The sequence below is a fragment of the Pseudocercospora fijiensis genome, assembly GCF_000340215.1.
Source record: "Pseudocercospora fijiensis CIRAD86 unplaced genomic scaffold MYCFIscaffold_3, whole genome shotgun sequence".
NCBI lineage: Eukaryota > Fungi > Ascomycota > Dothideomycetes > Mycosphaerellales > Mycosphaerellaceae > Pseudocercospora > Pseudocercospora fijiensis.
In genome coordinates this window covers 3150413-3406838 of record NW_006921534.1, presented here as the reverse complement: position 1 = coordinate 3406838, position 256426 = coordinate 3150413, and the positions used below count along the sequence as shown (strand labels likewise).

Genomic DNA, 256426 nt, shown 5'->3' with positions numbered 1-256426 from the left:
ATAAGACGGGATAAGGTAGAGAGCCTCGCTCTCGTTTTGTATAAGGTATAACTTTTGTCCGTAGCCGGCACCTATAACCGGCAACCTAGTATAGTTCTAACTTTTTTTCTCTAGCTTCGTCGTCTAGCAATATATACGAACTCGAGCTTATAGAGATATAACCGATTCGAGGCTATTTAAAAGAACCTAATCGAGCGCCCTAAAACCGATACCTAGAATATCGTATAGAATAAGCGATAGTAAAAGCGGCCTCCTTAGCGCCTACTCCGTTTTACCTAAGACGTTAAGACCCGGTTCGATTCGACTTTCTATATAGTTACGAGGGGATGTACTTTACGTACCGCTCTCGAGATCTATTAGAGTTCCGAAGGTATTAAGTAGCTCGGCCTTACCGCCGCCGAATAGCGCTAAGTAGAGTATCTCGTCGATATTAGTAAGTATTACGCGAAGGTTACTACTACGATTAGAAAAACCCGAGGACCGACGATCTACCTTGTCTTTACGTACTATAACTAGCTCTTTAACGAGCTCGAGGAAACCGTAGCTAAGCTAGCTAAGAAGAGCGTTCCCTAGAAAGTAGCTATAACGAAAGCTATAGACACCTCCTATACTAAGTTATATAAATATTATAGTGCTACCTTTAACTCGTTCGGGGATATCTATAGCGTTACGTACTTGCTTAACCCGGTAGAAAAGGATATATACTAGTAGAGGCCGGAATAGAAGGCGGACGAGGTATAGCCGAAGTATTACTAGACTGTTTTAGAAAAGATGTTCTACGAGCGTCGGAAAGAAACTAGTCTAAATGCAGCTCCTATAAAGAAAAAGAAGGTTTAGAAGGCTCCGACATTATACCTATTTCGTAGGTAGAAAGTAGAGGCAGAAGAGGAAGCAACTACTAAAGTAAATAAAGAAGAGTTCGATCTCTATCGGCGCGCGAGTAAGTATAAACCCGTAGGCTCGGAAAGAGGGCTAATAATCTCTAGATCTTACCGGTCTTCTAGACGAATTCGGAGACGATATTCTCGCTATATAGTAGCGGTTAGAGCCTAAGTTTCTAACGATAGCGTCGGTCGCTCGGGACGTCCTCGCTATCCCGAGCGTAGGTATAGGCTATAAGAGGTCTTTTAGTATCGCTCGTTACTAGGGCCGCTTTAATCGAATATTATCGATATACTCGCCTACTACCTTCGAATCTATTATAGTATTCCGATACTATCTCCTCTACTAGAATCGCTAAGGCAGGTTACTAAAGATTATACTAAAGGAGTTAATCGAGGAATTAGAAAACCTTAAGATCGAAGAAACCTAGGAGCGCGAAGAGAATGCGAAATTTAGTCTAAGCGAAACCCTAATTAGCGATAACGAAGAGGAGGAGGGCGGAGGTAGAAGGCGATACCGGGTCGAGAAGCGGAAACGTATATAGGTTTAGAGTAGCTTTAAGGAGACGAAGCGTTTACGTATAAGGTAATATAGCCGGCGTATATAGCCGGTATATATCCGAAATGTGTTTCGAATTCCTAGGACCTAAACAGACTAGTTGCTATAGTAACCGACCCCGCTTACCTACGGACTATTTCTAATTCTCTATTCGCTCTTCCTCTCCTTCTTCCCTTTCCCTATATTCTTAAAGATAAACATGCCTTAAGGATTCGGCTCTTCGGGCCTTCCTAAGCCGGCTGCCTCCCCTTCCTTAAGCTACTATCCTTTATTCGAATCTAACGATAACCTAATAAGGCGGTTTAATAGAAGACTATTTATTCTAGAAGGTAAGAAGCATTAATGTCTCCTTACGATTATATGCTTATTAATTTTCTAGGTCCTACCGATATACCCTCGTCGCCTAAACGCGTAGATAAATATCTTTAGAGGCTAAAGGGCAAGGGTAAAGCAAGCTAAGTATAGGGAGACTATAGCGAGAACGAGATATCGGAAGAGTAAGACTCTCCGTAGTATATACGAAGGAAGGGGGTTCCTCGGAAAATAGTACCGAAAAACAAGAAGGCTATAGGTAGATAGGAGAAGGCTAAAAAGAGTAGGCGGACGAAGACTATTGCGAAGAAAAGTTATCTTTCTATTAAAAGAAAGGGAATAAGGCAGGACTCGACGATAAAGAAGCGGCGCTTTAAACTAGGTACTATTACCCTTCGCTAGATCCGGCTTTTCTAAAACAAAAGAGGGACCGAGCTTTTAATCCCTAAGACTCCCTTCTAGCGACTCGTCCGAGAAATTATATTAGATTTTCAGTCTAGTATACGATTTACGGCTAAGGCGATTAGTGCTCTTTAGGAAGCTACGGAGGCATTTCTCGTAACCGAGCTTAAGCTTTTAAACCTCCTTACTATCTATACGAAGCGGGTTACTCTTTAAAATAAAGATATATAGCTTCTAGCTAAAATTCGGCGTCGGTTTATAGCGGATTAGTTAGAAATTGTATTTAGTCGTTAGATTAACCTAGGAGGAGGCCTATTTTCGTATCCTTTTGCCGGCTATAGGTGCCGGCTACATTTCTAATTTTATCTCCGTACCGTCCCTAAATCTAAGGTACGAAGTAGAAACCTAGCGCTCTATATTTACCCGGCTATTATAGAGACGAGCTACATTTAGATTAGTTTCTTCGCATATCGCGACCTAGCGGGTAGTAAGCGAAAGGGCGATAGAACGTTTATAATACGTCTCTATTTAGACCTAAAATATAAAGGTCCTAAGGAGCCCTAGCATCCTAACTATAAGGAGATTCTTTAGTATTAGTACTTTGATCCTCTATACTACGAGGTAGATAGTAAGCCTACGAGAGAGAAACTTTAACGAGAAATTCTCTATAATACGTAGCGCTATTGTATAGCTATAGATACGTACTAAGTCCGGTAACTCGAAGAAGAATTAAGATAGCGTATTAGCGACCGAGGAAGAGATCGATAGTATACTAGTAGAGTCGAGGTCTTATAAGCGAAGCATAAGATAATATAGGCTCTTAGTCGTATAGAGTAACGTACTATATAAATAACTAGGCGTACTACTCTTATTCACTTACGACCTATATCCTAGGATACTCTTCTTATACTTTTTATACTCTTTTCTAATATCTTACCTATAAGCGCTCCGCGACAACCGAGTAAATATAAGCTGTAGGGTTTCCGCTCGGTACCTTAGCCTCCGAGATAGGGCGGAGTTGAATTTAGAGCGATAGCCGGCACTCGTAGCCGGTATATAGAGACGGTAGTAGGCCTTTTCCTACTAAATAACTAGCTTGTTTAGTATAGCCTACCTAATATTTCTTATATTTACTAGCAATAGGCCTAGGTTACTTATAAGATTACTATAGCTAGTAAAGGCATTACTAAAGAATATCTATACTATAGTAAGATACTATTATTACGCCGGCTATTTATTAAAAGGAGGCTTTCGCCTATTACTATGCCGGCTATATATGCCGGCTATATTTCAAAGTCTCCCGTACCTGCCTTTTTTAGCCGTACCTACCTTTTTTAGCCGTGCCTGCCTTCTTTCCTTGCTCTAACGTTACTATAATATAGGCTTACGCGAAGCTTACTCTATTACCTAGCGATACCGCGATACTACCGCTATATTTAACCTTCGCATCGATACCTATACCTCTACGCTCTATATCTACTACCTCCGCAATACCCTCGCTCTACGCGCGCCTTCGTATACCTTCGTAACGCACTTTTTTCCTTAATTCGACGACTTTTACAATAGCGAGTCTACTTAACTAAGTTACGACGCCTCGTAAGAAGGGACCTAATACTTCTACGGGTCGCAATAAGACCGGAAATAGTAGAACGAGTATAGTATATTAACGTAAGAGGGCTACTACTGCTACCGCTAGCTCCGGTACTAGAAAGGGCGTCGCGAGTAAGGCTCCGCGTAAGACAACGGCGGGCAAGGCTCTACGTAAGACGACAACTAGCGCTTCTACTACTAGTAGTAATCGTACGAAGCGTCGATAGCGCTTAGGAAGTAAGTCCTATTTATAGCCGGCAGCGTAGCCGGTAGCGTAGCCGGTAGCGTAGCCGGCATTCTTACTGTCTTTTTACTAATCCTTCTTTAGCCGTAGCCCTCCGTTAGATTCGGCAGTATTAGAAGAGTTCTAAGCTCCTAATCCGTAAAGCTCCTTTCTAACGACTTGTTCGCGAAATTGCCTAGGATTATAGAACGGACCTTCGCTTCTAAGCCTCCGCGATAGGCGCCCTTTAAAAGGCTATAGAAGCCTACCTAGTTCGTATCTTCGAATATATATTTCTCTTCTACCTCTTTTCGGACTATACTAATACTATTTTAGCGGTTAACCTTATAGCTATCTACGCGAAGCGTATAACGATTATAGACAAGGATTTTAAAGTACTCGATTAGATTCTAAAAGGCTAGAATGTCTATATTCGAGACGGTGCTAGGTAGGATAGATGTTCTAGTAGAAAGGATATTCGTAGTATTATCTATAAGCTTTTCTGTATACGAAATAAGCCGCTATTATACGGCGCTATATACCGCGCTCTAAATACTCTCTAAGTATATATATATAGTATAGTATGCTTTATTAGCCGTACGGAATAGAAGTCTCCTAAAATCCCGTTAGTACTAAGGAGTAAAAAGGCCGGCTACGCTGCCGGCTACGCTGCCGGCTACGCTACTAGCTACGCTGCTAGGTTTTTCAAAGAACTAAAAGAAGATAGACATTCCGGTTGATTTGTATTAGTTTAGATTTTTATAAAAAGAAAACAGGGAAAATAAGGAAGGTTGAAGAGCCTAATAGTTATAGTTATAGGCACTATCCCTGTTTTCTAGAGCATATTATATACCTGCCTTCGCAACTCTACCTAATACTCCCTCTAAATATCCTTATACTCTACCTACTAGAAATTCAACTAGGTACCTAGACCTATAGCTGCCTCTATATCTTTTACTATCTTCTATAGGTTAAAGGCCTCTTCTATAGTAGCCTCTACCTCCTTATACAATACGAAGTTACTACCTGCCCTACCCTTTATATCTCCTAAATAACTAAGAGTTCTAAGGAACGAACTAGCATTCGGCCTTAGTATAGCGAGTAACTAGTAGAACGTTCTATAGAGCTGCCTTATAGCTCTTTTATATACTATACCGATACCGAGGGAGGAGCTATCCTAGACTTAATGTAACTAATGTATTTAGAAGAAGGACTATCTACGGAAAGTCTAAAGATAAAGTGCGGCAGTTGTAGCCTTAGGCATCAGGTACGTAATAGACCCTAACACCTAGACACACACTCTAAGTCACCCCCTTAGTACGTGCATATCGCTATAGAATGAAGCAAACCAAACACAATAGCTATTCAGTTAGCAAAGTAAACAGGGGTATTAGGTAAGCAGAAACAGGTGAACAAACTAGACCACTCTTAGGTTAAACAGACAAAGCAAACAAAGGCCCTTTCTTCTTAGTACTTAGCAGCTAGCTTTGCAGCGCTCTCAATAGCGGCCTTACAATCTACTAGGTTCAGTTGTTTAATAAAGCGGCCGTACTTAATCTTGTTAAGCGGCTTAGTAAAGCTATCGGCTATCTAATTATATATACTAACCTATTAGACGACAATAGTACTATTAGCAATCTTCTCTCGAATGTAGTAAACACGAGCATCTATATACTTCGTACGGCCATTAATAGTAGTCGATTTAGTAATAGCAATAGCGGACTAATTGTCCTCGTAGAGTGTTACTAGGAGAATATAGCCCTTATAGCTAATCTCCTTTAATAAGCGAGCTAAGGCAACTGCTTCCTTAGCCCCTATAGTAAGTTGAACATACTTAGCTTTAGTTAATAACAGTGTAACGAGTGTCTAGCGGCCGGACTTATATAATAGAGGTCCGCCTACAATAGTAAAGTAGAAGCCGCCTATAGAGCGGCGGGTAACTAGATCGTTAGCCTATAAGGCGTTATAGTAACTAGCAAAGTTCAGCTTATCGTTCTGTATGCCTTAGAAGCGTATACCGCGGTTGAGGGTGCCTACTAGGTACTTAATTAGCTAAAGGAGTGCGGTATAATGTTCTTTAGTCGGGTTAGAGATAAATCGTAACAACAGGCCCGTAGTGTAGCAAGCATTAGGTCGTATAATTATAGCTAGCTATAGCGCCTCGCTAACACCTTCTTAATACTAAGTCTTAAAGGCGGCACTAGCTGTATAGCCCTTAGGTGCGCGTTAAATAGACGTCTTAATATAGCGAGGTGCTATTAGAGCAGCTAGACCGACACGGCTACGTATACTATATTTCTTACTAAGCCTATTTAAATAGGCATCTTAAACGACGTAAATAGTACGCTAACCGCGGTTACGGATAATCCGTATACTAAGATAGTAGTATAGGTCGCCTAGTTCTCGCATATTGAAACGGTCCTTTAGTAACTAAGCAACGGCCTCTAGTGCTAATAGGCTATAGGCGATAATAATTATATCGTCGACGTAAATAACGATAATCGAGCCGCTAATAACGTGTTTAAACACACATACGTTAGTTATTATTAGTACAAAGTTCAGGCTCTTTAAGTACTTCCGAAGCTCTTTATACTACAGCATTGGTAACTGCTTTAGACTATATAGTACCTTTAGCAATAGGCAAACTATGCCCTTGCTACTACGCTCTTTAAAGCCGTATAGCTGTTTAACGTAGATCTTATACTTATCGCTAATTAGGGCATTAAGGAAGGCTATTAGAATGTCGTACTACTTAGCTTCTAAGTTATAGTATACAATTAGGCCAAACAAGGCTCGAAGTGTGTACGGCTTAGTAACGGCCGCATAGGTCTCGTTATAATCCTGTCCTTTAACCTATATAAAGCTACGGACGACCTAACGAGCCTTAAACCGGCTTACATTGCTATTAGCGTCTCGCTTAATAGTAAAGACCTATCGTCTACGGACAACCTTCCTACCTTCTAGCACCTCTAACCGAGATATATAAACCTATATATAGTTGTCGATTAGTAACTTGTATTTAGCCTTATAGGCTTCCTTCTATTATAGCTAATATAGTAACTAAGTCGCCTCCTTATAGCTCTTCGGAATAGGAATGGTGTCTCTATTAGACTGTTTAGCAATGTAATAGGAAGCTATAAAACCCTTAATATAGGCTATCGGCATGTTAGCTATTATACGTCGAGTTAACCGCTTAATACTACAATTAGCTAGATAGCTACGTAACAGGTTACGAGCCGACTTGTTGCTCTGTATCTTGCGCGTAGAACGATTACTAATAGCTTTAGCTAGTCGCTTAAACTTAGGCAACTAGCCTAGCTCGCCCTTCTTAGCGTTTGGATTATATGCTAGCTCTTCCTCGGCTAACTAAAAGCTATCTTTATTACTTAAAGCTAGTAGTTGAACTGGTTAAACGTCTAGAAGGTCGTTATCGATTAGCAACGGATTAGCGACCTTATCGGCTATTTCCTGTATAGGTCCTTGTATAGGCTGTTCTTCTTGCTAAGCTAGAAGCCGCTAGACTACACTAGCAGCCTCGGCAGGCGACGGAGCCTCGTTGCTTATAGAATTAAACAAAGCCGGTATAATAGACTCAAGGGTAACAAACTCGTTCTTAAACAAGTCGTTAGTGTTAGTGTATAGCTTTATACTATCTAGAAGTAGGAGGTTACCCCCTAACTTAACAAACTAGACGTCCTTAGAAGCGATAACTTTGTGTTAATTAGGCAGGTAAATCATATATTTTCTAGAGTCTATAGAGCCCTTAGCATAGCTAACTAGCTTGCTAACTAGGCCTCTGCTGTCTATCTTCTTTCTACGAGTTATACTATAATCGTAGGCAACTGTAGTATAGCTATAAGCTCGAAGGTGCTATAGGCGTAGCTGTATTCGTAACTAATTAAGCTCCTTAGCTACAATAGTATATAGGCTTCCTCTATTAGCGGTTAGCGTAATATTAAGGACCTATATAGCGGAGGCAACAGTATATAGCTATAGAGACTTCGGAAGGTTAGCCTATAGCATTATCTTTCTCGCAGTCGTATATACGATATAATTGCTAACCTTAGTAAGGCTATTCTAAGTTGAAGAATAAGGTGTAGTAACTTGTAGTATAATACCCTCGTCTCGAGCCTAATTTAATAGCTAATTTCCGCCGTATTTACCCCCTCTATCGAGGCGGTAGATTAGGATTAAGTAACTAGTCTGTATACGGATATATACACGATAGTCCTTAATAGCTACTGCAGCCCCTGACTTAAGCGTACTAGTATATTCGTATCGATAGCCTAACTTAGCGTATATAAACAGTGTAAAATAGCGCTCCTATAATAGACTAGGGTTAGTAATAGTAACTATATCTATACAGACAATGTAATAGATCGTAGATAGTCGCACGCGTAGTAGCCGATTGTATTCCTTGTGTAATATAGCTATGCGATAGGCAATGCAGTTGCGGAAGTCCTTCTTAGCACTAGAAATAACAATCTAACCCTTAGATTCCATTCTTAGCAGCTTGCAGTAATGAATATAGCTATATCGTAGATGCTACTTATCTATAGTGCCTATAGGCACCCCCTTCTTCGATAGAAGGGCAACTACTTCACTATCTAGACTAGAGGTTAGTATATAGAGATAGGGAAGACCATTCTTACGGTATATCTAAGCGATAGTAACCTTATTGCCCTCTACTATCGTAAACAGGATACGCTTATCATTTCGGTAGAAACAACCCTTATCGGCAAGCTTCTTAGTAGACAGAAGGTTAGCTGCTAGACCTAGAACATATAGCGTATCAGACAGTTTTATATTGCTAACACTACGCTTATTAACAACCTTAGTCTAAGCTATACTAACTATCGTAGCGTGCTTCGTGTTGCTACTAAACCGGACAGGAATGTAATAGCCTTCGTATTTAATAAGCAATAAAGGGTCGTTTACTATATGCATACTAGTACCTAAGTCGATAACCTAATTAGTAGTACGAGTGCTAGCCGTAAGAGCCGTAGAAACCTAGTCGCTAATAGTAACTATAGTAGCGCTTGCAGTAAAGGCGTAATTGTAGTTTAGGTCTAATAACACCCCCGGGGTAGCATTAGCCGTATATAGGCCCTAAGCACTATTCTAACTAGATAGTAGTTGCTATTGCTACTAAGCAGTCAACGCCTATTATTGCTTCTTCTTAGCCTTCTACTTTTCGCGACGAAGACGGTCTTCTTCCTTTAGGTAAGGGTATTTAGTATAGCACCGATCGGATAGGTAAGCGCCTTAGTAGTATAAGCACTTCTCGCGATTCTGACTATTCTAGCTATTTCTACTACGACTACGACTATTGTTGCTATTTCCGCGGCTACTACGACCGCTACGGTTCGAGTTACCTCGACCGTTACTATTGCTACCTTACTATTATAGTTAGCGTTAAAGACTAAAGAAGCCATTATATTAGGCCTAGTTTAGTTAAGCTATATTTTTATTAAGTAACGCGCTAATAATGTTGTTAAGGGTGCTGTTATTAATAGTGTATTCTAAGGCGCGCATTTGCTTACGGCGCATCTATACGAAAGCCTCGTAGAACGGTGCGATTTGTATAATAAATATATAGATAGCCTAATATTAGCTAATAGCTAATTTAGTGTCCTTTAAGGCACCGAGCTTCTTCTTATACTCATTGCAGAACTTCTTAACGTCCTTACTATCGTAGCGAAGGGTGATATATTCCTAGTAGAGTATGAATTTAGTAGACCCACCTTTACTAGTGTATTTCTTCTTAAGGAAGTCCTATACTTCCTAGGATATAGATAGACTAAGTAGTAATTGTTGAATGTTACTAATACAATTGGCAAAGATCTAGGTACGTACCGTTTAATCTTTAGAGTCCTATTTATCTTAGCGGTCTTTAAACTCCTTAGAAGACTTACTAGAGGTCTTAGAAAGGGGTCGCTAGCGGGTACCTTATATATAGCGCTATACCGATATACCTTTAAGGGCACCCTTAGCGGTATAGGCCTATACTAGATAATTCTCCTTGTTCTTTAGCTTAGGGATGTTGCTTATATAAGCGTTAGTAGTTATAGGGGGAGCTATTACGGACAGCGACGGCGATGTAGAAAGAGACTATAGACTTGTCTTAAGGCCTAGGGGCGGCCGATAGGCGCGCCTGTGTTTTTAGTGTAGCGGATAGCTAATACTAATGTTAGGAACGGGTATAGCGGACAGCTAACACTAATAGTAACCGACTCGAGTCTAGTACCTGCTAGAACACTCGAGGGCAGCGGCGGCGACGGTATTAATATCGGCGCAATTTTTAGTAACAAGCGCTAGCTACGCAGCTATCGGAGTGACTATTAGAATACGTAGTGAACGTGTTGTGTGCGTTAGAAACGCAGGGGGCTTATAACCACTTAATGTAACTAATGTATTTAGAAGAAGGACTATCTACGGAAAGTCTAAAGATAAAGTGCGGCAGTTATAGCCTTAGGTATTAGGCACGTAATAGACCCTAATACCTAGACACATACTCTAAGTCCTAGTACTTAATATTATCGAATAGTTCGGTAGGAAAGTGTATAAACTTCTTAAGGAGGAGGACTTCTAGGGAAATCGATAAGTTCTACCTAGATCTAGATAAAGACATTCTACTAAGTAGTTAGGGAATTGAACCGTAAACGAAAGGATAAAATTTATACCTAAGGAGTGCAGTTTCCGAACTGAACTATAATGCCTTATATATATATATATATACTTTTGATTAGTTAGTGCCCTTAGCTAATTGTCTATAGATTTGAGGTTATATAAGTACCTTTATACAACTACGTAGCCTAAGTAGGATTCGAAAATTCTATAAGTACTAAGGACTAAAAATGCCGGCTACGCTACCGGCTATACTGCTAAGTCTTATAAAGGGCTTGCTTGAAGCTACGTATACATTCGTATACTTCTTAAAAACCGATAAATTATATAGTTCGAACTAGCTACTTATATAGTTGCTTAGCAAACCAACCTAAACCAAACTAGAGTTTCGGCTTAGTAAACCAAACCAAACCAACCCGAACTACTACGGGGTCTACGAATAATAGTGCTACGAACAAGAGACGTTGTATTTAACGAGACTAAGTTCTATAACGGCTATAATAACGACCTAGGCGTTGTTATAAATAACTAAGAGCTTGCAGAAGAATATAGTAATCTCGAAGAAGTATAAGCACTAGCCTCGGAGCATCAATTTAACGAACTTCGAGAAGTATACGATACACCTCTAGACCTTGTTAGGTTTAGAGCTAAGGGGGTAGATATACTAATAGGTCCTAGTCGACTTATAATAGTTAACCCTATAGGGCTAGCAGATAAGCCTATTAGACAAGATCCACCTTAACTACTACTAGCACTAGCTAAGACAGCACTAGCTAAGACAGCACTAGCTAAGATTTAGCCTATATAAGTGCTATAGAAACAAGACTTTCTAATTAATCTACGCGAAGCACTATAGCCGCGTAATAACGTGCTAGATAGTTTAGTAGAACTAACTATTAATTAGCAACCTAAGAACGATACTAGTAATAAAGACCCTGCTAATAATGTAGACGCACTAGGTTATACAGATAATATAGACTTTAACTTGCTACGTACTAAACTAGCTAAATTGCTAATGCTAATTAAAGCCGCTAATATATCTTATCGTTACTTACTAAATATAGGAGGTCCGCATTATTGAGTTAACAACCTAAACAAACGATAGCGAGTAGCGGCTATCTACCGAGCCGGCCGTTACTATATTAGCGACCGAGAACAAGCGAGAAACCTCCTTCTATTTAGCAACCTATATATAGTAGTAGAGTACGAAGCTAGGTCAATATACGGCAATAGCAATAGCGAGCAAGCCGATATCGATCTACTACTACTTCCTCGTAATAAAGACGACTCGACCCTTACTCCGAAGGTAGTAGACCTACTATCCGAGCTACGTAACTAGCGTTAAGTTATAAAGAGCAAGTTTAAAGAGTATTAGATACACGCTACAAGAGTAGAATTCAACAAGGCTCTAAAGACCAATACATTTAAGTAGGTAGATATAGAGGAATACTATTATAACCTACTACTACTTACGTAGGTGTTTAAGTACAAAGGCGATACTAAAGGAAGGCTTATAAAATTCAAGGCACGAGTATACGCAAGGGGTAATCTACAGAAGAATACATACCTAGATATATATGCTTCTATACTAGCAGCAAGAGTGTTCCGAGCCTTAATAGTAATTACCTCGACCTTCGACCTAGAGGCTAAACAAATAGACGCTATTAATGCCTTCCTAAATGCTAGCCTACCCTACACACTATACTTGAAGCTACTAGAAGGCTTTAAACAGAAAGGAAAGGTGTTACAGTTACTATAGGCACTATATAGTCTCTAGGAATTACTAAGGTTATAGTATAATTATCTTACAACTACTCTCGAGAACAAGCTTAGTATATAACTAGTAGATAATATAGACTGCCTATATACCGACCTAGATAAATAGGTATTTATCTTCTTCTATATAGACGATATAGTACTGTTATATTACCGCTAATATCGGCAGAAAGCAATAGAGCTTAAGTAGAAGCTAATAAAGGAATACGAGCTTAATAACCTTAGACAACTGTTATAGTTTCTTAGCATTAAGGTGAAGCGAAACCGTACTACTAGGCAACTGTAGCTGTCTTAGAAGGCATATACGGAGAAGATAGGTTAGCGTTATAGAATTAATCCTAAGGCTAGTAGGCGAGCAGAGGTACTATTGCTAACTAGATACGAGCCGTACGAGAAAACCACCGAGACTTAATATATAGACTTATTAGCAGTGCTAGCATACTAAAGCCGTATAGGGTCACTTAACTTTGTAGCAGTTCAAACTAGGCCTAACATTGCTAAGGTAGTGTCCTTACTATCTAAGGCTCTTTAGAACCTACGACCTAAGGATATAGCAGCAGCTAATTAGTATATTAAATACCTACTTTAGACAAAGTACCTATACTTAGAATATAACGCTAATAGACTAGCGATTACTGCTTATTTAAGCTAACAGCTTTATAAGTTTTACGAGGCTTCTAATGCATTATATAGTGATTATAAAGGCACTAGACAGTCGTTAGAAGGATAGTTATTTAGCCTGTTTAATAGACTAGTCGATTGGAAGGCAGCACGACAATCAACCGTTACTAAATCTACGACTAAGGCTAAACTGCTAGCCGCCTTACATGCAGGCTTAGAACTAATCTAGTAGAAGCGTTTCTTTAATAATATTAGCCTTACCTTAGACAGCATTCCTATACTGTACTATAACAATATATAGACTATCCGCATTATTAAAGCTAATGCTAGCAAACTAGATACGAAGCTCCGTTATATAGACATTTACTAGTGCTAGCTAAGGCAAGAATATAAGGCTAGAAGGATTCAATATAAATACCTTATAATATAGGACATACTAGCCGATAGACTAATAAAGCTCTATAGCCCGTAGAACTAGAAGAGGTTTATTAAACAGCTAAGACTAACTAAACTAACACTAGCACTAGGGGATATATAAGGAGGCAACTCTTCCGCTAACAACCTCTTCCTCTTTAGTAATACGAAGACAACTCTATATAATACTTAGTAGGCGCCCCTCTACTAATAGGGCGACCTTCTACTAACTATAACTAAGTTAATTAAATATACCTCTATCGATTAGCGCTAACAAAAGTGTCTAATACGATAACGACGGCCAATTAGAACAAAGAATTCAACCTTACCTTCTAATATAGACTAAACAAATAGTATAGGCAACCGTATAGAAAACCTTACCTTATAGGGTATGTTACTATCGCCTATATTATTACTTCGAGAGTTACTTCTACTAACTAATAACAAGTCTACGGCGATTGTATTAGTGCTAGTAATAATAGTGCAGTAGTCTTAGCTAAGGGTAGCGTCCTTAGTTAAGTTACCTATCCTAATTTATTAAACCTATTTAACTAATATATATCTTACTTAATCCTTTATCTAATTAAATAGACGCTACCTATGCGATTAATATAATAACCGATAGTAATAATGTAACGGGCTTAGTTTAGCTAAACTAACTTTACTAACGATACGAGTTCTTATATAAGGCTTAATAGTATCGGTCTGTACTTAGACTATATAGGAAGACAATAGTTCCTAGTAATAGGGACCGTATATAAAGGTGCATACGCAGTCCGGATTATGTAACGATATCCTTCTAGGGTAATCGGGGTATGAAATAAGACTCTCTTATATATAGTATAGATTTAAACTAATTTTTTGTTGTTTTAGTAAAGCACTATATAAGAAGATAAAAAGATTAATTTTTCTTTTGTTCTTTTTGTTCGTATATAAAGAAGCATTAACTACCTTGCCTAAAACGGAAGGTGAACCCCTTTTGCACAAGCTAAGGGGGTATATAACGTATAAGCTCGGTTATATAACAATACGTGTCCTCTTAGTAGAAGAAGGATTTTTATACTATATTTTAGACTATAGAATAAGGGGAACATAGACAATTAACGAAGCCATTATTGAACCGCTAGCAAGGCAGTATTACGTAAGTAATCCACTGCGCTGTACGTGATAGTACTGGCTTCGAGTTGCTTGTGGGTCCTATCAGCCACCTGGACTCGGAAGGTGGGGTGGGGTGGGGGTGGGCAACTGAACAAGTTCAGAATTGTGGCGAGGCCCCACACATCTGACAGAGAAGGAGGTATGTTGAAGACGTCATCGTGTGCTTGTGCTTTCGAGCTGGCACATGTCCCGGAAAGCGCCAGGCGTTCTCCAAATATGAATTTCTTGAGAGGCCTTGGCCAGGAGGCTTTGACGGAGACGACGATGTTCGCAGTGCTCTGTCGCTGGTCGTGAGTGCGCAAAAGCTGACCTGTAAAATAAATGTCTCAGAGTCAGCAGAAGCAGCAAGATTCGCGAATTATAGCAGGCACGTGGCAGGCGTAAAGCAGATGCAATAAAAGGCCGGGATGTTTGCAGTTCAAACGTGAGCTGACTGTCACGACTCACTAGGGTGATTATTGCCGGAGAATTCAGACGTCTGGGAAAATCTCAACATGATTAGCCACTACGAGGCGATAAATTGCTTCTCCGCTCTCCCCGGGCAGAGCTCCTGTCAGACTCGTCTGCCAAAGGCTATCAGATGTTGATGAAGCCGAGTTCAGGTCGTACTGGCAAGGCCGGGCAAGCGCCAGGGGCTCTGCACAAGGTAGTTCGAGGTGGCGAGAAGGCCCGAAAGTCAATGAAAAGCAGCATCCATGTAATGAAGGGAAAGAGGTCGTCATTTAGAAGTTGAAGTGTTTATTATTGTGTTGTCGAGGATGATCTGCGCAGCTGGAGAGTCGGGAAAAGTTCATTGTCGATCATTTGCTATCTACTAGGCAGAGGAGTGCGTCTACGCAGCTGCGCGAGCAATAACATCAGGCAAAGGTGCATGATGCTGGTGCTTGACTTGACTTGAGATCTGATTGTTTTCCCAGACCAGAACTCAGAAGATCATACGTCGTGTGTGCTACGCACATGCAGCCTGAGCTAAAGTGTTCAACGTCTGGAGCAAGTCGAAGACGTGCGGAAACATGACCGGACGACTTGACTCAACGGAGCGTGGCTTCCGTCCTAATGGCTTGCAGCATGCTGTGACCACTGTAGCTGTCAGACGCCTAGAAATCTAGCGTAGTCCACCCATGCCAACGAGGTCTATGTTAACAACGACTGGGACGGCATTGAGCCCATAGCGCCGATAACCAGCATTCTGTGTCTTCGTGGGAATAGTGGCGAACTTGTATGGGCACTGCTTTCGTCGAAGTGCATGAGTCAGCATCCAATTCGCCAAGCTGTCGAAGCTAAATGTACCACAGATGTATGTATCTGAGCCAATGGCTTGGTCGCATCGTCGCAAATCAGGGTCAAGTGTCATCAAGTGTCGTGCTATCCATGGCATTGAAGGGTCTCCGGCGGAGTGCTTCGTCGTACTTGGTAGGAGCGCGGAGATGCGGTGATGACGCGACGTCTCACAAGTTCTCTCGTCTTGGAACAGTCCAGCTGCCAGCTGATGGTGGCAGACGAATGCCCATCTCCCGGGTACCTTGCGCTCTCGACTTCACCTCATCGATTCTTCCCTTTGCAAGACTAATGCCAGGCACAACCCAATCTCCGCAGCTACACTGCATTCCCTGCCACGCATACTTTCCAACGTTGGTCTTGCACTTCGGGCACTCCAGGCGACCATCCAGCTTGCCCTGCTCAAGCTCAGATCGCATCCAGGAGAGTGGATCCAGGAAGTAGTGCGCACATGCAGGTGATGTGGCCTTCGATTCGGGACCAGAAGTGCCATCCTGCACTTGGCAGGGTTTGTGGTTGATTAGATATTGTGAAGTGGCCAATGCACGCCTGTGATCATTAGCATCTTACAGCGTGAACGCCGGCCGAGGATTTGAACGTACCTGCACTTCCTGCAGCGCATTTCGTAATCCGCAGAACCAGCGCCTCCGGAGTGTTCGTCTTCGAACCTGATCTTTTCTGCTTCAGGAGCCTGTCCGCAGGCACGACTCAAAGCAATTTCTTGCTGATATACCCATCGTTGATAGGCAGGGACGTCTTGGACATTGTCAGGAGCGCCCATCTCATGGTACAGCTCCAATTGTTTCCAGAAGCCTTCGTTCGGTTCACAAAGTGGCCTGCTCTCACGTATCCTCGCCAATGCCTCGTCAGGGCTGATCCCATATCGGTGTATCAGATAGGCACACGCACATGTTGCGGACCGCGACTTGCCCATTGCACTGCATCGTCAAAACAGTTGGTATATGTTGAGAACAAACAGGCAATAGGAAATTTTTGTTGAAGTTCTTGCGTAACATGAGTATGATCAGGGCTAGGCGCGGATGAGTACAGCAAATGCTCTCAGGTGGCACCAGATGCGGGTGGGCTCTTGCGCAGAGTACAAAAGGGCCACAAAAGCTTTCTTCGATTGAGGGTGTGCAAGGGAAACGTGCATGGTAAGGAGACGGGCAAGCTTGCCGAGAACTCACCAGTGGACGAGAACTCCGCCGCCGGCATCGAGTCCATCCTGAATGAATTTGTTGGTGGCCTCGAAATGCTCCAGCAGATTTTCGTCATCAACATCATCAACTTCTACGACTTTGTGTGTGAAGCCTGCGAATTGTCTCTCATCGGGCTTGAATTTTAGGATAGACAGCACATGAGTGATTCCGGCGTCGTGCAGCGCTTCTTTGCGGCGCAACGTAAACAGACTACAAAATGATCAGATGGGGGAGGGGCGTTGCAGGAAATGCTTTTGGACGCACCCGCCGATGTAGAAGTCCAAGTCTGCTTGAACTCTGTCGAGAAGCGCCATGCCAAGCAGGCCGCGGACGATGTCGTCGGTGATGGTGGCTTTTGGTATGGGAGTAGTGATGTTGTTACAGTTGTTTGGCAGGGGCACTGTCATTTTCGTTGGCAGGGATGGTAAAACTTTATTTTCAGAGGCTCGCCGGCACCAGCAAGATGTGTAATGTCATACATACGGTATACAGTATACCCTAAGCCTTAAGACTGGTCACTGGGTGGTCTCCGTTCACTCCGCCTGGGTATAGAAAGATGGCACCAAGAACATAGTACTGCATGCTCGAGCACGAGACCCGCTGATGCATACAATGAGCTCTGCTGTTGATTTCGTAGCTATAGGCAGAAGCGCTAGCGTAATGCGCCAGAAGCGGCATCAATTCCAATTAGGGGTCCCGCCAGCGTGCCTATATGGATATTATTTGGCGTTCGCTGGAGGTGTGCACGCTGTGTTTGCTAGACTCCAACAGGCTAGGATGAAGAGAGGTTGCGCACAGTACTGCAGCGAGTGCATCGAGCGAACGGCGCACACTGCATCGCTGTGTCGTACGAGGACGAGGGGCCTGGGCCCATCCCTAGCCTAGCACACGTTTGGTACAACTCGAGCACTGTGGCTGTGCCTCTCCAAATACTCTCAGGTAGCCTGCCAGTCACCACCGGCCAGCAGCCAGCAGCCAGCAGCCAGCAGACTGGCGAGCACCAGCTCTCTCTGTATCCACCTGCCACCGGCAGCGGCACGCCCATCTCCTTCGAGTCGCATTGCCTGGGTCAGTGGTAGGGCTGGACGAGCGAATCAATGCGCCGTACACACACTTTCGCCCTGCTCGCATGATCACGGTACGTGGTCCTGACTGCACCAGCTTACCTCTGCTCACCCACCTGCTGCTCTGCATCGCCATCGCCCTCGTCCTCGCCCTCGTCCTCGCCCTCGTCCTCGCCCTCGCCCTCGCCCTCGCCCTCGCCCTCGCCGACCGCCGCCGCGTGCAGTGTGCAGTACAGACGCCTTGCCACCACAGACTGTGCTGCTGCACCTTGCCTTCACTGCGCTTTGCTTGCCTGCCTGACCTGTCACTGCACCCTATCCAGTGGCAGTGGCAGTGGCAGTGGCAGTGGCAGGGGCAGTGGCAGTGGAGCTCGTGTCTCGCTCCCCATGCGCCGCATCTGAGATTGCCAGTCGCCGCGAGTCAAGATCATGTCCCAAGGCACGCCCTCCATTCGCATCGAACACCAACGCTTTCACAGCCCACCCCGCTATCCGCCAGCCGCAGCGCCAATGGCCATACCACGGACACACCAGGCTCCTCCACCGCCACTGCCTCCGCCTGCCTTTATCCCACATCTCGCCGCAGGCCAGCACGACCCAGGCTGGCAATGGGGTAACGATCCGAATGGCTCAGACTTCGGACGGCCCGCGTCTGTGAAAGCTGGGAGCAGTCTGCTTGGTGGAGCAGTGATGAAGGGGCTCATCAATAGGTACGAACAAGAGAAAGAGCAAGAGCAGTGCCCTCCCTACTACTGCAATGGAGGTGTTGACAGTCTGCGGCGAGGGAGCTCGGTTTCGACTGTGACGCTGACCCGCGACCACGACATGGCCGAGGCGGGGAGTTTGACCCCAAGCGATGAGGACGGCAGCTTGTCGAGGCCACCTTCCAACTACAGGTATGTTGCAACATTTGTTGCTTCTTTCCCGTGCCTATCAAAACATCATGTGCCATAGCGACCCACCACTCATCAACTGCGTCCCACTATCGCCTTGAATCATTGCACAATACTCGACACAACGCCAACAGCCCTACGATCGATTGGGCCACGACATTGGCGTCTAACGGTGCTACCGCTGACCTACCCACCACTAACAATACATTATCTGCACTGCTGCATTTTACTGGAACTGTGCCAAACGCCCACATCTACCACAGCTTGACTATTCCGCAAGCGCCGCAAGCGGATCGCTCGGCTCGGCTGAACGTATACATGGTGAAGGCTTCATATTGAGAGCGGGCCCTGGTCGGAGTCGAATTTCTGTGCTTGGTTAGACAGAGTCGACACAGCCGCTTTTCTGAATGAATCATGAGGATTACACAACCTAAACTCCGACACCGACACGTTGATCTACCAAGCTCTTCGAACAATGCGCGCCTGAGAAGCACTATTGATCCTTATACATATTCACCTCCATGCACTGTTCTCTACGCGCGCGCATGAGCGATGCTAACTTTGTTCGATTACAGACTTCATGGTGAGAAGCACCTTGAGCAACGCACGTTGGAAGCATCTTCAAATACGTACGACAAGCAGCTCTTGAGTCGCATTGGAGGTCCCAGCAATGGCCCACCAACGCCCAAGCGGACGTCTGTTTCATCATACACTGGAAGCCTGCAAGACACCGCACAGCTTGCACAGGCAGAGAGCGAGCGGCGAAGCAGTCAATTGCGGCCACTTTCGATGCCTGAGAGACGACAGGGTTCGATGGATTCCCCCGTCAGCACTCGATGGCCTTCTTCTGGCGCGGTTTCTCCAGTATTTAGTGGCTTCTGGTCAGAGCACGGTCCACCAGCACCGCACTCGCAAAGTCAGACACGGCACAGCAGTCTGACCTTTGATGATAGCATCTCACAGCGAGGGAGCTATGATCAGTCCATGTACGTCCACGAAGACTCCATGGAAGACGGTCCCATGAGCAATCTCAACATACATGACCGACACGACCGGAGTCCTGGCTCTCACACATCGGACGAATACGCGAGAGCTGGAACCAAACGAAGAGCTTCTTCACCGCCACGCGATCACGCACGGGACGAGCAGCGCTCATCTGTCAGCAGCGCATCAACAGGCTACAGTGAAATCTGCCACCGGCGGTCGATTCAGCAACTTCCACGGGGTTCGCCCGTGTCTCGATTCCATCCAAACCACTCTTCGCTCTCCTCAGCCTCGTCCTATGTTCCGCGACATGGATCACTAGGATCATCACTTGGCGTGGCCAGCATACCAAGCAGTGCCACAAGCTATGGATCAGGGCGGCTCTCTCCGGGCGCCTTGTCGCCTGCACCCGACCCTGAGGGTAGGATATGTGTGCCATATGGAAGCAACAAGGCGTTGAGCCCCAATCCTGCCGTGGCTCATCCTTCTCATCAAAGAACATTGTCGGAGAGCACTCAGGGCGGCCAGCAAAGAAGCCCTGTCGAGAGCGCTGTTCATTCTCGAAATGGCTCCGTTACTCACCTGCAAGGCACCTATATCTGCGAATGCTGTCCGAAGAAGCCAAAGAAGTTTGATACTGAGGAAGAGCTGAGACTACACGAGTCGGAGAAACAATACACCTGCGCTTATTGTCCAAATCGGTAGGCTTCGTCCCGCAATGACGCCAGCTTGCACCTTACACTGACATGCGACACTCTAGCTTCAAAAACAAGAACGAGGCCGAACGACACCAGAACTCCCTCCACCTTCGAAGGCATAGCTGGTCCTGCGCTGCACTTGCTGGCGTTGAAGCTGCATATCATGCCTCCACAAACGGTAACGGTCGAGATGTGTGTGGCTATTGCGGCGACGAGTTTCCGAATCCACCGCAGTGGGATATGCGTGCCGAGCATCTCAACCATGTCCACAAGTTTGGCGAATGCAATCAGGCTAAGAAGTTCTTTCGGGTACGCTGCGTCTCAAAATGTTTTACTCCACTGCTCGTACTAAGAATTTCATGCCAGGCCGATCACTTTCGCCAACACCTAAAACACAGTCACCAAGGCACATCGGGTAAGCACTTTTGGAGTTCGTTACTACTAAATCTATGCTAACGTGACCCAGGCAAATGGACCAACGTGCTGGAGGTGGCGTGTATGAAGGACGAGCCACTTCCTGAGAAACGCGTGGTGACCCAAGGCAGTCAAGCTCCCCTGCCAGCGCTGATGGTCTCCACCTCTGGTCTTTCAAGCTCACAGCATTCACAATCAGCGGGTGGTGACCCGAGCTAGCCGGTTGGAATTATTTTGCGACCATTTATGAGGAACACACTGTGAGCGTTGACTGGATTCTGCGAAGAAGCGTAGAGGCTCCTGGATTACGATTTTAATGAACTGCATCACTTCATGAAGGGCGGAAAAGCATTTTTTGGGCACAGGCATATGTGAGTCCTCTAGATCGCTTGTTCAAATCGTGTCATAATATCGGCGTTGGGTTAGACCTTGTCCCGACTACTTTTGGGAGGCACGGAAAAAATCACGGCGAAAGCAAGTTCGCCTACATCATGTTGACGGCGGCCGCATAGCATGTGCGACTAATGCATACTGCAGTAGTTAAGTAACCTGCGGTCTAATCACTGGCTTCGACCAGCCTTATGACTATGGAACGGATCAAAGGAGCTCGTTGGCAAGATTTGTCTTCAACCAACGCACGAGAGCTGGCATTTGGCAGTCAATCTTAGAACGGAAATACTGTTCTGCATGACCATCGTGCACTGTTGATCCACAATGCCCCGCCATACGACGGGAGTACGAATCTAGCTATCTCGGGAAGGATGGAGGAGCTTCATCCCGTCAAGTGCGAGCCGTCGTGCTTTTGTACCCCGATATTACCCGTGTCTAATACTCTCTGTTAAAGCCCACGGCCGACGCGACGCACTGTAGCACATCTGATCTTAGGGCTGACATGGCTCTTTCAGAGATCAGGCTCTACCTAGAAGCAAACGGTGAGCAGTCCTAGGGGCATGTGATTACAGCCGTGTCTTTACGTCAGCAGACAAGGCTCGACGGGGATGTCAGCATTAACGAGCTAGGGTCAAGCGCCATCGCAGGTGGCATTTCAGGATAGGTCATGCACAACGTGCTTGGAGATCTTTCTGACTTCTTTACAGTACTTTTGGTCCACCTAATCTTGCTGTACTGAGGCAACATCAAATTGTAACCGGTTTGTTGCAAAGCCAAGAAAGCTGAAAGAAATAATGGGGGCGTGCGACGAGCGTCGCAGATCACTAACGCAATGCCAACAGCTGAACTTGAAAGGGGATTGGCAAATAGGACGCCTAACATCAGATCCGCACACACAGAGAAGCTGTGTTCTTTGCCCTGCATCTCTCAGCTTGCACTATTCTTGGAAGTATGGGAGTACGATTTCCAGCTTAGCCGAGCGGCGAGAGCTGGTACTGCCGTTTGTACATGTACGTACATACACCAACCACGCGGATCATGAGATTGCAGCTTGCCGTGCCGTGTCTCGAACGCATCAAGAACGTGGTTTCCAATCTTCACCGCTGCCACCTGCTGGATCGGACGTTTAGCAAATCTTGGTTTACTAGAGAGACCATGACTTGAAAAGATCCTTGGTACAGTACACTGCCATCCTTTGAGCCCTATAAGGCGGAGGCTAGTTGCCGGTCGGCCTTGACGGCAAATTACCTTTTTCAAAATTACTGCAAACTACAAAAGATCTGCAGTCGGTTTATAATTCAAGATTCATTCAAATAGATCAAGACAACCTTTGACTGTCCACTGCAACATCACAGCACACTTCTCACTAGATGCGAGTTTTGGGATTGCGATTGAAGCTCCATTAATCCACTTCACTGGGCTCCAGTGAGGCAAGCGGGACGACCCTACAGTGCATAGTTACCAAGCATACCAGTTCCGATACGCCCCTGAAGAGATACGGTCTCCTACGCAGGACGGAGATGACAGCACCTGAGACCTGAAGAACCAGGCCGTGGTTCATATGCTTCGAATGCAGACGCGGCTCGTTCTCTCACTCAACGCTTCGTTTGAAAATCTTGACATGAAACCTGAAGAAATGAATTCCCGTGTGTCACGGAAAGAGTGGAGTATTGCCTACCTACCGGATCGACATGCGGAGTGCCGTTAGTTGAACATCACTGTTCGGAGTTTGTGGTGGCTGCTTGATGCTATTTCTTACATCTGCGAAGAAGGGAGATGAAAGTCTGGTTGAGATGGGAGGAGCTAGGCTGAAGAATTGAACCAAATTTCAGGCTGTATTGTATCAATAGCGCCCCTTCTCGCAAAGTCTTCATGTTGAAGAATATCTAGCTGGCGTTGTACCCAGTTCCTCTTTGTTGAGCTGGAATCTCATCACGGTAAGGTTTCTTCCAAGGTTACTGCGAACTCTTTAGCTATATGGCTCTGTACAAACCTGGTCGTCAGTCGAACTCGATGCTGCATTTGGAGAGGATTCGATGGAGGAAACGTTAGTAGTGTATGGCGCTTGCTAGCAGGAGCACAGCAGGAATCATAAAGATGCGATGGATGGATCGGTGGTTGTATTTTGCGATGAACGGCGACACTAAGAAACACTATGCAGGAACTGACGAGCAAACCTCCCTTACCAAAATGTACTTCCTTCTCCGATCCCTCAGTTCCTTCTCGGAAAGTGATCAGATCGCCGACTCCGCCAGGAGAAGCAAATTCTGTGCATTCTACCACCTACCTTACCATCTGAAGTTGATTAGCAAGGAGGAGTGCGTCAAAAGACTCACTTCTCTGGAAGTTTTGGGTCGTACAGCTTGCTCCCAAATTCCCGAAGACACTGATTGAGGCCGAGCGTCACCGCGCGCTTCCCAAACATATTGGTCTGGGCTGTTGTGAAAGTGTAATGCGAGATTTCTCTCGTGTCAGGATCTCTCATAGCACGATTGACTCTTGTGAAGTGCCTTGGGTTGCGCTCAAGGAGAAGAGATCGATATGGCTGTGGGGCGCCATTGGCATGATCAATGCGCAAGCTGTTTAAGCTCATATTGTCTCGTATGTGTGCAAGCAAAGTCGCCCTGCTAAATTCGCCGGAGCCGTCACATGCACACAGTTCCGACAATAAGACATGCCTGAGGGTCGGTTTGTATGTATTGAGAAGGTCTGTCAGGCGTGCGATAGGGATTGCGAAGTGATTGAGCTTCAGCGAGTGTAGTCGAGGTAGAGGCTGTTCGATCAAGGCAGCCACGACTTCTAAAGGTCCCTGAAAATTCCCGCGAGCGTAAAAGTGAATCTCGACAGATTGCAGAGACTGAAGTCGTTCGAACAATTTTCTCAGTAGCTGCGTGAACCTTTCACGGTCAACTAGGCCTTTTGGACGACCGTTGAGATGGAACTTGCCCCTAAAATCAACATGGAGAGCCTGCTCTGCGATGTCATCGAAGCGAAGTGCGTTCAAAGCCGCTTGCAAGCCGGGTAGTGTCAGAGGAACCGTGAGTGTGTGGTATGGGACAACGGTTTCGGCGAAAGTCTTAGTTGTCTTTGCTTGAATAGTCCTGCTAGCGGCCCGGAAGGCGCCGAGAGAAACGATGTCCAGGTTTCCAGCTATTCTCTCGACTATCTCTGTAGGGAGCTCCTGCAGATTCATGTTAGTAGTTTGTTGTCCGTTCTTGCTCATGTCTGTCCCCATGTGGCTTAGGCTCTGCGCGCGTTTCAGGTATGCCCTCGAGTCGTCCGGATACGATAATTCGTGGGAATGGAGTGAGGAGGTATCTTGTTTCTAGATTCTGGTCACGCAGTAGAAGACAGGATTCAGGGCGTGCCGCTTTTAAAAGAAGATGAAATCTGCCGTTGAAGCGCATTTTGTAGCCTTTGAAGCCTTGTTCACTTTCCGTCGAAAGCCATTCACGAGCAGTGCCATTGTTCGACTATCAAAGACGTTCACCAAATATCTTTGTGCGTGAAAGCCTGGAAAGAATCGCATCGTTGAGGCTATGTCGCTACAACCCTTGGCCAACAATGGCATGGTTAACCACACAAAGCGAATACAACTGAAGATGAAGCACAGCTCACCACGTGATATACCGGCATCAGAGTAGTCACTCTGATATTGACCACGATCCTGGCAGCCATACGATGAGACCTCGAGTCACTCTAGGTGTACCAGGGCACTCATCTCGCGAAAGTCCGAACGCAATAGGTCACGCCGGAGGGCCCGCTGTTGCCAACGCTGCATCGTATAAGCCGCGCGAGCGACCTTGTCACATGCTACCGCATTCTTCGCTAAAGTGCATCGGACATCGAAGTTAGAGCGAAGATCTAGCGATGTCACAATTTGCAGCTGAGCGGAAAGGATGCAAGTGTGGCTAGTGAGCAAAGGGGCCATGCTGACTGCATAAGACAGTGAGACGTGCTGACGATGTTGTGCCAACGGCCCGTCGTTAACAGTGGTGCTATAAGCTACCGCCAAGACTTGATTGACGACAACAGAGCTCCTGTCGCGTATCGCAGGATCGTGAAGCTGGTAGTTCGTGGTGGGTGAACGTTTGTCGATGTGACGGTGAGACGTCGACCCTGGCTTTCAGCGTCGTATCCCACTTTCGCGCTGTCCGCACCATTAGACGATACCGAATATGTGGGTCAAGGTCAGATGCTTCTCCTTCGCTCGACTGACAAATGAAGCATTGTACTGCACTGATGTCGTCTAAGAACCCCTCTCCGCGGGATGGATATGCTCTCATGTTCGCGAGGACTTCAGCTCGGTTGTAAGCCGGCGCCAAGAGACTCCGCAAGAGACCACTGAACAGCGCTCAGTGAAGGACACCAATGTCAGATAAAAAGTCTCAAACGGAAACGCATTCAGGCTCAGCCTGCTCCTTGCATCATTGCTCAGAGCGCAATGAGATTGTAGTGTATGCTCGGTGTATAGCCGAGGCAGTTTGATCGCTCAAGGTCCTTTTGGAAGCTCTGTGGGCACGCTGGGAAACAGGTTCGGCTGCCTCATGCGTTCTTGCTGTCTCTTCGCGGCCGCAGCCTGTGCCTTCCGCTGCTGTCGCATCTGATAGAAGCTCTTGTGAAGCTCAAAGATCCTCGGGCCTTCGACCTTTGCCTTCTCAGCGTCTTTCTTCTTTTCCAGCTCCTTCAGCCTTTCGTCTTGCTCTTTCTCCAGCTTCCTCTCTTCCTCCTCATCTTTCTTCTTCTCATCTTCCGGCTTCTTGCCGGCCTTCTCAAATTCTTTCTGCCGTCGTCGGTCCATCTTTTTGCGCATCTTCTCCGCGAATTCCTTCTTCACGGCCTCGATTTCCTTCTCAATCTCCTCGTCCTTCTTTTTCTTGGCCAGATCTTCAGCATCTTTCGCAGTCGCGAACTTGGGATCCGTCAAATGACCAGGGCATATGTAGAAGAAGTCTTGATCTTCGTTGATGAGCACAGTGCTGCTGGGTTTGAAGCAGATCCAGCATGCTTTAGCACTGGCTTCGGCCACTAGCCGGCGGGTGTATACATTTTTGGAGCCATTCGCAGCCATATTGGGATATGCCCGTTTCAATGTCGTGTATGAGGTCGGCGATTGCCTGACTGACCTGCAGTCAGCGCTCCTAGAGGTGTTGTGTCGAGTGAATACCTGGTAGTGGAAGCGGAAGCTGGGGACGCGCCAGTAAAGCAAAGTGGACAAACATGGTTATTCTAGCGCACGATAAGCGAAAGACACCCCTGCTATCGCTCTCCTAAAATTTTGGCTGGAGGCAGGAACCGTGACTCTTCCGATCAATCTCCTAGCCATTGGCACTCTATAGACTAGACCACAACTCTACAACTCAAGCCAGAGTGTCGTAATAGATCGCGAGAATGACTTCAAACGGCAATGCTCCGGCGGCGGGAAAGCTGTGGGGAGGCCGATTCACCGGCGGCACTGACCCTATCATGGTGCAATACAATGGTAAGTACAATTGCTCTATGTGAGCAATCAACGTTACAGATCGATATATACATACTTCCCTGGTATGTCTACCGACTCCCACCATACTGATACTTAGCAGAATCCATCTACTTCGACAGAGTGTTCTATTCGCAAGACATTCGAGGAAGCATAGCATATGCCAGAGCGAACAAAAACAGTGGTCTTCTCACCGAACATGAGTTCTCGGAAATCGAGCGTGGCTTCAAGCAAGTACTCCAGGAATGGCAGGAGAATAAGTTTGAAATCCACCCCGGCGTGGACGAGGACATCCACACTGCCAACGAGAGACGGCTGGCCGAGATCATTGGCAAGGACGTCGCTGGCAAGCTTCACACTGGACGCAGCCGAAACGACCAAGTTGCGACTGACATGCGACTATGGCTCCGCGACCAGCTGGAGATTCTTGAGCGTCACCTCATCGCTTTCTTGAAAGTCATTGCTGCTCGTGCCGAGAAGGAGATCGAACACGTCATGCCCGGCTACACTCATCTTCAGCGAGCTCAGCCGATCCGGTGGAGTCACTGGATGCTGCTTTACGGCTCTTTCTTTGCATCGGATCTCCAGAGATTACGAGAAGTGCAGGCTCGCATCAACAAATCACCACTGGGCTGTGGTGCTCTCGCAGGCAACCCATTCAACATCGATCGCGATGCTATGGCCAAAGAGCTTGGCTTCGATGGTCTCATCATGAACTCAATGGCAGGTGTTGGTGACCGCGACTTCGTCATTGAAACAATGCAATGGGGCACGATGCTTATGACCCATCTTTCACGATGGGCCGAGGACCTCATCATCTACTCAACAGGCGAATTTGCCTTTATCAAGCTCGCAGATACATACTCCACGGGATCATCTCTTATGCCTCAGAAGAAAAACCCTGACTCACTCGAACTGATTCGCGGCAAGTCTGGACGTGCCTTCGGCCACATGACCGGACTCATGATGAGCGTGAAGGGCATCCCGTCGACATATAACAAAGATTTGCAGGAGTCTGTCGAGCCTCTGCTTGACCACATCAAGACTGTTGGCGACAGCGTCCAGATAGCTACTGGTGTGCTCTCGACACTCTCGATCTACCCAGAGAACATGCTCAAGTCGCTTTCTCCAGACATGCTTGCTACAGACCTCGCAGACTATCTCGTTCGCAAGGGTGTGCCTTTCCGAGAGACACACCACATCTCTGGCCGTGTTGTGGCTCTTGCTGAAAGCGAGGGCAAGCCCATGGATACGCTGACGTTCGAGCAATTGAAGGGCGTCGACGGCAGGTTCGAGAAGGATGTGCTGGGCGTTTTTGATTACCAGAAGAGTGTTGAGATGCGCTCTGCCAAGGGCGGCACAAGCAAGAGTGCGGTATTGGAGCAGATCGAGGCTATCAAGGTGACGCTCGCTGGTGGACAGTAGGAGGTTCCGCCGTTGACCCTGGAAGAGTGAGCATTGGGAAGGAAATCGTCGCGCATTCAACCCTCGGGCGGACTTGTATTAGTAGAATAAAGTGGTAAGATCACATTGCGCAAGCCAACAATATTCTAATCGAGACATTGAACCAACGCTGCAGTTCCCCATCCCACCATGCCAGCCACGCCGGCTCACAGAAAGGGTATCGCAGCATCGCTATGGGCAAGAAAGCAAATAGTACGCACTCTCCGACTATGTGCTCCTTCTTTGGTGTCGTTGCGGTGGACACATTGCTCTGACTGAGAAATGTGCTGCATCTGAGCATTGTCCTCTCTGTCCATGTAGTTTGCTTCGAAGCAGCGGAGGAAGCTGTGCACTGCGAGCATGGCATGCTGACACATCTCTCAGTATATGCCGGTGACGGAGACGGGGGAAGTCATGTCTCCCTTCTACGCTAAGGGGTGCACATCATCGCGACCTATGTCTAGATCATAATTGCGGACAGAGGTGTCGACCATGTTGACGCAATACGAATGGAACGTATTAGGAGTCTCAGGTAGTGTGATCATCGTGGTAATTGATGCAACGTGTCGAAGTCGCTTGTGCTCACAGTGCTCACACAGCAAGTCGTCAAGACTATCGCAAATCTTCCAAACCTCCCCCAATGCGGATGGACTCTGAGCAAAGCCAGTAGCAGGGCGGCTCAGTCTTCAATGCCAAGGACCAAACGAATGCTCGCTTGATGCAATAGTGTCTCAGTCTTTGACAGTAAATTTTGAAAATGCTGTCTCGACAAGCGAGGCGATGGCCGCACTGCATATTTCTTGAGTCGACTGGTGTTCTAAGTACCGAAAATCGGCCTCAGGTTCTGGCCTCACGTCGGAGCTTGGGTCATTGTTGTAAGCCTGCAATGTACTTCGCGGTGTCAGGACATTTGGTAGGATTGCGAGAGACATTAAGGCTATATTTGATCAGCGACGTGATGCGCGTAATGACGAAGGTCTTTGGAACATCCTTGTTGTCACAGGATGGCTCAATGGCGCGCACGAGTGAGTGAGTTCGTGCTCGGCAGGAGTTTCAAGCTTTCGTGGGAATCGTGGAGGGTTGAATGAACGTCAGCACTCAGACCTCGCTCGATCCAGGTCCTGAAGAGGAGTTCACGTGTATCACAGCTGCTTGCGTGGTTCCTGGCTTGCCTGCATGGGGCCGCGGGTTGGGATCTCCTGGACCAAGTGTCTGACGATGCGCAGATATTTGCGGGCTGTTATGCTCATTGCGTCAGCGTCTGGCGTACAACCCTGAGGATTTGGTGTGCCAGATCCGAGAGTTTCTTCCGCGCGCGCGCCAGGGTCTGCGAGACGTCGTCCATCCCCTTCAAAACTCGACGAACAAGATCGTTCATGCAAGTTGCCCCAGTTTTGCCTGTGCGCTCGTACAAATTCTGTCTGTGCACACAATTAACCACCTTTTCTGCTCCACTTATGTTCGCCAAGCATAACCGGTATAGTCAGTAAAGGGATAGCCTCCCCTCCATACCATCATCAATGATCATGTGCAGCCGAACCTCAGGCACGCATCCGTGTTGGAGATGAAGCCGAGGCCGAGAGCCCACGATCCCACGCTAAGCAGTGCTAGAGAGCGCGCTCGAATTAGCATGAAACACGCCCGACTAGAACAAATAATGCGACCTCGTGGCAAAGGGGGAGGCGAGAATGGGGTATTCCGGCAATGTATCACTGCAGGCAAGCGTGCGCGGCACGCTGCTCTGTGCCACTGCTCACTGCTCTGTGCCACTGCTCACTGCTCATCACTGCTCCCTGCTCACTGCTCACTGCTGTTCACCGCAGGACTTGTGCAATAGCGCCATTCCGATCGCCATCCAGGGTGCGAATGATACGAATGCAGTCCTGCGCTACGCCCACGCGAAATTGCCGACTTTGCCAGCAGCCTATCGCCCGCCAAGTCACCGAGTGAAGTTATGACCATCAATATGCGATGATGGAGCTGCTGCCAGCCAGCCAGCGAATTGGAGGAGCAATATGCACCCACACTCGCCCCGGAGAGGCTCACTTCACGCACGGTACCTGCAGCGGCTGCCCCCGGGCCCCCATTTGTGTCGAAGGTGAATCCGTTTGGCTCAGCCTCTCTTCCGCTTATGCCAGGCACAGGCCAATCATACCTGGACATCGACACTTGGGCCAGATTAGCTTTGTGACCGTTGATTCTCCTAAATTGCGGCAGGATGAGACTGTGCATGAATCGATGACAGGGGCACCAAGCCGCCACGCCATTCTTTTGTCGACCTGCTCCCCATACAACAGTCCCTGGTGCTTTCCGCCTTCTTCACCAACGTCTTCTGTTTGCCACGCACATCCTCTTTCGTCTCTCGTAGACACTTCCGCTCTTTAGCACTTCAGTCACTCATTTTTGCGTGTTGCGTTCAGTCGGCAGAATTGACTTCTCGCCAATTATTCACATTCACGACCACGATCCCCATTAGCAAACAGACACCATTCGAAAGATCCGATTCGCAACCGATCAGACATGTACAGCAAGATCTTCTTCGCCGCCCTCGTGGCTGGCGCGTCTGCCACTTCACCAGCAGCATATGGCCAGCCTGCTGGATACGGCGATGATTCCAATTCCACCTCTGCTGCGCCAGTCCAGGCATCGAGCAGCGCCCCAGTCGCGCCAGGTTACGGCGGTGTCTCTTCTTCAAGCAGTGCTCCAGTAGCACCGGCCTACAGCGCTCCATCTTCTTCCTCGAGCACGCTAGACTCGCCAATCTCGACCTCATCTGCTCTAGCTGCTCCAGCCTACAGCGCGCCATCCAGCTCGTCTTCCTCGAGCACGCCATACTCGCCAATCTCGACTTCCTCTGTGCCATCTGTACCAGGGTACGGCGGCTCTTCCAGCTCCAGCCCCAGCAGCTCTACTCCAGTTTCGCCAATCTCCACAGCTGGCGCGTACCCACCAGGATATGGGAGCTCTTCCAGCTCAAGCAGCAGCAGCAGCAGCAGTCTTCCATATCCAATCTCGAGCTCTAAGAGCATCCCATTCTACGGCACTGGATCTTCCAGCAGCAGCTACCCAATTGGCCCAACTGGCACTGGATCTTACCCAAGCAAGGACACCACTGTTACCTTGACCAGCACCAAGGAGATCACCATCACCAGCTGTGCGCCAACCGTCACTGACTGCCCAGCTGAGAAGGCCACTGAGACCTACGTTACCAAGACCGAGGAGGTTTTCACGACCGTCTGCCCCGAGTCTGAGGCTTCGAAGATCTCTGCCTCCTACTCCAAGGCTAGCTCCACTCCATACTCGCCAGAGTCAACCGCCGAGGTCCCGTCCTACGGCAGCAAGAGCTCTAGCAGCCCAGTCGCTCCAATCAGCACCGGCGTGCCATCCTACCCAAGCCAGAGCAAGCCAGTCCCATCCGGCTACTCTGCCTCGACTGTTGTCTACAACAACACTCTTACCTACACTCTCGGACACGGTTCATCCGCTACCGTTGTCACCACCACCATTCAATCCACCTCGACTCTCTACGTCACCGTCGTAAGTCTTGTGCAATGCTTTCCGGTGATGACTTCGCTAACATCTTGAAAGACCGCTTACGCCACCAAGCCAGCCACTTCTGAGGCTCAGCCAACTGGCTCTGCTCCAGGCGGCTACAAGCCAGAGAGCACTGCATACACTACCATCAAGTCTACCTCTACCATCACCAACTACGTCACTGTCTACCCAGCCAAGAGCACCCAAGGCAGCGCAGGCAGCGCTTCTACTCCAGTCAGCGCTGGCGAGGCTTGCGCTCCAACCACCGTCACCGTAACCGAGAAAGAGACCGTCTACATTACCGTCCCAGCAAGCACCAGCTCTGCTGCTGTCTCCTCTACCAACTCTGTGGTCCCAATTCAGTCCAGCTCTAAGGCATGGTACCCAACTAACTCCTGGGGCCCATCTTCCGGATACGCTAGCAGCACTGGTTTTGCAACTTCCTACACCAAGCCAGCATCGTACCCAAGCCAGAGCTCTTCCAGCTCCAGCTCGACTGAGGGATCTCCAGTGTCATCTTCCAGCGGTACTGCACCAGCTCCGTACCCATACCCAAGCAAGAGCTCCAGCTCAAGCACGACCCCAGCCGCAGCAATGACCACTTCAAGCGGGACTGCCCCAGCAGCATACCCAAAGCCAAGCTCCAGCTCCAGCACTGAGGGAAGCCCAGTTTCCAGCTCAAGCAGCAAGATCTACGCTCCCGGCTACGGCCCAAGCAGCTCAAGCACTCCTGTTGCACCAGTATCCAGCGCAACAGCACCAGCATACAGCTACGCTCCATCGTCGACGAGCTCACCAGCAGCTGCAGTCAGCACCGCATATGTGACTCCAATCCCAAGCAAGCCAGCCGGCTACTAAGCACCACAGAGCTACTAGAGTAGACCCGGTCTTTGAGAGAGAACAGGATTATTGCAAAGATACCACATGTCGCAGCATCTCTTCACGACTTGATGACGGTTAAGCGCTGCCGAAGATTCCCTATTGTTTTGAGTTGCAATTTTTTGGATTGGAAAGCCGGGGTCTGGATGACCTGGCACTTCTCTGTAGCTTTGTTCATTTACAGATTATTTTCTTGTTTGACCTTTGTTGGCTTGCCAACTGCTTGTGGAAGACGCGCGTGGATAAGCAATGGAAATGTGTTTTGTCGTTTTGGCTTCTGTCTGTCTGCACATAGTACGAGGCGAGGCGAGGCGAATGATACCAAGCTGGACTGGCACCGTGAGAATTGTTTGGAATTGACATTTGGTCACCAGGACAGCCTATAGGGCTGTCATGCAAGCATAATACAGCCTGATCTCACAACTCAACGACCGTAGGTTTGTTCAGCATGTCTCGGTGTGGCTGGACGTCGTCTGCTCGTGTCGGGGTTGAGGCTCATCACGTGACCTGCTCTGATTCGTGCACTTTTAATTATCCTCGGCGTGGACTGCGTCCGCCTGTGAGGCCCTGTGAGGCTCCTGTTTAACCGGCGTCAAGCTTCCGCCAGCCAAGCGGTGATGCATGTTGTTCAAACTTCGCAGCATGAATTTGCGTCGCTTGTGGGAGCACACCAAACACATCAAACATTTCCCTTATCCACACTTCAGATACCGTGTTCGTCTCGGTGCAATTAGACGGCGGCCGGTTTGTATATCACACTGCTTCCGCCTCTGTTCCACCGGCGTGGAAACAGTGCGGACCCAGCACGCAATGAGTTGCAGGTGGTTGGTGGCAGCACAGCTTATTCGACCATCGCATAGCACCCATCTAGGCCACGGTGCGTACATCCCCTATCCAGCACACAATGCATGCATCCGCACCGCACCGCACCGCATACTCACGGCACGCAGGCGCCAGTGACATTTCCATCCGGTGACGGTGACCCGCAGTCGCGAAGGCAGACAATTTACTACTTTCTTGTCCATGACGGTAGGTCCTATGCCTGCTGCCATGACCAAAGCCAATGGAGTTATGAAGATTGACGAAATCATCCATAACGAGCCTCCGCGACTGCTCATCATCTTCGACAAGGGCCAGGAAGGGATCACGCGCGTCGTTGCAGACGTCTTGGGGCATACATATCGTCTCCTCGACCGACTAGATGGTGCTCCTGCGTGGTCGGATGAAGCTGTGCTTGGGCTAGAGAATGACTTGATTCCGACGCCGGAGGAGTCTTTGCGAAACATACAAAGGACACTCATTACGACTCATTGCATCGATTTGCAGGACTGGAGGCACGAATATTTCACTTCTTTTTGCGACTATGAATACCTTTACACCAAGGCCACATCCATTCGGCGAGACATGGCCAGATTCCTTGGATTCGTGCTTGGACAGAACAAGCCCCACGAAGACTTGAGGAGGAAACAGCGAACCACGTTGCTGTCCACCACCTTTCCCGACATCCGCGCAGCGTTGCCCAATCTTGATATTCTTTCAGTTGGAGCTGACTCCGTCGAGTTACGCGTGGACCTTTTGAGAGATCCATCCAACGAGAAAGAGTTCGGATCCGTACCTAGCCTGAAATACGTTGGCGAACAGGTCATGCTCCTGCGTCAACGGACAGAGCTTCCCATCATATTCACCACTAGAAGTACGAAAGAAAACGGACGTTTTCCGATGGATGATCCCGGCTTATACTACACGTATCTCTACAAAGCAATACAATGGGGTTGCGAATACATCGATGTTGAACTATGGCTGCCCGAAGACATGCGACGCAAACTCGCAGCGGAGAAAGGCAATAGCAAGATAATTTCCGCCTGGTAAGTGCAGTGCTTCTCTTGAATAAGCCTCATAGAATTTGTGCTGATCTGGCTGCAGGCATGATTTCTCTGGCCGGTGGACATGGACTTCACCAGACGCTCATCGGCTGTTCAAAGAGGCCGCCGTCTATGGCGATATCGTGAAGATGATCGCGCTGGTGAACACCATGGAAGATAACTACGAGCTAGAGCACTTTCGCTCAACTATCCAGAACTCGTATTCCCATCCTCCATTGTCAGGACTGAACATGGGCTCGGTGGGACAACTATCACGAACTTTGAACAAGGTGTTCACACCGATCACACATCCACTACTCCCTATGATCGCAGCGCCGGGCCAGCTGAGCGCGGCCGAGATCAATTCGATGCTGCATTCCATGGGACAGATGTCGCAGCTCGACATGTATGCAATTGGGCACGTCAGAACCAACGGACACGCTATGTTCTTCGAAAAATGCCTCAATGAGCTCAGTCTGCCCCATCGACTGCTCACCGTCGAACACGAGCCCTGTGGGTCGATTGAGTCAATCATCACCAGGTCCCGCTTCGGTGGTGCTTATATCAATCCCCCACAAGCAGTCGACGAAGCGCCTTACTTACCCACGCTTACAGAAGCAGCATCAGCCATCGGTCAAGTAGATACAATCGCTCTTCGGACCAGCAATGGAACGAAAACACTCCTTGCCGATAATGTGACGTGGAAGGGTGTCAGAGCCACATTGACGAGAGACTTCGTACCAAGTGCCTACTCGGGGAGAGCGGCTGTTGTCATTGCGAATACAGAAGCATCGGCAGCTGCAGCAATATACGCATTGACCAGCCTAGACATCGGACTGATATTCACCATTGGATTCCAGGCCAGCGGTCACCAGCAACTGCTCGGTCTTATAGACTTGAATAATATCGAGCAGCCTTTCGCCGTCATCTCGGCTTTACCAGCAGAGAAATCCGTGGCTGCGATTCCCGTATTGAAACACTTGAGCAGAAGTCCGCGAGAGCAGTCCAATCGGTCTGGCAAGATCTTTGTGGATCTGTCGAACGGTATCAAGGGTAATGGCGACTCCGTCTCGGTGGCCGATTCTCTGGGCTGGGCTTCATACCCGTGCTCAGACTATATCTCTTGGACAATCGTGGAGATGATCCGCTGCTTGGTAGGCGAGAACGTTCCTTGGGATTTTGTGAGGCTTGCAGCTGGCAGAGGCCTTTACACATGACGATGTCAACGAGGCTATGCGACATCAGGGTAACACAGTCCTTTCTGTAATTAGTTTGGGGTGACTCGTGATTGTACGCGATTTATGATACCACGCTCATTGTGCGGATCCAACCCGGTCTCTTTCCCTGAAACGTCTGGTATGCACGCACTGCTCGTCTCTCGTTCTCGGCCCGAACAGGCTCGAAAGGCAAAGATCGCTAGTAGTAGTCGTCGTCGCAGCAGAAGTGAGATGAGGCTAAAATGCTATCTTGGGCTGATTACAGCGAGTGTTGTAAGCATAGCCCGCTTCTCGAGCCGTCGAAACCATCAGGTTCAAATACGACCTTTGTTGGTCGTTCTTTTCTTATCACGACCCTGTTCACAAAATGGAAAGTCTTTCGATGGCCTCGGGAGGGGGCAACGGGGATTCACGTTAGCCGAGAAAGTTCCCAAGATGAGCATATCGCCGCCATGCAACAGCATATTGCTTTCGTCTTCCGACGCAACGTCGCGTTGGACAGCGTGGTTGTGTGTTGTTATTAATTCCATTTATAGTCCGTTCCTCGGCTAATCCGAGTGCGGCTCGGTAACCGCTAGCTATCGCATTTAACGCTATACTAGACTCTGGTCTATAGAAGTGTCGTATAAGACGTGGAATAGTAACAACTCTATAAATATCCTAAATATAGGAAGTAAATATTATCTAAAATCCTCCTTAGAGTCGCCTTATAGTCTCTCTAAAGACCTAAGTATATTTTATTCCGAATATCGATCTAACCTAGCCTAGGGTAATACAAATAGCCTCGCCTTCGTTATACTAAGTAGTAACCTAGACTAGCCTTATCTATCGCAAGTAGATCTATCGCTATAAGCGAGAAATAGGAGATTTATTAGTATCTACTAAAGGCGTTATATATAGTTACTAGGATCCGGTCGCCTTCTTCTTATCTCTAGATATCCGATTTCGAAGAATATTATTATTATATAGATATTATACTAGAGCCGGTCGTAGTATAGTATCTAAAACGCGTTATATTATATCTAAAAGTAGCGGGCGCCTTCTACTACTATATAAGGACCGATATATTTATTATTAATCTATATCGTCGTTATTATTATTATTAGTCGTCGTCGGTATATAAAGCTATTATCGTATTATCGCGTTATCGATAGGCCTTAGACTAGAAAGAGGCTAGAAGATAGCGACGCTAGGCGCTATATCTAGAGTCTAGAGATAGGTCTTAGTTTTACTACGTTACTAATATATAGCTACTTATACTATATACTACGAGAAGGTACCTACTAGTTACGCGTAGAGATATTAGATATAATATTATAAGGCCTATATATACTATAATATTACGGTATATATAGCTATTCTAAGGTCCTTCCTTATAAATATAGCGGTTAATATAGCTAGATATAGCGGATAACTATACTAGAGGGTAGATGTCCTCTATAATAAATCGTATTTAGTATAGGCCTGCCGCCCGCCTATAGCTAATTAATCTATATCTCGTGTGTGTTTATAGGGCATATGCCGTATTTGTAAGCCCGAAAGTTAAGTATACTATATATTAATATCTCTAGTCGCGCGGCGCGCAGTTGTATATAGTATACGGCTACGACGGTACTTACTATATATACTATATACGACGTACGAATAGGGCTAATCCTGCTGCCTATCCCTTTAACTGCCTCTATAGTTAACTCCGTCGAATACCTACCCTAGCTCTACTCTTGTCGGGTTCTACTTCTAATGCTAAATATAGTATAGCCCTATACAAACTTATATCGCCCCTCGAATAGCAAAGATGTCCGATTAGGTCTCGGATTTAGCTATAGTAGAGCTTAGGGTTAAGAAGCCGACACCTTTACGAGTCGTCCCCTAGTAAAGGTTTTATAGTAAACCTTAGCAAGTAAAGGTATAGAAGGTATAGAAGAAGGTATAGAAGAAGGCATATATAATAGAGGCGCTAAGCACGCTACCGAGATAGGTATATAGATAATAGACCGTAGATTAAGACCTTCTAATAACTAATTAGCTACTAATAACCGAGTCTCGGTTATCTCGTATACGCCGTCGACTAAGTCGCTATAAGCTTAGTAAAGATACACTTCTAGCACTAATTAAACCGCTAAGTCTACTTAAGAAGTAGTTTAATATTAGTCTACTTATAGCTAAGGTTAACTAGCTCGTAGAGGCAGTAAGGGACTTAAGGGTAGATATAAACTGTTAGGGCCAAAGAGGCTATACGTAATTGGCATGTAACTAGGCCGAGTAAAGCTAGGGTCTTAATGCCTTAGGCAGGGCTTAGTGCTTAGCGTTAGGCCAACTCTCCTACCTTTCTCCCTCTCCTCCTAGAGCTCTATCGAATACTAAACTGATTCACTACCACCCTATCTACCTGCTAACATAACCCTTCTTATATAGTATTCGATCTACCCTTTAAGGGCAGTAGCTAGATAGTCCTTATTTCAAGCTTTTAGCGGTATAGCTACGAAAACTATCGATTTAACTATATTGCGCCCGAAGAACGGGACCTATACGTACTATTCTATCGAAACAACCGTACTAATCATTAAGCAAGGCCTTCTATACGGCCTATTATACTAAGTCAAGCACACTAGACCGATATTTACTAATTCCGCTACATCCGTATCTTAGGGGCTAATAATATATTATTAGTATTACCCCCTATTACAATAGCCGGCTTATTACGAAGCAACAACAACCGTGCTGCCGCTAGCAGCGCTAGCAATAACAATGCTAGTAGCACAGTACCTACTAAAGTGCCTGCTAAAGCACCTGCTAAGGTGCCTGCTAAAGAGCCTACTACTAGGCCTGCCGAAGAACCTATAGTTCTAGGTAACGACCTAGAATTGCCTGTCGACGACATTCTTAACAATATTGTTAACCGTCGATATAGCTAACTAGCCTTTAGCCCCTAACTAGTAGGGAGACTCTAAGAAGCTACCTAAAACAGGCTTACTACCCTACGTTAAGAACAATAGCTAAAGGATAATCTCCTCGAGATTCGCCGCCTACAGGAAGCCCTAACAACTACTGCTAGACTAGAACTAGTAGCAGTACCTTCTATTTAAAAGAAGGATGCTAAGCTTAAAGACTATACCGTATTTAATAGCTCTAGCCGCAAGCAGTACAATAATCACATATATAATTGTGAATTGAACTAGCGGAATGCACTAAGGGCCCTACTAGACGACTATTCGCTAGTCGTCTATGCTATGCAATATATTAATAGAGACCTAAAACGCACCTAGGATAACCATTTCGACTCCCTTACTAATTAGACCGCTATTTAGTAGCAAGACTATAAGACTATTATACTAGACACCCTTAGAAATCCTATACTAAGGCAACAACACGCTTAGGACTAATACCTTCGAGCTAAACAAAAGACTAATTAATCGGCTCGCTTATTTAAGGCCTATTTAAAGACCCTTAAGGACGATTTGCTAGCTAAGACCGACTCTATCTAGATTTCCGAAATACGCCCTAAATTGCGATAGGAATTGGTCCTTGAATTAGACCGCCGTCGTGTGTTCGAACAGGCCAACCTAACACGCATTTAATTTATAGTCGAAGTAGAAACAGCCGAACGGGCTATTTAGCTCTAATAACGACTAGAATCGAGGATCCGACTAGCTAGTACCAATCGCGGCAATCGTAGTAGCCGCGGAGGAAACTAAGGTTCCTACTATAACTATAATGCTAATAATAGGAATAGTAATAATAACCGTAGAAGAGGCCGTAGCCGCCGGCTATATAGAGGAGGCCGCGATAGGGGCCGTAGAAGGGGCTCGTATCCTTATAACGCTAACCGCTTAACTAACAATAACAGCTACGGCAGTCTACTAACTAGATTGAAGTGCTTCAATTGCGATAGTACTAGCTATCTACTAGGCTAATGCGACAAACCTAGGGATTAGGCCCGAGTCGACCGTGCTACCGCTAAGTACCGAAAGCACCTTTTAGCAGCTAACGCTACCCCTATAGGCCAACCTTCGAAAAAAGAGTAAGCGCCGTACTAACTGTTAGCCTCGTGCGGCGTAAAACTATCGACATTGTACTAGCTATTATACGTACCTATCTCGTATCGGGTACGTATAGGACTAACTATAAGACTAAGGTTACACTAGATCTAGGAAATTCAGTTAGTGCCCTTATTAGCCATCGCCTAGCTAAGCAATTAGACCTTCGACAACTGCCTAGGACTAACCTACTAACCCTTGCTTGGTTTAATAACGCTCGGCACTTGACCTACGGAGCCTACTATATCTATATAGCCCTAAGAGACGACCTCGGCAATAAGCGCCTGCTAAACTTCACTGCCTACGTAGTAGATATAGACAGCCTCCTATCTGAGATTGTTATTAGTAACCCTGTTCTTAAGTACTATACTATAGTTATAGACTTAGGTAGTCAATAATAGCGATTTAGAATCGCTAGGAAAGAGGACATTAAACACATTAATGTTAGCGAGTGCCCTAATAATATTAGGGTCCTATTTATTAGCAACCTAACCCTAGCTAATCCGACGGCCGACCTGCTCGGTAGTAATAACGATAAACTAGTGCCCCCTAATAGCATAGATCCTAAACAACTTAGGCGTATACTAGAACCTATTCGAGAGACCTATATTAATGTGTTCAAACACTACCTAGCATCGATATTGCCTATGTTTAAAGAGACGGATTATAAGATTAATATTATAGAGGGCAAGGAGGTTCCTTTTGGACTACTCTATAACCTTAGTAAGCGCGAGCTTGCTATATTACGTGAGTACCTAGAAGAAAACCTAGCTAATAGTCGTATTCGGTATAGTAACAGCCCTGCTAGTATACCTATCCTGTTCGTACTAAAGAAGGATAGTAGCCTACGCCTATATATCGACTATCGTAGGCTTAATGCTGTTACTATTAAAGACCGCTGTCTACTTCCGCTTATTAATAAGACCCTCGACCGCCTTTCTAGTGCCTACTACTATACTATACTAGACATTAAGGATGCATACTATCGCATTCGTATTCGTAAGGGCGATAAATAGAAGACAGCCTTTCGTACTCGCTATAGCTATTTTAAGTACTTAGTTATGCTATTTAGGCTAGCTAATACCCCTACTATATTCTAGTCCTATATTAATCGGGCCCTATTAGGCCTATTGGATTACCTCTGTGTAGTTTACCTAGATAACATCCTAGTTTATATACACTCTCCTAACATTGCGGAACACTAGGCTACAGTCCGCAAGGTACTCGATCGCCTAAGGGCCTATAGCTTATATTGCAAGCCTTCTAAATGCACCTTTGCTGCTAAAGAGGTATCATTCCTCGGCTTCCTCGTATTAACTAAGGGTATTAAGGCTAATCCTAATCGGATTAAAACTATTACTAAATAGCCTATTCCTACGTCAATTAAGGAGCTGCAGTCGTTCCTCGGTTTTGCTAACTTCTATCGCCGATTTATTAAGGGCTATTTACGGCATATAATGCCCCTAACTAAGCTTACTAAAACTAAGGCCAACCCGACTAGAGAGTTCAAATAGACTAATAAGGCGCGAGCCGCTTTTAACGGTTTAAAGCAGCGCTTTACTGAAGTCCCCTTATTGTACTATTTCGTACTAAGCAAACAGATCCGCATTAAGACTAACGCTTTATAGTTTGCTATATTAGCTATTATGTTATAACAGGCTAATAACAATTACTAGCACCCAATTGCCTTCTTCTCGAGGAAGATAATTAATGCTAAGCGTCGCTACGAGACCTACGAGCAAGAGCTCTTAGCTATTGTCGAGGCCTTTAAGTATTAGAGGCATTACCTCGATAGGGCCTAATATACGATATAGGTCTATACAGACTATAACAACCTCCGTAGCATCACTAAGGTTACTAGAGTTATAGGTCGATAGGCTAGATAGGCCATCTACCTCGCTAGGTTTGATTTTGATGTGTTATATCGGCTAGGCGTAAGTAACCCTACTAATAGCCTATCGAGGCGACCTAATTACGATAGCGGGACTTAGCAATCTATCAATTTATTGTTTCTAACCCTATAGTATAAGATTGCTATAGCCCGTATTATTAATAAGCAAGCGTAGGATAAGCGGCTTACCGGACTCCGCGACGGCTTAAAGCATGTTAATACTCTTGCTATATTAATAGTACGTGTTAAGGCAAAGGCTAAGGACACAGATAGGAGAAGTTATAATAACTCCCTAGTCGATATCGCTATATATAGTAATAGCGATTAAAGCACTAATATAGTTGATCCGGCTACTAGTGCTACTAGATATATATAGTACGTACTACGCAAGACAGCGAGAGTGCTATTAAGCGAACTTGCAGAAGGGGATAGACGAGCGTTTATAGATAAGCTATTACGTGCTTAGCAAAGGGACGCTTTTGCTACTGCTCGTATAGATCAGCTTAGAAGTGGCCGTAAGACTAGATCTAGCAAGAATTGGTCGATCGATGCTAATAGCTATTTGCGCTATAAGGGCAGGCTCTATGTCCCTGCCGAGCATTCGATCCGATAAGAGCTTCTTAAGCGACACTATAATAGTAAGCTTGCCGGTTACTATAGTACAGAGAGGTCGTACGAGTTACTATCGCGCATATACTACTAGCTAAATAGTAAGCGGGACATAAAGGACTACGTAAATACGTATGCTGTATGTTAACGAGTCAAAGCACTAAAGTACTTACTATTTAGCGAGTTGTCTTCACTCCCTGTTCTAAAGAAGCTATTTGCTAAGCTTACAATGGATTTTATTACAGGTCTCCCGCCTACTAAGCGTAGGGGCAGTAAGGATGTGTATAATGCTATCCTAGTTGTCGTAGATCGGTTTACTAAGGGCGCTCGTTACATTCCTATCCGAAAGGATTAGACGGCTATTAACCTAGCTAAGTCGCTATAGAGCAACATCTTCTATAGCTATTAGGGAACCCCTAAGGGGATAGTCTCCGATCGAGGCCCGACATTCACATCTTACTATTAGAGTGAGATTTGCCTGCAGCTAAGACTTAAGCATCGCCTATCTATAGCATTCTATTTACAAATAGATAGTTAGACCGAAAGGCAGAATGCTACGCTGCAGCAGTACCTACGCAGCTATATTAATAAGAACCCTAATAACTAGGTTAACCTCCTATAACTAGCCGAATTCGTATACAATAATAGTGTCTACTTATCTACTAAGGTGTTACCTTACTTCGCTATAATAGGAAGCAACCCTACGCTACTATAAGACCCCCTATCGCTCGAGGCCGAGCGCAAGGAAAGGGAAGCGTGTTAAGTACTAACACCTAAGACACTAGCGGCTATTAAGAGGGTTTAAAAGATGCGAGAGATTTACGCTAAGATAGCTAACAAACTAGCGAAGGCCTAGGCCTATTAGAAGGCTAATTACGACAAACACTACATACCGATAACCTTTAAGCAAGGCGACATAGTTATACTAAGCACTAAGAACCTCCGTATCCGCAAGCACCTATCCCCTAATAGCAAAACAAGGCCTAAGCTCGCACTAAGATACATTAGTCTATTCCGCATTCGAGAAGTTAAGGGCTCCTCCGTATAGGCCTACTAGTTATAGCTCCTACTATACTATACTATCTATAACACCTTCTATATCTCCCTCCTTAAACTATACTACTACCGCGGAGACTCTAATAAAGAAGCCCCTGCTAAACATAAAGACATACTAGCGGATAGTAAGGAACTATAGTCTATAGAACGTATTCTAAAGCACCGGACTAGGCAAGGCAAGAAGGAGTACCTGTTAAGATAGCAAGGCTATTTACCTGAATAGGACTTATAGGAGGCTGAAGACTCGTTTAAGGATATAACTAAGTTGTTAGATAAGTATTAGACTAGCGTAAAGAATACGAAGAAGGCTAAGAGCTTATAGTGCCTATAATGTTACTACTAAGCCTAGGACAATGCTACCCCCGGGGTACTATTAACTAACTAATTAGAGGCAAGCAATTGTTAGTAACAAAGGACAATAAGACTACACTAGGCGCACTACGACGCGTCAACTAATTGCCTACTCTTTTAAGGATTCTACCTCTTCCCTAATGCGCCCTATAGGTCCCCCTCTTATTCTTTATTCTATCGAGGCCTCGAGACCTAAGCGTTTAACAAGGGCGACGCGCGCGCGCGTACGAATAACAGTAATAAAGGTAATAGTGTCGCGCTACGAGCTAGCAGTGCGCCGGCGGCTAACGCGGCTATGTTAGTAACGGTGTTACTAAGTGTATTGTTAGTCGAAGAAGGAAATTAAAAGCAAGGTAAAGTTAGCGCTAAGACGACTAGCGCCGCTATTGTTAACATTACTTACTATTGTCGCTACGCCGTAGGTATAACCTTACCTATACTACGAGCCTAAGGCACTGCACTAGCTAAGTTAAAAGATTGAGCCTATTAAGGGTTTAATCAAAACTTTAAAGCTAAGTCAAAACTTTAACTAAGTTAAAAGATTAAGCGACTAATAGACTAACTAAGGGCAAAACTATAGAGCTAAGCTAGCCGGGGTCGATCTTGCGGATAATAGGTTACTCCTCGATCTATCTAACCCTTTAAGCGAGGCGAACCTCTACTACTATACTTATAATAGCCTTTACCTATAGAAACTAGACGAGCTGTGTTTTTTCGGAAAAGATAAGATAAGATTAACAATTAAAGGCTACTAAACCTAGCCAATTAGGGCTAGCGAAACCACGAACAATAATAGCCCTCGTAACGATAAGAACAACCCTCGGAAGCGGATATAGCTAGGTCTTTTAAGAGTAGACGCAAAGAACTCGGTACGACATTACGCAGAGCGGAGGTAGGGCTGCAATACCTCGTACGTCTACCTATTATAGTAGGGAAGACGCGCTCGTATTGTAATTAGTCGAAGGCCCTTAATTCTTGTAGATATATATTACTTTATAGTTTATTATATATAGGGATAGCGCAGTTAGAGTTGGATATTGTATTAGAAGGTAAGGTTTGACATAGTTACATAATCAGGTAGTTAAGTGTTTAATTTAGCGCGGACTGAGCGGCTTATTAGACCTACTAAGTTAGCAGCAATAGGGGTTGAGACTAGAACAAAGACCGGCTACGAGGGCGCGGCCTTTAGAAGGGAAGCGTATATTAGGGCTAAAGAGGCTATACGTAATTGGCATGTAACTAGGCCGAGTGAAGCTAGGGTCTTAATGCCTTAGGCAGGGCTTAGTGCTTAGCGTTAGGCCAACTCTCCTGCCTTTCTCCCTCTCCTCCTAGAGCTCTATCGAATACTAAACTGATTTACTACTACCCTATCTATCTGCTGACATAACCCTTCTTATATAAACCTTCTATAGAAGGAGGCTAAGGAGTTGCTAGTAGTTAAAGAAGGCTCTCGAAGTAAGGCAATAGTTATTAAGAGGGTAGAGTTTAAGGCGCTCGAGTTAAGGGTTAGTTAGTTAGAAGCGACAATTGCCTCGCTCGTAAAGTAATAGTGCTTAACCTACGCTCTTTAGGAGTCGAATATAGCGGTAGCGGCGAAGGTTATTAATTGTTAGTAGTAGTCGAAGATTGCTTAGGCTCCTAACTCTTAAAGAAGTTATATAGATTAGGCTAGTTATACTATATAACCTCGTAGGCTCTATAGATAGTAATAGGACCGTAGTAGATATACATCTTAGTTGTCTTATGCTTACTGCGCTTATTAATAGGCTACTATTTGAATTGCTAGGCCGTTCTTACGTACTTATAGAGATAGTAGCGCTACTTAGGTAATAGAGGCTTTATTACGTAGACTGCCTTTCTACTACGCTCGAGGCGTCGTTTCTCTTCCGCTATAGGCAAGCTATTACCTTTCCTAATCTAATAGCGTTTGGATCTTCTTCTACTGCTATTATAGGTATAACCTACGATAAACTAGCCGTAGTTTCGAGGGGGTAGCGGAGTTAGTGTATAAAGAGCCTTTACTACGGCCTCTTCGGCAAGGCGAGTATTCTTCTTACTCTATGCCTTCTAAACTATTTGCTACGCTAGTTTAACTCGAAACTCTCTTTAGTAAGTAAAGTCCTTGTTCTTCTTATCGCCTCGAAGAAGTATAAATACGTTAATAATAGCTACGTCGAGAAGGAAGTAGAATAGCAGGTACTATCCCTTCCTCGACTTATACTAAGAGGAATAGTAGAACCGGAGTTAATCGTAGATATCTATATCGCCTATATAATTATTATAGAGTGCCGCGATCTTCGGAATTTGTTTAGGTTCTCGTTCTGCTTTCTAGTAAGGTTGTACGTAGGTATCGATAAAGGTGTTATTATAGGCTCGTAGGCGTACCTATATACGAGTTTTATAGCTTTAGGGGTCGATAGTATTCGTAAGGAACTAAACGAGATTTCTGTCCTACTAGACGATCGCCGCTATACCGTAAATTACCTTATATATAAGTGTATCGAATAGGAAACGAGTCGTCTTATATTCGAGTAGTATAAAGGTCGATTTCTTCCTTATCCCGTTCTTTAGAACCTAACCTAGTTTCTCGAATTTAGCGCCTCTCTAAGGCTACGATAAGGAGCCGGATCGTATAGTGCCGCTCGTAGCAATACCGAGATGCTTTAGTATAGCGAATAGGACTATATTATTAAATAAATTGTCTATATAGACGTAGAAGAAGTATATCTAGAAAGGGAGTTATAATAAGAGTCGAAGGATAGCGACCCTTAGCGGACTTAGCTATACGCTAAGATCGAGTCTATAGGCGTAGTTAGTCGGTTATATGCTACTAGGCTCGCTTACGGCGCTTTCCGTATTGTTAGCGCCTCTCGAGGTAGATACGTAGAAGTCGACCTTTATTTTATTAACCTCGTAGATACTACTTAATTTATTATAACTACTACCCCTAGTAAGCTTATTAAGCCTATCTCGACGCCTCTTATTACTCTCCTTCGCGCGCTCGGCGATTTTAGCGATTATAGACTTTTCGCGGACGATAATATACCTCTCGAGAACCCTAGTTACGAATTCGTCCGTTTCGGCTTCCTAAGAGTATTACTTTCGAGGGCTCGAGAATAAGAAGGAATATAGGTATCTACCCTCGTATAGGCAAAGGACATAGTATCTAATTAGTATAGGCTTGCCTCGCATTATTATAATATAGCTAGATCGTCCTATAAAGCGGATTATAGACTCGTCGATCGATAAGTTAGTACTAGGTATAACGATAGTCTTAAACCTCTCTTATAATAGGTCTACTAATAGCAAGATCTACGCCTACGTAGGCAAACTAGACCCTCTTAGAATAGGACTTCTATACTATAAAGCGGCCTTAATTTATCGAAAGCGCTACTTACTTATATATTTAGCGATTAAATAGATAGGCTAGTATTTGTCGTCTCTTTAGTAGTCCGATTTGTCGTCTATTTAGATTATAGATATATAGACGATTAGGGCTACGAAGATTATTATATCTTTACGCCCTACTAGTTTTTATAGATATCCGAATACGAAGATCTGCGGTTACTCTTTACTATCGATCCGTAGATTTCTAGATAAGTCTAGTTTAAACTCTTCTCGAGTCTCTATATACTTATTAGTATACTTAACTAGCTAGTTTATAACCTCGTCGGTTTATAATAAGTAGAAGAACTTATACTATACGTTATTAACCTTTAACAAGTCGCCTTATAGGTATAAAGGCAAATTCAACTTTCGCTTATACTTAGTCCCCTATAGTAGTTTAAAGGGTATCTTATTCTTATCGTCTTCCGCTAGATAATATAGGCCGCCTACCCTATTATTAACGCTAATAGCCTTAATATCGGCCTTATTTCTAGCAATATATAGCTCCTAATCTAACCCTCGAGGCGCTGTAATAGACACCGGTTTAATAACTAGATCCGCTATCGACGAGTATAGATACTTATTATACTTAATTAGATTAGTAAAGGCCTTATCTACCTACTATAACTACCCTTCGTTATCTTCTTTATTAGCTTCTTCTATATTAGCGATAGTCGCTATAAAGCGGTCTATTTGCTAGTACTAAATAAGCGTGTTTAACTTTACGGTTTAAACCTTTAGGAGTTAGAATCCTACCTCCGAAGGCGGCGGCACTAGAAGAGGCATAGTTATATACTAAACGAGTCTAATAGACTCCTTATTATTCACCTGCAAGGCGCTACACTAATTGCTAAGTATATAGATACTACAGGGTGGAATGCCTGTTTAGCCGACGAACGCTCCGAGCGGACGAGTTTTACAAAGGGATGTGCCCGTCACCCGCGCACGGGTAAACAGAACAGGGCTAGGATCGTTCCAGAAAAAACCGGGAGACTTCGCTTGCATGGCCAGCCAGGCGGCTCTTCGATGGGCCAATTGATCTTCACCGCTGCCCGCTGGCCCAATATACATCTGGCGGGCCTCGCGCTGCAATCTGCCTCTCCTCCGGGCCTCGTGGTGGGTGGTGGGCGGTGGGCGGTGGGCGGTGGGCGGTGGAGGATCTTGCACACGCACCCGCACCCGCACACGCACCCGCACACGCACACGCACACCCTTCCCTTCCCTCCCCTCGCTCTTGCGGCCGGCATATTATTGCCCATGGATGTGTGGCTCTCGCCCGACTAGCGTCTGCCGTGTGCTCGGTTCGTGATGCATGGTTAAATGCACATCCATCAGGTCCAAGGCTCCAAGCGGCTCCAGCTGCTGAGGCGAAGGCCGCGAAGCCCTGCACGTCCCCGCGTTCTCGTGCCTGCGACCTTCCTCTTCATGAGACTTGAGTTAATGAAATGAACAGTCACGCTATGGCGTACCGGCTCCACAGCGATGCGACATCACTGAACCATCCAAGCTCCCCTACCTGTTGCTTGTCCTTGTTGCTCTCTCTTCTGCAGCTCTTCGCCGTCCGTAATGCTTCTCTACCTCACCAACATGCCGTTTCGGTGACAGCACAACGATGGCAATTGCACAGAACAGCATCGATCTGGCGGCTATATCGAGGCCTATCGAGCGCCTGCCGGTCAGGAAACCAAGCGGCGAGCCGAAGGAGGCCATGAATTGCAAGAGTTGTCGAAAGCGAAAGGTATCCTCACCTGACCGGCCAGCCTCCTCTTGGCTCAAGCCTGCCGCTAACGCCTCGGCAGATAAAATGCAACAGAATGAACCCCAGCTGCGAGGCTTGCTCCGTCTTTAACTGTGCGTGTATATACGATGCCATCCCTAAGAAGCGTGGTCCCAAGACAGACGTGCTGGAGGCACTGCTCAAGCGGGTGAATGGTTTAGAGAAGCGTCTCAAGGACGAGAACAAAAACGCCTCGCTATGTGCAAAATCGTCAAACTCTGCAACTGATCCGCAGGATGCTCCTAGGACTACTGAACGCGATACGATGCCGACATCGCCACCCAGTCAGGACACGAAAAATGCTGAGAGGCGGCAGTTGAAGGCAGCACCGATACCGATTGAACCAGCACCTCCAGCAAGAGAGGCCCTAGCCTTTACAGACGCTCTGCTTGATACGTATTTTGCTCGCCTGCACAACAAGCCATACTACATTCTGGACGAGACAGCAACAAGACAAAGATTGCGTGACGGTCGCCTACCAGGGTATCTAATAAATGCCATCCACGCTGTTGCCATCAGATATGTTCCGCATCTCAGTGCAGGCTACGGTGGCGCTGTGCGCTCCAGCCAGGACTACGTAATGCGTGCGAGGCCTCAAATCGATGTCGACGAGCCAAACATTGACAACCTCCAGGCGCTTTTGCTGCTTGCGATGGCAAACTTCCAGAATGGCAAGGGAAAGAGGTGTTATATGGTCTTGACCCATGCAGTGAGCATGGCTTTTGCTCTAAACCTTCACCGGGAGCTTCCAGCCGAGCTTCGAATAGCGCCTTCAGAACGGGAAGGACGTCGGAAACTCTTCTGGACATGCTATCTCATGGATCGTTTTACTGTCAGTGGCTCGAAACGCCCATCCCTTATCTCAGACGACTCGATTCATCTGAGATTGCCAGCGTGGCAGCCACCCGGCTCTCGAGTTTTGGCAGATGGCAACTTCTTCTCACATGGCTCGAGCTTGCTATATGCGTCAGGAGTATCAAGTGGAGTACAAGGAAGTGGTACAATGCTCATTGAGATCGTGCGAGTTCTTGGTGTCACCAATCGCTATCTAGCCGGCGGTGGCGTGAAGGGCGACTCGCACTTTCCCTGGCACGCCCAGTCTACACTTTCAAGGATCAGATCGGATGTAGACTACTGGGCGGCGGCTACACAGGAAGTCTTCACATCGATTGATACGCTCTTTGGATCTCACGACAGCTCAACACTTGTGCTAAGCAAGCTCATTTACCATTTAGTCCATTGTTTGATCTATCGACCATTTCTCCCCATCGATCTTGCTGAACTTTCAGGTTCAGCGCAGCATCAATCATGGCAAATAGAAGCCACCAATCTGTGCTTTTTACATGCAAACGCAATTGCCGAATTGGTGGAGATTGGAAGGAACACATCACTGCTAGACTGGCCATCATTTGTCGGCTACGCAATATGCACAGCGGGCACAATCCATGTGCACGGTGCTCACTACCTTTCCTATCGCGATGGCGATGCTTTCTGTCACAGTGCTGACTTTTTGTCACGTGAGATGAATCAATTACAGGAGCTGCGAGCGATATGGTCCGGAGTGCAGCATCAGAGAGACACTTTGCAAGCTGTCTATGGAAGCCATGCTCAGCTTGTAAAGTCGTTGGCGAGCAGTCCCATGCGCTTTTCGCCGGTTTTCCAAATGGAGGATTTCTTCGACCGCTACCCAGGGTGTTACATTGATGGGGCACATGTCACATTCTCCGACATTGTTCCTGATTCGCTGAATGAAGGATATCAAATGTTCAACGCTCATGACATGTGGCTACAGGAGACCACTTATGCTCCTCATGTGCCTTCTCAGCCACCGTCTCATGCACCCGGTGTGGAGAGGAAGCCGAAGAAGAGACGCTCATCGACTTCATCGCTGCCTTACCCAACCCCAAGATCGGGTACGGACACGTTGCTTCAACAATCGATCGAGGAACAGCACTCTACGGCGCTAAGCAGTGTCCCAGAAGTCGCGGTTACGGACGTGATGAATGGCACCTACGAACCTGGCGACGAACACGAGCACAATCCCATACTGTTTCAAGGCAGTGTCACGCCGAACTTCGCCTTCAGCCCAATTCAATCTGCGCTCACACTGAAGAACCAAACATCACATGATAGCACATACCACGGGCAGGTCATGGACCAGCAAACGCCAAGTGGATTCAGCGGCAGTGCTGAATCGGGCAATCACGAAAGTGAGAACGATCCATTCCTCAGTCTTTTGGAACAGCTAGCGGACGACAGTGATACTGGCTCTGATAGACATCCATCGCATGATATGAAGTTCTACCTGACCAACAAAGCATCGGCTTAAGGAGTCTGACGAAGTGGCAGGTGGTCGTGGCAGATGCATAGGAAATCTTGAAGGATATCGAATGTACTTGGGATTTTCTCAGAGGTATAGCCTGGACGCTTCCTGCAAACGCCACGCTCGCTGTGCACAACCAATTTTGTTCATCAGAATTAATAGCCCCCTTTGATACCGTCGGTGACGCGGGCTCACAAAAGTCCAGGAATGATAGCCTTTCGGTTTCCGACTCGTTCCTTCCCAAACTTCTCCAAGTACCACCGCTTTCCTGCCAGTGCTTGTGGCAGCATGGTCGCAATCTCGTTGATCAGGAAGGTTCTTGCAGGGATGCAGTCCCAACCTCCTATCATCCAGAAACCAAGCCATTCGAACCATTCGCAAAGATAATGTGGGTACAGGATGAAGTGGAAGAGGCCATTCTTGGGAATCATGTAAAGCTTCTCAATGCCAGCGACCGGCTTGCCGTCCTTCCTGGCCTGCTCCTCCTGGCGGCGCTTAGCGGACCTTCTGATCTCGCGGAGATCGTCATCGTGAAAGAGGTTGCCCAAAAAGCTCCAGCCCCAGACGACCAGGCCCAGTTCGATCATGTAGAGCTTGCCAGCCCAGTCATAGATCGTTTGTGGTCCGTAGCCTCCCAGCCAGCCGCCGAGAGATAGACCATTCATGACTTGCCATGCAAATGCCGAGACGAGAACTATTGGATGGATTGGTGACATGGATGGATTGAGGAACAGCGGCGAGAGCACAGCGCGGTAGATGTAATGGATTGTGTAAATGCCAGCCATCGTCCAGTTAGCCCATGGTACACCTCGGAGACCCTCCGCTGGCGGAATTGCGAGCATGCAGTAGTTGAGCACAAGGAAGCCGGGACTTTCCATGATGAACCACGCCCATTTGCCTGGAACGTTGAATTTGGAGTCGACAGATGTCTTGCCTTTGGGGAAGTAGTCGCTCACCCATTGGAAGGCGGTGATCTATTTCCGCCCGTCAGTGAGAGGACTCCTTATTATTGGGCAGAAGCATTGCGAGACGCTCACAATTGGGAAGAACTGCCATGCCCAGACGATCAATTCCCAGTTCTCGCGCGAAGGTGGCAGGACACCTTCGATCAACGGCGGCAACGTAGGCATTGTCGGCAACTCCATGTCGAAGAGAGAAAGGTGGTGGTGGTAGTGGTGGTGGTAGTACTTCAGTCGTCGTTCTCGGCAAAGGCGCGACAGGCATTGTGGCGGTGGCCTCATTTCGTCTGCCGAGCTAGCGAAAGCTTATTCTATATTGATCGCCTTGAGATGACTAAGTTGACTTCGAACATCTCAACAGCTGTCGATTTCGCGCCCGACGAGCTTCGAGGTGAGAGCGAGCCATGGCCGACCAGCCACTGCGCATCACGGAATACGATGAAGCGGACACGGTGACTGCCACCTACGTGCAAAGCGAAGGAAAGAGCCAAGGACTGAGCAGAGTCGATGTCATTGTATGTCAGCACTCGTGGTCGACGATGGCTCCTCAGCATTATTTAATATTGACTTCGACATAGCCACCACCCAGAGATCTCACGTCACTCTCACAGACCGCGTGGCAACGAGCGGTGGACGTGTTCCTGCCGGTCGGCTTTCCCCACAGCGTGTCTGAAGACTACCTGGAATATCAAATCTACGATTCTCTCCAAGCCTTCTCAAGCAGCATAGCCAGTCTATTGTCTTCGCGCGCTGTTCTCTCCAGTGTCGGGGTCGGTGATTCGACCGCATCTCCCACCGCAGCCATCATCCTTTCCATCCTACAAGACTCGGTCGGCCGTCTCGCAACAATCCTGTTTGCCCACAGCTTCGGCACATCATTGGAGCCAGAATGCAAGATGTACAGACTCCTTGCCGATGTCTTGAACGATACTGGCTTCGTCCTTGACTGCATGTCTCCGTCTTCCCAAAGCCAATCAGAGTCGTCGTTCTCAGCCTCAGCAGCGTTTTGCGATCACTGTGCGGAGTCGCCGCTGGTAGCTCGAAAGCAAGTTTGAGCGCACACTTTGCGAAGCAGGGCAATCTCGGAGAGCTCAATGCCAAAGACTCTAGCCAGGAAACAGTGATTTCACTGGTTGGAATGATGGCCGGAAGTCTGGTCATATCCTGGATCACCACACCTATCGCGACTTGGACAGCTCTGATATTGCTCCTCTCAATCCATCTGGAGACTAATAGGAGAGCTGTAAGGGCCGTGAAAATGAGGACTCTGACACGTCAGCGAGCAGCCTTGATATACTATCAGGTACAGCAGAACAAGACCCCAACACCAGATTTCATTGCGAGCCAGGAGCGCATATTCGAGCGAGACGGCGTCCTTCGCAATGCTAAAGCCGAAGTACTTGGCTTTTGTTCCGTCGGAGTTCCCTTGGCACGCTTGCTGAACTCCATTGGTGAACAGCACAGTCAGACTAAGTCTTCCACTATGGCCAGTGAGAAATTCACGCGAATCTTGCATCTATACCAGACGAGCGCTTTCATCCTCTGGTCCGACAGACACTCGCGTTCGAGGAGGAACAGTCTCTTCATCGTAGTGAAGAAGAGTGCTGTGTCTCGAGACTTGATCCTTGCATGGTGGCAGGCGCTGATATTCGCTGACGACTCATTGAGCGACTCTTCGCGAGATGAGAAAGCTGACGACTTTGACCAACTTTTGAAACGATTCTCAAGATCTCTGGATACTGCCAAAAGCCTGCTAGAGAAGCACGAACTGAAGTTAAAGGAGGCTGGGTGGAATCTGGAGTTGGGTGCGATCCAGACGGTGGCAGGGACGACCGTTGCAATTGAGCATGCCGAGGCGTGATCACGAGAGTGCTGACAGAATTCGCTCGAGCTGGAGTACGACCGGTTTTAGAGATCATGCAAATGCCTGATTATAGATTAGAGGAGCTGGGCAGCTCCGGCTGCTGCATCACCACATCCCGGGCCTGCTTGCTCTTGCGTCTGAGCGATTTGACTTCCTCCTGCAAGTCCTTGTTCTGCTTCTCAAGGTCTTCAATGCGTTCACTGAGGGGCTCCATCTGTTCTGCTGCACCGGCACTCAGCTCGTCAATGATCTTGAGCACTCGCCACAACCTCAAGACCACCACAATCGAGCCAATCTCTTCTAAGGTTCCTCTGAGCAGGATGTCGATGATCAGCCCGGCAACAATCACAATTGCCTAAAGACAAAGCGTTAGAGATCAACAAGACTGTGTGCTCAGTAGCACAGCATGATTCATTGAAGTACTCACATCAAAGCAGTGGAAATACGAGTTGAAGAACGCGAGTCCAAATGACCATATACTAGCCAATAACTCAACCATGAACAGGCATGAGAACACCAAGCTGACTATCCCAAGGACCTGTCCTGCTTGATCGGCATCTTTCTTCGGAATATGGCCTTCGCAAGCCAGAGACGTGATAAGAAGATCTGCAAAGATGCAACTGATATCGAGCGAAACCAGTAATAGAACAGCATAATGACCAGTCTTGCTCGTCAGAAATTTTTTGGTCTCTTTTCGTGCTGAAGCTGCTGCTGAACTCGCTGAGTGTTCGACAAAATGTATTCGATCTGAAGGCAAGAGTGGTCTGTGTTCATCCTGCTCACTACCGGGTCGCTGGACGTGCTGAGGCTTTTTGTTCGGATGCCAGATAAATGATCGAAGACGATCACCTAGCAGTTCCGGTCTCTGAGTGCTGAGCATCGTCTCGATGTCTACATGTGATGATGTTGCTTGGCGTGCTGCTGGGGTGATGGGAGCTAGGAAGGATGTTTTGAGGATGCGGCGGATGGGATCGAAGTGGAGGATCGAGCTTTGGGCGACTGCCGGTCTTTCCTTCTTGCAACACGCATGCATGACATATAGCGAAAGCGAGACTATCTTTTCTTCTTCTTCTTCTTCTTCATCATCATCATCGATCGCCTCTGTAAGACGTTCTCACAGTCTTTCGTGTTCTCAGACCGATTGGAACACTTCCATATGCCTTCCCTTTGATCTCGAATTCCACCCTCCGCTTGCTCGCGAACCACGACACCAATGCGAACACTACCGCTATTATCATAGCACGCGTCTGCTCAAGAAAATACACAGAGACATGATGATTCTAACCCGTCCATCGACTGCCATAGAATAGGGTTGTCGGTCTGAGAAAAGAGCAGCTTGAAGCGAGACGTCGGATGGATCAAAAGAGCTGGCCACTTGGTCTCTGCACCCTGGGAGCTACATCCATGGCGACTCGCCGACTGATTTATAATTTTATCGTCTGAGCTGAATCGGATGCCTGTTTGTGTGCTACGAGGCCATTTCGCAGGAAGCGACTTATCATCCACACCGAGGATTGAAGGAGATGCGTGTGGCCGTTTCTGAAGCTCCCGGCTTCTCAGCGCAGTCCGCAGTTTCCCAGGCTTCATGCAACCCGTATCCTAGAAAGAAATATTACTCCATCCAATAAGCACAAAATTGGGGATCTGGTCTACTGGTAGGGCACAAGGGGCCTCAAGCAGATAACTTTCCTTACTGTGAGAGGTGGACGATTCATTTAGTCCAGTACCGTAACTTGGATGTCGTTTTCGAATCCGACGTTCTCCATCGTCTGTTTTTGCTTTTCTTTTGACCCTTGCACATGCTCACCTCTATGTTCAGCCTTCTTTCTACTACTTCCTTTCCTTACATCCTACGATCGTGCTGACTTTTGCAGCTAGATTATTTTACAAGCTCGCTTGCTGCTTGCCTGTTGCCTTTGACAGCGCTCCGCAGAAGATCTTCCCTCAGGCCCTAAAGCTATGAGGTACCACAGAGCAAGTGCTCCCTTGAATTGGTATGCACAACCTCTGCTTTTGTTCGGGTTTATCACATGCTACACTGAGCAGATACGACGATCTTGCCTTTTACGACCGACTGACGGCGTAACTCTAGAATGCAGCTCCCTTCCTTCTACATCTATTTCTCGCCTACAAGCTGATCCAAGTCTAGATTCTCCTTCGGCATTGGCCATTGGTTTTCACTAGCATCCGCTGTTGGCAGATAGTGAACTGGTCTGCTTTGTCTGCCTCGCACTGCTGCACAAGAAAGTGGTTCCTTTCTGCCCTTTGAATTCCTCCTGCCTCTTCTGGACATCGGCTGTAATACAGAACAGATATCTGTGGTCTCTAAACAACCCTCCGAGATCATATCGAATCGGACGATCACACTGATCCATGGATGTGTCTGCATGGCCACGAGAAAGGCTACCATTAGCTCTGTGTGCATCTGTTTGCGTTACATTGATATGAGGTGGACTTCGAGTGGCGCCGAGAGCTGTAGCATTTGAAATTGCTGATAAGTACATCTCTTCAGCGATCGCACAGGCATCAGTATACCTCTCTCGGGCCTTCAATACAATCCAGCAGGATACCTACACAGGAGCACGCCAAGATGAAATTGATAGCATCATCTACCCTAGCGATGGCTTTCAGTGGCCTTGCAGCACCCTTCCCAGAACCCGATCTCGAACTGGAAGCCCGCGCAAGCTCCGTCCTGGGCTTTGACATTTCGCACTATCAATCCAGCGTAGACTTCAGCTCAGCTTACAGTGATGGTGGCCTTCGCTTCGTCTACAGCAAAGCTACCGAGGGAACAACTTATAAGGACCCTGCGTTCTCCTCCCACTACACAGGAGCGACAAACGCAGGCTTCATTCGTGGCGGCTACCACTTTGCTTCCGGCACAGGAGATGGCAGCCAAGAAGCTAACTTCTTTCTCGCGAATGGTGGAGGCTGGAGTAATGATGGAAGGACTCTTCCTGGGATGTTAGACCTTGAAGGAGACTGCAAGTCCGTATCTTGGGTAAGCGACGAGCAAACATCGAAAATTCAAGAAGTTTTCCGCCGACAGATCTAGATCCGGACTTTCAGAAATACCTACCACGCGAAGACTGGGCGATATCCGACGATTTATAGCAGCCCAAGCTGGTGGAGCTCCTGCATCGGCAACTCGAATGCTTTCGTAGACACGAATCCGCTCGTCATGGCATGCTACAATGCTAATCCCTGCACTCCACAAGGAGGATGGCCGTATTACACGATATGGCAATATAAGGACTCAAATCCTTATGGAGGAGACTCAGATCGCTTCAATGGTGATATGACGCAGCTGAAGAAGCTGGCAAGTGGATAGGAACCATCCGCGAGGAATGGTGAAGAAGAAATTGTCCAGATCAAATGACTTGTTGCACGACAATCACCACAAGAATGACACTTGTCAAGATCCAGCCTATTCGAGATAGCACGCGCAATGTGACATGTGATCTTGCTCGCTCTCACTCAAGCACACGTCACAAGCTATCGCTCACTTACATTCACCTCACCGCCGCCAGCTGGCACGTGCTTGGGTGAATCAAGCTCCAAAGCTCTCGGCTACTGCCGCTGCACTCTCTTGACTTTAAATGCTTCTTTCGCAACAACAACTTGACACACTACATACACTTTTCGCTTGGGTTGCCCTTGCATCACTAACACATACACAAGTCGCCGGAGTATTGCGACTCATTTGTCACTTCAAGCAACACAAAAAGCCCCAGGTACGTCGCATCATCTGCCACTCACGCGGAGCTCTTGGTGTACATATAATTTCCCGGACTTGAGACGTTGTCGTTGCTATGCCAGAACAACACGAGAAAGAGCAGGATCATCTAACCACCGGAACACCACACAGAAGCGCATCCGTGACCTCATCTCACACCATGGCCAACGAGGACCACAAGCGCGAAGATGACGCGCTCGATAGGCAAGGCGAGGACGAGGACTTGGGCGATGAGGAGGAAATTGCGGCGATGAAGAAGCGCGTCGAGGAGATGGAAGCAGAAGCTGCGAAGCTGCGCGAGATGCAGGCGTCTGTCGACGCGCAGACTGATAACTTGCGCGAGTCAAAAGAGGACATTGACAGCCGAAGCATCTTCGTGGGCAACGTGGACTATGGCGCAAGCCCTGAAGAAATTCAGGCGCATTTCCAGAGCTGCGGCAGTATCAATCGCGTGACGATTCTGCTTGACAAGTTCACAGGCCATCCAAAGGGCTACGCCTACGTCGAGTTCTCCGAGCCGAACCTGGTCACGCAGGCCCTCGTCCTCAACGAGAGCGTGTTCCGAGGGCGCAACATCAAGGTACGCAGACAAAGGATAGCACATGGTATAACCAGGCTGACAATATTTTTAGGTCGTTCCAAAGCGTACCAACCTCCCAGGTATGACCAGAGGAGGCCGAGGCGGCGGCGGCGGCGGTGGCGCACCACGCGGTCGTGGTCGCGGCGGGTTCGGTGGTCCTGGCTACGGCGGTGGTCGCGGAGGCTATGGGGGTCCGCAATTCATGCCTCGTGGCGGTGGTTACAGAGGTGGCTACCGAGGTCGCGCACGCGGTTACAACCCATACTGAGAGTCTACCCTTTGTCCTACGCATGATACCCATCGACTTTTGACCATTGCTTGACCGGTTAGAGCAGCGTCTCTCCGTCATGCTTCTGCTACTACCGAAGGCGCAGCGCCGAGCGTCACCGGTCCGATATCTCCTTACTCGCAAGAGCCTGGTGTTTGAGATGTATGAGGCTACAGGAAAAAAAGGAGAGCTGCGCGAGGATTTCTCTTGACATTGAAGAAGCATATCTTAGAAAGAGCAAAAGAAGCGGGCGATATTAAAGAAGCCACAAGATCTCATATGTTGGAGCAAGAGCCATTTTTCTGCCATTTAAGGCGTCCGCAATGTCAAGAGTATGATCCCGAGAATTTCCAAGACGACTGGTGATGATGAGGACTCGTTGAAGATAAAGTATGGTTCTGCGTCATGGTATGGCTCTCATATTCAAGCCGGCCAGCAGAGACATCATGCCGCCATAGAATGCGTTCGACCAATTTTTAAGTATGAGTAAGTTCTACGAGCGAGCAAATGCTGAGCTATGCTTACTCCTGGCGCAAGCAGCACCACAGGTGTACTTCACGCAGATTACGACGAAGCTTCGGGATAGATCAAGACAACGCAGTCATGCGTCGCACCATGGGCAAGAATTCACCAGGAACGAATTGATGAAATGAAAAGTATTTGAGCTCTCGTCAAGCCATGACCTCTGCTCGACGACTGGCATTCCAAGCACATCATCAATCTCCATGCCATCCAGAGCTGGCATCAAGGCGTGCAACTGAGATGCAGCGAGCCAGTCTTAAAGTCATGGGATGATGGCAATTGAGCATGTATGAGTCCCGCGATTCTCGGAGGCAGTCAATATGACCATGATGTTCCGCGAGTCCGACGTGCGAGATGGAGTGTCTTACTCCACGCGCGAGGAGTGGAGCAAAGCCAAATTTGGCAATCGTCGACGCAATACATACCACAGATTTCCAGAGCATCACCCTTCCAAGACCAGGAGTCTCTACTTCTATTCGCCTGAGCGGTAGTTGAATCTACGCGGTTCGCGGTAATCCTGTATATCGCTCGATTACAGGGCAGGCAGCAACGCAATACTCCAGAGTAAACATTTGAACTGGTACCAATCCACAATGACTCCTGAATCCATGGACCAATTTCTGGGGAAGTGGATATGGAGGACCCTCATGGCAGCTCGTGCTCACTGAATCCCGAGGTCTTTCCGTAGAGTTCCAACCTTGAAATGTTCATGACTACATGTACCTGAGATTTCTCTCATTCCTGCCCATCCAGAACCCTCCCGAAGACCTATAACGCGATGGGTCGTGGAGTATCATTCGAGGAAGCTCGCGCCTGCTCGGTTGCTGGGACATCAGAATGGAGTAGCAAGGATAAAGATGCTGAGACCGAGCCACACATCGGATTTGCCCAACCGCAGCCGCAGCAGCGGAACCCGATATATCAGGAGCAGAAACAGAAGCTGGGTGTGCCTGATAACCATGAGATCTTCTGGGTTGAATGGAATGGGCCTGATGATCCTCAGAACCCGTATGTATAAGACGATATCTATCTGAAGAGCCAATCGAGGTGGCAGGCCAAAACAAGGCGGAATAGATTACTCTGACATGATACAGCTTTAATTGGCCCAAGAAGCGCAAGTGGATTGCAACATTAACAACATGCTTCGTGTACGCCACCCCGACTAAGAATACAATCTGTTGCTAACGCTCCCGAAGCTCTATCTTGACCGGCCTGCCCGCTGGAGCGTATGGAGCGGCATCCAAACAGATGATGGATGAATGGCACATTAACGACGATAAATTCCCGTTCCTTTCTTTCGCCTTGGTCTCGTGGAATATGGGTGCTGCCTTCTTCCCACTGGTATTTGTGCCTCTTACGGAAAGCACAGGTCGACTGCCCGGTTATTGGGTACGTTGACTACCTTGAACCCATTACTTTTCACGCTCACACATGATTGATAGGCATTCTACATCATGTTCACCCTCTGGTTGTTTGGCTCTGCCTACGCCCCGAATTTTGCTACCATACTGATAACTCGATTCTTTGGCGGTGGAGCATCTTCCGTGGCCATTACTCTTGTCGCCGGTACCATCACCGATATCTGGAAGGGCGATATCGAACGGAGCTTGCCAATTTCCATTTTCGGTATCACAAGCGTGGTGGGCATTGCCTTGGGCCCATTTGTGGGCGGAATCATCCAGAAATACCTGTGGTGGCGCTGGATCTACTGGATCCAAATCATCATCTGCACCGGCTTCATCCCCCTCTTCGCATATATTCTGCGCGAGACACGCGGTGACGTGATTCTACAAAACAAAGCGAAGAAGTTGCGGAAAGAGGGAAATCTGAGCAACGATGACAACGACCCCAAGAAGTATGCCTATGCAAAATCTGAGCTGGAGAAACCGAGTATCGTGCAAGCGCTCAAACTCTCCTTTATGCGTCCGACCAAAATGCTGATCAGTGAGTTCGTCGTCATATCTTTCACCATCTGGGTCAGCTTCGCTTGGGGTCTCCTGTTCCTTTTCCAAAGCAGTGTTGGCATCGTCTTTAGCGAGCTCTACAACTTTGACACCTTCCAAGTCACACTCATCCAGCTCGCGGTCAGCGTAGGAGCCATCATCGGCGGTGCCATCAATCCCCTCCAGGATAGGCTGTACTTCAAGTCAGCAAGACGCAATGCGGAACGGCCAGGAAAGTGCATTCCGGAAGCACGTCTCTACTTCGCAGTTCCGGGTTCGATTCTGTTCGCAGCCAGCATGTTCTGGTTCGGCTGGTCCGCGTACTCTGGTCACGCTACCCACTGGATCGTCCCGACGATAAGTCTCGTCACTTTCGGCATTGGTGTCTACCATATCTACCTAGCTGTCACCAATTACCTTGCGGACGCATATGAGAAGTATGCCGCTTCGGCTCTGTCCGCTGCGGGCTTCGGACGTAACATCACTGGAGCGTTCCTGCCTTTGGCGACACCTGCTTTGTACAACAACCTAGGCTTCAACTGGGCGTCGACGATGCTGGGTATTCTTGCTTTGGTGCTTACCGCGGCGCCTATTGCGCTTCTGATCAAAGGTCCGGTCATTAGAGCTAACAGTCCTTTCATGCTCGACGCCACGTTCGACGAGGAGGAGGGCGAGGCGAGGAGGCAGAGTATGATGAGTATCCAGGGCGAGGAAGTCGTGAATAGGCGAAAGAGCACTATTCCTAAGTGATTTCTTCGACACAACGAGCCATAACCGGCATGACATTGCAGAACAGGAAAGGCCTCCTGAAAGCCATATATAAACAGAGCTAATCGCTCGCTAATAGATATATATGTACATGGACTCATGCGTTGGAAGTGGCTGATTGCCCTTGGAACGAGGGAAAGCATGACATGATGAGATATGTATATAATAGCATAATGACGAATGAGACTTGGTCCTCAATTCTTCTCACGATCTATCAATCTATTTACAATCGCAGGTAGATCTGCTGACGTATGTACGAGGCAATTTTCACAGCGCCTTGCTTCCAGTGCAGGTAGATCTGTTCCACCGCGGGTATCATTCGTAGTACAGTAGCAGCAGCGCCTTGCTCAAAGAAACCTAAAAACGCAACGCCCAGACATATCAAAAAGAAGACTGCACCACACACACAGCATTTTGCTTCACTCAAACGGCCGCAGCGACTACTGGCAAAGGTCCCAAAGGCTCCTCACTAGAAGCCAAATTACACTGTCTAAAAATCCTCACCTCGTCAGGCAGAAAGCTTCCGGTAACGGAGTGAAGGACGCCATGGTTGTTGAAGAGAGCCAAATCTCCCGCTTCCCCATCCACAGCGTAAACGAGTTCTGGCGCAATCCCAGGACGTTGCAGTCTGTGGATGATCTCCCGGACCTCCTTTAAATCTTCGATGACGCTGCCATCAGCGAGGTGCAGCTTCTCGACTGCAGAGGGATGGACTTGGAGAGCTAACTTGCCCGTGACAGGGTTGCGCCAGCACATTGGGAGAATTTTGATCTTGCTCTCATCGATTTCTGGGAGTCCGGACTTTGGGAGCTCAAGACCTTCGGATATGAGGCCGAGGCCGTCGGAGCGGGACTTGACTGCAGACATCCAAACGTATGGGTGCGCTGCGTACTGGACTTTGGTTGTGCGGGCAAAGTCTTTCTCTTGTTCGGAGAGAAGGTCGTACATCTTGTAGGAGCTCACGAAAACTGTGCTGCCACGTGGGACACTGAGTTTGTCGTTGGAGCCGTCGTCGTAGCGGAGAGTCTGATATTCTGTCTTGGGTACAGACACGGCCATCAGACTGGTGACGCGTGGTGGGTTGAGGTCATACAGAGCGGCGTCGATGTGCCATCGGTAGAAGCGAGTGTTGTCGCGGTCGTCTTCTTCGGAAATGACGTCCTTGTGGAAGGATTTATGGTGTGGGTGCTTCAAGGTGATATCCTTCAGGCCCTGAAACTCCGAGACCTTCCCATTGCCAATGACTTGCACCTGTGGCTGATGTGGGATCGTCTTCAAGTCTGGATGAAGAATGGAACGCTTCGCATCGATCGTCTTCCCATGGCCGTACGAAGTGCAATCGGGGTCGAAGAGCCTAGTAAGCTCATATTGAGCCCGAGGAGAAAGATGTTGTTGGCCCTTGAACACAACAACCTGGTTCTCGTACAGGGCTCTCCGGATCACTTCAAAGTCGGTTCCGTCGAGGTTCTCAAGGTCTGCACCGCGGATTTCTGCGCCAAAATCGAGCCTTGAGCCCTCTGTTGCGAACTTGTGGACTGTGATCCTGCTTTGAATTGCCATTTTCTTCTATATTGCTAAAGTTGTTGGTTTGTGAGTGTCTTGTGAGTGAATGAATGATCGATCTGTACATCTCCAAGGTGAGCTCGCTGGTTTTATGCCAAATGCGGAGCCTGGCGTTATCGCTCGACCAAGTCGGAGGAGCCCGATGAAAAGCAAGGACCACACTATCTCGGCGGTATTGCGAAGGCTTCACCGTACTGATGATATCGCAAGTCTCCGAACCGCGCGTTTCGATCTGTATTCATCGTCAGTAGAGGTGTGCAGAAGCAAGTCGATGTGAAATCTTTCCACAAGTGAGATCATTGAAAGCGCGATGGTTGGAAGCGAATAGCAGTCCAGAAGTGAAAGCTTTCACGTTGCTCGTGTCCAACGAAGCCTGGGTATCTTTTCAAAAAAGGCAAGATGCTACCCCACTAGTTTATGTTCATAATTCATGAGCGTACTTGCGTCTCTCCTAACGCAGCACGGTTTCTCATTAGTCGTTCGGCATTTTGAGCCATAAAAGACTCGCCAAGAGATCCAGCAGTGAAGGATCCTTTGCTGGAAGGCCTATTGAACGACGATCCGTAGATCTCATTCGTCACTGCACTGTGTTCTGCACGATCGTAATTAGAGCCCATGTAGACCGGATCGATGGTCGCTGAAGGCCTTCTGAATCCCGGAGTATTCGATTGCTGCACTGAAGAAGGTCGAAATTCGATGTGTTCGGCATGGTCGTCTGATTCTTCTGCGCCTTCAGGTATCAGAGCCTCGCTCGATTCGTATATGACATCCTCGGAATGGGGAGAGGTGCGGAGTGTAGCAACACGGCCAGTGATATCGTCCTCGCTGTCCACAGCGCTATCTTCGACCGCTTCATCAGATAAAGCCTCGTCGCCGCCCAGGCCAAAATCCAGATCGCCATCGACATCTTGTCTCGGCGGTGATGGACTAGGGACTGGTGCATGAGCAGCGGCAGAGGACGAGGCTACGACGACATCTGGCGAGTCCTGTCGTGATTGCTCAGCCTTGTTGGATTGACTGGTCATGGTGGCCTTTGCAAGTGGAGAGAAGGGAGCGGTTGAGGACTCTGCTGGAGTGATGCTTGTTGTAGGTATGTCGGCTGCTGCGGGCGCTTTGCCATTTCTGCGTTCGCACGACGCTGGGGAGCGTGTTCGAGAATGCGATGGCGTGGTGTTGTGGGAATTCAAGGTGAGAGGAACATTATCACTTGGCGCAACGATGGAGTCGCCAACTGCTAGCGACACTCGCTTTTTTCGTGGGCGATGTGTCGGCGACTTCATTGCGGAAGGCAGCTTGCCGTCTGCAGATGAGCCCGAGGATGATGTTCGACCAGATAATTGAAGATGTACAGGCCTTTTCGAATTTGGCCGCACTGCCGGGTCTGAGTTTGCCCTCTGCACAGCATCCGGTGCTGCATTTTGCTTCATTGAGGAGATGGATAGAGGCGGAGCGGAATCTGCTCTCTCGCGCTCGGGCTCAGCGTCGTCTCCATCAATATGGAGGGTATTGTGCACATCCAGGGCAGGCAGAAAAGCGGGCGTGAAAACGCCAATGAACTCCCTGTCGCGCTCTATGCTCGCCTTGCGATCTGTCAAGCCTGCGACAGACTGTCTGGCGTCTAATGTGGTCCCAGGCTCGTCGTCATCTGGCACAGCAGTCACGGCCAAGGGCGATCCGATGTGTTCTCTGCGCACAGCGGCTGACAGCAAGGCATTGACTGCGCTTGATGACTGCGCTGGCAAGCGCGGCGACTGCGACGGCGAATTTGAGGCATGGCGAGAGGAAGTGGGTTCGGAAGAAGGTCGTCTCGTCCTCTGGAGGTCGGTGGTTATGGCAGCCTTGTGCTTTTGGATCAATTCCTTCTCAAACAACTTATATTCGCGCTCCTTGGAGGCAATGTATTTGTGGATGGATTCGTCGAGCTGCTTTCGCTTCGCCTCGAGTCGTTCCAGGTCTTCTTCGGGCAGCTCCGCGTCGGCGAGCGATCTGCGGAAGGACTGTCGTCGGGTGGTGGTGGTGGTGGTGGTGGTGGTGGTGCTTGAGGCGTCTCTGTCACGAGACGCACGCTCACGCTCGGCCATCAGCTGCTGCTGCATGTCTGTGCGTTAAGAGTAGTTCTAGCGCAGGCGCGTGACAAAGACATGTAGGGTGGCAGTGGCAGTGGCAGTGGCAGTGGCAGGCGATCCATAGAATGGCAGCGGCAGAATGGTCGCACACGAGCAAGGGAGCCTTCATAGCGAGTCAGAGGCGGAGGGTGTGGGCGGGCGTGCAACGGAGAAGAAGATGCAAGAGAGCGAGGTGTTGGATCACATGAGCAATGCACAGAAGATAAGCTCGAAGCTTGTGCCCCCTCCCCCTCCACCGGCAACGACCGCTCCTTCCCTCGAGGATTCCCCGAGCCCCAGCTACCCGCCCGAGCCCCAGCATAACCCGAGATTATAAGATCGGCTGTTCTATACAAAATCGCGTGTAGAAGCGATAATCGCGTCGCTGCAGGCCCCTCCGACCGGGCAACTACTATACTGCTGCTAGCAGCTATAAAGCTAAAGTTTATTAGCAAATTAGTAGTATAGCAAAATTCAAGGTATTGTTGCTTGCTATCTACTTAGGTCTAAGCGGATTACGATCTATAGCCTTGTAACTACGTAATGCTATATATGCTAGCTTATATTAGTCCCTTATTTGCTAACTAGCCTACTACTATATATAATACTGCTACTAAGTAAACTAATAGTACTGTTATTATAGCACCTAGTAATAAAGTAGCCGCTCTATTAGCTATATAAGCGACTATTGTTGTTGTTGCTAGTGCTAGTAGTATTACTAAGCAGCCTATCGTTGTTGTTGCTTATATAATACCGCCTACTAGCGGCTATAGTAAGCTTGTTATCTCGCTCGCTCTTCTTCCGCTTATAGTCGTTATTATTTATAAGTACGTAGGTGTTTAACCTCTCGGCGGAGCGTATCTAGCTTAGAAGGTAGCTCCGGAGCTGCTAGAAGTAAAGACTCGATACGTAGATTATAGCACTCGAAGCTACTTAGATAGCAAGTAGAGCTATAAGCACGATTAGCCTTCTAGCAAGGGTACTATTAAGTACGGTATTAGCTCTTTACGTACTTATAGTGCTCGGCAACTATCGTACGAAGCTATATAAGAGATACGCCTAGCTCTAAGGTAAAGTCTACGGTCCTTACTATCGCTGTCTTTTGCTTCTTAGCTACTATAGTATAGTTTAAATCGTCGAGTTCTCGAGCCGTTGCTATACGCTTAGTTAAATATAACGTTGCTCCGCTAGTAAGAGGTTTACGGTTACTATATACTACTTATAGCTCTTAGAGCCGTACTAGCAGTCGATTAACCTCCTGCTTCCGTACTAGTAAGAAGTCGATAAACTAGTAGACGTAGAAGTAATATAGTAATAGTAGAGCGCGCTTTCTACCTGTTTCTATTAGCTTTATTATCTCGTAAAGGTACGGATAGCTATAGGTCTTCGTTAGGTAATCGTTATAGCGGCACTATAGATAGGAGCAAGAATAAGCCGAGTGCTTTATCTTATTGCTGTTGTCGTCCGTTATAGTGTTTAGAAGGATAATAGCGCGCTCGTAGACCTTATAAACCTCGAGAAGGCAGTAGTCGCTAATAATACGAGAGACACTTGCAAAGAAGGGCCCTACTAATAGCTTATAGTAGCGCTTTAGGTTGTTAGCTAACTAGACTCTACGGCGGTCGTGTCCTTAGTGCTACTAGTTAAGAAGCGACTTAAAGAGTAAGTAGATATCGTATCGGCTACTATAGTTAAGCTACTGTTTAATCCGACTGTAGTATGCTTCTATACGAGACGTAACCTTCTCGCCGAAGTAAAGGACTTAGTTAGTCTAGTAGTAGACGATCTTCTCCTTATGTTTCTACTAGTTGTTATATAGATATTGCTTAAATTAGGGATATACGTTGTCTAGTTTGCTAACGTTGCTATTAAACTCCTCTTCTAACTAACTTCTTATAGTATATATAAACAACTATAAGAACTTATTAGTACTTAGACTGTTAGTCTATAAGCTATTCGCCTTAATCTATACAAAGTCGCCTCGTTCTTTCTAGATACGAGTAAGAATGTCCTATTATAGGTGCTAGTTATATATAATAACAAGCGCTTTAGGAATAACCTCCTTAACGGCGTAAATAAGCGCTTCTTCTCGATCCGTGCTTATAATGTAAGGCATTAGACAACCGGCTTCTTCGAGACCTTTCCGTAGTAACTATAATAGCCGGATAAAGTCCTTCTTGTTAGGCTTCGGTCTAATTAGACTAACGCCGAGCTTAATAGTGTTATTTATCGGTCTAGTAGCGACAATATCTAGCAGCTCGAGGTTGTATAGATTAGTAGAATATATAGTATCGAGAACGAGTATATAAGGCGTATCCTTAAAGGCCGAGAGCGATATAGGATAGAGGGCAACTATAGACTTAATTAAGCTATTACCGTTAGATTAAATGTCGTAGAAGATGCTATTCTTATCTAGCAAGTCGACAGTCCGCTAAGCCTAGTTATACTCCCTTCGAGTATTAATACTATGTCCCTAGGCGAGGTTCTTTATATCGTATAGCCGTAATAGAACGCTACGGCCGCGGAAGTATGCTATAATCTTAGACGTAGCTATTCGAGACTGCTAAAGCCGCTCTAACTCCTCGAGAAACTAAGTCGTACGAGAGCGTTATCGGTAAGTCGCTAGTACTATAATATTATTAGGTCCGTAGTTATAGCGAGGGTAATCTCGGTCGCTCGAGTAACGAATTTCCTACAAAGCTTCTAGTTATAGAGGGTCGATTACAATAGCGTAGAAGTAGAATTTATATCCTATCTTCTTTAAGTGCGACTACAACTTGCCCATATTCGAGGTCCATTTGTCTAGTTAAGTACAGTAGATATCTATATAGCTAGTGTCTATATTTACCGCCGTTCTTATTCCTCCTTAGTCTTCTACTCCTTACACTCGTATCCGTATTGCGCGCTAGATTCGTAGATATAGCGCTCGAGTGCCTATTTCGAAGGGAAGTTGTCTTCTCGTAGTATTAGACCTTGAGGTCGCTTTACTACTACTACTTTCGAGAATAGCGCTTTCTATAGCTATAGCGACACTAACGCGTGCGATAATAGATACTATAGCCTTATATACGGCGCGTCGACTAATTGACTATACGTACGACCTCTCGGCACTTCTACTACCTATTCTGTCTCTTCTATTACTAAATCTACTACCTCTACCTCCGATTCTACTACCTCCGCTACTACTACCTCTACGCCGCCGGTAGCGGCGGCGATACTATCGTTAGCGAGAAAGTTATCGATATAAGCCTCGTATAATAGAGATTTAGCTATTTTCGATAATTACTAGGCAATCTACTACAAAAGTAGGAAGAAATACGAATTATACGAATATAGACTCGGAGGCGCGACTTCCTAGGTAGCGCGCCTACGCGCCTATTAACAACACTAACTAGGAATAGAAACAGCCTATATTAGGCGGAAAGAGTACGTAATTTAATACAGAGGCGATTCTACAGTGGTGCTAGTATCGGGATATGCTGGGGCTCGGGCGGGTAGCTGGGGCTCGGGGAATCCTCGAGGCCGCTCCTTCTCGCTGCTGCTGCTCACTTGCCATGCGCACCAAAATTCGGAGGAGAAATGTCGGCAGGAGCGCGGCGCGGCATGTGAGTCCCGAGTGACGAGTCCCAATGACGGCACCCCAGCGCCGATCGCACCCATCTGGCATCTGCATCACACGGGCGCATGTCATGTGCATCATCATCATCAGGTGCCCACAGAACATCATGCCATGCCATGCCTGCCATGCCATGCCTTGGGAGCGTGTGCTGCTGCGGCATGCACCGTGAAGTTGGCCGCTCGCCACTCGCTGCGTGAGGCTGAAGGATGCCCCCGACTTTTGCTGCCATCTGCCATCTCCCCACGCCAGTAGTTCTACTCTCCCCTCAGCGCCCTCACACACCAACGCCATCGAATTCCACACCGCCCACTGCACCATGCGGCATGCCACATTGTTGACGCCAGGAGCTGCGAGGACATGTGCCATGCCGTGCAAGGAATACCCTCAGGCATTCCCGAGCATGTGGATTGTTAGATTGTCGACCTCCTTCTTGGCAACCACCCAACAGGCATGCCGCATTGCACGCCCCTCCACACCTCCTTGCATGCTCATGAGGAACATGTGACATGTCCATTGAAAGTCCATCTTCTGCCTGCCACACAGATCTTCTTTCTCGCTAACGCTGCCACCTCGCCAACTGCGTGTCTTCATCTACCTATCCCGACCAACCCTGCCTTAAACCTTTCACTCCGTCCATGGGTCGAAAAATCATTGTAGCCCTGCGTGAAGCCCCACACACGGACGGACCCCTCAATAGATCCATGGCGAGTATCAACACAATACCCTCCGTTACAAGGTGGAAGGAAATGCCCGAGGCAAGCTTGCTGCTGACATATTGACATGCGATTGGGCGCAAGAAGTACAGCACAGGAGCTGGAGTTTGCTGGCAGATGCACAGGAGACTCGCCAGTGCAAGTATACCACGTGCCACCAGATTTCCTCCTGAGACGGATTGTAAGAGGAAATTCACGCCAAAATCTTCAACCATCTCCAACTTTACATGGGCCAAAATGAAATCCAATTCAAAAAACGATGCACAGTCATGCGAAGGGATTCTACGTCACAAATCCCCATATAAGCCTGATGCAAGTTTTCGATTCCGACAACAAAGAACCATCGTCCGCTTCCGGTCTGCTCTGGAATGCATGATGCCCGACACGAATGCATCGAGAGCACATTGCAATGTGCGAAAGACATAACCTTCCCTTCATCCGACCTTGTTGAAAACACAAATTCCCCCCAATCGTCTTCAACCGCACGGTACCATGGCCATCTTCTCAGCACCAAAGCACTACACCGAAGCGCTGTGGCACACGTCGCTAGCAACATTCGGAATCGCCACCCAGCTCTTCTTCTCGATGATCTGGTATCTCGCCGCCAAGAACCTAACTCACGGCGTTGTGGGAATCTTCAGCGATCACCCACGCCACCGCCCGACTGTCGATCGCCTCATCACAGGTGTTATCTTGCTCGTCATCGCCACGTTGATCCATACTTCTCTCCACGACAAAGCTGCCTTGGATGGATTTGCTGTTTTCCTTGGAGTCTTTCTGGGGTTGGGGTTGGATAGGTGAATGGAGAGTGGATAGAAGATGAATAGAGGGTGTATTGATTGATATCTGGATAGGAATGGAAGAGATGAATGGTTCAGATCAGATGACGATTGAAATGAACGGCATGGATTCTGCGATGACTAGTGAACTCTATGCCCATGAGAAATGTTCCATATGCAAGTAAATATCTTTACTGCCATCTCTCATTGCAGCAAGTTGCTCCCTCGCGACTGCATTCTGTACGTCGTTTTGCATACTTAGAGGTCCACAGCAGAACACCCTCATACTACTCACGCTCTCTGCAGCGGCTTCTCTGATTATCGCAGGGAGATCCGGTCTTGACGCATGATCTGTTGGACTCAGCAGAGCTCCGACTTTCTCGGCACCAGAATCCGATGATTTCGACGAAGTCTTGGCAGCAATGTTGATCTCAGCATCAGGTGCCTTCTCAGGTTCATCTAGAGCTTGTAAGGACCGTGCAGTCTGTTTTGCTGCCATCTTGTTCTCTTCTTTGCCGGTGAAATATATCTCGACACTGAGTCCGCTCGGGCAGCAGCCAGTCAGGCTTGCATTGAGGACTCCGCAGATCGCTTCTTCGAACCAGTCACGTGTTGCAAGATCACGGGTCGCGAGGATGACTTTCATTTCTGGTCCTTCACCATCGCAAAGAGCCCCCATTCTCCCACTTTCTGGATCACAGCCAGCTGAGAGCCAATCTTTTCTTCGAAGGAACGCTTCGATTAGTGGTAAAAGCCAGCCTGCTCCGGAGCCTCCTGCCAACGCCAGAGTCTTCTGACTCGAGACGAGTTTGCGCATGTCGATACCACCGTAAGGCCCATCGAGAAGTACGCGCATGCTGGCGTTTGGGTGCTTCTCGGCAAACTTTGCTAGTCGGGCTGTGAAGCCTCCTTGTGGTCGAATGTAGAAGATTAGTTCGCTCTCCTTTGCCTCGTAGTAGTGAGCTTTACTTGGCAGACTACACGCCGTAAATGGATGTGCTGTGAGACCATGCGTGCCCAAGCCAATCAAGCGGATGAAGTAGTGCTGGCCAGCTCGCCAAGTCGTCTTGGTCGGGATGGAAACTTTGATGAAGCCATTTGAGGCTAGACTTATCTTGGCTTTCTTGAGTCCATGCTGGAAATAGATTCGAAGCTGGCTGTGTAGGAAAGTGAGCGAGAAGATGACTCCTGTCGCGATGAAGTAGTCCCATGATGAGAGCCGGAAGTCGCAGTGGAGGAACAAGAAGACGACGAACACCAGCGCGGCAAGGAAATGCGAGGCCTTGAAAAATTCGTAGCACAGGTTTCGCAAGGGAGAGAAGGAGGCGAAAGTCAACCACGCCTGTTCAGCACGTCAGTTCTGCCATACTCTGCGAAAAGAGAGATGGTGTGGCGTACCTGAGGCACCAGGGCCACGACACCTGTCCAGTAGAAGACATCCTCGTTCCATCTCTTGACCATATCGCCTTTCCAGATGTGGTATACGATGAAGGGAAAGGTATGTATCAATGCCAGTACAAAGCATGCATAGCTGATCCATCGGTGAAAGACCTGCAGTTTCTCATGACTGACTCCTGTGACCGTTGTGATCATGTTGCTCTTGCTGCTTGTGGCTATGATGAACGGCAGACAGGCCAGCGACATCCACCCCGACCTCGAAGCGATCGAAGGCGAGTTGCCGAAAGATAGCGTGACTTTTCCTGTCTCCGGATTCTTCTCGTTCGGCCAGTAGTACGGCTTGGGCCCCAGTGTCATGCTAAAAAAGAAAATCGTCCCTATAGCACCGAGTAGAAGCACGCCGATGGGTGCTGAGTTCCAATTCAAGAGTGGTAATCGGTAGGCCCGATAGCTGAGATAGCGATTAAGCGCAAGGATCCTGCGCACTTGCTTTGAATGCGCTGTTGCAGAAACGAATGGGGACAGAAGGAACGGAACTGCGAACAAGATTATTGCCGTCATGAAGAAGGCTACGGTCGGCAGCGCGTATCGATGGTCGAGCTCGTACCAGAATCGCCAGTATCCCTGTTGATATTCGCATTGCTCTGTGTGGTTCAGGGAGCATTTGTACGCTCGGGAAGAATGGAGCATCACTGGTTGATCGAGCCATCGCGGAGGGGGGTCCATGCTCATGGCCATGTGGGACTGAGCCATGGCGAGCGGCGTTGATATACACGCGGAAGACGTTCGAAGGGGTCGCCCACGAGACGAGCTTCAGTGAGGGGCACAGCCTGATGCGAATGTGACGGAGGTGATCAGGGCAGAAGAGAAGGTGTAGGTCGTGGAAAGGTCAGCAGTTCCAGAAGAGTGTCCGGCAAGGTATCATCTCGAGATGCAGGAATCCTTGACGTTTCCTCAAACGCACTCCGACGTATCTTGCTCATTCGGAGCTCCTTCGTCAGGGTCGGAATAAGCGAGAATTGAATGCACCACGGGAGGCCGCAACAATAATGCCTGGAACAATGCCTTCATCCCACGCGGTGGACACGCTCGAACACGCCACTGAATGCACCCGCATCCCAGCGATAACACGTCAGGATTGATTCAAGGCTCGCACCGAACCTTTTCCTGCTCAAAGAGCTTTTGATTGACGGTGCCCGAAAATGGGCTAACCGGAAAAGGCTGGTCGGCAGCGCCAAGGATCATCAATGAGCAAGTTTGCGGGAGTTCTGCCGGCTTTACGGCACTCTTTCTTCAGGACCGCGCGACCCTGCTGTGGTGAAGATACGTAGGGATTGCAAATCGGAATTGCGATGGGTGGCATGCCGGCGTCCGGGGTTGGGGGGCTGCAGAGCACGTTTGAGCGTGGATTGAGGCTGTTGATTCTTCGTCCTGCATTTCGTCTTGTGCTTTGAGCAGCTTCTTTGGTGCTGAAGAACCCCCCCTCTCCCGTACCTCATCAGCGCCGATTCTTATCACCAGTTTACGGTCTTGCACCTCCTTGCGAGTTTTTCAATACCTGGAGCAGGCCACCTAGGCATTTCGAAAATCCAGAGTTCCACCCGCCTGGCAATCTACCAACGACCACAACTGGAATATGGACATGAACTCGATGTCAATGTCCATGACCGCGACTTCCAGCGGAGCCATGGCGTCCTCGACATCCGACATGTCGGGACACGGATCGATGGATAGCTCAATGATGTCCATGGCTGACATGGTGATGACCTTCTTCACCTCAACATCGACCCCTCTGTACTCCGAGGGCTGGACTCCGGACACCACTGGCCAATACGTGGGAACATGCATCTTCCTCATCGTCCTTGCAGTGCTATTTCGAGGAATAATCGCAATTCGCCAGAACTTCGCAGCCTTGCTGGTGTGGTATAGCTATCGCAAGGATACGCCTATACTGCGATCAGATCTGGATGATAAGGTTCGACGGCAGCTGGTCGCCGGTTCAGGACGGCCCTGGAACATCAATGAGGCTCTAGCGCGAGCATGCCTAGACACCGTGCTTGCGGGCGTGAGCTATCTGCTGTAGGCTCTTTCCAATGAGTTTCCACCGAGCGAAGCCCGTTTGCTGACCTTCGCTACAGGATGTTGGCGGTGATGACCATGAACGTCGGATACTTTATGTCGATATTGGGAGGAACGTTCCTCGGGAGCTTCGTGATCGGGGACTGGACACCTAGGGCGGATCATTGCGACGGCCATTGAAGGCTTTGAAGCATTTGCCGGCCATCGCTGCGACTTTCATGTCGGCGTCACACTGTAGGAGGCTTAATGAATCAACGAGCTTTGCATGCGCGTCCGCTGCCTCGAAACTACGTTCTCCTGTCTTGTTGCCTGTATGCTGATGTCAGTAATTACCGCCGTGCAAGAAATGCCGGCGGAGGAGGCCCAGCAGATGGTTGTCATAATCATTTCGAGTCATGTTATATGTAGCGATTCGCAGACTTGGAGGTGGAAATGTAGATATTCTAGGTTCCCGGATGGCATGGCAGCTCCCGATAAGGCTGATTATGCAGGTGCAGGGAGCGGAGCGGAGTGCGAAAGGTGCGTCTCGCGGGGAAACGCGCGAGGCCAGCATCATGAAAAGATAAATTTCCAAGGTTGGGTTGTGTCAGAGATGACTGTTCTTCAAAGAGCAGCCAAGCCAAGCCAAACCTTCTCTAACCAGGTCTGTCATACCCTGAATCGACTGTACTCATAAAGTATCGACACCACTGTCTTTCAAAGATTGCCTTCCGCACCTGTAATTCCGAACACAACTAGCGCACGCGACATGGCTACGAACGGCGTGAAGCAGGAGATCCTCCCCGAGGAGGGCAAGAAGAACGTACTCATCACCTCTGCTCTGCCATATGTCAACAACGTGCCTCATCTGGGCAACATCATCGGCTCAGTGCTGAGCGCAGATGTCTTCTCGCGCTATAGCAAGGCACGAGGCAATCCCACCCTATACATATGCGGTACAGACGAGTACGGCACGGCGACAGAGACCAAGGCGATCGAAGAAGGGGTCACGCCAGAGCAACTATGCGACAAGTACAACAAGCTGCACAAGGAGGTCTACGACTGGTTCGAGATCGCATTCGACCACTTCGGCAGAACACCGACTCAACAGCAGACCGACATAGCACAAGATATCTTCACAAAGCTGCACAAGAATGGATACTTGGAAGAGCGGACTACAACTCAGCCATACTGCACAAAGCACGACGGCTTCTTGGCGGACAGATTCGTGGAGGGTGAGTGTCCATTGTGTGGCTACAACGATGCAAGAGGAGATCAATGTGACAAGTGCGGGCATCTACTCGACCCGCTCGACCTCAAGAACCCACGATGTAAGCTAGATGGCGCCACACCAGAAGCACGCGAGACGAAGCATGCCTTCCTTCTGCTCAACAAGCTGCAAGATCAAGTCAATGCCTGGTCCGCCGAGAGCCACAAGAATGGTGTCTGGAGTGACAACGGCATTAACATCACCAACGCTTGGCTCAAGGAAGGTCTCAAGCCCCGAGGTATCACTCGTGATCTCAAATGGGGTACTCCAGTACCACTCCCTGGCTACGACGACAAGGTCATGTACGTGTGGTTTGATGCTTGCATCGGCTATGTCAGTATCACTGCGACATACACTGAGCACTGGGAGAAATGGTGGCGCAACCCAGAGAACGTCCAGCTTTATCAGTTCATGGGCAAAGACAACGTTCCCTTTCACACCGTCGTCTTTCCATGCTCGCAGCTCGGCACTGGCGACAAATGGACCATGCTGAACACCCTCTCGACTACAGAATATCTCAACTACGAGCATGGCAAGTTCAGCAAATCGCGTAACATTGGTGTATTTGGCAATAGCGCCAAGGCTACCGGTGTATCTGCCGACATCTGGCGATACTTCCTACTTTTGCGCAGACCAGAAACTTCGGACACCGAATTTGAATGGGACAGCTTTGTAGCAGCCAACAACAACGAGTTGCTAAACAACTTCGGAAACTTGGTGAATCGCGTGTTGAAGTTCGTCAACAACCCTGCTACCTACGACAGCAACGTCCCAGCCTGGCCAAAGGACTCATTACCCTCTGAGATCAATGACCAGCTCAAGCAGCATATTGCTGATACTAATGCGAAATTGAAGGAGTATGTGAAGGAGATGGACGCCGTGCATCTCAAGGGTGGTCTTGTGACCGCACGCGAATTCTCCTCGCTAGGGAACGGTCTCCTGCAAGCCAACAAGATCGACAACAACCTCTTCAAGAACGAGCGCGCTCGCTGCGACGCAGTCGTCAATCTTGCTGTACAGCACATTCATCTTCTCGCCTCCATCATCGCGCCATACATGCCAGCTACCGCACGCTCCATTCTCAGCCAATTGCAGGCAGAGCTCCTCATCATCCCTGATGAGTGGACTGCCGAGTCAATTCCAGCTGGACACAAGATTGGCAAAGCGGAGCACTTGTTCAAGATGATCAAGCCGGAAAAGGCGCAGGAGTGGAAGGAGATGTTTGGTGGCGACGAACTAAAGAAGGCCAAGGAGGAAGAAACCAAGAAGAAGGCAGCCCGCAAGGCAGAAAAAGACGCCAAAAAGGCGAAGAAAGCCGCAGAGCGTGCCAAGGCCACTGGCGACCTTGAAGGCAAGAGCGTTGAGGCCGTGGAGAAGGACGGCGCGGAGACGAATCCTAAGGCTGGTGATGCTGTGGAGGAAGTCACGGAAGGTGTGAGACAAGCTGCACTGCAGACTTCTTAGATTGGAGGTGCTTGGAGTTGGTGTTGTGGGTGGTCAAGATCAGCGTTGAGCAGACATGTTATCTAGCTCCGCAGACGTAAAGCGTTGCATGCATGAGTGGTGTCGGGCGAACGAATGATGTTATGGTGGTTACGAGCTTGGGCACGCGCCATTTTGCGCAGTCCCAATGGATGAAAAGTCTTCGCTGTTTTCTTAGGTCCTCCTACATCACAAACACTTCCGATGGACGGTCCAGGAATAATGACCCCCAGAGAGCTCTCGGGAGCGACCCTTACCCGCCCTCTCAGCATCGCAATGACATAAAGGCGAACGCGAACGCGAACGCGAACAGAGACCCGCTTCTTCGGCCGGCCCAGCATCACAACACACATCGCTCGCAAACTCAGTAAGCTGACTCGCACCGGTCGAGGGTCCTACGCAGATGCAGCCTGCTCATTGTACACACATCGATGGTCACTAGCTGCTATGGGAATGTACCACGACGAACGTTTTCCTTATAGGCGCCTACGCTGTGTCAGGAGTCAGATACCGTCCTGGTCTGCACGCCAAGTTTGATTGGAAAGCTTGATGTTCGTTGCGCGAGGTACGACACATACAATGCTGCAAGGGTGATGATAACTCGGGAGACGATTCAAGATCCCAAAATGGAGACAAGTGGAGATTTCTCCATATCCTGATGCCCAGCCAGAGGCTTTTTCCTTTGCCAGGATTGCTTTTCATGCGAACAGCAATTTTCCGGACGAACGACCAGTCTTTCCCGTCGCTAGAACGACTATCATAGCCAACGCAATGTCGGGTACTTTCTTGCCATCAACCTTCTCCTCCTCATGCGGCTGAGTATCAATGAGCACTTTCCATGATTCTTCAGTTGGCTCGATGGATGCTGCCTCAATGCCATCGACGTAGATCGTGAGAGATTCCAAGCCTCCAGTAGCAGCTCCCGTGAGCTCAATCTTTTCCATTGTGACCTTCTTGGCCGTCACATCGAGCACCGGGGGCCTGCTACCAGAACAAATCTCGGCACCAGGTCCTAGCTTATCAGTCGGCAGAGCTGAAGTCCGAGGGGGCACAACCCGGCCCTGATGAGCAGTTTCAAAAGCGTAACCATATCTCAGGATCTGAGGATCATGGTATGATTTCGTCGCAAAGGTGAGATTGACTGGCATGCCGATATCGCTCATATTCCCCATCGGAACGCTGAAAGTAGGGATGCCGAATTGCCGTATAGCGCAGTTGCCATTAGAATACAAGACACCATTTCTCCAAGCGTCCCGCGCGGATTCTTCATTCTTATCGGCGTCGGCTTTTCCAACATCACCTTGGCATGGGAACACCACTGCGTCTAGCTTATTTGCATCGAGCCAAGCTTCGAAGTCGACCTTGCGGGTTTCCTCGATTCTTTGAAGTTTGGGACCGAGCTCCGGGATATCGAATGTCTTCACTCGGCCGCCCTTAACTGCATCCACTAGAGCAGAGCATTTGACGAGCGGGTCATCTGGGCCATAGCGATCTGGTAGCGCTCCTGGAGGAGGCGGGAAGATCTCAGCAGGATCAACATCGGCAAGAGTCGTGACGCAGGACTTGTCATTGTTGGCCACCAAGAAATCGTCCCAAGTGTAGGCCATCATTTGGACCATGTCGATCTCATTCTTGTGTGCAGGTGTGAAGTATGGCGTCGTGGGCTTCTCGCCACTCGAGGGCTTCTCCAGATTGGTGACAATTGGGAAGTCCGTTTCTACCACTGTGGCACCGAGCGATTCCAGCGTCTTCCGAGCCTTCTCCCACAACTCTTTCACGCTCGGTCGCAGAGCCACTGGAAGTGCTGCAGGATCATCGCCACCAATGTACATTTTTGGCACACCTGAGAGAAGAAAGCCACGGTTAGCAGACGTTTCAACTTCCCACCCATGCCTTCCACTCTACACAGTACTCACCAAGCACCTTTCCCCTCAAGGCCTCCTTATCACAAAGCTCAAGAAAACTCGTCGGCCTCACATCCTCAGGATCCGGCAGCGGTACGAACGGCTGTTCTCTCCAAAAATCACAATGCTTCTGATCATCATGAGCAACAAGCACATCCAACAAGGAGAACATATCCTTGACAGTCCTCGTGTGCGGCACCACAGTATCACAATTTGGGAACAGTGGCCAATTTCCACGAATCGAAATCATACCACGAGACCCAGTATATGCCACGAGACCGTTGTAAGAAGCTGGAGATCGACCCGAAGATATGGTCTCCTCGCCCATGCCGAAGAGGCCGAAGCTCGCTGCGGTGGCTGTAGCTGAGCCGTTTGATGATCCTGAAGCGAAGGCGGCTGTTAAATAGTCCGCATTATAAGGACTTTCGGCTCTTCCGTAAACACCTCTTTGCATGCCTCCTGCGGCCATAGGCGGCATATTGGTTTTTCCAAGGATGACTCCCCCGCTACTCTTGATTCGTGAGACCACGAAGGAGTCATCGGTGGCGATCAAGTTTTGAAACGCAGGAGATCCGGAAGCTACGGTCATGCCTTTGATTTTGTAGCTGTCTTTGATCGTACATGGTATGCCCTCGAGGTCTGATCGGATTTGTCCCCCAGCGCGAAGGTCATCGCTGGCTTGTGCTTCCTCGAAAGCATTGAGATTGATGATTGGAGTAGAATTGAGGTAGAGGTTTCGTCTGTCATATTTTGCTATGCGGAGGAGGTGCTTCGCTGTTAGTTCGACAGAATTGGTTTGACCGGACTTGAGAGCTTGTTGGAGCTCTTCAATCGTGGCCTCGACAATGCTCTTTTCACTTGTTAGTCCATGGCTGTGGAGGATATGAAACGCTTACTGTTGCCATTATGGAATCTGGGTCTAAGAGGTGATGTGAGATCAAGTAAAGTCAAGTGCAGCACGTTTGAGGCCTCTTATGCCTACCGGATGACAAGCATTAATCGCTTATTGCTGCTCGAGCAGATACTTCTCCTCACCGACAACATGTGGTCACCACAGAGTGTACGCAAGTTCTAGTTCGCATTGTCGAATGGACCTATCCTCAAGCAGCAAGATCACCTATCGCAAGGTGCTTGACTGAGCTCGAAGCTCTTATCGTCGCGGAACTCGTAGGGTGAACTGGTCTCGTCTGCCTAGCTCTCACCTAGTAGATGCGTGCCATCAGAGTCCACCAAGGCTTCCGATATTCATCCAGAAGGCTGGGATCGGCCAGAGCTCGATCCTAGTCGCTGATAGCGCGCAACACCCACCAATCACGCCAAATCTCAACCACAAGCCATCTGAGCCGGCGGCAAGGCGTAGGTAATTCGTAGTCGGCGTGCGTTGGTGTCTTTCTTGCATGCCCATCAGGCTGACTCTAACCGCATGAGCGGCAGGCATTTGAAGCGTTGAAATATCTTGTCGAATGATGTTGCTTCAACCCTCGTAAGCCTCGCAGTCTGGTCACCTGCTTCATGCTTTGCACTCTGTGGCGAAGACTTTCCGCTTCCTTCCCCGTGAGTCCCGTGAGTGTATGATTGAGTGTAGGTTTCCGTGACACTGTCCGGGTATCATATCGTATGCATAATTTCCTCCTCTCTCCATCTCACCTCCAGCGCGCAAAGTCCTGCATAGTGTTGCCAAAACTCTGGGCATACACTCCCGTCGTACCGCAGTTGCCATCCTCCAACTTCTGCTGAGCCTTCGGCAACCAACCCCGAATCTTCTCAAGCCTGGCATGCGAGCTTGGATGCGTACTCAAGAACTGCGGCGGCGCTCCACCCATGCTCTTCTCGTATATTTCCATACGTTGCCATATGCCCATCGCAGCTTCCGGATTATAACAGCTCTCAGCCATCATGAGCAAGCCGATGTAATCCGCCTCTTCTTCTTCTTTTCTGCTTCCAGGCAAGTCGAAGACAAGGTTGTTGACAAGTCTCGCCAATCCGAAGTCTACACCAACGAAGAAATGCGTGAACGTAGCAAGCGCCGTCAAAATCGACATTCGGCTCATCCTCTCCGCGGCATGATGTGCAACGTTATGCGCAATTTCGTGTCCCAGAACGGCAGCAAGGCCCTCATCGCCCTGGCATATATCCAGAATCCCGCGAAACACGAAGACCTTCCCGCCAGGTATTACGAAAGCATTCTTCATATCATCGTCAATGACATGTACTTCCCACTGCTCTCCCTCTAGTCCAGAATGCGGTAGTAGTCTCTGAAGGACCCTTTGTACTTGCCTATGCTCTTTACTGCGTTCACTCATGATCTTCGGCCCAAATTCTCGCAGGACCTGCTCATATTGCCCTTCCGCCATAAATTTCTCCAATTCAGGTGATATGATGTTGAATCTGCGTCTTCCACTGACGTCGACAGTCTCAAGATTGTAGACGTAGACAGTCGCCGCCACGCCTGAGAGTGCGGTGACTTGGTAGTAAAAGGTCGGTGAGGAGGCCCATCGTAAGAAGAGGCGTTCCGAAGTTTCGTAGCGCTGGTAGTTGAAGGCTTGTCGTCTGTATTTGCGCTGTTGGCTCTTTCGCCAGATCCCTTGCCATGATTCTCGTGAAGTATGCCGTGATCTTGTGGCGTTGGAGAAGGCGCGAGTGGAGAGACTGTGATGGGTATTGCTTCGGAAGTTGAGCGGAGAGCTACGTGATGTGACGAAGCTTCGTGTGGTCGTGGATTGCAGGACAGACCCGAGAGGCTTTAGAGCCAGCATTATTCGATTCGCTATCATCTTGCGACTGATTAATTGTGCAACGTCCTGTTGAAGGATCATAATGTTGCAACGCTATATGGCAGGAGTACATCTGTAGTGGCTACGTGCGGATGGAGACAGAGGCAACGTCGGGTGACGTCGGATCGAAGCTGGGAGAACTGCTGCGCATGGCGAAGGACACATTTCGTCGCATTGTAGTCATCACATATCAAGTAACTCGGTCAAGCAACATCGCAAAAAAGCGACTCGCTCACGCTCAATCACTCTGTCTTGGAACACCTCCCTTATAGCCTGTAGCCCTTTGCTAATCAAGGATACCGGAACGCCTCGCTGATGCATGCCATTCTCCTCTTCCTGTAAAGTACATGTAATAGCACGACCCATCCTACTCGTCAGACATGATGGCGTCCTCTCTGTCCATATCGGCTTGGCTTTGAAGTCCCTCTGCTGCAAGCGACGCCGCGATTGCTGCCGCCATGGCGGCTTCTCCACTCATGCCTGCTCCATTGACCAAGGAGAAGTCGTCACCAGAGTCTCCTGGAGACAGTGGCGACAGAGCGGCCATTGGGGGAACTTTCGCAGTCCCTTCGTTCTCGGAGCTCGCAGTCTTTACTTGGGCTCGGCATTTCGGGCAGCTGTCATACTGCTTGAGCCACCTAGTGATGCACTCTTCGTCGAAAGCCGCGTGGCCGCATGGGAGCTCAATGACAGGTGAACTGTCTTTCATTTCCGTGGCACAGAACATGCAGTCGCTGTCATCATGCTCCAGCTTCACTTCGCCAAAAGTCTTTCGTGGCAATTCAGCAATGGTTGTGTCGGACGCGGGACGCTGTGGTACGTTGTTGCTTGGATCCATGGCTTCATCCCAGTGCTCGAACTGGCCTTGGTCATCCTCTTCATCGCTCTCTGAAAGCATATCGTCAAAAGCGCCGAAACCCCACTTGCGCTCGTCAAATTGCTCGAATCGGTAGCCGAGCTCGTGGGTGCGCCGTGGATTGAGACGTCCCATGAACTCAACAATAGCACCCATCAGATCCTGAGCGTTTGCGGGACCGATGTTGAGCAACATAAGTTGCGTGTCTTGCTGCTCCTTTGTGAGATCAGCACCCACGCAGACTGGACAGATTGGCTTCATGAAATAGCCCGGAAGCGCTCCCTCCCACGAGAGGAGAGGTACATCGTAATCCTTGATCATGCCATCCAGCTCCTGTACATCGTTGAGCCAGCCGTCGCGGCAGTTGGCAATGCATCGTCTGGAAGGATTTGTGGCGATGAATCGACGGACATAATCACCGTTTGGTGTAGCCCAGAACACGAAATGATCGTCGACGGCGATTTCCCGGATGCTCTTGGCACCTTGACATGCGCACGAATTGCTGTGATGCGTCAAAACCTCCTTTCCGTAGATGTGGAAGACGTGCTCGCCGTCCGCTCCGTCCGCCTTCTCGGCAAAGGTGACTGGCGCCATACGCAGGTCCTCGATCGTGCCATCAGACGTCTTCGTGACAGCAGAGACAATGTACATGGTTGGTAAGAAGGCCTGCACAATGCTCGTGCTGCTGGTGTTGCCCGTGTCTACGGAGGAGTCCTCACTCTCGCTGCTCTCTTCTGACTCGAACTCAGGTTGGTCATCTTCGCTCCGGATCTCATCGTCAGCGTCGCCTTCGGTAGCGTTGTCGTCCTCTTCATTTTGCTCCTCGCCCTCGGAGTCGTGGTCGTCATAGTCATCATCTTGGTCGAACTCATCGTCGTACTGAGGCTGAACGACCTTTTGTACGAAGACTAGATCGCCGACTTGCACATTCGCGAGCGCAGCATTCTGGCGCTCGGTGAAGGCTTGAATGTTCGCCATCTTGCGTCTTCTCCAACGTCTTGTCAAGAAATTCCAATTTCGTAAGATATAACGTCTTGCTGGGAGCATGTATCTGAGCGTCACAGACACATGAGTGGTGCGCTGGCGCGCAAGTTGTCGGTGTATGAGTTCAAATGATTTTGTGCGATGCGAGTCTAAAGCTTGAAAGCTAACTGCGTGCGGCAGCGGCTGCAGGGATCTTAGCGTCGGCGCATGTGAAAGTGGTAGCTTCGCGGATGCAGCGCCGTTACCCGCTGGCAACTACTCCGCGCACTGCTAGATCGTATTAGCAGTACAGATGTGATGCTTTCAAGCGAGAAGACTTACCCAGGCCGCCTGCTCCTGTAAGGCTGAAGGGAGTGGCGTGGCGTGACTTCCTGTTCGGTTCGGTCTGTGGCTTTGCGGCGACAAGGTTGGTTGCTTGTCGCCAGTCAGTATTGGAACACGCAAAGCAATAAAATGAGGGTCTGTCAGCGGCTGCGGCTGCGATTCTGCAAGTGAGGAGAAAGATGAGTGAGTCAAGAGTTGAGGTCGACGAGCCTCAGGCGCTGCTGGTTGCCTTCTGCTAGGCACTGCACCCTCAGGCAAGCTCGACCCACTTTGATCACGAGTGGCTTCGAAGGCGCATTCTGTGCGCAACTCTTCTGGTATATACAAACCTTCCCTTCACATGCTCTATGGCTCGCATTCCGCGTCTAGAGGGCGCCCAATTCCTTGAGCTTTGAGATCATGCCGTCCACATCCTCGACCTTTCCACCACCCTGCCTCGCCGGTGGCTCCGCAACCTTAATCGTCTTCAGCCTCTTCGCAGTATCAACTCCATAGTCTGCCAAGCTCTTCTTCTCTAGCGGTTTCTTCTTGGCCTTCATTATGTTAGGCAAACTTGCGTATCTCGGCTCGTTCAATCTCAGATCTGTTGTGATGATCATCGGCAGCTTGGCCTTGACTGTTTCCACACCACCATCCACCTCTTTTGTGACTGTGACACTTTCGCCTTCGATCTCAATCTTGCTCGCCTGTGTCGCCTGAGGCCAGTTCAGTAGGCCGGCAAGCATTTGCCCCGTCTGGTTGGCATCGTCGTCAATGCTCTGTTTGCCTAAGATGACAAGATTCCTCTTCTCATCCTCAACGACCTTTTTCAATAGCTTCGCGACACCCAACGGCTCAAGCTCAGTCTTCTCTTCTACCACGTGTATGCCCCGGTCGGCGCCCATTGCCATGGCAGTACGAAGGATGTCTTGACTCTTTGCGGGTCCTGCGGAGAAGACCAGAATGTCTTCAACATCCTTCTTTTTCTCTCTCAATCGCACAGCCTCTTCCACTGACAATTCATCAAATGGGTTCATGCTGTGCTTGACGTTCGTCTCCACGCCCGTCTGCGCTTTGTTGACGCGCGGTTTGACCTGAATTGTCCCATTCTCAGTCCATTGTCCAAGCTGCAACGCCAGTAATGAGAAGGCTTACCGCATAGTCAATGACCCTTTTCACGGGCACCAATATCCTGAGCTTCGACGACATCCTGAGCAATTGAAGAATAAGATGTCCAATGCTTGTCAAGCGAACAGAGGTGGGCAGAAGCACCTCTATTGCAGACATTGGTGCGTTTGCGATTTCGGATCGCGGCTCAAGCGCTCACTGAGCCGAGGAAGCCAGGCCGTGATGGAACCAAGGCACAAGACACAACGCTGACACTGACACTGCTTGAGAAGGAATTCAAGTCTGAAATTGCCCGATTCTCATCAATTCTTTTGGATCTACGTAAACTACATCGAATACAGTTTGTTGAATGGTAACGCACAATGCAACTCGAGATATATGTTCTCATTGGTTTGTACTTGCCTACCACTCAGTACCGCAACGCAACCCGATCATTCTGAATGCTGCACGCCTTTGCCCATGCCAGATAAGCCAATTGGCTGCCTTTGTAATCGGAGAGTAGAGTGAAGAGCCGGATGGCATGGGGGTAATGTCGAGGACAGATTACTTATGCGGTGGCAGTGTTCACGTTGGCAGAGCCCTCGGCGGTCGAAGGGTGAGCATCGGTTTCGGCCTCACCCTCGATTGGGGCATTTGGATCCTCGTCCTCCTTTCCTGGACTATCAATCGCGACCTTAACGGCGATCTCGCGACCCTCGATCTCCTTGCCGTTCATGTCGCTGCACGCCTTCTGTTGCAGCTCTTCACTAGCGAGTGTAACGAAGCCGAAGCCGCGGCCCTTGCGTGGCTCGTTGCGGGCTTGGAGCTTGCGGACCATGAACTTAGGAATCGGTCGAAGCGCAATCTTGGCGGAAGTCGGCGAGTAGTCGGCGAAGATCTCGAGCAGCTGGAGCATGTATTAGCAGGTCATCACAATTACGAGTAATAGTCGAAACGCACCTTCTCCTCACGAAGATCGTATGGCAAATTGGCGACCATGATCTTCGTCTTGCTCGGGACACCGTCCTCTGGTGGACCTCGCTGCTTGCGTGGGCGGGTTGCATTGTTCTTTCCGTCCTTGCTTGGGTCTAATGTGATGCTTCCAGCCTCACCTGGCTGAGCGCTGAGAGCCTCGTTGGTGGTGGATGTGAGAGGATTGACCTGGCCTGGGACGTTGGTTGGAGCCCCATTGATGGTAGCCTCCTCAGCACCAGCCTCTCCGTTGGTCTCACGCTTGCCACCGCGGCCACCGCGAGCGGCGCGACCAGCACGTCCACGTCCGCGGCCACGGCCTCGGGTAGAATTGCGGCGGCGCTGCTGACCATCGCCGCCCTCTGCGTTCTCTGCAGCTGGAGAAGCCTTCTCGGCGGCTGGTTCAGGCTTGCGGGCGAGCTGAACGGAGACCTTGCGGTCGAGGATGGTCTTCCCGTTCAAGTCGTTAATAGCACGCTCGGCCTCGGAAGGCGTGGATACGTCAACGAAGGCGTAGCCAACTGGGCGAGTAGTGCGTGGGTTGGTTGGGATAGATGTGGTTTCGCTACCATCTCATGTCAGCTGCATATCCTCTTACTGGTGTTCTTGATGGCAGGCGTAAACGTACACAAGGTAGTCCTTGAAGAACTCCTTCAACTCTCCCTCGGTGGTCGCATACGCGAGGTTTCCAATGTAAAGTCTCCGACCCTCAGCGGCGCTGGCGATGACGGCCTCGTTCTGCGAAGCGTTGATGGGCTTGTCGCCGCCTTGGCCGACGTTGGCGCCTTCAGCACTGGCGCTTGGCTCGTTGAGGGTGGTGTTTGCCATTTGGGTAGTGGCAGCGTCGACAGACATTGTATTGGCGGTGTTTGATTTGCACGAAGTGTATTAGATGTGGCGTTGAATGAGGACTGTACTTCGGTGACTGAAGTACTTCGTGAACACTCGTCGAGCTGTGGAAAACAGATTGTCGAGCTGCAGCCAAAGCACATGTCAGCCATTTCACCAAACGCAGCGTCACACGACCCAGCAGCGCAGCAGATGCGCGTGTGGCTGTCGCATCGGCGTTGCAAGCAGAGGGCGGACTTCACTTACGGAGAGTTGGTTGCCTAGCTTAGAGGGCAAGATCCGGGAGTTTTTGGTGGTGAGTAGTGTTGATGGGTTGTTGACTTGACGATGGAAAAGAGCAAGAAGCGAAGCTGGCGAGAAAGGAGAGATCACAATTCTGGCAGCCAGGGTCTGACGGAGCTTGGCAAGGAAATCGCGTCCAGCCAGAGGCATGCGCAGCCAATCACGAATGAGCACTCCATCTCTCGCAGGAGAGTGAACAGCTCCGAGATTAATAAATTTCGTGCGTACATGATTCAGCACTGTCACATGCAGTGCAGTGCTGTCAGGCTGGGAGGCGAAGACCTGCGGACTACGCTGCGCGGTGTCTTCTGTGCTGTTGATGTGCACCTGCCAGGCGTACATCATCTCTGGAAAGGGCGTGTGAGGCGATGGCAGGCTCCAAGCTGCCAAATGGAAGGCAGAGTCACCAGCTTCAAGATCGGTATGCCGAAGCCTCCGTGCTGTGCTTGCGTAGCCGAGTTCGCACGCCTTCACGACAATGCATCTTGGTCGACGCTGACCTGCACGACAGACTCCCACGCCGCAACGCTTTGGTCTTGTACGGCTCAGAGACCGGCAATGCTCAAGACGTGGCGGAGGAAATTGGCCGCATGACTGAACGCCTCCGCTTCGATACTACCGTGCTTGACCTCGATTCTGTGCAGCTTAGAGATCTCGTGAAGCCGACGGTGGTACTTTTCGCCATCTCCACCACTGGCCAAGGTGAGCTCCCGCAGAATGCTCGCGCCTTTTGGAGGAAACTGCTCAGCAGTGCCTTGAAGCCCGGAGTCTTGCGCAAGCTGCGCTTCTCGTCATTTGGCCTGGGCGACAGCTCGTATGCTCAATACAACGTTGCGCACCGCTTGTTGCATGGCCGGCTTGTGCAACTTGGAGCCCAGAGTGTCTGCGAGCGCGGCGAGGGCAACGAACAGCATCCTGAAGGTCATAGTGCCGGCTTTCGAGAGTGGATCGTCCAGCTCAAGAAGCAGCTATTGGACATCTTCCCCTTGCCAGACGGTCTGCACCCCATCCCGGAGCACGAGTTCGTCGAGCCGAAATGGAAGCTGGAGCTGAAGGATGCTTTCCATGCTTCTGCTTCGAATGACGGGGCTTGGCCTGCCGGTGAGCTCTCGGACGAGAAGACTCCCTCCGTCGACCCATTGCCAGTCAAGGGATCCACTCTTGCTACCATAGAGCACAATGATCGTGTCACTGCCACGAACCATTTTCAAGATGTAAGGCTACTGGACCTTCGAATCAAAGAAAGGGTTGCATATGGCCCTGGAGCCGTCGCGGTAATATATCCCAAGAACTTTCCTGAGGACGTTCAATCTTTCATCGAGCTCATGAAATGGCGAGATGTTGCAGATCAGCCTCTCTCACTGACTACAGATCAAGTGGTATCAGCTTCTGAGCTGTCAACGCCATCACCATTACGGCACCTCGATTTGACCCGTGTCCATCTCACATTGCGCTGGCTTCTAGAAAACGTCCTCGATATCATGTCCATCCCGCGGAGGTCCTTCTTCGCCGCACTGGCACACTTTGCTGGCAGCAGCAACGAAGACGAAGAGTACCAGAAAGAACGACTTCTCGAGCTGGCAAACCCCGAACTGATCGACGAACTATGGGACTACACCACGCGACCGAAGCGGACCATTGTTGAGGTCATGATGGATTTTGCAACTATTAGAATACCATGGCAATACGCGTTGTCAACTTTGCCCTTGATGCGCGGCAGACAGTTCAGCATTGCTAGTGGTGGTAGATTGAAGATGGATGGAGAAGGAAACACCAGGGTTCAGCTTCTCATCGCCATTGTCAATCCGCCGAGTCCGATCATCAAATGGCGCAAGAGATATGGTGTCTGTACCAGGTACGTTTCGACGCTCCAGAACCAGCAGCAGATCAACGTTCAGATCCAGGAGGGCTATCTGGATGTCCAGCCTAACGAGCTTGCACATCCGGTCGTACTAATCGGACCTGGAACGGGGCTTGCTCCAATGCGATCAATGATTCACGAGCGATGCATGTGGGCAGACAAGAATCCCATTAAGTCCTCAGAGCATGCACTCGATGGCGACATCCTTTTCTTCGGCTGTCGAAATGAGAAAGCCGACTACTTCTTCCGCGAAGAGTGGGAACAATTCGCGAGCATGGCGAAGCTACGCCATTACACGGCATTCTCGAGGGACAGTGACAAGCCAAGACAGTACGTCCAGGACCAAATTCGTGCACGCGGATCAGAAGTATGTGAGGCACTGGCTACGCGCAATGGCAAAGTGTATGTCTGTGGATCCTCGGGAAATATGCCCAAAGGCGTAAGACAGGCACTATTGGATGCCTTCGTAGAACATCAAAAGCTCGACTTGGCAGAGGCCGAGAAACTTCTTGAGACAATGGAGAAGAGCGGAAGATACAAACAAGAGACATGGTAATGATGCCCGAGAAGTTTTTTATAACTGGTGTAGCCAACAACAACGGCAACGAATCGGGCAGGTGCATGTGACCTGCGGAGTTATCTGCAGAAAGCTTATGTCGAAGCTACAAGAGGACTAGACTCGGTGAATGTCACCTCGACCGCCATACCCTGGAATTGGTATTCTTTCGAGTTTATCAACAGGCTCCGGCACGCGCACGATGGTGACGAAGCGCACGATGGTGACGAAGCGCACGATGGTGACGAAGCGCACGATGGTGACGAAGCGCACGATGGACAAGACGTGCACGATCCACACTGATTGCCTGTTCGACTCCAAGAAGAAGACTTTTGTCACGGATATGTCACTCGTTGTAGATCCTGAGTCTTGCCTCATTACCAAGGTGTACAAAAGACGAGGTGCTTCTCTCAAAGATTTCGACGAACCGTATATCGACCTGAGAGGTCGATGTGTCCTTCCCGGGCTTGTCGATGCTCATACTCATATATTCTTGCATCCCTACGAAGAAACGCCATCATTGAATCAGATGCGGGATGAGAGCATTATAGAACGCACGATTCGAGCTACCAACCACTGCCGTGCCGCTCTTCTTGCTGCCTACACTACCTATCGCGATCTCGGAACAGAGTCTGCTGGTGACGCGGATGTACATGTTCGTAACGCGATCAATCGTGGCATCATTCCTGGGCCGCGTATCTTCTGTGCTACGGAAGCATTAGCAGGTAGTGGCGGATACGAGTTGCGCATCGAGTCTCGCATCAATGGCGTTGAAGTGCCAAGGATCTCCGACCCGTGCGACGGTGTTTCTGGTGTCCGAGCTGGAGTAAGACGAAGAATCGGTGCTGGAGCTGATGTGATCAAGTTCTATGCCGACTATCGAAAACGCGCTCTGAGGTTCCCCGAAAATGCTTGGCCAGGCTGTCCAGGTATCATACATCCTCCTCCACAGAAAGGCCTGATCAACGAGAGAAGCCCAAATCTGCCGCTCTTTAATCAAGAAGAAATGAACGAGATCGTACGCGAGGCGAAAAGCTCGAGAGCCCCAGTGGCTGCGCATGCTCAAGCTGCGGAGGCTGTTGCCATGGCTGCGAAAGCTGGTGTGACTAGCATCGAGCACGGATCCGAGTCTTGGGAAGGAACAGATGTGGCCGAGAGTATGCTCAAGAACGATGTGATCTTTGTCCCAACACTTTCCGTCTTCGAATTGTACTTTCCAATGAAGGAAATTCTGGCGCAGACTAAGCATGCTTTCGACGCAGGCATCAAGCTTGCCGCCGGTGGTGACACTGGCGCATTCGCACATGGAGAAAACGTTAGAGAGCTGGAGTTGATGCTCCAAGCCGGAATACCACTAGAGGAGGTCTTGACTGCTGCGACTCTACATGGGTGGGAGGCATGCGGTGGGGATTGGTGTGGCAGGAGATTCGGCTGGATCGAGGAGGGCTGTGCGGCAGATATTGTAGCACTTGGTGGAGATGTCAGAGTCGATGCTGAAGCCCTCAGAAATGTCGAGTTTGTGATGAAGGACGGCAAAGTCTACAAGCAAGATGGTCTGCCTGTGGGCATGATCTAGACTCATGGCGGACGGACGTTCGATACGCTTGCCGACTTGTCCCCTTCATCTGTAGCTGGTACCTGCGGAAATGCCAGAGACGGAGTGAGGCCCTTCGAATGCCATCCAGATCTGGAACACTATCCGAGAAGTCGAGTCCATGCTGAGCTTAACCGGCCGAACAATGCATGAGAAGCATGAGCTGCATTGCATGTAAGGATTGCTCAGCTTGAGGTGGACGCTGTGCAGAAAGACAGGGAGCTCGCGTTGCATCGCAAGAACTTTTCAGAATGAGCAGGACGCTGCCCAAAAGCCCAGTCCGATGCCTGCAGAATGAAGAAGCAAAGGTCTGGTTGTAGGACATGCTGGGGGAAATTAGTGGCATTAACTGCTCCGGGGAGTTCCAGAAGGAAGCAGCTGCCTGGTATCGAAGCGGTAGCACTATAAAGAGTCCTGGGCGGGCACGAGAAGACAGACTTTGGCGTAGGAGCGGCCGAGAGATGAATCCACAAGGCTGTTTGCTGAACAGACATAGGGCTACCATGTGTGCGTTCGTCCGTCGCGCAAACCCTGTTCGTGGACGGTGATGGAGAATACAAGCGAACGATCGAGAGTCCGGCAGTCCATCGAATGCGTACTTCCTGGTGGAGAAGCTGCCGTGAGTGTTGCCGGCTGGCAGAGAACGTGGATGACGAGGAAAGGAATTTTACGAGTCTGAGGCCAGCAGTAGAGACATGGTCAATTTGCATCAAAAAGAAATGGCAGTCTCACTCTTATGTGCGAAGATGCCGTGTCTTGTTGTGGTTTTGTATAGTGTCGGGATTTGATATCTTGGAAGCTTTGACCGTTGTGCTTAGAGAACGACAGCGGTAGTCTCAAAGACTCCGGGAAATTTCGCTCCGTGTTGCCCTCGCGACCTGCCATCTTACGAAGATCAGAATGATTTCCCGAGTGTATTAGACTCTTCTTTGGCTGCGATGCTTGTGCCTGCGTTTTTCGAATCTGCAAGGTTACACAGCAAGAACACGTTCCGCCACCACCACGATGGCGACGCCGTCAAGTCCAGAAACACCAAAGAACCATTGCGAATCCATCAGCAGCTTTGAATGCCCTCGGGTTCCGCCGTTCAGAGCTTATCGAATACGGCCGCACCAAGTCCCTCTCATACACAAGCGACTGCAGACCGTCATTCCAGAACTAGGGTATAAAGACAACGATGCGGCGAGATATGTGCAGAAGTCATTGCAGCGTGACACACAGGCGTTGTTCGTAGCCCAGGACGGCCACGACACTCCGCTACCACACGAAGCTATCATGCTGTCGATGGGTAAAGGTTCAAGGGTCCGGGTGTATCATGCAAGTCGGCCTGTGACTGGTGGAGTAGATTGGTTCCAGTGGGTCGAAGCTACAGCAGAGGGAGTAGGTCTGCAGAAGATTGAGCTGCCATACACAATATTTCTGGAAGATATCGGATGGATGTTGAGGGCACAATCTGCAAGTAAGTGGCGCTTGACACAAATTCCGCAGCGCAACCCGAGCTGACAGCAAAGCAGGCGCGAGAGGGCAAGAGCACGTCGGCGACACACACCTAATACACCGGGTGGAGAGATTCTTTGCAGATGTCGTTTTCGTTGTTCGTGGGAAATTCTGGGCCGAAAGCAACCTCATGTCTTGGAAGCGCTCCGCGATGACATGTTAGGCTGTGATTTGATGAGTTAGATATTGAGCAAAAGCGTACAACGCATTTGTTACTATACCGTAGAACTCAGGAATGGTAATCTCGTGTCGTCCGACGTAGAAGCTCTGCCGCTTCGGCGCGGCGGCGCTGCTGGTGGTTTTGCAAGCAGTGCCTTATTCTCCGCCCTTCCTCAACGATTCCTCCAAGCTTCACTACTTCCCGCCAAATATGTGACGAAGACCGCGTATCTGCGGCACTTTGTGACGCGCTTGCCATTTCGCCGCTCGCTGTTTCTTCCTCCCATGCGCATGCGCTGCAGCAGTGCGGCCACTTGGTCACGCACGTAACGTCTGCGATCCCATGTCTTCCCGCCTCTCTCAGTGATTCCTGAAATTCTTCTTCTGGTAGAACAGATCCGTCCTCGAACTGCCCAGATTGATGATCTTGGGACATCCGTCGCGGTCCTTCTCTAGTCGCGTGCACTCAAAGCAGTAGAAGGCGTCCGATATACCCTCGCCACCGCACACAACGCACTTGTTCTGGTAGTTGCCGAAAGCGCATTCGTCGCAGATTCGGACAAGGGTGGTTGGTCGGACGTAGGAGTCGCAGACGGGACATTTGCCGTCGCATTTGTCGCAGAGACGGCCGATGGAGATGCCTGCCGTCTTGCGGCACATGACCAGATCGCTGGACGCGGTGTTAGCGGTTGAACATCAGAATCCTCAAACGCAAGGATGGACGTACGGATGATGGCGAGACATGTCGACCGGCGGGCTTGGGTGTGGTGTTTGCGGATCAGAAACGGGTTCGGTTCAGTGCGCGGCTCTGTGGTCGTGGTAGGATTGCGCACAGCTGGTCAAGATGTCGAAGGGCAGAAGTGATTGCAACCACAGACGAGTCTCAAAACTCAGAAGCTCAGGAACCTAGCAGCATTTAGCCTCATGAACGCCTCGCGGGCTCAGCCACAATTTTACGGGATGACTATGACCACGACTGCAGATCGGCATGTTCACTTACGTTTCGTCCTGAATCTTCCTCCGTCTTCCTCAGGCCAAACTTTCTTTGGAGCCTGTGGCCTCGGAATCTGAAGCCTGAGATGTAGCCCATGCCGATTGCGCGATTGCTTTCTCCTCTTCGCCGCTGTCTGTCTGTTCGTGTTGTGCTGACCACAGGCACAGGGCGGGCAGCTGAGGAACACTCCACTTTCCCTGCCAAGTCGAGACTGACGACAGCTTCGGACCGGACGGCATGCGCGGCGTGTTACCAAGAACTACATGTACATGGACATCCAGAGGTGGCACGCGGGGCTACACGTATCATCAAGACGAGGCTTGTCGAGAGTCTGGAGCTGTTTCAAGGCATAGACTTGCTTTGATATGCCTCGAACTCTGCTTTCTATCTCGTCCAAGACTCCTTGCAATTCGAACCGCAGCATTGCGCGCTTGAACGCTGTACACCCATCTATGCTTCTCATCCACTTCATCTATAACTTCGCGCCTTGCTGTTTCTTCTCCTTGGCCATTTCTTCCTTGGCCTGTTCTCTCAGCAGCCGCTTCAGGATCTTGCCAGACGCGTTCTTCGGTATGCTGTCGACGAATACGATGCCGCCTTCGAGCTTCTTGTAGTATGTAAGCTTCTCCTGCATGTAATCCTGCACTTCTTTGACTGTGGGCTTGCCGTCCTTCGTTCTTCGCACGATATACCCGCGCGGTAATTCGTCTCCTTCTCGTTTCGGGTCCGGCACTCCAATCACTGCCGCATCGATGATCTCGGGGTGCATGAGCAGGGTACCTTCCAGCTCGGGTGGTGTCACTTGGAAACCTCGGACTTTGATGAGTTCCTGCAATACGTTAGCACATGGTACCGCATTCATTCGATGCACGAACGACCCACTTTTTTGCGGTCGACGATGTAGTATAGCTTGCTCTTGCCATCGATGTAAGCAATGTCTCCCGTATGGAAGAAATTATCCTTGTCCCAGTCTCGTGCGTTCGCCTCAGGATTCTCGAAGTAGCCTTTAATGACCGTGGGGCCTCGCACACAAATCTCGCCTCTTACATCGTAATCAGTAATGTCCTTTCCATCGTCATCCACGAGTTTGACATCCAGGTTTGGAATAGGCCAGCCAACGCTGCCAGTCGTGTCGTGAGCTGGATAAGCATGTCTCGTGGCTATGCAGGACGTTTCGGTCATGCCCTATGAGTAGACTGGTCAGCATACCGCCCGAGCAGTTCTGCGAACCGTTTCATGATTGGGGTTTCATACCCAAACTTGCGTAAAAGGGGCCCCTTCGCCCATCATAGCCTGCATCCTTGACTGGGGCCCTTTGTCTAGCGGTGCTGCTCCACACTGCCCAACCCTTGCCGACTTGAGGCTGTACTTCTTGTTCAAGGGACTATTGATCGCCATGACAACGATTGGAGGCACAGCCCCAAGATCAGTAATCTGATATTCCTGATGTGCCCAGAACCATTTTTCAAGATCGAAGCGTGGCATCACGTAGGCTCGATCACCATTTCGTAAAGGTGTGCAGAAAGCGCCCGGCGCAGTCGCGGCATGGAACATGGGCAAAGCGAGTAGCCGTCTGACTTTCCATTCTCGAGGGTTCGTCTCGAATACCAACGTATGCTGAGCTGTGAGGTTCAGATGCGAGAGTTCTGCTGCTTTGGGCAAACCCGTGGTTCCGGAGGAATATAATCTCGCTGCACCTGTCATATATGCGGTGTTGTAGTCGTCGAAGCGGACCCAATCTGTCTCTCCATGTTTCAGGAGATCGATCCACTGTAAGTACCCTTCGGGTGCCTGTTCCTTGCAATCAGTCTCGCACGCGCTGATGGAATCTTTCAAATCGTACCTTCTCGCCATAAGGATTGAACATCAAAATGTTCTTCTTGGGTATCCCATTATCCGCTGCTGCTTTCGCTATGCCTGACAGGAGCTCTGGCTGTGTCATAATAAACTTGACTTTGGCGATCTTGGTCGTGTGGGTAAGCTCATGCTGGGTGTAAGCAGGATTTGTTCCTGCATAGACACCACCCGCCGCAATCACACCTAGGAAGAATATAGGATAATAGATATGGTTCAGGCTGTGTATCGATACACAGTCACCTTTTTGTACCCCAATGGCTTTGAAGCCTGCCGCTAATTGCCGGACGAGCTTGTGTGCCTGTCGAGCAGAAATCGAGTGCTTGGGATTGAGGGCATCGATGTAGATGGGCTCATCCCAGTCGTACTTTATGTGGTCAAAGGTCCAGGAATTTATGTCTTTGTTCGACAAAGGGAAGTGCTCTTTCGCAAGGAATGGCATTATGGCTGTTGCTGGTTCCTGTTACTGTCGCTGTTGGTGTCGCTTGAGCGTTGGTGAGCTGAGAGCTTGGGAGTGGGTCGAGAGGAAGACAGAGGTAGGGGGAAAAGATGACTTTGCTCTGTATGTGAAATAGTTCACGAAGCTCACAGAAGCGAAACAGCCTCCGATGCAAGTAGGCTCGGGGGAGTCAGCGGGCGCGCTCACGCGGCGAGCTCCTCAAGTAGTATAGAAGTATGAGAGCAGGGCTCCCCAGATTGGCTTAATTATCTACGCCGCGGTTGTATGCAGGATCGACGACTCGATGGTGCTATGTAGTCACCGGCATACCGCTGTACCGAGCCGCATGTACCGCCCGACTTGCCCGAATTGAAGCGGCTGTGTCGTGTGTCCAGGTCGGCATGGGCCTCTCGTTCATTGTGCTCAATCGGCATGCTTCTGCTTGGTGAATGCGTAGATGGTTGCTATGAAAGATGCAACAACGAGAAAGAGGACAAGGCAAGGGTGAGACCCTCGTCCCGAAGCACAACCGAACTTACCGAAGCTGTCGAAGGCAGACAAATTGCCGAAGCCAATCGCGCCCTCGATTTCCCGGATGCTTGATTTCCTGAGTCAGCTTCCCTTCCATCCATGAGCTGCCCAGCTGTCGACTTCACTTGAATCCACAATAGTCGGATCGAGGATGTCGTTGAAGATTCGCCGCTCCAGGAGGGAATAAAACAACATCTAGCGCTGTCCTTTTCAGGTTGACTCGTCCTTCCTCATCGCCATCGCCGTTCTACGCACTCCTCTCCAGGTCCTGCCCTGTTGCCCAATCGCCGTATCTGCTCGCTGTCCGGTGTCAGATCAGTGTTCGGTCAGATGAGCAGCGGAACTCCACACACACCTCCGAATAGAGAGCTCGGCATTCCACACATCTGCGCATGAGCTGCTCGAATCTGCTAGCACAAAAAAAAAGCCTTGCAATACTGGACTCAATAGCAGAATAGAAAGAGCAGGGACAGGGTGTAAGAATATGTCAGGCGTTTCGCATATGGCTTGTGGACGGCTTTGGCTTTGCAAGCTTGACTCAGAAATGCTGTGACCAGCCTGAGTTGAGACACCAGCTTGCTGTAGATGGGAATAAGAGATATCAGAATCGGCCATGTCGATTTACCTAAGTATCTGGATTGGAGAAGCAGCGCACGATTCGCCAGCGCCACGTATCCATCTGCGAATGAACACGGGCCCTAATTACTAGTCCTCGAGAGATTTCGTGGCGCGGACTTGGTACATGGCGTCAAGCCTTGCGTATGAGTTGACAAAGCCATGCGACTGATACGTGGCTTAGTCTGTGGATGAGACGTAGAGAAAGTGTTGAATTCGCAGCTGATATATACATTGATTGTGACCATCGACCCATGATAAGGACAATTCATCGATTCTTTCCGAGTTCACTTTCGAACCAAAGACGACAAGAATAATAGACACCCGTAACACGTAGGCTCCTAACAATACAGGCAATCGATCTGTCGGACCCTTGGCACAGTGGGTAAGGCGACTGATTTCTTCATTTGTCTTCCGCACACACTTACGTCCTTTCTAGTAGCGCGTCGGATTCCAGTCTGTACTGGAGATTCCCGAAGGTCGTGCGTTCAACTCGCACAGGGTTCAAGGAATCCCTTTTTGTTGTTTTCGTCGTGGTGTCGTAGAACACGGGAATGACCAATTAATCATGTCCTGGCCCTCCTGATGACGCACCAGAATCTAGATACACAATGACCGGCGGATGGCCTGGTCTACCTGTCGGAGGTTCTGAGCCCCTTGTGAAGAGGCCTGGTGCTTTTATGCCATGGCCCTCTGCAGGCGCCGAACCTGAGTCTTGAGCGACATTCGGGCAGAAGTCGGAGCTGTCACTCTTTTGAAGATCCAGTACTGCTACATCTCTTCTGACGAGACGCCGTACAGCCAGGACATTGCTGAAGAGAGTCACAGAGAAGATCAGTGTAAGAAGATGATTGGAATGCATGGTGGACGTAGGCTTGGGTGTCGTTTCATTGATCGTAGTCGACGAGATGGAATTGACGGTAAAGCCTGTTCCTGGTAGCGTGGTATTTCGGAAAAATATGTACGACAATGGTACGGGTGATGGACGAATGTTGCATCACAATCATGTTCTCTTCAATCATGAATTGACCCAGCTCATGTATCAGATGTCACCATTTCCCTGTCTATGGACTTCCCAAAGGTTCTGAAGAGTATTCTCGACTTCGCGCAGGCTTGAGAGATTGAAGATCCGGTATGAAAGTGTGACTGAAGTTCTTTCCAGGCGTCCAGATACAGGAATACCTAGTGTCGACGATTCATCTCGATGCTATGAAAATGTTCAGGCAGGCAGCAGGTGGTGGAGGCCCGCACACCACTCGTCGCGATATCCGATGTATTACGACCAAGGTACAGTCTGGTGTTTCGGGACTCGTGAACCTGTTGTTTTCTCTGAATTCAAATAGTGCGTTAAGCGCCATGACTGCTGACTCGAATCCGAAGAACTTGTCGTTTCCAACTTAGTCGTGTCGTCGAACCGGCCTGCGTTGTTGATTCGAAGCTTGGCTACATGGATCAGACCAGTCCACCGGCTGGTGGTTCCACATCTTGTAGCAATGGCAAGGTACGTGAAGGAGCTGACACCAAACCCTGTGTATTAGGAGGATCCAAGTAATGTGAGTCCTTGATGGAGGCATGATCTTTTGAAGTGGAGCATAGTACCTCTTCTTGCCGCTTGTACCTCGTCAATTGGGCGAGGATTAAAGGAAAGACTGCACCTGGGAGCGCAAATGCTTCAAAGCAGCCTCGTCCCGCCCGGCACTCACCAGATCGTGATTTCTCCAGAGACCGCAGCATCTTCCTCGGGTTATGTCCCAAGGTTTAGCAACTTACCAAAGTCAGTAATCTCGTATGCTCCAGTAGAACAGTGATGGCTATTTGCCGCACCTGGTAAATCTGCTGGCCTCTTGACCTTGAACATTGCTTCGTCCGCGAGCAGTCTGCCTTCGTCGTCCTTGTACACATAGCACAGTCTTCCCATGCCGCCTTTGTAGAAGCTGTGTCGGTATTCTGTGTGATTCGCAGGGGAGAGTTCGATTTCAACAAAGCGGGCTGCTTCTGGTACATCGCTGGCCTCCAAATCCACTCCTTCGGGCTTGCCAGTGATTTCACGAGCTCGTTTCTCCTCAAGGTCAGCCACTAGCTGCGCAAAGGAGGCGAGGTACCAGCTATCAAAGACACCCTGCATATTAATGGTCCGGAGGAGTTCGATGCATCTTCGACGGATTGAACTCTTGCGTGACTTGAACGCAATCATGCTAATGCAAGGCACAAGGTCGGTTCCTGCGAATGCAGAAAAAGCGGTCAGCAAGCTGGTCACATCATCACTTGATACTTCTCGTCGGAAGCGCCACACAGTAACATAACATACCAACGGTGAAGGCCTGTCTCGTTGCATGATACGGCTGCCCAGGCTCGGTCTTCGCATCGCATGTTACATCGCTGTGCATTTCCACGTAGGCCTCCGCCAGAGTAACGATGTGAGCGAATTGCGCTTCGAAACGATCAATCTGCATCTCGTTTTCATCACGCCAGCTCGTTATGATGAACCAGATGTAGAAGAAGTGTATCTGAATGAGAAACTGCGCGGACTGCTTCTGTCCTGACTCTGGCATATGCGCAAGGGCAGTCATCCATGCATTGAGAGATTCCATGTCATTCTCAATGCGCTCTTCAAATTCTGTAGTCAACTTGATCGTGCGCGAGTATGCACATGATAGGCAGTTCCTCATGTCTTCGTCCATGCTTTCCAGATCTGGTCTCTGGGAAGAAAGCTCACGGTCGGCCATAATGACGATGTCTCGGCAATTGGAATGAGCTGCGCCAGCAATGGCATCGAGATGCACCAAAGCTTCCTCGAGCGAGGAGAAAGACGTCGGGAGATGCTCGTGGCACATCGGCATAAGATATGGTTCCTCATCGCCAATGATTGTTAGGTCTCCATCGAGTCTCACGAAGGTCTGTAGGAGCAGATCCATATTATTTCGAGGTCTGCTTTGCAGTCTCACGACCCGCTTTTCCTCTCCATCTATGTCAATCATCCTCTGAGGGGCTTTGTAAGCGTCCATCCTTCGCAGTCGTTCGTACAAAATCCTCAGGCCTGTGCGTAGGTGCATTGTGGCTCTTGCATCTTCGCTGTGCATGATCTCGAAGCAGAAGAAGAGTAATGAAACCAAAAGTACAACCTCGACATCCCAGTCTGTGCACTTGTCGCTGATGCCTTCTATGTATCTGCGAATGTAGCTCATTGCTTTGTTATATTGATTGAGCGCGAATAAGTGCTGATCGGGGTCGACACTCACCGCGCCAGTCGTTGAGGAATATGTAATTGCTCGGTGTATAGATCCTAGGGCTACTGTCGCGTGTGTTATAGCGGGTTCATGATGCCCGACTTGCAGAGCGAGTCGGTCCCAGCTCAGAGTCCAGGAGCTGCCAGGCAGCTGATGCACCGTGTGCGAGCGGAAGAAGTCGAAGGCGTGGACTTCATATGAGCTCATCTGAAACGCTATCGTGGCTGGCTTGTCCATAGGATATAGCATCGGCAAGTCCTCCGCTCCCTTCGGTAACAGGATGCATTGCGGCTTGCCGATTCTCGGAGGGGGCACATCATAGCCAGCACACTCCCGATTTGACGACACACATCTCTGGCAGGCTACAATGAAGGATCAGCTGCATTCTGCATTCGTAGCTGCTCTGCGCGTGGGTACAAGTCTCACCAGGCCGTTCCTCCGTACACTTAATGTGCCGTGCGCGACATGTTCTGCAGCCTGTGCGTGTTTTCGGCCTCTTGGCTCGTTTACGAACGACTGGGATCGTCATGTGTGAATGGCGCTGGCAGCGGTTGGTGTGTGTAGCAGCAGACGGAGCGATACATGCACGAGATGGGTGGCCTCGTTCAGAAGGCCGCTGACATTCCTCGAGATGGCCGAGACTGAGACGAGGGCCTCGCGGGGATCAAATACGGTACGGTGTCGGTCGATTCTTCGACGGTCCATGATAGAGGTCGCCGGCCTGGGTGGTGATCTTGCTGTGCATTGTTATTATTGTCGTGCAGACACCAAGGGCATGTCTTCGGCGCGATAAGGCCGCCAGGCTGCATGCCCTGGCGCCTTCCAAGACTTTTCGTATAGCGGCCAATGAGAAGGGTCGGCAGCAGACTCTGCGCCAATTAGATGGCCTGAGCCGTGAAGAGCAAAAGCTTGTCTCACGTATCAAACGCGCAGTGACCGCATCGTGTCCCGCAGCGAGCCTCCAGTCGACTCAATCAGACAGAAGCATACCCTTGTGTGAGGCGCGCGCTGTGGGTATTGGGTATTGAGCCATTTCTGTGGCGCCCTTGACTGCCATACCTTGTTCTGCTTGGTCCGCAGTACTTTAGACGCGCAAGCAGACACAAGAGCTTGAACTTCCTCGTATCATAGGCCGTGCAACACCCGCCAGGATTTGAGTCCCGCTCTCGCCGATACCATCGGGATCCTCTCATACAAGACTCAAGTTCCAGAACAAACCTGCCCCAGGATCCTCACAGGGACGGGGGAGAAACCAATATAGTGTATCTCTGGCATAGTATACATAACATGGGAGGAGACATCTTGCCAGCTGCCCTTTGCAGCCTTCCTCCAGCATTCTCAGGTGCAAGTGCTATTGTTCCCAACGCCTGACTGACTCTGTTCGTTTCAGACCCTCCTCCAAGGCTCGCAATAATGACATCTACTTTCAATGGCCGAAAACGCCCGAAACAAGCTCCCCAATATCGCCAGCATCCTCGGGATACACCCAAAAGGCAATGGCTATTATTATGTATGTGCCAATGCACATGCAGCCTTCCAGGTAATTGCTCTTGCCGTCTTGGATTAGGTAATTTACGACAAGGACGGAGAGGAAGAAGACCACGGTCTCGAATCCCTGGAAGTGGAGGGACATTGGTTGACCGATGATCCAGCCGAGCATGACCAGAAATGGAGTAACGAATAGCGCAATCTGCATCGAGCTGCCGATGGCGACGCCGACCGCCAGATCCATCTTGTCCTTCCAGGCAACGACGACCGCCGTAACGTGCTCAGCGGCATTGCCGACGATCGGTAACAGGATCAGACCGATAAAGGTCTTGCTGATGCCGGAAGATGCCACGATAGAATCGATGCTGTCCACGAGGTACTCGGCGCACACAGCGACCAGGACAGTTACGAGGATGAGGCAGATGGTGGCAGGGATTGGTCCTAAAATCTCGGGCTCCTTTTGACCCTCACCCTCCTCGCCTTCCTGTGCTTCGGCATCAAAGAGCTTCGCATGGGTCTTGAGCTGAAAGACAAGGTAAAGAACATAAAGAATGAGCATGATGATAGAAGTTCCGCGAGAGAGAACGAGGATGTTGGTGTTCGAGTCCTCAGTGCTCCGGACGAGGGCTGCGTACATGGTGGCCGGAATAATAAGCGACGTTGCAGCAACCGCCATCAGAGAAGACATGGTGGAGGCCACGGTCTCGTTGAATCTGCTCTCGCCTCGTCTTAGTCCAGATGCAATGAAACAGCAGCCAAGGACAAGTAAGAGGTTAGACAAGATCGAGCCAAGCATGCTAGCTTGCACGATTCTGATCTCGCCTTTGGTGAGTGCAACGATGGAAACCTGTTCGCTGTCAGCCATGAAGTGTGGGGGTAGACTGTGCTGAAACTCACAATCAGTTCGACAGCATTGCCGAAGGTCGCGTTCATGAGTCCGCCGAGCGTCTGGCCCAGCTTGACCGATATCTCTTCCGTCGCGAAACTCAACAGTCCGGCCAGCGGCACGATTGCGAGGAAATTGACGATGAAGACCGCAGTTGGGTTCATTTCCAAAGCTCCAAGGACAATGCCTACCGGCACGGTGACCAGGAGCACGTTCACATAGTTGCTCGCCAACGTGGCCCAAGTCAGGCGCAAGAAGTTGGACGGCGTCCGCACCCACCATCGCTCATCTTCAGAATATGGCTTTCCATTTGAATTACGTGTTATTGATGATAGTCCGTTGGGCGCTGAGATGAGAGGGGTGCTTTCGTTTGCGTCTGCGCTCGGTCGGCCATTGGGTCGCGAATCGTCGCTGGGAGGCATGGTATCGGATTGCTGGTTGCTGTAGCTCAGGCTACTGCCGGTGCGGCCGTGCTTGGAGAAGGCGCGTTTGAGCTAGTCTATAGGATAATATCGCGCATCAGTCGGAGGTGTTCACGGTCGCACAAAGGAGTGCCGGCTGGCAATAAAGCGACTCGGCTCCTTGTAGCTTCTGCTGTCCCGGTAGCCAAGAAAGTACTTGGCTGGTGGCGTGACGACCAAGTAAGCAGGCGGTGCTCTCAGCAGAGATGAAGTGCTCACCGTCTGCCAAGAGAAATGCGGCGGAGGGCAGGGGGGTGACGACGATGGAGATGGAGGGCATGGTGACTCACTCATGGTAGATAAAGCAATGGGGTGCCCTGAGGTAGGTCGAGGAGTCCCCCAGGTCGCGGAGAGCTCGACGGTCTTTGCCTACCCTGTCCGTCTGCTGGTTGCTTCACACAATACTGTATGACAAGCGCTCGAATCTCGATGCCCGGTCAAGTCTCGATGAGATTGGCCCGTGTGCTTGGCGATGCTTGACCTTGCTACTGTAACTACCACTGTTGCAGCAACGGTCTAGCCATGCCACTTGGAGAGGAGCAATGATCGAGGCGCAGCGTGCACGACTCTTCTTGCACACGAGAGCTTTGGAGAGTGATGCAGCTTGTGTGCACTAGACCTCGTCAGCCTGTGACATAATTGGGCCAACCTTCGCTCGCGCGTCCGCCCATTGGGGCAGTGCTCTTGGCACGTCTCACACTGCACATCGTCACCAGAGGCGCGAGCCAGGAAGCACCATCTGCCGCATCGTCTACCACGTGTAGCCTAGAGACAGGACAATAATTGATATGTCGCATGTCACGTCACCTTCATCTTATCACGCGAGCCTCGGCGACAGGCACTCCGAGTACTGCCAAGCAAAAATCTTCTTTCAACCATTTTCAAGGTGCCTGTCGACACGGCAGAGGCCGGAATGGAGTTGACCAAGTCAGCGTCCGGCCTCCATGGTATCTTCCGGCCGCAGCTTATAGCCTCATCGACTTGAATCATCTGAAACGAGCCTCGGACATTGACGGAGCTGGTAGATGGAGGCGATTGTCCAAAGATTTTAGTGTACCACTCTTCTGGGCTGCAGCTACCAAAGTTTGCTAACAGAGTCCCGATATGGTAGTATAACCTATTCCGGATTAGAATGGCCTTAGCTAAGGTGACGATTGGGGTTAAGAAGGAGGGTATTCTTAGCACGACGGCTTGCCTAATTAGTCGACTAGTAGTCGACTAGATAGATAGGGGTTAATAGGGGTTAACTCTAATATTAATATATATTGCTAGCACTATAGGCCTATATATAGTCGCTATTTTAACGTTGCTATTACCGTTACTATCGCTATATTAACTCTACCTCTTATTGCTATCGCTATATTAACTCTATTACCGTTACTATCGCTATATTAACTCTATTACTATTACTATCGCTATATTAACTCTGCCTCTTATTACTATCGCTATATTGTCTCTGCCTCTTAGTACTGTTACTATATCGATTAGAAGTCCTTCTTTTACCCTTTATCTTGCGTATTACGTCGTCGTTATCTATCTAGTCGTATTTAGAAGCTACTATTCGCTCTAATCTAAGGTCTATAACTCTAGAAGGTCTTTAAGGCGTTATAAGGTTAATAAAATTAAAGGACGTATTCGACGCTTAAGGCATATCGCTAGTTAAATCTACCTCTTTAACTAAGTCGATATCTATAGGCTATACTAACTATATACCTAGTAACGACTTGCGACGTAGCGGCGGCTCGAGGTAAGGGCGCGTAGGTAACGATAACAGAGCCTAATTAGTACGCTATTATCGCTATCGCGGCGGCCGCGCTATAGCTAGCGCTCGGAAGGTTGTTACTAGCGATCGGGTTAGTATCGTCGGCTACGCTAGAAGATATAAAGTCTATTACTATAACCGCTTACCTATAAAGGTAACCTTAGGGGCGCCGCTCTCGTAGTAATTAGTAATCGAGTAGTTAGTAAGGCTATATAGCGTATCCTTAACCTTGTAAAGGAAGCCGCGTACACGGCTGTCGTATACTACTAGATTAACGGTCTTATCGTCGCGAATACGATAGAAGTGTTAGAATAGGCCCTCGGCGGCCTCGTTATAGTACGACCTTAAATTACGAAGATATAGGTCTCCTATAGTCTGTAGCTTCCGCGTGTCTTCGTAGCCTTCTAGCTATAACTAATCGCTATCTCGCTACTTCTAATATAGGCTTATTTTTATAGAATTGAAGCTAGTATACTAATTAACGTATACCTATTGTTACTAGAGTATTAGTAGCGTAATAAACAGGTAGAACCTAAGGATATAGTAACAAGGTAAGTAGGTCTAAAACTACGGAAGGCAGTTATAGTAAGCCGGAGCCGGCTCCCATCTACTATACAGCATAAGGCTATAGTAAGTCGGTAGGCCCTTTGCCTTACACTCTTCTACAATTAATAGCTGCTTTCTAACAAGGTCCTAAGCCGCTAGAGGTTAAAGCCGCTCGAAGAATAGTATCTCTTTAACCTTCTAGAAGTTAGTAGATTTTCTAACCTAGTATAGTTAAAGGTCTACCTTCTATAACAATCGAGCGTTAATTGTTATTAGCTCGACTATAGTACTATATATAGATAGCTAGACTATCTCTTTCCTCTTATTATATTTAATAGCGTTATAATAGCCTTCGAGAGGCGATATTATTTAGACCTACATTAAAAGAGGGCTTCCTAGCTATACCTGAGTCGCCTGTAGATACGACTTCTTACACTAGTTATTAAGGAGATATTGTACCTGTTTATCCGAGGCGTATTTGTCTCTTAATTCCTATACGATTCTATCGATAGTATCGATAACTTCTACGTCGCTACGAGCGTAGTAAATCGTATAGGAAAACAGCCGCTAAACCTATAGATACTACTTCTCGGGGAAGTGTCGTAGGAAGGTCTCTTTAGCGTATCGTTAATAGAGATATATAGTTATTTCCTCCTCTTTAAATACTAGTCGAATAGCGCGTTGTTCTTAAGCCGAGTCGTTAGTTATAGCTACTATAGGCTTCTAGCCGGAGGCCTATTTCTTTAATACTTAAAGCCTAGCCTTAATAAGCTTTGCTCGCTAGCTCTACAGTAATATATGCCCCCCTAGTATCTAGGAGCCGAAGGCATTGCGGATATAGACTATAAATAGGTAGAAGTTATTATCGGACGTTTTATAGGTCGCATCGAAGAGAAATAGCTATATATAGACAGTTAGTCGTTGCTATCTAAATTTGTATATTAGGAAGAAAGCCGGAAAGCTAATACCTAAGGCACTAACAGCCCCGAAGAAATAGGAACCTATATTACTAGCAACACTACTATTTAGTAACTTACGCTACTAGTCGGCCTGCTATATAACACCCTTATACTAGAATGCCTCTATACGGACAAAGAGAGCCTTATAGGAAAGTCCTACGCCTATTATATCGTCTATAAGAAAGCCGAAATAACGATTAAGATTGTCTAGCTATAATCGAATATTGCCCTTCTTAGTTAGGGACACCCTCTTTATATTCTTCTTTATAGACTACTTTACAATACCTTTCTTTATACGGTACGCTCTAATAATAGCAAGACGACCTGTATTAGTACCCTCCTTTAGCAGGCAGAATATATAAGCTGTTTTATAGTTATACTAATCTATTAGGTATTCGATAACAACCCGGAGGCTATTACTAGAAGCCCTTATATCCTATAGCTAGTTAGCTTCGTAATACGACTTAATCTACTATATTAACCTTACTATATAGTCTATCGTATAACTATAGATATTATTATTACTATACGCCGAATCGCGGCCTCCTCGAGCGATCTTATAGCTATAAGGCTCCTTATCCGCCTTCCGATCGAACACTACGATTATAGCTATCGACGCGTCGTATAGGTTCTTATAAAACTCTACCTTATAGATACTAATACCTAGCTCTCGATTGCGATTAAAGTTACGCCGATAACGATAGTAGTATATCGTCTGCTATAATAACCTATCCCTATAACGAGCGCCCTCGTATTTCTCCTAGAAGTTAGTTATAAAGGGCTATACCTATTTAAACTATTCCTTCGGTATAAAGGAGCCTTAAGTTAATAGACTAAATAGCGAATAGCGTAGTTAATAGGTTATAGAAATAAGGATAAGATAAGCTATATTAAAGAGCTAGATTAAAGAGCTAGATTAAATAAGTTAATAAGTATTATAGTAATAATAGACAGCTATAGCGACTTTAGCAATACCTCCTATATAGAAAATAGGCCCTATATTATTAGGTTTCGACGATATAAAGTTAGAGACCCTAGCATCCGCGGAATGCCTGTTTTAGCTAGCAATATTAAGTATTATTAACACTTCTTAGATCCGGTTATCTACGAAGGAATGCCTCGGAAATTATATATAGGGCTAATCGGCCGGGCACTAAAATCTTCTGACAACTGCTTATAATTGGCGTTTCAGCCAAGAGGCTCTCCGTAGTATTAAGATCAATGGAGGTAATGCTTAAACTTATTTCAGCCTTGTTGGCTCGGACATCTGTCGCTTTGCTATGGTATCCAAACAGAAAAAAGGAAACTCCTTATCCAACCCGGATTCTGTATCCAGATCACCTCCATAGCCTCAAAACGCCAAGTAATCCCAACTGCTGCACAAGAGGAACCGCAGCAATGTTGCTCAATTCCGAGCCCGGACGCCGTCACTTGCGGGAATCAATAACTGTCGCCACTCTCTATCTCCCTTGCACCTCCCGGTAATGACACTCGCCGATTGCCAGCAGCATACACTAGCTCCAACACTTTCTTCTTCTGGCTCTCTCGGCTTCCTTTGAGTTGTTGATACGTCGTCTCGAGACCTTTGATTTGTGCCTCTACACTGATTGTGCTTGAATTGCTGCTCCGCACGAGCGGTGATACCATCTTGCGTCGCAGGATCTCGAGGTTGGACTGCAACTGTCGTAGCCGTTGGTTGTGATCGATCAAAACATGCTTGTTTTGCACCGTCCGATCACGAACAGATCGCAGTAGGTTGCGATTCTTCTCGTATTTTCGGAGCTTTGATGCGTTTACGCCGATGACTCTGGTCCAAAGACTGCCGAGGAAATCGCTTTCAAGCCGCTCTTGTGAATCCTGCTCGCGAATGACTGTTCGTTGAAGGTTGAGAAATTGCTTGTCTATTGCTTCGAAGAGCTGGAAGAGCTGTAGAGAGTAAGTGAGCTCGTTCGTAATGCTTTCTTCCAGCACGCCCAGAAATTCGTGAAAGGTCCTTTCTAACGTCGCCTTCGATCGTTGAAGGTATGTTTGACCGAGCAGTTGCTGGATGAGCTGGCTATTTTCGCTCATGAGACCGACCTTAGTGAGCATGTTGTGTGCATTGGACCACAGCATGCCCAGTCTGCCAGGAGGCTCTTTCGACACGTTTGAGAGTTCTCGTTGTGCCCAGTCCATGACCAGGAGAATGGAATCCACATCAGCATCTACAGCAGCAAAGAATCTGGTGAGCTCCATTGCCAGTGTCTTGAGGCTATCAGAGAGATCATCCAGTTGGTTGACAATCTGTGGCGCAGAAGTCATGTTGGTGCTCCTTACACTCTCGCCTAAGTCCCAAACAGCAACACCGGTGTCTTGTAATTGCTCAATCTGCGCGTGGCCATGTTCCGAGTAGTATATTGAGGGTTCGAAGGATTTTGCGAGTCCGGCGACCTTAATAAGATCTGGCGATGGGCCGTGTGTCGGATCCGAGAACAGGTGAGAAAGGAGTACAGAGAGGACCAGTGCTCCTATCGAGTAGAAGAATGTGGTGTACTTTGATTTCGTGACATGATGAATAGCTTTCCGCACGCCCTGCACAACAGCTTCTATTGGCTCCGTCCGCTGCACTACATCGAGCGAAGTCGAGAAGCGGATATCTACGAACGAGGTTAGCACCAGACGCTGCTTCATATTACTATACAACTTTGCGCACTTACAATTGCCCTGTGTGGGTGTCTGCACACCTTGCGACTCAACCTCAGGCTCTGGTCTCTGTGTCTCTTCGCTCACATGCCGCCGAACGATACTTGCGATCTCGCCACCACCCTTATCTGCTTCTTGTGCCGCGCCTGCACACACAGGCTCTGGACTATTGCTCGGACTCCGACCTTTGATAGGTGACTCTGGTAGCGGAATGTGCCTAGCAGTCCGATATTCGGTGTTCTCCCCGTCGTCGCCGTCATCCCCCCCGCTCTGGTACTGTGGACTCGTATCTTTACTGCGATAACCATTCCGCCTCGGCGACAGCGCACGGCTGTGCTTGAACCAACCGCTTCCATTTTTGCGCCAGGGAGGAGGGGAATAGCTCCGCCGCGAGCTGGTCTCGCTGTACTCTGAATTGTTATTGCTTCTGAAGCCGGAGTGCTGGGACGGCATTTCGGGCATCGTGGGGGAAAACTCGCGCGCCTCGAAGTCGTCCATGCTGGCGTTCAGACTGGGATGGGAGTCGAGGTAATGCTGCCGCGAGGTCATATTTCTCTGTGGAGAAGTGTGTAGGATGATTCAAGCGCGCGCATTCACCAGCGGGGTTGGCACTGGCGCATAAAAGAGGGACAAGTGAAGGAGGCTAGGAAGGGAGTTGGGATGGTAAAGGACGATGCGTCGCAATCGTCAACGTATCGTGATCTGGCAGCAGTTTCGCTGGTGGCAGATTGTCGCATCGCCTTCACGCGTGTCTCGGTCAGGTGTCTCGCGTGTCGGCGTCTACTGGATTCGATGTGAGAGGAGTGTCTGAGATGCTGGTGCCTACAAGCACAAGGTGAATGCGAACAGAATGCAGAACGCAGGTACGGCAAACGCTTCGCTGCGTCGAGCCCCTCGCACCGCTTCGACAATGTCGATAGCAGACAAAGTGGCTGGTCGATGTATGCACGCGTTGTCGCAGCCGTCCAACGCAGTCCAATCAAGCTCGGAAGCTTTGTCCCGCCTTGCATTAGCCGGCACTCTTCAGTCTGACAGTCAGTCTGTTGCTGCTGCTCTATAATTTCACCACCGACCGACGTCTCCGGTTCGCACCACACTCAAACACGCATCTGGAAGCAAGATCTCACCTGTCCAATGCCAACTCAAGTGCCGGGCTGCCTTTGCTTCGATTCGTCCGGCTTGGGATGCAACGCCCGGTTCTGTGAGCACGCCAGGTCGGCTTGCAACAACCCGCCAGACCGGCCAAGGAGGGTTTCCAACTTGGCCAGGCTCGAGCCGGGGAATCGAACGTGTGCGACCGATGATGCTGATGGCCGTCGCGTGCCAATGGAATCGTTTGAACAATGCTCGTGGCTGGGCTGAGAGGAGAACTCATCTTGTGCCATCCGACAATAATGTTTCTGATGCGGAGCAGCGGCTCTAACAGTCGGCACCTATGTCAACCTCCTTCTCTGAGAGATCAGTTCTAGCACCTCGAGAGCAACAGCGGCCAGAGTCCTTCAAATACTGGTAGAGACTTGATGACCTTGTATGGGACCTCGGAGCTGAGCTAAGCACACTGCACGCGGCATGTCGCCAATCCTTCATCGGCACTGGGCTCTTAGCCTTGTGGTTTTGATATCCGCCATCACAGCAGCTGATGACCGGACAAGCTAACTAACAACAAGGTTTCCACCGGTCTCTGATCAATCAGCTCTCTTGTTAATCATGCAGCTTCTTTCTACATCTTCGGCCCTCCCACATCATTACTCAACGTCCTTCTAGCATCCAGAGTCCTCGCGTGATGGAGATCTACCAGATCGCCTGCTCAGATAGCACACGGTCAAGCAGGAACCATTCCGACGGCACATAGCGTCAGCGAAAAGCGCTTCTCCAGCAATGGAAAGACCCGACAATTGCTGGGAACTCATCTCCCGAGGAACTCAAGCGAAAGGAGATCTCAATATCTCGGGGTTAGGAGCCATAATCGCGTTCGTATTGAGCGCCTGCTTGACCCTGTTGGCCGTTCTCATAGCATACTTTGGCGGGTTAGTCGACGATGGTCTTCTCCGAACAGTCGATCGATTTGTCCTGCGGATTCCATCTCGAGCGGAGAAGCACACTTCGATACACATAGCGCTGAGAAAAGCTATCCTCACTCTCAGCGATCAGCAGATTGTTACGGGCATCGCTTTCCTGGGCGCGGGTTGTGTTGGTCTCCGCTCAGGATCATCGGGCCTTCACATACTCCACTTCTACAGTGTATGGCATCGTACAAGACGCCTCCACGGACTGAACAAGCTGCACAGCGCATCGAGTTGAAAGCTTTTCTGTATAGTTCGAAGCTATTCCACATGATGGTTTGGCTTGTCCACCTCGCTACTGCTCAAGTAAGTATAGTAATCTTCGTTGTCAATTACTTTACGATCGGCCGTGCAACGAATGGGAACTGGTCTTTGATCACGATTGTCACGAATGATCAATTCTACACGTACTGGTTCGTTTTCATGATGTTAGTCCATTCCTGCCCGACTGTGTCATCCCTCGCTAATTATCTTGCGTTACGATCGCGCCGATTTTCACGAATGGCTACGCGTACATGGTTCAAGGACGGATGGTGTACAGTTTTACCACTTCGGCACGGTCATTCAGGATCCCTGCGTGGCGCTTCTGTCTCATCTTCGTGCTGCTCGACATTATTGCATTCCTGGTGCAGGCCACTGGTGCAGGGATCGCTTCAGGTCAGAAGGAGACAAAGACAATCATGCTTGGACTTCACATCTACATGGGCGACATCGCTTTTCAACAGATCTGTATATCCGTCTGCCTGGCAATGGTCATTCAATTCCGTCTTCAAGTTCCAAGACAAGCTCAAAGCCAGCAGCGTGCTAGAGCTCTCGCACTGGTATACGTGCAGTACGCCGTCATGCTGCTGATCACAACCCGAATCGTATTCCGCCTCATCGAATATTCCGCCGGAACGGTTCCGAACCATGAGGCCTACCAATATGTTTTCGACTCGGTCCCGATGATGATCGCTGGCATTCTGGCGGAAAGACTCCTGGCAAAGAGGCGAGATTTCCAAGTAGAAAGACTAGAAAGACACTGAAGAAAGCAGGGACGCATGTACGAGCCAAAACCTTCGTTCAACCGAAGATGGCAGTCCACTGACTCGCTCGATGGAGTGGAGGATCAAGGTGTGGTGCAACAGAGACCTTTGGCTGCAATGCAAGGTTGAAAAGCTTCGCCAAACCACTTTGTGTAGTCAATAGCAGCCCATATCAATCCGAATCCTCCGTAGTAAAGTTGTATAAGCAAAATGTGTGGGCGGTCGGTGCAACATCCGACGAGGCCGCGTAAACCATCATCCGACGCAATCCCTCTGCCGAAGTCTTTTCCGATCCCCACTCCGCCCGCCCCAGCCGCCCCTGCTCGTCACTCCTATAAGCGCTGGACGTCGCCGATATCGTTGCAGTCTCGCTGCTAGGAGATATTTGCTGAGCTGTGCTGGAGACTGAGGCTGTTTGGGGACGATCTTGAATTGCATTGGGATGACTTGAGCTGCAATTGGCATTATGGAGTTTGTACGACCCTTCGCATCGAGGCTTGCAGCGTCACCGCGGGTGCAGGTCACTTTGGTGAGAGCATCGCGGACGCCATGGCAAGTGAAGCAATCTGCATGCCGGAGTAGAAACTTCAGATCAAGCGCTATAAGCCTGCGAGCCGTCGAGCTGACACCACCGGTCAAAGTTCGAGGGCAGTCGAAACTCTTCAACTCCGCAGACGAGGCAGTAGCAGACATCAAATCCGGATCCACGGTTCTGAGTGCAGGTTTTGGACTATGTGGAACACCCGAAACCATAATCGCTGCATTGGCTCGAAGAAAGGACTTGAACGATCTCACAGCCGTCTCCAACAATGCTGGCACAGCCGTCGGTGGTGGTCTCTCGCCTCTGATCCAATCCGGTCAAGTAAGCAAAGCGATTTGCAGTTTTCTTGGAAACAACAAAGTTCTAGAAAAGAAGTATCTGAATGGCGAAGTCTCGATTGAGCTTACACCTCAAGGAACATTGGCGGAGAAGATTCGATGTGGTGGTGCTGGGATTCCCGCTTTCTTCACACCCACAGGAGTCAACACGCACATTCAAACTGGTCAGATTCCCGTAAAGCTGAAGGGCGGAGAAGTCCTGGAAAATGGCAGACCTCGCGAGACTCGGATCTTCGATGGACGAATCTATAACATGGAAACTGCTATCAAGGGCGATGTTGCTATCCTGCGAGCTCACAAGGTTGACAAGGCCGGTAACGTGCAATTCCGCTACACCACGAAATCTTTTGCACCGCTTATGGCCAAAGCTGCTGCTATCTCCATTGTCGAAGCTGAGAATATCGTTGAGATTGGCGAGCTGAAGCCGGACGAGATCGATCTTCCAGGCATTTTCATCGATCGCATCGTCCAAGCTACTGAGGACAAGATCATCGAGATGAAGACCCTCAAGCAGGATACCGATATCGAAGCTGAAGGTCGGAAATCTGACGCTCTTGCTCGAAGGAATCGTATTGCGAAGCGTGCCGCGAAAGAACTCAAGCCAGGATTCTACGTCAATCTCGGTATCGGCATGCCAACCCTGGCTCCTTCCTACTTGCCTCCGAACAGCAATGTGTGGATCCAGTCCGAGAATGGCATTCTTGGTATGGGTCCATACCCAACTGAAGAAGAATTGGATGCCGATATCATCAATGCCGGAAAGGAAACCGTGACTCTGGTCCCAGGTGCCAGCTGCTTCGATTCCAGCGAGTCTTTCGGTATGATTCGAGGTGGTCACGTTGATGTCAGTATGCTGGGTGCACTGCAAGTTGGCGCGAATGGAGACTTGGCCAACTACATGATTCCTGGCAAGGTCTTCAAGGGAATGGGTGGAGCCATGGATTTGGTGTCGAACCCAGATGCAACCAAGATTGTCGTGCTCACTGATCATGTCGACAAGTACGGCACACCTAAGATTGTGGAACACTGCACGCTGCCTTTGACGGGAGCTAAGGTGGTTAGCACCATTATTACTGATCTGGTAAGCACTTTGTTCTCCTGAAGATTTGACTCTCTCACTGACTTCATACAGTGTGTTTTCGAAGTCGACCGAAAGAAGGGTGGCTTGACGCTCACCGAAACCGCGCCAGGTGTAGGGGTTGACGAGATCAAGCAAAAGACTGGCGCCAAGTTCGCAGTTAAGGAGCCTCTCGGCAAGATGGAGTAGAAGCCGTTGACGAAGCCTGTATCATTTCTAGCTAGATATTTCCGAAATTCTGTATAGATTCCTTTACAATTTGGCTTTCGGAGCTTTGTCAAAGCCAGGCGCAAACGTCGTTCCTTGACCACCTCCCAATGCATGAACAATACGGTCGACTTGCTCCAGCAGCCAAAGACTTCCCTCATTACTGGCAAGCCACTTGCCACCAGGAATTTCTTCATCCGACTCTGCGCTTCCATCATCGAACGCTTTCCTCAGACCAAATACGTGGCTGACGACTTGTGGTCCTACACCACTCTGTGCTCGTAAACACGCCACAGCAATGATCGAAGTCAGCACACGGCCGACATCAGGTCGATTTGCGTCCTTTGGCGTCGGTGGGTCTGAAAATAGTGCACCATATTCTCCATTGATGATGAATACTGGAAGGTCGGGATGAGATTGTGCTAATTTGGCTGTAAGCTTGTCCGAAAAAGGGTGATAGACGCTATCCCAGAGGCTATTGCCTCGAGCGACGGTGTCTTCGATGTTGTTCTTGTCGAGACCTCTGCGTGCCTTGCGTTCCTTGAGGGCTGACTGTACTTCTGAAGGGAGGCCGCCGTAGAAAGCTCCGAGACAATTGATCGTTCGTGGAACCTGTAGAACTCAATTCGTGTTGTGCATCACACTCACGCGATCTGCACTTACACCATTGAAACCAATACACTTCAGACCAACTTCACGCATCAACTCAGCTGCGTAGACATCGGCTTTCTTCGTCGATGAAGCTGTTGCCAAGCGATAGAGCTGCAGCAATGAGTCTGGCGAGTTCATCGTAAACGTTGCTGCCGTCTATCCTGATATCAGTATCGCCTTGCAAAGCTGCCTCGTCCAGCACATACTGAGGCACACAGCCATGCTGGCAAGCCGACCTTGTTGGTAGCGGCATCGGAGGCAATTCGTTCGTAAATGGACACTACATTCTTTGGAGCTGGAATTGTATGTGGTTTAGCATGAGCCGCATTGATGAACTGTTTCAGAGGTTCCGAAAGCTTAGACATGACGAGAATGTGGTTGATGTTGTGGTTAACGGAAAGTGTCTTGCTCGTCCCATCGACATGCACAATGCCGGCTAAACATTGAGAGCGGGCCGCTCTTGCCGATGATGCCGATGCCCACTGCCGAGATCTGGTTCAGTGTGTCTCTACCAGCGACGTGGTCCAGCCGTTCACCTTCAACCCACTGGCGAGCAGTATGTCCTCCGACGAAACCAAGCCCGACCTGAGACAGCACCTTCGGCTGGACTTTTTGCATGCCTGCGACGCCGTATTGCTTCCCGCAGAGAGAAGAGTTCTTCAACGCGAATGACAGAGCAGCGTCTCAAGAGATGGTCGAGCAGAAAGAGCAGGCAGACAACAGCAGAGCGAGTGCAAAGGGTGCTATGAGATCCCACAGAATGAGCTGTGCCGAGCTATGTGCAACCATTCACTCTTGGGTGGACCTTTAATCATCCTTATGAGAGTGGTCAATATTGCGGTATTCACGGACAGCCTCAGCTGGCTTGCTGCCTCTATTATTACCCAGAGATTCTTGTGAAGTACAGCCTCAGCGCAGCCAGCGTCGGAAGAAGGGCGACTATCCGTTCAATCAGCGCGAAGTACAGAGGAAGACTGATCCGCTCACACTCCGCTGGCGAGCAAGCCGCACCCTTAGCTGCTGCTGCTACATGCCAAGTCGGAATTGCGCACTTCTCACAGCCTCATGGACGAGGCTATATCTATCGTAGAAATGTCTTTGGTCTCAGCGCCGCAGGTGGCATGACCGATTCAAGGCCAAGGCACGAAAGGCAAGCGATGTCGAGCTCATCATAGAGTACGAAAGATTCTGGATTTCTGCCAACGAGCTTCTCCGAGGGCTTCATGGGTTCATTCACCCCTTGGAAACGCTGTGGAGAGAGCGCGATGTGTGCTGCGGCGCTCGCATAGACATGGTGCCATCTGCAGTCCCACGGCCGCCGATTCTAATCAGCGTGTCCGTGAAGGGGCAGGTACAAACGCAAATACAGTACATGTAGTCACGGTCAAGCTGGCGACGCTTTTCGCAAAATGCCAGTCTCGGCAATCAGGAACGAGGATGCCGCCCTTAATCTCAGCCGACTATCCGTGGCCTGTGTATGAGAGCACTGTGAACGCCTGGTTGTCAGCAAGGTAAGCGATTTCTGCCGTAGGACTTCAAAGGGCCAAATGGCCACCGGTACAAGTTGTACTGTACCGTACAACGGTTCAAAGGCACCCGAGCACGAACAGCCGGCCGCGTTTCACCGATGATTAAGCCTATATATTTGACCAGGTGAGCTTGTGACAAAGGGGCACAAACCATCCAAATTGTATGCCAACAAGGATCGCTGATTCAATCAAATTTACTGGCTACCAGTCAGATCGCTTCCATGGAAAGCAGAGTTTCCACAGCACACCTTAATACTTTTTACCTTGGCGTACAGGGCTCGACACGCTGGCTCCTTTTATGTCTGGCGCAAGAACCGCCCTTGCGGATATACCGGCTCACCTGTTGGTGAGTGGTGACGAAGAAATCTTGTAACTGTACCTTGAAAGCAAGCATGCAGGAGTTACCTCGAGTTGGGGTCTGTGGGCAATGCAACTGGAGAACGTTCCTGAACAGGTACCACGCGTCTTGAACAGGATACATGCTGACCATTCTCACTGCACTAAGTGCACTTCAGGAGGAATAACGTTAGCTGCGGTCTTGCCAACATACGTTCCATGGACTGCCGCTGTACCAAGCACATGGAGCGATGTGTGGCTCTGGAAAAAGCCCGAGAACTTTGTAACACCACGCTCCCTCCCGGCCATGTCTTCCTTCTCTTTTGCGTTTGCATCTCTGCCAACAGTACACGGTTTCCATAATTCGAAGATCACCTTGACCACCATGTATCCCAAGCAGAACGACAACACGCTAGAGAAGAAGTTGGAATCGAAGAATGTCTATGCAACAGAGGTCGACGCTGGCAGCAGCTCTTCCAGCAATTCTCTACCCACAAGTTTATTCAACGAGAAGGAGCAAAGGCGTATCATATGGCACATCGACCGCAGAGTGGTGGCTGTTCTCGGAGCCATGTACGCGGTCTCAATGCTCGATCGATTCAACACAGGAGTCGCTTTGATCACAGGCATGGGCGTCGATTTGGAATTGAAGGGTTCACGATACAACATGATCAACGCAATGTTCTTCGTACCGTATTTGCTGTTTCAGCTGCCTGCGACGGTGCTTCTACGACACATCGGAGCACGCCACTTCCTGAGCATAGCGACATTTTTGTGGGGCGTCACGACGATAGGTTGCGGATTCGTGAGCTCTTGGACAGACTTGATGGCTTTGAGAATGTGTCTCGGGCTTTGGGAGGCTGGATTCTTCCCTTCTTGTCTCTACCTGTTAAGCAGCTGGTACCCGCGATATGACCTGCAGAAGCGCAACGCCGGTTTCTTCCTCCTCGGACTCGTGCCCTCTGCTTTCTGCGGTATTATGTCGTATGGTATTTCGCACATGAATGGTCTCGGGAGCGGGCCAGAGTGGTTGGGCAAGCACAACATTGAGATGAGTCCTACTGGGATGCCTATTGGCATGAGCTATGGTGGTGGTATCGCTGGTTGGAGATGGATCTTCATAATCTTCGGCACCGTTACCTGCGCTCTTGCCATCTGGGGATACTTTCTGGTCGTTGATTTCCCTGAGAAGCTCCTGGCCGATGGATCCAAGGGGTGCTACGTTAAGTTTCTCACTAAGGAGGAAGCATCTTGGGTTGTTGAGCGTATCGAGAAGGATCGAAACGATGTCATGCCTACCCAGTAAGAAATGCTTACATGTGCGCCAACTTTTTGTCAAGCTGACAAGCCCCAGGTTCAACGTGCTAGAATATATCAAGTGCGCTGGCGACTTCAAAGTTTGGGCGTTCGCATTCATGTATGGATTGGTCGGTCTCATCGGATACGGCATCGGGTTTGCGCTTCCCATGCTGCTAATGGACAGCATGGGCTTCAGTGTTGCGAAGGCTCAGTGCTTGGTACGATATTCAAAGAACTCATGCGTGCCTATGATCTGACTCTTTCTCTACAGGCGACACCTCCATACATAATGGCCGCGATTGCCACTTGGTTTGTGGCAGTCTACTCCGACAAGTGGCGACTCAGATCTCCATTCATTCTTCTCTGCTTAGTTCTGGTCTTCATTGGTGAGTACACCTTTCTGCACTTGGGCCCGTCTTTGCTGACCTGTTCAGGCCTATGCCTCATTGGCTTCGCCTCGAATCATGGTGCGCAGTACTTCGGAGTGTTCTTCGCCGCTCTTCCGCAATGTGCTATGATTCCAGCGCTGCTCACATGGCAAGCAAACAATGTCCGAGGACAATGGAAGCGAGCGCTCATCTCAGCGTTCTCCGTAGGAGCAGGAGCTGCGGGAGGATTAGGCGGCAGCTTCATTTTCAAAACAGAAGATAAGCCACATTTTTACCCTGGAATTGCGACTTGTCTTGCAGCAACTTTTACATGTTTTGTGGTGGTGCTTTTGTTGTTACTGATGTTTATCAGGGCGAATAAAAGAGCAGCAGCTGGAGGGAAGGCCATAGAGGGTCTCGAGGGCTTCAGGTACACGCTTTGAAGCCATAACTGTGACGTCGTTTTGGTCTATAGTCAGCACGATACAGCACCTAATGCGACAGAAGTAGTCATCCGTGTGTATCTCAATCCTGACTGGTCTTGCATGCACCCAATCGGCTATCGGCTATGGCTCCTGGACTCGGTGCCTTCCCATGAGTCTCTGTCCTGCATTTTCTCGAAGGACTACACTTGATGAGCTTGCGCTGACAACAGGGCGTCATTCCAGGTCTTTTCGGCCATCTTGCAACGGAAAAGAGCTCCAATCATTTCTCCAATCACTTTCGAGACTTTTCTTTGGCCAAATCTTTCTGAAAACCTGCATCTCAGACGAGTACTCAATTTTGGCATCATTGTTGGAGCGCTTCTCGTCTTCTTGCCATGTCTTCTCAGTCACCACTTCATCACTGTCGTCTCGAACGCTTTTACGAGCAACCCAGTCAGAGCAAAAGTGGGTGAAGACACGTGCAATCGGTGACGCTACCATCCCAAGAGGCATGTCGTTGCGTTGGCTTCGAATTTCGAGCTTTTTAAGTGGATGGTCTTTTCGAGATGATGTGATGGCGTTCCAGATCGATTTGACTAAAGCAGCATCCACGGCAGTATTGATGAAGGCATCGCGTACGTAGCCGTATTCAATGGAATTGGCACGATTCACTTCTATCCGTTGACTATGGAAATCGTCGAAGACATCGTCGAATCCGAGGGTGCCGTCAAATCCAGCGCAGGAACGAAGGGGCCGCAATGTTAGGCATGTGAAATGTAACTTTTTCAAAGTGGCCAGAGCCTGATAAATCCTTATCTCCTCGAAGGCCGGTCCGTAATCTCGCTGGATCGTGCAGACAAGGTGCTGCAACTGTGGGCATCGCCCTACCAAATCTTCAATCTGTGATGGCTTCAGTGCTCTCACGCGATCTCTTCTCGACCTCGGCATTGTAGACCAAAGCGTCAGTGAAGTCAAATTAGGACCATGATGTGCGAGGGAATTGTATAGAGTATCATAGCTGAAACGACCTCGAAGATCAAGCTTCTTGAGCGCGGGCAAGCTTTGAAAGAAGTATCCAGCGGCGAATGCATATTCCCAATCAGTTCCCAGCTCATCGGCGCTCTCGTCAAGCAAAATGGTGAGGTCTTCCAAGGATGGAAACTTAGCAAGACCAGACATTCGCTCAAGAATGCGGCTGGTCGTGATTCTCAGGATCTCGACCTTTCGTGCATCAAGTTTGATCCTATCCCCGAACAGGATCTCTAAATCATCGTCGCGCATTTGATCTCCCTCTAATTTTAGATGTTCTAGTAATATATGTTTTTCCGGCTCCGCCTGGTGCTTGGAAGCATACTGCCTCGCGACTTCCAATTCTGGCTTGCTGAGCTCGGCATTGTAACTTCAAGGTTTCGACTGACGATACATGAACAACCGCTTGAGGTATGGCAGTTGAGTGAGCATTTCCATGAACGCGTCCATTCTTTCGTCAAGCACATTTCTGTGATTGACCCAGCAGTGAATGGCACTCATGCCTACCAAATACGGTAATGTGATCTCAGCCATCTGGAGAGGAAATATTCCAGCCGATGGTAGCTGACATGGCGTCCAGTTCCAATTACGAATGCTGAGCTTGGTACGCGATTCTCGAGCACGCAAGATGTCTAAAAGGCAGGCTGGTATTGTGGGGTAATTCGCGTTCCAGATGATGACCTCTAAGCCGATGAGGTTTTCGATCGTGTCTGCTATCGGACGAAAGAACTTTTCCAGCTCTGCTGAAGACAATTTCCTGGGCTGGACAGCATGAATTTCCAGCCTGCGAACTTGGCCGACACTCTGACGCTCCTGCAAGACTCGCCCTAATCGTGCGACACTCCATTTCTCTTTCCCATTGTCATCGAGGCTGATCCTGATGGTGGCGAAGATGAATCCGGATGCTGCTGCAGAGCATTTCTTGCTAACCAGAGCAAACTTCAACAGAGATGGTCGATGTTCTCTGCTCAGCACTTGTGCAACGCTGGCAACCAATTCGAGGGGCAGTGCGCCAAGATTGGCCATTATCGTGGACAGATCACAAAGGTGCGAGGACGGGATGAGACTTCGAGGTCAAAGACAAGCTGAAGGCAGCAATGACTACTGAGTAGCTCATCCTTCGTTCAATGCAGTGCTGCCTTAGGCAATGCCACCGCCCAGAACTTTCGCAGTGATCATATACTCAACAAAATGTTTGCCAGAATCATAGATACTTCTTTGCCGCGGCTTGGACTCTGCTGCGAAATACTGGGCTGGTGACAGGCTGATTCACAGCGTAGAAGGGATTCATGATGCATTTCATCCAGGCCTCATAGATCTATGAAACGTCAGCACGTTGAAAACCACCCAAATTCAATATCGACATACCTCAGACATGAACTGTCTCACAGCTTCCTCGGTCTGCTGGCTGGAAGGGTTGCTAGCAATCAACGTGCTTTGCCTCGCGGTGTTTGGTCTGGAAGGTGGGGAAGTCTGGTAGCTTGAATAAGGAGTTGAGCTTGGGTCGGGATTCATGAGAAGCATGAACTTGATGTTTCCGCCGGTCAAGAAGCAGTGAATGTGATTGTTTTGAAATGTGTCCACTTTCTTGAGGTATCTGAAGATGCGTTAGGGACACTGCTCGGAGCAAGTCGTCTATGTTGATATGTTGGCGCGGCATACAGGTCCTTTGAGCTCCACTGAGCTTCCTCGACCAAATCTATGGCAGCGTGAACAATAAACTGGTTCATGTGTTTTGCTTCTTCACGGAAGCGAGCAATGCCATCGCCGCCGACCTTCGAAGTGCCAAATTCGATCTCGAACAGCGGATTGTCGCGAGTGCCGATGATGGTGAAGTAGTACGACATCTTGGACAGATAATGGCACTTGTCGACAGCAGGATCGGGTGAGACTTGGTCAATGCATTGCTGATACGGATTACGGAGGTGTTCGTTGGAACTCCCTCACTTAGAGGCTGATCTCAAGGCTTGGCACCCCCGAGCGCTCCGCTGCTTAAGCACTCCCTCAACGCCATCTCGACATCTGCTTCGCACATTCCATCTCAACAATGTTTGGCGCCTTCAGACCTACAGCGCCCTTGTCTGGCGGCCTTCTATGGTACGCCGTTATTCAAACAAATGCTATCGTACCTAGCACTGACTCCGCACCAGGAAAATCCCATGGCGACTCTCCCGGCATCAGAAGGCACGACAACGACAGCGATTGCGCCGCGTCGACAATATTGTAGCAGTGCTCGATAATGCACTACAAAGACACGCGGGAATGAGCGCATTGCAAGCACAGCAATCAACGCGAACACAACAGCCTGCAGAGGTGCCTCACAACGAAGATGCAGAAGGCCAAGCAACACCTGAAGAACTTTCACTCCCAGCGGAAGGACATCGAATGCTAGCACGAGGCACCTACAAAGATGTCGCCGAGAGACGACATGGCAAGGGTCCAAAAAAGGGGGACTATGTGCCTGAGCAAAATCCCGCGGGAATTGAGGTGCCTGGGAAGAGGTTGCTAAGAGATGTTGCAGCGGAGCACGGTACCACAAAGCTCATTGAGCGATGGAAGGCTGAGATGCCTACAGAGGGAGAGATGCTGGCTAAAGACAAGTATACGATGTTTGACAAGAAGGTGCGAGGATACAGGAAAGGAGTGCACAAACTGCCCAAATGGACGAGGGTCAGCCAAAGGCTAAACCCGCCTGGTTTCTAGATGGACGACATCGGCTCAAAAATGCGATGCTGAGTCCTACAACATGGACATGTTCCAGCATGACCATTCCGTACTAGTCGTTGGGACGCAACCATGTTGGAAATGAGCCTCGAATCGAGGACCGGACAAGCTCAAGTGAGGACACGCTGTTCGGTGCACCCGCTCAGTACTCTTGGTAGCGACCAAGCGACACGGCTTCTCCTCAGATGCGTGTCCTCTATGGCCGTCATAACGCGGTGTGGCCCACGCGCAGGTCAGAGAAGCCTGAAACAATGCAAAGGCGATTTACTGCCAGTATCCTATTCTAATCCTCTCAGACGGCAAGAACACGAATAACACGAGCAGGCGAGGGCAACCAGGAACTGTGTCCGGGTGTGGCAGTATGGCTTGGGCATTTTAGAGGCAGAGCCGGCTGCTTACACCTCTATAGCTGGAGGTTGGATTACCTCGACACTCGCTGGGGGTAATTACCGCCGCATACAACCGGTCTTCAAACCTTGAAAGTGCGGCTCTGCTCGCGAAGCTGCATGGAAACAGTACCGTGCTTCGGCTATTAGAGGATCAATGATGTGATGAATGCACAATGCACAACCGACACGCATGTGAAAGCGCAAAGCGACCAGGGTCGAGCGACCACACCTCTCAATCAACTCAATCAAGCATCAAGCTCGACGACCCGAGCTTCCATTATATCCCCGCCAAGCCAGAACATGCGACCCATGGTACGCTCTCCTGCACAATCACGTATGATGTCGATGATCAAACTTGGACCCGAAATTCAAGCGAGGTAGAAAAAACCAACCACATCATCATTTGTACACTGCATTTGGCATTTGAATGCTTCATCAAGCCAGCTGGATGACGGTATGTATGTATGTATGTCGTAGCTCCGTACTCATCATCAAAGTCGGTGTGGTGATGCCGGCCAATCACGATGCATTCGGAGCTTTGCTTTGCTCTGTTGTCTCGGCTGAAGCTCTCCAAAGCCGAGCTACAACATGTATCTTATGCGGGGCTACACCGACCACAAGGTTCCTTCATCCATGTGGGAATGGCATTTCTAGGTTCCAGATGGAACCGCTGTTGCAGACCGCAAGTATGATATAATTCCTTCCTGGCCTTTGTGAAGGTTTGCTAGTACAGTAGTGTAATCGGGGAAATTTTGCACCAGTAGGATTTGGGAGAAATCACATCTTGAGGCTGGTCTCGAAGAAGAAAAGTCATCTGACAATACAATCTCGCAGCTGTCAAAATTTGGATTCAACCTATGAGTGCTTGCCGCGGTTGCAGTGCAGTATACATACTGATGATGATGATGATGATGAAGCGAGTGTGCAAAAGACAGTGCTGTCGGTACCAAGAAACAAATCCGAATTTCCATATGCCCATCCATTCATCCATCCATCGATCGTGACCCCGTGACCCGTCAATCAAATTGGTATCCTTAAAAAAATGCATTCATGCCCAAGCCCAAGCCCAAAGAAACTGGGAATTCTTCCGTGCCGAATGCAACCAAAGCCACACGCAATAATTCGCTCGTGAAAGCTGCAGCGTTCTGTTCCATCGCATATGCCTGCCTGCCTGCCGGCCTAATGCCAAAAGCACACCCAAGCAATCGTGTCATCATGTGCGTGCATTCCCATTCGAAGAACCAAAGAAATGAAAAACTGCCCATCACAATGCAATGCAATGCAATGCTCCGTAAATGACCAATGCATCCGTCCTATCCTTTCCAAAGCGCATTCTGTAGCGCAATCTGATTGGGAAGAAATTGCTGGTCACAGATGTGCCAGCCCCTCGTCATGTGCAGGATTTCATCGCCGACGTCCACGTTGCTGTTGTTGCTCATGGTCGTTTCTGCGCTCCTGGACATTCGCGAGTTCGGCTTTACGCTCCGCTTCTACGTCTTCGCCCACGTCGTAGATGTGCCAGCTTGGTCTTCTCCAGGCATGGGTCCTCCCAGACATGGTTCGATTGAAGCGCATGCCAGGTCGCTCCATTTTTCGAGCTTGACGTCGTCGCTCACGTGCACGCTCGACCAAGAAAGCTACTGGTAGCTCGTCGTCGTCGTCGTCGTCGTCCGAATCTGTGATTTCGTCATCGTCGTCGTCGTCGTCGGTTTCTTCCTCTGGCGGCGTGACTTCAAGGCTTAGATAGTTTGGTATTGAAGGACGACGAGCGTTTTGCCCACAGTAGGCTTCAATATCGAAATCGTCTCTGAGATTCGGTGAATTGTCCGGAGTGAGCTGAGGAACGTCTTCTATCAACGGCGTCCAATTTCGGCCGCGTGTTGGATCCGAGTCGGCGCGAGTGCGCTGTACGGCACGTTGTAGTGCGTGCTTTTGGCTAGACAGCAAGGAATGCCATCGATCGGATATTTGTTCGTGTCGTTGCTGAGCTTGACGTCGTTCATGCTGGAAAAGAGAGAAGTCGGTGATGCCAGCATCCCACTCTACCTCGTCGGCCTCGTCGTCTGAATCATCGGCCCAGTCGTCATATTCGCACATGGATACGGGTGACAAAAAGTGAGCGGCTGGGTCTCGATCGATTTCATCCTCGAATGGATCATGATATGACTTCTTCTGGATGCGTGGCATGGTGGCGGCGGGTGGTGATTGAGATATAGGTGATTTGTGTCGATCAGTGACTGCAAGGCGCACGGTTGTCGGTGGCCACGTTAGACTGCGTGGTGTTGGCTCCAAGTGCGGAGTTGACTTTCCAGACACGGACGGCGACGGCATGGTTAATAATAAAGACAGAAGGCGTATGGCGACCGAAGATGTGGTTGGAGGGCAGGCGAGTAATGGCTCCTTTCGACGTGGGATATCATGAGGCAGCCGGCTCCGGCGCGAAGTTTAGAATTCGGCCGCTGTTGCAGCGAAGAAAGTGCCGCAGCAAGAAGCAAGGCTGCTTGGAAGTGAAGGTGCAGTAGCGCGATCGATCAGCTGCTAAGCAGGTAGGCTCACGGGCCGGACAATGCTGCACTGCACTGCAGCTGCAGATGCAGATGCAGACGAGGAAGTGGTCGGGGTCGGGGTCGGGGTCGGGGTCGGGGTCGGGGTCCGGGGTGGTGGAAGAGAGTCGCGGCGACAAGCGAGTGTTGTAGCCACAGCGTGGGGTCCCAGGGTCCGGATCCGGGGTTCTGGTGGAAAGGACTTAGGAAAGCACGCTGCAACAATTGATCAAGCAAAGGCGATGATCTGGCGAGGAAGGAGTGACTGGGATGTACGTGGTATACAAGTAGTCCGGGAGGCAGAAGAGTCAAGAAAGGGCGGAGACCTGGTGAGTGAAAGGCGTCGTCTCCCTGGGGCGATGTGGCTGCGTAGATGGGAGCCTCGGAGTCACCTGGCTGCGGCGTCGAGATCAGTCATCACATGTTTGAGACATCATCATCATCAGACAACAGTACACACAGCGAAATGGAAATGGAATATTGTGAGAGGCAGACAGATCAAAAGCTTAACATTCCGCTGACGCGGGATGTCTACAAGTGATGGCTTTGTTGACTAAAGCATGCTTCGCACGAGGCATCACGAAATAATCCGAATCAGGATTCAGCAGTGCAGGCTGCAGGTACGTTGATTATAACACATTGCGCGCACCACCGCGGTTGCCGCCCGCGATGCTATCATAGTAAGACGATATCTAGATATAGGTAGCTGCTGTGGTTGATGCAGGCCAAAGCTTGTCGTGCGGTGGCGGAACAGTGATTATATTTGATCTTTGAGGTGGTGTGGAGGAAAGGGTCACGTCGCACCTTCCACGCCTGCTGCAGACTTGCCGCACATGCCGCCCTGCCCTTGCCTTGCCTTGCTGCCTCCGAGCCACTCTCACCTTCTCCTTCTTGCTCGGCTCGGCTCGGCTCATCCTCGCCGCCATCCCCCACGCAATCATATCTCCCTCTCACAACCTGATCGCATCCTGACATCCATTGATCCGCCACGCAGGTGCGCTCACGTCTGCGGCCGGCTGAGATGATCGAAGCTGGGCGTAGAGCACGTCTCCTTGATCCCTGTGTCAGATAGCAGACATGATGACTAGCTACAGTTACAGTACCGCACCTTCCCTCCCCGGCCACACCTCCTTCCCATTCCAATACTTCCAATCCCTCTCCCCCCGTATGCACTACCTAGACACGCCCAAGACATCAGCCCTATGCACCCCGAACTCAACTCCACCACGCCACTCCTGCAGCGCACCCTCCACGACTTCGCAAAATCATCCCATCCCTCCCCTTCCCTACTCAGCCAGCCACTCTGACCACCCTCCGCTGCTCTTCCTCATCCATCCGGTACAGACTACTGATCGACGCATCATGCGCCTCAACCCCATACTGAGGCCTCTCCTCGCGCTTCAAATGCTCCGGTAAAACCGTCCGACACGTGAGAGCAAATCTCAAACAGCCTTCCGGCGCAACCTTGTGTTCAAAGTATTGCTGGATCTCGTAACCCTCCATCAACACAATGTCTCCGTGATTGAGTGTGATGGTCACCAAGTCTCCCGCTTTCTTGCTGCGCTTCTCGTACAACCCCAGTTCCTTGGGCATCTCCTTGCGACGACGTTCGTACGTAGATTTGCCTTCCTTTGTCGAGAGGTCGAGCGCCTGCAGTTCTTGCCACGCTTGAAGACGCTTCCGGTACATGGCCTGCCCTTCTATGCTGCCTGGCACCGGTCGTTCGCTGTTGAGTATGCCTGATTTGGAGCAGCCGACGTAGTGTTTTTGCTTCATGCGGAGGTGCATTTTGGCCTTGCCACCCAAGGAAAGCGTCGAGATGCGAGGACCTAGACCTGACTCGCCATCGTCGTGATACTCGATCTTCTGACCCTGGAGGTAGGCGAAGATGAGCAGCTCGTTGAATTCTTGATGTCCTTGCGCAGCGAGAAAGTTCTTCGACGCCCAGTTCAGATCCGCTTGGCATGCTCGGACAGGCCATGGCGCGTTCGTGAACGGCAGACTGGCCCCCGTCGCCACGAATTTGTAAGGCATTCCATAATTGATCGAGAAAGCAGTCATCAGATCTCCATCCTCCACTGCCTCGGCCACTTCGTCCACCGTCTGATGAGCCATCTCCGAGCCACCCTCGGTCTCTGGCTGCGCCTCAGCCGCTTCTTGGAGCTGACGAGTAAAGTCCGACGAGACGTCTGCCTCTGCAATTGTGGCGCTGTTGCCTACGAGCTGTGACAGGAACGACTCGCGCCGAATTGTTTCAACGTCCGAAGCCTTTCGCTGATCACCTTCCTGGATGGCTTGGAAGAGTGACGAGTACGAGTTGTCTGCAGCTGCCACCCACTTGCCATTGAAGCGTCTTCGCTCGAGGTGTAGATCCATGCCGGCATCGTCCTGCTGCTGCATGGCTGCGAACATTTCATCGGGCCCGCGCGGCTGCTTGTTGATAGCACGGTTCGACACTGCGTGTACGAATTTGCCGTCGACGCCCTCGAAAGTATAGGTGTAGATCTTGAAGCCCAGACGATGACTTACACTGACCTTGACACCATGCTCTCTCTCATGCTTATTCTTAGCAAGTGCAGGTCCCTCGCCAATATTGTCGCCTACGCTATCCCAAGGATTGTGGAGCATTTCTGGCTTTACCGGAATGTGCTTTGGGAAGTTCTGATAGTTGCAAGACGCGTTGTCACACTTCCATCCTTTGAAGAGTCGTCTGGAACTGCAGCGGCCGCACTGAGGGCAGCAAATTCCACGAGTGTTGATGTATGTCAGATTGTCTCCAACAGTGGCCCCGATCTTGGGGATTGGAGGGCGCACACTGAACGGTTCTTGTTCGTTTGACCACCGTCTTCTCGTTAGGAGAAACGCGGGATGATAGTGGAGCCTTCCGTATGGAGCATCCTCGCCACTTGCAAGCTTCCAGAGTCGGCCACAATCTGCATTCAGGCACATCCAGCCATTCAAGTACATGACAGGATAGCGATTGTTGCACTGCCTGCAGGTTTGGAAAATGGGTGCGCCGATAGACTTGTATTCTTCCTCCCCCAGCACTCTCTGAGCTGGTGCATACCAAGGGCTTATTGTAGGATTCAGGCGTTCGAATCTGTACTTGATCGTTGTCCAGACCTTTGCACCTTTGCCCAAGGTCTTCTCTGCCCATACCGCAACAGGCTTGAACCAACCCAGGACATTATAGCGATGGGGAAATTGGCAGATGGCGCCCTCGTGACGATTACCAGCGATGATGACAACCGGATTCTGATGTTCGATGTCGTTCAAGACTGATTGCACCTGCGATTCCGTCATCAGATGATCCTTTCTTTGCAACATTTGTCCAGTGCCATCGCCTTCCATGCTGCCGCCCGCTCGAGCGATGACTACATCACTGTCCATGTACTCACGACAGTGTCCAGTAGCGTCGAAGAGAAAAGCATACACATGGCGGTCGTTCTGGTGGCATCCGCTCTGAGGCATGCGGAAGTAGGGCACAGTCTCGCATAAAGCTTGTCGACTGTCTGCCCAGACCTCTGGCTTTCCAGCAGTTTTCGGTTTGAGTCCCAAAGGCTCTCTATGGCTTAGCTTCTTGGAAAGGTCAAGTAGAGCAGGGTCAAGACCAGATTCATCGGTCTCAGCTGTAAAGTAAAGCTGTCCAGGCAGCGGCATAGAAGGCTTGACCGGCCTTTTCTGTTTGACAATCTTTGTATTGACAAGTCTCTTTTCCCCCGATGACTTCGAAGGCGGTCTGGATGTCTTTGGAGCAGCGCTCGCAGCATTGAACGTGATTGATGCCGATTCGGGTGAAACTTTCAACTTCACGAGGCCAGTCCCATCGGGTGTCCCTGGAGCATACGTGAACTCCTGTAGACGTTGGGCAGGAGCTGGAATTTCGCGCGTCTTCTCAACGACTTTGGTCTTCTTTGAGTTCACCATCGAATCAGGTTGCCCATGGAACGTCAATTCATCTTCCAGACCAACAACAACATCAGCCTCATCCATGTCGTAATCGTCGTGATCACCTTCCGTGTAACCTTGACGGTGAGAGCTCCCATCAGCATAGCTATCTTGCTCCTCTGTCGCGGCAGTGACAGCAGCTGCAGTTCCTACAAGCTGACCATACCTCATGACAGGCCTAGTCGAGCGTCTTGATCGACCTGTTCTCGTCATCTCCGGGGAGTCCAGAGACTGGCTATACCCATTTATGGCAGTGCCGTTCGAGAGGTTTTCAAAGCTGCCAGCTAATTCATCGGCTGTTTGGTGATCGTCAGACTTTTGCTGTGTGCTTGCAGCTCCAGGCCCAACCAAGGATCCAATCAATTCCTCAGACTCATAAGCCACTGGTCCCTCGACAACAGCCGCAGTTGAGCTTGTGGGTGCGGCGACAGGAAGCTCCATCTCATAATCGGCGAAAATGCTATCTGAAAGCTCGGACAGCGCATCAGATGATTGTGTTCCACGAACATCGTTCATTTCAGCCGCATGCTCAGGAGGATTCCAGCCAAAGTCTGTGGTTGGAGCAGGCGGTTCTCGATATGCTGGATTGACATGAGTCTGAGATGTCTCCGAAGGCAGTGATATGATATCAGGCTTGGCGTGATCTTCTGTTTCTTGAATATCCTGAGTCGACTCCGGCGTAGGAAGTTGCTCTTCTTTCGCGTCATTGCTTACCATGCTCTCCGCGGTTCTCTCACTGTCGGCGGCAGCGGTATCACGACTACTAATAGATCCCATGCTATTGCTTGCATCGAAAGTGGTAACGGGCCGTGCCTGATGGTGCATGTCTGGGCTGCGAGCAGTGGCCGACCTTGACTTTGGGCCGGCACGCTTGCGTGGCTGCTGAGAGATCGAGCCTCGCGTCGACTTTTTAGAATCCTGGGTGGGATCCCTTGTGACCATTTTCGCGCGATGACCATCGGGATCTCGCAGCAGATTTTGTGCCTCTAGACCGGAAGGTGGCTTGCCTGTCATGTCGACAATAAGAGATGCTCGAGGCCGAGCTTTTTCTGTCGTCTTTCTTTTGGATCTGTCATGCTGCGCTGCGAGTGGTTTGTTGGTGGCGCTGGTCTTTCTAGCGACTCGAGTTGGCCTTTGGGGCGTTTCCTTCTCAGATGCTGTCTTTATCCGCTTAGTTGATGTTTGGGATCCAATGTCCTGCGAGCTTGATGTCGACTTGCGCTTCTTACTGCTGCTGTCTGGCTCCATCTTGACACTGTCGTCGGAAGTCCGTCGTACCGAGCTTGACGTGGTGTAACCGCTGAGAGCCAGATAGTCAGGGCGCTGCTTGTGACGAGTTGAAGCTCGTTCGGGCGGAATAAACGGGCGCAGTGGATTTGCCATGATGGAAGATGCGCGATGCCCTTCGAGTCGAATTAAGCTCGCGATGTGCGGAGAATGTTCGAATTGATGTCGTTGCCCAATTCTTGTCTGGAAATGGCCGCGAGGACTTTTAGAAACTGCTCATGTAGCCTTGTGATCAAGATCAGTCGGCATCGATGCCTGTTGCTTCGCTGTCGGCGCCGCGCCGCCGCCGTGATATGGTGACCTTGGAAGTAGCGATGAGGGTCAAGTGTTGCATCACGTTGCAGAGACAGTCAGGTTATCATTCGATGTCAGCGGTCAGTCGCAAACAAGGGCTTCGGTACGTGGCGACGAGATGATCACCTCAGTCATAACTTCATAGGTTGGTTTGCGAGTGCGCCACAATGTGATGGTGAAGAGTCGGGGTCGCAGACTGGGGCAAAGTTCAGGACCGTTGTCAATGGCGGGGACAGCCGAAAGCTTGAAGTGAGGTTGTAACTGGTACGAATGGTATGCCAATGCCATGCAATGGCGGGCTTCGTCAAGCGATAGAAACTTAGTCACAAGGAAATAGAGAGGATGGCGCCGTGAGAGCGTTCGTAGTTCACTGGTCTGCGAGCATGTTGCGACCCCTTGGAACGGACGAATGAGTTTGAGGACGACGGAGAATCAGTCGTTTATTCCTCCAGCCTTGCCTATTAGGTATCTAATGGATTGCAGCGTTCTGTGCGCCACCAGCCTGTGCTCCATCGAGCTACCCATAATCTTGTATTGCATGCATCTCGAGAGTGACGAGAACTAGAAGTTACAATTATGCCGAGCACTCGAGCGACATCCATCGTCGCGCAGGCTGGTAATGTGAGAATCCCACCACGGGTATCTCATCCATGAGCAGCCTCGTGCCGCATGAGGACTGCAGTCCTGCCTGGTGGAGACCGAATCAAAGATTCGCCGCACCGGATTGTTGATCCTTGCTCTTCTCGTCTCCCAACTTCTTGCTACAGCAGATTCTTGAATCCGCAGGCGTTCGGACTGCCATTCGGGGCATAGGAAAGAACAAATCCAGACGGCGACAACGAGAAATCAAGCATGTGGACACATGACACTCAATCGTCAAGTCCTACGAGTACTCGCGTAGGATCTTCCCTAAAGGCACGGCGATACTCAGCGATCCGATGTGCGATGGCGGCGACGTCCTTGACATTGCTTGCGCGCAGCTGTTTGACCAGAAGAGCAAGACCATTCTTCCATCGTTTTTCCTCGGCTGGTGTACGGGCGGGTGTATGTTCTGTTCCAATCAGGCGAAGTAATTCATTATCTGCAAGTTAGCAATGTCGGTCAGTGGCTGAATGGTAAATCAAGTCGGCAGCGATGGTGATTGGACGAAACTGCGAATGAGGGCAAGCGAGGCACCGTTCATGATCCAAGTTGTGCTGAAACGTACCTGATAATGCGAGAGAACGGAAGTGCTGATGAGTGCAACTCTTGTCAATACAGCTTCCTCCGCTCAGTTCGAAAGGGCAAAGGGTGTTTTCTGAATCGATCTTGTGGCTATAAGTCAAAGACTTGAACCCACCAGGTACCGTATGCTCGAATTCGGGGTGGAAACGGTAGTCCTTGAATCGATGTAAAGGAGACTCGTATGGGGTGTAGTGAGTCTTAGGCTTCGTCGTCTTTATGGTCAGCCTTCCACACTGCTCAGCCCGGAGGAGCTTTCACGTACCTCCGTGGGCACATCCAGCTCCTCCATAGGCGGCTGGAGCCCTGGTGCTAGATCATCGTTGACACTTAGTTCAGTGTCGCCCATATCCTGCGCATCGTTAGTGTCCTCGGCTTCCTCATCGGACTCCTCATCGATCTGATCATCGTTAACCTCCTCTCCGGGAGAAAGCAGTGCCGCTGCGCTTAGAACGGTCTCACTATGCGGTGCTTGGATGATATCAGGTCGAGACTCGGGCTCATCATCGGAGTCATCCGACGAGCTGTCGCTGTCTGAAGAGGCATCGGATGTGTCCATAGCATCATCGCTGTCGTCTTCTTCGTTATCGTCGTTCGATGCCATAGCATCGGTCAACGTCTGCACTGCGGGCTCGGCGGTAGGTGCCGAGGCCACCTCGCCGTAGAGATTGTCCAAGTCCTCCTCGTCGTCCATCTCATCGTCATTGCCAACGAGAGGAGCAACAATCGTTTTGGCGCCAGGTATACTTGCCTCCATGGTGGATGGAACATCGCGTTCAGGACTATCTTGCGTCGTGGGATGCGCTGAAAATGGTTCTTGAGTCTCCATGCCATTCACTGAACCAGGTTCAAAGACGTCATCTCCCTCGCCTTCGAATTGATCGTCTTCAGATGACGACTCTGGACCATCACTTGTGGCTTGAATATGATCCGGCTGAAGTGCAGGCTGTGCGATCTGGTCGGCAGTGTATTCGCCATATAGATCCTCATCGTCTTCGTCATCAATCTCGTCAGAGTCGTTGGGATCGTTGACAGGGAACGCTGAAGGCGCTGCGACCGTATTGCTGTGCGCAGGTGCCGGCTCTGAGCTGTTCATCGCAATGCCAGGGGATGCGAGTTGAGGTTGAGCAGTAGCGTTGCCTGTTGGTGCTGAGCTCAACTGATTTCGCTGTACTTCAAGCTCTGCTAGTCGCCGACGAAGTGTATCTTTTTCTTGCTCTCGCGCTAGCCTTGCAGACGCAGAGCTGGTAGATGATGGCCGTTCTGGGTTGGCACCAGTAACTGGCTGATTTCCAGGCTGTAATGCCGTCTCCAGAGGCTGCTGTGGCTCACTAGGTGTTGCATTGCCGGAGGCCAAAGCATTGGACGATGCGATGACCTGATCAACAGCGTCAACAAGAGCCTCTTCTTGTGCGGCTTGAGCTTTTGCTTTGCCATTTCTCTGTCGCTTTCGCTCGGCTTCCGCTATTTGTCGCTTAAATTCCTCAATCTCTTCGAGTTTGCGTTTGAGGTCTGCATTTGGAGTGCTGACGCCAGGTGTTCCAGGTGTTGTTGAGATACCGCCGGATGGCATATGGAGCTTAGGCCTAGAAGTCTTGAGAGTCGAATTCGAAAAGTGCATCTTTTCCGCGCGGGGCTTTTCGGAAGCTTCGTCGACGTCCATGGAATCGTCGTCTTCTTCTTCATCACTACTGACTTCAATGACATAGCGATCATCATGATAGACGTCTCTGCTCTGGCCGAAATTCTGGTTGTGCGTGGCCGAGTCGTTGCGCGCGGCTTCAATGGCGCTAGCAGGCTGTTGTGTTGAGCCCGACGGTGCTGCAAACACGTTCTGAGCGGGCGTGGAGCTGGCAGGTCTACTACTGATAGGCTGTGGAGAGGCGTCATTCGATTGCGCTGATGCCAACATGGTCGTGAACAGTCCGGGTAGCCCAAAACCCCGGTTAAGAGTCGGAGACGCCGAAGGGACCAGAGCTTGAAATGCCATGTTTTGCGAAGCAACAAAGCCGTTTGGTCCAACATTCATGCTGGCTTCATCAGACGCGCGAGCGGCAGCTTCAACCAGACCAGCACCCAGACCCGGTCTGCTAGCTGGCATTGGCGAGGCCGCATTCTGATCTGACTTTACGGCCGGACTTGACGGCGCGGCAGCATCACTGGACTGCTTAGCCTGCCGTCTGGCTGCTTGCTCTGCTTTCAATTTGTCAAGCTTCTGTCGGAGCAACTCGTTCTTGTCCTTGGTAAGTCCACCCGTGCGGGGAGGAGCAGCGGCTACGGCGGCCGCAGGCTTTGCAGGCTGTAAGCGAGGGCCGACAGTGGTGGTTTCTGTAGTTGATGCTGCTGTAGGTGCAGCAGGTGGAGTAGCAGACTTGGCGGAAGCCTCTGCTTTCTTGTTTTTCGCTGCTTGGAGCTTGGCCAGATACTCGCTACGGTTCTGAGGCGTAGGAGCTTTCGTGGCTAGAGGCATCGATGTCTTGCGCGGTTGTTGGGCAACTGGCACGCCGCCTTGATTGGCAGGCGAGTCGCATGAGGATGGTAATGGCAGTCCCAACTGTTGGTACATGCGTCTCAGAGTTTTCGGATCGCCTACCTCTCGCGAGAGTTGATCGAAGTTATACCCATTTCTGTGCATCTCAAGAAGAAATGCCTTTGCAGCCGCGTCTTTGCCCACTGCTGGCTGAGGCGTATTACCACTTACAGCCTGACTGATGACGGGCGCTTGCCCATTGGATCGCGATGCCTGAGCAGACCCGGCGGACGATGACGTTCGCTGGGGTCCAGGCCTCGCGGGCGCAGGACCTTGCTGCGAACCGCGTCTATCTGCTGGCGCTGCGTTGCCTCTCGGAAGCGGACTTCTACTACGCTTCCGCGGGCCTTTGGGCGGTGTCCGCAGGAAATCGCGAGCTTTGGGTGCGTCTTCCATCTCTCCTTCCTCGAGCTCGCCTTCCTCTTTATCCATGTCCACATCGTGGCCATTCGCTTGAGCGGTAGAGGACGTGTTTTGAGGAGTCGGTGTATCTGCAGAATGCCGAGGCGGATTTTTTGACCACGTTGCGGCAGGCGCGGAAGGCGGTATAGCAGCAGCAGCAGCAGCAGGTGCCGCGCCTGGTGGCATAGGCACAAGTCCTTGCTGTATCATACGCGCGATCATCGCGAATTGCTCGGGAGTGACACCCGCCAACGCGCTCATATCAAAGTCCGCAGGGAGCCCTGCTTGAGGAGTTGCCATCTGCTGTTGACTGGTCGGCGTCGGCGCGCCGTTCGTGGGTGTTTGCGGTTGGGTATCGGTGGCGTTCTGTTGATGTTGAGTGTGGACAGGGGCTGGCGGCTGCCCGAAGAGAAATGGGATGTTCTGCGACATGCTTTGGTCACGAAGGCGACGTAGCTTTGCACACAATCTCGGTGCAGGCGCAGCGGCAGATGATCATGGCCGACGAGGAAAGAGATGACGATCACAGGCAAGCGCTGCAGAGGCGACGAATGCACCTTCTGGCAGCGCCGGCGCGTGTTGTAGGATGAGGAGGCAGCGCAGAGTGTGAAGGTGCACGGGCTCTACAGCAGTGCGATGCTCCAAGCGCGGTTGCCGGTCGCCGTGATGATACGCGAGTGTATGCGACTGATCACAAGATGGGCCTCCGTGCCTCAAGAGTGATGGAAAAGTTCTAGAGCAGGAGTCGTGGTGCAGTGACTGCAGTCGTCGATCTCGAGAAAGCTAAATTCGGAGGGGCGTCGGACGTCGGGACTCGGCTAGAAGAGAGCAGACGCACCACGCCCAAAGCGGAAGTAGTATCAAAACAAGCCGGGGAACGACCAGAGCAGCAGCAGCAGCAGCAGCAGCACAGCACAACCGTCGCCGCCGCATTTGCTGCGTTGCATTGTGCCTTTCTCCATCTTGTCGACACCCTGTACATAATTGGCCGAGGAGACTACGCTGGACGACTGGAGGAATGAATGCCCGATAGCTTGCCTGTATGACACTACGTTATCGTCGCCTGGATGCGCGTTTGGGAGACACGCGCTTGGAATGACAGAACGGGCAGGGCACGGCACGGCGCAGAGATGAGCTCACAGGCGCAGAATGGGCCTCGATGGCGCAACAGCCCATTTGGACGAGACAACGACACTCCTTCGCCAGGTCCTCCGCCAGGGCATGCGCGGTCCAAGTCGAGCATAATGCAGAACCCGCTCAGCTCTCCCACACCCAGTGGCCACGCGCGGCAGCCGTCGATCACGGACCTTGGCCTGGACGGTATGGGACGAGCAGATCAGCGGCGCCTTCGAGCAGGCTCGGTGCGAAATTCGACGCCGGCAGGCACCTTTGCACCCAAATTCATCAAGCATGAAGACCCAGCAGCGGCGGAGGAGCGAGTGCGCGGCATAGAAGGCGAGAACGACTTCTCCGGCAAGAGATATGTTTGGCTCAGAGATCCGAGCACAGCTTTCGTGCGCGGCTGCGTCGTGGAGGAGCTGCCCGATGATATGCTGAAGGTGCAGTGCGACGATGCCAGCCAGCGATGCGTGCCGGCCGACAGTGTGGATAAGGTCAACCCGGCCAAGTTCGACAAGGCAGACGACATGGCCGAGCTGACGCACCTGAATGAGCCGAGCGTGGTTCACAATCTTCAGCAGAGATACCAAGCGGATCTGATATATACATACTCGGGCCTGTTCTTGGTGACCGTGAATCCATATACGCCTTTGCCCATCTACGGCAGGGACTATGTCAACATGTACAAGGGCCGAAATCGCGAGGATACAAGACCGCACATATTCGCCATGGCCGATGAAGCCTTCCGAAACTTGGTCGATGAAGGCACAAATCAGTCCATTCTGGTCACGGGCGAATCGGGTGCTGGTAAGACTGAGAATACGAAGAAGGTCATCCAATATCTGGCTGCTGTGGCCACCTCAGACACACCACGAGTTAAATCTGGAGCACGCCAGCTATCGAACTTGTCGGAACAGATTCTTCGTGCGAATCCCATCCTGGAGGCTTTTGGTAATGCACAGACCCTTCGAAACAACAACTCTTCTCGATTCGGTAAATTTATCAGGATTCAATTCGGTAGAGCTGGTCAAATAGCTGGTGCCTACATCGATTGGTACCTCCTCGAGAAGAGTAGGGTGGTGCGGCTGAACTCCCACGAACGTAATTACCACGTCTTCTACCAGCTGCTGAGAGGCGCTAGCCAGTCGATGCGCCGAGACTTCATGATTGATGGGAAGGATGTTGAGGACTTTGAATACACAAGGCATGGCAACGACATCATCTCCGGCGTTTCGGACCAGGAGGAATGGAACTCGCTTCTTGAAGCATTTCACATCATGAACTTCTCCGATAAAGAGCAGAAGGAAATTCTGCAGACCATTGCTGCTGCCCTGCATCTTGGCAACATCACGCTCATCAAGGAAAGCCTACGAGCAGATCAAGCAGCGCTCTCACCTGAGGCTGCCAAGTCTGTAGCCTGTGCTTGTAAGCTGCTCGGTATCAGTCAGGAGCCATTTGTCAAAGCTCTACTACATCCACGTGTGAGAGCAGGCCACGAATGGGTGGAAAAGAGTCAGACTCCAGAGCAAGTGCGCCTCGCTGTTGATGCACTGGCAAAGGGTATCTATGAACGTGGCTTCGGCAACCTGGTCGACCGGATCAACAAGCAGCTGGATCGAACCTCTTCTGGTTCATACGATGATGATACCTCATTCATTGGCGTGCTCGATATTGCTGGGTTCGAGATTTTCGACGAGAACAGCTTCGAACAGCTGTGCATCAACTACACGAACGAAAAGCTCCAGCAATTCTTCAACCATCATATGTTCGTGCTTGAGCAAGAAGAATACGCCCGGGAACAAATCGAATGGAAGTTCATTGACTTCGGACGTGACCTACAGCCAACGATTGACCTGATCGAGGTGACCAACCCCATTGGTATTTTCTCTTGTCTCGACGAAGATTCAGTGATGCCCAAGGCTACCGACAAGTCCTTCACCGACAAATTACACTCTTTGTGGGATCGCAAGACTCCAAAATACAAGCGATCGTTGCTCAATCAAGGCTTCATGCTGACACACTACGCCGCTGAAGTCGAATACTCTACTGAAGGATGGCTCGAGAAGAACAAGGACCCACTGAATGACAACGTTACGCGATTGCTTGGACACTCCACCAATGGACACATCGCGCACCTATTTGCCGATTGTGCTGAATTCGATGAAGGAGACGGTGCAACGCGCTCACGCGTCAAGAAGGGCCTCTTCCGCACTGTTGCGCAGCGGCACAAGGAGCAGCTCTCCTCCCTGATGTCCCAGCTCCATTCAACGCATCCCCATTTCGTGCGCTGCATCTTGCCGAATCACAAGAAAAAGCCAAAGCAGTTCAACGCATCACTAGTTCTTGATCAGCTGCGATGCAATGGTGTCTTGGAAGGCATCAGGATTGCGCGAACTGGTTTCCCAAATCGCCTTCCGTTTGCTGAGTTTAGAGCACGGTACGAGGTGTTATGTCAGAACATGCCCAAGGGCTACATCGAAGGCCAGGCCTACTGCAAGATCATGCTGGAGAAGCTCAACATGGATCGCAGCTGGTACCGAGTCGGTCTTACCAAGGTCTTCTTCCGCGCCGGCGTACTCGCAGAACTTGAAGAAAAGCGTGATGCACTAATTCGCGACATTGTCGTGCGCTTCCAAGCTGTCGCTCGAATGTATGTGCAACGACGCATCTTCAAGAAGCAGCAGTATCGAGCTGAAGCCACTCGTGTCATTCAGCGAAACTTTCAGGTCTACCTCCAGCTGCAACAGAATCCATGGTGGCAACTGTTCGTTCGCATGCGGCCGCTGTTGGGCGCTACTCGTCAGTCCAATGAGGTCAAGAAGCGGGAAGAGGAGATCAAACTGCTGCATGCAAAGATGGCCGAGGAGGAAGCGCAGCGCGCCAGAGTGGAAGATGACCGTCGAAGAGCAGAGGCTGAGATTCAAAAAGTGCAGAAAACACTCGAGAGTGAGCGTGCGCTTGCTCTGGACAAGGAAGAAATTTTCCGCAGGCTGCAGAACCGTGAGACGGAATTGACCGAGAAACTGCAAGGTGCTCTCGAGGATCAAGATCACCTAGAAGAGCAGATTGATGAGCTCATGGCTTCGCGCAAGATAGCGGAAGAACAAGCCGAAGAGCGACGAAATCAGCTGGAGCAGGCAGGTCAGATCATTGACAAGCTTGAAACAGAAAAGAGTGATCTGGTCGACCGGATAGCCGAGCTGGACGCACACCTTGAGGAAGTCGAGAAGAGCAAGTCGATGAGAAGCGAACAAGAGGAGGCATTGCAGCAGGAAATTAGAATGCTGCAGAGTCAGCTGAGCTTGAGAGAGCGCAAACTCCACGACCTGGAGGCCAAGCTGCTCAAGAACGACCAAGACCTGGATCTCAAGCTATCTACGGCGACAAAGGACCTCCAGAATGCCAGGAAGCAAGTCAAGGATCTGGCCGAAGAGAACAGATCGATTCGTCAGCAGATGTCAGATTTGTCCTCTACATCTACTAGCTTCGAAGACCTGATCAAGCGGAAAGACAGCGAGCTTGCTATCCTGAAGACCGATCTGAAGCGATACCAGGATGACCGAAAGCGCTTTGAAGATGAGAAGCATGGCCTGACCACCAAGCATGACAGTATTCAGACTCGATTGAGGGACACGCTGGCCGAGATGGAAGTCTTGCGATCGCAACATGGCCAGCTTCAAAGAGAAGTTGCCGACGCCAAGCGAGCCCTGGAGGATCAGACATCAGCCAACGAGCAAGTGAAGATGCTCGAGGCTCAGCTGCACGACGTGAAGGGCGAGCTCTATCAGGCACAGGCTGATCTCAGCCGCGAACAGCAGTCTCGTGATGACGTGAAGCGTATTGCAACAGCAGAATATGAAGGACTGAAGCGGGAGTATGATTCACTCCACGAGTCCAAGGTCACTGTGGAGAAGGAAATGTACAGCCAGTCAGACCTCACTCGTCGCGCCACTGCTGCACGTGAGGCTGCCGAAAAAGAGCGTAAAGACTACCAGACCGAACTGCAAACTTTGCGAAAGAAGTTCATCCAGCTTCAAGAAGAGAAGCTGGAGGTCGAAGCAGCTGTTGAGCGCGACGTCTCACAGAAAGCCAATGAGCGCCATGCCATCGTACGGAAAGAGCTTGATGAGAAAACCGCGCACAACCAGGAGCTGGAGTCTGAGCGTGCCCGATTGTCTGGAGAAGTGCAACGTCTCAAACGCTTCATCGCTGACTCTGAGAACTTCAAACTTCATCATGACCAAGAAAAGCAGCGTCTTGAGCGCGAGCTGGTCACAACCAAAGGCCGCCTGGCAGCTTCAGAAAATGACAACAAAGCACTGATGAACAAGATCCAGATGAAGTCTCTTGACATTGCGCGGTCCAACAGCAAAGCTAGCGATAACCAGAGAGGCAAGATCGCGCAGCTGCAAATGGAGAAGACTAAAGTGGATGACGAGGTCAAGAAACTGCATCGCCAGCTCAATGATGCTCATTTGACGATCACTTCGCTCGAGAAGCAGAAAGAGAAGCTTGCTCTCAGCCTAGAAGATCTCAATCACGAAGTCGAGCGTGAGCACAAGAGTACTAGGAATGCCGAGCAGCAGTACTCTGCCGCCGGACTTCAACTTGCTGAGGCCAATCGCAAGCTCGAGACCGAAAGGACAATGCGAAGTCAGGCACAACAGAATAGTAAGACCTTGCAAAACTCGCTAGATGCAGCCCACAGAGAGATCACGGAAGCACATGAGCATCTCCGACTGCTGCAGAAGATTTTCGATCCTGAAAGTGGCAAGCTGCCACAAATTGATGGTGCGAAGCCGGACATGAAGCAGACCATCGACCTGGCACAAAAGCTCGAAGCCTCCGAACAAGCGCTTCGCCTTGCTGCTGAACGCTTCTCCCGAGCTGAGTCTCAATTGGAACAGCTCCGTGCGCAGCATTCAGACGATATGCAGGAGAATGAGAATCGCTACCAGAACTCCAAGCGTGCTTTGCTCGAAGAAATGAATCCTAGTCAGGTCAATGCTCGATCATCGCCCGGAGCAGGTCCGCTGCGGCGAGAATGGGACAATCGCAAGACTTGGTCGCCTGCGAACAACAGCGCCACTCACACTCCGACTAGTCAGCGTCATATCAGCAAGGCCAGCCAAGACTCTGCGCAATCTGAGCGTAGCACAGACACTCTGACTTTGAACAGCCATATGGATCTAGCTGCCGAGGTGGAAGAGTTACAGACACAACTGCAGATGTCTGAGATGCAGAATCGTCATCTTCAGGCACAGCTTGGCCGCGGCTCGATGAAGAATGACTGGTCCGAAGAAAGCCCATCCATACGCAGAGTACAGAAGCTCGAGCGCGAGAACTTCCGTCTTCACGACATGCTTGATGATTCTGCCAAGAAGGTCTCGTCACTAGAGCAAAGCATACGTGCCGGCCAGCTTTCATTGAAGGAGGTTCAGACCAAGAGCCACGAGGAGCTATACGATCTCATCAATTCGCAAGAACAGTCGCGACGCTCTCTGTTGACGTCCCACAACGCTGCGATCGCAGAGCTTGCAGATGCGAAGACGTCGTTTGACGAGATCAAGCACTACAAAGCCGGTGTTGAAGTTGAGCTTCGTGACGCTAAGTCTGAGCTCGCTGACTTGCAGTACGAGCGCGAGCAGGAGGCTGCGAATCACTCTCAGTTGCTGCAGGAGTTCTCCGACTTGCAGATCAGACTGGATGCCGAGACCTCCAGATCTGATGACCTCATGTCCAGCATGAACCTCTACAAGGCTAGAGCGGACGAGTACTTCGAGAAGCTAGAGCAGGCTGAGATTGCTGTGCTGAAAGCATCACGAGCAGAGCAATTTGCCAAATCGCAAGCCAAGGAGGTGGAGGAACAGTGCGCCACCATACTTTCAGAACGAAAGCAGATGGATGATCTTGTGGAAGACCTGCAACGCCAAGTACAACAGTACGAGGAAAAGGTCGAAGATGTTTGTTCAGATCTCGATAGTGCCATGCAGGCCAAGAAGCGTCTTCAGAACGAGCTCGAAGACTATCGCTCACAGCGCGCCAAGGATATCGAAGACAAAGAGTCATCCATGGAGCAGACTCGCCGAAAGTATCAGGCTGAGCTTGCCACTCTTAACAGCGAGCTGGAGTTGGAGCGTGACAATGTCATTCATGCTCGTGGTGAGAATGGACGTCTCCGCGATGAGCTAGAAGAGCTGCGCAATAAGTGGGATGACGAGGTTCTGAACAGCTCGACCTGGGCTAAAGAGAAGTCACGACTTGAAATTGCGCTTCAAGGACTGTCGGATTCGAGGGATGAGGCCGTAACTGCGCACAATGAAGCCCAGAGCAAGATCGTAGAACTTCTCGGGCAGGTTCGTGGCTTGCGAACCAACATTGACGATACGGCTGCCGAGCGTGACATGCTTGTCAAGGAGAAGAAGGGCCTCGAAGCAAGGCTCGCCGAAGCAGCAGAGCGACTCAACGATCTGGCCAACGATGGCTCGCCATCAAAGCGATCTGCGGCCTCGTCCGATCGGGAAGTTTTGGACCTGAAGGCCAAGCTTGCTCAGCAAGAGGACATTGCTGCTGCTGCAGTTGGCAAGATGCGCCGTGCCGAAGCGTTAGCTCAGGAGGTCTCTCGAGACATCGCGAACGAGCGTGAGAGCAGTGTACAGCTCCACCGTGAGAAGGCGGCTCTTGAGAAGAGCGCCAAAGAACTCCAACTCAAGTGCATCGAGCTCGAGACCAAGGGCTACTCCAGCGGGAGTCAAGATGTCCGATATCTGCACGGCAGGATCCAGGAGGTGAGACACGCTCCTACTGACATTACGAACGAATTTGAACAGCGACTGACATGTGTTGATGCAGCTTGAATCTCAGCTCGAAGATCTTGAGAAGACCCGCACGACAGAGGCACGCAGCGTGCGCAGCGTAGATCGTACCGTGAAGGATCTGCAATGCCAGATTGAACGTCGTGAGAAGTCCATGTCAATGCTTCAAGATGACCTCAATAGGTCCCGGGACAAGATCGGAAGTCTTCTCCAGACTATCGACGAGCTCCAACAATCCGACTCCACGGCCCAGCTCGCCTCCAAGCGCGCAGAACGCGAACTGCTCCAAGAGCGAGAAAAGAATCTCCGTCTCGAAAGAGAAATCGAGCGCATGGGTGCCGTGTCACGTGCTGACCGCGAAAGCGTCAGAAGAAGTGGCACACTCGCAGCACTCAGCGACTCTGGCATGATGGATCGGTCGAGAAGAGGTAGCAGCGTGGCTCCGAGCACGAATGGTGGCGAAGTCAAGATCGATGTCCCTCAGAGGAAGAGTTCTTTGATCAAGGGTTTTTTGTAGATGAAACCGGCGTAAATGGGGTTGAAGGCGTTAGCAGAGATGAATCGAAGAAATGGGTCAAGGGCCGTGTTACTTTGAAGAGTGAAGCTTTCTTGTAGGGCTGAATTTCCGAGCACTGGAATGTGGTTTGGTTCCGACGGTTGAGGCATGCAGGGTACAGGGATTGGGGGGAGGATGTTACGGGATGAGACATGACTTGTGGGCTTGTGGGAGTAGTGGGTCTGTATACATATGTACTTGACATATATTTTGCTGGAACTTTCGTGGTGGGATTCGGAGGCACAGATTGTGCTTGCTTGAGATTTTTCGTCTACCGTCATTTGATGGACATGGTAGGAGATAATGTCGTGCTGGTTGTGATATTTGCGATCGCATGCAAAGACTTAGTGGTTTAAAGACCATTCCGGTGCTATTCTCTGCCACCCGACTTGGCCACAACGTGCAGCCGTGGCAGAGGATTGTCTGTCGAGGCTTCATCGCGAGGAGGCTTGCCGTGCAAGCAGATTGACTGCATGTGGTTGGGTCTATCTTTGTCTGCACGTGATTGCAATCAAGTGAGTGCGTGTAAACATCAATCAAACGTTTGTGTCAAGCTCGAAGTCGCGCATAATGAAAGTGAAGCGGTGGTTGAAGTTTTCTATTCTAGGCGTCGAAGCCCTGAACCTTGTTGGCCCGGCCCGGCCCTGTCCAACTCGTGCACCTCCCGGGCCATCTTCCACGGCGTACTGCATTCTAGTACAGTCAGGCGCATTTGACGCAGTGCTGCACGAGCCACCGGCGCAACGTTCTCGAGGCATGTGCTGCCCTCCATACCACCCCCTCCCGCAATCCTCAAAGATCCCTCGAAAACCACCATCGTCGCCGCCAATCTGTCAGCATGCCTCGAGCAACGCGAAAGAGAGCAGCCGCGGAGCGCGTTGGGGACGTAGTGGGAGAACAGGCAGAAGAGATGGAAGTCGACAATAATAATGCGCGCGAAGAAGACACCGACGACGACGACGAAGGCGATGCGGATGCAGGTGCAGGTGCAGGTGCGCGCAACGGTCTGGACCTCGACGGACCGATCAACTGGAAGGCCGGCAGACCCATACCAGTCAACACTCTACTGCCTCGACTTCAAGCGCTTGCCGAGCAATTACGATCCATAGAGCAGGGCACTGTGGCTCCCGAACTGCTGCAGTCAAAAGCGGCGGAATTGGTCAACACACAATTGCTTGATCACAAGGACGATGGCATCAAGGTGTACACCTTGCTCTGTATTGTCGAGCTGTTCAGAATCATGGCCCCCAATGCTCCCTTCAAGCAGAGTCAATTGGTGAAGATCTTCGATCTCATCGTCAAGTCGGTCATTCCAGCGCTTGCCGACCCTGGCCATTCTTATAATGGAGAGCATTCGGCCATTGTTTCGTCTCTGGCAAATATAAAGAGTATTATCCTGCTCTGCGACCTTCCGGGGAGCGACACGAGGATCAGAGAACTTTTCACTCATGCTTTTGATGTCATGGCTGGAAATGTGCAGGGAGGCGACCGGGAGTTGCTTTCGAAGAATGTCGAGTTCAACTTCACGAGCATGCTCTGCGCTGTCGTCGACGAATGTCAGTCATTGCCAACTGAAGTGACCGATGTCATCTTGGCCCAGTTCCTCAGAGCCGACCCTAATGCTACTACGACGAAGAAAGGCGAGCAAGTCTGGTCTGACGTGCTTCGGGAAGTTTCGCCTGCATACAACATGGCCAGGTCAATATGTAACACCTGCGAAGAGACTATGATTCGACAGATTGGCTCATACTTCAACTCTGTCTTGATAGACGCGGCTTCGGTTTCCGCCACATCCAAACCCAGCAAGTCGCGGGGAAAGAAGCGAACTCACGATGAGAGCGAAGACGAGGAAGACTCAAGCGTGCTCGTACAGCCATCCGATGAGGACCTACAAGAAGTCTCCAAAGCACATCGATTACTACGCGAACTATGGAGAGCCTGCCCAGCAGTCATTCAGAATGTTATTCCTCAAATTGAGGCAGAGACAGCGGTCGAGAACGTGCCTTTGCGAGTCCTCGCGGTGCAGAGCATAGGTGACATGATTGCAGGCATCGGTGCAGCCGGTCCGCCTCCTCCGACACCTCTGGTCCCAGAAGCATACCCTTCGCAGAGCCTCGAAAGCTATGCCGCACCGGTGCATTCCAACTTACTCCTGGTGCCCGCAGCACCGCAAGCATTCTCTAATGCCTACCCAAGTGCATATCAAGCGTTCTTTGACCGCCATCGGGACAAGTCGGCACAAGTCCGAGCAGCTTGGGTCACTGAAGCCGGGCGAATTGTGCTTACATCTGCTGGTGGCAAAGGGTTAGACTCTGGTCAGGAGACAAGACTTCTCCGCTGCTTTGCAGATATGCTGCTGGATCAAGACGAAAAAGTCCGCTCTTCAGCTGTGCAAGCCTTGATCCATTTCGATTTCCATTCCATCGTGAGCAAGCTAGGTCGCGCGGGTGGGGTCAACAAAGAAGGGTCTGTTCTGTCTAATCTCGTAAAGGCCTGCGTGGTGGACCAGAAGCAGACTGTCTCCATCGCTGCGACCGAGCTTGCTGGGCGCATCTGGGGTGTAGCATCGGGCGCAATTGTGGAAGGCGATGAGAAGATCCGAGAGCTGTTGGGTGGCATTCCATCTGAAATCTTCCGAGGCAAGTACAAGAACAAGCCCTATCTCAATCAGCTGATCGACCAAGTGGTGGCCGAATCACTCCTTCCGCTCGGCTTCCCACCCATCAAATCAAAGAAAGAGGCCAAGAGTGACTCCCAACGAGTTCCCGACAGCCAGAGCACATCTGAGCGAGGGCCAAGTCCGGACAAAATCAGAGTCGCTCGAATCCTGGCGTTGGTCCGTGACCTGGATGGTGAAGGCGAAAGACATACAAAAGTCGTCTTCTTGGGTTCGCTGCAACGGCAAGTGCAGTTGGCAAAGTATGTCAAAGCAGCCTTGGACTCCAGCGAGAAGATGGGCGCCAACCCAAAGACCAAGGAAGCGAAAGCTGAGAAGCAGACCCTCCAAAAGCTCGTCAAGGTCCTCGCAAGTGCTTTTGCAGAACCCGATATCGCTGCGAACGAGCTCACTCGATTTTTCGAACATTACGAACGTCGGAACTATGCCCTGGTTAGGTTCTGCATCGACGCCAGCACCGATTACAAGAAAGTCATCAATGCGATCAGGGAATTGAAGACACGATTGGCTGCATCACCAAGTAACATTGCCGAGTGTAGTGATACTGTTATGCATTTGCTCCAGATCAGCTCAGTCCTCGTGTACAATCGAAGCCATGTTCCTGCAATTGTGGAGTTCTCACGAACGAACGAAGCAGGTCTCGGTTCGACTGCGCACGATATCTTGAAGGACATCTCTACAAAGGCGCCATCGATATTCGAGGTTCATGTCACTGAGTTGTGTAAGACGTTGATGGACCACCCTCCCTCTGCAACATCATCAAACAGTGCCCGCGCTGCCGATACTTTGAAAGCATGCGCCGGCTTCGCTCGCCAGTTCCCACAGAAGATGCCCAAGGACCGCAAATTTTATCAAGCGATGTCAAGTTACGCAAAATACGGTAGCTCGGCCATTGTGGTAAAGCATGCAATCACAGTCATTGTTTCTGCTGCAGACAAGAGGGAAATGTATGTCAAAGACATACTTCAGCACAGTTTGAAGGACTTCGCGGTCGGAGACGACACATATCTGACAAAGCTCGCTGCGCTGAGTCAATTGAGCCTGCTGGCGTACAAGCAGCTTGAAGACCAGCATGATCCTATACAGACCGTGCTTGCTAAAGTTCTGAAGAATAGGACCGCCGCACAAGACACTGATCCGTCATGGTCGGATGAGCTGGACGACGACGCTCAAGCAAAACTTCTAGCGCTCAAGACCATCACAAACAGAGTCCGAGGCCAAGTCTTGGAAAGCGACAACGATGAAGAGAGCGAACAGGTAGAACGCTCAGCCGAGCAGGTGTTCAACATTCTCAATTCCATCGTGAAGAAAGACGGCGAGCTGGCCGGAAAGAGTCATCCAACTCCTGCACACTATCGATCACGACTTCGATTGGACGCCGCGAAGCTGATTTTGAAGCTTTGTTGCAACAAGACCATCGACTCAGTGTTTCTCCCGATCGATCTTGTTGGCCTCACCAAGATCGTGCAAGACCCTCTACCCGAAGTGCGCGCAGGCTTCTGTGCAACATTGAAGAAGTATCTCGGGCAGGGCAAATTGAACCATCGCTTCTACGCGCTCATGTTCCTCTACGCGTTTGAGCCAATCAAGAGCACCAAGGAGGCCGCGTTTACCTTTCTGCGAGCTCGCGCTCTCAATTTTGCTAAGAACAACTCTCCAGTCATGGAGAGCGTGTTCGCCCACTTCCTCAGCTTGCTTTCTCATCACGAGGACTTCACACCTGCGGCAGAGGATATACCAGACTTCATAGATTACATCCTGTTCTTCTTGAAGGCTGTGGCATCAGAGCAGAACCTCGGCACCCTCTATGCGATTACGCGTCGCGTGAAGCAAGTTGAGGACGCTGTCACTCCAGACAAGAGAGAATATACATGGACCATTGCCGACTTGTCTGAAGGTGTCATCCGTATTTACGAGCAAGCCAAAGGCTGGACACTACAAGCGCCTCCCACACGACCTAACCTGCCTAAATATATCTACCAGCCCTTGGTAGACCGCGCACTTGCGGAGGAGGTAGCAGACAAGAATTTCTTGCCAGACATCATTGCCGAGGACCTCGAAGATTTGGTCAAGAGTCGATTGAAATCGAAGAAGCGGAAGGCCGTCGATGGCGAGCCGAAGAAAGCGGCCAAGAGAGCGCGGTCTTCTACGACTGATGACAAAGGTTTGCCTGCTCGCAAAGCTGCCAAGAAGGAAAAGAAGACCAAGACTATGAAGACACCGAAGCGAAGATTGAGCGATGAGCTTCCTGCCTCTGAACGGCGGAAGAGCTCTAGAGTGTCAAATGCGAAGTCGTACGCGATAGATTCTGACACCGATGAAGAAGAGGTGGAGAAATGGGATGCCGATGACAGTTCTGATGAGGATGATGAGGCGAACAAGGAGAACGTGTCTTCGACGTCGACACCGCCCACCAGTGATCCATTGCACTCCCAGTCCGCACTGAATGGCACAAAGGAAAAGACTCCAAGGCCGACGTCGAAAGCAACGCCTACATCAACGCCCCGACCAGCTGCGATGACCAAGACAGCGAAAGAGAAGGCGCCAGCTCAGAAGAAGGCTGCTGCTTCGAAGAATAAGCTGCCCACAAGGACAGGGCGACCAACAAGAAACGCGAAGAAAGAGAAGGACATCATGGACATTCCTAGTGACTCAGATGAGCAGCTCTCCGACGCACCGGATGAGATGGAGGTGTGAACAAGAGTATGCATCTTCTTGCTTCTCTGGATATGCCGCGTCATGCTCCGCGTTAGGCATCATTACTCGGCGTTAGTATTGCGACCAACGATATCACCGACAGCGTCATACATGTATCTAAAGTATCGTGTGTTCATATTGCAAGCGTTCTGTGGCTCCAGCGAGGTGTTCTGGGGTATGCATCTAGCGAAAAGGTGCAACGTGTGTAGCGTCGAACATGACTAAATTGCATGAAAGGTGGCCGAAACAAAGGAGCATTTCGCTATTCAGGCCTCTGGTGGTGATGCGCAGATTAGTGATCGATGGGAAAGAAGGTGTGCAGCCTCTCTCTGCGACTGGAAGCTTCAGATCAGTTTGTGACGTGGATCGATCGATGTAAAGTGTGCGCATATGAAAGCTCCTTGGTTAGTGGGCCGCTTGGGCCGTGTGCCAGCTAGAAGGGCGGTCATGTGCTCATCATGTTGCCTTGATCTTGGTCGAAGAATCCAGTGTTGTAGCGATCAGAGTGGTCAGTGATTGCCTTCAAAAGCTTGCAGCTTGCTCTTGCTGGCGAGCCGGGTCTGCCGGGCGTGGATCATGTGAATACTTTTGATTGATCAGAGAAGAAGTGCATGTGACGAAAAGGCTTTGATGAGGCCGGGAGGACAGGCTCGCAGAAGCGGTTCGCTGCGAAATTATTGTCAACGACCACTTGCTTTTGCGCCCTGAAGAGCTGGTTCTATTTCATTTCCTAATGCAGGCAAAGTAACGAAGGCGGTCAGGCTGCCTCGCAGGCTTCATTTAGACCCCCGTGTGACCCACTATGCTTGTCGAGTGAGGCCGCACAACTCGTGTGGGAGAGTGGCCTTTTCGAGCCTGGGGCGTAGGTTTCTGCGTCGATTCATGTGCATTGTGCATACCCAGTGTAGGGGGGTTTTTTTTGGTGCCGAGATACGGAGCACAGCACGATGTAGAATCAGGCAAGATGTATGCATCTGGGAGAGTAGTCGAGAGCTCTTGCAGCTTGAGATTTCAGAAGAACATTCTTATATGCTTTGTTTGAGAGCATTAGTCGTGCAGATGGGTGATCTTTATGACTCGCTGCAGTACTGACCGGAAGCTGTTAAATAAAGGCTGCTTGTATGGAGATTGCTCTGGAATTGTCGCAACTCGCAAGGCAAGACTTGCGAACCGTTAGTGAGTCTACGCGAGCCGAGGGGCTTTAGGGCGGTTATTTATCGTGTGGAGCATATGGTTCATTGATCAGGGTTGTGGGTTCGCATGAGGCCGCCCGCTCGAGCCTTAGCAAGAAGCCTTAATGTATATTTCGATGAGCATCCTGCGAGAGAGAGCTCAGAAGTAGTCTCATGTCATGTCAAAAATATCGCATGGCGCGGTTCGCGAACAGCCGCCGCTTCCTGGCTCGGTGTCAGCTACATGTATTCGGTAATTTCAGCCTCGTGCGAACTTCGAAGGAATGTCATCAGAAAGAATGTTTCACTTTCCGTAATAGAACCATAGCCTTTGGTCCCCCGGATTGGCTTACGGACCCTATAGCATAAACCGGGGAGCAAGATGGCACCTGGCTGGAGTCCAGTGCGCGAGCCAAGGCATCTAGGCAAAAAAAAAAGTCCATTCTCGCCCCCAAATATGCTGGTCTGGGCACGAGAAAGAGTGCATTCGACCTTGGACGCTATTGCACGGCTCAATCAAGATCCATGCAGTTGAGGAGCTTCCGATCGGGGATGGCTGAAATATCCCCTGATCGACACCATTACCGACGATAAACAAAATGGTCCGCAAAAAGGCAATGAAGGCAACCAATCCAGTGCCATCCTACTGGGCCGAAATTTGCTCAATGGCTAAGAAGAAATGCTCATCAAGACGCCATCTGGAAGGGCTGAACAATGGTATTGCTGGGTATCTCAATTGCAAAAACGTTCGCAAAAGCTCGGAGAGCTACTCTAGCTGTACAAGTCACGAATGTCGAATCTCTTTCTCGCCTAAAACAGCTGCGCGAATTTGTATCACGGCGAGGATTTCCAGCACGAATTCCTGTAGTATCACAACATTGGTCAATATGTGATTCAGGCTCGCCTTGCGTGCCATTGGCATCTGGTCCTCGGATGCCTCATCCGCTTCGCCGGTGTTACCTTCCAGTACGTTAACCTCCTTTGACTGATCGGTGAATGTGATGACCTGCATCAGAATGTCTGTCGTGGATGGCGTCTCAGGAGGCGGTGGTTTGTACATAGACTTTCCAGGCGCTGATGCGCTCGACTCGGCAACCCTGGCTTTCGAAGCTGTCCGAGAGGCCGTTGGAGAGGCTGTAGCACTTGCTGTGTCAATGCGTGGAGTAGGATATCCGGTGTTGCTTGGACTTAGTAGTTGATCACCGGCTCGTCCGCGTCCAGATCTGCTGGCGGCTCTTGAGTGGCGACCAACAGCTCTAGATACCTCCAGGGGTTGTGGTTGCCGATTAGGATCATCCATGATGGACGATGCTTCTCCAGTGTTTGAGTGATCGATCGGTGCAGCCTGAAGCATTACTTTCCTTCCAGCCATGAGCTGGTCAAAGTTGGGTATAACAGTCCTGACCGTATCCAATTCCGCCAAGAGAGTCGCAATCTCTTTATACAAAATCGGTGATGTGCTCGCGTTGAAGCTGGGTGTCTGTAAGGCTGTACTCATTGCGGCCCAAGTCTCCCTTTCAGGACCGTCCAGATGGGTCTGCCAAGCCTTTCCTGACAAAGAGGGTTCCACGGCAGTTGAGGGTGTCGATGGCGTTAAAGCGATCCAGCTGTCCAGCCGAATCTCAACACACTGTGCGATGGATATGATAGCTTGAGTTAAGCCGAGATTAACGTCAACGCTGTTTGTGAAGAATGTTCTCAGCAGAGCCAGCATAGAGCGCAGCAGCGGGTCATTGTCAAGAAGCGTCAATGTATAGACTTCCCCGATGTTATTGTCAGCAGCTGTAGGCAAGGCTGGAACTTGGCTTTCAATGACGTATCGTGTGTCTTCTGATAAACGGGTATAAGCAGTGTCGACGCTGTAATGTGGATGAATGGATGCCGCAAGATGGGAGTACTGATCAATCTCTTTTTCAAATGCTCCGATCGTCCGGCGATTCGGACGCGATGCCACCTTGTCGACCTTCAGAAGGGACCCGAATGCATACTTTCTGTGACGCGTTATCAAGGTCGATGCCAGCTTCAGTGCTGCAAATACAGACTGGCTATTGTTTGATTCGACGTTGGTGGTGATCAAGTCGACGAGATTGAACAAAATAGGCTCGACAGCATCGTCTGGGTTCTTAGGGGCACTCAGTAGCATCAAGCTTTGCCTCCGCCGAATGGTTGTCGGTGACCTCGGAGGCTGGTCAGCCTTGGCAGGAGTATATGGCGCCGATGTTCCATCTTCAATTGCTAAAAGATAGATCAAGATCATGTGCAGCAAGTCCGGGTACTCCAGAGCGTCCAAAACCGCATTCATGTATGTGAGAACGGCAACCGAGCTTCCTGCATCAGTAGCTGACGACTGCAATATTGATGGATAAAGCAGCTGCTGCAGGAATAATATCTGAAAGTGATCAAGCAGTGTCTGCTTCACGTCCGCGCTCCTGCAGTGGTCTAGCAAATCCTGCCAAAAGGCCAAGTACGAAAGGAAGGTGGTCATGTGTGATGTATGCCTCTGCGAGAAGGAAGACTCGGCAGTCGCTCGTGGGTGCGTGGTCGAGTAGTCGCTCATAGCGAGGACTGCAGGCAGCTCGGCGTCCGCGTGAAGAATGCTCAGTTCACGACTCAGCTGGCTGTATAGCGCTCCCAGACCAGAAGCCATCAATGTTGGCAGGTCACTGGAAAGGACCCACTCTTCTAAATCGAGAGACCGACCAGTGGCTTCGAAAATGTAGAGGAGTCCAGTGCGCGCGAAGTCCCCGATTCGACCTTCGTGGTGGACGCGCTCAATGAAGATATAGCAAAGCGGAAAATCGTCTTTCTGTGTGATGCCAACGAAGCTTTTCTTTTCGCGCACGAACACGTCTTCCAAGTCTGGGTTCGCGGTCGACTGAAACCATACCGGCAGAATGTCCGGCTGGAGGCGGATCTTTGCTGCTATGGTGAAGAGCAGTTCTAATATGGAGGTCTCGGTATCCGTATCGACAAGCACCTCTCCGCTCTCGATGACTTTCCGGACAAGTCTCATTAAGCACTTGGCGAAGTGCTCGCTTGCCAAGAAGTCCTCCTCTTCACTGTCTGCAAGCGAGACGAAGACGGCGATGCTCGATCGAATGACCGGCTCATACTGGCTGACAGTGGCGGCTCTTGCGATGGCAGCGTAGATTTGCTTGCTGGCGGCGAATCGAAAGCAGACATGTGGGACGGGTGCTCGCGTCTCATGTCGCAGCAGAGCAACAAGGCGTGCCAGGAGGACATTGAGCTCGTCCAGAAGAGGAGCTTCGGTCGCGAGGTTTCTTGGTCGGTCGCATAGCTCGAGAATAGTGTTGTATACACGTTTGAATGTATTGAGTCGGGCGGTTGGATCGTTTGCGGGTTTGGGAGGTTTCTTTGGTGTGATGGTGGTGCCTAGCAATCGATTCCAAAAGTCCATCGTTTGGCAGTCATTGTAAGGACACGTAGTCTTCCTCACCTCGCCCAACCACACAGAATCTCATGATTGTTAAGGATTTTAGCGTACCACTGTTTCGAACAGTGGTTTACTTCCGGAGGGCGTTATCCACTGACTCAGTATGGTTTGCCTAGTAATCGACGGTTCTTTTCCTCTTCTGGTACCGTATTAACCTTCTCGGTTATACCGTTAGTTCTAACCTTATCTCTACGGCTCTTATAAGTATATTATAGGCATATAAACTAGGCTCTTTACTATAGCTTATTCTTATCGCTATAGTCGTTATTATTAATAATAATGCCTCCTATTCTATCTAAACTAGTACTAGACTTTAAGCTAGACCGTATACCGTATAATATTATCGATATTCGAGAGTAGCTATTTAACGTACTAGAGTATAGATTAACGTACGACGTAGAGCGGTTTAAGGTATTAAAGCATTATATAAGTAACGTATATAAGGAGATTCGTAGTAATAGGTATAAGGACGGTCTCGAGTAGCGAATATACTAGTATTGTCGTTATCGGCGAGATTAGTAGCGTAACCGAGTACTACTAGCTAGTATTCGGAAAGTTAAATATAATAAAGAGCCGTATAATACTATAGTAGTTATTATATATCGCTTTCGTAAGGGAGCTTCTATACTGTACGAAGTTAGCGTTCGTCGTTACCGAGATAATCCTTCTATAGTAGATAGGGAGATACATTGCTACGACCTAAGGTATATAGATATCCGCTTAGTAAATAACGCCCTAAAGGTGTTTATTAAGGAGTTAATAAACGTCCGGAATATAGAGGTTGCTACGGTGCTAGATTTTATTAAGAATAGACTATTAAAGGATAAATTTAGCAAGATTAGTGCTTAATAGGTTAAAGCTAGAATAGTCGCTTAGTCTAAGATTAAACCTAATATAAGGAAGGCCGATAAGAGTAAGAAGGGCAATATTAACCTCTAAGTCGATAACCTTAAGTTAAGCCTAGCTAAGCTTTTAAAGAACCTCTAGGATAAAGTTAATAGTAAACAGCTACGTTATTAGGTAGTGCGGAAGCGTCTAAAGGGCAAAGAAGAGCGCGGCATTGTCTTTTAGACTATATAGCAGTAGAAGTTATTAGATAGTTAGGCTAGCGATATAAGTAGAGTTATTGTTATTATTGCCGTTATTGCTAGGCATACGGTTATAGTACGAAGGTATCGTAACGGTTGTGCGGTGCAAAAGTTAATACATTCTCTAAGGTGCCGCGAGGCAAGCTATCTATATAATAGTCCTACTATTAGTAGCAATAGCGACCGCAGCGGTCGATAGTAACCGCTGCCTGCTATCGTATATGCAATAGTGTTATATCGTAACAGCCTCCCCCTCTACAAAAAAGGTCGGCACTGTCTATAGTATCCTAAAACAAAGGTCCTTAGTAGGCCGTACTGTAGGAAGGTTTGAGGCAAAAGAGCGTAATAGCGTCGCACAAAGGCTAAGCCTAAACAGTATACTAGAACGGTAATGCTAGGTACAGAATCGTGTCTCTCTAGTAATAACTGCGTCGGTTTTATGCTTGCTTGTTACGACGGTTACGAAGGGCGTCGCGTAAGCTAGTTAGTATAGTCTGAACCGCCTTTAGCTACGGCTAAGGCGCGACGGTCTTTATAGTCTTATTATCGGACAGCGAGGTATTAACTGCGTCCGCTATAGTAGTAGCGCGATCTAACTAATCGATAGGGATATTAGGGAAGTCGGCATCTAGCAATAGTAGCGTATCGGCATCGCGTATAGCACCGTATAGCTTAAAGTAGTCGGCTATCTATACGTTAAGCTTCGCGATCTCATCTTTAGTAGCATTGCCTTATACGCCGCCGAGCAGCTTAAAAGCGTCCTCGTTAATTAGGTATAGTATAGGGATTGCCTATTGCGGCGCGACGCGCAAGAAATCGTAGTAGAGATAGGTTAGCGATAGCGTAAGGGACTCCTTTAAGACTGTAGCGGAAAGACGATACTACTAGGCTATCTAGCGCTTAGTAGCTTCGCGGATCTGTGCCTTAGCTAGCATCTGCTAAAGCTAGTATACCTCGGTTGCTACTAACTCGGACTAGCGTATATAGTAGAGCGCTTGTAAGTTAAGCGTACGTATACTAATTGCCGTCGCATTATATTAGTACTATCTATACGCGCCTATAGTGTTTTCTTATAGGGCGGGCAGAGGTAGTAAGCGTATCGGAAGCGATAGGAGCTTGTACTATAGCTACGCAACTGTATTATTAGGCGGTAGTAGCTAAGCCGCAACTAGAGCCTTCGTAGGCGTAGAGAATAGATTAGATAGCGGCGGCATCTTCGACGGTAGGCGAGGCGCTAAGAAAGGGCTAGCGGTTAGCTTCTAGCGAGTGTTTAACTTAGTCGATAGTAATGCGCGTAAGGAACTTAGCTAGATCGCCTTAGTTAGCGGGGCAACCGGCTTAGCCCGAGTCGCAAGCTCTAGAGGGATGATTTTACCGAATAGGTACGCGTCGGTAAGGTCGGTCTCGTCTAGCGAGTAGTTAGGTAACGGCACTAGGAATGCGCCTATAGGATCCTAAGTATAGTCGATATTATACTACTAGTAATTCTTATTCGTTACTATCTTATCGTACTTAAAAATAGTATTGCCCTATATAATACGCTCCTAGACGCCTAAAGGATCGAAGACTAGATCGGTAGTAGCCGTACGCGGCAAATTATAGAACTGCAGCGTTAGTACGGGCTGCAATCTATTAGGGATAGCGCCGTCCTTAAGTGTCTAAATATAGGCGATAAAGGTAGATAAGGCGTATATCGGATTGATCTACATTAGCTAGTAGACTAGGCTAAAGTCTACTAGGCACTAATAGTTAAGGAGTAGCAGAGGCATACCTTTGCCCTTATTAGCTACATAGGTACCGTTCTAGTAGCGACCGCTACTAGTAAGCTAAGCGTACTGTTCCGTACGCGACGCATTAGTAGCCTTAGTGTCCGCAAGCGCCTTATTAGTACAGAGGGCGGAGGTGTAGCCCTCGCCGCGAAGTATATATACGTTGCGGACCGTAACATACTACTAGGTATAAGCGACGACGTCCTAGGTAATAGCTAGGCGACCTAGGTTGCGACGGTATAGGTAGGGCAGACTACTAGAGTTTAGGGAGGACTTATACTACTTATAGAGCTATATAGCCGACTAGGCGCTAAGCTCTATGCCGATTAGTAGCAGCTAAACGGTATAGTCCTTAAGCTAGGAGTCTAGTAGAGGTAGGCGCACTATTAAGAGTCGTCCGGTAGCTACTATTTATAAGAATTAGACTTCGCCGTAGGTAGTTAGGTCGATCTTATAATACTTAGTCGCTCCGACGTATTTACTAATAGGTCGCTTGCCCGTCTTTTAGTATTCCTTACTGTAATCGCGGTAGGAGATATCCTTACCGTTCTCGCTACGCTTATATAGGACTAGGTAACCGCCTACTATAATACTATTGCGATATTCTTCTAAGACGTAGCGGTCGAACTACTCTCGTACGAGGTTAACCGTCTATAGGAAGTATAGGATAGCGCGTACTACTAGACCGACTGCTCTATTACGGATTAGAAACAGTGCTAGCTAGAATCGCGCGTCGCCGGTATAAGTGCTTAAGCTAAGGAAATTCTTACGTAAGCGGATAATATTTGCTAGGAGTCGATGCTGCAACTTCGCGTAGTAGAAAGTAATAGTTAGCAGAAAGTTCGCGTTAAGGTTAGCTAATTTAGGGAGCTCCTTTAATTCGCCCGCCGTCGTAAGTGCTACGTACTCGCTAAAGCGTATCGCCTAGATCTCCTACTACGTATCGTAACCGTCCGAGTAGAGATCCGTCCTAAAGATAGAGTATTTATAGGCGTAATCGTCGTTTAAGATTCGGAAGGAGCATAGTTGCGTAAAGAATAGGTTTTTAAAATCGGTAACTAGCTTGCCTATATACTAATGCAATTCGCGTAGAATCTAGAAGCGCCGATCGCCCGCGGTAAGGTATAGATAGTATAGGTAATACTAAAGCCTTACTAGATAGTGCTCGACGAGTCGCTTACGTAGGCGTAGGCGAAAGAGGTTAGGCAGTCGACCGTCGGCGTCCTCGGCGTATACGTTACGTACGAGTTTCGCGGCCTAGATAAAGCATATATCTTTAGCCTTGTTGCGCTCTATAGGATCGGCGGCGATTAGTATATCGACCTTCTTATTACAGTCCTTGTATTCTACGTACTACTAGATTGCCGCTTGTTCGGGTATTTCGTTAGTACGAAGAAGACGCTTATTAATTAAAGTCTAGCGCGAGCGCTACCCTCGGAGCCGCCGTCGCTCGAACTTAAGTTCTTTAGGGGAAGGGTCTAGGTATTCTTTATATACCGACTCGATCGGAGTAGTAAGTAGCTTAGAGGGAGCTAGTGCGGGCGCTTGTAGCAAGCCGTTACTCGGCGCCTACGTTAGGGAGGCTAGTGCCTATAATAGCGGTAAATTAGGAAGGGTGTACGCTAGTAAAGATAGCAATTTTGGCGAAGCCGGTCGGTTTGCGGGTATTGTTAAAAGTAGTGCCGATTCTAAAGCCGAAGGCGTATAAAGAGGCTGCGCGCCGACGGGATTAGTCGGGCCGCTTTCCGCACCGTTAACCGGGCTACTAGACGCGTAGGCCGTAGCGTTACGGTAGAGAGCAAAGAAGCTAGGTATAGCGTCCTATAGCTTCTCGGCCTCCGGAATCCTAACCTCTAACGCTTTGCCCTTCTAAACAAACTCCTATTCACCTAAATAGTATAGCGGCGGGTCGCTGTTATTAATAAAATAGTCGGCTATAGCCTTATAGAGTGCTCGACCTGTCTACCGGCCCTTGCCTAATAATACCTTCGCTAATTCCGTTAACTATTTCTTCTTCGTAGTAAGCGCTATAACCGCCTATATAAACGACTTCCTATCGAAAACGTAGTCTAGATTAACCGCCGCGATAACCGCTAGTACGCAATATTTTAGAAATAAAAACCGTCTAATATCGGAGAGCGGATAGTCTAGATTCGGAAGTACTATCGATAGGTTAGCGATAGTCTAACGCTACGCCGTACTAAACTTACTGCCCGGCGTTCCCTACGATTGCGGCCGAGCTATTACGTCGAGCGATTCCTAATCGGACGCGTCTGCTTTATTAGCCGGGGGCAACGGTACTAAGCTTGCTATTAGCGTCTCGTTAATACGACTACGATCTAGGAACAACGGGGCGTATCGTTATAACAGTTGCCGGCCGGCGTCCGTTAATACGTAGTATAGCTCTATATCGGATCCGTCCTCGGTAAACATTAGGAAAGGCCGTATATAGCTATCCTCGGCGGTATAGCTTAACACCGTCTAAACCTCGCTAGTACTTAAGCTGCCGTCGGTAGAAATAAGCTATAGCGCCCTACGAAAGATCTATCGGATGTTGCCTTCTACCGTAGCGAGAATTATAAATCCTTCTAGCGTCTACGTTAGGTTAGCACCGTTTTCCTCTAGCCGCGGTTGTTATAGGTCGAGCGCGGCGTTATCTATCTCTCTACGATGCTCGCCGATCTAATCCGCTATCGTATCTTCCTTGCCTACTAAATCCTTTATCGAGTTTTCTATATCCTCTAGCTTAGGCGTAGCCGTACGTGTCTCGACCGTAGCGCTAGGCGCTACATTCTTTCTGTTTGCTATATTCTTAAGCTTAGCCGCGAGCGTAGGGACCTCGGTCGAAGGGTCTATATCTGCCTCCTCTCTACTTATTATATCCTTAGGCTCCGGCGCGGCTATGCGATTCTCGACCGTTTCGTTTAATACCGCATTTTGCTTATCCGTTATATTCTCTAGCTCTAGCGCGGCCGTGCGACTCTCGACCGTAGTATCTAATACCGCATCCGCCCTATCCGTTAGGTCCTCTAGCTTAGGCGCGGCCGTATAATTCCCGACCGTAGTACCTAATGCTATACCCTTATTACTTGCCTTACTCTCTAGCTTAGGCGTAGGCGTTAAGCCGGTAACAAATAAGGACTATCCGGCCGATCCTAGACCGTCTAATAGTAGCGATTCCCCGCGAGGAGCGTTAATCTTACTATTCCCTATCGCGGTGTCCTACGGGTCTCGATCCTCGCCTCTACGGTATTCCTTAGCTATTATTCCCTAGAGGAGGTCGAACGTATCGGCCTTACGGTATAGGCGAGACGCGCGCTATAAATCCGCCTCGAATAATGTAACGTTTAGAGGCTTGTATCGCGATCGGTGCTATAGAAATTTTTGCTAAAAAGCTGCTGCTTTACGTTCCCCGCGACGGACGCGGTTGTCGCGCTCGAGGGCCGTTTCTATTCGTCGTCGGTAATTAATAGAAAGCTCTCTTATCGTAGGATACCGGAAAGATCGATACTAAATAAGGAATAGCCCGAGTCTACGTATAACGGTTGCCTAAGTAACGTAGTTACGATAACGATATAAGGGTACGCCTAGGCGGATTACGACTCCGAAGGAGGAGTCGCGCCGCGGAGTCGTATCGATTTGCGACGAACCGCGAGGGATTGCCCGGCCTCGCCTTTGTCGGCGGAGCTAGCAACCTCTAAAAAAGGCTAGCGAGCTCTCGTCCGCTTTACTACCCTATAGAGGGTACGGGATAGCGGTACCTCCTCTAGAGGGTATACGTTATCGTAGATTTTGCGTAGATCGTCTGCGCCCGTTAAGTCGTCGATATTATACTATATATTATAGGCGCTCCTATAGCCCTTCTACTTTACTAGGTATTAGAGAACAGGCTAGCCTCTTCGGACGACGGTCCGTCGCCCGAGAAAGCGCTCGATTTCGTAAGAATCGCCCTCGTCGCTAGAACCTAGACCGTTCTTAGCTACGACGGGCGGGGGCTCGTAATTAACTGTTCTCTCGAAAGGATCTAGGTCTTTAGGAGCTTTTTCTAACTGCGAAACCGATATTACCGGATAGATACGTATTAATAGTAGCAACTCGAGATAGTAGGCTAGTCGTCCGACCTTCTCGAGAACTGTAAAAAGCCTTTTAAAACGGTAGCTAAACTTATACGACTAACCTAGCACTTCGTAACTACGGTATAGGCGAAGCATAATACGGTCGCCTAGCTTAAGGAATAGGGGCTTATACTTACTATTATACCGTTCTTTTATTTTTACGTTCGCCTAAGCAATCGCGTCCTAGACTTCCTTCTAGATACGACTACGCTCTGCTGCCCTATTATACGGATAGTCGTATAGTATATCGAGCGAGTCGAGATTCGTCTTTACGCCCGTAGCAACCTCGTTCGGCGACTAACCGGTAGTCGTATTATAGGAGTTATTAAGCGTAGCCTATAGCTATAGGATAAACGTCGTCTAATCCTCGCCCGGATAATCTACTAACTAGTAACGAATTGCCGTTTCGACCGTTTAGTTAGTTCGCTCGGATTGACTATCGGTTTGCGGGTAGTAGGCCGTAGACGTAGCTAGTTTCGTACGTAGGCGCGAGAAAACGCCCTTAAAGAAGTCGCTTAGCTAGCGAGGATTACGATTAGCGATAAGCACTGCCGGTATACTTATATCTATTAAGCAAAGCCTATCGATTAGAGCGATGCCCTAGTCGTAGGCCTTCTAGTCCTCCTTGCCTAGGACGACTACTACCCGCTTAGACGTCTTGCAAGTAATCGTATATAGTGTATTAAATCTATCGGTCGTAACCGGTAGGGCAGTTACGAGATCTATCGTTATAGTATAGTATAGGCCCTCCGCATTCTAGATCGGGTAAAGTTCGCCGTAAGGAGCGTATCGGAGGGTGCGCAAAAGGAGATACTAGTAATAATAATCTAAATAGAGGCGAAGGTAGCGAGCGAGTCGATATATAAAAAAGGAAGCTTAAATACGGTCGAAGACGCGCTAAAAGCCTTAGTAGTAACGGTTATCGTAAGCCTGCTCGAAGATCTCGCCTATTAAGGCTCGAGGGATATAGAGCCGCTCGCGCCCTAAAGATTAGTTATAGAAATACAAGAGGCCGTCCCTCTCGAAGAATCGAATGCCTAGCGGACTATTAAACTTATTACCTACGAATAGGTCCGGATTTTTGCTACCCTTATACCGAACTAGCGTCTTCGTTACCGAAGGCATATTAGCTCCCTCCGAATAGAGACGCTCTAGAGCATTCCGCGCCTATACTTATCGAACTAGCCGCAATACCCTAGACTAATGTTCGTCGTTATCGTACGCTCGGTTTAAGCGTCGTCGGAAATCCAGATCTAGTTCTACTAATATCGTATAAAAGTAGGCTACTTCCTCTAGATCGGCCGAAGAGGGCGTAACGTCGGCATAGTAGGAGAGCGGGTCTAAGTTCTCCTCGTCCGGCGTTAACTTAGGCGACTCCGTATCCCCTAGGAGTCGACTAAGGGCGTCTAGAACTAGGTATATCCGCCCTAGACGGTAAACTATATTAACTCGATATTAGGAAAGGAACATCGATGCCCTTACTAATTTTAGGTTCTGCTTGCCTATATCGGTAGTCGTAGTTATCGATACCGAGTTAGTAAGCCCGACCGCGGTATAGTAGTCTATAAAGATAGTCGTCGGCGTCGATAAAGCGTATATTAAATAGCCTACCTTCTTTACTATCTATACGATTCCCGAGTATTCGAGCTCTATTAGCTAATATCGTGTCTCCGCCTAAGTTAGGCCTCGGCTTAAGAATAGAATAGGCTAAACCTTATAGTAAGGAAACAACTATACCTTTCCCTCCGATAGAATCGGGTCTAGATCCCTATCGACATAGTAGAGTACCGCGCTGTAGCCAAACTCTTTTAAGGAATCTATATTAGCGTATAAGCGACGGTTAGGGTCGAAATAGTATAGGAAAGAGGGCTCGTAGAACATCGATTGCAATAAGCGAAACGCTTTTACTAGCTCGTCGCGGTGCTAATCGTTCTCGCCTAGTATCGTAACAGCGACGTGCTAGCGACGACTATTGCCGGTAACTAGCGCCCCTTTTAATAAGCGTGTCTTCTCCGCCTATAGAGGCGCCGCTATCTGCGCGTAGTATAGGATATGTTGCCGCAACCAATTAGTTAGACCGAGATAATGCTCTAGCTTCTATACGTTTTCCGGGAACTAAAGCGAGGTAATCGCTGCGATTTTCTCCTTACTTATAGCTAAACCGAGGCCGCTAATATGCTAACCTAAAAGGGTCGCGGAGGGGAAGCCTAAGAAAGTCTTCTTCGGACTAATACTAATCCTTACGGCGTCTAATCTCTAGAAGACCGCTTCTAGATAATCGAGATACTTAGGTAACGTTTGCGAAAACACTACGATATCGTCGATATAAGCTCGTATAAAGCTGCGATAGTCGCGAAGGATCTAATCTAGCTTCCGCTACACGAATTAGATACTGTTCGAATACCCTATAATAGCGACCTTGTACTATTCCTAGCCGCGATAAGTGTTAATCGTTAATTTGTAACGATCCTCCGGTTTTACGCCCTATTAGTAGAAGAAGGTCAGACAGTCTATAGTGCTAATATACTAGCACCCTACTAACTATATAAAGAGATCCGCCTAGAGCGGTATCTAATAGCTATCGGGGATCGTTACCTTATTTAAGGCGCGGATATCGACTACTACCCGCGGTTTATTAACTATGCCGCCTTTACCGTTAGCAACCCGCTTCTAAACTACGAACACTAAAAAGCCGAAGGGCGTAGGCTCGGTTATATACTGCATTTTCCCTTAGCGGTACAGATCGTTATATATCTTATCTACTACTTTACGATCCCTCTTACCTAGGTTAATTACGCGGGGAGGCGGTAGTAGATCTAGGTAATTCGGCACTGTTAGGATCGGTATATAATCGTGCTCGGGGATGTCGACTATCGTTTAGCAATCCGTAAAGAGCTCCGGGTACTACTTAACCGCCGTAGTAATCTAGTCCGCCTAGTTATCGTTACCGTAGATCGTTACGCCTAAGGTATACCGATATTCCTGCTACGCGTTTAGTATATCCCGCGTAGCCGTAAACGCGTTAGGACTCAATCCTACTAGTCCGTAGTCGGCTACGTCGATGTAGTAGGCCCTAGTAATAGTACCGTTACTTAACGAGCCTAGCAACTGTCTAGCTCGAACCGTTACTAGAGTCGTCGCATCGTTACGAATATATATATAAGAAAAATTAGCGTCTACGACCTAATTGTACGCCGTTACTAGCGGTAGAGCTTATAACGACAATCCTTAGGTATTGCCCGTTAGCTAGACTAAAAAACCGGCGTTAAGAATAAAATCCCTACCCTTAGGGAGGTTACCGCTATACTTAACTAGTGCGAGGGCGACCGTACGCGGAGCTAAGGTTACGTCCTCCGCTAGCCTTACGGAGCGCTAAACCGACTTCCCTTTTTTACGCTTAACGGCAACCTTAAAATAGGCGTTATCCTAACTAGCTATAGTAACCGTCCGCGCGGGAATATCGATCTTTATTCCCTCTAGGGCAATCGTATCTATACCGACTAGGATCTTCGCCTTTAGTTTAGGAACTAGGTAAACCTTACGAGTTATCCGTACTAGGGAGACCGCACCGTCCGTCTTCGCTACTAGGACAAACATATCTAATATAACGTATTCCCCGGAGCGATACGCGCTAGTAATACCGCCGATCTCGATCGGTTCGCGTAGCTTACGTATCTCGACGTCTAGGTAATAGCCTAAAATAAAGTCTTTCTCCGTAATAGTAAGCGTATAGCCGGTATCTAGGCAGACCTATACGGACGCGCCAAATAGCGACAATCGTAGAGGGAAAGTTATATATTACTAATTCCGGAACGTATAACCTTACTAGGCCGACGGAGGCGCCTTCGACTAAATTACTTCCGGATTTGCCGATACGCGTTCGATAATAGTAGAAGGCGTCGTCGCCCCTATATACTCCTTACGAATATACTAGTATAGAAGGTTGCCTAACCTAAATCGCTGCCTACAAATCTTGCAAGCGTACTTCGTAGAGGCGAATAGTTAAATCGCCGCTAGTAGGGACGCTTTAGCCTATAGCACCGAGTTTAACGCTAATAGCGAGCGATCGCCTACGCCCGCAAAGTAAGCTCCTAAGCCCGGGTCGGAGTCGTAAGAGTCGGTAAAGTAGTCGGCGTCTTCTCTAGCGTTACTAAAATAGCTATAATTATCCGCGTCGGTTCTTCCCTTATCCTCCTAACTATCCTCCCGATAGCCGTCGTCGGCTTAGTTAGTATTATTTACGGTATCGCCTACTCTCTTACTATTATCGGCAAAGTTAGCCTACTTACGAGCTCGATCGTTGCGCTTTCTATCCTATCGGTTAAATAGGCGCGAATTAACTCGCTTTAGATCTTTCGAGAGAAAGATAGGGCCGCTACCCTTCGACGGTCCTTCGCTATTTTGTACTAGCGGGAGACGATTCTACTAGTAGGTATTAGTAGGGCGAGGCAGGGTAGGACGGTCGAGGTCGCGGTTCCGGCTATCCGGGAGCGCTCTTACTGGAGTAAAACTTACTAGGGCGTAGGCGGTATTCCCTTCGGGCCGGCTCTACTAAGTAGCCTTACCGGTACGGCTATTATCTCTAGCAGTAACATCCTAGCGACGATTTAACGAAGACGAGAGTATATACTCCTAAATTAATGCCTGCTTCTCGCAATAGGTAACCTATCTATCGACCTTCGTACGGCGATTCGGTTCGTCGATATTAAGCTAAAGTCGTAGATCTATCCGACGGTAGGCCTCGAGGAGCCGATTAGACTTCCTTATACTAGTATCCTTAGCGAGGCGGACTGTCTTAACGATGAAATCCGTTACCGAGCGCCCCGCTACGATATCCTACCGGTCGTAGCGCTACTTATTAAGGAGATCTATCGCCTTTATCGGTAGAACCTTCTATTTCTTACTAAGACAACGCTCCTAGCGCTTTAAACCGTGCCTACCGCGCAGTTTAGCCCGGTTCCTACTAGAGAGGTAACTATAATACTAACTAAGCGCAACTCCTCGGAAGTATAAGGAGAGGTTAAGGCAGACCGTCTCTCGCCCTACGATATAGATATAATCCTTAGCCGCTTTAAGGAAAGTATACACTAAACGGTAGGTTATCTTGTTGCCGACTAATATATAGTCCCCTTCGCTGTAATCCGCTACGCTAAGTAGAGGATCGAAGAAGCCGAGGTATACTAGGTTAAACCGTAGCCGGTAAGAGCGGGCGTAATAGCTATAAGAATAACTCGCTTTAGAATCCGGCGCTTCCGCGTCGTAGTCCTAATAACGCTAACGGTATTCGCGACGTCGAGCGCGTCTATAATAGCCGTTATTAGAGGAGCTATCGTTATCCGACGAAGATTAGTTAGAATCGTCCGAATCCTCGCTATCCGACGAGGATCTATCCTTACTCGGATTACCCCGATACTAACGGTGCTTCCGGTATTGTTTCTTGCCTTCCCGCGGTAGGCCCTATAGGTCTAATAGCGGAAAGGGCAAAGGCTGATTCTGCGTCGGCTTATAAGAGGAGTCGCCCGGATCGAAGCTACTAGGTAGCGGTAGTAGAGAATAGGCCGACTAATTACCTAGAGGATTACCGGTAGGGTTGCCTAGAGGATTACCCGGCGGATTGCTAGGCGGGTCGCCTAGCGTAAAGCCGCTACGTCGCAAGCGGCTGTGCCTACGGGCGTTTATATACGCGTCTGCCCTCTACTAGTAATCGTATTAGTCTAGATTCGGCTACGGAGGGTTCGGCCGGGGCGGACTTAGCTTACGCGTTCCTAATAGCGGTAAAATCGCTTATTCTATTAGAAAGTCTAATATAACTTCGTCGAGATAGACGCCTCTCCGCCTAGCTAACTCGCGAAGATAATTACGGCGCTAACGGTTTTGCTATACGGCAATATTCGCTCTATCGATCTCCTCGGTTGTCTGCGAGGTATCTATAGGAGTACGATATTAGAAACGGCTACGCGGCTCGTTAGCCTACGGGTCGGGGAGGCCGTCGTTTATTAGGGGCAGCTAGCTATAACCGATATCCTAGAACGGTAACGTCGATAGATTAGAGAGCCCTAGCGACGATTCCTTAGGAGACGGGTTAGGCGATCGGTCCCTCGGTTTCTAGGGATTCTCGTCGGCTAGGTATCGTAGCTTAAGAGGTCTTCGTAAGAAAACCGATTTAAGCGAGCTCTTAGGCGAACCGGGTCGTTGTTCCGGCGGTACAGTTGTTTCTACCGTAGTAATAGGCGAAACCGTAGGGCGTGCTAGAACTTAAGCTAGTCGGGCCGGTAGACGCTGCTCTACTATAGGTAGTAGATAGATTTCTAGGTAGAAGTAACGGTAATAGCGTAAATCGCGCACCGTTAGGAGCGCGGCTTTAAGCTCCTTAACCGATTTAGTTAGAATTCCTTTATCTACTACCTACTGCCCTAGGAAGTTGTAACCGTTAAGGGTGTTTAAGTAGAGCTCGTCGATCTTAGCCTATAGCGGCGGCGGATTTCCTACGAGCGGGTAATAGTATAGAACGTATAAAGTAAGCAAGTCGATCCGGCCGTGCTTTGCCCTAAGCTAGGTCGCGAAGTTCTCGCTATAATCGACGTAGTTCTAAATATAGGAACAAATGCGTAGGATATAAGGTTCTATACCTAGCAATCCGAGATCGTAGTACTAGGGCAGCGGTTGAACCGCTAGCTTAGCTAATTTCGAGGCTTCTATCGAAATTAGAAGCGAGTCTAAGGAGTTACGGTAAGCGGGTAAACTATTAGTAAGAGGGTAAAGGCAGGATAGTCTCTAGATAGAGGACAATAATAGAGTACTAACTAAAGTCGAAGGAGCGTAGCTTATCGAGGCAGGTCCTCCTCGGAAAAGCGACTGCCCCTAGACCTAGGTAGAGGAGGCAACTGCCGCTAAAAGTAGAGGCACTACCGTCTCCTAGGTATACTAACGGGATCGCTAAAAGGCGGTCGTACGTCGGTAGTATAGAGTGCGGAAAGGTAGTAAATCGAATAGGTACCGTCGTAACCGGTAGGAGTTAAATCGTAGTAAGTAGCGGAAGGTCGGCAGGACCCGTAGCTAATCGCGTCGATTCTCGTCGCAGCTATAACGACCGGGGTCGATTCTAGTAGAGGACTAGTAGTTAGTATAGAAGCCAACTAAGTGTTAAGCGAAGCTACTAAGTTGCTAGGCATACGGTTATAGTACGAAGGTATTATAACGGTTATACGGTACAAAAGTTAATACATTCTCTAAGGTACCGCGAGGCAAGCTATCTATATAATAGTCCTACTATTAGTAGCAATAGCGACCGTAGCGGTCGATAGTGACCGCTGCCTGCTATCGTATATGTAATAGTGTTATATCGTAACAGTTATTACCCTTCGTAGAAAGCGATATTGCGGAAGCAGTCGCGAGCGACTAACTAATAAGCTCTTAGCATTTACGAGCTTACGCTACGTCGTTCGGAGGGCTAACTTTAAAAATTCAAAACACTACTAACTAATATACTATATAGTTGTTTTTGCTAGACGTAACTTATAAGACTACGGACCTTAGATAGAACCTTTTTACTATATATGTTCGCGATGTATTAGGTTGCTAGCTACCTATAGGACATTTATTGCTCGAATCGTAGAAAGCTAAGTTAGTAGAATCCGGACTTCGAGTAATTAAGACTTAGTTACTATAATAGACACCTATCGCTACAATTACTAATAATTTAGCTTCCGAGTAGATAGCAATTAACCTATCGTTTAGAGACAAACCTGTTTAGCTCTACCTATGCTAGCGCTACGCTAAAGAGACCTTCCTTCGAGCGTTCCTAGAAGCCTAATATCTAGAGATTGTAAAGCGCTTTTACTACTCGATCTACTATGCCCGCAATATCGTAGAAATCGCCGAAAACAATAGGTAGATACAGGATTAGCTAAGAGAACATAAACTAGTAGAATAGGAAAAGAAAATTAAGTATATACAGCATAATTAGAATAGTATAAATTCGAGGAGATAGGCAACCTAGGCGCGGCTTTATAGTCTATTATTGCTATAGATAAGGACAACGTCGCCTCTCGAAGGCTATTATTATGCTATTAAGTATAACCGCAACAAGCGCAACCTCGTGTTCTATAACCTATATAGTACTATCTTAGAAGTTCTTTAGGTAGACGATAGACAGCTTTATAAGGCATAACTAGCAAGCTATAGGATCGGCAAGCGTATACAATATTAGTAGACAAAGCGATTAGTAGGCTTCGAGTTTCTATAGCTACTAGCGGCTTAAGATCTACTACGGAAATAGGTCGATATTGCTATAGAGATAGAGGCTAAGGCGGCGCTAGTATATAAGGGCATACTACGCAGCTATAATAGAGTAACTCCGGCTCGTTGTAACTACCTCTCTTAGTTCTAATTAAGGCTTCTGTACTACTATATTCTACGAGACTACCTATTCTATAATAGACTAGAAATTACTAACTTCTAGTAGAGGCGATATCTCTAGCTATTTATAGGCCTTAACGTTATATCCGCTAACGAATACTAGTAACGACTAGACACTTAATAACTCGTAATCGAGAGTTACGAAGAAGACAGTATTGCGCTAGCAAGCGCACCTAAGTTACGAGACCTGCGAGGCTACTTTAAAGAGGCCGTAGAAACACTAAATTTAAAGTACTAGCGTATAGCAGACGACCCTACTATTTATAGTAATATAAAGGACTTATTCTATACCTTCTACGTACGGAAGGTTAAAGACTTCTTAGACAGTTGCTACGCCCTTAATATTAACTAGTTTATCGCTAACCTATAGGAGGTCTAATTTATAGGCGAGACTAAGCGATAGTAGATAACTAAATTGCCTACTAAACCTATTACTCTAACTCGCACTTAATTGCTACTAATAACGCCGGAAACCTATTACGTTTACTATAATATAATACTGCGGCCGTTACTATCTAAACGGCGCGTTTAATTATTACCTATTCGATAGCCTATATTCTTATTACCTGCTATAAGTAACCTTACTCCGAAGGCGCGCCTTCTACTACTATAAAGCGTCTTCTTTAATATACTAACTCGCCGCGAGACAATACTATAAATATAGTCCTTATAAGCGCTTAATTTAGATAGCGTTAAAGAGGTAGATTTAATAGGAGATAATATACCGCCGCCGCCGCCGCCGCCGCTACTACCGCAAGGTCTACCTACGCTACTAGGCCTCCGTTACCTTAGTACTAATTAGAATTAGGGTAAGCTATCGTAGGACCTTATATATAGCATTTGCGAGGTTAATAGTATTACTATAGACGACCGTTGCTTTAAAGATAGTAGCCTCTAGGGCTTCGAAGAGCTTCTTACCTAGTACGGCGTAAGCTATAATATAATTAAGTTAGTAATAAAGTATCTTAACGACGATAATAGCGAGCAAGCCGCTAGGCGATTATAAAAGTAGATAACGGACGACTCGGACGACGATATTACTAATAACTTACTAACTAACGAGCGAGTTAACTACGAGATAAGAGGCGTAAGAACATATACAGACTATTACTTAACTAACGGTAATAGTAGCGGTAATATAACACGTATTACAAGACCTCGTATTAAGCAATAACGAGGCAGAAGAGATAGTAATTAGCGAGGCTAGGCTTTCTAATATAGTCGTAGAAGGCGGTAATTATATAGTAATAACTCTTAGTATTTATAATAGTCTCTTCTACTGCAAAATTGCTGCTTCTATAATAGTTAAATAGTTAAATAGCCGCTTTACTAATAGGCTCGAGAGAGGCGCCCTTCTTAACCTAATTTGTTACTACGCCGAGCGGTTCTAAACACTACTAAACTAGAGGATTGCGGGTAGCTTATTGCCTAGTAATTACTAGTAAAACGCTGTGCTTATAACTCTATTTAGGTTTTACTAAAACTCCTAACATATACGACGAATTAACTACACGCAATGCCATCTACGCGTTTCACGAAACGAAGTCAAATGTGCTGACTCATCTTGCGCCGGGTGCGCACGTGATGAGGCCACGACTCCAGCTCTCAAGTTAGATGGCTGCCTTGGTAAGCAAGGCACAGGCAACACATACTGGCCTCAGGCATACCATGTCTTCTCGGTTTGAAGGGATGATCACAACTATAGTCTGGTGTGACATTTGCAACCTGTTCCGCACCATCCACCACACGTACACGTGTACAAGAGCCGAGGATAGCGATGTTCATCAAACACTGGTGGATCATCAGTCAAGCCGGGCGGCCTCTGAGACAAGTATGCAACGTTGCGAACCACGCTGCCTTGCCGTCGTCAGCCAAATTCTGTTTCTCGTGTCCCCGGCCTCCCCGCTTGTCTACGCGCAAGGCAACCCTCTATATGCAGTAGCGTCGAAAAGGAACACGGTCATTTCGTGCTGGCTGACTCCTTCTTTGCCTTCTTTGCCTTCTTCGCCTTCTTGGCCTTCTCGTTCTGCCCGCGCCCGCCTTTTCCAGCAATACTTATCGCCAGTGAGCGAAAGAATCACCATCTGCTTAATTCTGTCCTGGAAGTCTTCTTTCGGCACCGGCAGACGCGGGGCAATCGGATGTGCTGACGTCGAAAATCCGAAAATCGAGGTCGACTCGAGAATCTGCTGGTCGGTCTCATCACAGATGCGGTCATGGTGTCGTTATTGAAGGCCACAGATACAGGTTTCTTCGGGCGCAAGCACGCCAGGCCAGTGTTGATCTCCAGTGTGTCCAGGCACGTGAGGAGCAGCCGAATGCGTTCCGTTCAGCAGCACGAAGGGTCTTGCCATTGATCAGTTCCGACTTCGTAACATGAGCATCACTCCACGCCATGCCTCGCCTCTTGCCACACTTCCTCTGATACCGACAGCCGGCAGCAGCCCCGGCGAAAAGACTTCTTCATCGGAAAGCTCCGGGCCACACACAACGACAGCTGCTTCCGTACTTGCTCCAAAGACGTCGCCACCATCGAGTCCGCACGTCCGAAATCGCATCTCCACGAAGTATGCTGAGCGAGCTCCCGTCCCTCGTGACAGCGGATACGGATCAACATGTCCATCCCGGCCACTGGCAAGCACGCTCCAGCACATACAGCCGGCCGATCCATCCATCCGGAGACATGTCCCAACATCAGACGCCCGCCATTCTTGTCTTCGGTCGGATATGAACCCGCGGAGCAAATCCCAGGCTCTCATCTTGCAGCCTGATTCGTCTCCCATCTCACAAGAACAGCTTGCGGCAGAGGTCAAAGGAATCTATGCTGGTTTGGTCATGGTCGAAGCGAAATGTATCAACATCAATGCTGCTCACGTCGCTGATCCAACGTCTCCGCTCGGCCCAGAGCAGTGGCAAGCACTGATTGCCTTGCACAGAACATTACTGTACGAGCACCATGACTTCCTCATGGTATGTCACGTGACACCCTCCGACATTTGCTGCACGCTGGACTGACCCACGTTCGTTCTAGGCGACGCAGCATCCCTCAGCGACTGCCGCTCTCCGGGGCCTCGCCACAAAGTATAGTATGCCGGCCCGGATGTGGAAGCACGGTATACACGCATTTCTGGAAGTCTTGCGACACCGCCGGCCTGACTCTCAAGACTACATGTTGGCTTTCATTTATCTCGCCTACCAGATGATGGCTTTGCTGTTCGAAACTGTGCCAGGCTTCACCGACACCTGGATTGAATGCCTCGGAGACCTCGCCCGATACCGAATGGCAATAGAAGAGGAGAAAGAGGCCCATGCCACTTGGGGTGGTGTTGCAGCTCGCTGGTACACCATGGCATCTGACCGTCACCCTGCCATTGGACGCCTCTATCATCATCTAGGAATCTTGGAGCGGCCCAGTCTTCGCAAGTTCTGCTTATATGCGAAGTCGTTGACCTGCGTCATACCCTTTCCAAATGCTCGAGATTCCCTCTCAACTCTGTGCGGGCCCATCGTACAGGATGATCAGACCATTCAGAGTAGTAGACAGTCAGCTGAAGCTCGCATCGTCACATTCCATGCCTTGGTCTACACGGCTCGTGCAAAGACCTTGGTCGAGGATGTAGGCCAGGACGCTTTGCATTTACTCGGTCAGCAGCCTAACAAGCTTCGCGACTTTGGAGCGTATCTGGCCGTCGCGAATGTCGCGGCACTCTTCGATCTAGGTAAACCAACCAATATGCTTTGGCAGTTGTACACTGCTGCTATCAACCAGGCGATGCAGAGCTCGAGACCATCCGTCACGTCCACCATGCACACCGACGATATCCTGTCAAAGCTGCTTCCGGATATGGGCTCAGGACCGCTAGCCACATCAACTACAGGCTTCTTCATCGATTGTTTTGACTTTGTTATACGACAGTACAACAGCCCAGACATGGTGAGAGATAGTCTCGGTTTTGTACACATCACACTCGTTTGGATCCATTCCCTTCATGCTTTGCGAACCCGACTTAATAGCGGCAACCATCATACGTTTGACCTTCCCGTGGATGTCGGGCGGCTACCTTGGGGCGTGGTTGCGGAGTTTTTGAATACGCTGGCTTCAATTGATCCAGTTAGCACATACGTACTAGAACGTGCTCGACAAGGTAACTTCCTCGGCGCGGAACGCAAAGAAAAGGCGCAACCTCTTTCGGAGGACTATACTATACGTGGCCTGATCTGGGGTCAATTCTACTTCTGCCCCGGCTGGTTCGATGGCCAATGCGAAGACGATGGCCGAGCGATTGAAACAAATTCCATGGCAGAATCACGAGCTGAGAGGGTCTTGTGGCTTGGACTCTATCTCGCCTTCCACACTGAGCACCTGCACTACGATGTTCAGAAGAAGCTCTTCTCCACCTCCATGGAACGTAACGCAGCGACTTCTGAATCTGCACACCCTGCAGCGGTGGCGCCTGTCGACGTGGACATGGAGCAAATATCTGAGGCTGTGGCGCTTTCTCCACGTTCAGGAACCTCCGGCACGCGGTCGTCCACATCGAGTGGTAGCAGTGAAGATGGGTTCCACAAGGTCAAAAAACCCAGAACAAATCGCTACACCTACGCCAATGCAGTCGCAAAGCCTCCTCCTGACACCACACCCATCCGACCAAGAAAAGCTAGGCGAGACTTCAACGCGTTCCACGTTGTTGATGAAAACGCACCAGAATGGTCTATGCAATAGCTACCGAGCACGGCTGGGCGAATGGCGTGTCGCAAGAATACGGTTGTGACTGTCGCCTTAAATCATTACAAACAGGTAGCAGTCACTTCTTATTGATGACTCAAAAAGTTAAATTCATTCTCAAAAGTCGATGCCCCTCGACGTGCTACGGTCACAGAGCACGGAGTTTATGACGTTTCCGTGAGCTCTGAATACTACGACCGCAAAGATGGATTTTCGCATATCAAAGACTGGCTCATTGGAGGTCGGTAGAGTCTGCGACACACAATCAACCATCAGCAGGCGAGATGGTCGTGCTTCCGACCCCCCAACGGCAACATCTACCTACTGACAACCAGTCAGTGCCACGAAAGACCGCTTCAACCACAGTTGAAATTGAGTACCTTGTCAGCCTTGTTCGCTGGAGCGCTCTCCAGTCCCTGAGGCCGCTGCACAGCTTTCAAGTTGATTGACGAGTCCTTGCTGAGTTCGGACAGACTTGTTCGAGACTCTCCCATGGGTTGGGAGCACTTCTTTGCCTCATTATCCTTCTCAGGCGTCTCGAAAACGCAGCCGACACCTCTCAACAACCTTATGATGGTCAGTGACTGCACCTCCGCTCAAACTGCACTTCGAGAACGAACTCTTCCTCCTCCGAGAAAATGGGTTCGAGCCGCCACTCGACTGGACCAGCACGATCTTTGTCGCTAGCCATGATATACAGTAACACAAAAATCTTTGACGAGAAAAAAAAAAGGGGGGGGGGGGGGGGGGTTCATGTGCAATGTAACTACATTCCTAACGTAGCCCAGACTGAAAAAAAAACATCGGGCCCCTGACTCTTATATATATTCCATTGCAAGAAGCGCAGAATTCGAGCACGATTCAAGCACGAGGATCTACTTCGACCCGCCAGGATCACGAAACTCGTAGCGACCGACTTACTACAAAAAAAAATCGAATGTTCGGCGAGTGAAGTGTGAGTGATACCGTCACGTCTCCTGCATTATTGTCGCTGGAAAACGCCACGCAGGGGAAAAGAAAAAGACGATGAGAACCGTACAATCCGAGCTTGTCCGCAAGATTTTGCAACGGTTCGAGATTACCATGGTTGAGGCCTGATGGAAGCCAGCCTGCTGCATACGTGCTGCCACCATTTATTCTGATTGCAAGACAAGACACGTACGCAGTGTGTGAAAGCAGGGTTGACGTGGTCAGGAGAGACGCTTCGCCGCTTTCTTCCTGACCCGTCGTCGGTCCGCCACGAAATGACTCGGGATCATACTCTTTTCTTCAAAATGTAGCGCTCGGATTAATGTATTGCCAAGAACTGGATAGGTATATTCATGAAATTCTTGATTCGATGAGGAGAATAGACGGCACGGGAGAGGCTTGATGATTATGCAAGTTGTATCGCCAACGTCAAGTGACACCGCCTGTGGAAGCGGTGAACGAGAAGGCAAGGGACATCGGGGTTCTCGCCAACCGGGTATCTACCTCACACGATACGTTGCAACGAGCATAGGGAAATGCTTCAGAGGGGATCATGAGATCCGTGTCAATATGTATAATCGTGCAGCTTTCCCGGCTCAAGGACACATAATCACAACCGCAGCAGAAAAAAAAATCTTTATGTTGCACCACCCGCAATGCATAACACTTCTCCATGCGTCTATTCTCCCTTGAGCTTGTCCTGCTTCACGCTCCAAGCCATCTCGAGCAGGTCCTGCTCTTCCTTCAGATGACTGCTCTTGAGACCGGTAGCGACTGATGCGCTTGGGTTACGGCCAGCGTACATGACGTGCTTTCGGTCATGGTGTTCTGTGTGGTTGAGAAGGGTCTCTATTCTTGGTTGGGTAAAAGACCATGCACCGGCGTTGAGTGGCTCTTCCTGACACCAAACGATGGTCTGGGCGTTGGGATAGCTGTCAAGGTTTTCCTTGAGCTGCGCCCATGGGAATGGGTTAAGTTGTTCAATACGGGTAATGGCGGTGTTAGTCAAGTTGTTTTGCTGTCGGTACTTGAAAAGTGCAGCAAAGACTTGTCCGGAGCAGAGGATGACGCGCTCGATCTTGTCATGTGAGTCGATCTTGAATTCAGCATTCTCATCGTGCGCTGGGTCTGGCACGATCCACTGGAAGTGGCTCTCGCCGGTGAATTCCTCGATGTTTGATCGTGCGAGTGGGTGACGCAACAAGCTCTTGCTGAAGAATGAGATGAGCGGCTTGCGGAACTGCCTGTTCATTTGTCGACGGAGGATGTGGAAGTTGTTGGCAGGAGTTGTGCAGACTGTGATCTGCATGTTGCAGTCCTGATGTTGACGTTCAAGCTTCTCTGGCGATGGGAAGATGCGAGGATCTTCATTACAGAGCTGGAGGAAACGTTCCATACGACCAGAACTGTGCTCTGGGCCTTGACCGTCATAACCGTGTGGGAGGTTCACTACCAGACCAGATCTCTGAAGCCACTTGACTTCTCCAGAAGCAATGAACTGGTCGATGATACATTGGGCATTGTTGGCAAAGTCGCCGAATTGTGCCTCCCAGATGACGAGAGCGTTCGGCGAAGAGAGCGAGTATCCGTACTCAAATCCAAGTGCACCAAACTCGCTCAAGCTGGAGTTGGAAATGACGAAGGATCCCTGATCCTTGCTTACGTGCTTCAGAGGCGTATATGTGTCTTCGTTCTCTTGGTCGTGGAGGACAGCATGGCGCTGCGAGAATGTACCGCGCTCTACATCTTGACCTGAAACACGTACGTGGTGGCCTTCCATGCACAGAGAGCCGAAAGCGAGAGCCTCAGCAGTGGACATATCGATGTTCTTGCCCTCATTGACAGTCTTTGATCTGTTGGCCAGAATACGCTTCAGGTTCTTGTGGACATGGAAACCATCTGGTGGCTCGCCAATGACTTTGGCAATGTGCTTCAGCTGGTCGGCTGGAAGTCCGGTTGGGAGATGGGGCAAGACCTCAGTAGCGAGCTCCTTGGGCGACTTGAAGCCGTGCCATGCGCTGGTGAGCCATTCCTTGGCAGTTGGCTGGTAGTCCTTTGATCGTGCAAAAGACTCCTCGAGCATGCCCCACACCCAGCTCTTGTGCTCATCGATGTCCTCCTGAGTGAAAGTCTTGTTGTCAAGGAGCTGTTTGACGTACTTGTCGAGGACAGGCGGTTGCTCGCTGATGCGCTTGTACATCAGTGGTTGAGTAAAGGATGGCTGATCCGTCTCGTTGTGGCCTTGCTTTCGGTAGCATACAATGTCGACTACCACATCCTTCTTGAACTCAGCACGCCAGTCGGCAGCAAGCTGGCAGACGAAGTTGAGGGCTTCAACGTCGTCACCGTTTACGTGGAAGACAGGTGCATCTACGAACTTGGCAATATCAGAACAGTATGGCGTCGAACGAGCAAAACGTGGGTCAGTGGTAAAACCGATCTGGTTGTTGACGATCAGGTGGATCGTGCCGCCCGTGTGGTATGCCGGAAGTGCATAGAAGCCCATAGTCTCGTATACGATACCCTGAGCAGCGAAAGCAGCGTCACCGTGGAGCAGCACTCCCATTGCGGACGTTGCATGAGTCTCATCGTTGTTGTAGTGGAGGATGGCGCGGGTCTTGCCGAGCACGACTGGATCCTCGGCTTCCAAATGCGATGGGTTGGCAACAAGCGAGAGCTGCACACGCTTGCCAGAAGGCGTGGGACGTTCAAAGTTCATGCCCAGATGGTACTTGACATCTCCAGATCCCTCATCAGCAGCATCTGCAGAACCTCCAAATTCGGAGAAGATAGACTCGTTCGGTTTGCGGACGACGTTGGACAGCACGTTGAGACGACCTCTGTGAGGCATTCCGATGACAATGTCTTTGACACCGTAGTCGACAGAGCGATCGATAAGGGCCTTCATACCGGGAATGAGCGATTCACCGCCTTCTAAACCGAAACGCTTGTCGTTGGGGTACTTGGTGGCTAGGAAACTTTCAAAAGAAGAGGACCAAATCAGCCTGTCCAGAATGCGTCGCTTCTCGTCGACGGAGTACTTGTAGGGCTGGGGAACCTCAATCCTCTGTCGAAGCCAATCGCATTGTTCTCGATCCGGGATGTGAATGTATTCAATACCGTAAGGGCCACAGTAGAGGCGTTCACAGGTATCAATAATCTCGCGCAAAGTCATCTTGTGCCTCTTATCGGTCTTGAATCTTGGCAAAATACCAGGACCCAGTGTGAACTCGGTCTCCATATCAGCATCTGTGAAGTTGTATGTCTTCAAGTCCAATTCTCTTGGAATATTCTTCGAGTTGTCTCTAATGCCCAACGGGTCGATGTTCGCCTTGTGGTGACCACGCGCCTGGTACGCGCGAACAAGAAGCTGCACTTTCAAGTGGTTCATAACGTCACTGCCCTGAGCCTCGGCGGCTCCAGAAGAGGTGGAGAAAGTGGGCGCTGGAACGCCTCCGGCAGGTTGTGGCATAATAGTTGGTGGAGGTGTGAAAGCACGGCTCACGGGCATGTCGCCACTCTCCATGTTTCTGAAGTAGACCTGCCATGAAACATGTACGGATGAAGGATCGCGTTTCCATTCTGAGTACATCTCATCGACATAGTTGGCAGTGTTTCCTGAAAGAAAAGAGTCCGAAGGGTCTACGCCGCGATCGGTCTGCTCGGCTTGCGCAGCATATTTGCGATGCTGCGAGGTGAAGGCATTGTATGAGGCGATGCCAAGCTCCCTTCTGTTCGCGACCAAAGCTGTTCGAGGGGTGTTTGGAGCGACGGAGGAAAAGGATCTGGCAGCATTCGAGCTACCTGCAGCCAGACGTTTGCTGCACAGTCGGAGTTGTGAAAGCAGCATGGCTGCAGATGCTCATCGCTTTGCTCAGCAGCAGGTCGGTGGCGTGGGTGTTCGGTATTCGGTGCTGGTGATGCAGGCGCATGCGCAGGAGGGCGGTGCGGTGCGGTGCGGTGCGGTGATGGAAGAGTGAGAGTGAGAGGCAAAAGACGCAAAGCAAGCAGTGAGACTGCTTTGAAGCGGCAGATCGGCACACCCGTCCCGTCCCGTTCCCTCCACCACGTGCGCGTGCAATGCAACAGTTATCTTATTGGGGATGCTGGAGTGCTAGATGGCATTGCGCATCACAGAAATCGAGAATTGATGTGAGATGGATTCCCGCGAAAGCACGAAAGCACCCATGGCATGCCCGGACTCCTAATATCCTCGACCCCGACCCCGACCCCGACCCCCGCTCTTCCCGTTCGTCTTGCAGCCGCATGCCACATGGTAGGAAGGTGCTCAGTTCAGTACGTAAGCATGGCATGTCATGATGTAGGTTCCTCTCAAATGCACCTCTGGCATAAATCCAGCCTGAATGTTGATTGACTCATAATGCTTGACATCTCAGTCTGCCACCCCTCAGCGGTAGCAGTGAAGTGACCAGTTTCTGGATCCCGTGAAGAGCTTGGCGCTCGCGCGAGCTGAACCTTATTATCCCGCGAGTCATGTTCCAACGACATTCTGCCTTCCACCTCTTCGCCATCTGAATTTCGCCTTCAACACCAACAAGAGGCTCGGCCACAGCGCATCATGGCTGAGAAGCGCAAGTTCACGGGTGCCGGCAATGCGCCACATAAGGCGCCCAAGCTAGGCGCGAAAGGCTCTTTCGCAGCCAAAATGATGGCCAAAATGGGTTGGAAAGAGGGCGAAGGTCTGGGTATGGAGGGCGAAGGCGTCGTCAACCCCATTGAAGTCAAGTTGCGTCCGCAGGGTGCAGGTGTTGGAGCTGTTAAAGAGCTCACGGAGCAATACAAGGAGGAAAAGCGCAGAGCGGCCGAGAAGCGCGGCGAGCAGTATGAAGACAGCAGCGAGGAGGAACGAAAGGCGCGCAGAGAGCGCAAGAAGAAGTCTGCCGGCGGGATCAGTGGTGATAGCGGCGCGAGTACGCCAAGCGGACCGCGAAAACCCAAGACCAAATATAAGACAGCCGCAGACGTGCGAGCTGCGGCGCCAGGACTACATGTTCCGCCACAGATGCTCAGCTCCATTGTTGATGCGACCGGTGCACAGACAAAATTGCTAACAAGTGCAGCGGGGTTGATGACTGCTTCTGGAGTACCAGCAGAGTCAGAGGCGGAAAAGATCGCAAAGAGAGAAAGGCTAGAGCTTGAGGCTTTCATCGAGGCATGGCATGGAGTGCAAGAGCAGAAAGCTTACATCGAGGAGCACGCGGGACAACAACACCTGGAAGCGGAGGCCCAAAAAGAAGATCTCGAGAGATTACAAGGTGTCCTGGAAGCCATTGAAGGTCTCCGCCTAACGACAGCTGCAGGATCTGGCAGCGATGATGTTGAAGCAGAATGGACAGCACTCATTGCCAAGCTTGAGGATCTTCAGAACGAACACAAACATGAAATCGAGAAGTATGATCTCCAAGAAGCAGCTGTCGGCGCGCTCTTCCCGCTGTTCAAGAAACAACTGGCTAGCTGGTCACCTTTAGAGGATCCAACATTCCTGGCATCTGATCTGGCTTGCATAAAAGCTTTGCTAGGACTCCAACCTCGAGAGGAAATTGTCACTGCCCGTAACCTCGGCGATTTGGACGAAAGCTATGCCAGATCGAACCGCCAGAAAGCGACCACTGCATACGAGACTTTAATTTATACCATCTGGCTACCCAAGCTTCGAACAACTATCACGAATTGGGACGTCCTTAATCATACGCCTTTAACATCACTGGTTCAGGCATGGCGACCACTGCTACCACCATTCATATACAGCAACCTTATGGATGTGCTGATAGTTCCCAAGCTAAGCACAGCACTTACAATGTGGGATCCCCGCAAGCGAAAGCATCACCACAAGACTGCTACCGTGAAACACGCCCGACCCCACACCTGGCTATTCCCTTGGCTACCATACCTGCCGCAGTACCACCTCGACCCCAAGGCCTCCTCAGGATTCCTGGTCGAGCTGAAGCGACGCCTGAGGCAAGTCCTGGACGGATGGAACGTCTCGTCAGGCGTACTGCCTGGCTTATTGGAATGGCGTGACCTTCTTCGCTCAGAGCTTGATCATGTTCTCGTCAGACACCTGTTGCCCAAACTCGCACGGTACTTGTCCATGGAATTCGAAGTCGACCCAGCCGATCAGGACCTCACAGCACTGGAGAATGTCTTCAAATGGGAAGAATTTTTCAAGACCGACGTGTATGTGCGGCTGCTTGTCGCCGAATTCTTTCCAAAGTGGCACTCGATCTTACACCTCTGGCTAACATCTGATGATCCAAACTTCGACGAGATTCTGCAGTGGTTGACCTGGTGGCAGCAGCAAATTCCAGAGAAGTATAGCTCACATCCGGACATCGTGAAAGAATGGGATAGAGGCAAAGAGATGGCCATCAAAGCTACGGAGCTTCAAGACGAGGGCAGATCAATGGCCGAGTTGGCTGCTCCAGCTGCTGGCCCTTCACGCCCTATTGCGAAGGAGGTTGGCAAGAAGCTTGCAGCGCAGGAAAATGCCGCGAGTCGCCCCATTGCTGGCGAACAATTAACGCAGGACTTTAGAGATGTGGTCGAGGCTTGGTGCGCCGAGGAAGACCTCACCATGGTACCGCTGCGTGAAGCACATCCGCAAAGCGGAGCTCCTCTATTTAGGATCACAGCTAGTGCTACGGGCAAGGGCGGCGTAATTGTTTATCTCAAAGGCGACATCGTGTGGGCTCAGAAGAAGGCGGATCGAAGCGTCTATGAACCGATCGGGTTGGATGAGAAGCTGGTTGATCGTGCTGAAGGCAAGTGAGGGGTTTTACAACCTCTACACGCCTGTATCGTCGCCGGTGTCGACGGTACGGGCACTGATTTCAAAGGTGAGACCCCTCGTCGATCTCAACTAGAAAGGGCGCTTCACACTGGCTCTGGCTAATTTGAAGAGGTGTTGAGTAGTGTTGGAGACGGAGCGCGGAATCGCTCGTCCAGGATCATCCATAGTGCCGCCCCTAAGACACCACGCTATCAAGTGGCAGAATCCAATCACAATATCAGGCGTCACCGCAATCTACGGACGGCACTATACGTTCTCGTCAGAGCTTGTATCGGTGCCTTTCGTTCTCTCGGCACAAGACATCACGAACGGAGTGCGATCTCCCAATTCGTGTCCGATGTTGGTAGATGCGACTGAGCGGCTCGCGGACCGGGTAACAATAGCACAGAGCGTGCTGGCGTCTGGATGCGCTGCGACGGTGGCGCAGATTTGACATGAAACGGCGTGAGGGGGACAAGTGCTTCCACATCTGATCTTGTACCACAACAATGGATCTGACTTAGATCTATATAGTCGTCGTAAACGCCGTGCAATGCGCAGTCACGTGCCGTCTTCACCAAGCTTTTAGTCTAAAGAGTAGCGCCTGCCGCGTCGCGCCAATCACAGCTCTGGTGGCAGCTAAGCGCCGACATGCAATCGCTCTTCACGTGGTGGGGCTTATGCAGCATCTCATGTGGTGTTAATCTGGGCTAGGACAAGCGCAGAGGCGCATCCGTGCTTCGCTCTCCTGCTTCTCTGCTGGAACGCGCCGCGCCCATTCGCGAGGCTTATTAGCGATGAGCCAACAATATGAGTACACACGACCTCCTCCGCCCAGCCCGCATGCGCAGAGGAGGCCGGTCTCTGTTCACCTGTCGACTTCCGTTCTGGCCGAGCAAGGCGCTTTGGCCTCTCAGACTTCGACTCCTGTGTCGGGAACACATTCGCACTTGTCACCGCACTTCCTCCATAATCCCAGACCCCCGAGTGGCCTGAATCCTCATCCCAATCCTCATCCTCATCCTCAACATCCAGGCGCGTTTGCTGCTCCTTCCCCGGGAGCTCCAGCAATGGAGCCTTACAATCCCCGACAATGGAGCAATCGAGCTCAGGTCTCCGGCTCACAGATGGTCTTTCAACAACGCCAAGCCACCATGCCACCAAGCACGAGTCACATCACTGGAATGGAAGGTTCGTAATCCGTGTTCAATGCCATTCTATCTAGAGAAACATGGGTGGGCTCCATGCGTGTAATGAATGCTTGCAGTGTCTTCGGAGTTGTGTGCTGAATGAGAGCGTGAGAGGAATCCTCAAAGTGCATAGCTGACATCAGACCTTCCAAAGATGCTATGCCAAGTCCCCCTCCTCCCTATTCTGCATCGCCAGGAACGCCTGGTACTGGTCCGCGAGCCGTGCACATGGCTTCTCCAATCGTGGATAATGGAGCCTTTACTGCCTCGCCAATGGCAGAGAGCTCGGCCAGAAACTCTCCTCAGATCACCATGTCACCAGCCTTTCCGCCCCCACCAGCTCAGTCGTCACGCTATCGTGAGCGATCAGCTTCAGGACTTGGAAACAGGTCATTATTCAGCCTATCAGGCCTGAGGGGCAAGCAGCCTGCAAACGCAGAGGTCCAGCTTCCGCAACCTGGTCATTCAGTCCATGTGCCCTCATTTGTGGATAACAGGCCACCTGCCGCCAGGCGAGCAGCATCAGCGGGACATATGCAGTCCGCGGGGCCATCGTCAGCGACTATAGCGCCAATTGGACGTGCTTCGCCGGATAACCACTGGCAACCTGGTATGCCTCTACCCGGGCCCCCACCAAACCCTCCTCTGCCCGGAGTGCGGTCACAAAGTCTGAACCGACCACTTGGTGGCTCAAGTTCGAGCATCGAAGCCTCAGATCGGCCACTCGGTCCTCCAAGATCGAGAAGAACTGTCGCAGCTCCAAGTCTTGGTCCAGTGCCGCCGACTCCAGCTGGCTGGGTGGAACATGATGCTTCGAGTGGAGAGCCCGAGCCCCCTTTACCGCAGCAGCAGTTTCCCCAATCAGCTGCAGATTATCAGCCTCTGCGCATTGACACTGGTAGTTCGCCACAAACCGCTTCTCGCGAGAACTCTCTCGCTCGTCGCCCCGCGAAAAGAGATACGAGTTCTCAAGGCATCAGAGAGAGAAGATCTAGGAGTCGCGCAGCGAAGGGGACTTTGGACGAGGACGACTCGAAGCCTGCTAACCTTATTTTCGATCCTCTTGAAGGATCGATTAGCCGTAGACGTGAACACATGAGGACTGCATCAGGTATCAACTCGCCCTCCTCAGCATCGAGCCTCCCAGCACAACAAAGTCAAGTGGCGCCGAACAACGCTTCAAACATTCTCACGCCTCCATACACGCCAGCTATCGGGAAGCAAACAGGCGCGACAGCACCGAAGCCGGCCATGAAGGTTCCAGGTAGTGCCTCAAGTGATAGGCCAATTTCTCACATCCTACACACGCCCAATGAAGATACGACCATGCCAGCTCCACTCACTCCAGTAAGAGTAGCTCCAAGCGGCTCGGCACAACCAAAGCTCAATGCGTTTGCTCTCGATGCTATCAAGCGACATCGTGCTTTTGTTGAGCAAGAAATTGCTGCTTCGACCGATGAAGAACGTTTGGAACTCTTTGCCAATTTCATGGTGCATGAGTCTCGATTGAGACGTGATCGCTACTCGACCGCGTACAATGCTATGGCTGGCGATATCCTCGATTTGACGCGAGACATGTGGCGTTCGTTCGGCAAAGAAGGCCGACGTGCCGCAACTCCCAGCACCTCCATGCCTTCGATTGACCCATCAGTGCCTGCGTGGACATCAGAAAGCCAGCCGACCTCAGCCCTTGGCAACGCGCCTAGCTCGGCGTCATCTTTTGGCGACTTTACTCCAGCAACCGATGCCAGCAGCATGGACTTTGGCGACAGCTTCGAGCGTAGTGACACGCGTCAATGGGCTGAATCTTTCAAACCTAGTCTTTCGCCGATCCCGTCAATGGCAGTCAGCACAGTGCCCGACGAAGGTAGCTCTCGTGGTCGACAGCCAAGTAGGTGGTTCGAGCAGAGCAACTCCGGTGGAGGCTCCATTGGACGTCCAGACAGAATGGAGAAGACAAGGCGCGAGACCAAGTACATGGGCATCAATCCTGCAGATCTACAGGGACTCGTCTCGCCTACGACTGAGCAGCAGACGCCCATACCCGGGCCCAGCGGTGATAACACCGGATTGCCAGATTACAGTGGCTATGGGCCAGGTCAATATCCGCCCGAGAAGGTTGGGTGGCATGAGAGCATTGACTTGGATACGCCAATGCAAACACCACATCGCGCAGTCGAGCGTAAAGCTTCTACGCCAGGCGTGGCGCCCTTGAATGTGTCACGCCTGGTGACATTGCCGCCACCCTACCCTCGACACCATCCGGCGGTCAACAATAGCCATCCTGTACTTGCAGAGCTGCGGACTCAGCATCGGCTGTTGGCTGACCACTCGGAGATCCAGAAGATCAAAGACTCATATCTCGACCAAGACTTTACTCTTGCTCGCGAACAACAGGAAAGCGCCAAAAAGCGACGAACGAAACTGCGAATGAACATTCAAAACCAAATCGCTGAAGGTACCATATCTTTCGCCGATGCGGCCAAGGCTGAAGCAGACTTCGATATTGACGAAGCCGAGCGTGGTAAGGCGACTGCTCGATCTAACTTCGACGTTTTTGAGGCTGCAGTATCACATCCACTCAATGCGCTGTTGACTGAGCGTCTGGAGAAAGCCGGTTCAAGCATCACCCAGTTAAGACTCGATCTTGAGAGCGGCCATGATTCGAACGATCCAAACCGAGCTCAAGTGGAGGGTGACGAGCACCCAGAGCGATTGGAGAAGTTGACTTTGCTGAAGTGGCTCTTTGAAGCACGTGAGCAACTGCACAAGGAGATGTTTGACTTGCACGCCATGAGGACCGAGAAGTATTCAGAAGTGATCTTGACACCGTATCGAATCTCGAAAGCGCAAGGGAAGATCGACGAGGCGACAAAATTTTTCAAGAAAGACAGCATCGAACGCCAAATGACGTACGCGAAGGAATCATTGAAGCGATATGAGCATCTGCAAGGCATCATGGAGACGAACGTGTCACGTGGCGTCGAGGATCAGCTCTCCGCTTTCTGGGACATCGCTCCTGGCTTGCTGGAAGTCCTCCAGCAGATCCCGGGAGAAATGCTGGGTTTCGAAGTCCAAGTTCCCTTGCAGGAGTATGACGAGAATCCGTCATATCATGACCACCCCCTGCAATACCTCTACAGCCTGCTAGGGCATGCGGAAAAGAGTGCTTACCAGTTCATCGAATCCCAAGTCAACCTGCTGTGTTTGCTTCACGAGGTACGCACGGCGACCACGAAAAGCCGACTGAGACTACTAGAGCTCGAGAGCGTGGCTGCTAGTCCAAATTCTGCAGTCGCCTTGGAAGAAATGGCTCATGCTAAGAGGGAGGCGGAAGATCACCTTACCCAGGATCTCAAAGAAAAAGTCGGCGAAGTTGAGAACCAATGGCAAGAGGCACTCGGCGCAATTTTCAATGAGGTCAAAGATCGTGTGAGCGCTTTTCTGGAAGAAACTGGAGGTCTAGAAGATGGCCTGGTAGGCTAGAAGAGCCGGCATTAGCGTTGCTTTGAGCGTTCAAGCGATATGGACGATTTGTGCAATCAAATATGGGATAGAATCATTGCTGTTAAAAGGCTGTACGAGACACTTGGTTCGTTTGGAGGGCAATGTCGAGGCTTCCACTATTCTTATTGTATATGTATATATGAGATATCCATATTGCTTGCGAGAGCAGCAGACCCAATAGGTTGCGTCTTTCTTCCAACAATGGCCCTATGGGGCCAAATCAAAGTTCATTAGATCCGTCACTGGCTGGTTCCATCAAACCGAAGGTGAGTCATCAATCACCTCAGGGCTGGCAATTTACCACCATTTCACACCCACACCAGCAAACGTCTCTATGCCGATCCGCGATCTTCGACGGTAACACGATGCCTCCATCAACGTGTCAAATCTGTCAAAAGGCGCGCGCTCAAATCCTCCGACCGAAGAATCACGCCCGAATATGCGCGCCATGCTTCATACAGATATTTGAAGATGAGGTCGCAGAGACGGTGGAATCGTCAAAATTGTTTCAGCCGGGCGAGAAGGTGGCCATAGGTGCATCTGGAGGAAAAGATAGCACAGTGCTGGCCTCAGTGCTCAAAACATTAAATGATCGACAGAATTGGGGCCTGGACTTGATTCTGCTTTCCGTAGATGAGGGCATTCAAGGCTACCGGGATCACAGTCTCGAGGCTGTCAAGAGACACGCCGAGCAGTATCAGCTTCCGCTGAAAATTGTGAGCTATGCTGAGCTGTATGGATGGTCGATGGACCAGGTCGTAGCGCAGGTGGGTAAGAAGGGCAACTGCACATATTGCGGCGTTTTCAGACGGCAGGCGCTGGATCGCGGCGCGGCCATGTTGAATGTTGGTCATGTCGTGACCGGCCATAATGCAGACGACGTAGCAGAGACTGTGCTTATGAATTTGCTAAGAGGAGATTTACCGCGATTGAGCAGAGCTACGAGCATCATTACAAGCACACCCTCCGCGAAAGCTCCGCAGACCGAGAACGGCGAGGTCAACTTCACGAATGTTAAGAGGAGCAAGCCTTTGATGTATGCCTACGAGAAGGAAATTGTGCTTTATGCACACCATAAGAAGCTTGATTACTTTAGCACCGAGTGCATATACAGTCCGGAAGCCTTTCGAGGGTCGGCGAGAACTCTGATCAAGAATTTGGAGCGGATACGACCAGAAAGCATTTTGGATGTGGTGCGATCTGGCATTGATATGGCGAAGCTGGTTCCGGACGCGAATGTAAGCTGCAAAGGTTCTTGTGGCACTGAGGACGCCGCGGCAGCCAAAGGTGCGGAAGATGAGACAGCTGGCGGCTGCGGAACTGCCAATGGCAAGTCGAGCGGTGGTGAGATGGCAGAGATGGAGGAAAAGCTGTGCCAAGATGAGCAAGCTGCTGCCAACGGAACCGAAATAGAGGTGAAGATGCCGATCAAGCCCGCCTCAGGAGGGAAAGAGCTTGAGGAATCGGTCGACCCGAGCAAGAATACCATACCTATCAGAACCAGGCAGGAGAAGAAAGGAGCTCCTGGACAGAATCGCGGCGCAGGACCTATCAAACAGAAACTCGGACAATGCGAGAGATGCGGGTACCTGTCTTCACAAGCAGTCTGCAAGGCTTGTGTGCTACTCGAAGGCTTGAACAAAGCGCGGCCTCGTACTGAGATAACAGTGGCGGACTCTGCAGAATGAAAGCCAAGCAATCGGACTTATAGAAAGATCTATTGTGCTGAGATCTAAATGCTGGGTGCTAAGGCAGCGCCGCGCCGACCAGAGACTGACATTCAAGATGCCATGGACCAGCCAGACTGTTTCGATACTACGAAATTCCGCTCAAGGATGAATTGCTATGCAGACTTGGTAAAGGCAGCAATGTTTTTCACTGCTGTTCTGTTTGCCTCCGCCAACGCTTGTCGGAATATAAGGCCCGCCGCATGAGTGTGACCTATGTTCACATGACCGCAGACTCTCACTCCTGCTGCACTGAGCTTCCGACAGTACGCTATACCCTCATCCCTCAGCGGGCTCAGCTCGTCAACGGCAATGACATGCGGCGGCAGTCCTTCGAGGTCTTCAGTCGTAGCATGAAATGGCCAAGCAAGAGGATTTGTCTTGTCACCAGACTTCGGCGTATAGACTTGCGCCATGAATCCAAGATAATCGACATTGAGGTAGTAACCATGGCATTCTACCAGGCTCGGTAGCTCACTGAGCTTTCGTTCCTCGGGCCAGGCATACGCTGCACTCAGCATTGGCGAGGAGGCATACACTCCGTCCAACATACAATGCCATCCTTCTCGATTTGCACGCAGAGCCGTCGCTAGTGCAAGGGTGGCGCCTCCATCATCGCCTTGCAACACGAGATTGCGAATGTTGAACTGATCTTTGTGCAAATGGATGTAGTGCACCGCCGTGCAGCAATCGTCAAGGCCAGCAGGGAACGGATTGTATTCCTCCCGACTCCAGGCATTGCGAAAGTCCAGCATCATCACGACCATTCCTTGTGCCGCAAGCGAGCAACACCACCTCTGATGGACCTTGCTCATTGCTCGCAGAATCGTCATAGCCCCGCCATGTAGATATATCAATCCAGGCAAGGGTCCGCCTCGCAGCTCTGGTCGGAAAATGTGCAGCTTCATGGACCGACCACTTGGACCAGGTATCTTCTGCATCTCGCATACCACCTCCAACTCTATCGCGTCTGAAGGAAGCTCGTTTGGCAGTGTCTCGTACAACTTCTCGAAGCCTGTCTCGGGTTCCGCCATGCTCTTCCAAAGATCTTCCATTGTAGAATCTGGCCGGAGGGTCCCTAGAGACGGTGGAGCACGGTTTCGATCGATACCATATTTCGAGAGGATGTCGACCAGCTTAGCATTCGCTCTCGGGTCTTGGTATAGCTGCATACTCGGATCTCCCAAACGGCCTGGTGCTTTGTATGCTTTACTTCTCGCAGGTGTGGGCACTCCTTCAGGAGTCTTACTTTTGTCTTTCGGCGCCATGTGAGGAACGCGCGAGACCTTTCGAATGGCTCCCGGCGTTGATATAGTGGCGTCAGCCTGCACGGCCGTATATGTTGTGGCGACTGTCATGCCACTCAAACATGATGCTGGGGTGTCCGCTCCAGAACATAGTACACGTCAGCTATTTGAGGCTTTTGCGCAGGCTCTAGCTGCTTTCTCTTCTGCTCGTCAGTCGTCGAATACTCTAGGCCTTGGCCTTGGCGGAGCCAAATATACCGAGACTGTCGCGATTGTCAGGTCATCGGCGACGAGCATCTGCCTTTCACACTTCTGCTTTCGCTTCCACGGATGGAGACATTATTCCACACTATCAGACCTCTTGGTGGGCTCAATGCTGAGTATCATCCTGTTGTTCCTCGGGCACACTTGGAGCCGTCTTCCACCAGAATGTACAGCACCTCTTCGCATCGCATATGCCCTCCAGCGGAGTGGTGCTGTATATGGTCATGACGACAGACCATACACAGTACTGAACAGGTCAACGATCCGTTACACACGGCTGCTGCCGGAGGCTCAACTCTATCTGCGGCAGACTGAAGGATTTCTTCGCTTGATATTCCTTCATGCGGAGCTCGCGGGCAGATCATCCTCGGACGTTCTCTTCGCCGGGTCCGCCGGGCTGTGAACATTCCCAGGAATGCTGCTGCGACGTGCTTTCGTCAACGGCTTTACGCCCTCCGGGCTCAGCCATCATGATCCCCATTAAGCCATTAGAACAGCCGACTCCGACTCCTGCCTTACAAATCTGGCATGAACTGGGCCACGGAAGACTGCCATTTACTAGATACGTCCGTCCTATTTTAGCCTTGGCATTTACACCGCCCTACCGAAGCGATCCATGGAAGGATTCTTACGCACGCATACCACACGTCCTGAATCCTGCAAGAGAATTTAACACGAGACAAGCATCATGCTCTACGCAGGACCTGGTACCTCTCGTAAATTTCCCTCCTTACGCGCCCAAGACTGTGGATGTTCTTCTTCACGACAATGCGAAGCAAGTCTGGGGTTAGGCCTAATTGATATGCTGTCAGATTGGCAAGGCTGGGTTTGCGAACATGCGGTCAAGTCTATCGATGCTTGCGCCACACGGCGATTGACGTTCCTAGGCAGCGAACTTATTATGCCAATATCATGATGGGTGCTTGGCATGAGTTATATGTCGTGGCTGGCCACGAACATCACGAGTGTCTCCTTGGCAATGCGGCCTCATAATTATGAAGCATTTCCGAAGTGCGTTTCGAGAGCCTTCGAAAGCAGCATCATAGCGTCTTGCGTGATGCTCGGGCGCAGCAAGTCACCATTCCGCACACTTAAAACGAGGAGCTCGTCAGCTTACACTTGTGTGTTGTCAACTATCCGAGTCTAATTTATCATGTCTCTGGGCATATCTTGAAATGTTCTCGCGAAAAAGCGATGCAGCAAACCTGCAGAAATAAGCGATTTCTTCAACCCAAACCTCGTTGCCCATTGTTGGCGAGCTCCAGCTAAATGCCTCGCCGAACGATGACGTTCGTCTCGTGCCCATCTCTCACCAATCTTCCGTCTCATCGTTGGAACGAACGAACATGGTCATCTGTGGTCGGGCATCGACACTTGTCTTTCCGGTCAGTGTGACATCCGGCAACTTGTCAGAGTCGCTGTTCTCGAAAGCGATGGTGCTTGGTGACGGCTCAGAAGGCACATATGAGAGACGGAGAACTTTGCATGCATGCGCAAATCTCGCAAGAGACCTCGGTTCCGGCTCAGGCGGAAGAGACAGCGCACCAGCAAGACCAAACTCGGTCTTGACGCGGAATGGCTCCATATGGCAACGCGTGTAATCCTGTCTCTGATCATACCGTACTGATGACTTCGCTGGAAGCCGGAGATATGCTTTCGTTGAGTGGAGATTATTGGGAGAAGGAAATACTGGTTCTCCATGTTCGTGAACGTGGGTGATCCACGTCTCGAGGCCGAAGTGCTTGGACAAGATGCTCGACAGTCGGTCGAAAGTTCCGCGACTCTTTTGCGTTGGCTCTCCAGTACGTCGGAACCAGCTCTCGATTCTAGCCTCATGCTCGTCGCACCATTGGTCCCGATGCCATGATCCGTCGTAATAGCCTTCGAGGATTTCGTTGATGGTGTCTAATTCAGACTCTGGGAACTCGTCAAGAGCGTGAACATCTCCACATTCACAAACGCACTCGTCCTCCCAGGAACCAGGCGTAATGCTGCCGCGCCATTCGTTGTAGCACTCCAAAATCTCTTCTCGGCTCATATGTTCGGTGGGACGGCACTGCTGCTCCCAGCACGTGAGATCTCTGACCCATTGCTTCTTTAGCTTGAGCCGTTCCGCCTCCAGCAGGAAGTTCTCGACGTTTTGCACCAATTCCACTGGAAGCTTGGCAATGGTGGCTTTGTTCCCTTGACCGAAGCGGTTGCAAAGTCGTAATGTGGCGATCGTCGACTGCAGTTTTTCGTATGCCTCAAGATGGCCGCCGAGTGTTGCAATGTCGACCTGCAAGGCCCATGCGAACTCGATGGTGGTGTTCGCCATGGTCCTGGTCCTGCGATTGTGTGGTGTAATGCGCAGGAGAGGCTCCAGCGACGTTCTTTGTTGGGATGAATGTGGCGATGGCGATGATTCAAGGTTTAGGCCAGGCAGCCATTGGCCTGAACGGCAAGAGCAATGCTTTGCCTAGAATACAGACACGGAAGGCACGCGTACGCGTACGCGGACGGCGCTCAGCAGCAGCCAGACTTCACTGCTACTCCATCACAACTCAACGACGACACGATTGCACTGGCCATCTGCCAAATCATCACAGCAGTATCTTACAATTTGATCACATAGAGAGCGCGGTCGAAGCGGAAAAGAAAGGGATACTGGTCTAGCAGCACGGATGCGCCCTCGACACTCGACAATTGCGAGCAATGTACGCCTTGCGAAGCCTTTCTGTAGGAGGTTTGTCTTGCGAGAGCTTTGCGAGAGCTTTGCGAGAGTATCTAGCGTGAACCCCCATTGTCTGCGTGATCTGCATGTGACTTCTCAACCCAAGCAATGTCATCGTGCATAGAGCTACCCATAAACCCTCCACAGCTCCATGCGGACCCGGTACCTGGCTAGCATTATTTTACTGTTTCCAGGCACCTGGGCTTACCACCATGGTGGTTTTCAGGATCTCGCTTTAGAGGAATTCTTTCCTCTCCAGACTTCTTCAATTCTTAAACCTGCAGATATTACAGAAGCCCACAGCAATCTTTGATACTCATGCTCCAAAGCAGATAGCCGAAGATACACCACCAATGCCCGCCCCGCCCAGCCGGATGCGGGGTGACAAGGAGAGAGAGAATGCTCCTGACTTGACGTCTTCCAGCACGAGCTCAGTCTCGGTCAAACGGTACCAGAGCTCAATACCTATATAAGACACCCGATGTAGGTAGTTGCGTGTCGTTGTCTCCTTATAAACTCGGTCCTTTCCTTTCTGAATCCTTCACTTCCGACTTAGCAATCTGAGCAAAGCAAACATCAACATACCCAAGATACAGAAGACAGAATGAAGGCAGCACGTTACTACGGAAAGGAAGACATTCAGATCAAAGACGACATACCAGTACCCGAGACTGGCGATGGCGAAGTCAAAATCGCACCAGCTTTCGTAGGTATATGGTAAGGAAGCATCACTAGAGACCAACATTCTGTCCGAGACAATTGCTGACCTAGCAAGCGGAACGGATCTCCATGAATATATGGGAGGACCGAAGTGAGACAGACACATTGTTGCAATGTTCGGGAGCGACAATCGCTAATGGCATTCTAGCTTCTCGCCAACACAACCACATCCCGTAACGAAAGAGCAAATACCCATCACAATCGGCCACGAATTCTCTGGAGTCGTTAAAGAAGTCGGCACAGGTGTCAGTGGTCTAAAACCAGGAGACAATGTCGCAGTACAGCCGACGATCTATTGCGGACATTGCGGAGCATGCAAAGTAAATGCAGAGAACGCATGTCCCAACGGCGGCTTCGTTGGGTTGAGCGGAGGTGGAGGCGGCATGAGCGAGTTCGTGGTCGTGCCTCAAGAAGCCGTCTTCCCACTTCCATCGAATGTCGATCTCGCCATTGGAGCTTTGGTGGAGCCATTGGCTGTTGCTTGGCACGCCGTGGATGCTTCACCCATCGCGAGTCTGAAAGAGCCGACTGCTTTGGTATTTGGAGGTGGCCCGATAGGATTGGCTGTCGTCCAAGTCCTTCTCGCGCGAGGAACTAAGACCGTGATCTGTGCAGAAGTTGCGAAGAAGAGACAAGAGTTCGCCAAGGACTTTGGAGCACATCATGTTATTGATCCGACCAAGGTCGATGTCGCCACTACGGCTTTGGAGCTTTGCGGTGGTCTCAACGGACCTGATCTCGTTTTCGACTGCGCAGGTGTACCCAAGTCATTAGAGACAGCCTGCAAGGCTGTCAGATCGCGAGGCACCGTCATCAATGTCGCGATCTGGGAGAAGGAAGTCCCGTTCAATCCGAATTGGCTCGTCTTCCGCGAAGCTAGCTATAAGGCTGTGCTGGGGTATCAAGCCAAGGATTTCCAGGGTGTCGTGGACGCGCTGGGACAGGGTAAGCTGAAGCCGGAGAGCATGATCACCAGCAAGATTTTGATGAGTAAGCTTGTCGACGATGGGTACCTCGCATTGATCAATGAGAAGGATAAGCATGTGAAGATATTGGTGGATGTGCAGGGCTCATTGTGAGTACAGTAGCTAAATGGTTGCTGTGGATGGGGGCATTGACCTTCTATTTTATGAGCTTGTTATGGACCTTGCGCAATGGTGAGGAATTGGAGCTATTGATTCATTGATCATGTCCAGGTGGCCGTTCCCAAGGGGCCTCTACGTTGCTGTTGTCCGTTGGCAGAACGAATTGTCGGGTTCGAAGAAGTGAGCCTGAAAATTCTCAAGGCCACTCGGACCACACATCAATCGGTCCGCTTTCTATGTGATGATTTATTTCCGGGGTCGTGGCGATGGCAATTCCCATTTGAAGCTCAATGTTAGCATTCGTTATGGATGTGAATGGGGCCGTGCTCCGTTTGCGCTCCACGTCCAGCGTAGGATCCGGGTCGCGAGCCGGGAAACACCTAGATTGTTTTTGAATCTCCCACGTTCCTGCTTGCCGAACGTGATCGAGCGCTCGAAATCGTGGCCGATGTCAAATCTCAAATGACGTGACAGCTCGATCGGTGCAAGATTGACGTCCTCGTTCAAAGCTCGGCGTGGTCCATAGAAGTGCAGTATGATCTGTTCTACGATTTATGACAGGCGTACTTCGCTTGCAAGCCGTATTGAGGTTCTGAAGATGGAGGTGTCGTGTCTCGTTCGAAATCCTATTGCAAGTCGTCCAGCGGATGTGGTATATTAATGGCGGTGTCTCTCATGCGAACCATCTGTGGTCTGCCAGTCTGTAGAGAGATCATACAGTCCAGAACGTAGCACGCATGCCAGGCCCGGCAGCGAAGACGACGTTCAATGTCGGAGGCGTGAGATTGATGACGCGAAGGATCCTCTTCTTCTAAGTGTACAGCGCGTTGGCACATCAGAGTGAAAGCACTAATAAATTCCCCAATCCTGAGCCCATAGTTCGTAACGAATCAGAAATCTCAATTCTACGGGCCGCTAGTGTCTTCTTTCATTCCGGTGTACAGATGTGCTGTAGACGTGGACGGGGGACAAATAGATTTTGACGCAACGCGTACAGTAAGTGCTCCATTTCTCCGCCAATGGTTGGTTGGATCAGGAGCCGGAGTCGAATCAGCTTTGCTGGAATTCTTCCCGGGAGACTGCCGCCTCGCTTATGTGCAGGAGTGGCGTCAAAAAGAAACGGGGTCATTTCGTGCTGGCTGCCTTCTTTGCCTTCTTTGCCTTGGTCATTGACCTTATTCAAAAGATGTGCTCTGCTGCATCATACACCACTCACATTCAACAGACCTATAAAGTCCTCGAAAGACGTTCCGGCAAAGATGAATCTCTCAATAACAAGACCAACGCAAGATTATTGCATCTTCATCATATTGTCATTGATCAGTGTTTGCAGCAGCTCTGACAATCATGTCATCGACCAAGAACATCGGAGCGTCCATCATGACTGTCAAAAAAGACTCCAAGTCCAAGAACCACACGTCCAGAATTCCTTCTTCCTCTCGTTCGGACATGGAAGAGCACGATACAAGCACCTTGCTTTAATAGTCCACCGCTGACTATTATCAGGTATCTGAAGGGTATCGGCTCACACTTTGAGAACTTGGCTCCGAACAGCAGCAAGTCCAACGAGGACACTCCATCCGGATCAGTGTACAAGTACCCACAGTCCTTGGACATTCCAGAGTCGAGCCAGACAAGTATCGTCGAGACAAAATCGAACGTCAAGCCAGTCCACAGATCGGCCAGTGTACCTGCTTCTTCCGCTGACCAAGTAAATTAAACAGCTTGGCGTGATATGAGAGGGAATCTGACGACAATCAGAAAGTTGATCCAGGATCCGATCTGAAGATTCGACTCTGGTTGAAATGGCGTTACACTGTTGTGAATCGTGCTGAAGATGCAACTAATCATCGGATTAACAACTATATAACTATACGAAGAAGGATTAGGAGCCTGCTATAGAAACTGCAGTTAATATACCTATTGTGCGTCCTTCCTCTTGGCACAGGTTAGCTAATAGTATTAGCTAACTAGCATATTACCTAACTGAACTACAACACTCCCCCTTAGGCAGAGATAATGTACTATTCAGATTGGACACTTTAAATCTAGGCTTAGAGCTTCACTTCATCTTCTGACTGCCTTCAGATGTTAGACTATATCTGCTTTACGTATAGCTTTATATACTGTACCACTTATACGTACTTGTGTTACATTGTTTGCTGATTAGTTTGCTTTAGAGTAATGTCCTCAGTCGTGATTATAGGGTTAGTAGGTGCCTATAAGAGACACTTAAGCTTGACTAGACAACTTAAACTTTTATAATCTACTCTTTAGCAATCCCCTAAGTACTAGCAGCCTCCACTAGAATTCAAATTCTTACTAAAACTTTTTAAGTCTAACAGCTAGCCGAGACTTCATTATAGCGATAATTCTTTACCCTAGCCTAGGGAGTATAGCGAGTAGTATAGGTAGTAGTAGTAGCGGCGGCGGTAGTAACGATCTAAACAAGAATCGGCACCCTTCGCGTTATAATAAGCTCTAGCTTATAGAGACTAGTAAGTGTTGCTATTAGAGTTTTCCCTTTCTAACAATTTGCTAACTAGGCGCAGTTCTTAAGGAAGTTTAGTTAACTATCGCGATTCTCTAGAGAATTATCTAGTGCTTAACTAATATTGGTCCGGAGCAGACTCCGCCTTAGCTACGCAACGTTAATGTTAGGCACTTTATTACGAACTAGGATAATGCTCGGCTGTTTCTAAGTGTGCCTCCGCGCCTGCGTAAGGCGGCTAAGGCATTTAACTTAGGTTTAAAGTCGAATGTTAACTACTTGCCTGCTACGCTTATATATGCGGCTGCTGCTAGACGCGTGTATACTGGTAATAGCTAGTATAGTCCTTGCAAGCAGTTAAAGGGTCCGTACTTAGAGTGTGTAACTCTAAGTTATCGAATTAATAGCTAGGATGTTGCTTTTCTAAAGGGCGCCTGCACTAACTGTACTAGCCTAAACTATTATAGTTAATGCGAGTTCTCTAGTAAGTTGAATCTAGTCTTATACAATTTTTTAAAGCAAAAACACTAATTCTTTTATTAGGTTACGTCTCTCGGCTACGCTTTAATACGAATCGTTAGACGCCTATAGCGCCTCTGCCGCCTCGCAATCCGGGGAGCAGAGTAGGCACTAATTAGCGTCGTCTATACGTGCTAGTCCCGTCTAGTATCGATTAGAGTACTCCTTAGGGCGCGTAGGCAGTAGCAAATTTGCTGCTGCAGTAGGCAAATGCTTATACCTAGGCTGCTACTTAGGGACGTAGTCGTAGGCTAGGTTCTAGGTTGTCTACTAGTCCTAGCTCGACTCGTAGTTCCGGTAGTCCTTAGGAGGGTTTCTCTAATTACGAAGATAGTAATGCTAAGATAGGTAGCTAATTAGGGAGATTCGGTTTTTTCTAGTAGATAGAGAGCTATAATGTATGTTTTCGATTTTGAAATAGGCTAGGCAGTCTGGATTAGTGAAAGCCTTACAGCATTAGAGAGTTTCTGACTCTTAAGGGCTAGGGTATTTCTTCCTACTTAGTCTTAATGTTGTTATAAAAGAAATTTTGTAGCTTAGACTGTATAGTATAGCTAGGCTGTTTCTAGAAATTAGAATGAAATTCAATAAGTGTGTAAAGCTTGTTTTCTAATCCTACAAATAAGATTTTTCTTTCTAAAGGAGTGACTTAGGAGTTTGTCCTAGAGACGCTATATTATTAGAGAATTTTGTTTAGAGATTTGGGCTTAGTGAAACAGTCCGCTAGCTGTTTGTTAGTAGTAACGAATTCGACACTGATCTTTCCCTAGGCATACTATTCTCTATAGTAGTAGTTCCTAAGGGAAACGTGCCTCGACCTCTTAGAATTTGTATAGTCCTTAACAAGGGAAATAGCTAACTAGTTGTCTACCCAGATATGAATCCTATTAACTTCTTCCCTAGTAAGTAGTTGAAGCTTAGTTATCAAATTTCGGAGCTAGCAGATTTCTCTATATACTTCTATTAGAGCAATATACTCTGCTTTAGTACTAGAGAGTACGACTTCCTTCTAGAGCTGTAATCTCTATATAATTAGAGTGTTGTTAAGAAGCATAAAGGCGCCTAATGTTGATCTTAATAATAAAGGGTTATTAGCAAAGTCTACGTTAGAGTATGCCTGAAATTCCAAAGTTTTCTTCTTTCTAAAGACAAGTCCTTTATCAACTATACTAGCAATATACCTCTAGAGATGTTTAGCAGCTATAACATGCTTAGGTCCGGGATTCTAAAGGAACCTAGCAAGGTGGTTGACGGTATAGCTAATGTCTAGTCTAGTCTAGTTAGCTAGAAACTGCATTTCACCAATTATAGTGTTAAATAGCTAGTAGTCCTAACGGTTATAGGGGGTTGTAAGAGGCTCGTAAAGCTTCTTAAGTAGATGCTTTATTGGCTTGTACTAGTCCAAGCTATGCTTCTAAAGCTTCTCTTTAGTATAGTGTATCTAGGAGACAGTAAGGTTTCCCTCCTTGTCTTCCTTTAGATAAAGGCCTAGAAACAGGTTAGACGTAACAATCTTAATTGTATACTTCTTGCGAAGACCTTTAATTAGAGCATCGATCTTTGCCTTAGAGGTTCTAAAGATTTAGAAATCATCTATATAAAGGAGGACAAGAATACTATTACCTTGCTATAGGCAATAGTTACTCTTTGTCCTGCTTAGGCTAAGTTAACGAAGAGTGTCTAAAGCATTATAGTACTAGAGATTAGCAGCCTGCTTAAGGCTATACAATCCTTTTCTAATACGGATAATCTACTTTAGAGGGTGCTTCTTAAACAGGTGCGCGCCTTCTAGGGGTCTAATGAAAATCTCTTTGTCTAGAGGGGGATTCAAGAAGGCAGTCTCGATATTAACCTGTCTTCGCTTCTAGTTTTTGTTTACTAAAAGCCTAAAGACAAGTCTAGCAGTAGCTGCTCTTAGTATAGGAGCATAGGTATTAACATAGTTAAGACCCTGCTTCTATATAAAGCCTCTAGCTGTCTATCTTGCCTTGTATTTGTTAATAGAGCCGTCTAGCAGGTATTTGATCTTGAAAACCTATTTTCCTATTAGAGGTGTTCTGCCTTTTAGTAGGGATTCGGCTAGAATCCACTCGATTGCACTAGATTTTTTAAGAGACCTTATCTCTTTTGTAACGGCTTTTCTCTATTCATCCTAGTTAGGCCTTTTCAGGGCTTTAGCTAGGGTTATTAGGTCAGCTAGCTTCTAAGCATCTTTTGTAGTAGCAGCTATAGCAATCTTAGTAATCTTGCTATAGTTATACTTAGCTACGGCTCTGCTAGACCTGAGTCGTACTTCGGCTTAAGGAGGGTTTAGCTAAGGTAGGTTAGGAGCCCTCTTTCTCTTACTAGTAGTCTTAGGGACTTAGAAGGGAGTGATTAGGGTATCTTCTAGTTCAGTAGTATCTGTTTCTTAAGTATACTAATTTTTCTTAGGAGCAGCTTCCTACTAGGCAACTAGTGGTTCTAGTTAGTAATCTTAGAGTGTTGGCTTATTAGCTATAGGTATTGGCTGAGGTAGTATTCCTTGCTTAAGTGTACCTTGCTCCCCCTAAGCTATAAGGGAGTCTTCCTAATCTTCCTGATTATAAGCCTGCTAAGGCTAAGGGATGCTACCTCCAAATGGCTCCCCCTAAGGTTCTAAAGAGTGCTAAGGTGTTTAGTCATTACTAGGGAATAGTGCTAAGATTCCTAACTCAAATGAAAGGTCAGACTAGGTTTCAAGTACCTAAATAGTCTCCTAAGGGACAGCTAGTCTTAAATACTCCCCCTAAGCTTAAAGGGTACTTAGAAGCTTAGTAAAATTGTCTTTATAGACAAAGTCCTCGTTAAAGGTAACGTATAGAGAGAATCTAATGTTATGCTGCTATACGCTATCCTTCTAGTGCGGGTTCTAAAGCAGATAGTTTGTTAATGAATTTTCTTAGAATCTAATAAACTAGTAAACGAAAGCTCTTAGTGCAAATTTCTAGGAGTTAAGTCGTTTAACCCCGGATTCGAGGTATTTGAATGCCTTATAGCCAAATCGTCTCGTCTTAGATAGGTCAATATCTGTGCTGCCGATATTTAAGTCTAATTCGAAAGCCTTAAGTGGAACTTCCTTAGTTCTTAAGTTTACTAGTCTATTAGTTAGGTAAATCGAATGCATTACTATAAAGCACTAGCAGTACATTAGTAGGCTAGAGTCAATTATTATTGCTCTTGCCTTAAGCAGAATCGTCTTGTTTAACGACTCCGTAATGCTATTCTACTCCGGTATATATAGTGCAGATACATCCTATCTAATGCTAACTTCCTCTATAAAATGTACTAGATCGTTGTTAGTAAACTCTCCCCCGCTATTACTAAAGATAATCTTAGGGATTTTGTTATATTGCCTCTTGATTCTAGCTATCCAGTTAGTTAGCTTGTTACCACTTGTTACCTTGTCTTTGTTTCGAAGTAATAGACCCTACCTAAGCCTAGTTTTAGCATTAGTTAGGATTATGATATACCTGTTTCCAAATAGATCAAATAGTTGTACGCTAACAAGGTCGATATAGACTTCGTTAAGGGCTTTTTCTGGTCTAGTCCTGTGTTCTCTTAATATAACTCTTTAAGCTCTCGAGAGCTTGTAGGTCTTATAGTGCTCGAGTTTAGATGTATTAACTTCTTCTAGGCCTAGAATAGCTTCTTTAGTAGCTATTAGGATCTTGTTGCCGACGTAGCTAAGTCTCTAATACTATCTTAATGTGTCCGCTCGTAGTCTAGCGATAGCTGGGGCTAACAGCTGCCCTTTCTAACTCGATTCTAAGCTTAGTTTTAAAGCTAAGCCTAGCATTTTGACTTCAGCGTCTTTAAGGGCAAGTACTCCTTATACTTCTTTAACTTTTCCAATTAGCTTGCCTTTAAGTATTAAAGTGCCTAAAGGTCTGTCTAAGTGAATGCTATATTTCTTCTAAAGGCGCTCTACTAAGATTAGGTTGCAATCTGAGTTCGGGGAGTAGAGGACGTCTATTAGAGTAATTGGGGTTTTCTTTCCTTTATAGGTTAGGAAGATATTGACAGTTCCTAATCGTAATACACTTAATTTTCCTACTGCTTAGGAGAACTAAACAGGCTTAGTTAGGTGCTTGAGATCGCTAAACTAGCTCTTGTTCCCTATAATATGCAGTAATATACCTATGTCCTAAACTTTTATATTAGCTGTTAGGTTCTTAGAGCTTACTATAGCTAGTCCCGGCTTTGCAATAGCTCCCCCAATTAGGCCCCTACTAAGGCCGTCTAGCTGATAGTCTCCCTTATCTTCCGAGTTAGAGGAGGAGTCTAATTTATCTTTATTATTGTTGATAGCACTACTAGATTTGCCCTTTCCTTTGCCTTTACCCTTCTTGCCTTTGTCTTTGTCTTTGCTCTTGTCTTTCTTCCCCTAACTAGGTAGTGCTATATTAGGGTGTTGCTTATAGCACTTAGCGTTAGTGTGTTTGTGCTTACACTAAGTGCACTAGTCGTTATTATTGCCAATAGCCCCTCTAACAAGCTTTAAGCCGCTAGATGACTGTCTAGGAGGCTTTTCTCTCCTTAGGGACGTTATTATTGCTTTAAGGGAGGAGTCCTTAGCTTTAGGCTTATTGTTGTGCTTCTAGGATCTAAGCTATTCGTAACTAGAAAGGCCCTAAATAAACAGCATCCTAACAAGCATATTAGGCATCTTGATGTCTAATGACTTTATAGGCGCTTCTGTTGTTATAACTGAGCTAGCAAATTGTTCTGTCGATATTTGAAATCTATTAAACTACTGCTAAAAAGATTCGTAGTACTGCTAGGTGTTCGGATTAGTAAGGGGTATCCTAATATGCCTAATAAGTTTAATAGTATCAAATATGTCTACGGTTACAATAGGCTTGTATAGAGCCTTAATATAGTCGTATGTATCCTTAGCTGACTTAGGTGTATTACCGAAGTCTAGTCTAAGAGCAGGGTCGAGTCTAGCAATAAGTATGCCTAGGGCTTAGATGTCTTTCTTTTTCTAATCCCTAAACATGTCTCTATACTGCTGATCGGCTAAGTCCCCTATAAACATGCTTTTTAGAGGTGGTTTTATTTTATTAGCCTAGTCAAGTCTATAGAATACTATACTAACTAGGTCCTTTTCTAGAAGGGCCGCCTAGAATATAAGCTTCTAGTCTTAGAAGTTGATCCCCTTCCTAAGAACCTAATTCTCCTTTGCTGTCTTTGTCTAATTAGTGTCTATCGTTCCTAGCTGCCTTTTAGTATAGTGCTAGGCAGGGCTTATAAGGGACACTTGCTAGGTTTTGGTCCGAACTAGAGCTCTTAACTAGGTACCTAATAGGTCTAGATAGCTAGCTCTATTTGGTGGACTCTAGAAACAGTTCTTTTATAGTTGAACTAGATAGGTGAGCGTATACGCCGGGCTTATAACCTGTTGTAAATCGTGCTAAAGATGCAACTAATTATCGGATTGACAACTATATAACTGTACGAAGAAGGATTAGGAGCCTGCTACAGAAACTGCAGTTAATATACCTATTGTACGTCCTTCCTCTTAGTATAGGTTAGCTAATGGTATCAGCTAACCAGCATATCACCTAACTGAACCACAACATACACGGCATGGGTCCCTGCGAGATGCTAGGTACCCTGTCCGCCAAGATGTTTGGTTGGCCATGTGGCTGATGCAGGATTCGGCACTTTAGCGAGGAGGTAATTCTCGGTAGTTAAACCCGAGCGACTAGGTCAAGGATGCCTTCTTTTTTCGATTTTATTATCGCAGGACACTCCTTCTGGAGTATGGAGTTCCCCAAGCTGAGCCGAATGGTCTTGTCTGTAAAGATTCTTTGGTTTATGGGCTATGCCGGCAGCTTTCGGGGCTTCGAACCAGGGGAATATCGTACGCAAATAAAGGACCAGGAGCGCCGTGAAAGGCGGGTGAAGGAGAGAGGATATACTGTCGCTATCATTTGAGATCTTTACATTCTGCCCATATTCTCAACCGGAGTCTTGAGCATGTAGGAAAAGCTTCATACAACAGAACGTTTTCGCGTCCAGCTCCCTTAGAACGTCGTCTGTGCCAGCCTACTAGCAGCATTTCTTGCATCAATTCGATCATCATCATCATCGTCGTCCTTTAATTTGCCAAGACTGCTGGCCGAGCTCGTCGCACGTTTGCGACCACCTTCGACACCTTCTTCTCCCTCCTCGCCTTCCTCAGGTACGGCGCCTGGCCAGGTTCCGCTTATGCTTCGGTTCAAGCCATCTGGTCTGCGAGGCACGCCAGACCATGCGTCGCCCTTTGGCCCTTGTGAAGACGCCATGCTACTGCGTCTGACCACAGGATGTGCTTCACGACCCAATCTCGAAAGTCCCCCAGATGCATCGATATTCCTGACATCAGGTCGCACTTGCTCAAGCGTGGCTAATGTCCGTCTCTCCGCCTCGATTTCTCTAATGACATACTCCCGTATCGCTGTCCGCATGTCTGCAGCAGTGCGTGCAAACCATTTCCTCTTCTCTACGACCAAGTTTTGCGTGACTCGATGTGTCTTCTGTTGCAGGTACGATTCATGACTGCGTGCTTCGTCCAGGGCAGATATCGCCTCGTCCACTTTGTCGCGCTTCACACTTGAACTGGCCTTGAGTCGATCAGCAGCGTGGAGCTTGCTTCGCGTTGATTGCTGAGCCTGTATGAGCTCGCGCAGGAGGATGTGTCGATTGGTCAGTGTTTCTTTCACGATAAAAGCGTCGCTGCTGTGGTACGCTAGCGGATCGGAGAGCGTCGCAGCTTCCGCCGTGCCTTGTGCCGCGTGAAAGTCTCCAGTATTCTGGATCACTTTTCCAAGCTTGCGATATGCGTTGGCCAGACCAGGATGCATTTCATTGTTTGACAATGTCTGAATTTTGACGCCCAGATCTGATTCCGCAAGCCCCAAAGCTGACACGAGTCAGTATGCTTTCGCGTCGCACACAAGTTGCGCTTACCTCGTCTGTTCTTGACCACCCTGTCGATTTTCTGCTGGCTGTCCATCGATCCGAGATAGAAAGCCTTAACTATAGGCCTACTCTCAAGCAGTTCCGGTGTGTCATCTGGGGGCGGTGCAAACTGTTTGAGCACCTTTCTCCTCACGCCCGTCGCAGGCTGCTTCTTCCGCACCACTGGACTGTATCCAAAGTCACTCTCTACGAAAAAAACCATCTCCTCATCTCTCATGAGCACTTCGTTAGAGCACACCACGTTCAGCCATCGCTGAAGAGCCGTCTTGGTTCGAGCTTCATCCTCATCCGTACCCATGCCGGCGCTGGTCGAGGCAGGCGGGACAGCAGGGACTAATGCTTCCGGATTGGCGGCTTGAAGATGTGCAGCGAGCTTCTGGAATTCAGAATGAGTGCGGCGGATGTCGCGGAATTGAGTCGTCCTGAATTTGGGCAGGTTGGTCTAGGTATATCATTAGCATGAGTTCACAATACTGTCTGATATAGCTCGGATGGCATACATGAACATCGAACCTCAGAATTGGATCTTTCTTGCCTGTGCGCTCCAGACCTGTGATCTTGGCCTGTAGCTTATACTGCGGCATATGCTGCCTCTGCTGGACATTGTGGTATCTCGCGCTGGCTGATCGCCTATTCTCTTCGCCCGAGCCTCGCTGCTGCGGTGACACTTGTTGTTCGTGTGCTTGCTGGACCTGTTGCTGGCCCCACTGGCCCTGTGACTGTTCATGTGAAGATTCGTGCTCCTGCTGTGAGGCCCAGGCACCATGTTCATGCTCGCCATTGGGATGCTCAGCGTCCACACTCTGCACGGCCGGCGCAGGCAATTCTTCTCTGGGTACATCGTCGCCGCCAAAACTGGTGCGGCTGGCGTCAGGCGAGCTGGCCCAGGGTGACGAGCCTGTGGGATAGTCCATGACGGGAGTGCTGGTCGGCGTGGCCTCGCGGTATTGTGTTTCGACAAATGCTCGCTCTGACTGCCGCCTCTGGAATCGCAAGTTGTTCGGCACTCTCTCCTTGCCGCTTGCAGTGGCCGATGCTGATGGAGACGTAGGGGGTGTGTGGGACGAGCTGCCTGCCTGCATTACGATTATTATTCTATTGCGGGCCTTGGACCTGTGATGGTCGCGGGTCCGTGTCCGTGCCGGCATCACTCCTGCCTCGCTCGTTTTCGCGCTTGCGAGCCGAAAACACACACACCATCGTAGACCCTTACCTCTCCCTTTCCTATTGCCATCTGTATCACAAAAGGAACTTCATTCTCACTACACTTTTTTCGATCCTCTCCCGGAAATCGTCACTCGTTTACATCTGTACGTCTGGTGATGCCGGTTCGATGGCTGTGTAGACAGCATTCCATACGGATAGGCATCTCCATCAGACACGCGACCAGAACATTTGCCTCTTCCACCAGGGACCATGCCTCGTCGCCTCCTGCTACCCGGGCGGCGGCACTCGCTCGCACGCGAAACATTGGGATTATAGCACATATCGATGCCGTGGGTAGATCAAAACTGGGTAGCATGCACTCACCTTCTCACGATCAAGGTAGGGCAAAACAACCACAACGGAGCGCATGCTCTACTATAGTGGCTTCACAAGAAGATTAGGAGGTAGGCGACCTCAAAGTACTCTTTCTTCTTCTTCACCATTCTGAGAGATAGTCAGACGTCGATGAAGGCAGCACGGTGACAGATTTCTTACCTGCTGAGCGTGCAAGAGGCATCACGATTCAGTCCGCAGCCATCTCATTCTCCTGGCCCCCATCTGCTGGCCATAAGGAGCAACCATCCACACCCGGAACTCCAAGATCTTCGATCCCACACAACATTAATCTGATCGACACACCTGGCCATGCGGACTTCACATTCGAGGTTTTACGATCATTGCGAGTTCTAGATGGAGCAGTATGTATCTTAGACGGCGTGGCAGGAGTCGAGGCGCAGACGGAAAAAGTATGGGCTCAAGCAGGAGCCTATGCCATTCCCAAGATTATCTTCGTGAACAAACTGGACCGGGATGGTGCTGCATTTGCAAGAACTGTAAAGGAAGTTGGAGCAAGACTTAATGCTTGGCCTGCTGTGTGCGGCATTCCCTGGTGGAATTCTGAAGGACGACTGCAGGGCGTCGGCGATGTTGTCGGTCTTCGAGCGCTCAAATATCCCGAAGGTGGCGATGGCAAAGATATCAAAACCTTCGACATGGAACAGCTGAAGGCTGAAGATCCGGCACTTGCTGCAGAGCTGAAGAAAGCTCGTATCGCGCTGGTTGAACGACTTTCTGAACATGATGATGAAATGGTCGAGAAGTACCTTGAAGCTGAGGAAGACCATTTGGCAATCAGCTCCAACGACACGATCGAATCGCTTAGAAGATGTGTATTGCAAAATCCCCAGCAAGTCGCACCTCTGTATGCAGGAGCTAGCTTTCGGAACATTGGAGTCCAGCCGCTCCTGGACGCGGTTGTCGACCTACTGCCTGCACCAGAAGAGCGACCGGATCCTGAAGTCAGCCTTGGCTCCGACTCTGCCACCAAGGGTGGTCTTGGTGCCTTCTTGTCTGGCAAACTCGTTGCCAAGGCTGCGCCAGCGGAGCTCAAGAAAGGCAAAGCAAAACCGTCGATGGCATTGCAGAATCTCGAGACTTGCGCGCTGGCATTCAAAGTCGTCGCCGATGCGAAACGCGGCGTCCTGGTCTACGTACGAGTGTACTCTGGCATTCTAAACAGGAACGTATCTCTCTGGAACACTAACTTGCAGAATATGGAACGAGCTCAGAGACTGCTCAAAATGTATGCAAATGATGCTGTGGAGATCGATTCCATCTCTGCAGGGCAGATTGGAGTAATACCTGGTCTCAAATTTGCCAGGACAGGAGACACCTTGATCTCGTATCATGGGGCCAACCCCAAGACTGGACCGCCATCTCCAGTCAGCACATTACAGCTTCGACCAATCGATGTGCCGCCTCCAGTATTCTTCGTCAGTGTTGAGCCAAACAGCCTAGCAGAAGAGCGACCTATAAAGGAGTCACTAGAGCTTCTACTGCGAGAGGATCCCAGCTTGCACGTCTCAGTCGATGAAGAGAGCGGCCAGACGCATCTATCTGGTATGGGCGAGCTCCATCTCGAGATTGCAAGAGATCGTCTCGTACAGGACCTCAAGGCCAAAGCCCGAATTGGCAACATTGAGATTGGCTACCGTGAAGCAGTGACTGGGGCCAGTGCGTCTATCACTGAGGTCTTTGATCGCGACATTGGAGGCAAGAGTGCCAAAGCCGCTTGCATGGCTAGTGTGGAATCGTTAGACGACGAAGTTGGGCCAGATGGCAAGCACACGCACACCTTCACGCTCCACGACAACAATTGCCTCACCATCACTACGCCAACACTTCGCAAGGATGGCTCAAGTGTTGACGAGGAGAAGCCGAGCCTACCAGACACTATACCGATGCAGACACTTCTCCAATCATTCCAGAATGGTGTTTCGGCTGCTATGGCTCGCGGTCCCGTCCATGGCTACCCTCTTCACTCGACAGATATCAATATCACGTTTGACCCCTCGCAGCATCTTTTCTCAAACACCACACCAGCAGCGCTCTCTTCCGCAGCCCGACTGGCTGTGCACTCGGCTCTGAAGCAGAGCGCAGAATCGAGTCCAAGCGTCATGATGGAGCCCGTCATGCTAGTCACAATCTCCGTCAACGAAGACTCGCTAGGATCTGTGGTGCACGACATCTCATCAGCACGTGGAGGCAGCGTTTTATCTCTCGGCGCCGAGGATGAAACCGATGCATCGCAACAGGACATGGACGTGAAGAAGATATATACACCCCCAGACCCTTTCGCCGGAAGCAGTTCTGGATTCGCCCATGCAAGTCTAAGTGGAGGCAGTGGTATGAGACAGATTGTCGCCAGAGTACCATTGAAAGAAATGGTAGGATATCTCAAGCACTTGAGAAGTCTGACCGCTGGACGAGGGACTTTCACGATGGTCGTCGACAATTTTGAACGACTCAGCGCTCAACGGCAAAAAGCTGCACTCAACGAGATGCGAGGCGAATATGCTTGAGAACAGAGCATTGTACAATACTGTATCATACTAATGAAGTCTGCTCCTCATCGTCACTATTCCGAGCCAAAGCAGGGCTGATTTCAAACAGGCTCAACAGTCCTAACCCCTGCCCTAGCAGGGCTCGCCGGCAATGCAACGCCGCCTTCCAACCTCATATCCTTCATAGCCTTAACCATTCCACACTGCGGACTGGTCTCCCTACTGCTCCCAGGCCTCTCGCCACTCACAGGCCTCGACTTATTCCCCTTCTCCCCACTCAACACAGGTAAAGAAATCTCCTCCGCTCCGAGCGTCTGCTTAATATCCTCTAACAACAGATCCATAGGACAAATATACGTTCTACCTTGTCGACTAGCGAGGACATGTCCACAAACTCTTCCGTCCTCATTGCTGATCACCCATGCACCAGAGTCACCTCCCACTCCAAAGTTGGCTGCTGTGATCGTCCAACTCGCACTGAAGGTACTGCGACCATGGATTTTTACGAGTTCCATTGTACTCGACACGATACCACTCCCCAGTCCTGATGTTCGTCCGAGGCAATGGACTTTGGCGTGAGCGATGTCTTGGCTTGCTCGGATGGATGTGGGGTAGGAATTTCCGTGACGATCACCTCCTTTGCGACAGAAGCGCGTGCCGCCCTTTATGATGTTGTAAGTTGGGAGACGTGGAGGTAGGAGTTCGAAGAGCGCCCAGTCGATTTCTTGGGGTAGGGACTGGGAGATAGATTTGAAGCCTCCTTCGTGGGATTTGAGGGTTCGGCGGAGACCGGAGGAGGCGTGGACTTGGCCGAGTCGATAGGAGAGGAGGTGGTCTTCGTCTATGCCGGAGTCTTCTTCATCTTCGTCTTCCTCTTCTACGTGAAGGTCTAAGTCGATGGCGTCGTCGAGGGCGGGTTGAGTAATGGCGATTTCTTCCATGTCACCGGGGAAGAGGCCCGGACAGTCACCGGCCGTGTCGTAGGAAGGGAGTGGTTCGTCGTCAGAAGAGTGTGCTGAAGGTGGTCGGACTGTGCTGAGGTCGTCATCCTCTGCGATTATGTTAGCAATGGATCGTCTCTCTTTATTGCAAGGCAAAGCATTTGTACGACGACAGACGAGGGAGTGACTACACTACGACATGGGCATCTGAAGGTGGGATATATGTCTTCAGCTAGATATGCCAGCACATACCTGACTCGCCGTCTGAGCTGCCAAGGCTCGAGCTATCGTCATCATCATCTTCCTCATCCTCGTCGTTGGCATCTTCGTCATCGGAAACATCTTCTGGCTCCAGCATGTGATGGACGCTCATACCATACGGCTTCCCATCTATCAATACGATTCCGCCAAATGAAGCCGGTGGTAGGTGTTCTTCATACCTGAAAGCGCCTATGGACGCGCCGCACAGTGGTCGTTCCTGGTAATCTGGGTTGACGGCCTTCTCGACGTTCGGATCGCGGTAAGGTGCCATGCTTCTCTCTGCAGCTTCAAGAGCTCGTTCGCGTCTTGATTTCCGGCATCGTCGAATTTCGCCTTCTTTCTTCACTCTAATGTCATACATGCTGGGGTCATATTTGAGATGTCGTTTGAGGGCATGCTTGACTTTCGAGGTAGACTTGCAGCCAACGATGAGCGTCGGTCTTGCTGTAGCCTTTGACTCGCCGTAAGGGCATAGCCTTATCGAACAGCTTTCTTTCGAATGTCGCAGGGCCTTGGCAACAAGTGCGTTCATCTGAAAGCACATGGTGTTCTGCCAATGGTCAAGGATGTTTTGTGGAAGTGGCACGTCAGGAAACTCCGCTCGCTTGCCATTAGCAAGCTGCTCCGCTTCCTCGTCCATACTTGTGCGAGTCGCTTCAGCGGCCTGAAGCCTTTGCTGCCTAACTGCATGACATTGTCGCCAGCGTTGTTGAATGAGGGTGACTCGTCGTTTGAAATCTCTGATTGATGGCTCGGATCTGGAATGCCACCCCTCCATAATTTGTTCTTTCACCTCAGCCAATCCAGGTCTTGTCGAGATGTGACCCGCTCTTGAGCCTTGTCTAGACTGCTCTGGATCAGTGAGGGTCGTGCCAGCTAGTGGCGTGAGCGCCGGGTACGAAGAGTGACGGTGAGATCGAGCAGCCGATTTCCCCGACATGGATCGTCTGGGCTCGACAGTCTCCGAAAGCTGTCTGGCTAAGGAACTAGCTTCGGAGGGCCGGCGTATCGCATGCCTCCTTCTTGGCGACCTGTAACTCTCCGCAGGTGAGGATGGCTGTGAAACTAGCTCGGATGCCGGAATTAGCTCAGTGGGCGAACCGACATCGTCAAGCAAGCAGCATCGCTTTAGAAATTGCAGTAGAAGGCCGTATACTCCTTCGGCAGTTAGTCGCGAGTTATCCATGTCGTCCGAGAGTCGAAGACATGTCTCGACAGCACGCATGTATGCTGAGCCGCACTTGGCGGCAAGCTTGGGGATCCAAATCTTTTCAAGGCGGAGCTTGAAATCAGCAAGAGTGTATTTCGCCTTGTAAAGATCACCAATAGGTGTCCAGAGACCAATCTCGAGAAGAATCAAACCAAGTCCGTAAAGATCGAATTTGAGATCCACTGGAAACTCCCTATCCACACCATTGGGCTCGTCAAGCGGATGTCGGTAGATGTTGAAGTCTGATGCTCGATTGACGCCTTCAATGTTAGACTTGGAGAAGAGATCAAAGGAGGCCCAAAGTGGTTTCCGAAGCTGCTCCAAGCGATTCGCCTCAGTCTCAGTTTCGGTGGTGGTGAAGATGACACTGCTACTGTTGATGTTGCCATGAGCTAACTGGCTGGCATGGAGAGAGTGAAGCTGCTCCGTCAGCCGCAATGCCATGCGGAAACGATGTTCGAGCGCTGGTGCAGGAACTTCGGTTGATGAGCTCTGTTGCTTATTGGCCTTCTGCACGAGCTTAAGCAGACTGAGCGGCGCCAGTGGTTCAGTAGACATTCCAGTCTGCAGCTTGTTTTGTATGGTGTAGGGTAAGTCGTAGACGAGTCCAATGCGTGGCTGGTCCGAGTCTTCAAAATAGCCCAACAAACTCAAGTTGGTCTGTGAGTCGGCACGCATGGGCTGGAAGAAAGTAGCTAGAGCCTCAAGTCGCTGAAGCGGTGGCGGCACTCCAGTCGCTCTGTAAGTGGCATCGTAGTTTGCATACTCCACTAACACTGGCACCTCAGGCGCAGAGCTTGCAATGGCAGCCTGGACACTCCCTGAGACTCTATTCCGTACCAGTAGTGCTACCATGCGAGTGGTCGACGGCACCCCTACAGCTTCGTATGGCGGTGGCGTTTCGATAGGCAGGCGAAGGGCAGACAACTCTATCCTCGATGGCAAGCCTGCGTACGGTGACAGGAAAGGTCTTGAGAAGGTGGGGTTGAGCAGTGTGGTTCCCGAGGATGCAAAGCTGGCATTGTCATAGAGACGCTTCCAGGGCTTCTTCGAGATGCTGGAGCTTGGCTTCAGTGGCTGTTCCATCGGGATGTCGATAGGGTCCTCGAATGTGGGATGTTCGCCACGAGCAAGTGCTCGGCGGGATTGCGTAAGATCGTAGAGGGTGTCTATTGAGGTGGTCAGGTCACGCAGCAGGTCTTCATATCGCGCTTCATCAAATACTGCAGGCCTTTGAGGAAAGGCCTCGCCCTCTTTGATCAGAGGTAAGCTTGCTGACTTGATCCGTTCGGCTTCCTCGGTCACCTCCTGGATGTTGCGTAGCACACTCTCGACCGTTTCTGAGAGCCCAGCTTTGGTGACGGCGTCGTCAATATTCGCATCCGACCCTTTCTCGCCATCGCTCCATTCCAGGCCCCACGCAATCAGCCTGTCCTTCTGGATGCGATACTTTCGATGCAGTGACGTGTACTGGGCATTGGAGGCCGTCTGCACTTGCAAGCTCGTGAGTGCACTCTTCTTCGCGTCGGAGTACAATTTGCTGAGATGGCCCGGCCGATGGATGCCGGGGGAATAGTGATAGCCCTCCATGTTGCTGTTGCCTCAGGCGCATAGTATTCTACTCGAGCGGAATTCCAGTTGCGCTCGGGATGTGTATGTCGTCTTGCAGTCGTCCTAGGCGGGTAGATGTTCGTGAAGACTCTCGGCGGCCGTCAACTTCAATGCGCATTCTCGTGCATCGTGTTGGTGCGCCGCAAGGTGATTTTCGGTCAGCCAGTAATTCGGCTGCCTACCTCCTTCGAGATGAAGGAAAGTGGCTGCCTTGGGGCAACAAGGTTCGCAAGGTTCGCCCCGAGCAATCCGCTCCACGCCACGCCACGCTCGCAGCAGCAGCAGCAGAAGATCATCTTTCAGTCTTTCACGTACTTTCACTGTCATCAGCAGTTGCATTGTTGAGAGGCAGACTGTCAAATGCCTCGGTCGGCGTTTTCTATCGTAAGGTAGCACTTCACATAATCCATCTTCCCAAGCGCCGTCGCTATGCTATTTGACCTTCGTGCAGCATTCCGGTACATATTCACAATCCAGCTGCCTGCAGCCAGGTCACAAGCAAAGAAGGATCCGCGTGCACTGCCGTTTCATATCACAGCAGCCTGCTCCCACGACCACATCTCGGCATCGATTGATGGAAACCTGCTCGCGACCATCGCGAACAGCACAGTAGGCGTAGGCAGTACAATAATTGGATTTAACAACTATCCTTCTCAACCAGAAGCTCTCGTGTTAAGAATCAACGCCACGATCAAGCTGTACACATCCATTAGCAATTGAACGCGTTTTGTATCCTCTTGACCACGCACCCGTAGAGTCCGAGGACTTCTCCGAAAATGAGGATGAGCACCATGCCCACAAAGATCCGCGATTGCTGCATGTACGCGCGTACACCCTGTGATGTTTTGTCAATCTAATGAGTCCGTCGCTCTCCTCCCGTAAATCACATACCGAGTCTCCCACGACGCCTATTGCGTATCCCGCCGCAAGTCCTGTGAGCCCAACCGAAAGTCCGCAAGCAAGATGCATGCATCCATTGTACAGACTGTAGTGCTGGTCTGGCGGAGGCTTCATGTTTCCAGCTATCAACACAGCTACCACGAGCGCGTAGACTGCAATAATACCAGACATGACGACTGGAATCAGGGACTGTGTTCAAGTGTCAGGCACTGCTCTTCCTGTTTGTGCCGTTCTTCATGTACCTTCATGATGAGATCCGGTCTGAAGGTACCGACATTCGCAATGCCAATACCTGATTTCGCTGTGCCGTATGCCGCGCCCACACCTGTCCAATGTTCAGCATTGCGCATTTCATTCACGCTTCCATAGTTCCCATACAGCCAAAGATCATGGCGAAAGCTATGCCACCCATGCCTAAGAAGGGCGCAAACTTGGGCGTGAGCTCCGAGTCCGCCATCGTGAGAGGGATCGCGGGGATTAAAGCGTAGCAGTCGAAGCGTGTGCGCGCCAAGTCCTGTGTGTGGTGATGGGTCGATGGGAGAGTGGTCGAAGAAGAATCGAAGTGGTGGCAGCTGGGCAATAATGCATGTGTTCATGAGCTTGACTTGGGTTGGAGATCGAGATCGGTTAGCGCGGTCTGTCGACTTGCAGACCACACTTCCACAGAACAGGACAGTCGGAGTAGCCGAAGCGAACTCCTCCCAACGCCCTGACAGCGCCGCCGCATACCATACTGGGCGGGACTCTCTCGCGTCCGCGCGTCCGCATATTATCGACTCCTCAAGGCCTCAGCAGCAGCAGCATCAATAGCCATCCGTGCGTGCGTGCGTGCCGTCCCCGCCGACCCAATTCTGTCCTGTGCTGTGCCGTGCTGTTGCGGCGGCGAGGTTGATGGGCCTGGCCTTGGCCGCATGCGCACGCGCACACTCTCGAGTCTGCAGACGCAGTAACACGCTGAAGACAGCCAGCAATGGCCAATTACCCGCGCGACTATGGCCAGCAGCAGAACGTCAACCGCGATGCCGCCTACTCTAGCATCTTCGGCGCGGCACCTCCAGGCCAGGGTCGCAGCCAGACCATGACCAGCACCAGCACCGCTCCACCGCCCGCTGGCCAGTATATGCAACGCGCTCCTCCCGTCCGGCCTGGAGTGCAGCAGCCGAATGGGCATGCGCAAGGGCAAGAGCCGTATATGGACGGACAGCCTTCACAGCAACGACGCCCGCCTCACTATCTCCCACAGCCAATCCGCCCCGACCGCGTGCCATATGGCCAACCACAGCGTCTCGATACCCGAGGGCCGCCTCCGCCAGGCCATTACCAGCGCTCATTCACGCAACGACCCTACGCCGGTCCGCCCGGCCCTGCGCTCAACAGTGACGCCTACCGCACTCAGTCGTTAGCCTCGGTCCCCCGTCCGCACTATCAATCTCCGGGCAACAACTACACCATCTCTCCCGCGCACGCTTTTCGACAGCAGCCCTACATGAATCAAAGCTTGGCGAGGACAACAGCTCAAGGAAGGGTGGTGCCGGATCGGCCGCAAGATGAGCGCACCATGTCCATGTCTTCGTATACAAGAGATCACGACTTCTCGCAGACCATGAGTGGCAGAGTGATTCCGAACCGGAGACGAGAATCTGGTGAGACCGATACCACCATGAGCAATGGCTTCCACCCTGATCGCACATCCAATGGCTATACTGGGCAAGGTAGACACCCGAGTAGTGGCAGCTTTACCACTCCGGCCTCCCGCACCATGTCTATGGCTTCTACTGTGGTGTCGCCCTCCGAAGGCGGCCAAAGACCGTCGGTGGGAAGTGTGCAAGGTCCTGCGCGAACAGATAGCTCACGCACTGGTACTATGGTGGCACAGAAGCGACCTTCGCTTGTGTACGGTGCATTGCTGTCAAATGTTGCGTCGGCTTTTAGAGAACGGATTGCTTTGCAGGAGAAGGAGAAAGACGGTCTGATGTACAAGAATGCTTTCAGTGGCTACGAGGCAGTGGAGCTCATTGCCTACATCATCCGCACCTCGGACCGAAACCTAGCACTTCTGCTTGGACGCTCTCTCGATGCACAGAAATTCTTCCACGAGGTGGCCTACGCCCACAGATTGCGAGACTCTCCCAATGAGATATATCAATTCAAGGAGAGCATCAACGAGGAGCCCCCGGAAGTCAATGGTGTCTTCACACTCTTGACAGAGTGCTATTCTCCGACCTGTAATAGGGACAATTTGTGCTATTCGATCGCGTGTCCGCGACGACTTGAACAGCAGCAGAGATTGAACATGAAGGTCTCGCCTGGTCTCAAGAGACAGACTTCGCAGTCGAGCTTGCACGATGAAGCCGATAGCGAGCAAAAGCTCTGGATCAACACTGTATCCAAGGAAATCTCTGACAGCGTCAGCGACAAGGAGAAGAAGAGGCAAGAAGTCATCTCCGAGATTATGTACACGGAACGTGATTTCGTAAAGGACCTCGAGTATCTGCGGGACTTCTGGATCAAACCACTTCGTATGCCAGAGATCTCGCCGATTCCTGAGCATCGTCGCGAAAAATTTATCCGGACCGTCTTCTCGAATTGCCAAGAAGTCCACAGTGTGAACGCTCGAATGGCTCAAGCTTTGACACGACGACAGCAGCAAAACCCGGTGGTGCGGAATGTCGGCGATATCTTCCTGGAATATGTGCCTCAGTTTCACCCATTTATCCGCTATGGTGCAAATCAGCTGTTTGGTAAATTTGAGTTCGAGAAGGAGAAGGGCTCGAATCCTGCTTTTGCACGGTTCACTGAAGAGACTGAAAGACTGAAGGAATCGCGAAAGCTGGAACTGAATGGTTATCTGACCAAGCCCACCACACGTCTCGCAAGATACCCATTGCTCCTAGAAAACGTCCTCAAAAACACCGACGAGAATAATCCTGATATTAAAGACATACCCAAGGCCATCGAGCAAATCAAGCAATTCCTAAGCAGGGTCAACGAGGAGTCTGGAAAGTCTGAGAACCACTTCAACCTGATGAACCTGAACTCCCAGCTGAAATGGGGAACAATTCCGCACATGGATTTGAAGTTGACCGAGGAGTCCAGACAGCTCATCTTCAAGAGTAATTTGAAGAAGAACCTGACTGCGGAACAAGCTGATGTCACAGCTTACCTCTTCGATCATGCTGTACTGATCGTGCGCGTGAAGACGGTCAACAAGAAAGAAGAAATTCGAGTTTACCGCAAGCCAATCCCGCTGGAATTGCTCCAGATCAAGGAAATGGATCACGTTCTCCCTAGGATGGGGATCGCGAAACGACCTTCGTCCAGTATGATTCCAGGTGTCGGACGTGCAGCTGCGAGAGCACCAGCAAACGAACAAGGCTACCCCATCACCTTCAAGGGTCTCGGCAAGGGCGGGTACGAGCTCACGCTATACTGTACGTCCCAGGTGCAACGAGAGAAGTGGATGGAACATATCATGAATCAGAAAGAGAAACTGTCCGAGCGACACAAGATCTTCACCATGGCCAAGTTGACGGAGGGCTACTTTAATGCGACTGTCCGAGTCAACTGCTGCCGCCCGATCGATGGTGGTCGAAAACTGGTTATTGGCACGGATTTTGGGGTGTACGTCTGTGATAGGAAGCCGAAGGACGCTTCTGTGAAGCCAAAGCGAGTGCTGGATCAGAAGATGGTGACACAGCTGGAAGTGCTGGAACAGCATCAGATCCTGGTTGTTCTCGCCGACAAAGCTGTGTGCACTTATCCTCTGGAAGCATTGGAAGACGAAAGCCCTGGCGCGCCGTCGAAACGTGGTCGCAAGATCTGCCACGCCAACTACATCAACGCGGGCATGTGTAATGGACAGACGCTGGTGTGCTGTGTCAAATCCACATCGCTTTCATCCACTGTGAAGGTTTACGAACCGATGGACTCGATGACTAAGGGTAAAAAGAAGTCCGGGTTCGCAAAGATGCTGGCCAGCGGGCAAGAGGTCCTCAAGCCGTACAAGGAATTCTACATTCCCATGGAAAGCAACAGCATCCATTTCCTCCGCAGCAAGCTGTGCGTGGGCGGCGCGAAAGGCTTCGAAATCGTGTCGCTCGAGACTCTCGAAACGCAATCGCTCCTCGACCAAGCAGATACATCGCTCGACTTCGTTGCCAGAAAGGAGAACGTCAAGCCTATCTATATCGAACGCAACACTTCAGAGTTCCTGCTCTGCTACAACGACTTCTCGTTCTATGTCAACAAGAACGGATGGCGAGCACGTGGCGACTGGAAGATCCTTTGGGAAGGCAGTCCGAATGCATTTGCGACGTGGGGTGAGAAGTACATCCTTGCGTTTGAGCCGGAGTTCATCGAGATCCGGCAGAGCGATACAGGTGGGCTTGTGTGCATCCAGACGCATAAGAACATTCGATTCCTGCATCAGAGTACGAGAGAGGTAAGTCGGTGTCGTTCCTCGGGTTGCACAACCGATTGTTGTTGTGCAACACAAGATAAGAGGTCTCTGACAACTGACCACCTTATGCAGATCCTGTTTGCATACGAAGACGAGGTCGGAGACGATGTCATCGCATCGCTGGACTTCTGGGGTCGGCCGGCATCTCCTCAGGCCCAGATCAAGTGAGCGGGACGTGATGAATACCAGATGGAAGGATTCGAGAAGGCAAAAGCAAGATTGGCAAAGTAGCCAGACCGCGCGTCCGAGCTCGAGGCCGGTATCGCGCATCAGCATGCGGCAATTCAAACGAGAGATGGTGACAATCAAATTCTACTCGGGCAAAGAGCGAGGCGATGCGAGGGAGGAAGAATAGGGCCAAAGGCGAGAGCGCAGCACGTTGTCACTTCTTACAACTGTATTAAAATAGCATTCTGCGAGAGACAAGGGAGAAGATGGAGAAGAAGAAGAAGAGAGCTGATGCCTTTGCCATTTCACGCGCCGCGGACGAGTGGGATGGGAAGGCGAGATGAGATGAGCTGGTTGTTCTCTGGACGAGGAGAAAGAGAGTTGTATATATTATGTATCTGGAAAGGTTGGGTAGTAGTAGATGAGACAAGAATGAGCGACACGGGTTTGTCAGCTGTTTGTCGCGGAGTGAAATAATGCATGGAACGCAATCAAATGGAAGCAAGATATGGCATGATACCAGAGACGTCAAGCTTAAGGCCTCGCATTCACCGATTCACCGGGAGTGCTCGTTTTCTTTCTTTTTCTCGTTGTACATAGTGGCACTCTTTTTTTGAGGTTCGTTGAGAGGCGTTCTACACCTGATTCGGAGGAGGCTCCTCGTATACGCGTGTCAGATCCACTTTGTCCGATGGATGATGGATGGCTGAGTTCAGTTCCGCGCGGTGGTCGCGATGCGAGGTGCTGATGATGACGAGTATTGATTATATTTGCGGGTCGTGTTTGTGAGTTCTCGGGGTGGCGTATGGCACTGAATATTTGTTTGTTCTGGAAGGAGCGGAGCATTGGAATCTATTGGTTGAAGCGGCGGATTGTCGCCATCGGGGAAGAAAGCTTACTTTCTCGGCGTTGTCTTTGTGTGGCAATCTACTGCTATGCAGATCTCTGAGGCTGTTTCAGAATCGTCATTCTTTGTTAAGAGGAGGTCCTCGTTGAGTTTTACATACACAAGGTCAGCTCTCCAGGGTTGAACTTTGTAGGACTTCCTCGTCGGCCGTGAATGCCGGGACCGCGTATCGAGCTCCTCACCCCACAGAGCACCAACAGCATCATAGTGGAGAAGACATGGAGAAGTTGCTGGCTGGAGCTGGTGTCTTTGCGCATGAGTTCACGCAATCACGTGCCGCTGCAACTGAGCTGTCGGGATCTTTCGCAAGGCCAGCTGTCGTCACGATTTGATTGAACCCCTTCCACGGCATTTTATGATTATGTCGAACGAGGCTCCCTTGCACGTTGCAATTCTGCGTTTCATCTCTCTGCCGGAACGCCATGGATGGGAGAAGCTGCGCTGCGCTGCGCTGCTTTGTTCTTTCAACGCGAAACTTGAGCAGACGTCATCGCTCGCAGCAGGTCAACAAACGTCGGGTGTGCGATTGAGTTCAAGCCACCCGCGCATGGCAGTGCGCAATCGGCATCGCGGGGCGGGCATCCGTTGAACTTGACGGCGAATGGTGTGCCGATAGAATAGCTGATGGTGGACGATGGACGTCGCGCGAGAATAGCAGCATCGACCAACAAAGGTCGGGTGGGCACAGCTGGCCATGCAGGCGCATGAGTGGTTGGTTGATCGCACACGCTGACCAACAGTGGAGCCTCCGCCAACGCCACTCCGAGCAGCTGGCTGTCGGTGTCAGCAGTGAGTATACATGCGTCGCCGTCATTATTATTTTAGTGGAGGAGGAGCATCTGACGGCGATGCTCACTTGCGGCTTGCCAGACATCGCCCGTTGCTCCCCTGCGCGTACCTTGAGCCTGAAACACACCAGCTCCAGTAGTAGTGCTGGTAGTGCTTGTCCCGAGCGGCGGGATCGAGGCTATGATGATGTGAAGTGCAGGCGAGGAATCTGCGACGTTGACGTGCTAGTAGAACTCAGCAGGAGTAGAACTAGTAGAACATCTGTGCTCCCATCCACCTTCCACCATCCAGCCCAGCCATCGTTACACTCGCAATTCGTGTTACTTTTACAGTACAGCAGTTCTGAAGCTGCGGGCTGCCCTATTGCGGCTACCGGCTGACTGGCTGAGCTTACTCTGCCTTACCTTGGTCGACAAGTGAAGTGCTTAGCTGCAGTGCAGAGAACATTAAGGTACGCTCGCTCGCCTTGCACATGATTATTGCTACAGGAGAAATACTGCATCTGCATCTGCATCTGCCTCTGCATGCCTGGCCTGGCCTGCCCGCCGCACACCCCACACCCAGACTCAGGCACGACTTCTACAGCCAATTACTCACCGAACGTGTTTGCAGGCCCACGCCATCCCAGCATCTCCACCCAGCAGCGCTGCCGATATTTCGAGCGCCATTAGAACTAACTTTGCCAGGCCACCGAGCCCTGCCACTGCAGCTTGCGGAAGCAGCACATCCTCCTCGACTCGACACTCGACACTCCTTCGCTGCTGCCGTGTTCAACAACAACACACCCGCCTTCCTCCATTGCTTCCTCTCATCACACCCCGCCTCCACCAAATATGCTCACCTTCCGCCGAGCCCTCGTCGTTGCCGCCCTTCTCTTAACTTTCTTCCTGCTGTTACGGAACACCCATCCTGCCGGCCCGGCTAAAGTCAACAACTCTCCCAAGCCGACTGGATCCCACGCAGATAATAGGAAGATCGTTGACGCCTCGCCGGACGGCCCAGAGAAGCTGGTCGACCAAGCAAAACCTGCATCGACAGCGCCAACGAAAGGCTACAAGGACGAGAATGGAGGGAGGATAGCATTGAAGCATTCGCGACCCCAGATCGCATTGGACGACTTGAAGCTGCGACCCCTGCGACAACAAATATCATATTCCTTCCCATACGATCCTGAGGGTAAATTCCCTGCATACATATGGCAGACCTGGAAAGTCACTCCTGCTTCAGGAGACTTCAACGAGGAATGGAGACCAGCAGAGGCCTCTTGGACAGAGCTGCACCCAAGCTTCGTGCACGAGGTCATTACCGATTCTGTCGCCTCAAATTTGATCAAGCACTTCTACGCAAGCATTCCTGAGATTGTCCAAGCATACGAATCTCTGCCTGAGCCCGTGCTGAAGGCTGACTTCTTCCGATATCTGATCCTGCTCGCAAGAGGCGGCATCTACTCCGACATCGATACAACCGCGCTCAAGTCTGCCGTCGAGTGGGTGCCTGCAGAGGTCCCGCGGAGTAGCTACGGCTTGGTGATTGGCATCGAGGCAGATCCCGACCGACCAGATTGGCATGACTGGTATTCGCGGAGGATCCAGTTCTGCCAGTGGACCATCCAAAGCAAGCCTGGCCACCCTGTGCTCGTCGACATCGTCGCTACCATCACCGAAGAGACTTTGCGACGCAAGAAGGCCGGCGAACTGGACCGAAAGCATATCAAGAGTGTCGTGGAATTTACTGGTCCTGCAGTCTGGACAGACACCATCTTCAAATTCTTCAACAATCCCGAGTTCTTCGATATGACCACGAGCAAAGGCAACATCACCTGGCAACACTTCACAGGCATCACACAGGCCAAGAAGGTCGGCGATGTCGTTGTGCTTCCCATAACCTCATTCTCGCCTGGTGTGCAACAAATGGGTGCACAGGACATTGATGACCCAATGGCGTTCGTGCAGCACACGTTCGAAGGTGAGTGCTTTCTTTCGGCTGTAACAAGTTATTCCGGCGATGCTAATCAAATTGCAGGCACCTGGAAGCCTGAGAGCGAACGCCATATTGGAGAAAAAGATAAAGATAAGCAGTGAATGTTTCAACTATATCTGAGACATCGGAACCTGGCAAGCATCGCGTAAATCTCGCCATGACTTGCGACAAAAATCCCGCGACCCGAACAGGCGCCGAGAAAGTCGGCACCATGGCACCGACGCCTTCGACTGCGAAAGCACGGCGCCACTACAATAGAGCATGACAAAAACTGGGAATCATAGAGGTCGGATCCTATCACGTAGGATCCCACGCTATTTGGACGATTTTACTACACGAGACAAATCTCTCGTTTGGAGTTTCTGGAGAGGGAGAAGCGAACCTCCCGCTGGGCCTGGCATCACACATCGCTATTCAAGTGCTGAATAGCGCATTTGCTTGTTGTTTTCAAGACTTCTGCATCGGTGGCGTTGAGTTGGACTTCATATGTAACCATACGAAATGGCATACTGCAACACGCAGTAGCATTGCTCACGTTCGCTTCACAGTCTCGTTCGTGTTCTTTGGTAATGATGTCGACCGTCTTCGAGCCCAAAGCGTGACTAGGATCGAGGTGAGTGAGCAGTGTTTCTCATCCGCTCACAGATGTTTGCTGACGATTGTGGACACTGTCGCCTGGCTGGCAATTTGTCTTGCGTGAAAGGTCGCCTGCGAGTCTCTTGGCATGCTTGGTTGTGTCGCTCCAATCTGAACGTGCCGTGCCATTTCACCGCCTGGACCAATACTTTCAACACGGCGACAGCAAACTCGGACCCAGCTAAGATATACACAATCAGGGCTCACGATATTTCGCGTTCTGTGATGCGTTCAAGCAAGCCGTTTTCCTTCTCGATGAAATGTGGTCCGTGCACCATATCGCTGCTTCACTCTCCGTGATCACTCGCCAAGGCACGACCAACGACATCACGAGCTTTGATCATATCTTGATAGACCTTCGAAGACTAATATGGTAAGATTCAGCTGCCGGGTGCTCTTCTTTCTCGTGGCGGACACATCTTCTCCTTCCGGCACAAACAAAGGCAAGTTTTTTGGTCTATTGTCGGTATCCTATTGTCTGGCCTGAATACATCGCTCTATTATTCCGAAGTGGAAACTGCCATCGTGCAAACTTCGAATGAAAATCTCTTTCTTCCGTTCCTCCCAATCTCTGTATACACCAAAACATTCATGCACGTATGTCAGCAAGATGGCGACACTAATGCGCAGATTCTTGGCGGACAGCCTAACAGCAGTGAAGAACGTCTTCAGCCGCACCAGCTCACCCAATGCGGCAGCAAATGCCAACTCCAATGCCGATAAGCAGAGCACGCGCAGGACGCGACAACCAGCATCACCAGCACCACTTGCTGGCCCAAGAGTTATCTCTGGGCGAGTCCCCAGCTCGACACCTTCAAAACGACGGCGACCATGCCGCAACATCGAAGACTACAAATTCCGCCTTGAGAGACTCATTACCGGCATTGATAGCCTCGAGAATGTCGAGGAACTTCGCGATGAGCGACAATACCAAATTGCCGATATCATGATGATCTCCGATATCGACCCAACCGTCGACCAACGCATCGACACTCTCATTGAACAACAAGATCGTGCAGAAGTCCTCATCGACAAGCGACTGAAAATCCTACAGACAGACGCAGATGCTCTGGTACAGTCACTAGAACCAGACACCCCGACAGACCGGCCTCCACTCCTACCATTCTACCTCCGAAGCCAGCTCAAGACCTACGACCGTGCTAGGTCCATCTACCAGACCCAAGTCACCCAAACTTCAAACTCACAACATCACTTGGATAAAATCTCGGCGATTTTGCTTCAAGCGAACGAGCAGCAAGCCCGACATGGCTGGCTGTATACCCGCAGTTACATCGAGCGACTCCACGTGCGCAGAGCTGGAATCTGCAAGCAACGGAGAGTCGCGGAAAGCTGTCGGCAGAGATTTGCGCTCGAGCTGCGGAAGCTTTGCAAGAAGCATGTACCAAAGACTTTACAGGATGAAAATTTCCCGGGGCTTTTTTCGAATCGAATGGCTGGGGAGATGCGGAGGAGAGTTTGAAGGAATACAGTTGTTGGAGAAGCTAAAATGAGGATGGAAAGACGTGAAGTGAAAGATGGATGTCTGTGCAAAGACTGTCGTCTGTATGTAGTACCTCGTTTGATGGACTCAAATCAAAGGATGTAATGGGGGTGCTTCTTGGTGACGTTTTTCTTTACGTATCGCTCGTCGATATCACGACTTCGTCTGACAGTGTGGTAAGGGTAGCAACGCAGCAAGCACAGTGGTCCTTTCGGTACGGAGAGGGCGTGCGAGTGTCATCCCGATGGCGGAAGGGAAGGCAAAGCATCACAATTGATGCATACAGCTCACTGGCGAAAGCTCTATGGAAGCTACTTGCGTCAGTTCGTCATGAAAAGGTGCCCGGGCAATACTGTGAACGGCCCTTTTTGGTGCATGGTGTTGGTGAACAGAGCGAATTGTCACTTGTATCGATCGAGCTCCTATAATATCCAGAGAATTGGACTCTTTCCGATATTAGCTATGAGATTTTGTCATTGATGGGACGGGTTGAAGTGCTAAGAAATATAGACAAGGCTGCCGCAGGGTGCCACTGGCTTGCGCGCAAGTGAATGCGACTTTTGATGGTTGACCCACTATTCAACGTCAGTGCAGAGCTCTGTTGTGGCATGATGCAAAAGCTGCTCTTCAGTTAATCACTTGCGAGCACGCTAGCCCTACTACTCTAGACGACATTCTGTTCTTGATTTCGAATTGTACACGTGCAACACCGCCACAGCTTTGGATACTGTCGTCCAGGAGAATCCATGGTCGATCGTTGGTGGCCAGCGATTCTGCCTTGCACGATCTTCTGACTTGGGTTGCGCTCGAAAATCTACTCCGGGTTCGTGGCAGCATCGTTCTCGCTCATGTTTCGCACAGGCGCGTCAAAGACTTTGCCGGGATTCATCAGCCACCTGTCGGCACTGTTAGCCACAGCAATGTCAATTGCGAAAATGTGCTACTTGCTTCGGATCCACTGATCTCTTGAGCGCTCGCATCACATCGATGGTTGCGACACCAAGCTCGTCCACAAGACCATCCTGGGTAGTATATCAGCATCACGTCACGTCTCAAAGCAGCCCAAAAGCAGGCTCACCTTCTTGCCGATGCCTATCGCATGCTCGCCAGACACGGTACCTTCCATCTTAAGGGCTCGATGCATCATATCATGGACGACCTTTGAGACAGCAGCCTTTTGAGAAGGATCCTTTGGATCGTAGAACATAGCCGCGTGGAAGTTTCCATCACCTACATGACCGAGGACGCTTGCAAATAGGCCAAGTCTGCTGCAATCCTGTTTGGAGAGTTCTACCATCAGATTAGTCAAGGTCGACGCGTGTCTTTCAACTCTTCGAAAGACTCACCAATGATTTCCGCAAGCCGTGACAGGGGGACAGCAACATCTGTTGACCAAATTTCGGTGCCCTCAGGCTTATTGCTGACCATCATGAACAATGCCTCCTTGCGAGCAGCCCAAAGATCGTACTCGTCCTGTTTGGACTTGGCGAAGATAAAATCTCTAGCATTGTGCGGCTTGATCAAGGTGCGCACCCGAGAGATGTCGCTCTTGATGGCATCTGTAGTCCCACTGAACTTCAGGAAAAGGGTTGGTTCTTCTTGCCACTTGCGCCTTCGCACTGCCTCGCTGCCATATTTATTGACAATCTGCATCTGCAATTCGTCCATGATCTCTAAGGCTGCAAGCTGAGTCCCAGATCGGATGATGGCGGATGCAGCTAACGCAGCATCTCGGATGGAAGGAAAGCTGACGACCGCAACACTGGTGTCTTGAGGAATCGGCGCGAGCTTCAGGGTCACTTCTGTGACCATTCCAAGTGTGCCCTCGGCCCCGACGAAGAGAGACGTAAGGTTGTATCCAGCAGAGTTCTTCCTGGGTCTTCTCCTGGTTTTGATGATGCGTCCATCAGCAAGCACGACAGTCAGGTTGATCACCTAGGCACGGTATGTCAACAGAACGGCCAATAAAGCGCGGCAGCGAGCTTACCCAATCCTTCATAGTACCATATCTCATCGCGTTCGTGCCTGAACAGTTAGTCGCGACCATTCCTCCAATTTGTGCCGTCGGGGAAGGATCAAGTGGGAGAAAAAGACCAGCATTTGCAATCTTGTTATTCAGATCAACCCAATTCACGCCCGGCTGCAGCGTGACATCCATGTCTTCTGGGCGAAATCGAATGATATGATCCATATGAGTGAAGTCGACACAAATGCCAGAGTGTGGCGAGCTAAAGTTGCCCTCTATAGAACTGCCTGCGCCGAAAGGTACCATAGGCACATTGTGCTTATTACAGATTCGCGCGACAGCAGCGACTTCTCCGGTGAACTTCGGATATACGACCGCGACGGGACGTTCACTGGTATTCGAAGTGCTCCAATCTGAGCGACCATGGTGTTCGATCACATCCTCATCGAAGCTTACAGCGTCTTCTCCCAGGATATCCGAGATCTCTTTCGCTGCCTGACATTGGATGAGTATGCAAACAGGATGCGAATGATGGAGAGATATTTACACACCGCCAGCATCTGCGATCTGTTCGCATAGGTGATTTTGGGAGTGCCATCCGCCCTCCATTCAAGATATTCATGCGCTATAAAGCCGATGATGAGTCCTTGAATGCCGATCACCCAGCGCGGGGTGCTGTAATGCCCATAGTTGATGAACGCTCGCCGGACGGGATGGATGAACCTCTTCGCTCGTATCGCTGCTCCTGCTCCGTATCCTGCACGGAACGTCGCTCTAGTACCGAACATACTTCAGGCTGTGAAGAAAACGACGAGCCGATCAAGAGCCAAGATACCGCAGACTGTGTGTACTGTGCTGCCGGAGTAACCGTGCCCACCCCGCGAATTTCATAGAATTCGCGAAACCACTATAGATTGTTAGCAATTCGAACCATATCAAACCAACCAACGCGTTTCCAATACCGCAAACCATGTCGTCGTACTCCTAGCGGTATAGACGGTCCCAGGTGTTGTTTTAGCGTTCTAATAGCACTATTATCGGGTTAGAAACACGCGCAGCTAACCCGCTAGCAAATACCTCCTAATTAGATTACTTTTATATAGGATCTATAGGCAGAAGGCTACTCTAATCGCAGTGTCTCTAGGAAGACGCATATTAGTCGCCGCGCTATTAACTCTTTAAGGATTAATATTATATTATTTAGCGAGCCGTACCTATAATAGGCGAAGAAAGAACCTTCTTAGAAGCTAACTAAGGCGTAAGAACTACGTGTTCTCGAATACCTACGCGATCGACCGACTTCGTACTATTCCGAGACTATATAGTTTATTTACGACGAGTTTAACATTATTATATCCGAGACGACTGTAAGCGACATCCTTAAACGCTATAACTTCTCGAAGAAGAAGGCTTAGCGCAAGGCGCTCGAATAGAGCTACGAGTTGCGCGAGAACTAGTATATACTATAGAAAGGGATGCTAATTGTTATAGTAGCTGCCTAGAAAGCACCGACAAGTCCTACAAGCTAGCCGCTATACTATAAAGTAATGTCGGATTTAAGTTGCCTTAGTAGTAGGGGCCCCTAGCGAAGCAGGTCGCCTAGTTAGCCTAGGTCGCCTAGTACGCCTAGTACGCCTAGTACGCCTAGTACGCCTAGTACGCCTAGTACGCCTAGTACGCCTAGTACGCCTAGGTCGCCTACTTAGCCGTATAACGTAACATCTTAGGGACTCCCGCGGAGGCCGTATATAGTAGAACAATACGTTATATATTAATATACGAACGACGGGACTGCACTAAACTACGCGTACGCATATACGGACGATAGTAAGCGAGACATATAGAGTCGTAGGACAGATCCGAGTAGTAGGAAGGAACCGGAAGGCAGGGAAGAGCTAGGAGAAATATGTTTACTTAAGAGCGGTTAAACGAGTTCGCGCATACGCGCTACGCTAGTTAGCTAGGAGATAAAGGCGCTGCGAGACAGCGGACAAGTAGGATATACGTACTTACGCTTACGCGTCGGACGCGCTAGACGGCCGTAGGGCGGAATACTAAGGAAGGGGCTCTCCCTCTAAGGTACCCTTCTTCCTTTCTTCGCAGTTCGTCTTATATAGATAGTAGCTATATTAATTTAGTACTCCCTTTAGTTTAGTTTAAAGTTTCGTGCACATTCTTACTGCTTAGCTACTAACCCTTATATTACGAACTGCCTTAAAAAACGCCTCTATTAAGATAGACACGCCTAACGAATAGATTCAAAACACAAGACCTAACGACGTACCCGATTTTTCAAGCTTAGTATAGAATGAAATCCCCGCTACGCGCGAACAGCTAGATTACGCCTACGCTACCGACCCGGAACTACTCGTCAACCTGCTTAAGGCTTATAAAGATACTACTCGTTTCCTCTCGGTCTCCCGTACTAGCCTTAGTACGGCTCTTAGCGACGCGAATGCTTCTATCGCGGAAAAAGAAGACGAGGTAGGCCGCCTCTAGTCGTAGCTCGCCTCTACTCGCCTAGGCGCCGCGGCACCCGCTTCTTACCTATTTATACCTACTTCGAATAAGAGTAAGAAGCTAAGCGACCCCGAACGCTTTACCGGCAAGCGTAAAGTATACGAAGAATTTAAGATATAGGTTAAGATCCGCTTTCTCGCTAACGCCGACTACTATCCGACTAAAGCTTTAAAGACCGGATTTATGTTTTCTCTACTCGGTAGCTCCGCCCTCGATTCCTGCCGCAGCCTCTTAGAAAATGTAGAAACAACTATAACGGCTACTATCTAGAAGGCCCTCGACGCTAGTTTCGGCGACCCCGACTGTAAGCAAACTGCGCGCCTAAACTTAGATAAACTCAAGCAAGCAAACAAGACCTACTAAGAGTACTATACCGCCTTCTAATACGAGATTAGGTACGCCGAATACCCCCCGGACGTCGCTAAGTAGATCTTAGTGCGCGGCCTTAGCGAAGAAATAATACTATAAGTCCGCGATAAGGATACGGAGAATCTAAACATTACCGAACTATACGCCTTGCTTACGCGTATCGACAATACGACTCGAAACTTCGCGAAAATCATCGCTAACCGCGGAGGCGCCCGTACGAATACCGGTCGCTTTACGTCGCCGTTCGCTACGCTACCGTCGAAGTTATAGACAGCTTAGACGCCGGCTTTAGTACTAGCTCCGGCTATAGCCCTAATACCGCTAGGCGCCTAGCCTGCCGCCGATCCGATAGATTTAAGCGCTGCCTCGCTCGGCGCCCGTCTACGCGCGCCCCTAGTAAATAGTAAGCTTTCGGAAGAAGAGAAGCAGCGTCGCCGTACGGTAGGAGAATATATCTACTGCGGAGTAAAAGGATACATTGCTCGCCTCTACCCGTCTCTCGTCGGCCGGCTAAATACGCTAACGATATAGCGAGTCGCCGCCGCGAATGTTACGACTCTAGATACGCCTTTACCGGCTAGCGCTGCTCCGAGCGGCTAGGGAAAAGCTTGAACCTTATATATAGTCGCTTATAAGGTTTATTCGTTCTAAAACTAAGAGTATCTGCTACTACCTTCCCTTTCTCTAGCTCGGCTATAGAGAAAGAGTTAGTCTACTAGCCTTTCGTAGTAGAAACGTTAATAGGAAATTAAAAGAAATCATTAAAAACTGTAGCTCTTATTAACAACGGCGCAACCGGCTACTCGTTTATAGATTACGACTATGCGAGAGAGCTCGGCTTAACGTTCTAAGACCTTACGTACGCTCGGGAGTTGGAAATGTTTAACGGTACGACCGCGGCCGCCGGCAAGGTAACCTAGATCTGCTACTTATCTATTACTATCGGCCCGTATACCGAACATATTATGTTTTTCCTTACGAAACTCCCGAAGACTTACCCCGTTATTCTTAGTCTTCCTTAGCTTAAAAAGCATAACCCGGTTATCGACTAGGCCTCCGAATCTCTATCCTTTACGAGCAAGCATTACGCTAAGCACTGCTTTAACGAATCTAGTTCTACCTCCGATACTCCCCGAGATCGTACTGTATTCGCTATTAGCGCGGCTACCTTCTCGCGTCTTGCCCGCGATAAACGCACTTAGATCTTCGCTATAACAATATAGGATATCGAGAAGGCTATCCGAAAGTTCGACGAAGAACTAACGGATCTAAGAACGAAACTACCGAAGGAGTATTAGCACCGACTCTACTAGTTTTCGAAGAAGAACGCCGATATTCTGCTACCGTACCGGCTAGGTGTCGACTATAAAATCGAGCTAATCGACGGTAAGCCGCCGCCGTACGGCCCTCTCTACTCGATATCTCGAGACGAGCTCCTCGTACTAAAGAAATACCTTAAAGACAACCTATAAAAGGGCTTTATCCGCCCTAGTTCCTCCGAAGTAGCCGTACTAGTTATGTTTGCCCGGAAACCTAGCGGAGGTCTCCGTTTCTACGTAGACTACCGGGGCCTTAACGCGTTAACGAAAAAGAACCGCTACCTAATCCCTCTCGTAAACGAAACGCTCGAACGCCTTTCGAAGGCTCGCTAGTTTACTAAGCTCGACGTAATCGCCGCCTTTAACGCGATCCGTATTACCGAGGGAGACGAATAGTTAATAGCCTTCCGGACCCGTTACGGCCTTTTTGAATACCTAGTCTTGCCGTTCGGGCTCTGTAACGGACCTAGTACGTTCTAATCATATATTAACGATACGCTTAAAGAATTCCTAGACGCCTTCGTCTTAGCGTATATAGACGACATCCTAATTTATAGCAAAACGAAAGCGGAACACTACGAACACATCGAAAAGGTACTCGAGAAACTCGTAGAAGCTAGACTATATATCGACATCGACAAGTACGAATTCTATAAGCAAGAGGTGAAATTCCTCGGCCTTATTGTCTCTTTAGAAGGTATTCGAATAGATCCCGGCAAGATCGAAGCCGTTCTAAACTAGGGAGTGCTACGAAACGTAAAAGAAGTCTAGGGCTTCCTCGGTTTTGCTAACTTCTACCGGAGATTTATACGGAATTTCAGCGGAATCGCCCGTTTACTTACGGCACTTACGCGGAAAGACGTCAAATTTGAATAGTTACCGGCCTATTAAGAAGCCTTCGACTAGTTACGGTAAAGTTTTACGACCGTACCGATCCTATAGTACTTCGACTTCGATAAAGAAACGCGCTTAGAAACCGATGCTTCCGACGGTATAACTAGCGCCGTTCTCCTTTAACGAACGACCCCGGAAGATGCGTAGCTACCCGTAGCCTACCTCTCTAAGAAAATGTCCTCCGCGGAATGCAATTACGATATCTACGACAAGGAGCTCCTCGCAATCGTTAAGGCTTTCGAAGAATAGCGTCCGGAACTCGAAGGTTCTAAGTTACCGATCTAGGTTAGCTCGGATTATAAGAACCTTATCTACTTTCTTAAGAGCAAAATCCTTAGCCGTAGGCAGGTACGCTAGAGTAAGTTTCTTTCCCGGTTTAACTTCGTTATTTAGTATACGCCCGGCAAAGCAAACTTATAGGCCGACGTACTTACGAGGCGCAACGGAGACTCGCCTTTAGATCGAGGTCCGTAGCGTAAAGAACAGTCTATCCTTAAGGAGTATAACCTTAGCTAGGAACTGTACGAGCTCCTCGGAGACGACTTTACCGGCCTAGAGCCTCTCGTAGCATCCTTTGTACTAATAGCCGCTCCCGCCTTTCTCGGAGACGACGATAGCTCGGACGACGAAGATACGAGTTTAGAAAGCTTAGATAGCGACTAGGAAAGCGAAGAGGAAGCATAGGACCTCCTCGAACCTACCTAGCTCGAATAGCAGCTTACGATAGCATATGCCGAAGACGCTTTTACTAAAGGTCTAATTCAAGCTTTATAGAACGAGGAGAGGTTATACGAGAATATTTCTCTCTCGGAGTACGAGCTCCGTAGAACTCTACCGCGAGCACCCTATACAACATTTAGAGATGCCCTCTACGTCCCGGATTTCGAAGATTTACGCGACTAGATTATACGTTCCGCTTATAACCCTCTCGGAATAGTACATCCCGGTCGAGCTAAGATATTATCTTAGCTCCGGAAGTAGTACTACTAGCCTAATCTATACCGGGATATCGACCGATTCGTTAAGAACTACGTAGTATACCGTAGAGCGAAAGCAGACACGCGTAAGCCGCAAGGGCTGCTAAAACCTCTTAAAGTCCCTCTACGACTATAGCAATACATTTCAATAGATTTTATTATAGGCCTACCGAAAGGATCCGATTTTAACGGCCTCTAGTTTCAAAATATGCTAGTCGTAGTTTGCCGCCTTACGAAACGTAAGAAGGTATTAAATGCCCGTAGCCTAACCGCAAAGAATACGGCTTAGGTCTTCTACCGGGACGTATAGAAAGATATAGGCCTACCTGAATTAATTGTATCTAATCGCGGCCCGAATTTCGTTGCCCGTTTCTAGAAGCGCCTCTACGAACGATTAAAAATTCAAGCGCGCCTTTCAACGGCTTACTACCCGCAGACCGACGGGCAAACCGAACGGGCTAACGCGCAGATCGAGCAAATTATTAGGTGCTTCTACAATTACTACTAAAACGACTAGCTAAGATTGACGCCTTCTATTGAATTTGCTATTAACAATTGGGAGTCGGCTACAACTTAGACTACGCCGTTCTACGCCTCTACTAGATTTTACCCTCGAACCGGTATAGAACCGATAGAGATCGAACTAGAGCCCCCGGCAAACGATCCGGAAAGAGACGCCGATGCCTTCGCTCTTTAAATAGCCTAGACCTACTAAGAGCTCTAGGACGAGATAAGGTATGCCTAAGAAGTGTACGAGCACTATACTAATTAGCGTAGACGCGCCGCGCTAGATTACTAAGTCGGAGATTACGTCTACCTCGACTTACGATATATTAGAACTAACCGACCTTCGAAAAAGCTCGACTAGAAAAATCTAGGACCCTTCCGAATTATAAAGAAAATCGGCATATACGTATACGAACTAGATCTCCTAGAAAATCTTAACATTTACCCGGTTAAACACGTTGTTAACCTAAGAACCGCCGGAGAAGTCGCGGACCCCGAAGACATCCCGCCGATACCGGAAGCTACCGAGGCTACCGATTAGGCCGAAGACGAGCTAGAATCTGCCTTAGGTACAGTACGGGCGATTATCGGATAGAGCTTTAGTAACACAAATTTCGGAAATCTTAACCCTCCCGGGCCGTAGGGAGAGGTATAATAGGAGGGGTACTTAGACGAGGACACGACCTAGGAACCTCTACGCTATATTATCTTCGCCCGCGAAGCAATCGAGGAATTCCTACGAGACTATACCGACTATACGACAATAGAAGGAGCTGTCCCGGAACATTTTCTCCGAGAAGCGTACGAATAGAATTTAGATTAAGGTCTCCGACCCGAACTAGGACAAGAACACTAGCACCTATTATATACGGACCTCCTTTAGCGTCGTAGGAACTCCGCGCAGAACGAGGGGGGGGCTACTGTTATAGTAGCTGCCTAGAAAGCACCGACAAGTCCTATAAGCTAGCCGCTATACTATAAAGTGATGTCGGATTTGAGTTGCCTTAGCAGTAGGGGCCCCTAGCGAAGCAGGTCGCCTAGTTAGCCTAGGTCGCCTAGTACGCCTAGTACGCCTAGTACGCCTAGTACGCCTAGTACGCCTAGTACGCCTAGTACGCCTAGTACGCCTAGGTCGCCTACTTAGCCGCATAACGTAACATCTTAGGGACTCCCGCGGAGGCCGTATATAGCAGAACAATACGTTATACATTAATACACGAACGACGGGACTGCACCAAACTACGCGCACGTATATACGGACGACAGTAAGCGAGATATACAGAGTCGTAGGACAGATCCGAGTAGTAAGAAGGAACCGGAAGGTAGGGAAGAGCTAGGAGAAACATATTTGCTTAAGAGCGGTTAAACGAGTTCGCGTACGCGCGCTACGCTAGTTGGCTAGGAGACAAAGGCGCTGCGAGATAGCGGACAAGTAGGATATGCGTGCTTACGCTTACGCGTCGGACGCGCTAGACGGCCGTAGGGCGGAATACTAAGGAAGGGGCTCTCCCTCTAAGGCACCCTTCTTCCTTTCTTCGCAGTTCGTCTTATACAGATAGCAGCTATATTGATTTAGTGCTCCCTTCAGTTTAGTTTAAAGTTTCGTGCACATTCTCACTGCTTAGCTACTAACCCTTACACTAATAGGTCGTATCTACTATGTCGACGAGTCTAGTTTAAACGAGCGTACTAGATAGCGGAAATATAGCTATTCTAAAGTTAATACTCCTTATAAAGATATCGGCGGCTCGAAGAGGTTAAAGAGATAGTCTATACTACCTGCTATAACAAGTAAGGGTTATCTAGACGATTACCTTATCTACTAAGGCTCTATTAAAGCCGTAGACTTCGAAGACTAGCTAGAGTTGTTTATACTACCTCGACTAGAAAGGGGCATGTTTCTCGCAATAGACAATGCCTCGATATACTATACTCTACGCGTTTAAGACCTATATAATAGCTTTAGCATTTACCTACGTTACTTGCCGCTATACTTACTAGACTTCAATCCTATCGAGATGTCCTTTAACTCGCTTAAGGCATAGATTAGGCGCAATATAGACCTCGTAAAGGCATACGAGACATTCGGTCTATTCCTTTAATATGCTATAGAACAGGTTAATATAGTATCGTATACGAAAGCGTAGTTTTAGGCCTCTAGGTACCGATATTAATCGAATCTCCGATTAAAATATATCCGGTATTCGTAGGTCTACCTTATATACTCGGCGGTTCGCTAGACAAGCAAACGCTTACCAATTTATTAGACAAAGTCGTGCTAAGACAAACCCTCTGTTATCGCATACTAATTTCGACTACCGCCGGCGTAGTATTAAGGAGATCTCGTCGCCTTAAACTCGATCGGCTTCTACTCGGCTTCGCTCGGCTTCGCTCGGAGTTAGTAAAGCCGTATCCCCTTTAGCATTTCTAGCTTGTATACAACTATTAGAACACAACAACAATATATAATATTTATTACACAATAATTATTTCTCGACAGTATACGTATATAATAAGGCTATCTCTTTTTTTTAGTATTTTTCTACGGTATAGTATTATATAGAAACTCTATGAATCTTAAAGCCGTCTATCCTTTATATACTTCCGCCCCGCTTAGCGGAAATACTCCTATTGCCCTTCTTTAAAGCCTAGTTTATACTACTTTCCTTTTGTTATACCGATATATCTTAACAACCTAAGCTCCCGGTCCTTAAACACTCGCTCTATATACTCTAGGTCTTCTAATCGATGGCTCTAATATATCCTTTAACGTAGCTAGGCAAAGAACTCGTAGATTTAGTCTACTAGGTCTACCTATTCTGCTTCCGGTTGTAAGCTACGTAGTAGACTCGAAGGCAACTGTTCCTTTACTATCGTAGAGCTAGGTATATAGTTATTTACCGTCACGCCGCCGCTATTAAATCCACTATTAGCCTTTGCGCTCTTCGCACTTTAAGCGAATAGATTGCGAGCCGAGTTACTTATATAGCGCTGCTTATAGCGCTATATCTTATTAATAAGTAAAGAGCCTAGATCTATAATAGTTAGGTCGCCTCTCGCTATTCTAGCCGCCTACGCTATAGCTATCTCTTTATAGATTAAGCAGTAAGAAGTATCTAGGTTAGAGCCGTTATAATAGCAATACTAACTATACTAGTTATAGGTTGTCTTCTTATACGCCTATACGCGCTTTATTATCTCTCGATAGTCGCTATTATCTTCCTTACGAAGCTCCTTAATTGTTAGCGTTTGCCGTAGATTGCTAGCTTCTTTTTCTAACTCGAGACGACGCTGCCGACGCACTTTATCTAACTGCCGCTAAGTCGCAGTTACTCTCTAAGAGCCGCCTAGAGTTAGTCGCTATTACTACTATCTCGCTCGCTACTATGTAGGCGTCTATAGCGGCTTTAGATTAATTACTATTATATCTAGAAGCATAGTAAGGCCTTGCTTATTAGCACTATACTAATCGTCGAGTTAATCTAGAATAGCGAGCTAGGCCGAGTCTTGTTCTCGTTTATCGCTACCGACACTTATCGAGAAGATATCTCGCTATCGAAGACTATTATACGAGCACTTAACGATAATCTCTCGACAGTCGTACTTGTCTTCCTTACTACTATACTACTTATCGTATACTTCGAGGAAGTTGCGCTAGGGCTCGAAGCTAGACACTCGCCGTACGCGTAGTTAACAATCTCTACGTAGGCGTTCTTTACCGTAGGATATATATACTAGCGCGCGGAAGTTATACTTAATCTCGGCTTCTTGCTACGCTTTAGCGTCCTTATTGTCTTTATTAACCCTCTCTTTATTATCGGCTCTAGGAGGCACGACTTCTTCTATTTCGTCGTCTTCTATAGGCGCTTCTTCTTAACCCTCCGGATAACCGCTAGCTTCTAGCAATTAGTCGTCTATTTGCGACTGCTAATCGATAGTAGGCTCCTTACTATTCTGCCGCTTCTTTAAGGCACTCGCTACGGCGCGTTTACGCTTCTTCGGGTTAGTAGCAGACTGCGCTTCTACTATTATAGCGGCGGACTCTGCGGCCTCTTTAGCCTTACTAGACGCGTTAGGTTTACGGCGGGGAGGCATTGTTTAGTTATTAGTACTAAATCGACGGCAGGCTCGAGAAATGCCTCCTTCTTAACCCTACGCGTTACTACTAGAGCGAGAAGTGCGAGAAGTATAGCATTCAATTCGGCTTTACTAACAAATTACTAGGAGACGCGAATCGCGCGGCATACGTAAGGTAGGTACGGTTACTCCGGCACGGTAATCTCAATTTCAAAAACCCCGGGCTTTTTAGCCGCAGGGTAGCTAATAGTACCCCTATGTGTTCTACTACACTAATTCTACTACTACTCCCGGCATACTACACTAATAAATTCCATTAATTTCCTAATAAATACTATAAGCTCGCCGCTTTATTTTAATATAGATATCGACCTAATTAGTAGTATTGTTATTACGTAGGAATATAGCATAGATAATAGAGCGCATAGCTAGTTACTAAGCAGACCCGCTAAACACCTATTTTTAGCTTTCTTAGCATTCTACGGTCGGTCTAGTAGACTAATATATACTATAATCGCAAAAGTCTAAGTTAATATCTAATCTAAGAAGAATCTTTATCGCTATTACCTCTACTATAAGGTATAGTTGCGTAGAACTAGACTAAATTGCCCGACTTATCGCAAATCTATATAGTTCCTCTACCTCTAATTCTAGAAGAAATACTACTACTAAGCGACGCCTCGATATACGATAATACTAGCGATTTAATAGCTACGGACGAAGGACTAATATATACTAGAAGAGATCTAGTAGATATTGCCTTATTATAGGACGTAAGAAGGTAGACTAGAAGGACGAGAAGTTAGGCTCGAAGCTAACCTCGAGAACTACCGTAATATACTCTATAATACGCTCTATAAACCCTACTACTTCCCTCTATAGTACCTAAGAAGCGTACGCCGAAGAGCGCCGAGGATGCTTATTTACTAGTAAAACAGCTAGAAGCGGAGGTTGCCGCTGCTTTAGTTAGTAGCTAGTCTACGAGCAAAAGGAGGACTTTACGGGTAGGTTTAATAGCGAGTGCCTCGAAGAAGGCAAAGAAGGTCTAATTTAAGGCAACTAAGGTTGCTAAGACCTAGCAAAGTAATATCGGCTTACTAATAAGTAATACTTTACTACTAGGTAGATAGGAAAGTAGATAGGAAGGTAGATAAGAAGGTAGACAAGAAGGTAGATAAGAAGGTAGATAAGAAGGTAGATAAGAAGGTAGACAAGAAGGTAGACAAGAAGGTAGACAAGAAGGTAGACAAGAAGGTAGATAAGAAAGTAGACAAGAAGGTAGACAAGAAGGTAGATAAGAAGGAGAGGAACTATATACTAAAGAGGTTACTATTATATAGGTTACGAAGAGGGTTAGGAAGCCCCTAAAGAAGGCTATTATTAAAGAAGCTATACCGAAGCCGACTAAGAAGAAGAAGCCTTCTTCTTCTTCTTTAAAGCCTTCTAAGACTGCTTCTTCTACTACTATAGAAGCTACCCCTTTAGTAAACAAGAAGCCTTTACTAGAGCCGGACGCTATTAATCTCGAGCTATAGCTCTACTTTAACCGTAAAGACCTTAGTAAGGACTATAGCATTATAAGCTATAGCGCTACTAGTATTCGACGATTGATTAACGCTACTAAGACTACTATAATAGCTTATACTATAGTAAAGGGCTTTAACTATTGCCTAGTCCGCCGCTATTGTAAGATACAGGCCTTATTACTAAAGAATAGCAAGCTACAATCTAAGGACTTCCTTATAACCGGAGGCTAGCAAGAATAGATAGGCAAAGGTAATAATATTATTAAATACTTCCGCTAGATAAAGCCTCTTAGTATTTAGGTCCTTCTTACTAAATACTAGAGCTATAGAGCCGATATACTACTTTCTAAGCTAGGTCCGAAGATTAGCGATAAACTAGTAGTATAGCAACAGCTATCTTTACCGACTAAAGCCTCTTCTAATACTCCTAACCTACCTTCTAGTCTACTACCTCGAATAGCTAAAACAAGCAAGAAGAAGGATACTAATAAGATTACCCTATAAGAGACCGATAACCGCTTGCTTTAGTACGAGGCTATTCGCAAGGCCTATACTTATATAGACCTATAGTATACCCTTAGACGATAGGCTAATATTATAGGCTATTACGAGCTAATAGATCAACACTATAAGCTTATAGTACCAATTCTTAGCTTCTAGAGGGATTAAATAGCAATTAATAAGAAGTGCTTAGTAGAGGCACTAAATAAGAAGGTTATCGAGGAGATAATGCAGTACTATAAGGTAAAGTACCCCGAGAACGAGCAAGGCAAGGCTAGTAAGGGCAAGAATTAATAGCAGCTAGAGCCGTTAGTCTAACAGCAATACTACTATTATTATAGACCGCCTTAACCGCAACCGCCTATTAATCTATAGCCTTATTAGCCGCCGCCGCCGCTATACTATTATTAGCCGCCGTAATAAGGCGCTCTACGGTTAAGTCTATCTATTACAGACGACGAGACCGAGATAGCTGTACTTATTGTCTACTATCGCTAGCTTCGTACTCGCTTTCTAGCTATAGCCGTCTCTATAAGAGACGCTTAAAGGTAGATAGTTAAGGAAGATTAGTGCCTACAAATAGTTAAGAACCTAGCGAAGTTTAAGGAGTTAAAGGCTAACGACGTGTCTACTAATAGTGCTAGGTTTAGGCTCGAGTCTAAGGTAAATAGGTTCTTAAAGGAATATAGGGCGAGTCGTATTCTAGCTAATATATCGAGTCTACTAGAGGGTATAGTCGAAGAAGGGGAAGCTATAGCAAGCTAAGGAGGATAGCTTTCCGATCGCAATATAGTACTACTACTATATAAGATATAGGTACGAAAATAATAGCTAAGTTAGTCTATATATGTTACGGCAGGGACGGTACGCTAGCTAAGCCTAGTATATACTTTCTATAGAACCGTAGATACTTACCCTAATACTATACTATTGCCTAACTACTAATCGTCCCTCGTATAACAATTAGTAGCTTCGCTTTAGTTAGATCTAGATCCGTTCGAATAGTATCCGAGTACTAGACGAACGGGTACCTTAAAAAAACTAAAAAAACGCGACCGTGAGGTCCTATACTAGCGGTACCGACCTACCTACCTAACTATAACAACTACCTACGCTCGATACCGAGACGATTACGACAGTCCTCTAAATTCCGCATATTATCTTCCGTATATATATAGCTATATACCGATAGCCCTCTAATCGACGGCGCCCTATAGCCCTCTAATCGCTAGACTAGGCGGCCCGCCTTCCTTATCTAGGTTTGTTTACTCTATACTAGCACCTACCGAAGCAGGCACCGGTCGAGGTAAGAGCCTATAAGCACCCTAACAGTTTCCCGAATTTAGTCTAGTTCCTTAACTCTATACTTATCCTATATTTTTACAAGATTACCGAGCCTACGCTTATTCTACAAATACGCTAGCTTCCGTACGCCCCGATTTAGACGCCTACTCGTTAAACATCGCTTTTTGCTTTAAGGAGTTCTTAGCTAACGCCGGTTACGCTAAGTTAGTGCACTAGAAGCAAAGAGACCCGCTTATAGCAGTCGTTACGAAAATTACTACGTATTATTAGCCCCTAGAAGAATATATACTACGAAAACTCTCGGACACTAGAGGCGGTACTACCCTCGGTTTCTCTTAGAATTAGGCAGTTAACTGCTCTTTAGTTATAGTAGCAGCGAAGACGCTACTTGCTCTCTATAACGAACTTGTAGTTTTAGACACGATAGGACCTAACGACTTAGCGGCTCCTACTCCGGAACTAGCACTACCCTCTCTAGATATAGTAGTGCCCGCAAGTCCGGATACTAGTCTATAGCTACGTCGCCGTCGGACGATTTTAGTAGCTAGTACGCGACGTGTTATATACGTACGCTATAGGTCCTTACTAATTGTTTTTCCCCTAGGTCTACGAGAACTTAGTGCCTTAGAGCTGTTACCTATAAGCAGTCCTAATTTGTCCTTACCGGTTTTAGTCGGCCCTAAGCAGTAGAGTCCTAAATAGTAAGGTCCTAAGCAATATAGTCCTAAGCCCGAGTACTAGGATACGGAGTAGCGGAGTCCTAAGTAGCAAGCTCCGGAGCGAGAGAGCCCTAAGCCCGAATAGTAGGAGCTCCCGGCTCTAAGTAGTCTAGAGTCCTCTCTACTAGCTCCTAAGCTTTAGTAATAAGATACTTAGTAGCGAGGACCCCGACGATAAGAGTAAGAGCTACTACTCCCTCCCGTATCGGCTAAGAATATAGTCGATATGTCTTAAGATATAGACCTAGATACCTAGCGTATAGACTTAGTATATATAGAGCCTAGTATAGAGCGTAACCCGCCTCCTCGCTAGTAGCGCTATAATAGATTAGTCGACGCTTTCCTAGGTATAGAGGCTAGACGCCTAGTCGCGGACCGCTAGCGAGTATATAACGCTAGCGTAGGACTATCCTCCTAAAACTAGCGCAACGGCAAGTAGCTAGCCTACGACAACCTATAGCCTTAACGCCTACGAGAGGGCGTACTACGCGAAGTCCTAGCTCGCGAGAACTAGAACGCCGCTAGCGCTAACGCGGCCGCTAAAGACGCTAACGGCGAAATCCTAAACGCCGCTAACCTAGCCGTCCTATATAATAAGATACGCTAGCTGTTTAGACAACTATTAAATTAATAAGTTATCTAAACCTAGTAACTTAGGGATAAAATCTAGGACGAGATCGACTAGTTACGTTAAAGTATCCCTTCGAGCTTAGTATAAGATAGGCTAGACACTAGACGAGCTAAACGCCTCGCGCGGGCAGGTTTATATAAATAGGTCCCGTAGGAGTAGGTTCTATTAGCCCTACTACCTAATCTAGTCGAAGCCTAGCCTTATTAGTTATAGCGTAACGTGCAACGTAACGCCGAGGCTAGACAACGCCGCTATAGCTAAGGCGGTACTACTAGCGGAGGGCCTCTAAGCCCGAGCCCTAGCGACTCTAGTACCTATAGGGGGAACTTTAGCCCGCAAGGTTACAGTTTTAACTCTTACTATATAGACAATTTCCGCTTTACCCGCTCGCCCTATTATAGCCTATAGCGTTCCTAGCGCCTAGAGAGATTTAACCCTATAGATATCGGGTACTTCTATCTAGACGCACTATACGTAGACTCTAATAGCTAGGACATCTATACGTACGGCAATAAGGTTACCTTTACTTCGGTATACCTCTTTCTAGACGCCGCTTATAATTACGCCGTAGTTAATTACACTCGCACTATACGTACCTAGCTTACTAAGTGCCTACGTAGGGCCGTATAGTAATAGTTTATTTACGAGCTTATAAGTAATAATCGTAATACTATTCGCGGAGGAGAAGGCATTAAGCGTTAGTATAAGGCACTAAGGGACAAGTTTAGTAGATCTATTATCGAGGCCTAGGACAAGCTATACGCCGAATCTTATATAGTATAGAATATATGCAACTATAGGGTACTATTAGCTAGTAACCGGCCCTACACCTATAGGCTAGTTTTGAGCCTATATAAGAGGCCTCCTTCTATAGAGTAGACAGATTATTAACCTCGTATAGCACATTGTTTATATTACACTTCTATAATGCCTATGTTATAGGGCTCTAGTTATTAGCCTAAGCGACAGTCTCGTTATCCTATCTTGCTAAACATAGCTGCCTATATTGCTATAGGTTATGTTACCCTCGGTAGCCTATACTATTGCTATAAGTAGTAGTAGTAGTATTAGTTTCCGTCCTTTATTAGAGCCGAAGGTAGGGCTATCTCTTTATATCTAACAGGTTCGGGTGTATTAAAGGTAGTCTCTAGGCACGAATAGCTATAACCGAAGCGAGGGTACGATAAGAGCCTATAATACGGACGATACTAAAGTATCTTAAGGGGCCGTTACGACAAGTAGAGAAACCTCTTAACGAGGGCATCGCTTTAACCCCGAAAAGCTATAAACCCTTAGGACTATTACAGCTTAGAGCCTAGTCTATAACTATAGCTAGCTTCTAAGGACTCGGCTCCGGGTCGAAGACCTATTTAGCACCGCTTGCTCGAGATAAGCTACCGCCCGCCTAAGGAGGAGATAGATTAATTACCTATCGGCCTTGCTTAGTTTACTAAGACTATCTATACGATAGCAATTTCTAGATTACAGGTCGGATGCCTAGGCAGTTCCCCTATTAACCGGGTAGACTGTTTCGGGATTCGCTACCTCGTTCGGACAGTATTTAGCCTTCTACTAGAAAAAGAAGGTCCCCGCCCCCCCGCCTAGCTAAAGGAGATAACGATAGTTAGTAAAGTAGCTAGTTTCTAGGATCTAGGTGTAAATAGAGATTGCAGTTCCTTCCTCCGAGTAGCTTTTGTCTAAATTTACTAAATTGAAGCTCCTAGGGGTGTCTAGGCGACCCCTAGGAGGCTAAACTCTAATACTACCCCGGGGGTAATATTAGAAGAAAACAGCCTAGTACACTATTTTCTCGTATAGCAACATCGAAACAAACTAAACCTATAACATACACTAAAAACACTTTCCTATAGCATTTTATTTTAACTACTTTATAATAATCGAATAAGCTCTAGCGAAAGCGAGCATTACGAATTAGCGGAATCTTCGGAATCTAATAACCTACCGGACCCTATTAACGAAGAAATCAGGCGACGACTAGTTGTTATAAGCGCTATCGAACTAGGGGCTATCGAGCCTTCTACGCCTAAGGCTCTCTATAATATCGTTATAAAGATAATTTAAGGGCAAACTAACCTTCTCCGTTAGAATAGGCGTCGCCCGCTAGAGCCGGGAAGCAGTAGGAACCCTTTGTTTAAAGGGTAGAACGCTACGGCGCACGTAGAACGCTTTAAGGACAACTTAGCCGAGTATAGACTCGAAGAGGAGTCGGACTAGTACAAGGTCCGGTCCCTTACGAGGACTACTATTACTAAGCTTTACCGAACCCTTAGAACCCTAGTTAGCTACCTAGAAAAGGACGACAAGTCTAATGCCGACTAGGAGGTCTTTAAGTAGGCCTTTATAAGGGAGTATCGGGATCGCGATAGCTGTCGTATTAAAGGCAGTCGTACGTAGCTTAAGAACCTCTATATAGAGAGGCGTACCGAAGATAACGACCTAAAGGAGTACGTCCGCGAGTTTATTAAGTTAGCGGACGGCATCGACTAGTAGGACCTCGAGAATTCTTAGAGAACGAGGCTACTCCTTAAAGGGTTACTATAGTCTACGGCTAAGCGTATCTTCCGTCGCTACAAGCTTAGCGAAGCTAATTCCGAGACCTTTAGGAAGTATAAAGAGGTCCTAGAGGCTGTTAAGGACGACATTAACAGCTCCGCTAACGCAAAGAAGTTTATTTACGGCGAGGACCGGAATAACCTAGCCTAGGTAAGGAACGATACCTCGGGAACTAGAGGGCCTAAGTTTCTTCCTAAATCGCAAAGTAGTCCTAGTACCGTAACTCCTACTATTACTAAGCATTCTTAGGACGTTGCGGACTTAGCTAAATCCCTAGCCTAGCTTAACCTTAATACGAAAGCACTATAGCGAGTTAGGGAGGTCCTTAATGCTAGTATACTAAAGGATGTGCTACTAGTCTACTAGGTCTCCGATCCTAACTACCCTAAGGCCCCTTTAGTTAACGTCTATACTATACGGAAGATCTATTCTAACTTAGATAGCAAGTGCTAGATATACGGCGGTTTTAAATATATTTAATTAGACTACCCTATCTAGAAGGAGCTTCTTAAGAGGAAGCTCGTTATGCAAGTAAATAGTCGGTTCTACTATACCGATACCGGCGACAAGATTAACTTCGAGTAGGATCGTAGAGCTCCGAAGCTGCCTTAACTTAGGAGTCTTCTAGAGAAGAAGTATAGTAGCAAGATCGAGTTTAAGGACACTAGGAACAGTACCCTCGCCGCTATTGCTAAACGAGAAACTTAGAAGGTTAGGGCAAAACAGGTTAAGGAGCGGAGCAGTAATAGTACTACTAAGCCTATTAAAGTCAACTTTGTATCTTAGGACCCGGACGTAGTTACTAATGTTTACGCGGTTACTAAGAACAGTATAGATGTCTACGCTGCTATAAGGTCCCAAACTTAGTCGTCCTAAACCTAGTCCTAGGGCAAGGGTAAGAGCCCGTAGAACCCTACCCGCCCTAGTACGGCAGCCCCTACTAGGATACTTAAGAAGCAGGCAGCTAACAAGGCTAAGAAATAGCGAGAATTAGTCGCTAAGACTAAGACACTCTAGATAGCTAAAGACCGTGCAACCCGAGCTAGTATAGCTACTCCGGAGGTACTAGAAACTCTAGATGTCGATATAGAGGATGCTACTACCGACCTTAGTAGTACCCTAGGCCTAGCTAACCCGCCGGCCTATAAACGAAAGTTAGCCGACCTAAAGAGCTTTCGCTTTAATAGGTATATAAAGAAGTATAGCGCCGGGCCTACTAACTCTTACGATATAAAGGCAAATACTCTCTTCTAGGCTTTATAGTTCCTAGACCTCAAGTCTAACGTGTCTATAGGGGAGCTTCTAGTATACGGTTTGCCTACTAACCTGTTCTAGAGCCGGATTCCTAACGATGCTACCTTTATAAAAGACCTTACAGCCCTCCGACGTAAATAGGGGCGAGAGGACTATATCGACGTCTCTTCCCTATAGTTCCTTCCTAAATTTTTAGGGGCCTAGGAGTTAGCAGAAGGCGAATTAGTAACCTACGAGAGCTAAGAGACTATCGATAATACTAACGAAGAGGGGATTAAGGAGATAGGCCGAGGGGATAATAATAATACCGACTCTACTTCGGTTTTAGTTTCTATTAAGGCTGTCCGATTTACTAGCTAACAAATCGGTCGAGTAGGACCTCCTCGACCTAAGGAACTTTACTCTATCCCTAATAATATAGACCTTTCCGTAGTTACCCGTTCCTTTGCCGTCGTTCCCGCTATCTATATTTAAGTTACTATCGGAAGCTATAGCTAGCAGTTGCTAGCAATGCTTAATAATAGTTTAGAGTTACTTATTATAAGTAAGCGCTAGGCTAAATAGCTCCGACTGCTAATAAATAGAGATATTTCCCTTAGCATATAGGGAGTAAATAGGGAGGTTGCGCTAGTAGGTGCCTGCTATAATGTTATAGTAGACGCTTTCGGTATATGCTTTTCCTTTACCTTCTAGATTGCCGCTAACCCGAATACGCTAATTATTCTAGGTCGACTATAGTCTCGTATAACCCGGGGTGTCTAGCGCAACTGCGACGATAGCTCCTAGGAAGGAACTATCGCTAACTAGAAGGGTAACCGAGTCGTATTTACTAGTTATATCGGAAACACTAGCTATAAGTCCTACGAGGATATCCTTGCTACTTCTAAGCGCTCTTCGGGAAACGCTATAGCGCGGTTGTAAGACCGGCAATCTACGCTATAAGTTAATGTAGCTTAAATAGGTTATATCTAGAGGTGCGCCGCTTTGTACGATAAGGCTAGTTTCTAGGCTCTATACTAAGGAGGCGAATGCTCGAAGCGATAGCGAGTATAACAACCCGGCAACGACAACCTAGTACACGAATCTCGGTAATAATGCTATCGTAGGCATCGCCGCCGGAAGCGGATCTACCCGAGCCCGAATCCGAACTAACTAATTAGAGCGCCGAGCTAATGCTACCCCAGGGGTATTATTAGGAATCTAACGTTTTCGCCGGAATTATAAATTAGGATTACTAGCTATATACCTACCGACTTAAGGAGACTTCTAATAAAGTTTACGCGCTGTTCTATTACGCTAATCTCCGGGCCTAACGTTAAAGAGAGAGGGCTCGAGTATTACGAGCGGTTAGTATATATACCCTATATAAGAGGGTAGCTAATAAGATTAAGCCCGTAAAGGGTAGCGTATATATAACCGATAGGTCTAATCCTAGCGGAAATCCTAACTAGCGATAAAAGTACCTTAACCGCGAAGCAATATTAATACCTAGGGATAGTCTATACGACTAGAGGTATATTACTAAAAAGTTCTCCGCTATTCCTAGGGGATCGAGGCTAACGCCGGAGAGACTAGCGAACATTAAACCTAGCATCGAGCTTTCGGATCTTGAACTAGATTTGCTATACGAGCTTCTATACAACCGCGAAGCCGTATTAGTATATAACTTTACGCATCTAGGCAGGATTAACCCGGAGGTTGCCCCTCTATAGAGGATCCGAACGATCGAGTATAAGCCTTAGGCTTACCTAGGGTTTAAGCTAAACCTAAGCCTAAGAGGTATAGTTAAGGACATAATACGGCAGCGTATAAAGGCTAGCACCTTAGAGCCTTCCTATGCCTCGTATCGCAACCTATACTTCCTAGTTTAGAAAAAGACAGCTCCTAGGGAACTAAAGAAGTACCGTCTAATTAACGCTATATAAAAGTTTAACGTAGTTACGATTAGAGATGCTAACCTCCCTCCGGAGACTAATAGGTTCTCGGAAGCTTTTGCTAACTGTATTGTAGCCTTACTAGTTAATGTTTTCTCGGGCTACGACTAGATCCCTCTCTATCCGGATAGCTGCGACCTTACTAGTTTCGAGATACCTCTTAGGCTATATAGACAAACTACCCTTCTATAAGGGGCAACTAACTCCGTAGCCTAGTTCGTTTGCATTATAAACCAAGTCCTCGCGGCCTATATCTCCTATATAGCGATGCCTTTCCTTAACGATATCGGCATTAAGGGCCCTAAAACTAGGTACGACAATAAAGAAGTAGAGCCTAGTATCCGCAGGTTCTTTCTCGAACATATTTAGAACCTCGATAGTGTCCTCTACGACCTAGAGCGAGCTAACCTAACGGTATATAGGGAGAAGCTTTAGCTCCTATATAAACGAATAAACATTGTCGGGTTTGTAACTAATAAGAACGGCCGCTATCCTAATAATATACGGGTCCTAAAGATTGTGTCCTAGCCCGACCCTACTTATTAGAAAGATGTCCGGATCTAGCTTAGAGTAGTCTCCTACTTCCGCATCTAGGTCGAAAACTTTGCGTTAGTATACAAGCCTCTATACGCTTTGCTTAAGAAGGATGCGGAATTTAAATAGACCTCCGTTTACTAAGCCGCTAAGGACAAGGTTACTAAGGCACTTGTTAGCGCGCCTACGCTTACCTCTATTAACTACTCGGAAGGCGTAGGTCTACTAATTGTTACTATCGACTCGAGCGGGGAAGGCTACGGCGAGATACTAATATAGTATAATCGTAAGGAGCCCTCCTTACGTTACCCTATCCGGTACGAGTCTAGTTTATAGAAACCTATCGAGGCCCGATACGATGCTAGCAAGCGAGAGTGCCTTAGTGTCTATAAGGCTCTTAAGAAGTTCCGACCTTAGCTCTTTAGAGTGTTCTTTCGCCTAGAAGTCGACGCTTAGACGCTAGTCTATTAACTTAACTATACAGCCTCCGACCTGCCTAACTCTACGATAGCTCGGTAGGTTGCCTAGATCTATTTGTTTGATTTCGACGTCTTCTATGTTCCTAGTAAGAAGTATACTAGACCGGATAGCCTTTCTAGAAGGCCTGCTATAAACAAAGACATCGCCGAGATAATAGAAGAAGAGGATGTCGCCGCGGTTATTAACCGCACCTTCTTTACTACCTTCTATATTAACGCTATACCGGTAATTACTAGGTCTACTGCCGACGACTAACCTAGTAACTAGCCTAACGAAGACCCTACTACTAACGGCGAGGACTAGGACGATGCTAAGGCAGGCGAACTAGGTAGGGATAATATCCTTAATAGGGTCTACTCCGACGACTCCTATAATATCGCCTACTTCCTTACCTATACGAAGAGAGCTCCTAGTCTATTAAAGAGTTAATACCGTCGGGTTATTTGCTATTCTCGACGATTCCTAGTTAAAGATCGAATCCTTTAGCGATAAGCGATAGTTAATATACCTCTCTAGCGTATTATTAACGATCTAGCAGCCCGATAAGAAATCCTTCGCTCCGTTTACGATAAGCTCGGCTACCGGGCGGCAGAGGGCACCTTCGATATCCTTCGTCGACGCTACTAGTAGGACGGCGTATAGGCTAATATCTCCCGCTACTATAAGAGCTGTCCTAAGTGCAACTTTAGGAATAGCTACCGGCGTCTAGGAGAGCTACGTATCCCTACTGCCTAGTTAGTTAGAGAGCGGTAGTATAGCGATAGGGTCTATCTTAGCCGCAATAATAGCCTATATGTTATTCGAGAGGGTCTTTCTCGATAGCCGGAGGCCTATTATTTCTATAAAGGTTGCGGTGCTATTAATGCCCGTAATATAGCTACCTTCCTATTTAAGGATCTGTTTTGCCGCTAGGGAACACCTTACGAGGTTATCTTAGATAACGCTACGAACAACATAGCTAAGGAGGTTTAAGCGCTACTTATTTCGTACGGGGCGAAGAACGTTCGCATCTCCCCGTACTATCCCTAGTCGAATGCTATTATTAAGCGCGGCTATCGGTCGTTAATTGATACCCTATCTAAGATAACTAATAGTAGCGATAGATTAGTTCCTATTTCTACCCGCGTCCTAGCCCTTCTCTAGGCGGACCGAACTACTATTATCGACACGACTAGACTTATACTAGCTAAACTTATAATTAGGAGAGACGCCGTTCTTCCTATTAAATTGTCCTATCGTACGCACGGCGTTTACGATTAGGGGTCTGTTCGTACTAGGGCAGACCTTCTTACCCTACGGGCTAAGGCTCTTAAGGATATAACTACGACTTCTTAAGAGGGTCTTGCTCGACAACGTCGGCTTCGGGAAGAGGCTAAGCAGTATTTTAATGACTATAATGCTATTGATTAGGAGCCTCTAAAGGTTAGCGATATAGTCCTTCTATACCGGTCCGAACTAGAGTATAGTTACTCCTATAAGCTAGCTTTTAAGTAGAAGGGTCCTTATAGAGTAAAGGAGGTCCTTTACTCGGGTTCCGTATACCTTCTTTAGGAGCTAGATAGTGCTACCTTAAAGCACTCTTACCCTCGGGCTAATCTAAAGAAGATCGTTAAGTTACGTAAACCTGCCCGCCCTCCGCCGACCGAGGAGGAAGTTAGTGCCTCTATAGACCCTCTACTGTCCTTAGATGCCTATCGGGAGGAGGATCCTACCGCTATTATAGATCCTGTTCTGCCTAATAACTATGCCTATCCCTAGATTCGTCTTAGTAAGCTATTAGGAATAACTTAAGAACAAAGGGAGGGTTATATACGGATTAACTATATATAGAGCGTTTCCGATATTAATTCCGATTCTAATAGTAAACTAGACTTCTAGCTATCTAACTCTAACTCCGAGGAACCTAACTAGTCTAGCGATAAAGACCGCCTAGAATTATAGCTAGACGACCCCGAGACTAAATAATTGCTTACTCTTCCTTGCCTCTATCTACCTCTACTACGTTGCTTCCTTGCTCTTGTTAATCGTTCTCCGCGCTATTAATACAGTACCGCCCTATACCTTTAGTCCTTACCTACTATCCGTTCCTACTAATGTTTATACTCTCGTTTGTTGCTTTTAGTTTATCTTGTTATTGTCTTTTGCTTTGCCTTTGCTTTCGATTAATGTTACTATAACTTTATTCCTTTGCTCTTGTTTCCTTAGATAGAACTGTACGAGGCGTGTTTTCCTAATAATACCCCGGGGGTAGCATTAGGAAAATAGCCGAACCTAACCCTCTACCCTTCTAGGACCACTTCCCTCTAGGTTCCTAGACTCTAGTAACTACCCTTAAGTAGCAACGACAATAAGGTACTCTACTAGAGATTATTCCTACCCTAATTAGCATTAGTTACGTAGGATACTAAGAAAAGGGAGGATCCCTCTCCCTTCCTAGCTCTTAGATAGACGTAGCAACCTAGGCCTATAGCCTCTAAGAATAGGGACCTTAGGCCGCTAAGCTTAGTATCTAGAAGAAAGAAGAACGCACGGGCTACGTTTACATGCCTGCTACTATAAAAGGTAATGCTACATCTACAACGACAGTGCTATAGGCTAATACAAGCTACGCTAGGCCTAGGCGATTTGCTCCTAGTTGCCGAGTATCTCTAGAGAAAAGCTAATGCTACCCCGGGGATATTATTAGTCCCGCTAGCCTTACTACTATAGATTGCTACTAGGTACTCGAACTAACTAGTTACATTTCGAGTGCGCGGGAATCTACGAAAGCTAGAGGTTAATAAAGGCGCGTAGTCGCTACTAGTAATTAGCTAGATCGATTATCAAACTTTAGCCGCCCTACTAATAAAGGAGTCTCGTATACAGCTTTACTTTTTAGGGTCTATATATAATCGTTATCCGTTTGCTTTACCGGAACACATAGACTACGCTACCTTTGCACCCTATTTAAGGCGAGCCTTCTAAGCTCTTTCTTCTACTCGAACACTAACTAACTTACTACCGCCTACCCCTCCCCCTCCTTCTATCTAAACCCTTTAATTATTATTAACAAGCTACGAACGTTTTTACAAGCTCGTTACTAACTCCTTTCCGCTCCGGTCGACTAAGATGTCTTCCGGCGCCCTAAATCCGCTAGGTACTAGCAGCAGTAGTAACCTACGAGCCCTAAACCTAGGCGTACTAGTCCCGATCGAAGCCCCCTCCGATAGCGCCTTAGCTACTACAACTAGTCTCGAGTATTGCTTCTAGATCGTTACCGCCCTTAAAGACCCTTAAGAGAAGATCTAGAACGCTCGCACCCTACTACGCGTTATTAATAGGAACATTAAGAAGGCTACTATCTTAGTTGCGTACGGTATAAATAACTTGCGTTAGTCTATCGGTAAGCGTATCTTTAAGCGCGAGGTCCTTAACGATATAGATATCGAATAAGCCTTTCCTATCGTCTATAGCCTCGAGACAGCTAGCACCTAGATTCGCTTACGCTTTAAGACCCTCGACTAGGCCTTCGAATATTAGGGAGGACTAAGCAGTCTTCCTAAGAGCCTTATTAACTTCGCCTACGGTAGATAAGAGCGTGCTAAGCAGGTCTCTTCGTTCGTTAATAAGTACAAGGTCCGTCGTTAAGGCACCGAGTACCTTTCCTATACTATAATCTATCGTATATCTACCGCTAGTAAGAAGGTAGGCAAGCAGTTACTTAACTTGTCCTTTGCGCTTAACGACTTTACGACATCCTACTAGAAGCGGCACTACGATGCAATTGTCTAGATCGATCTTAATATATAGACAACTAAGGATCTACTAAAAGAAAAGGGCTATCGTATTAATAGTACAGGTTTTATTATTAAAGGTTAAGAGGCTCCTATCGTTAATGTCCTTAAACGTAAGGCTCTTTGCCTAGAAATAGAGGCCGATACGGCTACTAGTCTCGCGCTCGCTATAGAGATATAGGCTTAAGACCGTCGCTCGACCCGCAACCGTAAGGTCTCTTAGGAAGTTAAGGACGAGCGCGCTAAGGCCGAAGTAGCGCGCAAGAAGGCATTGTATGCTCGCTAGGCCCTCCGCAAGGCTACTAAGAAGTATAGCGCCCCTTCTAGGACTAACTATAGTACTAACTATAGTAACTCGGATATTAATATACTAGATATACTACTAGAAGATGTCTCCTCCGAAGGCTCCTTTAGCGAGCGTAGAGATAGAGGGCTCTCGCCGATCCTATTAACTAAGAACATCTATAGTTCTTATAAGGGCGACTCTATTACGCACCTTATTACTAAGATCGATATAGTTCCTAAAGCCGATATAGGCAAAGCTCCTACCGCCCTATCTATCTATTAATAGCTCGACGACCTTAGTAAGCTAGGAGAAGAGCCGTTCTCTATATATACTAACTATGTTAAGAAGGCCGCTAAGGTCTATAGTCTCTATACTAGTACTAAGGCGATTGTCCTCGTCGGTCGCCTATTAAAGATTAGTCGCGAGGTTTCTAATTAAGACGCCTTCGCTGCCCTTAAGGCTAATTAGGCCTATGCTAACTAGTTTCCTAGACGCCCTATTGCCGCCCCGATATCTCTAGGACTCTACGCGTTCAACCCTACTAGTACTATTACTCGCGCTCTTACGCTAACGGATCGCTAGAGCAAGTTCGTTACCGGCATTCTTAGCTAAGGCACCTCCTTCGATCGCTTTCGCTAGACTAGTAATACCGTCTTCCCTTAAGTCTTTAGTTAGTTATAAGAGCCTCGTAGAGTATATCTTCCTTTCCTTATCGACCTAATATAGGAAGAGTTTAAGATATACCTTTAGTATATACGTAACATGCCTAAGTCTAAGTAGGAAGGCCGCAATGCCCTTTAAACTTATAGTATAAGCAACTAAATCGTCCGCTAGCACCCTGCCCTATAGCTCCTAGCTGTCGCCCTTCGACCTAATTATATATACGAGCTTATCTCCGTCCCTAAGCCTACTAAGTTCTTTAAGGTTAGCGGTACTTACGAGAACTGTCCTTCTAAGGAGTCTACTCGTCTCGGATAAGATATAGTTAAGCTCGCAGCTAGCGAGGGTACTAGTTACCTACGCATTAAGGTCTGTCTTATATCTAAGGATAAGACTAGCTACTCTACTATTGTCGAAGGCATGCATTAGCCCGAGGTCTTTACGAACTAGGTTAAGAAGCTTAAGGCTCGTAGCCTAGTCCCGCTAAGCAAGATCGGCAAGCTTACTAATAAGTACCTTACCGGCGACGACCTCGACTATATGTTCGATAGTTAGCCTAATAGTAAGGGGCATAAGGCGGAGTAGATCCTCAACCCTCTAAAGGAATGCGAAGTCTCTATTTAGATGCTATACCTGCTATATAGTAATCTAAAGACTAAGAGTAACCGTATATTAATTGACCTAGGCTATTCTCGCGTTATCGACGGCACTAAGATTAAGGGTTACGACAACTTAACCGTCGCTAAGGTTGCTAAGGCGTACCGCAATCTAACCGCCCTTCTAGGTTCGAACACCTTCGTACCGTTCCCCTTCCCTACCGCTATCTTAGTCGAAGGCCTTAGTTGCATCTCCGACGCCCTAGTTAGTAGGATTCCTTAGTTAAGTTACGTTGTTTAGAACGAAGTTAAATAGATCCTCTAGCTTAATAACGAGGGACTTAAGGAATATCTATATAATTAGGAGAATGCTACAATAGAAAAGGCTGCTAACCTCCTCGTTAATTAAGCTTTCTACGAGGGATAGTACTTCGGTACTAATAGCTTTAACGTATACGGAGGAGATTTCGAGAGCCGACTAGCAGATAAGGTTATTACTAGTAAGGATTACGGCGCGTTAAAGCAATAGTAGGTCTATATAGTGTTACTTAGGAAGTTGTTTTTATATAATTATAGTATCTAGGATTAATGCTACCCCGGGGGTATTATTGCGGAGTTCTGAAAATAGCCTTAGCTAAGAACGCTAAGGATGCATATATGTTTGTTTTAAGCGCGCAATGTAAAGCGTATCTAGTTAGACACGAAGAAAGGGAGGGATATTAGCTAGTAACCGGCCCTATACCTATAGGCTAGTTTTAAGCCTATATAAGAGGCCTCCTTCTATAGAGTAGACAGATTATTAACCTCGTATAGCACATTGTTTATATCACACTTCTATAATGCCTATGTTGTAGGGCTCTAGTTATTAGCCTAAGCGACAGTCTCGTTATCCTATCTTGCTAAACATAGCTACCTATATTGCTATAGGTTATGTTACCCTCGGTAGCCTATACTATTACTACAAGTAGTAGTAGTAGTATTAGTTTCCGTCCTTTAGTACCCTAGCAGTTTATTATAAACTGTATCCGCTACGTACGCGAGGCAGGTCTCGAGATAGACCCTAATAGACTATACGCTCTTCTCTACTAGGTATAGTTACAATTCGAACCCCGCCTATAAGACAAGCTCGATAAGCCTTTACTAAGTAATATAATCTACACTTTTACGCGAGCCGTAGAAGACAAGTATAAAGTATAGTACTATAGGTATATATAGTCCGACGGCTACGGTATAGCACGTAGCTATAACAGGTATAACGGTAAGTTATAATACCGAAACGCTCGTAATAGCGACTAGTACGCTAATTCTTCGGGCGCGTATCGCGATACTTTAGGTCGCGGTTACGCTAGTAGGTTCGACGATCGGTACGCCGTAGTAGTACGCGGATATCGCGACAATTTAGGTCGCGGTTACGCCGGCGGCTACGGTAATAAGCGCCCTAGAAATAGTAGCTATACTAATTAAAACTAGTATTAGCGCCGAGATTAAGAAAACGATAAGTAAGCCCTAGTAGGGAAGAGACGCTAAAAAGAGTACGTTTCTAACTATAACAATCGGATAGAGCTACGTAATAATAATCGGGGCTACGAAGTACGCGGTAGCAAGAATGCTAATTATAGACGACGATAAGATAGGGATACGCGAAACGATATACGCGATACCTAGGGTTAGTAAGAACGCGGCCGCTAAGGCAATAAGGCCCCGCGCAACTATTACGCTAATAAGTAGGTACTAGAGCCTCTAGTCGAAGAGCCTATATCTATCCTATAGCCGCGTTTATACTTACGCCTACGATCTAGCTTACGCTACTTAGCGAGGCTAGTAAGCCTGCACTCTATACCGGCGTACTTTAACGACTAGGTAGATATCTACTATAGATTAGACGACGTAGATAATAACGCCTCTTTATAGGACTCCGTATTAGTATACTATAGCGAAGTGCCGCTACTATCCCTCTTTTCCCTATACGTCGGCAAGCACCTTCCTCCGGCTATAGAACCCTTTGCTACGATACCGCCCTTAAAGTTCTTATACTTAAACTATAGCTTAAAGTTCGATAGCAACAATCTCTTATAAGACTATAGGCGTACTAAACACGCTACAGAACTAACGCCTAGGAAGGACAGCTCCGAAGAGGCCGTTAGGCTTATTAAGTCCGCTACCTTGCTAAAGGTTAAAGGTAGATACGCGTTCCGAGGCTATTATTATCTATATATAGTCGTGCGCCTATATAAGGACAGTATAGAATACGCGGTTTGCCTAGATACCAGTGCTATAGTATTACTTATCGATAACGCGTTCCTACGATAGACGCGCCTAGATATTAAGCGTAAGCGTCTAGTAGTACTACTAAAGGTTAAGGGCGTAGGGTTAACAGATATTAGTAAGTACGTAGATCTCGATTTTTAGGTACTAGGAATTGTTAAGGGCTCTAAGGTTATCGCCTATATACGCTATAAGGTATATATCGTTAGGGAGCTTAGTACTAAGTTCCTTATAGTAATAGACATTATCGGCCCGGAGGGTATTAAGATTAACGTACTATACCGTACGGCGACGATTAACTCCTATAAAAAGGCAAAGATTCCTCTACTAGTAAGCCGTAAGGACTAGGTTAAGTTCCGTATAGTAGTATACTCTAGCGACGAGAACGTCGTTCTAGTACTATAGACGTTAACTTCGGTGCCTATCTATTTTAGAGCTAATCTCCCTTCCGACCGAGACGTAGCTTTCTACCCTTAAAACTAGGAACTTAAGAACAAGGCCCTAACTATCTACGCCGTAGTCGTAGACGCTATAGTAAATTTCGTATAGGTTTGTAACGATACCGACTACCTATAGACGTTACTTATTACGAAGCTAGAGGGAAAGGGATACCTAGCGGCTACTACTAGCCGCCTACTATAGGTATATACTTCCTCCGTAGCTAGATAGATATAATATAAATTAATATACTTTAAAACTACGTTTCGAACTATAACAAAATAGTAGCTTCGCTATAAGTACTAGCGTAAGAAAAACGTACTAACCGTTACTAAACGGACTATTCGAACTACGGTTTACTATTCCCCTTCTCCTCCTAAGGCAAAAGGTCCTCCGTACCTAGGAGGAATCCTAACGACCTACTCTAACGCTATTTTCCGCACTATCGACGAAAGTAGTAGTTAGACTATACTAAGCGAAGAGTTGAGAAATTACTAGCGACAATCGGCGCGGCTATAGGCGGTAGACTAAGCATACCGCCGTCGCTAGCACCCCGCCGCCTTTACTTTTCTATTGTTTATACCCTTATTTATAGAAGGCAGGTCCGCCCGATACTAGGTTAGTAGGCACTGCAATTTAGGAAGGTTTAGAATAACTAAACGGCGACTACTACGCCCGCTACTACGCTTAACATCCTAATTACGCTCGTACTTAATACTTAAGTACCGAAGCCGCGTAGCCTATAACTAGCCTAACTAACGGCCTGTTAT

At 49.1% G+C, this 256426-nt stretch overlaps 67 protein-coding genes and 1 pseudogene across 68 annotated transcripts; 35 read left to right on the top strand and 33 right to left on the bottom strand.

Annotated features, from left to right (window-relative positions):
* Positions 1-15668: 15668 nt before the first annotated feature.
* Positions 15669-17354, bottom strand: MYCFIDRAFT_187455 (uncharacterized protein; the record flags this gene model as incomplete). The annotated part of the gene is made up of 5 exons (XM_007926885.1): positions 15669-15791; positions 16105-16390; positions 16444-16779; positions 17029-17250; positions 17305-17354. 5 exons carry the CDS (start codon positions 17352-17354, stop codon positions 15669-15671), a joined length of 1017 nt encoding a protein of 338 aa, XP_007925076.1.
* A 1191-nt stretch (positions 17355-18545) lies between these two features.
* Positions 18546-21291, top strand: MYCFIDRAFT_96869 (uncharacterized protein; the record flags this gene model as incomplete). Its single annotated transcript, XM_007926884.1, has 7 exons — positions 18546-18791; positions 18843-19016; positions 19589-19805; positions 19863-20682; positions 20742-20988; positions 21046-21094; positions 21146-21291. Coding segments are annotated over 7 exons (1899 nt in total), but the record flags the coding sequence as incomplete, so codon positions are not given.
* A 2524-nt stretch (positions 21292-23815) lies between these two features.
* On the bottom strand, positions 23816-25887 carry MYCFIDRAFT_173433 (uncharacterized protein; the record flags this gene model as incomplete). The annotated part of the gene is made up of 12 exons (XM_007926883.1): positions 23816-24808; positions 24836-24853; positions 24917-25036; positions 25067-25150; positions 25182-25199; positions 25234-25246; positions 25294-25311; positions 25361-25441; positions 25502-25625; positions 25657-25692; positions 25724-25837; positions 25878-25887. 12 exons carry the CDS (start codon positions 25885-25887, stop codon positions 23816-23818), a joined length of 1629 nt encoding a protein of 542 aa, XP_007925074.1.
* Positions 25888-25917: 30 nt separating this feature from the next.
* On the bottom strand, positions 25918-26809 carry MYCFIDRAFT_173432 (uncharacterized protein; the record flags this gene model as incomplete). The annotated part of the gene is made up of 4 exons (XM_007926882.1): positions 25918-25974; positions 26006-26624; positions 26651-26712; positions 26738-26809. The coding sequence occupies 4 exons, from the start codon at positions 26807-26809 to the stop codon at positions 25918-25920; spliced, it is 810 nt and encodes a 269-aa protein (XP_007925073.1).
* A 65-nt stretch (positions 26810-26874) lies between these two features.
* Positions 26875-28387, top strand: MYCFIDRAFT_187453 (uncharacterized protein; the record flags this gene model as incomplete). Its single annotated transcript, XM_007926881.1, has 2 exons — positions 26875-26965; positions 27066-28387. The coding sequence occupies 2 exons, from the start codon at positions 26875-26877 to the stop codon at positions 28385-28387; spliced, it is 1413 nt and encodes a 470-aa protein (XP_007925072.1).
* Positions 28388-30739: 2352 nt separating this feature from the next.
* On the top strand, positions 30740-33284 carry MYCFIDRAFT_214742 (uncharacterized protein). Its single transcript, XM_007926880.1, has 4 exons — positions 30740-31111; positions 31204-31278; positions 31688-31942; positions 31994-33284. Exons 1-4 carry the CDS (start codon positions 30926-30928, stop codon positions 32795-32797), a joined length of 1320 nt encoding a protein of 439 aa, XP_007925071.1. The 5' UTR covers positions 30740-30925; the 3' UTR covers positions 32798-33284.
* A 605-nt stretch (positions 33285-33889) lies between these two features.
* On the top strand, positions 33890-35897 carry MYCFIDRAFT_134286 (uncharacterized protein; the record flags this gene model as incomplete). Its single annotated transcript, XM_007926879.1, has 2 exons — positions 33890-34683; positions 34742-35897. 2 exons carry the CDS (start codon positions 33890-33892, stop codon positions 35895-35897), a joined length of 1950 nt encoding a protein of 649 aa, XP_007925070.1.
* A 12943-nt stretch (positions 35898-48840) lies between these two features.
* MYCFIDRAFT_135352 (uncharacterized protein) lies at positions 48841-50833 on the top strand (the record flags this gene model as incomplete). The annotated part of the gene is made up of 2 exons (XM_007926878.1): positions 48841-48966; positions 48989-50833. Coding segments are annotated over 2 exons (1971 nt in total), but the record flags the coding sequence as incomplete, so codon positions are not given.
* Positions 50834-51519: 686 nt separating this feature from the next.
* On the bottom strand, positions 51520-52458 carry MYCFIDRAFT_133929 (uncharacterized protein; the record flags this gene model as incomplete). The annotated part of the gene is made up of 2 exons (XM_007926877.1): positions 51520-52302; positions 52366-52458. 2 exons carry the CDS (start codon positions 52456-52458, stop codon positions 51520-51522), a joined length of 876 nt encoding a protein of 291 aa, XP_007925068.1.
* Positions 52459-52691: 233 nt separating this feature from the next.
* On the top strand, positions 52692-54148 carry MYCFIDRAFT_187449 (uncharacterized protein; the record flags this gene model as incomplete). Its single annotated transcript, XM_007926876.1, has 3 exons — positions 52692-52802; positions 52899-53204; positions 53258-54148. The coding sequence occupies 3 exons, from the start codon at positions 52692-52694 to the stop codon at positions 54146-54148; spliced, it is 1308 nt and encodes a 435-aa protein (XP_007925067.1).
* Positions 54149-54320: 172 nt separating this feature from the next.
* Positions 54321-54857, bottom strand: MYCFIDRAFT_122202 (uncharacterized protein; the record flags this gene model as incomplete). Its single annotated transcript, XM_007926875.1, has 2 exons — positions 54321-54506; positions 54579-54857. Coding segments are annotated over 2 exons (465 nt in total), but the record flags the coding sequence as incomplete, so codon positions are not given.
* A 1914-nt stretch (positions 54858-56771) lies between these two features.
* On the top strand, positions 56772-57482 carry MYCFIDRAFT_135173 (glycoside hydrolase family 25 protein; the record flags this gene model as incomplete). Its single annotated transcript, XM_007926874.1, has 2 exons — positions 56772-57185; positions 57207-57482. The coding sequence occupies 2 exons, from the start codon at positions 56772-56774 to the stop codon at positions 57480-57482; spliced, it is 690 nt and encodes a 229-aa protein (XP_007925065.1).
* A 565-nt stretch (positions 57483-58047) lies between these two features.
* On the top strand, positions 58048-58654 carry MYCFIDRAFT_122613 (uncharacterized protein; the record flags this gene model as incomplete). Its single annotated transcript, XM_007926873.1, has 2 exons — positions 58048-58467; positions 58520-58654. Coding segments are annotated over 2 exons (555 nt in total), but the record flags the coding sequence as incomplete, so codon positions are not given.
* Positions 58655-59577: 923 nt separating this feature from the next.
* MYCFIDRAFT_203024 (uncharacterized protein) lies at positions 59578-62164 on the top strand (the record flags this gene model as incomplete). Its single annotated transcript, XM_007926872.1, has 5 exons — positions 59578-59604; positions 60222-60265; positions 60454-60646; positions 60700-61848; positions 61906-62164. 5 exons carry the CDS (start codon positions 59578-59580, stop codon positions 61948-61950), a joined length of 1458 nt encoding a protein of 485 aa, XP_007925063.1. The 3' UTR covers positions 61951-62164.
* MYCFIDRAFT_210878 (uncharacterized protein) lies at positions 62144-63558 on the bottom strand. The gene has a single exon (XM_007926871.1). It carries the CDS (start codon positions 63526-63528, stop codon positions 62392-62394), a length of 1137 nt encoding a protein of 378 aa, XP_007925062.1. The 5' UTR covers positions 63529-63558; the 3' UTR covers positions 62144-62391.
* A 401-nt stretch (positions 63559-63959) lies between these two features.
* On the bottom strand, positions 63960-65627 carry MYCFIDRAFT_214738 (uncharacterized protein; the record flags this gene model as incomplete). Its single annotated transcript, XM_007926870.1, has 1 exon — positions 63960-65627. The coding sequence occupies one exon, from the start codon at positions 65625-65627 to the stop codon at positions 63960-63962; it is 1668 nt and encodes a 555-aa protein (XP_007925061.1).
* A 4706-nt stretch (positions 65628-70333) lies between these two features.
* On the top strand, positions 70334-71642 carry MYCFIDRAFT_214737 (uncharacterized protein; the record flags this gene model as incomplete). The annotated part of the gene is made up of 1 exon (XM_007926869.1): positions 70334-71642. The coding sequence occupies one exon, from the start codon at positions 70337-70339 to the stop codon at positions 70763-70765; it is 429 nt and encodes a 142-aa protein (XP_007925060.1). The 3' UTR covers positions 70766-71642.
* MYCFIDRAFT_163251 (uncharacterized protein) lies at positions 70334-73123 on the bottom strand. The gene is made up of 2 exons (XM_007926868.1): positions 72146-73123; positions 70334-72089 (listed from the first exon to the last, which is right to left on the bottom strand). Exons 1-2 carry the CDS (start codon positions 72896-72898, stop codon positions 70899-70901), a joined length of 1944 nt encoding a protein of 647 aa, XP_007925059.1. The 5' UTR covers positions 72899-73123; the 3' UTR covers positions 70334-70898.
* A 472-nt stretch (positions 73124-73595) lies between these two features.
* MYCFIDRAFT_210875 (uncharacterized protein) lies at positions 73596-74885 on the top strand. Its single transcript, XM_007926867.1, has 2 exons — positions 73596-74224; positions 74284-74885. Exons 1-2 carry the CDS (start codon positions 73782-73784, stop codon positions 74402-74404), a joined length of 564 nt encoding a protein of 187 aa, XP_007925058.1. The 5' UTR covers positions 73596-73781; the 3' UTR covers positions 74405-74885.
* Positions 74886-74972: 87 nt separating this feature from the next.
* MYCFIDRAFT_134117 (uncharacterized protein) lies at positions 74973-76937 on the top strand (the record flags this gene model as incomplete). The annotated part of the gene is made up of 1 exon (XM_007926866.1): positions 74973-76937. The coding sequence occupies one exon, from the start codon at positions 74973-74975 to the stop codon at positions 76935-76937; it is 1965 nt and encodes a 654-aa protein (XP_007925057.1).
* Positions 76938-77653: 716 nt separating this feature from the next.
* Positions 77654-79709, bottom strand: MYCFIDRAFT_134229 (uncharacterized protein; the record flags this gene model as incomplete). The annotated part of the gene is made up of 2 exons (XM_007926865.1): positions 77654-78798; positions 78872-79709. Coding segments are annotated over 2 exons (1983 nt in total), but the record flags the coding sequence as incomplete, so codon positions are not given.
* Positions 79710-80508: 799 nt separating this feature from the next.
* On the bottom strand, positions 80509-81393 carry MYCFIDRAFT_119379 (uncharacterized protein; the record flags this gene model as incomplete). The annotated part of the gene is made up of 1 exon (XM_007926864.1): positions 80509-81393. A coding segment is annotated over one exon (885 nt), but the record flags the coding sequence as incomplete, so codon positions are not given.
* Positions 81394-82000: 607 nt separating this feature from the next.
* On the bottom strand, positions 82001-83467 carry MYCFIDRAFT_195481 (uncharacterized protein; the record flags this gene model as incomplete). The annotated part of the gene is made up of 1 exon (XM_007926863.1): positions 82001-83467. The coding sequence occupies one exon, from the start codon at positions 83465-83467 to the stop codon at positions 82001-82003; it is 1467 nt and encodes a 488-aa protein (XP_007925054.1).
* Positions 83468-83965: 498 nt separating this feature from the next.
* Positions 83966-84985, bottom strand: MYCFIDRAFT_152660 (uncharacterized protein; the record flags this gene model as incomplete). The annotated part of the gene is made up of 2 exons (XM_007926862.1): positions 83966-84870; positions 84932-84985. The coding sequence occupies 2 exons, from the start codon at positions 84983-84985 to the stop codon at positions 84163-84165; spliced, it is 762 nt and encodes a 253-aa protein (XP_007925053.1). The 3' UTR covers positions 83966-84162.
* A 201-nt stretch (positions 84986-85186) lies between these two features.
* On the bottom strand, positions 85187-87015 carry MYCFIDRAFT_163242 (uncharacterized protein). Its single transcript, XM_007926861.1, has 4 exons — positions 86951-87015; positions 86484-86830; positions 85844-86420; positions 85187-85790 (listed from the first exon to the last, which is right to left on the bottom strand). The coding sequence occupies exons 2-4, from the start codon at positions 86708-86710 to the stop codon at positions 85452-85454; spliced, it is 1143 nt and encodes a 380-aa protein (XP_007925052.1). The 5' UTR covers positions 86711-86830; positions 86951-87015; the 3' UTR covers positions 85187-85451.
* MYCFIDRAFT_173421 (uncharacterized protein) lies at positions 86744-87331 on the bottom strand (the record flags this gene model as incomplete). Its single annotated transcript, XM_007926860.1, has 3 exons — positions 86744-86830; positions 86862-86908; positions 86947-87331. The coding sequence occupies 3 exons, from the start codon at positions 87329-87331 to the stop codon at positions 86744-86746; spliced, it is 519 nt and encodes a 172-aa protein (XP_007925051.1).
* A 23-nt stretch (positions 87332-87354) lies between these two features.
* Positions 87355-89403, top strand: MYCFIDRAFT_187439 (uncharacterized protein; the record flags this gene model as incomplete). Its single annotated transcript, XM_007926859.1, has 2 exons — positions 87355-87407; positions 87498-89403. 2 exons carry the CDS (start codon positions 87355-87357, stop codon positions 89401-89403), a joined length of 1959 nt encoding a protein of 652 aa, XP_007925050.1.
* Positions 89404-89677: 274 nt separating this feature from the next.
* MYCFIDRAFT_187438 (uncharacterized protein) lies at positions 89678-90979 on the top strand (the record flags this gene model as incomplete). Its single annotated transcript, XM_007926858.1, has 1 exon — positions 89678-90979. The coding sequence occupies one exon, from the start codon at positions 89678-89680 to the stop codon at positions 90977-90979; it is 1302 nt and encodes a 433-aa protein (XP_007925049.1).
* A 2034-nt stretch (positions 90980-93013) lies between these two features.
* Positions 93014-93397, bottom strand: MYCFIDRAFT_187437 (uncharacterized protein; the record flags this gene model as incomplete). Its single annotated transcript, XM_007926857.1, has 2 exons — positions 93014-93323; positions 93381-93397. The coding sequence occupies 2 exons, from the start codon at positions 93395-93397 to the stop codon at positions 93014-93016; spliced, it is 327 nt and encodes a 108-aa protein (XP_007925048.1).
* A 593-nt stretch (positions 93398-93990) lies between these two features.
* Positions 93991-96101, bottom strand: MYCFIDRAFT_163238 (uncharacterized protein). Its single transcript, XM_007926856.1, has 4 exons — positions 95491-96101; positions 94902-95438; positions 94530-94832; positions 93991-94476 (listed from the first exon to the last, which is right to left on the bottom strand). Exons 1-4 carry the CDS (start codon positions 95941-95943, stop codon positions 94120-94122), a joined length of 1650 nt encoding a protein of 549 aa, XP_007925047.1. The 5' UTR covers positions 95944-96101; the 3' UTR covers positions 93991-94119.
* Positions 96102-97453: 1352 nt separating this feature from the next.
* MYCFIDRAFT_t35 lies at positions 97454-97593 on the top strand (annotated as a pseudogene). The gene has a single exon. The product of its transcript is annotated as a tRNA-OTHER (tRNA).
* Positions 97594-97954: 361 nt separating this feature from the next.
* On the top strand, positions 97955-98698 carry MYCFIDRAFT_210873 (uncharacterized protein). Its single transcript, XM_007926855.1, has one exon. The coding sequence runs from the start codon at positions 98296-98298 to the stop codon at positions 98485-98487; it is 192 nt and encodes a 63-aa protein (XP_007925046.1). The 5' UTR covers positions 97955-98295; the 3' UTR covers positions 98488-98698.
* Positions 97955-100921, bottom strand: MYCFIDRAFT_214731 (uncharacterized protein). The gene is made up of 4 exons (XM_007926854.1): positions 100740-100921; positions 99395-100675; positions 98857-99306; positions 97955-98663 (listed from the first exon to the last, which is right to left on the bottom strand). The coding sequence occupies exons 1-4, from the start codon at positions 100840-100842 to the stop codon at positions 98539-98541; spliced, it is 1959 nt and encodes a 652-aa protein (XP_007925045.1). The 5' UTR covers positions 100843-100921; the 3' UTR covers positions 97955-98538.
* A 583-nt stretch (positions 100922-101504) lies between these two features.
* MYCFIDRAFT_203017 (uncharacterized protein) lies at positions 101505-103430 on the bottom strand. The gene is made up of 2 exons (XM_007926853.1): positions 102699-103430; positions 101505-102648 (listed from the first exon to the last, which is right to left on the bottom strand). The coding sequence occupies exons 1-2, from the start codon at positions 103107-103109 to the stop codon at positions 101740-101742; spliced, it is 1320 nt and encodes a 439-aa protein (XP_007925044.1). The 5' UTR covers positions 103110-103430; the 3' UTR covers positions 101505-101739.
* A 4425-nt stretch (positions 103431-107855) lies between these two features.
* MYCFIDRAFT_134776 (uncharacterized protein) lies at positions 107856-109085 on the bottom strand (the record flags this gene model as incomplete). The annotated part of the gene is made up of 1 exon (XM_007926852.1): positions 107856-109085. The coding sequence occupies one exon, from the start codon at positions 109083-109085 to the stop codon at positions 107856-107858; it is 1230 nt and encodes a 409-aa protein (XP_007925043.1).
* A 2348-nt stretch (positions 109086-111433) lies between these two features.
* MYCFIDRAFT_195472 (uncharacterized protein) lies at positions 111434-112185 on the top strand (the record flags this gene model as incomplete). The annotated part of the gene is made up of 2 exons (XM_007926851.1): positions 111434-111466; positions 111793-112185. The coding sequence occupies 2 exons, from the start codon at positions 111434-111436 to the stop codon at positions 112183-112185; spliced, it is 426 nt and encodes a 141-aa protein (XP_007925042.1).
* A 400-nt stretch (positions 112186-112585) lies between these two features.
* On the top strand, positions 112586-114412 carry MYCFIDRAFT_152646 (uncharacterized protein). Its single transcript, XM_007926850.1, has 2 exons — positions 112586-114145; positions 114197-114412. Exons 1-2 carry the CDS (start codon positions 112652-112654, stop codon positions 114329-114331), a joined length of 1629 nt encoding a protein of 542 aa, XP_007925041.1. The 5' UTR covers positions 112586-112651; the 3' UTR covers positions 114332-114412.
* On the bottom strand, positions 113597-115379 carry MYCFIDRAFT_163228 (uncharacterized protein). The gene is made up of 4 exons (XM_007926849.1): positions 115207-115379; positions 115013-115156; positions 114197-114961; positions 113597-114145 (listed from the first exon to the last, which is right to left on the bottom strand). Exons 1-3 carry the CDS (start codon positions 115363-115365, stop codon positions 114395-114397), a joined length of 870 nt encoding a protein of 289 aa, XP_007925040.1. The 5' UTR covers positions 115366-115379; the 3' UTR covers positions 113597-114145; positions 114197-114394.
* A 1871-nt stretch (positions 115380-117250) lies between these two features.
* On the top strand, positions 117251-118975 carry MYCFIDRAFT_133880 (uncharacterized protein; the record flags this gene model as incomplete). Its single annotated transcript, XM_007926848.1, has 4 exons — positions 117251-118167; positions 118220-118361; positions 118436-118550; positions 118599-118975. 4 exons carry the CDS (start codon positions 117251-117253, stop codon positions 118973-118975), a joined length of 1551 nt encoding a protein of 516 aa, XP_007925039.1.
* A 2209-nt stretch (positions 118976-121184) lies between these two features.
* On the bottom strand, positions 121185-121889 carry MYCFIDRAFT_152638 (uncharacterized protein). Its single transcript, XM_007926847.1, has 3 exons — positions 121649-121889; positions 121355-121583; positions 121185-121304 (listed from the first exon to the last, which is right to left on the bottom strand). The coding sequence occupies exons 1-3, from the start codon at positions 121831-121833 to the stop codon at positions 121191-121193; spliced, it is 528 nt and encodes a 175-aa protein (XP_007925038.1). The 5' UTR covers positions 121834-121889; the 3' UTR covers positions 121185-121190.
* Positions 121890-122033: 144 nt separating this feature from the next.
* On the top strand, positions 122034-122982 carry MYCFIDRAFT_163223 (uncharacterized protein; the record flags this gene model as incomplete). Its single annotated transcript, XM_007926846.1, has 3 exons — positions 122034-122083; positions 122137-122215; positions 122486-122982. The coding sequence occupies 3 exons, from the start codon at positions 122034-122036 to the stop codon at positions 122687-122689; spliced, it is 333 nt and encodes a 110-aa protein (XP_007925037.1). The 3' UTR covers positions 122690-122982.
* A 1165-nt stretch (positions 122983-124147) lies between these two features.
* MYCFIDRAFT_173413 (uncharacterized protein) lies at positions 124148-125430 on the bottom strand (the record flags this gene model as incomplete). Its single annotated transcript, XM_007926845.1, has 5 exons — positions 124148-124174; positions 124203-124262; positions 124297-124356; positions 124400-124485; positions 124521-125430. 5 exons carry the CDS (start codon positions 125428-125430, stop codon positions 124148-124150), a joined length of 1143 nt encoding a protein of 380 aa, XP_007925036.1.
* Positions 125431-125455: 25 nt separating this feature from the next.
* Positions 125456-126271, top strand: MYCFIDRAFT_173412 (uncharacterized protein; the record flags this gene model as incomplete). Its single annotated transcript, XM_007926844.1, has 7 exons — positions 125456-125507; positions 125568-125612; positions 125643-125759; positions 125796-125834; positions 125877-125971; positions 126016-126179; positions 126202-126271. 7 exons carry the CDS (start codon positions 125456-125458, stop codon positions 126269-126271), a joined length of 582 nt encoding a protein of 193 aa, XP_007925035.1.
* A 760-nt stretch (positions 126272-127031) lies between these two features.
* Positions 127032-129185, bottom strand: MYCFIDRAFT_115713 (uncharacterized protein; the record flags this gene model as incomplete). Its single annotated transcript, XM_007926843.1, has 2 exons — positions 127032-127724; positions 127977-129185. Coding segments are annotated over 2 exons (1902 nt in total), but the record flags the coding sequence as incomplete, so codon positions are not given.
* Positions 129186-132040: 2855 nt separating this feature from the next.
* MYCFIDRAFT_214726 (uncharacterized protein) lies at positions 132041-135756 on the bottom strand (the record flags this gene model as incomplete). The annotated part of the gene is made up of 3 exons (XM_007926842.1): positions 132041-132222; positions 132379-132550; positions 132658-135756. 3 exons carry the CDS (start codon positions 135754-135756, stop codon positions 132041-132043), a joined length of 3453 nt encoding a protein of 1150 aa, XP_007925033.1.
* Positions 135757-135815: 59 nt separating this feature from the next.
* Positions 135816-136346, top strand: MYCFIDRAFT_173408 (uncharacterized protein; the record flags this gene model as incomplete). The annotated part of the gene is made up of 4 exons (XM_007926841.1): positions 135816-135900; positions 135928-135987; positions 136023-136043; positions 136081-136346. The coding sequence occupies 4 exons, from the start codon at positions 135816-135818 to the stop codon at positions 136344-136346; spliced, it is 432 nt and encodes a 143-aa protein (XP_007925032.1).
* Positions 136347-136454: 108 nt separating this feature from the next.
* On the top strand, positions 136455-143775 carry MYCFIDRAFT_214725 (uncharacterized protein; the record flags this gene model as incomplete). The annotated part of the gene is made up of 2 exons (XM_007926840.1): positions 136455-143231; positions 143296-143775. 2 exons carry the CDS (start codon positions 136455-136457, stop codon positions 143773-143775), a joined length of 7257 nt encoding a protein of 2418 aa, XP_007925031.1.
* An 892-nt stretch (positions 143776-144667) lies between these two features.
* On the top strand, positions 144668-149434 carry MYCFIDRAFT_152629 (uncharacterized protein). Its single transcript, XM_007926839.1, has one exon. It carries the CDS (start codon positions 144725-144727, stop codon positions 149186-149188), a length of 4464 nt encoding a protein of 1487 aa, XP_007925030.1. The 5' UTR covers positions 144668-144724; the 3' UTR covers positions 149189-149434.
* An 875-nt stretch (positions 149435-150309) lies between these two features.
* MYCFIDRAFT_173406 (uncharacterized protein) lies at positions 150310-150954 on the top strand (the record flags this gene model as incomplete). Its single annotated transcript, XM_007926838.1, has 5 exons — positions 150310-150364; positions 150435-150595; positions 150624-150646; positions 150681-150694; positions 150743-150954. The coding sequence occupies 5 exons, from the start codon at positions 150310-150312 to the stop codon at positions 150952-150954; spliced, it is 465 nt and encodes a 154-aa protein (XP_007925029.1).
* A 106-nt stretch (positions 150955-151060) lies between these two features.
* Positions 151061-153778, bottom strand: MYCFIDRAFT_152627 (uncharacterized protein; the record flags this gene model as incomplete). Its single annotated transcript, XM_007926837.1, has 1 exon — positions 151061-153778. The coding sequence occupies one exon, from the start codon at positions 153776-153778 to the stop codon at positions 151145-151147; it is 2634 nt and encodes an 877-aa protein (XP_007925028.1). The 3' UTR covers positions 151061-151144.
* A 16933-nt stretch (positions 153779-170711) lies between these two features.
* On the bottom strand, positions 170712-171558 carry MYCFIDRAFT_173404 (uncharacterized protein; the record flags this gene model as incomplete). The annotated part of the gene is made up of 8 exons (XM_007926836.1): positions 170712-170826; positions 170853-170910; positions 170948-171024; positions 171057-171109; positions 171163-171303; positions 171333-171350; positions 171383-171402; positions 171444-171558. 8 exons carry the CDS (start codon positions 171556-171558, stop codon positions 170712-170714), a joined length of 597 nt encoding a protein of 198 aa, XP_007925027.1.
* A 22-nt stretch (positions 171559-171580) lies between these two features.
* MYCFIDRAFT_207267 (uncharacterized protein) lies at positions 171581-174636 on the top strand (the record flags this gene model as incomplete). The annotated part of the gene is made up of 5 exons (XM_007926835.1): positions 171581-172113; positions 172141-172183; positions 172236-173881; positions 173911-173972; positions 174007-174636. 5 exons carry the CDS (start codon positions 171581-171583, stop codon positions 174021-174023), a joined length of 2301 nt encoding a protein of 766 aa, XP_007925026.1. The 3' UTR covers positions 174024-174636.
* Positions 174637-175459: 823 nt separating this feature from the next.
* MYCFIDRAFT_152624 (uncharacterized protein) lies at positions 175460-178825 on the bottom strand. The gene has a single exon (XM_007926834.1). The coding sequence runs from the start codon at positions 178747-178749 to the stop codon at positions 175579-175581; it is 3171 nt and encodes a 1056-aa protein (XP_007925025.1). The 5' UTR covers positions 178750-178825; the 3' UTR covers positions 175460-175578.
* Positions 178826-179478: 653 nt separating this feature from the next.
* On the top strand, positions 179479-181689 carry MYCFIDRAFT_134399 (uncharacterized protein; the record flags this gene model as incomplete). The annotated part of the gene is made up of 1 exon (XM_007926833.1): positions 179479-181689. One exon carries the CDS (start codon positions 179479-179481, stop codon positions 181687-181689), a length of 2211 nt encoding a protein of 736 aa, XP_007925024.1.
* A 1685-nt stretch (positions 181690-183374) lies between these two features.
* Positions 183375-186350, top strand: MYCFIDRAFT_114248 (uncharacterized protein; the record flags this gene model as incomplete). The annotated part of the gene is made up of 2 exons (XM_007926832.1): positions 183375-184537; positions 184634-186350. Coding segments are annotated over 2 exons (2880 nt in total), but the record flags the coding sequence as incomplete, so codon positions are not given.
* A 388-nt stretch (positions 186351-186738) lies between these two features.
* On the top strand, positions 186739-188074 carry MYCFIDRAFT_203006 (uncharacterized protein; the record flags this gene model as incomplete). Its single annotated transcript, XM_007926831.1, has 1 exon — positions 186739-188074. Exon 1 carries the CDS (start codon positions 186752-186754, stop codon positions 188072-188074), a length of 1323 nt encoding a protein of 440 aa, XP_007925022.1. The 5' UTR covers positions 186739-186751.
* Positions 188075-188229: 155 nt separating this feature from the next.
* On the bottom strand, positions 188230-189381 carry MYCFIDRAFT_195458 (uncharacterized protein; the record flags this gene model as incomplete). Its single annotated transcript, XM_007926830.1, has 1 exon — positions 188230-189381. One exon carries the CDS (start codon positions 189379-189381, stop codon positions 188230-188232), a length of 1152 nt encoding a protein of 383 aa, XP_007925021.1.
* A 25-nt stretch (positions 189382-189406) lies between these two features.
* MYCFIDRAFT_173399 (uncharacterized protein) lies at positions 189407-190719 on the top strand (the record flags this gene model as incomplete). The annotated part of the gene is made up of 5 exons (XM_007926829.1): positions 189407-189997; positions 190038-190410; positions 190437-190503; positions 190558-190635; positions 190671-190719. The coding sequence occupies 5 exons, from the start codon at positions 189407-189409 to the stop codon at positions 190717-190719; spliced, it is 1158 nt and encodes a 385-aa protein (XP_007925020.1).
* Positions 190720-190933: 214 nt separating this feature from the next.
* Positions 190934-192551, bottom strand: MYCFIDRAFT_195457 (uncharacterized protein; the record flags this gene model as incomplete). The annotated part of the gene is made up of 3 exons (XM_007926828.1): positions 190934-191951; positions 192224-192390; positions 192546-192551. The coding sequence occupies 3 exons, from the start codon at positions 192549-192551 to the stop codon at positions 190934-190936; spliced, it is 1191 nt and encodes a 396-aa protein (XP_007925019.1).
* A 317-nt stretch (positions 192552-192868) lies between these two features.
* Positions 192869-194127, top strand: MYCFIDRAFT_163201 (uncharacterized protein; the record flags this gene model as incomplete). The annotated part of the gene is made up of 3 exons (XM_007926827.1): positions 192869-193054; positions 193113-193148; positions 193206-194127. Coding segments are annotated over exons 1-3 (1071 nt in total), but the record flags the coding sequence as incomplete, so codon positions are not given.
* Positions 194128-203083: 8956 nt separating this feature from the next.
* Positions 203084-205050, bottom strand: MYCFIDRAFT_163199 (uncharacterized protein). Its single transcript, XM_007926826.1, has 3 exons — positions 204640-205050; positions 204128-204581; positions 203084-204080 (listed from the first exon to the last, which is right to left on the bottom strand). Exons 1-3 carry the CDS (start codon positions 204721-204723, stop codon positions 203203-203205), a joined length of 1416 nt encoding a protein of 471 aa, XP_007925017.1. The 5' UTR covers positions 204724-205050; the 3' UTR covers positions 203084-203202.
* Positions 205051-205659: 609 nt separating this feature from the next.
* On the top strand, positions 205660-208916 carry MYCFIDRAFT_214720 (uncharacterized protein; the record flags this gene model as incomplete). Its single annotated transcript, XM_007926825.1, has 2 exons — positions 205660-205684; positions 205817-208916. 2 exons carry the CDS (start codon positions 205660-205662, stop codon positions 208204-208206), a joined length of 2415 nt encoding a protein of 804 aa, XP_007925016.1. The 3' UTR covers positions 208207-208916.
* Positions 207582-212190, bottom strand: MYCFIDRAFT_207262 (uncharacterized protein; the record flags this gene model as incomplete). The annotated part of the gene is made up of 4 exons (XM_007926824.1): positions 207582-208315; positions 208347-209267; positions 209297-209336; positions 209378-212190. 4 exons carry the CDS (start codon positions 212188-212190, stop codon positions 208232-208234), a joined length of 3858 nt encoding a protein of 1285 aa, XP_007925015.1. The 3' UTR covers positions 207582-208231.
* Positions 212191-212828: 638 nt separating this feature from the next.
* MYCFIDRAFT_182334 (uncharacterized protein) lies at positions 212829-213834 on the bottom strand. The gene is made up of 5 exons (XM_007926823.1): positions 213490-213834; positions 213354-213436; positions 213103-213300; positions 212961-213046; positions 212829-212907 (listed from the first exon to the last, which is right to left on the bottom strand). Exons 1-5 carry the CDS (start codon positions 213566-213568, stop codon positions 212865-212867), a joined length of 489 nt encoding a protein of 162 aa, XP_007925014.1. The 5' UTR covers positions 213569-213834; the 3' UTR covers positions 212829-212864.
* MYCFIDRAFT_163190 (uncharacterized protein) lies at positions 213829-218274 on the top strand. Its single transcript, XM_007926822.1, has 2 exons — positions 213829-217552; positions 217643-218274. The coding sequence occupies exons 1-2, from the start codon at positions 214082-214084 to the stop codon at positions 217736-217738; spliced, it is 3567 nt and encodes a 1188-aa protein (XP_007925013.1). The 5' UTR covers positions 213829-214081; the 3' UTR covers positions 217739-218274.
* A 1467-nt stretch (positions 218275-219741) lies between these two features.
* Positions 219742-221950, top strand: MYCFIDRAFT_152600 (glycosyltransferase family 32 protein). The gene is made up of 3 exons (XM_007926821.1): positions 219742-219885; positions 220047-221399; positions 221457-221950. The coding sequence occupies exons 2-3, from the start codon at positions 220268-220270 to the stop codon at positions 221513-221515; spliced, it is 1191 nt and encodes a 396-aa protein (XP_007925012.1). The 5' UTR covers positions 219742-219885; positions 220047-220267; the 3' UTR covers positions 221516-221950.
* A 470-nt stretch (positions 221951-222420) lies between these two features.
* MYCFIDRAFT_173391 (uncharacterized protein) lies at positions 222421-223979 on the top strand (the record flags this gene model as incomplete). Its single annotated transcript, XM_007926820.1, has 5 exons — positions 222421-222516; positions 222562-223524; positions 223563-223573; positions 223604-223613; positions 223650-223979. 5 exons carry the CDS (start codon positions 222421-222423, stop codon positions 223977-223979), a joined length of 1410 nt encoding a protein of 469 aa, XP_007925011.1.
* A 495-nt stretch (positions 223980-224474) lies between these two features.
* On the bottom strand, positions 224475-226305 carry MYCFIDRAFT_135180 (uncharacterized protein; the record flags this gene model as incomplete). The annotated part of the gene is made up of 5 exons (XM_007926819.1): positions 224475-224573; positions 224630-224841; positions 224898-225486; positions 225539-226012; positions 226069-226305. 5 exons carry the CDS (start codon positions 226303-226305, stop codon positions 224475-224477), a joined length of 1611 nt encoding a protein of 536 aa, XP_007925010.1.
* Between the last annotated feature and the right edge of the window lie 30121 nt (positions 226306-256426).

Bases quoted from the DNA above. Each gene is read 5' to 3' on its own strand.
- MYCFIDRAFT_214742 (XM_007926880.1), top strand. From the start codon at position 30,926: ATGTACAGCAAGATCTTCTTCGCCGCCCTCGTGGCTGGCGCGTCTGCC. The intron at 31,112-31,203 runs GTAGCACCGGCC...TCCAGCCTACAG, and splicing joins CTTCTTCAAGCAGTGCTCCA to CGCGCCATCCAGCTCGTCTT. The intron at 31,943-31,993 runs GTAAGTCTTGTG...ACATCTTGAAAG, and splicing joins CGACTCTCTACGTCACCGTC to ACCGCTTACGCCACCAAGCC.
- MYCFIDRAFT_210878 (XM_007926871.1), bottom strand. From the start codon at position 63,528: ATGGCAATTCAAAGCAGGATCACAGTCCACAAGTTCGCAACAGAGGGC.
- MYCFIDRAFT_163251 (XM_007926868.1), bottom strand. From the start codon at position 72,898: ATGGCTCAGTCCCACATGGCCATGAGCATGGACCCCCCTCCGCGATGG. The intron at 72,090-72,145 runs GTACGCCACACC...CGTGCTGAACAG, and splicing joins TCGTGGCCCTGGTGCCTCAG to GCGTGGTTGACTTTCGCCTC.
- MYCFIDRAFT_210875 (XM_007926867.1), top strand. From the start codon at position 73,782: ATGGACATGAACTCGATGTCAATGTCCATGACCGCGACTTCCAGCGGA. The intron at 74,225-74,283 runs GTAGGCTCTTTC...CCTTCGCTACAG, and splicing joins GCGGGCGTGAGCTATCTGCT to GATGTTGGCGGTGATGACCA.
- MYCFIDRAFT_163242 (XM_007926861.1), bottom strand. From the start codon at position 86,710: ATGTCTGTCGACGCTGCCACTACCCAAATGGCAAACACCACCCTCAAC. The intron at 86,421-86,483 runs GTACGTTTACGC...ATGAGATGGTAG, and splicing joins TTCTTCAAGGACTACCTTGT to CGAAACCACATCTATCCCAA. The intron at 85,791-85,843 runs GTGCGTTTCGAC...TACATGCTCCAG, and splicing joins ACGATCTTCGTGAGGAGAAG to CTGCTCGAGATCTTCGCCGA.
- MYCFIDRAFT_163238 (XM_007926856.1), bottom strand. From the start codon at position 95,943: ATGCCATTCCTTGCGAAAGAGCACTTCCCTTTGTCGAACAAAGACATA. The intron at 94,833-94,901 runs GTATGAAACCCC...GTCTACTCATAG, and splicing joins CCCCTTTTACGCAAGTTTGG to GGCATGACCGAAACGTCCTG. The intron at 94,477-94,529 runs GTGGGTCGTTCG...AACGTATTGCAG, and splicing joins ACATCGTCGACCGCAAAAAA to GAACTCATCAAAGTCCGAGG.
- MYCFIDRAFT_210873 (XM_007926855.1), top strand. From the start codon at position 98,296: ATGAAAATGTTCAGGCAGGCAGCAGGTGGTGGAGGCCCGCACACCACT.
- MYCFIDRAFT_214731 (XM_007926854.1), bottom strand. From the start codon at position 100,842: ATGACGATCCCAGTCGTTCGTAAACGAGCCAAGAGGCCGAAAACACGC. The intron at 99,307-99,394 runs GTATGTTATGTT...CTGCATTCGCAG, and splicing joins GAGACAGGCCTTCACCGTTG to GAACCGACCTTGTGCCTTGC. The intron at 98,664-98,856 runs GTAAGTTGCTAA...CCACTTCAAAAG, and splicing joins ATACGAGATTACTGACTTTG to ATCATGCCTCCATCAAGGAC.
- MYCFIDRAFT_203017 (XM_007926853.1), bottom strand. From the start codon at position 103,109: ATGCCTCCCAGCGACGATTCGCGACCCAATGGCCGACCGAGCGCAGAC. The intron at 102,649-102,698 runs GTGAGTTTCAGC...GACAGCGAACAG, and splicing joins GCAATGCTGTCGAACTGATT to GTTTCCATCGTTGCACTCAC.
- MYCFIDRAFT_152646 (XM_007926850.1), top strand. From the start codon at position 112,652: ATGGAGTTTGTACGACCCTTCGCATCGAGGCTTGCAGCGTCACCGCGG. The intron at 114,146-114,196 runs GTAAGCACTTTG...GACTTCATACAG, and splicing joins GCACCATTATTACTGATCTG to TGTGTTTTCGAAGTCGACCG.
- MYCFIDRAFT_163228 (XM_007926849.1), bottom strand. From the start codon at position 115,365: ATGTCTAAGCTTTCGGAACCTCTGAAACAGTTCATCAATGCGGCTCAT. The intron at 115,157-115,206 runs GTATGTGCTGGA...ATATCAGGATAG, and splicing joins CAGCATGGCTGTGTGCCTCA to ACGGCAGCAACGTTTACGAT. The intron at 114,962-115,012 runs GTAAGTGCAGAT...TGAGTTCTACAG, and splicing joins AGTGTATTGGTTTCAATGGT to GTTCCACGAACGATCAATTG.
- MYCFIDRAFT_152638 (XM_007926847.1), bottom strand. From the start codon at position 121,833: ATGTCGTACTACTTCACCATCATCGGCACTCGCGACAATCCGCTGTTC. The intron at 121,584-121,648 runs GTATGCCGCGCC...ACGCATCTTCAG, and splicing joins CAGTGGAGCTCAAAGGACCT to ATACCTCAAGAAAGTGGACA. The intron at 121,305-121,354 runs GTATGTCGATAT...GACGTTTCATAG, and splicing joins TGAGACAGTTCATGTCTGAG to ATCTATGAGGCCTGGATGAA.
- MYCFIDRAFT_152629 (XM_007926839.1), top strand. From the start codon at position 144,725: ATGGAAGTCGACAATAATAATGCGCGCGAAGAAGACACCGACGACGAC.
- MYCFIDRAFT_152624 (XM_007926834.1), bottom strand. From the start codon at position 178,749: ATGCTGCTTTCACAACTCCGACTGTGCAGCAAACGTCTGGCTGCAGGT.
- MYCFIDRAFT_163199 (XM_007926826.1), bottom strand. From the start codon at position 204,723: ATGCCGCAGTATAAGCTACAGGCCAAGATCACAGGTCTGGAGCGCACA. The intron at 204,582-204,639 runs GTATGCCATCCG...TGATATACCTAG, and splicing joins TTCTGAGGTTCGATGTTCAT to ACCAACCTGCCCAAATTCAG. The intron at 204,081-204,127 runs GTAAGCGCAACT...GACTCGTGTCAG, and splicing joins GGTGGTCAAGAACAGACGAG to CTTTGGGGCTTGCGGAATCA.
- MYCFIDRAFT_182334 (XM_007926823.1), bottom strand. From the start codon at position 213,568: ATGGCGGACTCGGAGCTCACGCCCAAGTTTGCGCCCTTCTTAGGCATG. The intron at 213,437-213,489 runs GTATGGGAACTA...AACATTGGACAG, and splicing joins TTTCGCCATGATCTTTGGCT to GTGTGGGCGCGGCATACGGC. The intron at 213,047-213,102 runs GTATGTGATTTA...AAAACATCACAG, and splicing joins TAGGCGTCGTGGGAGACTCG to GGTGTACGCGCGTACATGCA.
- MYCFIDRAFT_163190 (XM_007926822.1), top strand. From the start codon at position 214,082: ATGGCCAATTACCCGCGCGACTATGGCCAGCAGCAGAACGTCAACCGC. The intron at 217,553-217,642 runs GTAAGTCGGTGT...CACCTTATGCAG, and splicing joins TGCATCAGAGTACGAGAGAG to ATCCTGTTTGCATACGAAGA.
- MYCFIDRAFT_152600 (XM_007926821.1), top strand. From the start codon at position 220,268: ATGCTCACCTTCCGCCGAGCCCTCGTCGTTGCCGCCCTTCTCTTAACT. The intron at 221,400-221,456 runs GTGAGTGCTTTC...ATCAAATTGCAG, and splicing joins CGTGCAGCACACGTTCGAAG to GCACCTGGAAGCCTGAGAGC.